General features: G+C 37.9%; 7 protein-coding genes across 14 annotated transcripts; 3 read left to right on the forward strand and 4 right to left on the reverse strand.

The window, feature by feature from the left end:
• The first annotated feature begins 34,243 nt into the window (after positions 1–34,243).
• LCORL (ligand dependent nuclear receptor corepressor like) lies at positions 34,244–113,945 on the forward strand. Of its 6 annotated transcripts, none has more exons than XM_066548575.1 (8): positions 34,244–34,443; positions 58,115–58,180; positions 64,267–64,346; positions 64,572–64,701; positions 73,644–73,898; positions 82,651–82,741; positions 91,866–96,736; positions 113,066–113,945. In XM_066548575.1, exons 1-8 carry the CDS (start codon positions 34,296–34,298, stop codon positions 113,104–113,106), a joined length of 5,682 nt encoding a protein of 1,893 aa, XP_066404672.1. In that variant the 5' UTR covers positions 34,244–34,295; the 3' UTR covers positions 113,107–113,945. The 6 variants fall into 6 exon arrangements, with proteins under 6 accessions (XP_066404672.1, XP_066404671.1, XP_066404670.1 ...); XM_066548574.1 differs by lacking the exon at positions 91,866–96,736 and adding an exon at positions 112,502–112,641 and having other exon boundaries at positions 113,066–113,600; XM_066548573.1 differs by lacking the exon at positions 91,866–96,736 and having other exon boundaries at positions 112,502–113,600.
• A 3,108-nt stretch (positions 113,946–117,053) lies between these two features.
• Positions 117,054–141,550, reverse strand: NCAPG (non-SMC condensin I complex subunit G). Its single transcript, XM_066549181.1, is given in 22 exon segments — positions 117,054–117,393; positions 118,237–118,312; positions 118,754–118,840; positions 119,853–120,024; positions 120,765–120,926; positions 121,367–121,541; positions 124,236–124,417; positions 124,743–124,979; positions 126,464–126,583; positions 127,126–127,236; positions 127,685–127,864; positions 128,019–128,108; positions 128,801–128,924; positions 129,915–130,055; positions 132,044–132,193; positions 133,683–133,875; positions 137,104–137,154; positions 137,157–137,178; positions 138,092–138,237; positions 139,522–139,750; positions 140,611–140,820; positions 141,440–141,550. Coding segments are annotated over 22 exon segments (3,096 nt in total). The 3' UTR covers positions 117,054–117,266.
• Positions 141,551–149,218: 7,668 nt separating this feature from the next.
• On the forward strand, positions 149,219–185,286 carry FAM184B (family with sequence similarity 184 member B). Of its 3 annotated transcripts, none has more exons than XM_066548578.1 (11): positions 149,219–149,554; positions 161,808–162,566; positions 169,743–169,853; positions 174,182–174,394; positions 175,675–175,828; positions 176,936–177,048; positions 177,453–177,637; positions 181,800–181,917; positions 182,102–182,206; positions 182,858–183,057; positions 184,543–185,286. In XM_066548578.1, exons 1-11 carry the CDS (start codon positions 149,420–149,422, stop codon positions 184,631–184,633), a joined length of 2,184 nt encoding a protein of 727 aa, XP_066404675.1. In that variant the 5' UTR covers positions 149,219–149,419; the 3' UTR covers positions 184,634–185,286. The 3 variants fall into 3 exon arrangements, with proteins under 3 accessions (XP_066404675.1, XP_066404674.1, XP_066404676.1); XM_066548577.1 differs by having other exon boundaries at positions 149,220–149,554; positions 182,855–183,057; XM_066548579.1 differs by lacking the exon at positions 182,858–183,057 and having other exon boundaries at positions 149,222–149,554.
• Positions 185,287–186,759: 1,473 nt separating this feature from the next.
• Positions 186,760–188,738, reverse strand: MED28 (mediator complex subunit 28). Its single transcript, XM_066548580.1, has 4 exons — positions 188,589–188,738; positions 188,438–188,504; positions 187,524–187,636; positions 186,760–187,085 (listed from the first exon to the last, which is right to left on the reverse strand). The coding sequence occupies exons 1-4, from the start codon at positions 188,736–188,738 to the stop codon at positions 186,888–186,890; spliced, it is 528 nt and encodes a 175-aa protein (XP_066404677.1). The 3' UTR covers positions 186,760–186,887.
• Positions 188,739–189,809: 1,071 nt separating this feature from the next.
• On the reverse strand, positions 189,810–204,364 carry LAP3 (leucine aminopeptidase 3). The gene is made up of 13 exons (XM_066549182.1): positions 204,206–204,364; positions 203,638–203,753; positions 203,255–203,309; positions 201,422–201,527; positions 200,160–200,319; positions 197,571–197,732; positions 196,431–196,589; positions 195,580–195,704; positions 194,126–194,214; positions 192,926–193,028; positions 191,228–191,307; positions 190,483–190,595; positions 189,810–190,374 (listed from the first exon to the last, which is right to left on the reverse strand). Exons 1-13 carry the CDS (start codon positions 204,326–204,328, stop codon positions 190,176–190,178), a joined length of 1,590 nt encoding a protein of 529 aa, XP_066405279.1. The 5' UTR covers positions 204,329–204,364; the 3' UTR covers positions 189,810–190,175.
• A 3,752-nt stretch (positions 204,365–208,116) lies between these two features.
• Positions 208,117–213,161, reverse strand: CLRN2 (clarin 2). The gene is made up of 3 exons (XM_066549183.1): positions 212,813–213,161; positions 208,884–209,063; positions 208,117–208,470 (listed from the first exon to the last, which is right to left on the reverse strand). Exons 1-3 carry the CDS (start codon positions 213,063–213,065, stop codon positions 208,205–208,207), a joined length of 699 nt encoding a protein of 232 aa, XP_066405280.1. The 5' UTR covers positions 213,066–213,161; the 3' UTR covers positions 208,117–208,204.
• An 872-nt stretch (positions 213,162–214,033) lies between these two features.
• On the forward strand, positions 214,034–223,599 carry QDPR (quinoid dihydropteridine reductase). The gene is made up of 7 exons (XM_066548581.1): positions 214,034–214,179; positions 214,290–214,382; positions 216,003–216,099; positions 216,869–217,009; positions 219,341–219,449; positions 220,822–220,905; positions 222,742–223,599. Exons 1-7 carry the CDS (start codon positions 214,096–214,098, stop codon positions 222,848–222,850), a joined length of 717 nt encoding a protein of 238 aa, XP_066404678.1. The 5' UTR covers positions 214,034–214,095; the 3' UTR covers positions 222,851–223,599.
• Positions 223,600–288,358: the final 64,759 nt, after the last annotated feature.

Genomic DNA, 288,358 nt, shown 5'->3' on the forward strand with positions numbered 1-288,358 from the left:
AATAAGATAGTAGGAAGTCATGAATTGGGTCACGTACTCATTACAATGCCATATATTGTTATCATATTGTTTCCATCTGATGGTGTTTAAAAAATAGCTCATATAATTCAGATCACACTTCATTTTCTTTGCCACAAGTGCCACAAGTGATGTGTCCCCCCAATAAAGAGAGACATTATCTGGCACACTGGGTGACAACTTCAACATAAGGCTGAGTGACAGAGGCTTAAATGATCTCTGAACATACAGGGTGCTACTCTAAAACAGTTCAGGTAAAATGATGCAGGAAACTTTTCATTAACACTGCCTGGTATTGAAACTTGATCACAAAGATACTTCATTGCAAGGAAAAAGAGCTTCGGGGATAGTGGTTTTTTATACATGATAGCTACATTTAACAGTTATTCTTGAGTGCTAGGTACAAGTACAGGGATAATCTTCAGCTATGGAATTAAAACAGCAAGGCTATATGACACCACTTTCAGTAGAGGCTGTCTGGTGAGATTGTTGGAGAACCAGTAAAAAAGGTGTCTCATTTTGATTAGACCACTTTTTTCTAGTAACTTTGTACTTTGTTCAGGTTCAGAGGCAAAGAAAGAAATCCATGTTCCTTATTTTGACCCCCAGTAACCCACTGGCTTTGTGTTCTTCTCTTTTAGAATGAGAAGCACTGAATTTCTAAGGTACTATTAAATAGATGCATTGTCAGTAACGCTATGAAAACCCCTACTCTTATACAGTTAATTAGTCTCGTTACATTAATTGAAAACCATTCAGAACTCAGAAGTGAATGGAGGGTGCTCTGGGACAGCAGCCAAGCTTTAGGGGTTTGAGAGAGGGATGCAGGCTGGCCGTGCCTCCCCTCAGCCTGCGGCAGGCAGGGACAGAGCCTGCGCCGGGCACTGCATCCGGCCACGCTCCCATTCCAAAGGGCTGCTGAGGAGCCACACATTTATTTCAAGTGATCACATTTAGTAGTGGTTAGAATAATGAAAAAGGTGCAAGGGGAAAGCCTTTTAAAGACTTTCAGCAATTAAGAAGCAAGGAAAGTATCTTGCACTGACCATACTGAGTCATTGATACTGGCTAATTGCTCCTCAGGAAATAGCTGTGCCATCTTGCAGATGTTTACAATCCTCAGAACACAATTTTGTCTTTTTTGGGTTTTGGAGTTTTTTTTTTCTGTTGTTCCTAGTTAGGTTCTTTGAAAAATAGGATGTTAATAACATAATGATAGATTATAAATAAAAAAGGTAGATCAAATATTCTGTTTATACATAGATACTGAACTCTGCAGTGCAGCAAATAGAAAAAAAAAACAGGACTAGTATGAAAACATTTTTAAGAGCTGGATGACTCAATGTGAAGACATGTTTGCTCAGCTCTTTCTGAGCTCCCACTCTAGAAGAAAGCATAAAATACAGTAACAAAGTGCCTTATGATGGATTTCTCTAACTAAAAGGCAAAAATGTAGAAAACCAGAAAATTATGAATTATATGTACACTTCTAGTGTATTCTAGTTTCTGGAAAATTGAATTGCAGTGCCCTTATCTTCAGGAAAATAAATGTTTTTGTAGTGGATTACCCTTGGCCCTAGACCAAACTCCCTCCCAGCAGCTCTGTCGCTCCTTTTCAACAGTCCAGGGGGTGAAAATAAGAAATGTTCCTGGTCTAGCAGTAAGACAGGGACATTGTTGTACAGTTTGCAACATGGGCAAAAAGGACTTGACTTGGGAAAAATTAATTTATTTTAATATCAATTAAAGTAGACTTGGTTAGAGAAACAAAGACAAAAATTTAAACAACCATCCCATCCTTCTTAAATATGTTTATCTAGAGGCTCCCTATCCCTGGCTAAGGGGCTCGGCTGTGCCCTGCTATGAGTCTGTTGGAGGCAGATGGGATGGGCTGTGTCCTCCTCACAGAGGCACTTTGTCAACCAAACCCAACAGAGCGTTTGGTTCAGAAACATGACTAAACTTAAATATGAAAGAACATTGACTGTCACAAGGAAAGCCTCTTGTTTTACCTTTGGAGATAATTATAAAATGCTCTCAAGCATGGAGGAGGAGACTGAGGGGAGACCTCATTGGAGCCTGCAACTTCCTCATGAGGGGAAGAGGACGGGCAGACACTGATCTCTGCTCTCTGGTAACACAATCAAAGGGAATGGCTCAGAGCTGAGTCAGGGGAGGTTTAAGTCAGGAGTTAGGAAAACATTCTTCACCCAGAGGGTGGTGGAACAGGCACCCCAGGGACGTGGTCACAGCAGCAATCCTGAAATGAGCTCAAGAAGTATTTGGAGAATGCGCATGGTGTGATCCTTGGAGCAATCCTGTGCAGGGTTGAGTTGGACTTTGATGATCCTCGTGGTCCCTTAAAACTCAGGATAGTCCATGATTCTATGATTTATGAAGATTTGTATATTTTTTATATTCTTGTGATAGAAGCTGATCCAAATTAAATCCAATTGTGGATTGAAAGTTAGTAGTAGCACTTGATTTTCTGACAAATACATAGCTCTTCAAAAAGTCAGATCATTTGCTTTCTGGAATATTTTGGCAAGAGAAGATTCAAAATGGATGGAAAAGATGGAAAAGAGTCAACTCTTTTGGGAAATAATGTTTTGAAACAGAGAAACGTATTGATAGTCTTATAGAAAAGATATGCACCTGACACTTCTCTTCTTTCTATCATACTGTGGTTGTACCAGTAAATGTACCTTTCTTCAAAATCCTGCCTTTTAAAATCACTGCAGAGTTCATTCCCATGTCCTGAATACCATCAAGTTTGTAAGATATTTTAATAATCAGGACTGTCATAAATGCTGTAATTCGTTGCTGTAGTATATTTTTTTTCTGTTTTCATCTCCTTTTTCCTCCCATACATATATCATAAATTACCCTCATTCCAGATACCTTATTAGAGCCATCCTTATTCAGCCATGTGCATTGTCTTTGACTTTTTCCTACTTTGACATTTTTTTTCTTTTTTAACTACAGATAATTTTGTGACCTGAGCTCTTTTTGTGATAATAGAAAAAAACCAGGAGCAAGGCATGCATTTTTCAAAAATTGATGCTTGAATTATTAAATGCATCTCTATTCCCATGTGCAGTGACAGTCAAGTAGAAAATGGAAGCTGTCTATAATTTAATCATAGTACATACAATAATAATTAGTTGTCATTAAGACCCTGATTTTCACTGTGATGTACAAGCAGAGAAATGCCGAATTCACAGCAGTGAGGTGTTGCGTAACTTGCAATGCAGGACTGAGTAATTTTTTGTGCAAAACTGCATTTTTTATTTATTTCTAGTGTTTATTTCTGGTGATGTTATGTCACTCTAAACTTTTAATTGCACACAGTGAATACATGACACTAACTGGTATTATAATTTAAAGAATCCAAAACTTAACAAATAATTAATTTTTAAAGCAAATCATGATAGTGGGCATATTCTAGAAAAGGGATCAGAGACCATGTTCTTATTTCTATGTGATTCCTGTTTAAATTGTGTGTTCGTGCTACTATTTTGTAATTAAATGCCAGAGTCTCAGCTCTCTAATGATAGAAATTTGTTGATTACTACAGATCTTTAAACAGCACTCAGGCACATACTGAAACAGATTGATAATGCCAACTGGATACAAAGTGGGAGTGTTAAATTCTGCTGCCAGTTTCAGATGCTTTGAAACACTTTGGGAGTAGAGTTCTGGTGGCCCCAGTATGAAGACTGTGCTAAGCGCTGTATATATAACAAAAGGTGCTGGTCTCCACCAGCCTACATCTAATGCAGAAAAAGAGTCATATTGACCAGATCAATACTCAAGTGACACAGGGCAAAGGGCATAAACACAATGATATGAAGATATGAAAAATTCAAAGTCTAATTATCACAGCTATGCAACTGAAGGACTGACAGGAAAGATGTCCATAGTCTGTTGAAGGACAAGTGAAAGTCTGCTTGTGGCACTGTGTGGATGCAGCCTGGAAAATGCCAGAAATAGCTTTAAACATATATAGCTTGTACTGAACATGTGGTGCTACTAATGACTACATTTTGTGTACATGTTTTGCATGTCAATAAATTAATTAACCATTTTTAAAGGCACATGGTGAAAATGATAGCCTACAGGGTTTTGTTTAAGGAACTGATTAGACATCTATGAAAGAGAGGTGTAAGCTTGATTCGACTTGCTGGACAGCAGAAACTGATACTGGTGATGATTAAGCAGCAGAGCTCTCAGAGTTTTTCAGTGGCTATACAGCCTTAATTAAGAAATCCAGGGGGTGAACCAGGAGCTGCTTCAGTCAGTCTTTGTGACTGGGCAAGGTTGAGCAAATCTGATTCCTATGAAAGTTAGGATTCAAGGCAGACACTGGGATAATGAGAAGTATCCTCTGGAAGAGCCCATGAGCCCTGTAGCACCTTGCAGGTCAGGGTACTCACCCATCCTTCAACAACACATGGGATTTCCATAAGAAAAACTTTAATGCTCTATATTGCATATTTGGGGGGGTTGGAGCCTTAATTTTTCACAGTTTTCACAATCAGTAGAGTGCTCAAACCTGCACATTGCAAATGGCCACTAGTTCCCAAAGAAATTAAGAGGCACTACTTCTCAGGCTAGCAGAGTTTTCCCTCTCAGTTGAAGAACCCTATTCAAGACTATCTGAAAAACATATGAAAAAACCCTGTCAGATTCAATAGTGCAACCCACCACTAACATACAAATCACAACACACTGCTTGCACAGGAGCTTAATTGCTGACAATCTCACAGTAAATTTTGCCACAAGTTGCAAATTTGCACTACGAAAGGATTTTGTAAGGCCTTAGCTCTCAAACTGATGCCATGAAATGAGACTTGCAACTTTCAATTAATCTAAATAAGGATTTCAGGGTGTCATAGCTGCAAGCATATTCTTGAATGCATGACTTGTCCACACCTTTGGGTTTATAAACTAAAATGCAGACCAGTTATCTACAGACCTGCCTACCCTAGTGCCAATGTCATACACCTGAGCACCTTTTTCTGCCCCTTACTAGATAAAACTTTGGTCTGAATTCTTAATGGCACCTTGATCCAGCCCTAAAATATGGAATTCCTTATTGTTCAGACTAAGCCCATCAAGTCCAGTGTCTAGAAGGAACCAGCACATTCCACTCAAGTCTGCTACAAGATAGGATTTTGTCCCAGGTAAAGAAGAAAATTATTCTATACCTAGTCTTTTTTTTAAAATGGATTTTCCACAGTATTCACCTACTGAATTATGCATTTAAGTCATGCTAGCCTATATTTTTTTTAAAGTTACAATTTTTTAAATTCGCTTTCTTTCTTCTATTATACTTATAAGGGCCATTTAATGCTTTTGGTAATGTAGAACTTTTGAACTACCTTTAGTAACAGCATAGTTAACACTTGTAGGCAAAACTTGAGCTCTGCACCACCCCAGGCTTTCTCTGCTTGTGAAGGAATATTACTAGGCAAAAGACAAATTTGCAAGTATTTCACTTCTGAAAAAAACCAAAAATTTCAGGTTATGGCATCAAGAAAAAGCCCCTTCTCTTTCATGTAAAAATTTGGTTTTATACCTGCCATACAGGACTAAATGTAGCCTGATTCTGTTTCTCCATGATATATTGCCAGTTTCTGAGCACAGCAAAAGTGGTTCTATATTTAAAAGATTCTGTACAAATTCCATCTGCTAATGGCACTCATTTTTATGTTCAAAAGTGGTGTACTGCTTTATGAAGATGTTTAATTTCTATTTCTAGTTACTTAATGTATATTTAGACATTGGATGGCACTTGTCTAAATTTTAGATGGTATATTTAGTCTGCATACCTGTAAAGGTTCTTAAGAAGAATAAGGTATGGCCAACTATTCACAGAAAATATTACTTCATGGTAATCAGCACATTATGAAAACACATAAGCCATTGCTTAAATTCCTAGCCTGCCTCCATTTGGTCCTTAAAGGTAACATCTTCTCAAATAGAATTAGAATTATAGCTTTCTTTTTACCCATTTCTACAAGCAAATGAGGTGTTCTGAAAGCAGGTTAAGGGAAACATGCTTTCCAATGTTTGGGATAAGACTTTTGCTCATAACCTGTGTGCATGGTAACACTTAAAGCCAGGCACAAAAATAAATACATAAGTACAGACCACTCTGCACATGAAAAGATAATTTTCTCCATGGTCACTGAAAACTGAACACTGTGTGATAAATTCAGCAGAAGAACCCTCCAGAGAGCCCCAGAGTGGCAGCAACAGAAGACAACATCTGTGAATCCAACATGCTAAACTCCAACAGAGCACTAACACAATATTTAAGGGCATTTCTTCTCACTGTTCACTGTAGGAAAGGAATCATTCCTTTCATACCCTTAATCTGACACCTGAAGTGTTTCAGACTCATAAAAGGGTTGAGTCCCTAGTTCAGTAACCCCGATCATCTTGATTCGGCTTAGATGTTCCCTGTGTGGAGCATTTTTACTGAAACTCTCACCCTGCACAGATATTGCCAAATCACATCTTTTCAGCCTTGCAGACCTAGCTCAGTACCAGTTCTATGCTTTATTTCTAAAAAGTTTGGGCCAGGTGGAAAAGTCTGGCTGTTGTTTTGTTCATAGAAAAAGAGGATAGAAGAAAAGTAGTCACTACTACATTCCATAATAAACACCTCACTTCTTGGCTTCCAGTTGTCTGTAGTAAGACTTTACAACACCTTGAATAGTCAATGACCTCTCAGAGAACTTTTGTTACTCTGTAAACACTGAAACAGAAAAGCTATTATAGTCATTCCGAGTTCATGCTTATGTTAAATATCCTCACACTCTTCTGAAGCACAATGTTTTCTCCAGAACTGTGTTCAGAGCAGGGAAGAGTATTTGGAAATCCAGTATGAACATCTGATACGTTATTGTGGGAATTCAGCACATCACTCCGGATGTCCAGAGTTACCGAGAGAACCCTTGGGGGTCTCGGAAATCCTGGAATGTTGCCAGGAGTGTTTGGTGGCTTGATTTTGATCCACCCACAGAAGTGACAGCAGTTTGAGGACATGAGAATCACTTTGGAGTGAAGGGTGGAAAAAAGACACATTTATAGGGTGAAATATAGACTTTAAGGTTTTTTTTCTTCTTTCTTCTTCTTGTCTTCCATCATCTGTGGTGATGTTGGCACTTGGGGGTTGGTTCATGGTGAAGGTGCACTTGCCAACATGGGTGAAAAGTACTGGAAAATAAAGGTAAATATCATGTACATAAATTTTAGTATAAAAAGACATGACCGCCCCGTGGGTGGTCAGAGTGCCCGTGGCTGCCTTGCATGTCAGACCTCTGTCGGGCAGACAGAAAATTTTGTAGATAAGAAACAATAAACAATCTGAAGATTGAAAAACTGAAGAGTCCAGACTCGTCCTTTGAAACGCGTGCCACCCAAGAACCACCCTACCCGTGTCCGGGCAGAGACAGACAGCCGAACCGGACACCTTATAATCTACATTTTCTCTAAACTAACAATCAACACCTTAAATATATGGCAATTCAAAGTCAAAATGTTGATAGATATTTGGATTACTGATAAATCCTTTTCCTCAGAGATGTGGAATCCACTAATGCAAAATAACAGCTTTGACACTTCATGGAACACATACCTTTTTCATCCTGCCTAAAAGGCAATAGGTAGAGCAAACAGAATACTGGAAGCTTAGAAAACTAAAAGAATATTCTGAGAAAAATATCAAGTTCCAAAGCTGGTTGATTGTACTTTATTTTCAGGAACCCAACTTGAAATCAAGTTCAACCAAGTCTTTTTGATTTTTGGGAAGCCCCAAACTCCCTTTCCAAAGACCAGCCCTGCAGGACAAGGCAGATGGGGACTTTCTTGCCCATTCAAGTTCGTTTGAAAAGTATGGGCCAAAGTTGGTTTGAGTTTTCTTAGCTCTTCAACTAAGCTGACAAGTTGTCAGTTGCTCTTCTGAAGGAATACATTGTAGGATGATTTGAGACTGACTTTTCCTGAAAGCCAAATCAGGGTCCAGCAATGAATCGTATAAAGCTGTTAATGTACACCTTGTATAACTAGTGTATAACTATTAACTTGTATAACATGTAGAACAGTTACATCATCCTATTTTGCATCCACCTTTTTGTATTCCATGCAATTAAAGAGAGTAGCATGAAAGGACAATCAAATAGGTACAAGACAAGTAATAATAAAAGGTTTTATGACCATGATTCTGGGAAGAGTGTGTTCCTCACAAAGAAGTTATGCAACTCATTCTTAGAAGTGACAATAAAATCTTTATTCCTCTCCTTTCTCACCCTTTCCCATCAACACACAGAGGCACAAATTTCTATGCGATCTGTTGGAAAAACATACTTTATTACATTTTCAGATTTGGAGCCTGTTTGTCATTCACCTAGTTTATTTACAATTCTTTATCTGTGTGAGGCTTTTGACAGCTTCATATACATATATAAATATATGTAAATTACTTCTTTATCCTACCCTATTTTTTAGGTATCAGAAAAAACAGTTTTAAAATATTTTAGGTCATATCTGGATTCACTGCTAAGTCATGCTGTCTAAACATACTGTCTTGTAAAAGAGCATAACTGGAAACTTGTGTATTATTATTTTAAACTACTAGGATTCCAGTCTCTCCCAAAACTTTTAAAGCATTTGCAATAAACCTCCCAGCTAGACAGCCATCAGTCATATAATCAAAACAAGCATTTTTAGAGATAATCCTTTTAATCTATTTTGAAGCCTTGCATTTCACAACAGAGAGCACAGGATGATCTAGTAAGGCAGAACATAAACAGCCAAACAGTGCTGCAGAATTTGTGGGGATTTCTTGGGTCACAGCAGGCAAGCAGATTCCTAACTGTCACATACTATCTTCCTCTGGAATAATGAACCATGGTTTCTCTCTTTCACACAGAACTTCAGATTTACAGGCTAAGTGCTTTTTTCTTTCTCTCTCCACCAACCCTGCCCCAAGAGGAAATAAAAGTCACAAAATTAAAAGGGGGTTTCTTGATCAGAAAAATAACAAAACCAAAACTGACAGGATGCTTCCAGACATTTCCATGGAGCTTATTACAATAGCAGGTACAAATTAACAAAATCCAAAAGAGGATTAGATATTGAGGGATAGTGCTTCTGACATATATCAATTAAAGATACTCCAAAGCATTTGACTGAAAGATCCAGGCAAAAAACTAAACTTTTGGGTCAAACCACTTCCTGCGTATAAAAAGTTAGGATGGCATCTAATGTGTGGGGAGAAAAAATTACTGCAGCTGCTGGTTGGAGTTTTTGGAACTGTGTTCTTCAATCTATGCTACCTGTCACAGGCTATTAGCAAAGTCTGGCTTTGTTTGGGTTTGATCCAAAGTGGGCTTGATCCACCGTGTTAATTCCAGTATATACATTCTGTAGATTATTACATTGATAAAATACTATCGTTTCACAAACTAAAAATACAAAAGTGCTACCCAGTGCTACAAATTAACAAAGCTGGAAAAAGCTGAAACAGGATTTTTTAGTTACACTGTTAGATTATGTGTGGTACTGATGAATTCCTCTGAGGTAACTCATAAATTTGAGACAAAGACTTTGCCTCCTATAAAGTCTGAAAGACGTAGGTGCCGCCTTCTGTAAATATTAATAATGGCTGCAGAGTGAGTGCCACAAGCAAAGGGCACTCAGTCACACAGAGCCAGTCCAACAAAGCCCTCCCTACAACAGAGACTAGTGCTTGTTCTCAAAGCTACATTTAAGATTGTAAATGTAAGGAACATTTCTGTACATTCCACAACAACAGGTGGATTAAAGACTGCAGTTATTCCTACATTGCTATTTTTGTATTTTGATTTTTTTTTTTTTTGCAGCATTTGGGAAAGATTTGGTGCGCTTTAGAGCACTTGCAGTGACTGCCCCAACCCAAAGTACATGACTAACTTCTTTAACCACACTCTAAAAAATACTCTTCAAACATAAACTGCTTCAAGAGAGAATCATTTAATCTCTTTCAAAAATCAAAAATAAATAAAGAAATAAATACATAATGGAACTTTTCAACCACTCTTGAAGACAGCACCCAAAATTCTGCTAGCAATCTGACAGTCCAAGCAGGTGCCCAGCAGAGATCCTTTGTGCCTTGCTTCCCTGGATAATGAGTACACAGGCTAGGAATGGAACACAAGTCAGCCAGGAACCACTCAGGATCCTTTCCACTTTTTTTGGTGCTCTGTCACTTTAAAACATCTCACAAGCATACACTGTCTCAAAAGGCAACTTGAAAGAGATAGAAATTGCCATGTGTGTGCACTCTCCTTTTGAATACAGGGCAGATCAATGACTATTTATCCTGAGCAAAGCAAGTAATGGTTTTTTCAAATTCTAGCAGACAAATCTCCCACTGCTGAACCTGGCAGGGCAGGTCACAAAGAGCTGGGAGTGGGCACAGGACTGGAGCACGTTAGAAACCGGCTGCCTTGGTCACCAAGGGAGTACAATTACTTAATGACAGCAATTTACCCATTTTACAGTTTGCAGTGCCAAGGAAATATCGCTTGTGACAGTGGAAACAAATCAAGCCTGAACTGGTAATTCAGCACAGCAAACCTGAGCTGCTACTTCTAACACTGAAAATCACTGAATTTATTTCAGTGCTTGAATAAAGTTGTAGATACCCAGTACTAAATAGATTTGTTGGCAAGTCTGGGACACCAGTCCTTTCAAATAACCAGAAGTTATGGATTATTGTTATATTGCTTCTAGCAGTTATTAACTTGATGCTGAATTTTTTCTAATGATTATTCCCTGTGTGCTACTCATCTTCCAACTGTGAGAGATATTTATTTGTGCTGTTTTCCTAAGCAACAGCTAATTCCCTGCTGAAAGATCATGCATAAGCAAGGGGCTATCAAACATGGCTGAAATCTTTCAGTGCAAAAGGAGAGGATATTAAGAAAGAAAAGGGTTATTGAAACCACTCAAGGCTAGATTAATATGTTCACCTTTCCACATTAAATGAGTACCTTTCAATTTTGTATAATCACCTGTTGTAATAGGAGTTCAGAAACAGGAAAAAATGTTACTCTTTTATATTTAAAATCACTTAAGAAGAAGAGACAGGAAGGGATTTGGTTTAACAGGTAATGAACTCACAACAATCACCAGGAATAACGTCACTGGTGCGCAGGAGGGGAAATCCCAGCTATATGTATTTTCCCCTGTTTATGTACAGCTTTGATGATTTCTCCCAGTAAAATGAAACAAATGAAAATCAAAATGTCAAAGAATCAGTAATTAAACTAGGGGGTTGATTTTTGACTAAAAAATTAATTAGCCCAAAACCTAATATTAAAAGGTTTTTACAGTTGGATAACTTTCAGACCAAAAAACACTAGAAATCTATCACTGCTTTCTGACCTACTTTCCATGGCCATGGCTAATTCGATCTTCTTGCCTTTCATATCTCTGTCTCTGCCAACAGACAGATGAGCAGTGGAAGAACAGAAGAGGCAGGTTGGGTTAAGAGGACAGGTCAAGACAAATCATTACAAGCAAGAGAGTGAAAGTTTTCAGAGACCTACTCCCAAAATAAGCAGACAATTATTCTTATGAGGATGAAGTCAAAAGGTGTTATTATCACAAATATAGTATGTCTCATAAATCACCAAAAAGTGTTCATGTAAATGATCTGTGCCAGGATAATGTCATGCTTGAAATGATTATACCACTTATATTTCAAACCTATATGCTACAAGAAGTTAAACAAGGAAATTGAATAAATAGTAGATCTGTTAAAAAAAAAAAAGAAACAGAAATTAGAGGGAAAACTGAGTACTTCAGACATTTGCTACAAGAATTATTGTTATTTTCTTTTAAGAAATATGTATTTGTTTTAAAACATAAACAATTATGGGATGTGAAACCATCTTATAAACCCAGAAATCATGATTTTTGGTTCAATTCAACTACTTCACTTGGCCTGAACAACATAAAAGAATGCTTTTAAATCTAATTGAATTTTGCTCTTTCTCCCTAAGAAACATTTCCTATGTCCCAATTTCTATCCTGAGTTCTTCCACATTAATCTCTGATTTTCTAAGTAAATTAGGTTTAGGTAACAGTACTGTCAATTGACATCTGTACTCCAGATCTTCTGATAGTTTTTCATCCCATGACTACATTAAAATACAAATATAAAGATATTAATTTCTACAGATGTGTCTGCTAATTGAGAGCTGTTTGAAGAAGGCAGACTAAATTGCATGTCCCTATTTAAAGCAAGACTGTGTAACTCCAGCAGTTTCCTGTTTTACAGGCAGTGTATACATGGACTAAGCCAGACTCTGCATCTGCTGCTACGTGCCCAGCCAAACATGGAAGTGATTTAGGAGAGAAGAAAAAGAGGGGGGAGAGGACAGGAGTAATAGCACATCAGCACGTTCTGTGAGATGAGAATGAGAGAATTAAGACACTGACAGGTTGAAAGCTTGTTTCCACTAGTACCATTCCTCTGACTCTTTCTCCCCCTCAAATTTTTCAGTATAGCTCCCAAAATGAAGTAGTCATTATTTGCACACTCCTAATTAAATGTTAATAAACTGGTGGTAAAAGCTGCATAAAAGAGATTGGGTAGGTAAACTTCAGATTTTAGGAAGGTTCAAAGAGAGATACCTGACACCAGTAACAAGTCCTTGATTCTGAGGATCTGCATCTTTTGACCTTGGTTCAAGTGTAAAACAGGCCACCATCCACACTGATCCATGTCTACAGTTCCTAAAGGCAACCATCATGCCTTTTCATGCTTGCTTCTAATAGACCCACTGCCATTAGGATTAACTTCCTTTTTGAGCTGAACAGTTCATTCATCATTGAAAACTGTATCTGGACTGAAAGAGTGGCAGGAGTGTCAAATCTCTCAAAGAACATGCAGATGTCTTCCCAGTCCCATGTTGTGTATACGCTGCTGTAATCCTGTTTTAAAGAATGTGCTGATTTTTTTTTTCAGCCTTAAAGAGCTAACTGGATTTTGTGGTTTCAGTCATGATCACAGAAACATACAGGGCAAGTTTCAACCAAGAGTCCCAAGCTTTACTCTCTTATGCTGTTTTCTAGTAGAGCTGTGTGCTCCTCGCCACCATGAAATAACAGCATCTGTATTTTCATTTTTATAATTTCACTGAGTTTAATTTTTGCTTGTTTGTTCTTGCCTTCAAATTTCCCTTTCAGAAAGCCATTAATATTGGAAATGAAAAATGTTTCCAAAATGCCATTCTTTCATTTGTCATATTCCTTTTAAAATCCCCTAGAAAAACAAAACCAAAACCAAATAAGAGAACAAAATCACCTCAAAAATGTGAATAAATCAGTAGAAGAAAAAAATACTAATTTCAATGAAATATTTTTTTTCCATTTGGAAAACACTATAATGATGATGAATTTTCAGCCAATTCCAGATGATGAAAAATAAGGTAAAAATACAGAGGTTGTGCAGCTCCATGGTTAAGGCTGTATGGTCTTCTACACCTTCAGCTGGATTAAATTTGCTAGGCTTCACAATTTCACAATCACAAATTTGAAAATAGGAATTCTTCAGAAAATGACAGAGCCAAACATAGCATTTTTGTGTTTAATCAATAACTTTAAAAGACAGATCCTGTATTCTGCAGTGTTCTGGCCACACAGAGAACAGGAACACAGAACAGGCAAGTGATTTCACTGCAACTTTCAGTTTCAGGGCTGCTAATGAACAGTATTTCTTTCAAGAGCTATAGCCATTCTTTGTGCATAACACTGCTGTAGGTTTTCTCTGTAACAGACATTTTGTCAGAAAATATAAAGTATCTGGAAATACTTTTGGTAACATTAAAATAATTGCCAGGAAGTGAACACTTTACTATAAATGTTTTAATGCTTTTAAAAACTATTTCTTTATCCCATAGAAGATTAATATACCTAAAGAGATAGTAATGTACCAATCATTAAGACAGTGAAACTTCCCAAGGCATCTAGTAAAACTAATGTAATATTTGTGGGCTTTTGCTTTTTTTTTTCCTAACCTGAACTATGACGTAAATGTATGTGGGATGTTAATAAAATATTACATAGCCTAATGACTGTAATTTTGTCTATGTTGAGTAACCAGCTCATACTGAAGGGGGTTAGTTACTGTGAGCACAGTTGTTCATATGTATTTGCAGAATAGCAGCCTGCAACATGGTGCTTTTAGAAAAGCAGGTTCAACTAGGGAAGAATATAAAACACATATAAAAGAAAGTTCACCTTTGAAAAAGTAGTCTTTCATAGTGTTTTTTTTAAACCAAAGAGGATTTTGTTTTTGCTGTTATTCAGAAACAATGATTATTTTATCTTTTTCTGCTTCCATCCTTCTTTTTAAACCTTTGAAGCCATACTTTTGTAAGAAACAGAAAAAAATTACTTCCCTCAGGATAAGAGGAAGAAATTTGTCGTGTAAATCTACCTAGTTCAAGCTCAAAAATTTATGAAATTTATGAAATTTATTTAGTTGTAATATTTTGCCTTCTATCTTATATGGACTAAAAATATTGTCAGAGGACTTTTTTAAACAACAGAAATTTTTCATATACTACGATGTTGCTTCAAAGGTCTTCTAAAAAGTGTTTTAGAACTTATTTTATAGTTTAAAATGACACATGCTTTTTATAAGAATGTAATGAAATATTTGATACAAAATTCTATAGATCTCTACTGAAAGGAATTATGAATCTTCAAAGGTCAGGTTATAAATATCTTTTCTAATGACTTTGTGACTGAAAAGAGTTTCCTAGAAATGATTATAATCTTTGTCTAGATTGTCTTATTCAAGGAAACCAATTGTTTTCTCTAATTCTCTTGTTTACAGGTATTCTGCAAGGTTCATCCTTTCATAGCAAAGGAGAAAAAAATAGACCTGTTTGAAAGGAGCAGCTGGCATTTTTGCAAAGTGGACTGAAAGTGCATCAAGACATAGAAGAACATAATTTTTTATTCCTCAACTACTCAGACTTTTGATCCCCAGGATACCTGGGTCTCTCTCGTGGCACTAAGCTGGACTTCTCTGGGAACAGGAATCGCCCTTCAGGTGAGTATGATATGCACAGTTATTCAACAGCAACCAAATGAGGAAAGATTTCAATGTCTTCCCTTCAGTCTGACTCAAAACTACACAGAAGAGTAGAGCTTTTGCAGCTTTTTTCCCCAGAAGTAGTAACACAGGTTACCACTCAGTTACTAATCAGTTGACCCACAATTCTTCCTTTTGAGGATCTACTAGCAATAAGTAGTGCTCAAAGGCTGTGTAATAAGCCAGATATCAGCTTCAACAACCTGACCAAAGAATAACATGAAAATAGAGCCAGAAACAAGATAATATATCTCAACACAAAATGCAAGCATTGTAAGGGCTGAGTAACTACTGACCACCACATGATGCCAGATACAGAAAGGAAACTCAGCAACAAATGGACCGTCCACAACCACAAATAAAATTCTGGACATGTAAAAAAAACCCAAAGAAGTGCAAAATACAGCTTAAGTTTTAAATTCAAGCAATGGGATCTTAAAAAAAAAAAAGAAAAAAACCACAAGAAAAACCCACACTTCTCAGAGTAACTCTTCTTTTTTCTAGATGCCTTTGAGGCATTCAGTGCGCTCAGCTCTGTTACAGAAATCTGAGGATTATTTCATGTCAAAAAATGTCTGGAAGGAACTGGAGAGTAGTAATTTTAAAAGAGTGCTAGATGCTGACTTTCCAGTGCTCAAGCCAATGTAGCAATAATTCTTTCTGTCTGAACTGTTGCAATTATGAATATAACACAATGCTTTATGTCATGATTACCCAATTATTTTATTTCAGTATAAATCCACACTACTGCTGAGGGGATTGAGCTTGTCTTCCCCTTTCCTCTTTTCTGTCCCCTCCCTGCTGCTAGCACTAGCACTTAGGAAAACACATGGTGCAGCAAACAGATCTCATGTCCATGAAAATTACAGTTAGGGTTTAGTTTTTTGAGTTTTAGGGGGTTTTTTTAGGTTTTTTTTTTAGCAGATCATTGCCATATATAATTCACCTTGGAGTTTGATGAATGTTCAGGTCTGCTCAAGGGAAGGGGCAAGAAAAAACAACTAAAAGTCTGCTGACTGCTGTTGGACTCCCAGGTCATGGGGAAACCCTAAAAATGGGGCATAGAAACTGTTGCCTACTGTAGCCTTGCATAGGAGAAATGACAGTGATTCTTCAGTTATCTCTCACAGTTTCTTTTTCTGCCTGGCAATTCATGTATTTTTCTGTTATTTAAGCAATACAGCTGCTGTAATAACAGTTATTTGAGCATCATTAACTAATGAGAATAATTGCCTATTGTCATCTTTATTAAATCCCTCCTTTTCCTTTGTTTTTGAATAGTTATGCTTCTTACAGTACTTCTTTCCCGTAAGCTGAATAGGATGAGTTTATTTCCATAGTGTCTGCTAACATAGGATGTTGGTTTAATAATTATGGATTAAATCCCTGTACAAATTAAATCAAAGTCATTTCTCTAATTGAATTGCCTCTCCAATTAATCCATTGCCTTCAAATGCAGGAACTCTGCTAGAAGACCTCCAAGCCTCCATTCCTTTCTGTCTGGGAACCAGCATCCTTACTTGTGCTCTAACTTCCCCAGGTTCATACAGATTTTACAATTTCTCTGACCTGCTGTGAAGGGAGTTGCATTTTCCACCCCACGTACACACACACAGATCTCCCCTAGCTGCCCTTAGACTAATTTAAAGGCACATGGAGAACTTGGCAGAGACCATTGCAGTGCAGTGAATGGAGCCACTGTAGTTAGTAAGGGCTTCATGAACAAGCCCATATTACAGTGTCATAACATAAATATATAACTAATTAACTAAATAATGAAGGGGAAACAAAAACAGTTTCTAATGCCTGGGGAGTTATAGAGCTTATAGCTGAAATACCAGCTTTAAATTATTATTTCCTTCTGGTTTTGTTAATACAGGTTGCTTTATTTTAATACACATTTATATTAAAATCAATTATAATGTATATTGGGTGTTGTGGCTATAATTTGTATTTTCTGCCTTATGTGTCACTCACTCATTAGGTTCCTAAATAACAGAGAACACACTTAGTCAGTTGGCATTTTCCAGTGTTTTAATTGCCTGCTGTGATATAATTATTGTGACATTTTGGGATGTTTTTAACATCCTGAATTAAATATTCTGACATCCCACAGAGCACTTCATGAAAACAGTCAAACTGTATTCAAGTCATTAGGAGTCTCCAGTTGTCCTTTAATATTAAAATTATTTTTGACACAAAAAATGCAGATAAAATTAAAGTGCTTAACAGCTTATATCGTATGTCAGTTTTCATCTTTAAAATTTTAAAATGTTATAACCATATAATGAGCAACTGTGGAGCTCAAAATATCCCATTAATTTGTATTTTATTTTTCTTTTTTTAAAGTAGCTTTTAAAGAATGTTACATAAGAAATCCTATCTACAAAGCTTAGTTTTTGGTGAATTTTCATAGCATAATATCACACAAGTATTTTAAAGAATAAAATAAATAATTTCTTCTGATTCTTTTTTCACAATAGCTGTGAAATACTGTACATCTTTAAAAATTCTTTTACTTGCACAAAATAGTTCATGACAGAACATAAAATGCTTTGACTTTCAGATTAGACTTCATTTCTGCAAACATTAATTATTTAATGGGTTAAACAATGAGAATGACATATGTAAAATAAAATGTTGCAAATTAGTTTCTAACAATGCATGAGGATCCTTAAGATACATTAAAAATAACAAACAGCCATAACCTTGTCTTGGTTTTATCGGTCTCGTTTTTGCAAATAGTTTAGAAGCTTCCTGCTTTGTGCTAGGACAGCATAGGAGAGGTTTTGGGAGCCACAGAGCCAAAAAGGTCAGCTCGACAGAGCCCTCCAGTCCAGCCCCTCTCTCTCTACCAACACTGCTACAAAAATGTGTGATTTCATCAGGGATAGAAGGGCAAGTCAGGAGACTGAGGGAGGGAGGTACCGCACCCTGGCAATCTCCAGATTGCACCTGGTCCCCAAACTCTCATATGCTGCCTTCTGCACAGCACTGTACTGAATTGTGCTACAGTCATACTGGAAAGCCAGGCATAACCTGCCCCTTAAATTCCATGGGTGAGAGAATGGCTCTAAAGACACAAATTGCACAAGTCAATGTTTTAATATATACCTAATGTTTCATTTACACTTACCTGTGATTCCCCAAAAACTCAAATGAAATCCTCAATTCATATTCTCATATTCTAAGGACAAAATAATTATTTCTTTTTATCTTAATGGCAAATTTAGCTAGTGTATGACATTAATCATTTAAATTTTGAAAGATTGCTTGTATTTTCCTGATACAGTTTTAAAAGAAATGCATTTCTGTAACACTGAAGTAATGTCCCACAAGTTTTAAATGTAAATATGAATGTTTTAACTAAAAATATATTGGGCTACTGAGTGACCAAGGTCCGTGCAAGATGCATGGAAAGATTTTATAGTTTGCGTGGAAAGACAGTAATTGGTAGAGAACCAGAACAGAAACTAGAAGTGAGGAAGCAACTGTAAACAGCACTATACTATGTTGGCATTAATTTGATAGCAAGAATATAGGAAGTGAAGTTCTTTCTGTTTCTTAGGCAGAATACAGAAAAAAATCCTCTAAATCAAGTCAATTATCTGATATAAATGATGAAGATAGCACTATTACTGAGCACAGTGTGTGCAAAATAATGTTCACTGTAACTTTAGTGAGAACCTGGAGATAGAGATAGTGGAGATACAGCCAGGGGACAAATTTGCAGCAGGGATGTTACTTATATGTGTACAATTGCCTGTCTCTTCTGAGTTATCACTTACTTAGGTGAGTACTTATTTACTTCATATTTTTCTGAAGATTCATATTGACTTGAGTATCCCCTTGTGTACTTACTACAATAAAATTCACTGAAACAATCACAATTAGATGATCAAAATCTTCAATAACCTAACTGGCATTTAATGCTGACACACTGTCCACACATCATGTTTCTATGCAGGCTTGAGTCTTTTTCTGGTCAAATCACATTTTCACTTTTTATATGTCTTTAAAACAATTTCAATGAGTTAATTACAATTCCAAATAGTAGATGTGGGGTTTAAAAGTCATAGGGTTTGCACCAACAGGATATCTGAGCAAATATCCTGTTAACTTAAGCAAAACTTGCAAAGATATGGAACCAAGTAATTAGAGATTAATAATAATATGGTTAAAATTAAGCCGACAAAAACTGTATTTGCATTTATAGCCAGGAGCAGATCACCACTAGTCTTATTTTAGTCTTATATTGAACCACTTTTCAATATGTTATAAGACTATGAAATTCAATGAGACCAAGTTCAAGGTCCTGCACCTGGGTCAGGGCAACCCCCAAAACAAATACAGGCCGGCAGGAGAATGGATTGAGAACAGCCTGAGGAGGAAGACTTGGGGGTGTTGGCTGATGAGAAGCTCAACATGACCCAGCAATGTCCACTCACAGCCCAGAAAGCCAACAGCATCCTGAGCTGCATCAAAAGCAGCATGGCCAGCAGAGCAAAAGTGCTGTTTAATTCCAGATGCAAGATTTTTAAAAGATTTTCTAAAAGTTTAATGGGATTTTTTTTTTATTGCAGGAATATCTAATAAATATGTATGTGTTTATATGTTGAAAGATGCTAAAAGACCATCTTCTAAGTTTGTTAGAAAATGAGCACTCATTTTAAAAAAAAGCCTTATAGCTCTAGTCATTGAATTCATTACTTGCTCTGAGATAGTATGGAGTTATTGTCATGTATTTACTCAATATAGTTCTTCAAAGAGTCAAAGATCAAAGTCCTAAGTAAAATAACGCTCATATTTCAACACCATCAGCAAGGTATTGCTATTAATAAATTGGATCACTATCTTTACTGAAGGAATATTATATTACATGAGCATTTTAGTTCAAAGATTACTGTTCTCAAGCATGTTTCCCACTCACTGCCACCTACTATGCGATACTTCACATCATGGAACCGGTTTAGAGTCCAAAATCTGCATACCTTATTTTTATCTGAAAAGAATAAGGTATGTACCAGAAGCTTGTGTAATAGTGTCCACTCCTGGCCAGACATCTAGGCCAGGGGATAGATTACTGCAAGTCAAAAAAAAACCTCAAAAAATATAAATAACACAAACATAACACACAGTCACCAGTACAAAACTCTACCGGTTCAATGAGGAAAGTCTCTTGCTGAAATGAACATAGATAGCCCTTCTGCCCAGAAAATACTATAGGAGTTTTGATGTTTAAAAATACAAACCATTTATACCCAAGATTTTTAAGAGAAATTATAAAAACTATGGTGAACGAAACAGATGGAAGGAAGTCTCTCTCTTCTTATGAGGTATATAATAATTTCATGGAACACCAAGTGCTCCATTGCCAATGGTTCACCTTCTAACTCCATGGGTTTCCCAAAATACCTATGATAAGCCAGCCTTGAGACTTAAGCTTCCAGGTTATCTCTGACAAATCCTTCTTGACAATGCATCTTCACCTCTTAAATAAACTCAACAAGGTGATCCAGACTCCACTCTTTGTTCCAGCTGCAGGGATTTAAACCTCTCTCCCTCAAGAAATATCTGTAACCATGAACCTCTGGGTGATTTGGGGGAGAATGTGCCCTCTCTCCATACTCCTGACACTGTGACATCATGCAGAAAAGAATTTGTCATAAATTGAATTGAAAAGGCAGAGCCCAACTTTAACTTATTGATTGAGACATTTCTATTAAAGACAGGAATACTCAATAACAGTCTGCAGGTTGTTGTAGCTGCCATTACAGAAAGTGATTTAGAAAACATTAAAACTGCATTTTCTGAAGGGCCTAATCCTTTAGTAAGTATTAGGTATGGTCTGAGAATACCTCTCGGATGAAGCTGCTTAGAGGATTTGGTGGAGAAATGGTTCCCAGATTGCTGCCAGACTAAGGCAGAAGATAGGAAAACTCCAAGCAGGACATGCACAAAACCAGGTATCTGGATAAATAAACACATTAAAAGGAAAAGAAGCAAAGGAAGTTAAGTGCATCTAAAATGAAACAGCTACTAACAAAGGTCTTTTGGGATCATACTTTAGGCTTCTTAAGCCCTTTATTTGAGCTACTGTACAATTCCCCTGATTTTGAGGTCCAGTAGTACTCTCCCTCCAAAAGGAATAGCAGTATATTGGGAAAATAGAGGAAACAAACAGAAGGAAGCATATATACTGCAAATTGCATAACCCAAGGCAGCTTGAGCACTGGAAGGCAGTCAGTGAACTCACCCCAGTGCCAGGCAGCTGTGCTCACAGACCATTTCCAGCCCCTGAGCACGGGCCCTTCAGACTGGCTCAGATAGCGCTGCGCTCTCTGCGGTCAGCAGGCCTAGCACGAAACCAGGGCAGGAAAGAACTTTTGGTATGCACTTAAGTTTGTAATTAGGAAAGTGGGTAAGTGGAAGCTTGAAGTTAATCACCTGCTTAAGTGCTTTCCTGAATTAGAGCCATACATTGGTATAACTGATAACTATATCTTAACGTAGACTCCATTTTATAATTCCACACAGAAACAGGGAAAGAAGCTATTCATGTTAAAGGAAGTGAAATGAAGCTGAGTAAATTCTACTCCTGCTAATTTTGTTAGCTTTTTTCAGTGCTGTCACACCAGTTGGAACTTAATTTAGAAATCTGTTTGATTTTTGTAATTTGAGATTGATGTTTCTTAGCAATAGCCTATTTATACAAAAACATTTCATTTCCCTTTTGCTTTTTGTTTTCCTTCATATTATAACAATTTGTACCATTTCTTACCTCTATTGCTAAACAGATACGGTTGTTAGGTTTTGCAGTAATTCCAACCATAATTGTGCAGTGTAAATGTTTCCTGTCCCTCATCCCAGTGAGAAGCTTTCTGAGTAAATATTTACAAGGACATAATTTCAGTGCAGTTTAATTAAAATGTTGATTTTCAAAGAACTGTAAATACATACAGTTGATATTATTAAAGCATATTTTAAAATCATAATAAATAAGAAAACATGAGCTAGAATTAGTATAATCCTAGTACTCATTATAAACAATGGGATATTTATTTCTGAAACTGATCATTCAGCATGGATGGAATATTCTATGTTCACTGAATTCATACAAAAACACTTCCACACCTTTTTATTTACTAAACATTCTCCAAAATATCATAAGAAGTGGAAATAACATCATTAGCTGTTCTGAAAAACTCCCAGATTTCCATAAATGTAGTTTGTTCGCACCAGAACTGAGACAGATGTAGTTACAACAGTTACAGCATCAACAAGGGCACCTATTAATCCATAGTTTGATCTTTGCTCTCTAAAAATTATTGTTCAGGTTGTTAAGTACTCACTGCATTTCATTTCATGGGAGAGAGCTATCCCTATGCAAAGGGATATTGCAAGTTTGCTATGACACTTTTCTGCAGAAAAAAAGATACCATACATAGCCTCAGTCTTGCATAGTTTAAACAAAGCTTTACTAAACACTTGCCTTGGAAAAAGTGACAAAAATGGTTAAAGGATGACAAAAAAAAGACAATTATTTTGCAGATATAGAGCTGAGTAATGAAATAAGAACACAAAGATATTTTTTTTTTTACCTGCAGTCAAGTAAGTTACGATGGAATTATTGGAAGAGAGCAAGCACTTGTCCACATAAATATTCCGGCAGGATCAAGGCTTAAGTTATACAAAAAAACCCCACCCAAATTCAGCCATTAGCTTAGTTTCTCCTTTTCTTAAAGTCACCCAAAAATAGATCAGATCTATAACCCCTAAAAAGAAGAACAAACTCTATCTGTAACAAATGTAAATTCAGAAATATTGAGACATATTAAAAAAATAGTCTGAGAACTAATCTGTCCCCTATCTGCTAAGCCCCTAGAGGCTAAAACCGTCCTTGAAGTTAATTTTTCTTACTCAGAAATTCCCCAAACTAAATACAGTCTGTACAAATGCCTCAGCAAAGAAAAATTCTGTTTCTTCTATGACTTAAATATTTGAGTATTAATGTTACTGCAACTTAACCCTAACTCTTTTACAAATTTGTTTCCTGTAGAAATTCACTGTGCTCTCTTCCTCAGATGCTTTCTCACCCTCCTAAAAAGGCAAGAGTTTTCCACATCAAGTAGTAAAGAAATCACTTTATTACAATAATCCTATTATTTCACACCAACATTTTCTCCCAAGTGAATATGGTTAACTGCTCCCAGGGGAATTTCCCTCTTCTGCCTATGAACTTCACCTGAGCAGAGTGCAACATCCAGAGCTGTTCTCTATGTATCCAGTCATTGATTTATTAACAAAGAATACCATAGAGTAAGCTGTGTACAAAAAGTTCCATTGACTATCATAATAGGCCTGGTTCTAGCTCTCAGCTTGGGTAATCAGGTTAGATAAAAATAGCCTTTGTGTTCTATTTTCTAATCTGAAATGCATCTCTTTTAGAAGAAAGGAAAGAAAAGGAAACAGATATTGATTATAGCTGTGTTGGTTTCATCTGGGATAATTTTTTTTTCCAATGGCTGGTATGGGGCTAGGTTTTGGATTTGTTCTGAACATAGGATTGATAATGTAGAGATGTTTTTATCATTGGTTGCTGGCTGGGGTGAAACCACCACAAGCCCTAATTTAGGGAGTGGTGAGCTTGTGTTTTGCATTTCTCAGCTCTTGTACTGGGTAATTTTTGAATATATTTTCCTTTGCTCTGATTGTTTTGAAGTTGGCATATTACGGGGGGGGGGGGTATTCTGTTTTGGATTTGCTTCATTGTTTTGTTGCTTGTTGTTGTTGGGTTTTTTTTTTAATAATAAATCTGCCAATATTGCCTAAAAGCCCACAGTATGTGCTGGAGATAGGAGCATTAGAGACAAGTCAGCAGATCTCTAAACAGCCTTTCCATAAACTCCAGGATCCTCACTCCTCCTCAGTGAAAGATGCAAGAGGACCAGATCACTTAATATTTTGAGGAAAGAAGATTTACAAGTCATCATTTCTTAAGCAAGCTATACCAAAATTAAAAGAAAGCTCTCTAAAATGAAACTTAAAGAAGCTTATGGACCTTAGAGGTTTGTACACCTTGTTCCAAGAGGATTCCCTTACAACCTCTTTCTCTAGCTACTTTTGCCTATTGCTTTTACAAAGAAGCTGTATTTCTTCTCAGTAGGCAGTAGGAAAAACTGTCATAATGACCCTTTCTTTGAAAAATTTTGCTGCACTGGTAAGGCCCCTCTCATCCATGTCTAACTTTTTTCATATTTATAAGAAGGAATGTGAAGGAGAAAAATATGTAAGAATATGTTTCAACATTCCTTTTTTTCCTTTTTCAACATTCCTATCCTTTTTTACTTCAGTTTTCAACCTGAGCTTTGCTTGCATGACAAGGAATTGCTACTGGGTTTTGTATGTGTACATAGGGATATTTATGTGTGTGTGTGTATATGTATATGTTGTTTTGCTTCTGAGAGAAATATCTGCTGCAAGTGATCTGGATTCTGCATGGAATTGAACTGTTTCTTCACCTTTAAGGTGTTTTTGTTGTTTTCTATGTTACAAACTGACATTTTAAGGAAGCATAGTGCTTCTGAAGGATTTGGTTTACATGCATTTCTCTGCTCCACGGCATGTTATTGCTTGGCTGATTACCTCTGTAACTAAGAGGAAATATCTTTCCTGATGATCAAAAGGGTGACCATTTTCCCAGTTTCCCAACAATTTCCACCACTGTTAAAGTTTCTATCTTTTGATAAACCTACTTCCTCATTTTCTCTGCTCTGGTCAGAGCACAGATGTACTTCCCAGAGTAAATACCAGCTGTGGATGGTATAACCAATTGCCATGTTGGATAGAACAGCTGAACAACATATACTGTATGAAGGGTCACTGTGAAGTGCAAAAGAGAAAAGCAAAATCAAATAGCTGAATAGGTGCATGGCCTGTTCGGTGACAGCTGTATATCCATGCAAGGTCTTATCATAAGGGCCAATCTGAGTACAAGTTTCTGCTTCATTTGTTTCTCCAGCTTGCTTTTTTTCATGCCTTCCCCTTGGCTTTTGTCCTCTATTGTGTGTATACTTATCATCTCATCCTAGATATGGTTCTTGTATTACCTATTACATAAGTAACAGCAGCATTATTTTATTAGCAAGCTCCAAGGTTTCAGTTCTAGTGAAACAAATAAAATGTCTCCCAAATAATATATGCTGAAAAGAATGGTGATAGAAGTTGTATAATATTGAACACAATGATGAACTCTCTTCCTATCTAGATATCCTTGGACAACATTGATTTGTCACATGCTGTGTAAGACTGTTTGTGACAACTTTGATCAGAAGTACTCAAAATTAAGGAACAATCAGGCCACAGATGGCAGTTAAGCTAGTCTTTGACTAAATTAATTGGTTTCATAATTGGGTACACATGGAGCTCTTTAAACATTAATCACAGTCCTCTTAGATATCTTTAACTAGAGAAAGTATGGCTGTTCTAACCAAATGCTTTGTGAAGCTGAAAATAACCAGGAAGTGTTGTCCTAGGAAAAAAAACCTCAGAATGCTGTGATTGTATTTAGTTCTGCAGAGATAAGAAACAGCAAGATGAGAAGTGGCATGTTTGGTTAAATTTAAGAAACATTTTGTAACTGCACAGAGGTAGGAAACTTGTTACTGTTATCCTTTCACTGGGCACAGAATTCAAAATTGCCTTGGATTTTAAAAGCTTATGCAATTTCTACAATTAGTTTTCTGTTAAATCTCTTCCAGTTTCACAGGCCTGTAGATACAATAATGAAAGACTAGAGCCCGCTTAAATTATCAGCAACAAATGCCATTGGCTTAAGACATTCTGAGCACTTCCTTTGACTCTCCAGTCTGATGGAGTATCTCACTAGAATCTATATTAAGGCAGCAACACCTGACTGATGAATGTTGAGAAAAAGTTGATTGTGAGAATGCATAAAAGGCTAAGAATATGAGAAATAATCTAAATAGGAAAGGCTTATTACAGGGGTATGAAAAGTATTCACTAGGAAACCTCGTCAGCCAAATCTGATGAAGTGATGGTACAGCCTTGGCTTGTAAAAATATTTGTGTAATATTTAAGTGGGCAATTTTAATTTTAACAGTAAAGCTCTACAGTTAAGACAGAGTTTCTACCTTAAAGAACAAAACATTGTGAGGTCTAACACTAGCATTACAAATTCTGTTGTTTCTTTAAGCCCAAGACTCTAGGATCAGAAGACAGGGCCTTCTTGGCTTTCCTTTGAAAGAAGCTGTAAACATTTCAGTGCAGAAAAGGTTGAAAACATACCTTGATTCAACCCTAAGCAGACAGGCAAGAAAGAAAATGCAAAATGGAATGTAATAGACTAGAGAGAAGGGATGGAGAAGGAATAGATCTGAATTGCTGTGGCACTGGGCCCAAACTTGAAGGAGAGGGATCTCAGCATTGCTTTGAAGCACTGCACACCAGCTTCTCAGCCAGCTTGCTCTGCACTGTGGGGAGGAATTGCCAGCGAATATAGATATCTAGCTGGGAAAACATCCTTCATGGCAAATGGTGGGAAATTAAACACATTTTAAACCAGAGGAGGAAAAGGAAGAAACCCTCAAAATGTTTGGTTTTTATGAGGAAGTCGCCTTGCCTAAGACAGAGAAGGAAAGGATTACTTCTCTTTGCATCTCAATCCATGAATACTTGAAATGAAAAGGCTTTTTCTAGGATGATCAAATTATGGGAGAGAACAACAGAAATATCACACTTTTTCTCATGATGATCTGCAGTAGATCATCTCTGCTGTCTACTTTTCTCAGCAGGAATCCAATGAGGAGCTGTTCAGTTTGTCATATTCAGCCTACCATGACTTCATTTTTTTATTAGCTGAGGGGATTACTTAATGTAGTCCTAAAAAGGAATACTTAATGTGAATCTATACTTTTTCTGTTACTTTATTTGAATTAGCCTAATACAAAAACAGTCTTTAAAATTAATGTGAAAATGGTAAATGGAAGAAAATAATAATAAAAAAAAACTGATTGAGAAATAACATGAATGAAAAAAAATTCCATGTTTGATTTTAAAATCTCAGCATGAAAAAAGGGAAAATAAGAGAACATCTTGATTATGTTGAATTAACTGCCCTTACAAAACAGAAATGTTATTTTCAGTACTTCTGCAGCACTACTGAGATTGATTATAACCACATGAAAAGATACTTCTTGAGAACCAGCAGATAAAAATCCAAATATTTCAAGAATGCAGTTATGTGAAGAAATCTAAGGTCACAGCAAACTAAACCCCACAAGACTGATCTAGCTACTGAAAGAGTTGCATTACAGTAATAACTTTTTTTTCACCTTATTTTGGATTTGAGAAGTCATGTTACTCTCCCTGTTTTGCTAAAAGGAGAGTCAATTTCATACACAGTATTCCTTCTTTTCTTTTTCTTCTATTTTTTTTTCAATTCAGTGAGTTTAGCCTGAAAATGAAGATAGAGAATTGGTAGGAAAAGAGGGAAAGGAGAGATCAGTGAGGGATTCAGAATATAGCTTAAACCACACGCAATTCAGCTAAAAGAAAGGCTATACATAAAATTGATAGGATGAAGCCTAAAGATGTAATAAAAATAGTTGTTCTAAATCAATCCATTAACAGTTCTACTTCAAGAGGTGATGATTTTGCAAGTGATAATACAGGAAATAAACTGCCTTACCCAAGTGACTACCACTCAGGGGGGATGCTAGTTAGGTTGGTCATAAAATTGCAGCCTATTCTGGAAACTGAGCTGGAAAGAGGTGCAAAGGACTCTAAAACATGAATTTCTGCAGTAAAATCAAAAACATGCATACACCTTCCTCATCACTGACTCACACTCCTGGGGAGATGGTAGAGACCTGGAGATGATACCCTATGCTCTGCTTCCTGGGCAATGGCTCTCGTGGAGCAGGCAGCTTGAGAACTGGGTGTTGCTCTTGCAATCCTTCGGGGGAAGGAATCACCTCCTGTGATGCTCCACATATGCTGTATCTTGTCACATACTCTGTTGATTCAACTTTCATACAGGGAAACCTACCCAGTGTGACATTCCATACAAAGAACGGTAGGTTTTAGGGGAAAAAATTCTTTCTTAGCTTAAATAATAATTGAGCTGTAGTCTGCAACAAAAGTAGCAGTCCTTGTCTTAGCTTTAGCTAAGTAAGACAGCTACTAAGTTCTTAGCTACTATAATTGTAAAAGTCATTCATGAAGACATAAACAGTCCTTTGTCTTTTCAATTATAACACAAGTTTGGATTACCAGAGCATTCTCTGATGGCTGGCTCAGTATTTCATGTCCATCTCTAATATTAAGCTGCAATTAGTGATCTATTCTCTCTGGATTTAATAGCAGTATATTTTCAGCTGCAGAGTTGCTCTGGTGATGGCATACTTAAATTACTTGGCCACATGGGAAACTTTAGAGAGAGTGAGTGACATTACTCGGCTGTGTGGAACATAGGATAACGGTTTAAATGGACGGAAAACCAGCCATATTTGATAGATGGTGCTGTGGAGACATCACTTAGGAGTATATATCGGATTTTACCTTCCCTCCAAATTTCATTTTAATAGCCAAATAATGACACATTAAAACAGCAGCCCAATCTACAGTAATTTGTTATTTTCTGGCATTTCAAGCTGACTGCTTTCACTAACACACCTTTTGCTGCCAGACTAGTACTGAAACAAGATATATCATCCTCATAAGAACACTCTGAGAATAATAAATGTTTTAAAATAGTACCAAACAAAAGCTTCTCTTCTACTTGTTTTGTATAATATAACATCATGGAGTCTTTCATATAGTCGCATGTTAATATTTTATTTCACCTTACAAGCCTGAGTTGTTTAAAGTCCCTTATTTTTGACCTTGCTGACCACTTTAAGGAACAATTCTATAAAGTAACATGATTTTACTATGATCAAGTGTGCTCAGCTCACCATAAAAGTTGTGTGATTGTTTTTCTAGTTCTAAGAGTTTGTCTAAATACAATGCAGCCTCCATAAATGCATTCTCTAGTGTAGCAGATCATACATGTGATGAGACCATGGCCCCTGTACCACTAGATCCCTAGTCTCTAAACAATAACAATAAACAAAGACCTGAAAATAACCTATGAAAACTTCACTGTATATTCTAAAATGGTATATAATGGAGAACTCTATTCATGTTTTAGTTACCCACATAAAACCAAGTGCATCTATTTTATAAACATTTACTGTAGAGTTTCATTATAATGTTTGCTTGCTACAAAAAAGACAAGTTTGATATATGGAAGTGACATCTCTATTTAACTAAAATAGTTGATATAAGTAAACAGGACATGAAGAATATTGGTGTTCTTGAAAGCCTGCCTGCTTTTCACTGAGCTAATTAGATGATGTGATAAGAGCACATCCACTCAGATACAAACTTTGTTTTTTGGTTGCCCTAAACCAGTACATCTAGTTAGATGCTCACGGATTTAAGAGCACTAGTGCTAGACCAAAATAATCATATTCCCATTTTTTACCTTCCCATCCAAAGGACAAAGTTTGTTTTTTTTAAATGGTCATCTGCCTGAAATATTCATGTTTCATGTACTTAGAATTAGGTCAATAACAGCAACAGAAATACAGGCACTGGAATCAGCTAATGTCAATGAGAATCAAAAACAGACCCTGTAATAAGGAGACAGCAGTATTATTAATTGTATATTCTACTGAAATACACAGTCTTTGAACACTAAATATATATCCTGAGATATACCCAATATGTGATATGATTTGGGGGGTTTTCCTGTGCAGGCCAGGAGCTGGACTCAATGATCCACACGGATCCCTTCCAGCTCACAACATTCTACATACCCTGAATTTTCAGGTGTAAACAGATAATTTCTTTCTTCATATTTAAGATATTTGATATTAAATTATACTCTATCCACCCATCACCATTTGTAAACTATTTTGAATTTTATATGAGCATAGAGACATAAAAGATGTAAACTTGGAATGCTTACAAATCATACTTCTTCCTGGTGATCCAAAAATCAATGAGGAGACCTGAAGGTGCCTGACTCTTCAGCTCTGTTAAAAAGCTCATTCTTCCACTTGTGTGTGAAATGGAAACTTTTCCAATTGTTCCTATTAGAGTTTGTTATTTCATTTTCCCTTCCTTTCCTTTCATTTTCATTTAGAACTGATGACAATGCAAAGAAATGTTTGGAGTTTAACTTTCAAGACTCACAGGGCCCCTAACCCAAACATCAGCAACATCTGGATTATGAACATATTTGTATCTTCACATTGATTGAGGTTGTTGTGAAAATTCCAAGTCTAAACTACTAGATTAGGGACAATCTTTTTATCTGGGCTGTGCTGCTTGCTACCACAGACATGGAAGTGATAAATAATGTGCTGGTCCCTCTCTCATGGCATTTTTGCTCTGCTGCTCTACAGCTGCTGGTAGAGCTGCCTCTGCTGAAGGAAAAAGAATGATCATGTCAGTGTTTATGGTGAAATATCCTCTAGTGTCATTATTTCCACCCTTCTTTTTTCTGTTGTGGTATATCTTTCAAGTATCAATGATTATCTGCAATATTCATTCATAAAGCTATCACACAATTCATCATTTAACCCCTTCTGTTTTACCAAGACACTGACAATTTCAAGGTTTACTAATTGCAGTCATGTGAGAGAGGAGCTCACCACTGATTGCATCTGCAGAAGGCTTTCTACAAGGTTTTGACTGTTCAAGTTAGGTTCTTTTAATTACACTCCATCATTGCCCCCAGTTTCCATAAAGCAGCACTTATGTGACAAAGAGCCATGCAAAGTTGTCTGTACAGGAGTAAATTTCACCTTTGGGGACTAATTATAAAGAGTTTTTGGTGATGAACAATTTTGCAATGTTTCAATAAGATAGTTAAATCTCCCCAATATGTTCAAAAATTAATTCAAAATGTCAGATTTTGATGGGGTTGTGGTATCAAACTGTAAGCATCTCTGAGTGTTTTTATTTCTCCTTACCCCCAAATTAATATGAGATGAAACAGGAAGAACAGCAATAGTAATTCTTGTATCTTCAAAAAAATTGTACTGGATTTTGTCTCCAGAGTAATTTCTAAGTAACTGGCACTCTGATCCCATAAAAATTAGCTAGGACAGGCAGCTAAAATTAACTAAATTGAAACTACCCCTTACTGCTTCAGCTTCTGCCCTCAATCAGCCTTAGAGTTTTAATCCAACCCTTGTTCAGAAAACTGGAAATATTTCTATAAAATCAAGTACAAATCCACATAAGAAGTAATCTCTTGGCTGGAAAGTAATTTTCATAGAGAAGAAAAACCAGTACTCCTAATGTAAAAAAAAACATCCCTGAAGGTTTGATGAAGCAGGATCCTTGGCTTACCTGGTTCAGTTTTGTTTGGAAAAATTAAACATCTCCAAGGGAGGGAGTGGTCCAAAGCTGGTCTCTGTAGCATATCTGATTTCTAGGCAGTATTTTCAGAAGGAGTAAGAGTTCAAAACCTAGATAACTACAAAAATTCAGTTGGAAACGCTTTATTTGTCCTTTTCTTCTCCTCTCTGAAATCTGCCTACCAAGGTTTTCAGTTTTGTTACTTTTTCCTTTCATGCCTGGAGAAGTCTCTCAAGCAGGAGAAACCTTGAAACTGCAAGAAAAATAATGTTAATTTCACAAAATGAGAGGGGGGTGTAATTCCTTCCATATTCATTATTTAATCATAGAAACCTCAGAATAAAACTCTTCAGATGTGGGACATTTGTGTCCCTATGAAACTGATTCACATCACGTAGGCTCAGGGATTCAGTTAAACACCATTCATTTAAAATTCTTCTGTGTTGAATTCCCTAAGCTCAATTACCTGCTTTACAGAAGTGACAAAGTTTATTTTTATGAAATTTCTTTACAAAAAGATTATGTGATCTGCCATCTGTTCCCAATGTTTTGTTTGTCCCAGCAGAAGCAGAACAGAACTTCAGGGATCTCTACAAGCAACTCCTGAATGTGTCCTTCACCCATAAAAAAAAGAACATCTTTATGAAGTTCAGAAGGAAATATCCATCAGGTTTGCAGTAGAAGCCAATTCATGAAAGATTTGTTTTTAACCAGTCTTATGGCAAAAAAAAAAAAATACAGGAAGGATGCTATTAGTTTGAAACTTTTGTGTTATCCAAATAAGGTTACATTTTACTTTGTGTGGGTTTTGTCTTCTCTGAGTTTCCTTGGGTTTTGCCATTTCTTTGAGGTAAGACTGAAAACTTTTGCTGCTGTTTGGAAGGCCAGTATGAGATCCAGCAGATCTGAGGTGAAGGAAACTCATAAGTTGCTGCTTATTTATTGCAGGCTGCCATAATGAAAAGTTAGAGGAAGCAACAGGCTGCCTGCACTTCCAGTCTTGTCATTCTCCTGATATGCTTCACTAAAAAGTGGTCAGGGCTCCACTCCTACATAGCCCTGCTTCTTACAGTCTACACAGATCTGGAGAGGGATGAATGAGTGGGGAATAATTTCTTCTTTATTGTTCAAACTTGAAGCTCTTCTGCGGTTTTGACACAGTATTGCTGCTGTTAACTCTGCTCATACTTGAGAACAAAAAGAAAATTTGGTATAGATAGGATGATTTGGTTCCTTCCAGCCTTGCACCTTCAACCCATATAGGGGAGTAAGGGGAGAAGAAATGCTGCCTTGTCTTTTCTATGACCTTATTAAATCCTGTTTTCTATTACAACCTCCAAATAGGCACAGAAAATGTAATTTCTTGCTGAAGTGACACTGCTTACAAAGCCTGGTATGAGAAGGAGAACATGGGGGAGGAGGAGGCACTCAAAGACCGAACCGGGATCTGAGAAAACTGCGGATCTTGATTCCTCTGTCTAGGGAATTAAGGACTGCTAATTGCTCTCCTGCAAGACATGGGTAGCGATTGTCACATTAGACTGGTGCGGAGGGATGTGTGCTTGTGCTCGAGGCACAACACGGGGGTGACTGCACAGAGCAGCACAACCGCCGGTCCAAGGGGCTGTCAAGTGCTCCAAGTAATCCAATCTGACGTTTGTGTGTTAACTTTCTTGCAGTTACCTTAATCTGACTTCAGTTTGTAGGTTGATAGTAAGCCTTCTCAGGCGTGCTCCCAGACACTGAACTGATTTGGTTCCTAGTTTTCACGCTAGTCTCCAAAGGCGTGGCGGGAGATAACGCTGTGTGACGCCAGTCCCCAGCAAAACTCCCTTCCAGCTCTACATGACACTAACACCCCCATAAAAACTGGACTGAAAGCAAAGCCGTTGAAAACAGACTGCTGAACCGGGCAGCAGTTCAGAGAACTTTGAAAATCTCCTTACGGAGTGAATCTGGCGAGCTGGCTCGTAAGGCACAGCGCTGTGTGACAGCCGCGTCCGTGCGGTGCTGGCAGGGCCGGGGCGGGGGCGAGCTGGCGGCAGCCTCGGGGCAGGTGTGGGCGAGGGGCTGGAACAGGCACCTGAGCCAGGAGCCCCGCTCCAAGCAGCGCCCAGGACAGACCGTGGGATGAAGGCGAGAACCGCCCCGGTTTCAGAGGTGTTCTGAGCCCGGCACGGTGAGGCGCGGAGCTGTGAGGCCGCTGGCAGGGCCGGCTGCGCTGCCCACCCGGAGAGAAACCTCGGGGGCGGTGCCGCTCCCCTCCCTCACGAACTACAGCTCCCGACGTGCCTTGCTGCCGCCTGCCCTGGCCGGGCCAGAGCAGGTGGCGCGCTGCCCTGCGGGAGCTGTAGGCCGGGGGAAATCGATGGGCAGCGGGACAGTGGCGGGCAGGGAAGGGTTTTCGGTTCTCGACCCGGTTCTCGGCCCGGCCCGCGGTCTGTGGGGGAGAACCGGGCCCCGGGCAGGGAGGGCGGCGGGGCGGGGGAACCGTGGGGAGCGGGGACGCGCGTCAGTCACCCCGCCAGGCGGCGCGCGCGCTCCCCGCGCCGGATGCTAAGGGGGAGAAGGGGGTGCGCGGGCGCGCGCTCGACGAGGCAAAGGGGGGTGGGGGGGGAGGGAGAGGAGCCGGGGGAGCGCGCGCTCGTATGTAAATGAGCGGGCGTGAGGTCAGAGGCAGATGGAAAAGGGAACAGAAGGAATGGCCGCCGCGGCTCCCGCTCCTCCTGCCGCCGCCTCCCAGTGCCGGAGCCCCCGCTGCACGGCGGAGCGAAGGGGAGTCCGCCGAGAACTCGACTCCTGGCGGCACCGGCTCATGCACTGTGTGGGTAAGAGAGGGGGCGGCGGCGGCGTGTCCCGGCTGCAGCGGGGGGCACCGAGGGGCGGGGGACGGGGCGGCGAGCGGGGTCTGTGAGACGAACGGGCAGCGGGGCGGGCGAGGCTCTCCGAGCCCAGATCTGTCGAGTGGGCGGAGGGGGGGGAGCGGGGATGGAGGAGCAGCTCCAGCGGCTTTCTTGGAGGGTGGGAGCGGGGACGGGGTCTGTAAGGGAGAGCGAAGGTCCTAAGCCGCCTCCGGGCAGCAGAGGGTGGGTGTTACGGCTTTGCCTGGGGCCGCTGGCTCCCTCCCGTCATCGCCGACCGAGAGCCTTTCTCGGCTCGGGTCCTTTTGTCTCAGCTCCTCGTCGATCGCGCGGTGAGCGCCGGTGGCTGCCCCCCTCCTCTCCTCCATCGCCAGTGCCTGGGGGGCGGAGGGGGGAAGGGAGCCCGCCTCTGTGTGTGTGTCTGTGTGTGCGTGCGCCTTTAAGAGGGAGCCGCTCCTGCACTGACGGTTGGGATTTGAAGTTTTCCCTCCCCCTGGAAGTTGTCATGGCGACGGCAGCTCTCCCCCCTCCCGCCCCCGGGGCTGCCCCGGTGGCTCTCGTGCCGGGAGGTTTCCTGGGTCACGTGACTCCCGCGCGCGTGTCCGGCTGGCGGGGGCGCGCGGGCACCGGCGGCGTTCCCGCCCGGAGGAGCCCCGGGACCGGCGCTGCTCCCGCTGCGCTCCGCCCGGGCAAACGCAGCCTCCCCTCCCGGCCCCTGTCCCTGTAAGCGCTGGCATTCGGCACGTGTGCCGCCTCGGGGCGGCGGGCGCTTCGCTTGGGTTTTTTTTTTTTTTTGTTTATTTGTTTGTGGAGGTGGGGTGTGAACGCTGAGGCCGGGAACTGCCTGTTTGTATTGTTTCAACAGTCGTTTCCCTTCTTGGGGAAATAGAATCCTTGATCTTAAAGTAGAGCGTTAGAGTCGCTGCCGATCCTCCCCGATGGCTGAGCGGGGAAACACATCTAGTGTGGCTGGGAGAGTGAGCAGCACTTCATTCAGTGTTTCTGCGGGCGCTTGAGACAAGAGCAGAGTAAGCAGTGAATACCTAACGAGCTGGCATACCTGTATTTAGAGGCAATTAGTACTAATCCACTATCCGTGGATTTTTTACGTTTTTCAGTAACCCGATAATTGCCTGCTACACGCAAGCTTCTTGATCTTGCTGTGTTGCCCCAAGAGCACTTATAAACACCTGTTATAACACCTGTATATATGTGAACATGTCTCTGTATGCTTGCAGTGTCTTTTTATTCCTCCAAGTTATAGTACAGTGTTTTCTAAACACTACTACACTATATAATGCTTCTAATAGAAAGAATGCAGTTTAATTAGAATATACAGGAGGGCCAGATTATTTGCATAGATGCTGTGATAAGGTGTTAAATCTGAGGATGGATATCTCTCACAAGTGGTGCTTTCTGTGGCTGGCTGTTATTTAATGGCATTTCATTGAAAAATTTAAACTGAAATCTAGAAGTCTGCTTGACAGTGGATGACTGAAGGAGTCTTCTGGTGGTAATTGTATGCTGTCAGATGTGTTTGAGAAACAGTTGCACAGCACAACCCGCCCTGAGAAGTGTAAAGAAATACAAGAAGTTGAGTCCTCTACTGGGCAGATCTCCTGGGTTTAGGGAACTTCTTCAGAGTTGCCTTTTGAGTTGGCCTTTCACTGAGAATTGCAAAGTGCAGAACTGTCATATAATTACTTACATTTTACACTGATTGCACTACGGTTGTGCTTCACATTCAGCTTTGTCTTATTTGGAATAAAAGTTAAGGGTATGATTTCTTTGTATGTTCATGATGAGAAATTCAGTTAAAAGAAGGGAGCCTTGAGATTAGTAGCAACTGCTAAGGAGAAAGGATATAGGTTATGGTTTAATAGTTAGTCAAGAGCTATCTCAGTTAAGAACTGTTACCTGGCAGGCCTGTTGAGCAGCCCTTATCAGAGAGAGAGTGTAAACAAAGTGGCAAGAAAGTGAGTAGTCAGGATAATGAAGGTAGAGTACGTTTAACAGGTTTGGGCTGGGGGTTTTTTGTGTGGGGTTTTTGTTCCCCTTTACTCCTTTGAAATTCTGTTGCATTAAATTCTGTAAAATAACCTCCTACAATAGCTAAAAATAACATCTAAAGTAAAAATGGTTCATTGTTCTCACTTGCCAAAATATTCCTAAGGATTTGAAGAGTCTAACAAAGTTAGTGTTACCTTGATGGCTGAAATGGCAGCATGGTGGAGGAGGGAGTGGTGAGTTTGGATTTGGCACTCTTCTCAAGAATTGTATGTTTATAGTAAAATGAGAAAAACAATATGGTAAGGCAGTGGTCCCCCAGTTCTTGAACTTTTTGGATGAACAACTTTATTTTGATGTCTTGTGTCATTTACTGTATTGATACTAAATTTGATATTGGCATTTCTGTAGTATAATTAATTGAACACTGAAATAATTTATCTGTCAAGGATTCCTCATCTACTTTCTATATGGAAGTGGTAAACTGAGCTGGAGATAACTCCAGGGCAGTGGTTGAGGCTCACAGCAAGCACTGTTCTTACTTACAACAGTGAGAGTGAAATAATATTCAGTGGAGGGCTAGTGATGGTTAGGGACTTCTGCTTGAAGGGCTCAGTTGCTGAGTTGTTCATTGGTCAAAGCCTGGGAGATTTAGCAGATTTAGCTTTGAAGCCCATGCATATATGTAGAAGCTTGGGGTTTGCCAGCCTGATGTGTTAATTTGTGACCTGCAGAATATGATTTAAAGTCTCATGTCACAATGTTTGAACACTTAAAGAATTTGAAAAGCAAATCAGTGATAAGATTTCACTGACATTACTGAAAATTTGTTTGTTTGGTATCTAAACATACTTGAAGGTACAAAAGACTCCACGTGGTAAATGACTGCAATATATTAATGGAAATTTGAAATAGGTGTTCAGTACAAAATGTCTGTTCAGCTGGAAATCTTTGTGTGTGTTATGTTGAGCACTGACATTCCTAAGATGCTTAGACTTGTGCTTATTGGGTGTTCCTAACTCTTGCATGACTCAATCAGAGTTCAAAACTAGATGTTCTTTAAAAGCACCTGGAGATCTCAATTCTGTAGTGTCCTTACAGCTGTATACTATGTGCTAACAAGTACTGCTTATTCTTGTCAACAGTGCTCACTGGTATGTTTGGACTTAGGTACAGTCTTTGTGGCATAACACAAAATACCCTAATTGTAAATGGTGTATTTATAGAAAAGTGCTAGAAAGCTCAGGATTGAAGTACCTGAGTTCTGTGGTGGTTTAAATTGCAAGGTATTTTATAGAGGTGAATATCACAAGGATTAAAAAGTGCTCTCTGGTGCTCTTTGATTAGAACTTTGTCATGTGACTTGATTAAGTCTGTTCCATTGGATTGGGAGGCTTTGACAGTATGGACCTGTAAGTTTAGCTTTGTGATTAGCCTTAAAAAACAGGATTTATGCAGGTTTTTTCAAGCAGTAATTGATCCCACTGCCCAATTGCACTTGAACTTCATAGGTTGAGTGTTGGCAAGTACTTTGAGTTCCCATTACTTTCATGATTAGGCACAGAGGGGAGACCAGGTAATGGCTGGGATGCAAGCACAGGGTCGGGCTTTTTGCTGTGTTATTGCAGTAGCCTGTGGCTGAGGTTTGGAGCAGTAATATGGGGCTTTTTAATGGAAAGTGCCAGGTAATTCCAACCATGGATGTTGGAATCTTGCTAGGACCCTGCAGTGTGTTGTAAAAATACAACAATGTCTAAGTAAAACTTTTATTTTCAGTGAAAAATTAAAATATTATTGCTACTTTTTCTAAAAAAAATACATTGCTGTTTGGGGGAAGGGCAGAAGTTTTACTGTTCCTCTGCTGCAGCTCAAGGGCACACATTTGACAGGAAATAGCCTTGGTATTGCTTTCTTATGAAAACTGAAATTTGATCAAAGTGAAAATCCATTTTTGTATGCCTGTGATATGTAGCATACAAATACTCCTTTACTCTTGTTAAATTTTTCCAGCCTTTTTTCCTTCAAAACTAGGATACATTATTGCATCTAATTCTGTTTCGATAGATCTTGACTTTCAATTTTTATTTTGTTTTAGTATTTGAACTTATGCTCCAGCTTACTATTTTTGAACAAACTGTCTCAAAAGTGTACTTTCCATGGAGAGGAATTCCCCCCAAACCAAAGATTTATATCTGCTTCAGTTGCTGGTATCCCCACACTTGCAACACTCCTGCATTAAATGCCTCATATCTTTATTCCCACAATATGCAGCAGTGTTCTCACTTTCCATGTGGGTGTAAGCACTTTGCAGCGGGATAGTGTCACTTTTTATTTGTAATACTGTCATGGTTTTAGGTGATTTTCTATGGTTGCCATTGTAGTAGTGGGAGAACCAGCTATTTTACTATGCATCTGTAATGTTCTTGTGTATCTGCTGATGATAGTTATGGTGGCTCAGTGCTCTGTCACCTGTCAGGCCACGAACAGATGGCATGCAAGAGTGACTTCAGTATGATACCTGCTTTGAACTCTTTTGCTTCCTTGGCACTCCAGCCAACAAGCCTGCTATGGCCATAGTGCCAGCACCCAATATGATGGGCAGTATTACTGGTGTAAGGTGTTCCTGTGGATCTGTTGTGCTTTAAGCTGTGATGTGAAACCCTTGGTGTGATTCCAGTGTGAAGCAGATCAAGGAAGTAATCTCACTGTTACTGCAAATGTCGGAAGTAGAACAGGAATTAAATCTAGATCTCAATCACAGCACAGGTTCACAGGCAGTTTTTGATGCAGTGGGGGAAGATGGTATCATCTAAGGGAATAGTTCAAACTAGCATTACAGAGTCAGGTGTGTAAGTGGGCACTAGCATTGAACACTTATTGTGAACCACAGCTTAAGAATGCAATAAAATGCCATTTTGCATTGTCAACAGTTCCCATGGAACTGTTACTAGAATGGAGTAATTGCATTTCTGACTACATGTTCATGCCTCTTGGATGCTTGCATCAGCACTCACTGGACCCCTATCTGATCTGTTTGAACCCAGTATCTGGTCAATTGGCTGTTGCAGAGTTGGGGGGTTTGCAAAAGAAAAAAAAATATTGATAGCTCCTGCTGCTAACACAAAGATAGGGATGGGCCTTTGCAACAGAAGCAGAATGGGTAGTAACAGAAAGGAGCCACTGGATTGGTTTAGTTGACAGGAATGGAACACAATCCTGAACGTACCATCTCATTTTCCACTGAACAAAACAAGTTAGCAAAGAGGAAAAAATGGTCAGTGTGGATATATAGGTCATTGGAAGTTGCTGCAGCGTATGTATTGAATTAACTGTCTTTAGACTGAAATAAGAGAAAACACATGGGGTTTGTTTTGTGTTGGACTACCTTTGTTTCAAATATGCAGTGTTAAATCAGCTTCTTTTCTGGATCTTGTCACAATCCATTTCAACTCATCAGCTTTTCTCTTAGAAAGAAGTAATTGCCCATTGCTGTCATATGTTTTTGAAGGGTTATCTTATGATTGACTCTTGAGAGAAATGTCTATGTGGTGAAAACAGTACAAGAAAAGTTAGATTAATGATACCCAGAGATTTAGTTGAAAAGACACTGGGAAGGAGTTCTGTGTATTTAGCTGTAGATGCAGTACTAGTTCACTGATCCCTTGAGAACTGCCATTGGAAGAATCTGTGGAGCATAATTTTTATGAAAGATGAAACTGTTCCTGCTATGTAGACTAATCCATGGATTGTGTGGCATGCATGCAGTGCTTGGTTTGAATTCTTTGCACATGGAACAGAAATGTGTTGCTGGACATGCAAGCAGATACACATATCTGCAGTAGTGTTGATAAAACCTGTGATTGTTTTTGGTGCTCCCTATGTCTAGATACTGGTATGTGGAAGCAGTTCAATTTTTAAGTGTTCCAGGAACTACTGTAATCTTTGTCAGTGTTTCTAGGCATAGCTTGAACTTTCTTATTGTATGTTCTTATATGGTAGCTGTTTACTTTATATGTGCTGATAGGGAGCTGAGAAATTGAAACTCTGATTTTCTACTTTATAGGCACTGAGAATTTCCTAAGCTGGAACTTGTGTAAACCAAAACCATGGAGTGCAAATAAAGTCACTGCAGCTCCCTCTCAGTTCTTCCCTTGATTTGGCATTTAGTAACTGTGCACTCTAATGCTTGAGGTTGGTAACTTTCAGGGGATTTTTTGTTGATGCATGACACAGTATTGTTGTTTTTCTTTCTGAACTCACTGTACCTACCTTCATGATTTATGTTGACTGGTATGACCATTCATTTATTAAACAGTTCAACAAACTAGACTGTAAAACTAATCTAGCTTAACACTAACCTAGAAAACAGGAGGAGAAACGTGGCAGGAGGAAGAAGAGGAAAGAAAAGGTCAGATCTAGTTTAACTTGGATCAGTTTTCCAATCAGGTTTACAGTGTACCTGTTTTTTTCCCCTGAGTTAAGTGTAAGTAGCTTTAATGGGGAGAACAAGGCTTCTGATTTTTAGCAACTGCTTATTTTATCAACATTTTTGGTTGTTTGAAGAGTGTAAGTTGGCTGGAGACTGTTCCCAACCAACAAGACTGTTGATGAGAGAGAATACAGTACCACTAACAATAGGATCTTTCCACTTGTTCTCCTTTTGTAGTAGAACTTGTCTGGTGTAACAGTGAACTGCCCTTCTGTTTTAAGTTAGCGTGGGTGGCCTACTGTAAATTTTGTTGTTGCTGTTGCTCTGGGTTGGTTTTCTGTTAGTTGGGTCTCCTGAACTGCCTTGCTATGTGAGGAAAGTAATAATAGGCATGTGTTGTGCTGATCAGTTACCAGATCAGGGTATGCTGTTGAGCTGTATTCCAGCTGTTCTCAAATAGCTGGGGCTTGTGCTGCCTACAGCTAAAACAGGAAAAATTAGTGCCTCTTTCCCTTTTCCACCCTTGCCTGTTTTATTTTTCAGCTACATTATATGGGTGTTTTGAGTACACGGTTACAATGGATCCCTTTTTCTTGACTATGACTCAAGTATCAGGGCTTCAAAGTAAGTTGTTGTTCTAACCTTTAGAGTTCAGTGTGTTTATGTAGAGGTCAGGCATAGCTTTATAGACTTTACTAACTTAATTCTTTGTCCCAGTTAGAACTACTGTCTTTTATGTTATTCTTGAACTTTGCTCTCTTCAATGTGCTTGGTGGGAACTTTGATAAGATAAGTTGGAACATTAATAGAGGTTGGAACAGAACTGAATTACTGTGGTTCACATGTATAGTATCAAACTTCTGAAAAGTAAGATGACATTCTACATTTGGCTATCATGCATTAGGAAAAAAATCCACCGAGCACAAAACCAAACAAAATCAAACACAACCTTGTTTGGGGATATAAAGTTATGTGATACATCTCTTCTTTTTCCACTGCTAATCTACCACTTCATCCTTCCATTTACTACAGGCATAAAGAAGCCAGGCAGAAGTGTGAGGGAAGAGTAGGGAAGATGGATGGTAGTGGCTCATCTGTTTGAGCATGTGAGGGCACAGAAGATGCATTGCAAAGAGCAGAGACCTCTGAATCTGCAGAAATGCACTGAGCTGTGGAGGCTGAATTCCTTTTTATGGGGCGTGGTCAGCAGCAAGCATGTCACTCTGCAGATCAAAGAGCCACTGTCAGGCATTTTTTTTGTTATCCACTTCTGGCACAGTCCAGGTTCCTGTGTAGTATCTTGAGAAGCTGGATTAACCCCTTCTTAGATAAACATCTTATTCTTGGCAAAATTCTTCTAGCATCTCAGTTACTGCTCTTGTGTTTGGTTCTCAACATCCATCCAGGCTTGTATCTCCATAGCAGCAAGTGTTGTATTGCAGGAGTGTGAGTTGGGTAAATGTCACTAGATGTAATTTTTTTCCTGTTTTAATTGGTTTTTTTAAGTTTGTTGGTAAATGAAAGCTCACTGAATTTTTGACCTCATTAAGTCTGTCCCTTGCTTTCACTTTCTCTATAACTTACTAGAGTCCTGATATCCAATTATGAGACATCCTAGCTTTTGTGGCACCTGGGGGTTGATTACTCATGGTCAAAGCGCTGTTCAGGGGGAAAAATTACTGGTTTTCAGTGTGTTTTATTGTAAAATGTTGCTAATTTATTTTAAAAATGCTAAATTTTCAGATTTTTAAGTATTTATCTTCCTCCTTCCATGGTTCCCAGCTTCTTCAAATCATCTTAATTAAAGGCTAGTTGGTTGTACATGTGAGTAATAGTTCTCACTGTCATAATTCCACTTTCATGGAATTTTATGGAATATTTAGCTTTATAAACTAGCTTTAGTGCATTTCTAGTCTGATGGTCCAGTAATAGGTCAGAGGGAAGTGTAATTGATCTAGGGTTGAATGTGCTCCTCCTTTTCATAACTATTGTCAAAAAGCTTTGTGTATCTTATTTAAAAGTTTTATTTTCAATTTGAAAAGCACTACACCAGGTTAAAATGCTACTGCTGTAAAACTGCTGGACATCTTTTGATTGATGATGAAATAGTATTGCTGCCATATATAATGTAGAGTGTAGAAGACAGCTTTAAAGGAGCCCTCCTTATGATTACAGTTGGCTCACAGAACAGAGTGTGCCACAGCAAGGCCCAGCTAAATGTCAAGATCTGACTTCACTTAAGGGTGGCTATTAAGCCCCCTAATCTGAAAATGGGGGAGGATTATCAAATGGCTACTGTTTTTATGACCTTAGTTCAGATCTAGGTCATTCTGGTGTAAGCCATTGATGGGGGGAAGAAAAATAGAATCTGAGTTTTACTGCTGCCTTAGACTGTTCTGTGTATGGGCTTGAGTGCTAGCTGTGACAAGCTGTTTCAAAAGTTTACTGTGCTATCAGCTAAATAATGCAGTGATTGTGGAGTTACCTGTGATTCTGGTTCATGCTCCTTCAGTTTTCTTACTCTTCCTGGACCATTTCTGTCCTTCTTTCCATCCTTCAACTTTCATGCATAGTATTTGACTAAAACTTGAAAGTGATACAGTACAATGGCTGTTGGGGAAATGAGCTTTATAAACTCACTTCTGCCATTTTGAAACCCACTTCTGTCCCTACCCACAGCAGGGAGCTGGAACTGGAGGAGCTTTAAGGTCCCTTCCAAGCCTGTTCTGTGATCCCTACTTACTTGGGAATTTTGCCACCTGTTGTGTGTTCCTCTCTGTTGTGGCTTTTGAGCTCAGAGATCTTCCTGTGATATTTAGAGAGTTTCAAAGCTGTCCTGATTGAGGACCTGCCACGCCTCTTTCTGTTGATGCCTAAATCTTACTCAGTTATAGTTGTCCTGTGATCTATTAGGAAGTGAGATCCTTTGGTCAGAGAAATTTCAACTGTGCAGATCCTATTGGGTTCTTTGCTTCATTGCAGGTACGTTCCTGCATGTCATTTAATTAGATGTGAAATGAAATGTCATTTGTTTATCTTTGAGGCCTGCATCATACACTCTGCAATGAGTCAGAACTTCTGATGTACTTGCTGCTTTTAATTGTTGATTAAATGTATTTAGCAAGGTAAAACTTACTCTAAAGGAAATTGTCTTCGTGAGGCTAGACCATCTCCTTCAGCATTACTTATTCTTGTCTTCCCCATTTTTTGTCAGTTCTGTGCTATTTTACATGCACAATGCCTTGCAGGCGTGACAAAGTTTTGTGTTGAGATGCCAGTTGATGTTGAAATTGGTTAAACCATGACAACACATCTGTCCTAACTCTAACTGATGTATATGCCATAAGCACTTGATACCAGTCTGCTCTAGTGATGTCCAAAAACATGCACTCCTGTTCCATGTCACCAAGCCCTCACAGCTCTCTAAGGACCTCAGAAATGGGAGGTGGCTCTTGATTTTTGGCCTTTCTTGTTTTTCTTAGGTGCCTTACTGCAGTTTGCATTAATTCCTTACTGCTTTTTAAACACCAACAACAAACTTTCCCTTAAACTCATATTGGCCTCTCTTTTGAAATGCCAGATGTTATACCTTCTCAGAAAGAATTTCTTCAACAAGACCATCAGACTGGTTAGGATATATTGGAAAGTACCTTTATTTCTCATCTGCATCCTTTCTGAGGTCTACTGACTCCAGAACATGGGTTCTGCCCTAGTGAAATAGGATTTAATAAGAAAATGGTCCATTTGGAACTTGTGGTGTCAGTTCTTATCTTAGTAAGAAACATTGGAATTGTCCAGAGGGCTCTGAGCTTAGCACTGATGTGAAAAGCTGCACATCAGTACTGACCCTAGATCAGCTTTGTGCACAGCCCTCAGAAGCAATGGTAGATGGGCCCTGGTTCCTTCGTACCTCACTATGTCACTTGCACAGAACAGAGCTTTTTCTTAGAGCTAGAGCTTCTCCACAAAACATCAGAGTTTCACTAGGGAATTCATATTAGAGATAAACTGCTTAGTAAGTCTTAAAATAGCAAGTGTTTTTGAGCAAGTGTTCATCTGTAGATCAGTCATGTCTACATTACTGTTGTCACCTCTGGCAAGAGCTCCTTGTCCCACAAACCTTCAAAGAGTGAACTGAAAATTCAATGTATCATGGATTTCTTATTTAAGTGATCACTGCTTTCTGCAGTTACACTGCAGGACAAAAAGCTGTGAGAGAAACACACTGTAGTATGACCTGAGGAAACTGAATTTAGGTTATTGAAGTCTGTGATATTACTTGCTGCATATGTCTCTTAATTGGTGGCTTTAAGAATACTTGTCCAGTGGTTCAGGAAGGAGTTTTGCTGACCTACACCTGTCTTTATAAGGCCTTTACAACAGGCTGTCACGTACAGTAGTAGTTTGACAGCTGCTACTTGATGTAACTTGAAGTAATTTCCCACTCCTTCATGTTGTCTGAGGAGATCCTGACATCTTTTCAGACTGAGGAATTGAGTCATTCACCTTGTCTGCCTCATTCAGCCACCAGCATCACAAACCACAAAGAGCCAAAACAGCCTCTTCTGCTGTTGTTTGTGAGAGCAGTTACTTGGTAGTGATTTGGATGGTGTGTTTGAAGAGCTGTTAACTCTCCTTTGCTCTGTGTTGTGCTGCACCTCTCCACCTGCCTTTGACTGACCTGGTTAAGTGGCATTCAGGGTAGTTGCAAACTGGATACTCCACAGCTTTATGCATTCAGCATCTTAAGTGGCAATCAGGCATTTTCTCCTCTTTCATTCTCAACCTTTCTGATAAGTAATAAATGCATTTTTGCTCCTTGTGTGAGTGCTATGAGTGATCTTGACCTATGAGACTGATTTAAGAAATTTGGTACCACATAAGTAACTTTATACTAAGTTTTCCTGAATGCTGGTACTGCGATTGATCTGTTTCCTGCAGAAGTTTCCCTCTTGCTGGAAATGCAGACTATGATCACACCTTTCATTTAAGAAATCCTATTAATGTATTCTTGACCTTGCAGTTCACTTGGCTTCCCTAGCTGGTTGCAGTTGTCTTTCCAAATTGTTTCATTAGGAGGGAAAAATGCTCTCCTTACAGATCAGCTCAGAGTACTGAAGTTTCTTGTTTTGTCTTGCTTGCGACTTGTGGGAAGAAGCAATGGGTTATGGCTGTCTTGGGTCAAAGAAACTCACTAAACTGTGAGTGGAATAATGACTCTGCTAAAGATTCTGCCTTTTCTATTTACCTTATAATTTATGATTCTTATGGAGAAAAAGAAGTGAACCCCAAAGCAACTGATTTTGAATCCTTTTTTTTCAGCTGCTTGATCTTAGTGCAGAATTTGTGCTGAGTTGTTTTTTTAAGGAATAAAATAGGGACATCCACTTTTTTCCTTTTTTTCCTTAGTATACAGTGAAGAGGTATCTCTTTGTTTTTAAAGCAGACTAACAAATTTAGTAGTAAGAATTACTGTCTGTGGAAATAATGAATATTTGCTTTTGCTAAGGAAAAGACAGTGCTGGAATAGAGAAGGAGCAGAGTGTTTCTAAGACAGGATAGCTACTGTTTAAACCCATCTGCCTTGTGTAAGAGCTCTTGTCTGCTCCCAACCTGATTCAAGTATTCAGAATCTTGCCACTAGGTACTTGAAAATCTATCTGGTTTTCCTTTGTGATGTTCTCCCTGCTCCCCAACTCAGGTTGGACAGTTGTTAATAATGTGAATTTTATAGAGTCTAATCAGAAATTTAATACAAAACCATTTCAAAAACCTCCCAGTAAATTCTCATATCTAGTATATGGTTTAATTTCAGTGCTGTATGAATTCTGTTCCAGTGCAGATGGGTTCAAGTCCCACACTTTGAAGCTTACCATTTTCTCCTTTATCTTGTGCCATTTAGTGATTGGGAGGAAGTTTATAAAAAGTTTTTACAGATGCATCCTAATTACCTAAAGAAAAAAAAGCCAGACCAAAAAATAAGAACCAAAAAAAAACAAACCCCAATCACACCTGTTTAAGCTTTTGAATTGTGTTGAATACTAAAAGCAAATCCTAGAAACTTTTTCCTGTTCTCTTCTTACACGTGACACCTTTTATGTGATGAAAATGCCCAATGTGAAGCTAGAATTTGTGTTTAAAGTCTTTATTTCTGTATTTCTGCTTTTCTCATCTCCATGGGGAAGTGAAATGATTCAGCTTTCTTAATCAAAAGTTAAACAACTGAAGACTTTTGTCTATTCATTTCAGTGTATTCTGCAAGTTCAGCAGATAATGACTTGAATGATGCAGATTCCAGGTTGGCTGTCCGTGAACTGTAAGCTGGAACACACTGCCTACATGCCTTGAGCAATGACATCTTTTCTTCTATTCACTGAGCATGTTTAAGAACTGGTTTGAAATCACAGTTTAGTTAAGTTCTTTCAATCTTACAGGAGCATCTGAGGCACTTGCAGTTTAAGCCTTGAGCACCAGAACATATTTTTTAGAGAAAGTAAGCATAGTTGAAAATTTTTATTTGAAGTGAAATGTTTCAATAGGTAGAAGTCAGTTTCTTGTTAACATGTTGCTGGCTCTAAATTTTGTCTTAATTTGCAAAGCTAGATTCTGCCTGGATTTAAAAATGATGGCTATCAGAGGGGCTTGGGGGGATTGCTGGTTTATTTTTTTTAAACTAGGTATTTGTAAAACTAGGCTGTAAATTAAAGGTGAAACTATATGGCCTAAGTATTATAAAATGAAGGAAAGTGAATTTAAGACAAATTTAAGAAATTAACCATTATTTAAAAGGTAGGTTTCACTCATTTCATGTTAACATCGTGGTACTTCTAGGATTACTAGAATGTTTTTTAATGATCTGGTTTCAGCATTTGAGTTAATGATATATTTGAAAATATATATTTTGAAGAATTTGACACAGATTTACAGAGTTGATAGTTCACTCACGGTGTTATAGTTTGGTAGCTTGATACAAGAGCTGTTCCTTCTGGAGCTTCAGCAGGTTAGAAAAGTGTCAATTGATTTCAGTGCAATCTAGTTGCAGGATTTCAGTCAATTTCAAACTTTCTAAATAATAGAAACTGGGAAATAATTTCTCACTAACAAATAGTTTCTGAATAGGAGGAACATTAATTTGTTGGGAGAGATGAATGAATTTTTCCAGTTCATAATTTCAAAGCTATTTGTGGGAAATAGGTTGTTTGAGTGACACAGAAATTATAATTGAAAAGAAACCTGAAAATTCCCTTGAAACTGAATCTCTTCTGAAATTCCTCTTCCTTGTAAAACTTAGTGTCAGGCAGCAGTTTCCTGGAATGCTCTGAAGGCTTGTAACTTCATTAGCTTGCAGTAGACACATGGTGTAACACAGAATCCTAAGCTTCAGTTTCTCAAAGGCCTATCAGGCTAGGAATGTTCTAATTTGTTGTTGTTGTTGTTGTTTGTTTGTTTGTTTGTTTTTTGGGGGTGGGGGTTGGTTGGATTTTTTTTTTTTTGCTCAGTGTACTGGGGTTTTCTGATAACTGTTTTTTTCTAATAGCTTTTCTTAGTGGAAAGCCCAATGTTCTTTGATTCTTACAATCCAGGAAGTGTGCAAGACCTGTTTATTTGTTAGTTGACTCCTAGACTTTCTCCCAGATGCTGGTTGGATGTGTGGTACTGCATACTGGTAAAACAACATTGTGACCTATTCATTGTTACAGACTCACTGTGGACTTGACTTTTTTCTGTGGTTTAGTGAACATCTGACTAGGCCTTCAAGGAAAAGAAGAGAGTTTGTCCAACAGTTCTAAACTTGTTAGGTAAAATAGCCAAACTTTGTAGTCCTCTTGTAAATCTTAAAATGATTATTAAGAAACAGACACATGCTTTAGGCGCATGGTTTTCTGAAAGTGACAGTTGGTTCTATGTCTTACTCTTGGGCATTGTTCTCCTCATGTTGTAAAACACTTAAATTGATACCAAATGAGGAAGTCGTGAGCGTTTTTCCAAGCTGGATGTAATCTTTTACAGTCTCTTCCTCCCTCTGAATTTTCTTCTCTAAGGATACAAGTGATGACCTGGTCAAATTATTGCCAGCACTGTTCTGGGTAACAGTTGGTATCTAGCTAGCTCTGATGTAGGGTCTTGGAAAAAGAAAGGCAGGATAAGCTTCAGGCTGAACACCAATATTCACACCAATTCGGTATTTAAATGTCCCAGTGCAGCAGCTGGAATTAGATTGCTGTTCAAAGAGCTTTTAGAGAGAATAGAAATGAAGTTTTAGTAACTGTCATTTGGAGGCATTTTTCTCTCTCCCTATCCACAGAGCAGCATAGTCACTTCTGAAGTGTCTTCCTTATGCCTTTTAAATTATAAATAACACAAGTGTCTCAGAATATCTGGCTGCTACATTAGAAATTAAATCTACTTTTAACCTTGGCAATGTCTGAAGGTATAGTAAAAGGTGTCATGTTGGGCTCTCCTATTTACAAGTCTGCAAGGACACATTGGCATAGAAGATTACTTGGGAGAATGAAACTGCTTCTCTTTTTATTGAACCTCATTTTTCTTGCTGTGATTTATAAATATCTGAACTCTAAGTTGATGCTAATTGCAGTCTTTATTTAACCTACAAAAACTTCCCCCTCCCACCCCTGCTGGCTGCCACCCTTTTCTTTAAAATTGTGAACAATTGGGGGGAGGCAGGACATTTCCTCTTTTTGTTCTGCTTCTGAGGTATGGCCAATGTCAGTCTCCTTCTTTGTATTCAACTTAATGCTTGTAACTGCTTCATGTTACAGCAAGTTCTTTTGATGTATGTAGTATTTTTCTGAAATTATATTTCATCACTGTCTCCATCCCCACAATAAAGCACAGCATAGAGAGTTGAAAGCAAGGATTTTTATCCTAAGTGAAAAGTAAGCAGTTAGAACTGATGTGGTTCTGTAGTCTCATTTCAAGTTTTGGTCACCCTGTCTTGCTGGCAGCAGCAGTGTCCTCAGCTGCATTAGTTCTTAGAGTCAAGATCTGCAGAGAAGGAAAAGCATCATTTTAGCTATGGTTTGGAATTTGTATTGGAGTCTAAATAGAGGATTTCCTCCCTTTCATTTTGGAATCTCTGGTATGTTGGTTCCTGTTTGCTCAGGGAACTGAATCAATATGGTAAAGAAAATGAGTGTTTTAAGTTAAATGTTAGGACTTTGTATTATAGGAGAACTTGTTTAGTGCTGTAAGCAAGAAATGGATTCAAGCTAGATAGCATAATCAACAGAAGCCCCCGCCCTGCTCCATTCCTATGCAAAATATGTCCTAAATTAAGTATCAAGAATTTTTCTGCAAGAAAAATGGGTTGCATTTTACCTGATAATCTGGCCAGCACTTTATCAAAGAATGTATTTTAAGAGTAGATATTCTGTAGTGGCGTTACAAACAGGAAAAATAAAATGTTTGAATAGAGGTATAATAATTTTTGCTTCTATTGTCATGCTTTCTGTCTTGAATATTTTGTCTAGCAAGTTACTTTTTTTTTGTTTTTTCTTGCCATTTGTATAAATGGCAAAAAGGTGATTGAGTGTTTGATTACTGGTTTGTGTGTTTGTATTTTTGGGGTTTTTTTCCTTTTTTTTATTGCAGTGCTTCAGTTGTTTCATACAATAGTCAATCCTTTCCAGATTGTTATAGTAGTAGATTTAAAAACTAATATATTAAGTAGAACCAAACTAAAACAAGCCCCAATCAACAATAAAAACCATGTGACTTTATGTCAATATATAAGCAATACTAAAATTATTAATCCTTCTATGGTTAGGGGGGAACAGTGGGCAAAAATGACAGCTGCTGACCTGTGGAAGGAAGGGAGAGGCAAAAGAAGCAGACACAGATGTTAATGCTTAATTTAAATTTCTCTGTTAAACATACTGCTCCACTTCTATAAAATATTAAAATAACTCTCTTCTCTACAGAGCATTCTCCTTTAACAAGTTGTAAGGGAATTTCTGCTTATATCCTAATGGTGGGATAAAGATAACTAGATATAATTTAAAAATTGATGTAATTATTTTGGGGTTTTTTTCAAAATTTTGAATTTGAGCTACAGAAAGCTCATAAAATATTTTCTACATAATTGAGAGTGGTCTGATATATCCAAGGAACTTGGTGATGGCTGAGTAATAGACACATACTCTTGAAGGATTTGAATTTCTGAGGTAATTAATTTTATTTTCCTGTCAGTTGGAGACAAAAAAGGTGCAAGAGTTTGGAGCAGATAACCATTTTTCAGATAAACCCATTCCCTTCTGTAGTGGCAAATAATGGTGGGCACCAGAGTGCAACCTGCACCTGGAAAATATAATGTGTACTTCAGAAGGCTGTAAGTTAGCATGATTAGAAGCTAAAAGATGACTGAACATGAGCTCCAAGCTCCTTTCCTATGAAAGGGATAACTTGTAAGAAAGGCAGATGACTTTTTTAAGTAAGCCAAAACAAAATACTGCTTCCTACCTTGCACCTGTATTAATGATAAATAATATTTATCAGTAAATATTGAAGCACTATTGAGAGAGAATTCGAAAAGTGAAAGATTTTCTTTCAGGGAAGTTGCAACCGGTGCTTTGTCTGCCTTGGGTACATTTAAAAAGAAAAAATTAAAGGCAGTTCTAATATTTGACAAAGCCAATCAAGCTGAATTCTGTCTGTGGTATGATTTGTTTTAATCCAAGGTAGCTGTCTTTGTAAGGCAAACCACAAAACTTCCCCCATATATACTCCTGTACTGGGCCAAGCTAAATAATGCAGTCATGAAAATATACAGAATGGGGAGAAGAAGTGAAGTTTTTTATGTAGATGTAGTATTTTGAATTACATACTGTTTTCAAAAGGAATCACTTTTCAGGTGCATGAAACAGGGCAAAGTTACAAGGATAGAGGGGGGGAAATCAAATTTATTTTTCTCATGGTAATGTCAGTCATGTCAGTGAGTTTTTGCTCAGAACTTTGTGTTTGTGTGTTATACCTTGGCATGAAGCTACTGGTACTGAAATTAAAGTGTGTGGGGTGGAGGGGACAGGTAATAGAGGAGATTGGCTTGTTGGTTGGGACACAAACCAGTGTGCAGGATCTGTCTTTCAGTCCTCACTTGTCCATAATTTCTTTCCAATGTGATTTTAGATTCTGAGATTCCTCATACAAATTATGTAATAGTCCTCATAGATCAAGAAATACCAGCTCAAAATATAGGTTGTATGACTTCAGAATGGGATTAGAATTCATATGTCAACTAGATAAGTGTCTAGAGGCAAATGCAGAAACAGAAACTGAACTCATGAGTTATCAAGTCCCTTTAACAACTGGGTAAAGTAACAGTAGCTGTTCCCACACCAAAATATAAAAGAAGGTAGTTTAATTGTAATGCTGTGTGTGGCAGTACAGTGCTCAATCTCATTAAATGTAATCTTATTCTTTGGATTTTCCTAATTACATTTTAAAGACCATTTATTAAATTCTGCAACCTTTAAGAATTGAAATCAGCATTTCTGAACCTACTTTCACATGAGTTTTGATTTTAAAAGCAACATTAATGGGCTAAACTCCACACTGCTTAAAATGTGCAATTTTTTTTCTTCAACTTTTAATTGTTTTCTCTGCTGAGAATATTAAATTCAGTAAATAAGGAGGATACATGAATCTTCCTCACTGATGTTTTTTACTTAACAGGGGTGAGGCCTAATTTTATGTGAGAAGTTAAATAACAAGTGTTTTGGACTTCAGTAAAACAACTTGAACTACCATAATTCAGATGTGATTCTTGGTGTAGTAAGCCACAAAGTGAAGGGTGATGCAAGTAAACTTTTAGGCACACAAGTTGTGAAGATTTCAACATACACTGCTGCTGACTTTCTTGAGTGGGTTAACAAAATTGTGTTTTACAGAGCCTCAAGGTTCTTTTTTTCCTACAGGGCCTCCAGAGGCCATAGTGCTTAAAGCTGAAAGTCTCATTTCATTGGAGTAAAAATACGCATGCATGCCCTGTCCTTCAAAGCAGTGTGCAGCAGGCTCACCCTGTGCCTAGCTGATGATATGCTGGAAAAGAAGGGAGGAAGCAGAACTTAATTTTCCATGCACCCAAAATCTTCCAAATTCCTTAACACATAGACCAACATAGTGAGGACAATAGGATCTCATCTAAGGGGCAGCCTTTCACATCAGATGAAAAGTGCAGCAGTAACTATGAATCAGATGAGCAATCTTGATAAGCATCTCCCTCTTTCACGTAAATTTTTTCTATCTCTGTAAGGAGCATTAATCTACTGTTTCTTGTATGCATCCAGAGATATGAATAAAACAGTCTTTATGGCTTAGAAAAATATCAAACCAGAAGTGAATTTGCTTAGAAGTATTTGCACTTTTATCTTTAAGCAGATGAACTGATAAAAGGCTTATACTTTCCTAAACTGGAAAAGCTGCAGCAGATCAGAGGAGGGGAGAGCAAGTACAAGCAAAAGGTTTTTTTAGGTAGCCCACTCTGAGGTCATTAGTGTCACTATTATAGTTTGTACAAGTTTTGGTTGGCACCTCCTGAGATTTAGTATTATTGTGTTCTAGTCCTGAGTAAAAGAACAAATAAAAATGCTTTGTTAAAATTTTAACTAAAAACAATTACATTTTAGTAAGATGTCCCAAATACAGGCTTAAAAAAAAGCCTTGTCGCTAAAGCCCTAATTTTACTTCTTAAACAGAAACATGGAAAGGGGAAGAGAAAAAAGAATGTAAAGAAGTAAAACTAGTAAAGAAACAAAAAGTCAAAGGGGAAAGGAAATATATCTGCTTTTATGAAATGAACTTTCATTTGAAAAGAACATACAAATTTAGGAGTTAATATGGCCATATACAAGGTTAGGGGAATCAAGAAATTTGTGTGATGTGGAGTGCACCAAACCTATCAAAAACTTTTTAATAGAACGTGTGCATATATTCTGTTCCCCTTCCCAAGTGTAGAGTAAATACTACTTCTATCTTCAGACCCACCAAGTGGTTAATTTCAAAGTGGTAGTCAAATGTTAGCTTCTATTTATTACATGATATTTATTCTTTTTTTGGCTATTTTTCTAACACATAGTCTGAGTCATTCAATTTTTTTAAAAACATGCTTGCAGTCTCCATTCACTTTGAAGCTGTGGGGAGGAAAGGAGGAGATGGCTGTTGAATTCAACTCCAAGGCTAAAGTAACTAAAGTTTTCTCTCAGAAATTATGGAGATAAATAGCTTTTGGAATAACAATAGCCAATGTATAGCTAACCTGTCCAACCTCAATTTGTATTGTATAACTGTTCAATTACTATATCTGTCCAAAATTAACTTAGACCGACTTTGCTTTAAAATTTCTGTAAATCTTCACCTCGTGATTTGCTCTAGGCTTAGTGCAGCACAGACTATCCATTGCTTCCACAGCTGCAGGCTGTGGCAAAGCCTATTGGCAGTGTTGATTTGTATTATCAAATAGATCATGTCTTTCTCCAGCACTCTGTTTCTTAAAGGATCCTAATGTCATAAGAGCTGAAGTCCTGCCTGCAGCCATGTAGACACCTGTTGATCCCAGAGGATGTTTCTTTACCCTAGAAAAGCCTTCACCTTGGATCAACACCTGGGCTCTGTTATTTATTCCATTGACACCTGGTGTTGTTCAGCATTGCCCCTGTGCTCCCATGGTTAGCTCTGGTCTGCTGAAGATCACTTCTGGCAGTATCATGGTGGCCAGGTAGATGGGTAACAGATGATATTTTCAACAGCCAGATAAGTCATAAGAGTTTCTCTGTAACATTCTGGGTGTGGACCAGAGGCCAGAGCTGAATTCTGTGACAGCCAGTCTAGCTGCTGGGCAGAAGCCTCATGGGAGCCTGCAGTTACTGTCACCTATTGCTTCCTTTTGGTGGCCTTTGCTGTGATCCATATGCCAGACCTGATAGAGCTTGTTCCTGGGCTGTTTGCCTTTTCTGTACCCAAATAGGTACTGGTGCAAAAAGAGAGCCCCCTTCCTGTTGCTGGGGGTCACAGCTTCAGCCTCCCTCCTCATGGGAGTTCCTGCCCCATCCCAGCCCCGAGTGAGGAAAGCAGCATCCGTGGTGGGGGAAAGGTGGGCGGGAGAGTTAATACAGGGGAAAAAACCCTGTTCACAGCTTTATTCAGAAGTACAAACTGTGGAAGCTTGTAACTGGGTTAAGAGACTCACTCTATCACAAATTTCTGCTTATGAAGACTGTTGGAGGAACCTATCTTGGATTTTAAAAGGTGTCAGACAATAAAGAAAGCTGATTCTTTCTACATGAAGATACAGTAAATTTATTAGAGGCAGAGGGAGTTTGATGGTTCGGGGTATTGCAAGTTACTAGAGCCAAGTGTTGCTTTTCAGTTTGGAGCTAGAAGGTGTCAGATCTCAAGTAACAGTTTTGAAAGACCAGGTTTGGAATCAAATAGGCAATCAAACACCAAGAGACAGCAAATTCTGTAAAACTTTTTTGAAGCAATTTTTTTCCATTAGTGAATCATAAAAAATATAAGCAAAGTGTATTTCAGACCAGTTTCTGTGGGCTCTTCAGGTTCTGGAGGGTTCCAAAGCTGCTACTACTGTTTGCTTAAGCATACTGACTCAAGAAGAAAAACAAAGATTTGTTGAACTGCTTGTGTCCAATGGTTACATTTTAGGAAAAGGTGCCAGCACTAGTTCGTCAGTACTAGAAACTAAGATACATCTTCTTGTTTAGGTTAAACTAAAATTGTATCAATTCTGCTGAAAGGCAATTGTACTTCCTGGAGCATGGAAGTAACACAGGTGCTTTCTGGGAAAATTTTAGCCTAAGGTCTGGAAAAATATTCTCTTGATCTTTTTAGGTTGTACAAGTAAGTGTTCTTTTAAATGAAGTCATCCAGTGTCCAGAGGTGAAGAAACAAATGATTGGGCAGGATAAGTCTTTTGTGGTTCCTTGCAGAACTTCTGTAATATTTCAGGACAAGAAGAGCCCTTTGGATGGGTAGGATGGAGTTAAGTTGGGTGAATTAGCAAAGAAGCAGTCTGGTTTATCTTTTCCTCAGAGTAAGAAAATAAAAAAAAAACAACAACTCCCACAGTGTGCTAATTGCCATCTTAAATACAAGCTGTATGGAAGTCTGTTTGAAGGTTGCATTTTTCATTAACAAACTGCTGTTTACAGAGCTGGGTTTCTGCGCTCGTGGTTTTCCATAGGCAGGAGCAGGTAGTAGGGCAGGCAGGTAAGGACAAAAGTAAAGGCAGAAACAAGTACCACCCTGCACAGGGTGGGAAGGGTGGTAGGTATCCAAAGACCAAGAGGTTTTGGGTGCTGACTGGGATGGTAAACAAGCTTCCTGTTGTTTGACTGATGAAGTCCTGAAAAATAGGAGTTGCTGTTTGCCCTTTTGAAATAGGCAGGGTTGTCTCCAAGTGCTGCTTCATTCATTTCTTTACCCAGGGACAGTAACTTGGCAGAATGTAGCTAGCTGCTGACCTAAAATGGCTTACAGTGTGTAACATGAATGGCAATACACATGGTGTGGTTTGTATTTCCACTCTCTTGTGTTTGGAGGATTGCTATCTTAACTTAAGGCTTCATCTCTCTTGCCTTTTTTGTCCATAACCCTTTGAAGCCAAAAGAACAGGGAATTTATGCAGTGCTGATATGATGTGAATATATATTACATTGAATGTAAGAGTTGCTGGATGATGCTTTAAGGTAAATTTTAGTGTGTGCCTGGACTTTGGACTTATTGCGTTCTAGTTCTTGTAGGCTGTTTAAAAGATGTGTGTAAATGTATTTGTTAGAGGACAGTAGCTTTGTCATTTAATTTGTGTTGTCTTGTGGTACTATATTTAGTACAAAGAAAAGTGGAAAATGAAATCCATATAGTTCAATATATAAATCCATTTATAGCTCAAATATCAGATTTGTAGAGGTTATAATTGATTCACAGTATAGTCTGTATATTAAAGTTACTTTGCAATGGAAATTTTAACAAAATCTGACTTGTCAAACTGTACAGCTCCTAAGTGTTAAGATAGCTTCCCTTGTCTGCTTCAAATATGGTACATATTTATTCTTCTTTATACTAGTGTACATACAATCTAAGCCAAAAAGTAAATATAACTTTTGGGGAGGGAACAGGATGTTGTGTTGTCTTAAAAGACATCACATGATGAACAAATTTTGCGATTCTGAATGTTCTTTGTTGATAGAAGTTGTTTCCTGAAGATTTTGGTATCTTTTACGTAGTGTGATGATAAAATAGTCTTGCAAAGTTCTGGTCTAGCAAAATAGCTACGGGCAGGCCTTTAGTGTAAAGAATGAGAACCTTCAAATGCTGCTTTGAATTATCCTCTTATTTTCAAATAAGCTTATTATTTGGAAGGAGAAAGGGGGGCATTTGGAAACTGTTTCAGCATTGAACAAAACTTCTTTTTTATTGATGCTCTAAATTGTCACCATATTTCATCAGTTGTCATGCACTTTTTTGTGGGTTTGGGGTTTCAAACATTATTTATTTATCAATCATCTGATTTGCTCTGTGTCTCATCATCCTTACTGAAGTATTTAATTTTTACCAAATACCTAAACAGACTAGCTGGTAAATCTGTAAAATAATTGGATTTATCTAATCCTCCATTTTAAAACGTTTTTGTGCAGATACAGAGGACTAGAGAGCAATGTCAAGGTATCAGAAGCAAAAGAAGCTTGCTTTTTTTTCTATTTGTTGTAATATTAGCCTGCTCAGATTATGAAGTTTCAGGAGATCATGAGAAGTTTCTGATCTGTAAAGTTTTCATTTTTTTTTCTTTTCATTTTTTCTTCTTTTCATTTTTTCCTCTCTCTGTACATGACTGATTCTCAGGCTAAGAGAGAAACTCCTTCAGTTGCTTAGAGCTATGAGGCTAATCCTACCACCTTTAGGATTCTATGGTAGTTATTTTAAGTCTAATGAGGTTGTTGGGGCATGGCTTAATAGGCTGACTGTGGGCAGATGGCAGTTGCCTTGTCTTATTTTTATCTTCTAATGCTATTGAGTAGTACTATAGTGGAAGGAGTAAATATTTGTTTGATAAATGTAACAATTTTTGGAATTGCTCTTATAATTTGAGGATACTTGTTGCCAGTTTTCTAAAATTTGCTTTCTTTTAAGAAACTTTTGATTTACTGTTTTAAATGTTTCTTTTGTCTCCAGGTTTTGAAAGTATTTTAGAAGGGCTTTATGGACCAAGGCTACGAAGAGACCTCAGTTTATTTGAAGGTAAATGAGCCAGCTTTTAGTGCAATGACTTTAACTTACTGTTTTTTCTTCTAGCTAAAAGTAGTTTCAAGCATATATCTTGAATTTGAAAAAGGAAATCTTCCAGTGCTTTTCTTTCCAATGTTCATTTATTAATTTTCTTGTCAATACTGTGCCTAAGCAAAACACTAGGGAGAGTGATACATAGGTTTTGTTCCCATACAGGGGAATTTGCATTAGCTAAGCTTTTCTGCAAAGCTCTCATGAAAAAGACTTACTCTTCTGGAATGCTGCATCTTCTTCTTTTTTTCTGAATATCCATTAGAAAGGGCAGACAAGCTGCTCAGCTTCCCATTGACATTAATTGGTAAAAGGAAGGTAATGGATGCTAGTTTGGTCTTGTAGTGGCCAAGAAAGTTTATGCTTTTTATATAATCATATTTTTTTACATCTTTATTATATGTACACCAAACTTTTAGTTTTTATAGTACTTTATGTATATGTATATAAAGTCATAGTATGTTCAAGCATATATGTATATAAACACCTTTTCCATCAGCCTTGTAAAACCCAGCATTAGTCCAAATGGGTTTAGTTTTGCTGGAAGAGCTGTCAATAACACATAAGTCCTTAGTTAAGTGTGGAATGATTTATCTTTCACAACTTGGGGACTATAGAGCAAAAATTTGCTTTGAAGTATTGAAAGAATTGTTTTGGCAAGTTCATTTTATGACTTAAAGAAATGTTACTTCTGTTATGAAACTGTAAAAATGTTCCATCTCATTTCTTCATAATTCATTGTCTGATAGTGTAATTTGTAAAGCATGTCACTTACTTAGTGCTAGCACATGAGGCAAACTGGCATGTACTGCTTAGAATACTTTTGGAACAATTGCTTTAATTTGGTTATGGTTTTGTCCCCTTCATAATGTGCAAGTTCCTTGGCCTGTATCATATGCATAACACAGTATTTTTGTGGGGAAGGGGGGGGAACTTGGAATACTACTTTGCTGATGCTTTTAGAATATTATTTTTTCCTTTCTCAAGCTAGGCATGCCACTAATAAGATATAAAAACACTTAAGAAACATGTACAGTTAGATTAAAGCTTGTTTACATGACTAGTATTTTCAACTGCTGTGATAAGCACATTTGAAAAGGAAACAGGATATTGTTATAAGTGTGCAGTATCTCTTTTGTTTTTTTTTTTTTAGTTGTAATTCCAATATTTGTATGTATTGGGCTTTACAGTGATTAGTAGTTATTGCTTTGTTTTTTGCGTGAAAGGATTTGCTTTTTTTTTACTTTTTTTTGGGGGTAAGAAGGCAGACTTTGGTAGTGGCCAAAGCCTAAGCTACAGTTAAAGGGCATGATACAATACACTGCAAAGTTTATATTGCTCCTTTAGAGTTCATGTGTGCATGTATTTGAGCTGTCTTAGGGGTAAAGTTTGAACTTATTTGCCTCATGCTGTTGAAGATTACTTACCATTTAAAATCTGATATTTCGATTGCTTGTAAATCTTTGCTATTTGATGCCCTTGTGACTTTGTCTTGAAAATTAAATTTGTGTTTATCTAAAATGCAGCATCTCAGTTGTTTTTTTAATTTCTGAAAATTTTTGTCAGTAATGTGCAAGAGTTCTTCAACAATTAAAGCCTATTTCCATGTCTGAGGCATCTGTAAAATTGATTTTAGTTCTGGAGCCAACTGCTCCAGAACTGCTGGTAGGTTGGAAGGCCCATCTTACCTTACTCTTATTTTTGGTTCATTTTTATAGATATAGTATGTGTAACTTCAGTAATGCCATGTGAAATGGTTTATACTGGTACAGTAGAGGTCAGGTCTATCTTTAGTATAGTATGCAGGGCTATTTCTGATTTGAAGTCTGAATTTTGTTTTAAAGATTAATACAGAACTCTCAAGTAAAATTTGTACAAATTTTTCCGCTGTCCTAAGTGTCGCATTTCATTTCACAGGTAATGAAACCAAGATACAAAGTAAATAATTTGCCTTAGTTAAAAAATATGGCTGGTAGAATTAGAACTCAGGTTTTCACACGCTAAGCAATGTACCTGAATTACTGCATCTTTTAGGCTGTTTATTTTCCTCATCATAACCACTAAACTAATACTGTCAACATGCATTATGGCTCATTAGCAGCAAGAGTGTGTTTCCTCAAACATACCTCAAGAAATTATGTAGCTTTCTTGTGCAGAAATATGTGAGAATTGGCTGAAATGTATGCTGCTTAGATACAATAGCATTTTATTCTCTTATGTTGTTGGCTTTATCTATTGTGGCATGAAAAAGATGAATAATGTGCATAAATGTAACATGATTGATCTATTTCCTCCTTAGTTCTTTCTTGAAATAGTATTTGATCTATAGATTAAAATATTGTATTATCTTAAGTTACTTGAGTGAATAATAAATTGCAATGGCAAATCTAAATGCTAAAAGGTACACTTCAGTTTTACTAGACTATTACACTTTTCCAAGAAAATACTGTTTAAACATTTTTTTGTGTCTTGAAATTCTTTTATATGTAGGATTTACTTTGTAATTGCTAAAGTGGTTCTTGTCACCATTATGCAGCACCAGTTTGTCTTCCTGACTGCTTGGATTCTGCAATTTCTTGTTGCAGAGGGGTCAAGTTCTGTATTCTGGCATCTGACTTTGGGTCAAGCTCTGAACTGAGGCTTTATGTCATTGAATCTCTAGGGCTTTCTAATCCTTTCCTCATACCCATTTTCAGCTAAGTAAATTCACCTATAAATTGTTATTCTTTACATTCTACTTATGGATAGCTAGCTAAACTGTTAAAAAGCTGCTCCTCTAATCAGGTGGTATGCGTGTACTTTCTTTTGGGGGGATTATGTGCTGGGGTTCTATTCTCTTAACCACTGAGGAAAAGCTTTGTCTTGTTGGAAAAAAGCAGCTCTCAATGCTCTTTCTCTGCCAGGACAAAATCGTCTTTATACAGGATGAAAGATTTTATCCTTTGGAGTATTTCTAGTAGTGAAAAATTTTATTAGAAACACAAATCTAATAGAATTGGAGGTTTTATGTAATTAAAAATATGAAGGACTGGATAAATACTTCAGCTGTTTTAATGTACTTATTAGGAACCAGTAGTGCTGTATAATAAGAAAGGCAATGATATGTTCAAAATTGTCTCAAATAGCTGGAAAATCTTTTGGGTCATTATTATAATCAGAAAATACTGGTAAGTAAGAGATGAATTTTTAAATTTTATTTTGATGAATTTTTAAATTTTATTTTGTATTTAGATTTACTAGACAATTATTTTGTATTTTAAAATATAAATATGGAATCTGTTCAGTACTACAGATGTCTGAATTAATTTACTTAATTTGGCATTACTGTTTTGGGAAAAGTGGTTTGGGGAAACAAAGATGTGAGCCTCTTAAGAAATGAAAAAAAAAATTATTTTTTGTCAAAGTTCACCAATTTATTCTTAATAAATGAAAATAAGTTTAACACCTCTGTGCTAAAGGTTTTTGGTTTCAAGTAATGATCTATACTGTGATTAATATTAAAATGCTGTTTGCACAGTCTTAGCAACTTTTCTCATGAGCTAGCAAGCATTATAGGTCGTCTGCAAGTCTTTTATCATCTGACCCCAAGCAAGATAAAATGGGGAGGGAAGATGATCCTCATCCTAAATTCAATGCAGCTGGAGGAAAGTTTATTCAGCTTAAAGTGCTGTCTGTGCCTCTGATTTTTCTGAGAGTATGGCTGCCTATCTGTAGTTAAAAACTTAATACTGATATCAGGATGTTTCCTGTGGGGGTGACCTGAGACTGTCTGGCATTTGATATATCTTCTATATATCTGATATCACTTTTGCTTAGCTCACTGGCAGACTTAATAAGTCTTGTACATGATTTATACTGCTTTAAATAAAGGGTTTAGTGTTATGTAGAGCTGATGTTTCTCAAGGTTTGCTTTTTTGGCAATACACAAGGATTGCTCTCTGGTTTGACTTTTACCAGTGGAAATTCAGGATTCCAAGGCAGGAGAACTTCTCTGAAAGTATAAGCCTGTCCTAGAGTTAGGTGTAGAATCTCAAGGTTCATAAATAAAGTTTTCATGGTTGCGAGAAAAACAATGAACTTGTTGTGAGGGAATAGTGTTGTTTTTATGCTGTGGACCTCCTAAAGGAATAGCTCTAATGGGCTGGGACAGGTAGATTAATTCAGCAAAAATGACTCATTATCTCTTGTTACTGTCCAGCCAAGAAAAATACCATGTCTGTTTTTAAACATCAGCTGTCCAACTTGTAAAAATTGCTCTTTTGCATCCTTGAAAGCATATAATACAATAATACAGAATTCTGTTCTAAATCAGTATTTTAGAGCTGAGCAAACTAGATTTAAGTAATAATGAGTTACTTACATTATGTTTGTGCTCAACTGAAGGACCTTTATTTTTCAAAGTAATTTTATTCTTATTTTGCCTTTTTAATAATATCTTTGAGAAGAAGTAAAAGCTCAGCAGTTGTGGGAAGAGGGTGGAGGACAGTGGGCAGTGGGAGACAACCCTGCAGACAGCAAGGTCAGAGAAGGAAGAGGGGAGAGGTGCTCCAGTCACTGGAGCAGAGATTCCCCTGCAGCCCTTGGAGAAGACCATGGGTGAAGCATGTAGAACCTACAGCCCATGGAGGACCATGCTGGAACAGATATCCACAGTGCAGCCCTTGAAGGACCCACTGGAGCAGGTGGAGATGCCCTGAAGGAAGCTACAGCCTGTGGAGATGCCATGCTGGAGCAGGCCTCTGGCAGGAACTGCAGCTCTAGAGAGGAGCCCATGCAGGAGCAGGTTTTCTGGCAGGAGCTGTGAGTCTGTGGAATGGTCTTTTCCTGAAGGACTGTGTCCTGTGGAAAAGACATGTACTAGAGCAGTTCAAGAAGAGCTGCAGTAGTGGGAAGAACACTGGAGCAGTTTGTGAAGGCCTGTAGCCCATGGGAGACACCCCAAGCTGGAAGCAGGAAAAAAAGAGAAGTGGCAGAGAGGAACTGTTATGAACTGAGAGCAGCCTGTTTCCCATCCTCCTTGCACTCTTTGGGATGGGGGAGGAGGTAGAAGAGTCAGGAATGAAGGAGTGAAGCTGAAGCCTGGGAAGAAGGGGTGGTAAGGTGGTTTAGTGTTTTCCCTTTCTCATTATGCAAATCTGTTTTTATTGGCTATAAATGAAATTGATTCTCTCCAAGTTGAATCTGACTTCCCTGTTACAGTAATTGATAAGTGATCTCCCTGTCTTCATCTTGACCCTCAAGTTTATCCCCCAATTTTCTCCCCTACCATGTTACTTCCTCATCCCTGCCCTCTTGAAGAGGGGCAGTGAATTGAGAGCATCAGTGGATTGGGAGATTGGCAGCCAGCCAAGATCAGGCTACTGTCATGTGCTATTGAAAGCAGATAATCTCAAGAACCTCCCTAAACAGAACTGACTGTAATTTGGTGGTATGGAGAAAAAGAGGAAACATACCTGGTAACTAATAATGGGAGTTAAAAAGTTGTTTGGGTTGTAAGCACATGAACAGGATGGACAAGGCCTTGGTGTTGTAGTTAATCATATTTGGATTCACTTTCCAAAATACTGCAGCTGTAATAAAGGCTGCTCATAGCTAGGATACTGTATGAAAAGTACTGCCTGCAGTGTAAGGAAGTCTGGTGTAAAGGTAAAAGACATCATCTTGACATCTTGCTCCCCATGTTCAGGAAACAGGTGTTCAAGTGAGACTTTTGCACACTTCAGTTAAAAAGAATGATGCCTACAATTCAGAGCTTTCTTTGCAGTATTCAGATGCCTCCAGTAATTATGACAGATATAAAACTGAATGACACGAGTTTACCTTTTCTTCCAAAGAAAGCACTCTCTGCTATTTTTAAGTTGAGCTGTAAAAGCCAGACAAGAATTTGAAAATATCTGAAGTATTAAATATGACTGAATGCACTGTACCAATAAATATATATCATATTAGTAATAGAATTTATTTAAGAGAATTTTAGGAAGTGTGTGTTGTTCTCAAAATCCATTTTTGCTTGTTTAAAACATCTAGCTTTCTTTTCTTCCTTTAAGACTGTGAGCCAGAAGAGCTAACTGACTGGTCTATGGATGAGAAATGTTCCTTTTGTAATTTACATAAAGAAACAGCCAGTGTAAGTATGAGCATTATATTAAACATTACTCTACTCCCCAACACTAATTTTTTGGTATGATAGTGAGCGAATTGAATTTTGCAAATAAGTTAATCCCGCATTTTGACTCAAGGTAGTTTGATTTTAGTGGTTCTATTCCATTCAATAACTCAGTAATTTCATAGTATATTTTACTACCAGCAGACTAACTTCTGAAAGATGTTATAACCTTGATATGTTTTCTAGGATCGTGCATCAGTTTTCGGTTCTTCACAGTCAACGCCTACAGAGGAACTGTCATCTCAGGGCCAGTCCAACACTGATAAGATTGAATGCCAAGCAGAAAACTATCTAAATGCACTCTTTCGAAAGAAAGGTAATAAAAGCATGTCTTTTGTATTATGAAATAGGACAAAAAATCTAGAAGAATCAATTTATTCAGGGTTAATTTTGTTTCCTAAGTAATTTTTTATTTATCTACTGAAATAGATGTTTCTGCTGTTTCTCTTTTTTATTCCTTTGGTTTCCCGCAATCTTTTTCTTACGTGAATCACCAAATGAAGTACTACCCTTCCTACTTACTGTTCCTCTTCATCCTCTTGCATTATGTGTCATTCTTTTGAATCCCTGTTCATAAATTGTATTGGATTTTTCTTTTTACCATGAGCTGCTACTTTGTTTTTATGCCAACCTCAGGTGTCATTCTCTGGAATTCGAAGCATTTAAACATTTTCTGTTCCTAAATTCTCACTTCTGGTTTTCAGTGGGAAACAGATTTTAGGCAAGAGAAAGTGCTTTACAGATTGCAAAATGGAATTTGGGATATTCTTGCATGAAAGCTTCAAATACATCCAAATTGGAGGTTAAAACTTCTTCTTAAAATGCAGTATTTTGTAGGTCGTTAATTCTGTGACTGTTCTTATTCTTTGCTCTATCAAGTTAGAGCAATACATGAAATGAGCGAATGATAAATCAACTTAGTTCATGAATGTTAGTTGGTTTACTCACTGTCCACAGAAGCAGAAGTACTCATTTTCTTCCTTAAGTTCTTGTGAATGAAGAAATGTAAATGAAGTTACTGTGAATGCAGTAACTACAATATTCATAGATTTTTCTTGGGTTTAGTATGTGTGTGTCAGAATAGCTGAGTATGGCTAGGGTGAGAGCTCTCTCTTGCTTTTAACAGAGTTAGGGTCAGACACTGTCTCTTCTTCAGAAGTGGGAGAAAAAAGCAAAGTTAGTTTTCTCCCTTTTAATTTGCTGTAGCAGGAGAGATTATTACACCCTTGAACCTGGGGTATGTAGAATCTTTTTCTGTACAGACTTGTCTACTCAGTCTGTTTTGCTTTATTGCATTTTAAAGAACTGAAATGGAGTGCAACAGCATTTTGAGTGGATCCTTTGGACTCTTGGCTTTCTTTCAAACCAGCTATTTTCCATTTGAAATAAAACGTCCAATGAAGTTGGCACCTCGTTACTTCTTAAAGTCTTATTATATTTTCATCACAGGCCCAATTGTGTGGCATCTCCCTAGGCAGATATTTTAATTCCTTCAAATTTCTATGTTGTCAGATCTCTTCTTGGTCTTGATGTGTACAATGTTATTCAGTGTTTGCCTGCTTTATGCTCCTGCTGCAGATGATCTCTTTTGATACTCCTTGAGAGGAACTTCTACCATGGGAGAAGTGAAACTTGGCATGACCTCACCTTAGTGGAGTGAATGACTTCTAAGTGAAGTTTCTCACAAAGAGCATTTGGCTTTTAGCATTTTCTTTCGGTTTGATCTGTCAGATCAGTAATGCTAGGTTAAAGAGGTTTTGTCTATTGAAAAATGAAACTTCCAGTTGTTTTTGTGATTCTCTGAAGTACTTCTGTATTCTTGGGTAAGAATTTACTAAGAATATTGCTTCAGTTCAGGTTTGAGCAAAGTCTTTAAAGTTGTTCAAATTACAGGAAGTGAAAAGGAAAAAATTAGTAAAGGGCATGTGAAACCAATTTATGAGGTATTCAAGTAACTGGTTTGGATTTTAGGAGGAAGATGAAGAGTTCTACTAAGAAAATCCCAACCAAGTCTGCTTTCTGAATTTTTGTAGGTTTTTGAGTTCAAGTATCAACTTATGAAGAAAGGAATAAAAAAAATTTCCAGTACATGTTTAGCTAAGGAATGGTTAGCTAAGGAATAGTTCTTATACCTGGTCCCAAACCAGATGTTCTTTTGTTGTTAGAAAATTGTAGAATTCTTGGCTGGCTGTCTTTAGAATGGATTAACACTTGTTTGGATTTCAAACTCCTCAACATGATCTACTCTCTTGCTATTGTAGCTATTTTAGCCCTCTATGAACAACTTCTAAGACCATTGAGCAAATTAGAGAGTTCATTTCTTGGTCACATTAATCTTTTATTTTGAAGAAATTTATATATGGCTTTTTTAATTTGTAGACTAGTTTGAGGAGATTTGGTTGTGGGTTTGGGTTTGTTGTTTTGGGTTTTTTTGTATCAGGAAGCTTGTTCAGAAGATCTCAAAACATGCCTATTTGTCTATAGAATCTAGGACAAAAGATGATGAACTCCTGCCAAAATGGGTAAACTCTTGAAATGCTGTAAACAACTAAGGTCTTCCTATTAGGAACCCAACTTCACTGTGCATTAGTGAGAGACCAGTTTTGTACTCAGTTGTCTGTAGGAAAGTCCTGTGCTCAGCAGACATGTTCACAAATCCAAAGCCCTCTTTGTCATCAAATGCTGATAGTTGCCATTAAACAATGTGTCTGAAACCCAAATGCTTTCTTCCCAAGTATGACATCTCTCTTTACCCTTTTGGTAGTGTAAGCAGAGTAGACTTAGATTGGTGCTTTTCCACTTCCATAATGTTGAAGTTCAGCTGTTCTGTTTTGTTAAGGGAAAAACACAGAATGCTTTAAAAATACATATGGGTCTTTTTTTTTTCTATGAGTATTATAGAGTGTGACATATGATCATTGTTATATCACAGAATCACAGTTGTTTAAAAGCTTGATCAGACATTTTGTTCATGGACTATTAATTTTCTGTATTTCTAGTAATACACGTTGTGTGTTCTTAGAAGCACGTTTTTCTATGCAATATTAATGTGACCTCTTTAAACAAAACCAAAGAAAAAGAGTTGTGAATCTGGTTCTATCTTCAGCATAGATGATCCACCAAGAGACAACTGAGACATGAGAAGCCCATATAGAAGTTAAGGAATTTAGGCACAAAATTATAGAGAGAATGTTCGCGATTACTTGAATCTTTTCAGATTCTCTGGGCTGCTGTGTCAAGTATCTTCAATGCCACGTTTCCCATCCCAAAGTAATTTTCCTGTAAGCTTTTCAAAGCTCTTTACTATTTCTAGATATCCTTGTTATATACTAAAATATTTCCTTTCACAAATACGTCTTTGTTATACCATACCATATACCTGAATTTGAGTTCTTCTGTTCTTTTAGTAGTTTTCTATTGGTTGTGCAGCTGTCACAAGCTGATTATGCGTCTTGGGCATGGTACATTTCATTTAGCAAACCTATGACAATGTAATCATGCACACATTATTTCAGACTAAAAATAAAAGTGTTACTTTCTGAGGTGTAGCTTTGAGTTGCACACACTACTTCATCCAAAACCTGCAGTTTCTTTTGATTATTAATCTTAAGAAATCTAACTTGTCCTTTCAAAATCTGGATGGTTTTCTGTAATGACTGACACTGACAGAGTTTGTGCAATAAACTTCTGTGACAGCTTTGCTGTCCCTCTTAAACTTCATCAGGAAAGAATGTTTCATGGGGTTTTCACTCTTTCTTAAGGGGATACTTTTTGTGTTGACCTGCCTGCCAGTGTTATTCTCTTCACTAATTCTGCATTTCTTGATAATTTCTACTACATTTACAAGGATTAATAGAAATATGACTGGATATAGAATACTGAACATTGCAACCTGAGTAGAGGAAGAAAAAAGGTGGAATGTTTATGAGAACAGAAGAGTTAACTTACTCCTTCTGTTTGTTGGTTGGTCAAGTTAGCTGAACTAATCATGATACAGGCCTCAGAATAAGTAATTGTATTCCTGTTGTAACCTGAACAATTTTGCAAGCAGAACTAAGAATGTCACTGGGACAGTTTGGTGGCTGTTGAGGTGGGGTTGTTAAAATAAAATGTGGCCTTTTTGTGAAACGAGTGAATTTATGAGGCACACAGAGAAGTAATCATGGGTTCTTAGTCCTTCTCCTCACACAACAGGATTGCAGGTACAAGGGGGATTGTGATTCCCTGCTGCTTTTGACTGCCTTTTGGCATTGTGTCAGAAGACAAATTAAGTTAGGAGGTTGAGTTTTTAATGAAAAAATACTGGTTTTTGATAAATGGAGCACTATTTTGGGAACCTTTAACTCCTTGTTCATTGTCCTGACAGTCAAATCTGTCACCATAGACATTGCAGTCTACTGATCACACATAATGTTAATGTGCAGAATAGTACAGTACAGGTTTGAGTAGTTACAAGCTCGTGCAGCACATAAACTGAGGAATTATTAATCCTAAATGTGACCTTTGAATTAAAATAAATCATTGCAATTAGTCATAATTACATTACATAATTACTCTTTTCTCTTGTTTTCAGACTGTTACCTTGACAATCAAAAGCAGAAAATATCAGATTACATCACACAAATTCAGTCTTCTTTTATCCTAATAGCATCAGGTCTGCAGACCTTTAGAGACTGTTCTACTGGGTTCAAGTTATACATTATACATGGACTAAATACAGCTGCCTTGTATTTTATAACGACTGTGAAAAACAGGGATTTAAAAAGATGTAGGCATGCAAATTTAAAACTTTGCAAGTTTTTTCTATAGTCACAACTCCTAATAAAACATCTTCAAAAAAAAAAACCTATTCAGGTCATACCAAGTATATATCTGGTGCCATCTGCTGATAACAATTAAGAAATATTTGGTAGTGATAGTAAGTTCAGAGTTTGAACACCTTTCTTGCCCAAAATATGCTTCATTGTGTTTTAAAATTTTATATGTCTAATTACAAATTTCTCATGTGTAATGGAAAATTACCGGTATGAATCACAGGATGGGTGAAGTACTTTCCCATGTTGGGTGGAACAGACTGGCCAATGAGATGCTGGAGAGCAGTACTGCAGAAAGAGACTTGGGGGTCCTGGTTGATGGAAAGCTGAACATGAGCCAACAGTGCCCTGGCAGCCAGGAGGGCCAGCCCTGTCCTGGGGGCATCAGGCACAGCATGGCCAGCTGGGCAAGGGAGGGGATTGTCCTGCTCTGCTCTGAGCTGGGGCAGCCTCACCTCCAGTGCTGGGGGCAGCTTTGGGTGCCACAGTGTAAGAAAGACATCAAACATTAGAGAGTGTCCAAAGGAGGGCAGCAAAGATGGTGAAGGGTTTTAAGGGGAAGCCATGCAGGGAGTGGCTGAAAGTCACTTGCCTTTTTCAGCCCAGAGGAGACTGAGGGGAGACCTCATTGCAGTTGCAACTTTCTCTTGAGGGGAAGTGGAAGGGCAGGCACTGATCTCTTCTCCCTGGTGACCAGTGACAAGACCTGAGGTCAACCTCAGTCCCAAAGCTGTGCCAGAGAAAGTTCAGCTGGATATTAGGAAAACATTCTTTACCAGAGGGTGGTTGGGCACTGGCACAGGCTCCCCAGGGAAATGGTCACAGCACCAAGCCTGACAGAGTTCAAGAAGCATTTGGACAATAATCTCAGGCACATGGTATGACTCTTGGAGGTGTCCTGTGTAGGGCCAGGAGCTGGACTTTGATGATGCTTGTGGGTCCCTTTCAACTCAGGATATTCTAATTTTAAGACAGGGTCAAAGTCTTTAATGACAAACTGTAAACAAGTTGAAATAAAAGGTTCTTTTTAATGTAAGGAAAAATGAGGACAGGCAAGCAGTAGAACATGCCACCCAGAGGTTGTAGAGTCTCCCATCCATGGAAGTATTCCTCACCTAACTAGGTAAAATCCAGAGGTACTCACTTTGACCTCAAAGATGACTACTTTGAATAAGCAGTTTTTCTAGAGACTTCCCAAGGTATTTCCACCAAGATTTACAAGTTAATGATTTGCATTACAGAACAGTCAATGTGATAGCAGCACTGTTTGCATTTTTGGCTGATTAGTCTACCTGAGTCTTTTCAAACCCTTTTGATTGAATATGCATTTAGCAGCAAGAGGACTTCAAATGCAACCCCAACCCAGGAGCACACCTTTCAGAGTATATGCTCTTAGACACACACCACCCCCTCATCATGTTACTTTTTCAGAGTAAAATAACTTAAAATCTGTGAACTACCAATAGCTGCAGCAGTTGAATATATATAAGAAATTCTGCTGCATTTATTCTTCATAGGGAGTTTTTGGAAATCATTAAAAAAATTAAACTAATTCTAAAGAAAATATTATAAGAACAAAAAAATATATCCATTATTATTCTGACTAGGTGAAAGATGACTTTGCTCCTAAGGGAAAAGCTGACTCCTCCTGCAAGTGTCTGAAAGCAATACATGCTTGACTGTTACCGGTGCAAAGAGTCTAAAGTGGAATAGAAAGGCAGTAAAAACTTGACACCTCTGAATTAGTTGTGTCTTGCAGTTTTGTAATAATTGATGCAGAGGATGATGATTAATAAGGAGAAATCTGTTCCAGGCTGTTGTGTGTTCCTGCTGATGGTAGTCCCCTGTACTCTCTGGTCTTTTGCTCCTTAAAGGTACAGATTACACCAGGATGTAAAATAATTCTCCCATTTGCACTGATGATCACCTGTTACCCAGAAGTTATCAAAGAAGTTTTTCTTGTGTGCATGCAACAAACTAATTGCTCTGTATAAGTAGGGTCATTCCAGACCCTACTCAGTCTTGATAATATTTTGTATAATTCATTTTCTGTGAGTTTCTGATTATAGGCAGTCAAATTTTTGTGTTTTCAAGCTTAAGCTGTTGATCAGTAGATTTCATTGTCTGGAACTACCGTTTCCCTGTCATGCAAACAATTTTGTTCCTAGATAATTCAGTTATTTAATTTCATCTCTTAACTTGCTGTATTCTTTTCTTGCATGTGCATCAGTACTGTACATCTATTGTCTTACTGTTCCAGTGTCTGTTGTTGAATTTTTTTTCTTTACTTCTAAGTGTGTCTCTAGGATGGTAAACTCCAGTTGAACATTTATTGAGTTCATTATTTAGGAATCAGGAATAGGTATGCTCTGTTTATATTGCTTTACCTGGAGGTTACATGGTGGGGAAAGATCTTTGTAGGTATCCTCCATCATTTAGAATTTTACCTCATATCTCTCTTCAAGAAGCACCTGTCAATTTTAGGTATTTTGGTAGAGATCTGGTTGAAAGATTGTTGGAAGCTAGAGCTTTAACCATAAGCAGATTTGGTTTGTCATGCCTTGGGTAAGTTCTCTTGAAGCCAAGATGTCTTAAAAATGCTGGAGCTTCACTGTACCTCATCAAGCACTATGGAGAGGCTGGCCAAAAGATCTTGACAGGAAGCATCTGAGCAGTGAGTCAGCTGCCCTCTCGTGTGCTATAGACAGCAGATCTCATAGGTGCAGGTTTGTAATTCCTTGCAATGCTCTGTTGGTGAAAATGAATTCTCAAAATGGAGTATGTTTTAAATAAACCTGAAACAAACAAGCAAAAAATCTTCCATGCATTCATCCTAAACCTGAGCAGCATTCCTTGATCAGTGCTGGCAGTCACTCTCTTGATAGTTGATGGATAAAGCTTCATTGGCATAAAATACTTGAGCAAATATACTGTGTGATCCTCCAAACTTCCTATTAGGACATGTACCTGATGTACCCTTTGCATGCAAACATCTACCCAACCCAGCCCTTTCAGTTTCTTCACTTCCATGAAAAAACCCTTCAGTTTATCATCTATTTTATTTGTTTCAGATTAACTTTATTATCCCAGTAACTACGGAACCACGTCCTTTGGTATTTCCTCCAGGCAGTCGGGGCTCACCTAAAAGCTAATTCTTGTTCATTGCTTTCACACTTGCTTTAAATCCCTCTCCCTTCTTGATTGAAAACTGTTTCGCTCATTACCTATGAACTCAAGGATGGGCAGTGGTTAATATATTGAAAAGGATATTTGTGTGGAGAGATGTGTAGAGTTGAAGGGAAGAAGGAAGAGTGAGGTAGTAAAGTAAGTACTGCTGCTGCCAGTTTAAGGGAAAACACAGATCTCTGAGTATGGTCAGTTGTCCTGTGAAATGGTGTGTTGCAGTCCTCAGTGCAGTAGCACAGCTTACTTTAACTTTCTTAATTACATTATTTATGCTAAGTTACACTTACATTTTTTCTGTTGTTTCTATTAGGATTCTTTTTGGTGATTCATAGTTATGGTTTCAGCTGTGCTTTTTAGTAAGAGGTTTAACTTTTTTCTAGCTGATAGGTAGCATTAAAATAAAGTAATATATATCACATTTGATCCTTTATTTTGTTTTGTTTCTAAAATGAGATACTTTTTTCCATTGAAATGTTACATACACAAGCAAAACTAGGATATAGTTAGTTTAGAATGAGAAATAAAGCTTTTCTTCCAAGTGTTTTATTGCTAGCACTTGGAAAATGTCCTGAAAATCCTGTAAGATTTTACAATAAAAGCTTAAAACTTTGTTTGTATTCAATTGCTTGTATTACTACTAGTTGTTTGGGACATTTCAAGTAGCATCATATCAGTTCTGACATTTCAATCCTGAACCTACAATGGGGCTTATAATCTGAAGAGTGGAACACTATCTTTTTGCTTTTTTTCTTTTTAAGACCAGTTCCTCAAAAGTCCAACTGTTCTATGTTATGTAGAGGACTAATCTTTACAACTACACTTTGAAATTATTTTTGTTATTGTTGTTCTTTGAAAGTAACTTCTTTCTGTATTAATACATATTTTATTTTACTTCCATGGTTTGTATTCAAAATACTTTATTTTCAAAATTGAAAATGAACAGTCTGTAAATGAAAATTCAACTTTTTTGCCAACAGTATGGATTCTGAGTCCCCTAAGTAATGCAACCCCACATACTCTTACTTGCATGCTATGATAGAGGAGCAAGGTAAAAATTAATGATCTATGCTAAATGTTCTTTCAAGTGACTTCCAGTTAGGAATGCTCATTAAAAAAACTTGATAGAGATCTGAATTAATATGTTAGTTACAGATGTACTCGTTTAACATATTTGTGTGCTTATATGAAGTATTTATTATAAGAAAGGTAGATAATTTTGGTTCTTAATATATCTGATGCCTGTGTTTTTTATTTCTAGATCTTCCTCAGAACTGTGATCCTAACATTCCCCTAGTTGCTCAGGAATTAATGAAAAAAATGATCCGTCAGTTTGCGATTGAGTACATTTCAAAAAGTAGCAAAATTCAAGAGAACAGGAATGGTTCATCATTTGAACCAAGTCTGATGTGTAAAAGTATCCAAATGAACCAAACGGAAAACTCCCTTCAGGAAGAACAGGATAGCCCTCTAGACCTCACTGTGAATCGAACTCAAGAACAGAATACTCAGCAAGGTAAATTTCTATATCTGATAATCTGTGTTTTGCTGTCATTTATTTATTTTATGGTGTTTTATTCCCTTGAAAAATAAATGTCCATGTCAAATAGAAACATTTTTCATATTGTGCATTAGCAGATAAGTGTTCTGATTTCTGGGTGCCTGTGTTAAAGAAGTGGCATTGGAATTTTTCAGCTTTGGAATACTGAATCTAAGTCCTCTCTCCTGTGCTGTCACAGGTAACAGTGGTTCAAAATTTTGTTGAAGAAATAGCTGTCGAGAAGCCTGAGAAAAGAGAAAAAGATCCTGGGATTTCATGGGGCAAATGTCATTCAGTCTCTGTCAGCTCTTGAACCTTTGATTCTTTAAATACAGGCTGGTTAGAAAGATGGGAAGAGAAGATTGATCTGGGAGAAAATTTCCTTACTTCATACCTTAATCATTACAGTGCAGCTTTCTTGACTGAGAGTAAAGCTAGAAAAATAGTCTGTCTCACTATCATTTACAAAAAGGAAATAATTTCTTTGCCTCAAGGAATATTGCTATCCAAAACTGATAACAGGATAATCACAAGAGGTTTTGGACTTTGAACTAGATTTGGATTAGCAGCAGTTTTCTGGAAGGGTTGTGACTGTCATGTGCAACTGAAAGCAGTGGCAAAAGCAGCTTTTGTCTTTTACAGATATCAGGGTCTATGTTAATCCTGTAATATTGCAGACCAAAGGGAAAAGTTGACCTGTATGTACCATACTAAAAAAGTATGGTACCATACTAACAAAGTTGAAAGGAGCCAGAACTAAGTTTGTTTGGGTTTTTTGTTTGTTTGTTTATTTTAATATACATTAGCAGATTTGGTATGTATGTACCTAATGATTCAGTCTTTAATTGGAGATCCTTGGGGGCAGGAAGCTCTGATGGATTCCTCATGATAAATATACCTAGTCTAGGTTAAATTTCAAGCATCCTTTCTCTTTGACAGAAAAAAATTAGGAAATACTGGAATTCTTGCTTTTATTCTGTATGGTCAGTGGAAACCAGTTCATGCCAGGGTTTAGTAAATACTTAGTGGTTTAAATCCTGAGAAAACACCTATTGTGGTTGGATGTAATTTTTCGACAGATGAATTACAGATTTAAGAGGTTTATAATTGGCCAGGTTGAAGCGCATTTCTTTTGCAAGAGCAATAAAAAATACTTTCCTGATATCAGGACTATAGCATGTTGCTTACTTCAGCAGCTGATTATTTATAACTAGTCTTAAATGTTCATGAAAGAGCAAAGTCCCCAAAGGCAGGTTCTGGTCATTGCTGAGCCCAAATAAATCTTTGAGGAATGAAAGGGAAGGCAGGAGGTGGGCAGGGCAGCGACAGGAAAAAATTATGCTGCCACCCTTATCTTAAAATCCATTGATCTTTTCTCTAAGAAAAATCTAAAATACAGAGAAATGGAGTTATTTAAATAATCTTTTTATATCGTTGGATTTTTTCTTGTGGTAAGGCTAAATAGCAAGTTTAGAATTGTGCACCTTGGGTGAAATACCTAAATCTAAAATAGTTGCTCAGCACACACAGTGTACAAGTTACACATTGAACTATGTAAGACACTGCAGAGTCTCGGGACTTAGACTGCCATGATTTCTGGAGTGCTTTTTAGATGTTAAAGGTAACATCTTGCTGTTCAGAGGTGAAATTCAGAGATGCTGAAATGAGAAATAATAGTGGAATAAGACTGTAGTTGGAGAAAGGTGGCTTGGACATCTTACCTACCGGGGAAGTTGTATTGTGCTTTCTGTTTTCCATGAATATGTTAATTTTGAGCTATTTTAGCTTTTTATTGTAGTGATGGCAACACGAGCAATTAAGTTCAAGATTTAAAATGTCAGCCTGCTCTTTTTATTTGCATTGTGTTCTAAGTGCAAAGATTAATGAAAAAGTTATTTCAATTAGCTTTTGTCAAGGACTGTATATTATTGCACCCATCTCTCAGTTCTACGCTTTTCCTGAAGACAGCTTGGTTATAATAAAGTGTCATGTGCTTATGGTAGGGAATTATGAAGGTTTTTTAATTGGATTATTTTTGAAATGTAAATTCTCTAACACAGTATTTTTCTTTGGTCTGGAGACTTCTAAAAGCTGTACCATGGTTCCATTCTTAGTTATGTTTTTAAATGTCATGCAACTCTCTTTAGTATTTGCTATTTGTAATTCCTGTTAAAATTTCCAAATGAAGTGGCAGTAGCAGGAGGAAGTTCAGATTGCTTTGATGGATCCTCAGAGTTGAAATCTTTAATTCAAATCCTGTTAAGCAGATAATAATCCAAGTATAAATTCTTTAGGTTCACTTTCTGCCTAGGCAGGTGCTTTGTATTTACAATAGTTATCTTTGAAATGAATGATCTAAATAGCTAAATAGACAATCTTACTCCTTTAGTATGAGAGTGATTCTTGGGCTTGAGAGGCAGAAGTAAACTTTAATTTCCAGATTACTAGAAGCAGTGAGCAGATCCAAGCTAAGTGCTAGCTCAGAACTGAAAGCAGATTCTGCCACTGAAGTTCTCCATTAAAGAAAGCTTCGTACTTTCCTCTGGAGGCCATCTCTGAAGCCAAAAAATCCTTAGGTCTGAGACTTCCAGACCTGATAGCCCTGATATTTTGGGCTTACATGGCAGGACTTTTGTAGCTGGGGAGGGCTGTAGGGTGGCATCTGTGAGAAGCCTCTGTGGATTCCCTGTGCAAGGCTCAGGCAGCTCTGCCACAGACCCACACCAAGCTGAAGGGAGGCACAGGAGCTGGGCTCATGGTGCTGCTGGGAAAGCATGATTAAGAAAGTGTAAAAATGCTGGACAGGCAGAGGGAGGGGTCAGAAACACCACTGGGAGCAGTGAGGTGAGGGAAAGGGGAAGGGAGGTGCTCCAGGCACCAGAGTAGATATTTCCATGGAGCACATGGAAAGGACCATGGTGGAACGTGTGTTCCATTGCGGCCTGTGGAGCAAATACTCATCATGTTGTAGCCTGTGGAAGACTCCACATTGGAGCATCTGGGTGTTTCCTGAAGGTCTGTGGCCTGTTGAGAAGGAGCTGTAAAGAAGAATTGCACTGACTTTAGCCCTCATTTTCAATCTTGCCTTTGCCATCTGGGGATGGGGGGAAATAGATTGGGAATGAAGTTAAGAGCCTGGGAAGAGGTAGGAGTGGGGAAATGCTTTAATTTTTATCTTTTTCTCATTATCCAAATCTATTTTAAATTGCAATAAATTCATTTTCCCCAAGTCTGTTTTGCCTGTAATGGTAATTGCCAAGTGTTTTCCCTGTATTTATCTTGATGATCTTCATCTTATTTCTTCCTGCCCCCCGCTGAGGATGGGGAGTGGTAGAGGGGCTGAGTTGGGGTCTAACTACTGGCCAAGGTGAACCCATTGCACCTCTGGAACTGCAGCATTTGGTACTGAGTATGAGTTTAAGCACTGGCATCCAGGTATGTCCAGCTGACCCCTGACTGGTAATGGAGTCCCAGAGCATCCTCTACTTTGCTCTGCCGGTGCAAGTGTGGTAATTAAGCAGGGTGCTTTCATTCCCATGTGTCTTACTGGTAATGAGGCAATCATTTCATTCAATTAATTAGCAGCAGCTGTCTCCAAAAATACCTGTATCTTGCTCTGTTTTCTAGTCCATGTAACTCTTAAAACTGTCCAGGCCTTGGTAATGAGTGCTCTGTGAAGTGAAACAAAGTCTGGTTTCCATGCACTGCATCTAACAAAAGTGAGGTGTTGCTGTGTGCTTCTGCAATATTGCTTTTCCTCTAAACTAAGCCAGTGAAGAAGCAGCATCCTTACAGAATGAAATGAGTGAGTAAGAAACATAGTTGGAATATCCTGCAGCAACGTATTTCCTTGTGCAGTCATGGGGCTGAGCTCTTTCAGGAATGTTCCTAGCAGCAGCAAATTTTAATGCAGAGGCTTCTTTCACTTGGTAGATACAGGAGGGTTGATAGTTCTCAAGCTTCTAAGCAAAGTGACTTTAAGAGTCAGAAGTAGAAGCAGTACTAATATATAATCTGCAGGTTAAGCTGCACAAGCTTATTCTTGTTTCTGGATTTTCTGGAACCAAGATATCCAAAACCACATGCTGATAATGTGTAAACATAGCCAAAACATGCAAGAAAATTTTCATAATTCCCTTGTTTCATTGAGCCATCATAGACTGGAAGACATCAAAAGATAGCTGGCAGTGTATTGAAGGAATTCAAAACTTTACTGAAAATAAACTTCTTTTTCTTAATATCCTGGTTTTGTATTGAAGGAATTCAAAACTTTACTGAAAATAAACTTCTTTTTCTGAATATCCTGGTTTTACTACATGTATTTGTTCTTCTCTCACAATGGCACAGGGGAGAAAATGGGAAGGGCAGAAAGGAGAGCTTATGGCTTGAGATAAGGACATGGTCATTGCTTTCTACCACTTGCCATCATGGGCTAAACAGACTTTGCTTGGGAAAAATAATTCAAATTATTGCTTATTAATATAAATTAATAGAAACAAGAAGTCATTGAAACACTGCCTTTTATCCCTCCTTTCCCAGGCTCAGCTTCACTCCAGGTCCACTTGTGACCACCACCACCATCAGCCCTGTAGTGCAAGGGGATTGGATGCGGGCTGTCCACAGTCTGTACCTAATGTTTTTTCTCTGCTGCTGGACTTACCTCTGATATTTTCTCATTCTTTTTGTTCCCATTTTTTATGTCCATCTGGCACTTTTCCCCCTTTCTTAAATAAAGTTCTCCAGAGTTTCTGCCCAAGTGGCTGCTGGACTCAGCTGTGTCCTGCAGCAGGTCTGGGACCCAGCCATTTGTGTCGAGCACAGGGCAGCCCCTGGCTTGTCCTCACAGATACTGCCAGGACTGGGCCCTGATCACCCTAGGTATGGCCATATACTTTTCATCTGGCATTCTTTTATGTTACTAAATAGCACTTCAAGTCAAAAAGGGCTACTCAAAGTGGTAGTTAAGAATTAATAAAAAGCTTTGGTTGTTCCTGTTGACAGTTTCCTGAAAACTCTGTGTTCAGAAGCACAGAAAGTAGCCAGCAAAAGGCAAGGCACCATCAGGAAAAGTACTGAAAACAAGACTATTGTCTTGTTGCTACAAAACCCCTTGTCCTGTGGATGGATAAAGTAAAGGGAGAGTTGTTATTTACTAAATCTCACTGTATTAAAACTAGGTAGGACTCTCTGAAAATTCTTAGAGGAAGAGACAGGTAATGGGTAGGTTTTGCTCAACTGTTCTTAAACATCGGAACTGCTGTGACAGGAAGTCATGGGTCACTGGGTTCACAAAGGGCCTTAGATTTCACAGTTAACAGAAACAAGGCTAGAAACTAAAGCTAGAGTAGGCAGGGATAAATCTCTGAGATCCCTAAGCCAACGACAGCAGCTGCTAGGAGAGCAAAGAGCTGCAGGTAGTAGCCAGGCTGATGTGCTCTTCCAGAGTAGGAGTGGAGTGCTCCCCTGCCTTGGAGGCTGAGGACTGAGTAGTGTGGATTATCTGATCTAATAAGACAGCTCATAATAGCTACTTAAAGATTTCCTGAAACCCAGAAAAAAAATCAGTTGAGAAATCAAATACCAGTTGTAGGAACTCAAGGCTGACCTGGTTTCTGTTGCTTCCCCTTCCCCTCCCTGCTTCCCTAATATCACTAGTGTGGAGGAGTTTCAAGTGATTGTGGTCCTGATTATTTTGAAAATGAACTTTGATTACACTTAGTTTCATCTTGGTATTGGTGCACCTGATGATCTTGTGCCTAGAATCAAAGGCCGGAGGTTGAGCCATTGCTTTGAGGATAAGAATAATTCAATTTGCATAGAAATAGCTGCATTAGAAGACCATGAGTAGCAAACCTGAAAAACATCTAAGGCATTTTTCTATATTATCCAATGTTTTATACTTTTTTTAATGAAGAATCAGTTCTTAGTAGTCATGGCTTCACCTAAAGAGTGGAAGTAATTTCATAGCTTTTATTAAAACCACCTTACAGAGTGGTTTTTCTGTACCTGATACAATTCAGTTCCTGTCCAGAATTCTTGCTGTAATACCTGTTTTGATGGATTTGTAAGGGATAATAGAAAGTTCTGGCTCAGTTTAGAGAAGACTATCCCTATCTTGCAAGTAACAAGCTTCCAAGATTCACAGTCCACCTGTAGGATGCCTCTTTGCAAACTTTTTGTGCCTGATGTACTGAAGTGAACATCTCAACTGTGTATATGCATTCATTTCATTAGGTAGGATTTCACTGTGTCTTAGAGCTTTACAGCAAATGCTCTCATTTTCCTAGCAGTTTGAGGTGGGCTTTTGTGAGGGTTGTTTATTGTTGGTTTTGGTGGGGGTTTTTTAGTGGTTTTTTTTTTTTTTTGATTGGTTGGTTTGCTTTTTTTAAAAGTTCAAATGAAATTACTAAAAAAAAAAAATCTGTGGTCCAGTGACTCTATCTGGTATTTTGCATGTGTATCAAATTTCTTCTATGATTCTCTTTACTGGGTATCATCTTCCCATAAAGCATTGTCTTCAGGGAGGTGTCATGTACTTAATGAATTTGAATTTGCTGTGTTGGAAGAACCAAATGTCTTGAACCTTAAATTCCATCAGTTCTGCGCATCCTTTAGATTATTAGATTTAAATTAGATATATTTCCATCCTTTAGAGGCTGAAAATATATCTAATTTTTTTATTCAGGAAGCTGAATTTTCACTACTGTGTTCTTTTAGTAATTTTTCAACTGATTGCTAGCCTGGTGTTGTCAAAGCCAGTTCTGAAAGATTGGGAACAAAAGTTATTTTCATTATGGAATCTTACAAGAGCCTTTGGATTTTGTTGATTTGTTGGGGCTCTTTCTTTTACTAAAAATCTTGCTAGCTGCTACCTTTGCCTAGGTTTTTGGTTTTTGGTGGGTTTTTGGGGGTTTTTTTTGGTAAATTTGTGGAGAGACAATTAGCTTTCTATTGCTTGATAGGTTGTCAACTTTGGAGTAGTTTTTTTCCCAGTGATGTCTTCTAAACTTCTTTGTGATGCCTATGAGTGTCAACTGAAGATGGAGAAAGGGAGAGCACACAAGCACTTAAGAAAGGGAGATTTACTTTGTGCGACTGACAGAGCACAACAGATGAAATCTGTTCCACAGGACTCAGGGACTTTGGGTTGAGCCTGGGTATTCCTGGGTAGGCCAAAATGTCCATGTAGAATTTTTTTGTAGTGTTCTTAATTGGCTTTTTCTTCTGCAATATCAGTGCATCAGGAAGGTTGATTAGCATTAGTCCTTTCTCTGACTTTAAAATTTTGAAAGGAATGTATTCAGATGAAAAGAAGCACCCTTGACAAGGGGCATACTTATATATATTCATCCCCTATTGCTGAGTTATGATGTTACCTTTTCTCTCTTTGACCTCCTTCAAATAGTACAAAAGAGCTGTGGAAGAACAGTCAAAAAGCAGTCCAAAAACAAAAATCTGGATTTGATTCGTATACAGAACTCTATTTCTTTGCATTATTGGTATAAAGGAGAGCTACCCAAACCATTTTCTTGACTTCTTTTTTGACTGTTGGCATTTGGATGCTTCAACCATTGTCTGCATCTGAGGCTGTGGGAAAGTATGTGCAGTTGATTGATGTTTTAGAAATAATAGATACTGAAATAGTAGAAATAAGTACTGAAATAATAGGTACTGAAACATGGAAATGACACTGCAAATGCTATACGGGGTAGTATAAAGCTGATTATAGAGTTGAATGTTGAGCTACGTGTTGAAACTCAAAATTGAATTCGCAGAGCTCAGGCACACAAAACAGCCCAAGTTTGAAACAGAGAACCAAGGAAGAAAGGTATGAAATTAAATATATATTTAGGGGATTTAACTATCATTTAAATGTCATTGATTTTTTTTTAATTAAAAGGAATATTTTAACTGTTAATGTTTTTAAGTACTGATTTTTAAAAAGTAAGTTTTTCTATTCAGTACTTCATAGACTTTAACAGCCAAGTATAAATCTTGAATTTTAACATTTACCAGTGACTTGACAGAGCAAACTCCCACCCCACTTCAGGTTTTTCTTATTTCTAATATTATTGCATATATGTGGAGGTAGCAGGAGGAGTATGTATGGTTAAAGTGTTAGAACTCTGTATTGGGCTTAAGCTCTTTTCCCAGTCAGGGGGAAGTTACTGGATACTGGGAAGTTACCCAGTTACTGGTACCTGCTCATCCAGTAACCTGGTCTGGTGTCATTGCTGACACTGCTTGGAGCAGGAGGTTGGTCTGGGGGGCCTCCTGAGATCCTTATTAGCTTGAATCCTGTAATCCTAGGATTTATGTTAAGTTGAACTTCAGCATCAGAGTTGTGTGTTTGTTTACAGTGAGTAAATATGAATAATAATTGTAATATCAAGTGCATTGTTTTGGTTGCCTTGAAAGTAAAATGTGCAATATAGATACGTGATTTTCAGGAAAGCAGTCATGTTTGGTTAATACAGGTTCTTTTAAATTTTATTTTTTCTAAATGGGTTTACTTTTTATTTTTTCTCAAATTTATAAAGCTTGGTGACAAATCAAATACACAAAATCATTTACTGATGGCTGATACTGTTAATGGAATAAGGTGTCATAAATTTACAAGATAAAGTAGCTGCTTGAAAATTGTGCCATAGGTGAAAATACATTTTCTGACAAAATTTCTGAGATCTTCGTTAAAGCCACTGTTATCATCACTGCTCGTTCTTTGCAGGGGATGGAGTGCTAGATCTCTCTACAAAGAAAAGCGCAAGGTTGGAAGAACCAAAATATGATCCCTTGTGTTCTGAAAACTCAGTGTCTGGGTAAGCAATATTTAGGACTCTCTTTGGCTTATCAAAAAGACAATCCAGGTTTCTCTTCTTTGGCCAGGTTTTATGTTCATAACATACCTGTATATACTGGCACACACATGTGGTTCCTATTTTGCTTTCAAAAGAATTTTTGTCACTCATAAGTGTGTGTCTATGTATATATCATATGTTTCATTTGTCTTTTTTCCTTTTTTTTCTGTTTAAAGAAAAGTTATCAGAACAATCACCAAACTTTAGTTCATGTTACTAAAAATTACATGAAAATTGATTACATAACACAGTAGAAGTAAGAGACTAGTAGAAGAAAATGCAAATAATTATTTTAGAATTTATTTAGGGTATTTCAATTCTGGACAAAAACGACCATGTTAATAATTAGATGCAAAATCTTCTTCAACTAACATGAACAAGTTAAATGACTATTACCTATAATATTCCTTAGTAGAGAGAGAGAGCAAGCGTGTGAGAGAGAGCTCTTAATCATCATACTTGTATTTGCATCATGGTTCTGACTATGGTGTGTGGTGGCAAATGGTTAAATTTCTTTATTCAGCAAGGAAAGCGTTATTGCATCTGCTGAATGCTACCACAAAAGTAGTGAATTGCTTTGTTTTGTTGGATTTTATGATCTTGGCATCCTCCCATCCACTAGCCATAGCAGGACCCTTTTTGTCACCTGTACGTCTTAAAAATAACTTATTGCAAATAGGACTACAGTAGCAGCATTTGTTGAATGATGTAAAAGTGCATTTTATTAATTTGCTGATATGAAAAAGTTTGAAAATGGATGGCTTTGTAATTAGTGAGCTGTAAATAGTGAGTAGAAGTTTTTAAAATTGTCTTATTTTGCGAAAAATGGACTTGATTGTTAACTACAGCACTTTATCCTCTTGTTGTAGAAAGCCTAGTTTTGTGTAAGTCTGGGATGTTTGTGTGTAGTTATGTACTTATTGCTGCAAATTTTCTATAAGGGGGTTGACTCTTTTATTACTTGTTTAGCGGTAACGTCACGTTTCTACTAACAAAAACTCCTTTAGGATTTGGGTATTTAACAGAACGTTAATTGTATAATTAAAATTATAACAGTGTTGCTCTGCAAGCATGTGAACAAGGGGATATAGCAAGCACATGAGACTATTACCAAATACTGAGCTAGGATATAAAGTTCTTGGAAGGGCTGCTGTAGAAGCCACGGTATGATTTTTGACACACTGTCCTACCAGAACTGTAACATTTTGCTAGGATAATCATTTAACTACCACATCTCAAAGGCTAAAAAGTATCAGAAGCAGTGATGTTACCGAAGCAAGGAGTATAATAAAGGAGTGGACCCTTCCCTTCCATAGCTGTGTGAGAGTCTCTCATACATCAGTTTACCATCGTTTCATTCCATCCATCCAGGAGACTACACAGAAACAGAGAGGACTATGTGGAAAGAAGTGCTGAGTTTGCAGATGGTTTGCTCTCAAAAGCTTTGAAAGACATTCAGTCTGGAGCACTGGACATAAATAAAGCAGGCATACTTTATGGCATACCTCAAAAAACTTTACTTCTCCACTTAGAAGCCTTACCAGCAGGAAAGCCTGCACCTTTTAAAAATAAAACTCGAGATTTCAATGATAGTTATTCATTTAAAGACAGTAAAGAAACTTGTGCAGTCCTACAAAAAGTAGCCTTGTGGGCAAGAGCTCAAGCAGAGCGCACAGAAAAAAGTAAACTCAGTCTACTTGAAACCTCAGAATTAAAATTCCCAACAGCTTCCAGTTACCTCCACCAGTTAACTCTACAGAGAATGGTCACTCAGTTTAAAGAAAAAAGTGAAAATCTACAATATGAAACTTCAAGTCCCACTGTACAATTAAAAATTCCTCAGCTAAGAATAAGTTCTGTGTCCAAACCACAGTCTGATACTGCTGGTCTTCTGGATGTTATGTACCACGTTTCTAAAACTTCCTCAGTCTTAGACGGATCAGCTCTTCAAAAATTGAAAAATATCCTCCCTAAACAGAACAAAATTGAATGTTCTGGACCTGTAACTCACTCAAGTGTTGACTCCTACTTTCTGCATGGGGACCTCTCTCCTTTGTGTCTTAATGCTAAGAATGGGACAGTAGATGGAACCTCAGAAAATACAGAAGATAGTTTGGATCGTAAAGATAATAAGCAACCAAGGAAAAAACGTGGCCGCTATCGGCAGTATGACCATGAAATAATGGAAGAAGCAATTGCAATGGTAATGAGTGGGAAAATGAGTGTTTCCAAAGCACAAGGAATTTATGGGGTACCTCACAGCACTTTAGAATATAAAGTAAAAGAAAGATCTGGAACATTGAAGACTCCACCGAAGAAGAAACTCCGTTTACCAGATACTGGCTTATTTAATATGACAGATTCAGGGACTGGCAGCTGCAAAAATAGTAGCAAGCCTGTGTAGAATAATTGTTAGCAAATTGTTTTGTGTGTGTGTATGTATGTCTGTATACACACACTATGTGAGAAATACATATGCTCACTCTGACAGAAGACATGAAATTATACAGTTCAAAAACCACATACATGCCTTTTGAAAAATAGTTTTATTCAGGGTTTTCACTGTGGACAGAATTATAGAGTTGCTCACTTAATTCTGATAGTGTGTATTTAATATAATCCATGTATAAATAGGTGAAAAGATTCAGGTTTTATTTAGTAGTCACTAGCATAAAGATGTTTTGGGAAAACAAGTATTTGTCATGTGAAGCATAATTTTTAATTGGTGGAGAACCACTTTACCCATTCAATTATCCATCTTATTATGGAAATACACAACCAAGGGTTAGCAGACTTTTATAGTTCACAGAATACTTGCAATAAATTGTAAGTAACTCAGATTATACACAGCAAGGGATTTAAAAAAAAAGATAGTTCCTCACAAGGAAGTGAATTTGTGAAGTATTAGTAGGATATAGTACATTCTGTGAAAGAAAAAAAGTTCGTTATTTAAATATCCAATACAAGTAAGAAAAACATTTCATTACAAAAATGTGTGTTTAGCAGGCATAAACTGCATTTTTTTATCATTTTAAGAAAATTTTGTTGTTGGTTTAGAAAGAAATTGGTGTTTACAAAGTGTACACTTATGAAATCTGAGAAATTACTGTAGTTATAGAATTATTAAATATGAAATAAGATGGAATACTAAGAGCATAAAATAATTTAAACTTTAACATAATTTTCTTTTTTAGTTTGATAATTAAGGTAACTTGTAAGGTTTAAAAAGAAAGTTGGAATGCAACTTAGAGCATGTTCATACTGTGCACAGAATGAGCTTGAGAATGGTTTGGGTTTGTTTGTTTTTTTGTTTAAACGTGCTGGTTAGTTGATGTTATGACTACTTAAAATTTATTTAAGGATTGTGTCACACTCCTATTGAAAAACCTCACTGTAACTGTAATGTATTTGCTGCTGTGACATTTCAAAACATTTTCAGTTTATCAAAATGAATACCAAGTTACATTATCATCTTGCTAATAACCAAATTTGCAGTTCAGGGTCTTGATAGAAATACAAATATGAAACAGTGAAGCTGTTTTGAACTTTCAATAATATAAATTCTTTATAAATTTGGTAGTTAGAAGTTAGACAGTTCCTTTTAAATACGTAACTTTTAATAGAATTTAAGGGAGACCAATTACCTTCATATTGCAGTTTTTACATGAATTTCAAAGTATTCACATTGGACTTTTTATCACACTTAATTTTTTTATGTAATATGAAAATTATATGTCTACGTATGAATGGGGGCTTGCTTCATACATTCACTACTGTACATCAATGCCCTTTTCCTATCAATATGTAATTTTTTCTCTATGTATCTAATTTGGCATAAAAAAAAGACTCTCCAACTTTTATACACATGGTGCACATGCACATGTTTTTTTCCCCACTTAAATTTCCATGTGTATGGGTTAATTGTAGAAATTAAATGGGACATTAGATACATATGGGCCACATCAGGTAATTTCATTCATAGATAGACTTGCCATTAAATTCAGTGGAGAGCATACTGCAATACTGGTGGCAAAATCCAGCCCACATCTATTAACACTACTAAAAAATGGCAACATCCACTTTAGAACAGAATAATCCTTTGAAACTGCACAACCAGTATCTCAGTTCCTTGGTCTCTCAGATCTATATTGAATCTTCTTCAGTCATTAAGGTTTACTTGCATATTACAGAATGAATCTCTCAGGCACATGATGATTCTTGGGGTGTCCTGTGCAGGGTCAGGAGTTGGACTCAGTGATCCTGGTGGGTCCCTTCCAACTCAGCTTAATCTGTGATTCTATGATTTTAAGCAGAACTGTACCTGGTAAGGAGTTTGCAGAACAGCAGATGTCAGGGTCATCTTTCATTTTAAAAGAATTAAGCCATATTTTGTGAGGGCCAGAAGGATTAATTTGTGAATAAATCCCCAGTGAAAAATGCAGCTGAAAAAACTGCATTAAAAGTTTCAACATCTGTCTTTATACAGTTTTACTTGCAAAAATCTGGGGCTTCAATGCATTGCCTAATATTTGTACCATACTGATGTTTTCTACTCCTCAGACATTGTTAGAAATTTGAGTCAGAACTTTATATTGAAGGCAAGTGACAGTACTCTTTTTATATCATTTAAAAGATGACCTGACCAAAAATTTAACAGGATTCATAAAATCAGGGATCATTTTACTATTGACTTAACAGTACTCAGTAGTTTTGTATGTAATATTATAATTAATTTTCAACATTTTAGTACTTGTATTTATTTTTTGGTCAGAAATAGTAATTAAAATATTTTTTGATAGTTTATAGATGATACTCAACCTGTAAGTGTTTAAAGAACAGAATTATTTGTTTCTAATTATTAGGCTAACATTTTAATTACACAACTAAGGAAAGGCAGGGAAATGTGTAAATTCTCCTCCCCCAATCCCTATGTATTTCATTAATGTCATTTAAATTATACATTTTGAACTGTTTTATAAATTCAGTTACCAGTCACTACTTAGTAATTGACAATTTCTGAAAATTCCTGTTTCAGCAGAATTTTAAATGAAGGCGAAAGCAAGCCCTACATGCTTTCTACTTATTTGAATGTTTCTCAAGTATTTTATATTAAAAAACAGTGCCTCTGTTTTTAGAACTACTGCTCAGTAAAGTTGTTTAAACCATTTCTGGTAGCTAATGACAATTTTATATTAAATTGTATATTAACTTTAGTGAGACTGATTTTTTTAGTTGTTTACAGTACAAATACTTGTATTTGTTTTTTAATTGCAGTATTTCCATTGTCGCAGTAATTTAGTAAAACTCTGTGGCTGCCTTGATTTTTGACAGATTTTTGTTAACAACTGATTTTTAGGCAATTAGTTATATTTATGCATAAATCAATTGCACTATAATTCATGAATTATTTATTACAATATTTTCTAATGAATTCCATGTATTTGTCTTGTGTTGTAAATGTACTGTAATTCTGTTTCTTCTTTGTGTTGTTATATTCCTAAATCTGATTGTATGAATTTAATTGTTTAGTTAACGTGTTTCTACGTTGTAATTTGTAGTAAAGCACTTCAATGCTTTTGCACATAAATTTACAACACTGATGTGTGATTGATTTGCTCATTCAGTAAAAAAAAAAAGAAAGAAACAAAAACCTGTACACTGACTTATTTGACTTATTCTTGAGGCACAAGTTGATTAGCAGTGGCATAATACCAAGAACTGTACAAATTAAGCTCATAATGACTAATTTGCTATGAGAATTTTATCAGAAAGTAGCTTTAAGGAAGGATGTTTTCTTTTCTCTGAATTGATTAATTACTAATGAGAACAAAACCAGAAAATTATTTTTCTAACACCCCCCTTAGTTAGCAGCTAAAAATTACAAATAGTATAGTTTTTTTGAGATACTTATTTACTTAATAAAGTTAGAAAACACCCATTTTTGTAAGACAGATTTGTATTTCTATAGTAATTCCATTCTGTTTGTATGAGTACTTGAAACTATGTTCTGTTCCAGTTTTGTTGCTGTTCCTGGTCTGTACAGATCTTGCTAGAGTGCTCTATCTTCTCTCTGGCTGAGACAACAAGGGAAGGTTCTCTTTTGGGAGTCCTCTCATAGAGCTCTTCCCTGATAGTTTTGAGTTTTAGTGGAGGAGGCCAAGTTTTACTTCTTTATATGTAAATTAATACACTGAAAGTCTGGGAATTAACCTTATCACATTGTTGCCTTTGTGCCATTTTTGGACTCTAGTCAATCCCCACTCCATGTTATTAAGTGCCCCTATCTGCCAGAAGGGAAACATCATTCCATGCTTGACCTTGGTCCTGAAGGTGCCAGAGTAGCAGCATATTGATCCTCTCACCTCTCAACCCCTCAGTTTCCTGCCCACTCTCTCCTGCCATCTTTCTGTGTGTGGTTCGGAGGAAGTGTGCAGTTTGTCAAAGTGATAGGTCTTCCTTCTATGAAATTATTGCTTAAGCCTTTTATCCTGAGGATAGGCTAAACTACAGTGTGACAACACAAATTTAAAGAGATATAGGAAGGTATTACAGGAAACCGAAGAATAATTATAATAGTTCTATTGAAAAGCTACTAAAAATCAGTATGTTTAAATATATTTACATCTGTACAGGGAGATACTTCAAGGAAAATGTGTTGCTTTAATGCTTGAATTTGTTTGTGTAATAAGCTCTGCTCCCAAGTGGTGGCTGAGTAAGGGCTCCATGTGTCTGTAGGAACTCAGAAGATCGATCACAATAGAATAGATGAAAGTTGTCTGTTATCTGTCAGCTTTAGAAACTAACTCACGTTAAAGGAAAGCAGATTATAGATGTCACACAAGGGTGGGTAATCAGGAAAGAAATTGTTTTAGAATGTCTGTGATAGTCAGAATATTGCTTTATACAACAAATTGATCTTCACATAGCAAATTCAAGAGTTTTGAGGCCTGTGGATGATTTGGTCACTCCCTTTGAGAAGATTGTAAGGCTCCAGAAGTTTCTTCCACCAGTGAACAGATTTTAAATAGCAGTTATGGATACAGGTCCTCTATAGTTCAAGCTTTCCAGTGAAGCTGTAGACACACCTTGCAAGTCTAGACCGATAGAAAGGTACTAGTTTAAAAATTCAATCTAAAAAAGAGTCTGCTGTAGCTGTCTTTTTAGCAAATTAATACTTAACAAATTTACTCTGGTTTACAAACAGAATATGGAAGATGGAGGCCTAGTGGCATGTTGATTTTTTTTTTTTTTTAATCTGGCCTTTCAAAACATTAATTAAAATCATGGTGGTGGGGAGGGCAATTACCTTTTATCCTTAATGGTACTATTAGAATGAGCTTTCTTTTTACAAGTGTAGTGATTTTGATACCTTGTGACTCCTGAATTTGTTGGAGTAACAGACCTTTCTCAGTGTAGTGGCATTTCAAAAAGAGTGGGTTTTGTTTTAGATTGCAAGTGCAAAGAGGTTTTGGTTTTTTTCTTTTTAAGACTTAATCATTTCAGATTAAATATTATCTCAACTTCAACTAATACCATCACAATTATCTTACACCTTTATGAGTTAGTATCTAGATGCCTGATTTTGAATGTATACCATTTCATACTGAATATTACAGGAGAAGGAAAAAAACATGAAGAATTATTATGCACAGTTGGCTGGTTTTAAGCTCTAAACTTTAAAATATGTCTAGAACAATAAAAATACAAGTTTGCATCCGGTAAGAAACTTGAAGCTAGAAGTTATTGATGCTTATAACTTTGGGTAGGACTTAATTAATGAATAGGTAACTATATTTAAATATAGCACATTAAATTTTAAATACGTTTGTTCATTGATCAGTACAGTTGTAAAAAAAAAAACAGAATGAAAATTTTTTGAAGTACAGGCTTAAATACAAAAAAATTACAGGGGATAATAACAGGGAAAAAAGTTAGTGTCATGTTCAGAGTTTGGTGATATGTTTAAACTATACATACTTTTCTAAAACAGAATTCTTCCAACATTTTTTGCTCATGCAATTGGTTTCAGTAAAACATTTGAATTAGGTGTTAACTATCTCTTGATAGTTGCTATCCAGCATAAGGATTTTGTATTTAATTGAAGAAATACCTGTATTAATTTCTACCATGGAAAATTTTCAGCTTTTCAGTATAAATGATTGATTAGGTAAGTAGTGACATTAGTTTTAATAATTTATAAGAAATTGATTAATAGTTAAAGTAGTATTTTTTAAGTTTTTTTTTAGTTAATGCATTTGAGAAGAACTGCTCAGCAGTCCTTCAATATAGGCCTACCCTGTTTTAAGGATATTTAAAGGATATTAGCTTTTATCTTGGAAATTACTTATTCCAGTGGTGATAATCTCTTTTTCTGTTTAAGGAATCTGTGTGTGTGTACACACATGTGTGTTTAATATATTGTAATGAAGAGTTTGTGATGCACCACTGCAATATTTTTAAAACTGAAAGGGAAAATTTTACCTGCAAAGAGCACTAGGCTATTTTTTCCATTTTCTTTTAGCTTGTTAAGTGTTCTTTAAATATAGAAATTAAAATGTCTTTAGAAATACCTTGAAGTATATCCTGAAGAGCACTCAGTACACTTGAGTATTTAAATATCAAAGACTGGGATTCAGGAGAGATGGATCCATTCTTTCCTTTGCCACAACCTTGAACCTTACTCATTTACCTCCTCTGTGCCCCAGTTAATGAAACGAGAGTAATACCAAGCTTGCCAAGTTTTTGGTGAGGTTTTCTTTCATTAATAGTTAAGATAGTTTGAAATACCAGAAAGTTAACATTGTTGTAATTGTAGTTAGGTTCAAGAAGCTGTATTGCAAATTTTTTTTTTGCCTTTAATTTTTTCATGATTATTTTTCTTAATGGTAGTGTAGTGCTGTCACTGATAAGATGCACATCATTGCTAGTGACACTTGCAGGTATGATTGAATACTGCAAATAGACCAGAACTGTTTTGTAAACGTCAGGTTTTTAGGCTTGAGTTTAACCATTATAACAAACATTAGATGTGGTGTTTTACTGTAATTTATATTTTGTTTTGATTTGTTTTCATTTTCAGTTCAAGCTCAACAGCTGATGCAAATTCAGAGGAAACAGCTAATTTGGAAAAAGGAAAATCAACATTAAACAAAGTTTTGGAGTCTTTTTGTTCATATCACTGGCAACAGACTTTGGCTATGTTAAAATTCCTATTACAGGATGAAAATGTTCCTATAGTTTGCAGTTGCAAGCAAACACATTTGGTCCACTCTGAAACTCCCAGTTCCCTTACTGAAGAGGATGTTCACGTTCCATTTTGCAGTTGCAATGGACACATGCTGACAAAAAGGTGTTGTTTACAAAATCAAAGGCCAAACACTTGTTTACCACCTCTGTCTGTTTGTATTAAAGATTTCCATTCTTTGTCTTGCCAAGCTGTAGCAATTGGATGTATTAAGACAATGGTGAACAAAACATGTAGTTCTCCTAAGTATTGTGCTGACCAGTTGCAAAATTATAACAGGCATTCTGTGAAAGCAGCAGCATGTACATATTCAGCTAAGGACTGTGACCTCTTAAGCAGCATTAAAAATTCAAACAGATCCCGCAGTCCATCGCCACCTCCACTATCGCCTGTACACAGTAAAGAATTTGAATTGTCAGAAGGAATGGTTATGGACTTTCCAACTTTAGACAACAACAAGCTTGAAATATCCATCAACCAGCCTCCATCCCTCTTGCCAGCTGAAGGAAGCAAGGGAGAGTTTGAGTATGAGGGTAAAACATGCAAAGGAAGAGAGATTGATTATTCAGATGGAGCACTGGGATCAGCGGACCAGGAAAGCAATGATGGTTGTATGAACTCTGAGAAAGGTGAACATTCTGCCATTTTTCAAGATTTAATGGACCGCATTAATGAGAAGTTGAAATCAATAGACACTACAGATCTAGCCACAAATCTTGTAAAACTTTCTAGCAGTGACAGGGCACCAGAAAATGATGTCAAATTAGGAGACTTCATAACTTCTCTTTTGCATAATGCTAAGGCAAGTGATTACAGCTTTATGGAATTACTTCGCCAGCATGATAAACAAGTGGAAAATAAAATTATTCAGACAAGATTTCGCAAGCGTCAGGAAACTTTATTTGCAACGTATAATTCTCCTGACTCACCAGTCATTCGACGACAGACCTTGCAAATCAAGAGGGAGCTTGCAAGCCTTGATGAAACTCTTGTACGAAAAAAGTCAATTTCTGAGAGAAATGCAAAGAAATCTACAAAAAAAATTGATAAAATGCATCCAAATAAAAGACATACTTTTACTGTAATAGAAGATGAGACTTTGCAACATCTTGGAAGCAGTCCATGTGTGAACTGCCAAACCAAACCAATGTGCTTTCCAGTACACCAAACAGAGTCTTTCAATCTACCTCTTACTAATTTTCAGACCAGCTCCAGCTTTTTAGTTCTTTCGGAAAACAGTGCTATTGCAGCCAGCCAGGCAAAACTCCCAAATACACAAGGAGACTGTGCAACCTTGAAAGAGACTGGTCCGATTCCTCTGAAGGATGAGAGTAATGAAATCTTGGGTAGAACTAAACGTAACATTGTGCCTCCTGGGTGGTACTCTGTGTATGTAACAAACAATATCATGTTTAGAAAGTCATCCAGTACAAAAAAGTCATTGAAAAGTCTGGAAAAAATGAGAATAAGTAAAAATCTTCATGCCGAAAGATGCAGTGACATAAATATAAGCAAAATTGTGAGAGACACAAATCTGCAAGTTGTTGTGGAGCGTTTAGAAGATACAATAAGCTTATCCAGAAAGACTAGCAACTCATTGTTGGATAGTTACAAAATAAGCCAAAAATTAAAAGATAATGCTTATGAACAGGTTATGAACCCTGCTACTAGAAGGGGCTTACCTTTCACTCTGAGCGAAATGGGATGCACAGGACAAACCTTCCTTCCACATTCACATGTGCCAAGCAGCAGTAAAATCAAAGCAATTTGTGTTGCATCAAACACACAAGAAACTGTTATAGATCAAGAAATTAATGACAGCCTTTTGAAATCTCTGACCTTTAATTCAAGCAGTTCAGCTTCCAGTAATGGGGACTTGCATGTCACTTCTGAAGCCAGGGAGATCCCATCTCCCTTAAACTACTCTAGTCCTATTAAGCTTATGTTTGTCTCAGAAGTTAACAGTCATGAAGGAGTCAAATACACGTTAACATCTGCAGCTGCGTCTTCTAAGGAAAGCACAGATCTTTGTTTGTTTCAGGGGCACACAAACGCTTTGTTAGATAAACAGGCCACCGGTGACCTTTCTCATGCAGTCTGTGTCAAGGGTTGTGATTGCAGTGAAAATGATACTAAGGAGAGGTCAAGCTGCATTTATGCGGAAGCTGCTACAAGCTCTTGTCCAGTTGGTCAAATCAACATAAATGACTCAAAAAAAAATGATGAAGTTGTGGAGAAATCAAGCAGTAGCAGTGAATTAGTTTTCAAAAGAAAACCTGGTAGACCAAAGAAAATAGGTCCTCAGGTAGTTAAGCAGGTTAAGAGACCCATTGGACGGCCTCCTAAACCAAAAGTAGACATGAGTGGAAGCACAAAACCTAGACCTGAACTTAGCTGTGGTGGTAAAAGCATCAAGTCTGATGCAGCAGCAATGGAAGAAGTTAGCAGCAACAAAAATATTACTGTGACAGTTGTTTTTGGAAGGTCAAGAAGAACTAAGAGACACGTTTCTGAAGGTAATCTAAATCTTATCAGCATTCTGCCCACACAACATATTGATTCTAATTTTGCCAATGATCCCAGCAAAGCAAGGCACAATGCAGAAACTGGAAATGCTTTGACTGAAACAGTAAAAGCCTTCCAGAATCCTTCTGCTGAAAAGGAGGTCTCTGGTTATGACTATGTCAGGCCTATCAAGGGTAATCTGGCATCAGCACATCCTTGCAGCAATGTTATACAGCAGATTAAGAAACCATTAACCACTGTTCGAAAACCTGGCAGGCCAGCAAAAGTGAAAATTTCCGGCATATCAGTGACTGTCAGCAGACTTTCACCTCAGGAAAGAAAAGTGAGCATCAGCAATGGTTTGCCTCCTTTACAACAGCAGAATGTATTAGAAAAAAACATACCACCGGAGAGAAAAAATCAACTGTGCAATAATATGGGTCAAGTAAAGAACATGCAGAAAGATTCGAGAGAGGATGGGTCACACAATGTTGCTACAACAGTGTCAAGAAAACATGAAATTCCATCGAGACACTCTGCTAGAGACAGAAAACCTTCACTGCATTTTTTGCATTCATTAGCATCTTCTAGTCCATTTACTTGTAGAAGTGCCTTACTACATAAATCTTACAAACTCCATTTGAAAAAAGCTAAAGAGCGAAAGGAAAAACTTACACAATCCAATCAGTGCACAGAATCCAGAGATACCTCAGAACAGAGAAATCCAGGAAATGCTAAAAAGGATCTTAAGGATGGTGGATTCGGGCCCATTAGTGAGGTATCATCAGATCCCATTTTTTCGTCAAATCCTTCTCTCAGGTGGTGGCCTACTTCCACTTCAAGTGACACCTTGTTGGAAGAACTAAACAATAGATTTGAACAGATGACTAATACCTGGTTGAGAGTGGGGGGAAGTGAGTTTGACAAATGTGTATGTGAAAAAAGGGACCCCATTGAACGAGACTGTAGTACCGAAATGTCAGACCCTTTAGACTCCTGCCTTGTAGGACTTGAAACATCACCTATAAAAATGCTGTTCCAGAAAAAGTGTAATATGAATGAACTCTGCACCTGGTTTATGCAAACTACAGAAACACAGTCTCTCTCTCTTGTGAGAAAGGCAAATGCTCGCAATCCCTTAGAGGTAGTTAGTACTAAAGAGATAAAGATGGAAACGAAACAATCTGATCCTAGCACTTGCCCTTTCAGAAAGCACTTTAAAAAGTTTGCACTATCCTCCCCTTCAAAACCAGCAGGGAAATTGCAAATGTTACATAACATGGTGAGGTCTCCAGTCTTAAGCATGAAAAGTAATTTCACTTTAGCCAGATTAAAAAGAAATGAATTTAAGAAGTTGCAGCATGATAGGTGGGGACAAACAAAAAAGCTCTATAATCAGGCTCCTGGAGGCTGGAAATCAAAAAGGAAAAATCTGCAGTTATTTTGCCAAAGCCAATTGTTTAAGAGTACAAGTGGGGAAACCAATGATGAAACATCCAAGCTGCAGGAGAAAAATACAGTAGAAATCCAGCCCACTCAGACTTTGGTAGAGTCTCAGAATAGCCTCTTGCCAACTGAAAATGAAACCAGAGATGCATTTGTTGAACAGATGATGGGATCGTCTGACTTTAACCCACATCCTGGTTTAGCAAATATACTTAAGTCACATTCAGAGGCAAATGGAACAATTCATTGCCAGCAAAATGTTAGAAAAGAACAAAGCCAAGATAAACTGTTTCAAAATACTTGGAAAGCCAAAACCTTTAAAGACTGTAGGATATTTCTGAGAAAGATCAACCATATTGAGCAGCACAATTCATTTAAGTTCAATAATGTCATTTATTCTCCTGAAGCTGTCGACAGTAAAAGCACTCAGGCCTTTATGGAAGAAAAAAGACATCCTCTTTTAAGGTCCCATTCTACTAAACAAAATACATTAAAGAAACAAGAAAATGAAATGGAAACATCTGAAGGATCTAATTCTTCTAAAGTGATTGAAAAGCTGGATGGCCAGTTTCACAGCAGAAAATTAAGTAGTGGTGTAAACCAGGACGATAATCCTGCTGGTAGTTCTGAAGGTCTTGATAGAATAAACAAAAGAAAAAGTCCACAATGGGAGACCACTGATACAAATTTAAGAAAAAGGCATAAGAGACAATCATGCAGTAGTGGACAAATGGCACCTTATTACCCAAAGTACCAAGTAGGTAAGTTCTTGTTCCCCACTTCATCTTAAAATTGAAATCCTAAAGAATTGGAGAAGTCAAACAACTAAGCACTTTTTTGTTTATTGCATGTTACTCATTTTAATTTCAGACAAGTCATGAAATCAAACATTGCATAACATCAGAATAATTCAGAAAGTGCAATTTTAAATGTTTATAACGTTTTGCACTATTCTTTCAGCTCTGATAAGCTAACCGATATAGTTTAGACAGACAAGAAGTTCTGACATTCTGTAGTCAGTCACAGCTGGCTATTGACTTCAAAAGGAGCAGAATTTCATTCCATTATGTAGTTTCTCATAGTGTGAGGAGGAATAAACTATAAAATAAAGCATAAATTCAGTGTATTAGCATATAGCTGGTTTTAAAAAAATCTCATTGGATGATTACTGTTACAAATCAATCATAGTTTTGTAATTTTACAGTAAAAGATAGTATTTTGTACTTCTGAAAATTATTTAGTCAGAGACCCATTTTAGTATCCTTTCCATGCCAAGTGAAATCTGCTGACTCTAATCTGCTGACTCACTGAATCCTTACACAACAATTTAAAATGCAAAATTATTTTTCACAAGAACGATATACAGTTACTCTGCTAAATACTTTGGCTTGGAATTTTTTAGGCTAGTGTGAAATTAAATCATTTTTTCAAGATAGGTATTTATAAATACATTGTAATACAACTGTGATCTCAAAAAGGCCATTATATTACTTAGAAAGAGGGCACATTTGTTTCTAATGATTTCTTCTGTTGGGTGAAGAGATATCCTTAAACAGAAGTCTTAACTAATTTCAACAAAATTGCTAAGGTGTGAAATCCTCGCCAAGCAAAACACAACTCCTGCAATGTGATTTAAGTTGCTGCCTTTGTAGAAACACTATTGTATTAGCTAATCTGATATTGGCCAATTATAAAAACCTTATTCAAAATATCAGGTCAAAACTTTAGGTCATCTTTTGTATTCTGTCTTTTAGAAAAGGATCTCTGATAATAAATGGAAAGGTTAATTTAAGTTGTAATATAAACAGTATAATGGCTCGTGTATGCTTTATTTCTTTTGTACTTCAAGTGATATATAGAATTCTTCATATTAAGCTCATTCAGTATAACCCTGCTTTTTCCAAAGTACAGCATTTTTTTATCTATGGACTGCTCTTTTGTATTTTGATTCATTGATCTGCAGCCAAGCTCAACATAAATAATTTGTTTTTAAGAAGTTCAAACTTTGACAGAAAATTGCTGTTAAAAAAAGAAAAAAACAAACTAGGAAAGGAAAGGATAGAATATACCCATTTCTATATTGCAAATGAAGAAAGAGCTCTCTCATACTTGTAACTCATTGAGAAAATGTTACATTCCAATTATATTTATCTGTAAATGTTTTGTTTCAATGGTAATGCAAGACCTATTACTGTGATCCGGTCTCATGTTAGTTTTAATTGGGACTCAATTTTATCTACCTGATAACTTTCATCCTTTAGTTTTGGATTTTCAGGAAATCTGATAACTATTTTGATATTTTACATTACTTCATTTACAGTTTTTGTTGTTTTCCCTTTTACTCATGGTTTCTCATATCAGTCATTGTCTTCAGAAAAACTATGATAGGAAATTAATTGATAAAGGAAATGTTAAAAGACAAAGAATGATGATTCTGGAACTGTCTCCACACTTGTAACCCCAGATCTTTCTTAGGGGTACTATTGCACTATCAGAGGATTGTCTGATATTGGAAGGATGTCTTGTTTTGCTGTGTTGACTCAACATTGTGTACTCTCTGCACCAGCCATGGAAATCATACAAATATTTTTAGTCTAACATAGCTACTCCCTAAAAGAAGCAACATGATTTCTAGCTGTGCATGCATGTGACTTCAAACATAATTCCTGCATCTAGGAGTTAAATGCACATGAAAACATCGTGCTTCGTTCATGTGTTCTTTGGATTGTATTTTTGTTTATGTGGTATCATAAACTATATCATTGTTCTGTTGTCATGCTTGAAATGTTGCTATAGACACATTTATGGTCAGTATTTGAAGTTTTTCTTAAACTTGGGGTCTTACCAAATGTTCTTAAAGAGAGAGATGTGATGCTGTTTTATTGTGAACCATTGTGGCAGGTGGGCAGAATGTTGTTACCAAACTTTTTATGTACTCTTGGTTTTTTTATTAGCATGTGCAAGCAGGAATAAACAATTGAATTCTTATAGCTCAAGGTAGTGTCCAACAACCAGAACTAGCCATGCACCCATTGCAGCAACAGAAAAGAGTTAATAGCTTTTTCTCATTGCCTGTTGTATTCAAGATAAGGTGGCTGGTAGATGCATGGGTCCATTTGATGTTTGTTTATACTTCTGAACTGTTGCTTCCACAATGCATTTGATGTGTTGAGGGGCAGTTCCCTTTTACTCTAAATCCATCTTCTGGCAATTTTAATTTCTTTAGCAACACTGAAATGCTATTATTCTCCATTGTGTAAAGAAAATTACATAAGCACGTTTTTAGGAAAGCACTTGTTTTCTTTTCACAAGAGTACTTCACTTGTAACATTGAAGTTCACATTAACATGCTTGGACTTGGGCAAAAGTTATCAAGAAAGCCAAGCTAAAATACAAAAAAGACTATTAATCCAACAATAAAACTGGGATGTGTAAAATACTCCATTTTGTAATCTTACAATGTACTAAATATTTTAAAAATCTGCTTCAAAGGGTGTGGACTTCATACAGATGGAAAAGAGACTGTGAATCTTCTATGGTAGCAGGCAGAGCTGACATCACAGACCTATGCTCTTGGCCTTCATATCAGGGTGGCAGTTTGCATTTTAAAAATTGATTTCTCTCACCTAAAGTTAGGATAATTTCATCTAACATGAACTTTTTAATTTTCGCCCTTATATTTTCACTTTTCTTCAAGTGGTCTGGAGTTTTAGAACAGATCTATTGGATTTGTCAGCAGAGAACATGACTTTTCAATTTTAATTTTTTATTATGTTTGAATGTAGATTTTATATTCTACCTTAATGAAATCAAGTTTGTGCAGTTCTTGAAAAGAGAATTTGCTAATTTTTGTGGTCATTTCAAAGTTTGCTGCAAGAGTGGAGAATCATAACTATGAAAACTTTGGTGTTGCGAGTCTAATTGGTCTCTTCATTGTGCACATAAAATAACATCTGTATTAATATTACAGACAAACATTTTCTTAAACTTAACTTCCATTACTATAAGTTTGCAAAAAAAATGGAAGGGAAAATTTTGTGAATTCTTTTTTACACATCTGTGTTAGAATGGCTTTGATATTCCAGTATTGTTGCTTATTTGTGTCGTGGTAGTGCAATCCAGTAATAATAAAGCTACAAATGGGGATCGTTTCCCTTCTGCTATGAATGACCTAGTGACAGACAAGATTTGTTTTAGCAGGTTATTCAGCTTTCATGAAAGACCACATCCCTAATGAGTGACAAATTTAAAATATTGGGTTAGGAAAAGTGCAGAGGAGATATAGAGTAACAGTCATTACATCTGTTGATTTTAAGAAGGCTCTTTTCACAAAGGCTTTTCATCAGAGGGTTACTTGGCTCTAAAATAAATTTCACCTGTGATGCAGAGTAAGCAGATAGAAATTTTCATACCTGTAGTTGTCAGACAAGAAGTTACCTTTTCACTTGTAGGCATAAACCAAAGTAAGAGCATTAACAGAAATATTAGAAGATTAAATGAATGACTGTTCACAGTAAGTGGGCCATTTTTAATGCAGAAGTGTAAAAGCAGAAAGGTACATTTGATATATAGGTGACTATACATGTGTAGTAAATCCTTACTCATTTAATGAACTTAATGGTCTCTGCCTCATTCCTCGTGATGGAACAGCAGCAGCTCCCATGGCACAGTCTAATGCTCCATTTTGTTTTACACTCTGGGATTCTACTTGCCAAATTACATATTCTTCTTTCCTTTTCTTTTTCTCACATCAGATGATCTAATGTGGGGTGTGTAGGTTTTGGGCGCTGTTCAGTTTTAAACTGTGGTTATTTGCATATTGCCTTAGAGTATGCTGTTACTCATCTTCTTTTGAGGGTTCTGAGATAAGGATTTTTACTCTTGTTTCTTTGAATAATGGACTTTTTTAAAGAAGTTGGCTCTGGGGTCTTCAAATTTCTTTACCTGCTAGGATATGTAGTTTTCTGTAGCTTAGTGCCATGATCATTAAGCCTTTGTGTAGGATTTATATACCCAGTTTTATAACTAAGCTGGAGTGCTTTTTTCATCATTTTATTCAGTATTTTTTTAGCTGTCTGTTTTTAATTTTACCTCTTCAAAAACTGAGAAACTCACAGTCATATTTTCCTATTTGTCCTTGGTCCTGAGGAAATGTCTAGATTTTTCAGCTTTCTTTAGGGAACTGGTAATACTAAATAAATACAGACAATCTTCTGTCTTCCTTTGAAAGCCTGCTACTAGAAGAGAAAATAGCAGTTTTCCAAGGCCTGCACAGTGCTTTTGAAAAACTGACAAGTACATATCCTTTTTTGAATCCTCTCTTCCTTTGAGAGTTCATGGCCTTAAAGCAGAGCTTCTGTTGCTGTTAGATAGAAAAGGAGGGAAGTCAATTAACAGAGCCTGTGAAGAGGTAACCTGTAAATTAAGTATTCATGTAGTCTGACCATGACCAGAGCAGATTAATTTTGCTGAGACAATTCCACATTTTGGTGTTGAAAATAGTTCAAGGAGGCCTGTGTGCTGTGCCTTAGTTTGCATTTCTCTATTGTTGGTATGCTAAAGCTAGTGCTGCTTTTCTATTTTCACCACATCTTTGGAAAGTGTCTCACACGGAATCTTCAGTTAATTACATTCAAAAAGTGCAGATTCTGGTTCCTGAGTCGAGGGAGGAAATTTAAAATGGTGTGACATGACTGGGTTGTTGTTTGCATGTATTCTCAGGTAGATTTTCCTTTCCTATTTCATCTTTCACTCTTCAAAGGATAGTTTTAGTCAGACCCTTGATGGTTTGAAATCTTTTTCAGACTTTTAAGCCAAATATAATGCCACATTTATTCACTGTTCATCCTTTTGCTTGTGGTGTCCTTTAATTTTGCTATAATTGTATAGTTGTGCTTTAAAGATATTGTTTAAATAATCTTTGAGACTAATAGAAATGTTTTTGTTATTTGGTAACTGGATATTAATTTAATAGAAATAGTAATTTTGCCATATTTTTAGGACAGTATTTTCTTATCAAAAGCCTTTTTCTCTCCAGTGTTTCCTGTGCTCAACATGGTAAACAAAGGCTCTGTAAAATGTCCTTGAATCTTGGGTGTCACTGAGAATGCTGTGTGTTTCTGAAAGCTGTTGACAACCTTCAGGTTCTAATTAAGACAGACATTTTTACAATGATCAACAACTAATTAGATGGATGTATCTGAAAGGAAATTGCTGTGTACAAGAAGTCTAATATTTTAAGATCAGCATTTTGCCAGTATTGCCATGCACACCCCACTACAGCATCTCAGCTTGGTGGGTTTGCCCTTGGTGGCACTTGGGGCAGTGTCCTGCTTCCTGTGCTCAGTGTCCTCTCAAATGTGATGGTGCTTCTGGGTGTGTGATCTGGATAAAGAAAGTTTATGGAGTCCTCATTAGCCATGTTTGCTTCCTAGTTACTTAAAGATTTTTATTATTAGGTATTTTGAAAGAAATCAGAGGAAAACGTTTGTAAATCAGAATTATGGGTTTTACCAAATACAATTATGTAGAAAATGCTGGATATATAGACCAGTATCTGAATATATTTATATAGGGATATGTGCTACCTGCGAACCTTTCTAAGGTATGATTTTAAGAGAAAATCACTTTGAAAAACTGCAAGTAGAACCTCAATTGAGATGCCAATTGGGAAGTTTTTTAGAATTTTTTCCTTTGTTGCTCACAAGGGGTTTTTTTAATAGAGCTTTATAAAAAGCTAGCAAAGTAAATCTTATTTCACTGCTAGTTAAATAAAAGATTGAAATTATTATAACTGAGTAATAATTAATACATACTCCACAGTCCTAACCAGGTTAGGACTCAATGTTTTGATTGGTTGCAGTGTAACTTTATAAAATAATGCTGAACTTTATAAAATAATGCTGTTCTTGAGACACATCTTTCTCCATTGTCTTCTTTCAATGCATGAGGCATCATCTTGAAAACCATATCTCCTTCATCTGTTATTTCTTTTTTCCCATTGTTGGATTGCCAGCTTTCAGCAGCCTGACTTGTTTTCTCATCTAAATGCTCCCTTTATATTTCATTCTTGGTGTGTGATTTTTCATTAACTTTTTTTGTTAATTACTCACTTAATAAATGGGATTATCTTTGTTTTCCCTGCAGTTTTGTACTTTTTTGTAGAAAGATGTGCACACTTTTTCAAGGAGGGTGATGAGCCCAATTGGGATGTCAAATCATTGCACATCAGCTCTGGTCCTGTAGAGAAAATTGCACCTTTGCCACTGGCTGTCTGTTCCTGTGTTGGCTGAGCTGCTCCTTTCTGTATCTCATGACTCTTATTTGTGGTGTTGCAGTACAGCATTGGCTTGTGCTTCCTCTGTGCTCCAGGACAGCTGCCTGTGCCTTTGTCCCAGCAGTGCCTGTCCTGCACTGGTGCAGACCAGGCTTCTGCTGAGCTGTTGTTCATTTCACAACTTTGCTGTTGCTCCTCTTGTTCATTCAGATCCGTGTCTGAGCCACAGTTCAGACCAGCCAGGCCACTGCACTCTGGTTATTCCACATTTCTCTTCATCCTGCCTTCATGCTCTCCTTTAGTACCAAACTGATTCTCAGATCATGCATCAGCTTTCCTTTTTTGCCAAGCTGTGTGTTTGTGAGTGCCAAAGGATATTCTGCAGAAGATGAGTGCAGCCCAGTTTTATTCCTGTTTTGATTTTTTACTGCATGTTTCTCATTGTGTACTTTGGCTGGTCCATTCTGTCTGGTCCGTACACCTGCCAAGAGATTTTAATACCATGAGCAAAATGTCAGTCAGCTTTTGTCACAGATTTTTTCAAACCCAGGTACAGAAATTCTTTTGTAAAAAACCATACCAGATTTTTAATCCATTTTTTTTCATATTGAAGACCAGGTAATTAAAATTTTTCCTACAATGTAGAGATATGTCTTTTCCAAGATCAAGATAATCAAGACTTCATCTTTCTATCTCCATGCTTTTGGGCCAACAGCTCTGGATGCTTTATAACTCTAGACAAATTACAGTTTCTGCTGCCATATTCATGGCAAGTTGCACATTCAGTTCTTGTGGGACAGGCCAAGCAATTTTTGTTTCTTTGCATTTTTTCATAACTGAAAGGGGACCATTTTTTTTATGCTGATTCCTCTCATGTTCCAGACATCAGTAAAGGCTGTTCAGATTATTCTTCAATTTCTTTGGAGTACAGATAATGGTATCTCTTGCTGTGTCAAGAGGATGTAAACCTTTAGTGAGAACTTCATGATTTATAGAGGCAATGTGTCCTTTTCTGTATTCTATTCTTTGGTTTCAGTCTGTCTAGGTTTTACTATTTGATTTGTCTTTTCAATAGCAGAAACTCACCTGACTTATATCTGCTTTCAGCTGTATTGATTCATTACTACAAATTAAATTTAGGCAGGAGTTTCACACTTTCTTTCAGTGGCTGTGCACTCCCCTACTCTCCATCCTCCACTCACTGCCACTTGCTCCTTTCTGTCACTTCTGGGCAGCCATAAGAGCAATCTGCTTCTGTCTTTTATCATGGTTTATCTGCAAGTGGGGCAGGTATCTTAACTTGATTGCAGCTCTTTCTTCAGTTAAGATCAACTTTAGACCTACTTTTCTTACTTCATGTATACCAGTAGAAATGGCCTTAAAATTAACTTAGGACTTAAAATACTTTTAAAAGCGTAAGTCTGAATTTCTGCTTAGTTTGGGATGTTTTATATCAGCTGTCAAGCCATCAGTGAATAATGTGACCACAAGCAGGTTTTTCCAAGCAGTTCTTACTCTTTGTTTTCATTTTGTAGCTCAGGATAGAATATTTCTAAATTATGATTCTGCTAGGAATTAGAATAATGAGGCTTTCACATTTCATATTAAACTGCATGCATACTTAATGAAAATTAAGATGTTCAGGGAAGTCAGTCTTTTCAGATGGATCTTGTCACAGGTTCCTATTACCTAAGGTGTGAATTTCACATATACTCAGAGATTATACTCGGTATTTTACTGACCCAGGCCTGCCCTCAGAGCTGTCTTGTTTCAAACTATTGAAATCTTGGTCCAAACAATGGATTTTTTTCCCTGCACATGAAATGGAAACCTAGCTGAAAAAATCTTGTCTAGAAGCTGTAAAAATGACTTAAAATATTTTTCTTTAAAAATAAATTCTTATTCTCAGTTGAATTGTGCTCTTTTGCCTATGCGTAAAGTCTTTCATTTTGAATGCAGGGTAAATTTTAGGGGGAAAAAAACTACTTAAAGGTAGGCTTCAGTGGTTTTACTGGGGGACTTAGCATAATTTTCAAAGCATTCAATAATAATAATTTATTTTTAAAATTTAAGAAATTTATTTACAATGCAAATAAAGATTTAAGAGCTATACCTAAGGTATCAATTCCTAAAATTTGGTTGTTGTTGTTGTTACCTGTCTTTCTAGTTTAAAGTTCTTGTGATGTGTGCTTGAATAAATTCTCTTGTGTATCATATTTGTTGCTGACATTTCCTATTTATCAGTTTACTACTTACAGCTGGTTTTAAATTACATTTAAGTAGTAGAAATCTCAGAAAAGGAAATTACTTATTTGCAAATTACTGTTTGACCTTCCTGAATTCAGAAGTCTGGTGAGTTTTAAACCACCCAGGGACTGTCTCATCATATTTCTGAGATGATCTCTCTCCATAACATAACTGCATTTATAATGTAAAAAAACTGTTATGGATTAAAGATTTGAGCTCAAGTGGCAGGACTTCCACAGCTGCATTCATCCCAGCACTGAGATGGAGGCATTGTGCTTCCTCAGAACAGCCTGAACCAGCAGCACACGCTGCTCTGAACCCCCAGCCTCCTTCCAAACCTTTCTTAATTATGATTAGCTGGAAAAAAATAGCAAAAGCTTTTCTTCTGTTATAGTATGTTTGTAAGTCAAATACAACAGTGCTCATCTGCACAACAGGTGCTTAGGGGTTTTATTTATTTGCCTGCTGCTAAATTCTAGTCATAACTAGAAATTAGTTTTCTTTCAGGGAACTGATGATCAGGGGGAGGCTAGTTTTGGGGTGGTGCCTAGAACATAAGAATTCTTTATGTTCATCATCACAGTAATGATGCTGCCTTTCAACTGTTGGAATCTTAGCTGCTTTTTTTACCAAGATCTTTTAAGACAGTATGCTATGAACAATTTGAGATCATAGGATTATTTTTTTCTCTTTCACAGGTTATGTACTATCATCACTAGTAAATTACACCCTAAACTTTTATGACTTCTTCATGACAGCTTACATTAATATTCTATTTCCTTGTTCTTCTGTGGACTGCTAAAGAGTCTGAAATACCACAAAACATGGCGATTCCTGTCAAAAAGATCACTGTTCTACAAAACCTTCTCAGTCAGGCTGCTTTAAACAGTTGGGGAAGGAATGTTGTTGCTATTTAGACTTGTCAACATATATTCAAGTCCACCTTGTATTTTGGGGAGCCATTAGAATGGAGCTCTGTATTTCCATGGCTGTGCAAGCCTGATTGATTTATTTTTAAAAAGAGTTTTGGTTCCTGAATTCTTCAATGAAATTGCAATATAAACCTTTTATGTTGCCCGTGATCTGTTGTGTGTAGATTTCTGAGGCTGACTGGTTTTGGGGAGCAAGTTGTGTTATTTCTCTACCTGCACTCTCAAACTGTTGCCATCCATTCCACTTGCCAAATGTTTACCTGAAAGTGTAACCACCTGCTGTTCAGTGCTACTGTTATGCTGTGGTCTTTGAAGATGAAGTACCAATGATCAGTGCTGCTGTACAATTTTGTCTCTGTGCAAGTTAAAGCTTGAAAAGTGTGTTGGTATCTCAATATAGAGATTCAGAAAAAAGCTAGTGATGCTCTTTCACTGACTGGCCAAGAATGCTCTCAAATTCCTACTTGCCTCTTCTTGCTGTCTTTCGCATATATTTTGTATGTGTTTCACTCATATTTCCTTTTTTTTTTTTTTATTCTCAAACCAAGAAAACAACTCTGAGTTAGTCTGAAGAGCAAAATAAACTTTCCACCATGATTTCAGTCTGGGATTATGGCTGGTTCTGACTTCTCACCCTGTTTTTTTGTCTTCATTCAGTTCACCTCCTGTCTTGGCATTCTGTGCTGTTTTGTTTGTCTTAGCACTCAGCCCTTATATCTGACTTTTAAGACTCCCTGAATATTGCTTATCTCCGCATCTTGCTTTGATTGATTTCCAGGGCATTTTTTTCTCTCTCTGATTCCCAAATGAGATTCCATTCTCTCATGTGAAATATGTTATTTCATATTACAATGAGTGTCCAGTTGGTAAATGGAAATGAGACATTAAAATTTTCTTTGTAGATTTCTTTGCTGCTGGGTTTTGGCATTGTGGAAAAAATGAGTTTAAATTTTAGACGCAATCAGTCAGACTGTGCATGCTTGGTTACTGTCTTTTCAATATATATTACATTACCAAATCAGTCTCTGCTGGAAGTCATACTGAGGCTACTCTAGTCATTGTAGATTTTAATCTAGTGTATTCCACTGGTTCCTTTTTTGAGAAATTGTTTGAGCAGGATTTGTACAGAGAACATTTTTTTTTAAGTTCTGCTGAAGTTTTACTGTTTCTACTCAGTGTTTTTGAAACCTTCCTGTAAAAGCCCCGAGTCAGTGCTGTATGTCACAGATGCTCTTATGCTTTCCAAGCTGCCAGTCTGCAATCTCTGCTGGCAGTGTTTAACAAGTGCACTTTGCAGAATTTCTGTCAGACAGGAGGGTAAGAGCCAGTTTGACCTTGCTCCCAAATAGTGGGGAAGGAGATGTTTTTATCTGTAGGTATTGCAAAAGACTTAGAGAAACACAGCCCTGCAGTGATGCTTTCATAGCTGTTTTATAGCACACGAGCACACAGCATTGATGGCAATCTCTGGTGGGAAATGCTGAGGACTGACCTAACAGATAAGAGATATTTTTACCCATTCCTACTTTTTATTTTTCCTGCTTTTTTTCAACATGTTGTGACAGATTAACTCAGCAAATATATGGAGTTGAGCTAGCCAGATATTTTTTATCATTTTCATACAACAACAACAGGTGTAAAATATCCTGTTTTTCCAGAAGAATGTGGCTCCAAAGTGCAGAGAAAATAAGCAGTTGAAAGAATATTATTTTCCTTTTGTACTTGGCAGCCTAAAATTTTCTGGTGTTGCTCTCCCATCCTGCCATTAAAAATCAGTATTTATAACAGTATAATGATGGTTTGGGTAAAACTAAAGAAAGAAATTTGAATTAAAAAAAAAAAAAGTTGTATTGAGGCAGTTTTAACAGGAAGTGTGGAAAAGAACAAGTTTTTCTTTAGCACTTAGGAGCATGGGGAAGCCTCTCACTGCTTACTTTAGTAGAAGGTTGAATTCAAACCTTTCTATTTATTCCTTTTTATTTAATGATAGGAGGAAATTTTTGTGGGGAGAGATGATCCCTTTAGGCCCCAGCAGGCCTGGAAACTTAACTACACACAGGGTTCTCTGCTTAGCCAAGGAGACCAGAGGGCACCTGAGAGTCCATCGATGTTACTCTGATCTGCTGAGATGAGTTAGAGTAACACAGGGGTGATTTGTTAGAACAACACAGGCAATCCATCCTTTCTGCAGCACTGTTCCAAGATGGTAAATTCAGTAATGGTGGTGGGGGAGCTGGGAGTTCCAGCACACACAAAACCATCCTAAGCCCTCGCTGACTGCTCCAGCCCCGTTGGTTTGGTGTGCAGCAGCTTCCAAAGGCAGCCTGGAGCAGGGGAGGCCATTCCCAGGAGCCAGCAGTGTGTCCTGGTCCTGTCACCGTGCACAGTGTGCTGTGCCATGGCCTCAGTGCCACCCCTGGGCTTCACGTGGCTCTGGGGAAGGTCCAGCCTCTGAGACTGAGCAGGCCCCTTGCACTGAGCCATGGCAGAGCACCTGCCGAGGGGCTGCTGAATTTGCCTCCCCAAGGCATTTTTTCAGATTGCTCTTGTTCCAGATCAAAAAGTATAGTCACATTTCCATGTGCCTTTTTTTTTTCTGTTTACTTTCTAAGAAGAGACAAGAATTATATGGATCAGGTATTATACATGGTGAAATATAAAATCTTTTCAATTAAGCAGTAAATATGTTACCAGCACTTCAAGACTATTTAGAGAAAAGGACTAGGAAAGGGTAGTATAATTTAAGATGAAGAAAAAATGGCGAGTTTTCAAGATATCTCACTAATTTGTTGTACAAATTGTGAAAAAATGAAGCTGGTTTTCACCTTTTTCACTGGGATTTCAGCACTGTTGTCCTGTCTTCAAATTCCACAGTGAAAACAGAGCTATTGGATATGCCATGGCTGGAGTTTATGATGTTCCATGTCACAGGAACACCTGTAGCTGACTTCCACAAATCACATGCACGGAAACTGATTAACTGAGTCAGTCCCAGATGAATAAAAACAAAATAGATGATAATTGCAGGCATGGTAAACACATAGCATACTAATTGGGAATTTGAACCTTTTTAGAGACCATTCTGTAAGGTCAGTATATGCCTGTTGTTTAGGGAACTAAAGGAAACTCCATTTTCTTGCTGGTGTGAGTGTTGGTAGTGCAGAGCTCCAGGGGCTGTAAAGTGGGGATACTCTTCCAGGCTCTCCTGAAATAGGCTCCATGGCTTCTGGGACCATCAGGCTGTGTGCAACATCTTACTAGGAATGCTTTATGCACTGTGGAGTTTGTGCAAGTAGAGGGGAATAAAATGTAGAGTAGAATCTATTGATGGATTTGGCTGGAAAAATTCAACTGCTTCTGTTTGACTTTATCCCTTTAATTACATTCTCTGATTTAAAAAATTTAAATACACCATTTTTTACCTTGTTACATCAACAGCTGGAAAAGAAATCACTACAGGTAAAGGAATGAAAAGCAAGATGAAAGACTAGGTTCTTCTTGGTTAACAAATATATTGAAGCAGATCTCTAACCATAATATTTTCCACTTAATTTTTATTAAGGTAAAATTTTCTAAAATACTTTCACTTTTTGTGTTGATGTTACCCACACTGAGGAACTGGGGGGAAAAAAATAACATTTTTCTATTCCTGTTTTTATGCATTTATTTAAAAAGCAAAGTTTGGAGTTTCCTAAAGTTCTTCTCTGAGAGGTAAATAGATCACCACATGGCAATTATCAACACATACTCCCGTTCTAGTTTTGCAACTTCAGTCCAGCCCATTGCACTTTGTACAGAAACCTGTACAAACCTAAAATATGAAGAGAAGGACAGTTTCTGACAGAGCAGAGTCCTTGGAAAGGGCTGTTTGGTGCTATAATAGCATTCAGCGTTTTCATTTGTAGTCCAAGCAGATGAGAAGGAACGATGGCCACAGTTGCACCAAATCTAGGATTCACTGTTACCACCAGCAGTGTAGTTTGGAAAATGGCCCTTGGCAGCTTGGTGCAATTCCCAGTTGATCTGCTGAAGGAATGTGCCAGGTCAAACCAAGAAAAAACCTTTGGCTTTTTCTGTCTGGCACTTGCCCAGCATTCAACACAGTTTATCTGTCTACTGTTTTAAAGACAGTAGAAATGCTGGGGTTTAAAGTACTTTGCAGGTATATGCCTGCACCACCAAAAAAACCCAAAACCCAAACCACCCCAACTCTTAAAAAAAAACAAACCAAAACATTCCTGCCCTACCCTTCATTTAACTGTTGGGAAGTTGTGTTTTGCTACATGGCCCTGCCTGAAAAGCACAAAATCAGTAGGGGTAAAGAAAGCTGCTAACTGAAGCCTTAACACCATCTTCCACATGCACTTAATCCCGTGTCATAAGAAAAGCCTTTGACTTCCTGAGGGCAAAGATCCAAGTCTGAAGAGGTTGTAAACTCAAGAAAGTAACCTTGCTGGCTGAAGTCCTGTCCATCATCTACACCTGCACTCCTTTTCCTGCAGGAAGGAAAAGATCAGAGCAACCAGAGGAAAAGGGCGCAAGGCAAAACAAGACAAAAGATAGAGGCTGAATAATGACACAAGGACATGCAGAGCATGGGGGCAATGCACCAGTTTGGAGGGTTGGGAACGAGTGTTAGGAAATGTGAAATTTCTGTTTCACTGCCATGTCAGCAAGGCACACAGCCTTGAGGGGTGCAGATATTAAAATGTGAAAGAATTAAAACTGTTTCTGATACCTGTGACAAACAACAGTGAATTCTCATTCTAGCTGTTGCCTAAGGTCTTTCCCTTTTGCTGTGACATAGGAAATGTTTTAATCAAAGTCAGTCATCGGTATTTCAGTAACACAAGCCAGTGTTTTAGGCTGTAGTCCTACACTGACTGACTGGCCTCAGCTACTCTGTGCATGTGAGCACTACACTGCAGCACATTCCATCCTTCAGAATGAGTTCTGTAATGAACCTCTTTTCCTGAAATGCAAGTAACAGCTGTTTCTGCTGCTTAAATACCCCTTGGATAGGAAACTATCCAAGATAGGTTCAGATAGTTCAGATAGGTTTTAGCATGGTGATTACCTCCTACCCTTAATTACAGTACTTAGAACATTATTTTTAGTACCTTGGAAATATTTTCAACTTTGTCATTCTAGAAGTTCTCAAAAACTTTGAAAAGGATGTTGAGAAACACTGTATCGCACACGGGGGACAAATCACTGCAGGAGGTAGACTAAAATAAAAGGGAGGAAGAGGTTTGACATGAGGATTGAAATTGTTTTCTGAGTGTGTTTTGTATCTTAAATCACTTCTGAGTGCTTTTTATATTAAGGAAGATATTTTTGATGATGAGGATGGTGAAACACTGAAACAGGTTGTCCAAACAGATGTTGGCTGTCTATCCCTGGAAACATTCAGGATCAGGCTGGATGGGGCTCTGAGCAACCTGATCTAGTTGAAGATGTCCCTGTCATTGCAGGGGGGTTGGAGTAGATGACCTTTAAAGGTGTCTTCCAACCCAAACTGTTTGATAATTCAATCCACACATCTGTCCTAGTCTGCTTAGTGACCCCCACAAAGGACTGGCTTTCTTTCCCTTCCTGTGTTACTTCTTCCCCTAAATTTAAAACAAAATGCCATCTATATGTGAGTCCTTCCATGGCTGCAGTAAATTAGCAGCCAGCAATAAAAACAAGCCCCAAACTCTTGCCCAGTTCCTGCTCTGTGCCTTTACAGCAGTCAGCTGGAGATGACTGAAGCAAGAGCAGCTGTTCCTGCACCTCCTGCAAAGGAGCAGCACGAGCAGGAGACTGCCCTGGCACTGACACTGCCAATGGACAGGGCTCAGGCATCCCCACACCGCCCAGCCCAATCTGCTGCACAGCACAGCACAGTCAGGTTCTAATCTCGGTGTTTCTGGAACATCTTGCACTAAAACAACAAAAATCCAGCAGAATACAGGATCTGCCAGCACCTCATCTTGCCTCTTATCAGCTTGTTTGCAGGGCAAGAGGAAAGTGTACTAAAATTTTTCTCATTTTTTTTCCCTCTCCTACCCCCACTTCTTTTCTCACAGCACGCTACAAGTGAAAGTCTCGGAGCCGCAGAATTCAATAGACATGAACACAGAAAATGAACATTTGAAGTCCATAAAGATGTGCCTTAATCAGCCCACTGAGTGGAATCTGAGTTTTTCAGCAGCATCTCTCGCCAGCTGTAAAGTTTTTAACCAAAATCTCAAAACTGATGAGAACAAATAGATTGCAGCTGTTCTTGCACTATTATTTTGTACATTGTTCCTGATTTTTCTTTTCTGCTAAATAATAAGCATTTATTACATTGATCTTGAAATGATCTTGTGTGATTTGGCTTTATATACTATTAGCATTATTCAGTTTGATGTACTTTTCTTTTCTAAATATGAAGTTTTACATCTGACCATCATGAAATTCTTGCAGTTCAAATTTGTATCAGAATCGGATGTTCCCCTTTAACAGTATTGTGATTTTTCTATGTTCTTTAAATTTAACTATGGTTTCCCAATTTTATTTTTGTGCACGAAAGTTAATATATTCTGTAATTTGTGGCATAGGTCACCATGTGAAGGTTTATGGTAATAATTCAAACAAATCTGTAACAGGTGGAGACCGACTACCTCGAAGCAAAGCAGTACAAAGGTAAATGACCTGAGGAGATCTCCTTCACCAACGGATGAAATGTATGGAAGCACCAGTTTGTTTCTGCAGTATGCTTTCATCTTCACTTACCTTGAGAACTTCTGTGTGACAGTGTTCAATGACCCTAATGTCTAAAAGAAAGACCAAGCCTGCTGGAGAATCTCGTGAAAGATTGTCATTCAACAAATCTGTAACTGCACTTTTTGAGGTTTCTGCTAAATGGTCTTTCTTCCCCATTTGTTTTTATGAATTTATGCCTGCCACCAATTAAAATGGATGTAAATGCTCTTCCTATTTCATTTTTTCCTTGTACTTTGGAAATTCAATGTAAAATCGAAATTTTATCTCTACTCAAAGAAGTAGTAAATGGTTGTAGCTGACTACATTGTAGACATTCCATGCTTAAATGATCTTAGCAAGGTTCATGTACTTTGTTCATCAAAACTTTATTATTGATACAGCTATAAAAAAAGTGTTAGAATAAAACCATATAATATACTTCTCTTTTCTGGAGTCATACATTCAGTAGCTAGAGTAGAGGTTTCTTAGTTCATGATGAGTTGTCTGTCCTTTACTTGACAAGAACTAATTTTCCAGAAGGAAATTTCCTTGGAAGACACTGTATTTTATAAAACAAAGGTTTTAAGGATTCACCTTACAAAAATGAAGCTGCATTTCCTCTTTACAGGGGTTTGTTGGTTTGCAGGTGCAATCCAATAACTTAAATAAAGAGATTGTTATGAATTCTGGTGGCACAAGACCCAAGAGGGTATTGAGTCACTGAAGCATTGGACATGATTAAAAGAATGTGATTAAAAAAAATAAACATTCATCATGTTTCGAGCTGTTCAGAAGGTCTTTATGTATCTCAACTGTTATATACACATGGACTCTGTGGGGCAACAAAGCCAAAAGGAGAATTCAACTTTGCAGGGGGGAGGAACTGAAATTGACTTCAGTGGAGCCCCCCAAAGCACCAGGGTCAGTCAGGAGGCAGGCAGGACACAGGAGTCTTACAGGCACTGGAGCAGCTGGACCTGTGTTCGTGTGCCCGGGTGAGGAGACGGCACACGGATGTTCTGATTCCAAGGACCCAGTCAATACCAGCTGGTGTGATCATATCTCCCTCAGCTCCAAGCAGAAGCCTGGTTTTTGTTAACAAATCATTATTATTAATTATTATTATTCCTTTGAGTTTTCAGGCATAACCCAAGCACACCAGCCCCTGCTGTCCTTCAGCCTGGAGAGCAACTGGCCACAGGCCTGTTCTCACGAGAAGCTGCTTTAGTGCATAGACTGAAGAGACTGAATATACAAGCAAACAAGAATCACAACATTGGATTAAAGAAACAAAAACTAGTGTGAGAATAACATGGGATCTAAGTTTGATGAGTGACCACTGCTATTTTACTGTTATTTAATAGGCAGTCAAGTCTAGGTCTAGTTCATGTTTGACACTGCACACACTGCTGTGTTTAGCCAGCAAAAAGAGGAAGGACACACAGTAGTTGGTCCAGAGCAATAAAGAGGCTGTTTTTAAATAAAATATTTTAGGAATAAAATTTTATTCCTTAGTTACGAAGCTGGGAAGTTAGGTACTTTTAAGACATAGAATTAAAGTAAAAAACAGCATTATTTTAGCTAGAAGGAGTAATGCATACCAAGAAAAGAGGTTTTTCATTGGAAGGATGACAATTCCAAGCTTGGCTCCTTGTCACCTTTGGATGTATTCTTGCTACCATGTGCCTTTCTCAGGAAGTCAGCTGTATGCACTGAAACTTTGATCATCACTGACAGTGAACTTTGAGACAGCACACATCTGATTGTCCCACCCTGCAATGATGCAGCCACCCCTCCTAAAAGGTAATTTTCAAGAACACATCAAATTTTGTATTACACAGAAAACCCTTCCCTTTACAGGGAATTGGGCAGGCAATGTACCCAGAGGGGCTGGAAATGCAGTGCCAGTTACTGCTCAAGTTTCTGGCTTGAAAGGATCACAGGGTAAGTCTGGCATAAAAGGACATCAGGAAGGTCCATAATTGTACACCCTGCTCAAAGACAGCCAGCTGTGAGGAGTTCACACCTCGTCCTGTCATTAATAACTCCCAGGACAGAACCTGCACAGGCAACCTGTTCCAGCAGCTTTTAACGTGTTTCACTGCCTTTTTCACCTTCTCTTCTGGTCTGAGTTTCAATTTATGCCCAGTTTTTTTATCCTCTCATCATATGCAACAAAAAGCCCAATTTTATCTTTTTACTGGACTCCTTGCAGGCAACTGGGGATCCTCCCAACATTCACAGGCTCAACAGGCCCAGCTGCCTTGGCCTCTCCCACTGGGAACTCCAGCCCCAGGGGCCTCTAGTTAGACAAAGTCTATCTTCTACTAACACACCCCAGTGAAGCCACATCCACATCAGACTGGGAGGTCACTTGAGGGAAACCTCATCTTTTCAGTCCAGCATTCCCAAGAGATGCCAGAGACAGAACCCGTATATGTGGCAAGGCACAATAGAACAGCAAGAAGGCAAAACTAAAGTCTTATTCAGGAAGGCATGCCCAGAAGCTGTTATGGATTTTTATTGCTCCTGCTTTACCTCAAAATCCATTTTAAGAAAAAATAAGAGTGGACTAGCACCAGTTGCTCAGTGTAGTAGTGCTTAAAGAACAAACCACTCAAGAGGAAGGATGAGAGAGAACTTGAATTAAAAAAAAACCCAACAACTAAAGCCCCAAGGAAGCTCTTATAACTTAGAAAATCAACTATACACTTTGCCCATTTCAACTATGTTCAGGCAGCATTCAAGGGGACAGAAAGCATCTCTGATCTGAAGTGGCTGCACGTACACAAATTCATACTACAACACAATTTGGGGATTTAAAGTTACCAAAGGAGGGAGATCAAGACGTCAAGATTGTGTTTAAAAATACAAAATTAATTCATCGTAGTTATAGAAGCTTCTAAATAGAGCAAATACCAGCAGAAAAGTGTGTCATGGCAGTTTGCAGTTTGACAAGTTTCCAATCCCTCTGTTTCCTATATGCAAGCTTGGAAACAGCAGAATAGTTTGGGCATTACACTTTAGGAATACTAAATTTCACTTGTGTCCCTAAGTCGTTCCTAAGAATTACCAAAGATCATTTATAGCATATTTACCAGTTTAAAATGCAAGTTCCCTAAAGTCTGCATTTGGCATCAATAGCTGAGACGTGCATGTGGAGCAGTAGAGTGAGCTGCTGCCACTGCTCTGCAATGACCCCACTGTGACACAGACACGGCTGCTGCGGCCTTTCCAACGCCAGTGACCCTGCTCAGCCACGGTGACTGCGGAGTGATCACGGCCTCATCTGCTGTCCTCTGCAGCTCCTGGCCATTCCCACCTTCTGAACTTCAGAGCTACAAAGAAGTAACAACTGGATACTACTGAAAAAAGACACAACACTGACCTTAGAAGATTTCATTTTTTGCCCCTTCCCTATTTAAATACTCCTTTCCTTACCAGATCTTATTTTGTACCACAAGTATTTTTATGCTTTTAGAAAAGCACGTCCCTGATTCTATATAACAAAGTCAGCATCAGTAGATTTCAGTATGGTTTGTAAAATCAGTTACTCAGTTCTACCACTTTGACATTGTTTAATTAAGTGGACACACACCTGCAGAAAGCAGAATTCCCAATTAAGATCAACTCTTTTACATTAACATGAATAGTAAGTAAGTATCTGCTGACCAGGTTTTACTGTTATGAAACCTTATAAAAATGAAGAAAGTGGATGCTGTAAAAGTGGGTACATTCAAAATTGCTGCCATCACAAGCAACCACTGCTACTGTTAAATATCAAAACAGCTTTAACTATGGAATATTTAGCACCAACAGCAATTTCTATTTTCAGGTAAGATGCATTCTTCTCTATAAAGTAAAAGAAAAAACATCCAAGTTTTGTTCAGGTAATATTTTAATCCATTTTTAGTACATGAATGAGGGACTTTATATCAGGAATTACAAGAAATACAAGCATCTATTTAAAAAAAAATAATATAGAAATGTAGAATTATAAATGATTCATATAAAAGGAGCAAATATGACTAGCAAGAAAAAAATCTTATTTTCAAGTCTGATGTTAACTACCAGTGTTGACAAAGGCACTTTCTTCTCCTGTCTTCACTCATCTGTTTCCTCATTTAACAGTCTGGAAAGATTCATTCGGGTTTTCTCCAGTGCCAAAGTTTTTGCTCGTCTTTGAGGCCTCGAACTTGACACTGGGACTGGTTCTGGAATTTGATCACAACTGAAACACAGATTGTTTAAGAGTTAGGTAAAAAAGACTAAAATTGAAGAGCTTTTATAGGAACAAACTTGAAACATGGTCTTAAAGAGCAAAAATCCTTCTTACCAATTAGACACTTCATTTTTTGAGAATATATTGGTATTTTCAAGTGATACAGCAATATCAGTAAAGATAACCACGTGATAAGGAGTTGCAAAATCAGCAAAATTAGATGGAATCAAATTCCCCCAAAATTAGATGGAATCAAAGCAAACACATTAAATAGGCAAATGGGAGAGACTGGCCCTGGTCACAATAAAGTCCACAGTAAATGGATTACTTGCTTAAGAAAGATTTGAACACAGCTGAAAAGTACAAAGATAATGTTGTTTTAATGCTTATATCCTGCAAAATCATTAGGGAAGAAATCCATTGTCTATATTCACTTCTCAGTCATTTCTAGATGCTTGTCAACTACATGTTGGATAACAAACAACGAAACTGTGAGGAGGAAAAAGAATTTAAATTTAAAACATTTATACTTCCACAGAACAGATTTAAAAAGGCAGAAAAAACTTAACTGGAAGAAGAGCAATAATGTAAACCAAAAATCTGAATTTTTTCAGCTAGAATATCTGTTAACACACAAAAGGTATGTTCAAAAAATATTACAAGCTCCTTTGGCGGAACCTGCCACTGTTTCAAAAGTACCAGTTCAAAGAAATTTTTTTCCTTAAAATATTATCAGTGTTTTTGGAACAGAGAATATCAAAACATATATGTCTGGGAAAGAAAAACATTTGAATTAAATTTCCTTGCTAGAACAGACATCATAGTTTTGATGGTGGGGAGAGAAGGATTTACCTTTCAAGACCACGTTTTACACTTGCACCAGTTTTTCTTCTGCTCACAGACCTCACTTCTGACGCTTTCCGCTGTCCTAAGTATAAGCAGAAGTCTTTTTTCATATCTTGGTATCATTTACTTTCTTGAACTAGTTTTGTATCTACTTTTCTTCAGTGTTTGAAATTGCATCTAACATAGAAATATGCAGTCTGCACTGATAGAATATGGTCACAAAAAGGCAACAACCAAAACCCCACAATTTTCTCCTTCTCACAGGAACACCTGTATGTTACTGTCAGTGGCTGTGGCTGGGTTATCTGCAAGCCTGTAGCCAGTCCTTTTTTCTTTTCTGAAATCTCTGTTATTGGGAGAGGCTAACAGCACAAAAATTTCCAAAGAACAAACAACTTTAATCTTTTAACAAATACAACTGTGAATCTACAACAGAGTATGAATGGCTTTCCCATCTATATATTCACAAAAAGTTAGTATGAAATTATTTTATTAAAAACAACTAATATTGTAGCCACTGTACCTCTGCCAGTTCTGCTTCTTGTGGATCTTAATTTTGCAGTTTCTTTAACTTGATTAACTGGAGTATGAAGAGCATCTTCATTATTTTCTGTTAAACAGAATAACAAATGCAGAACTCATAAATTAAAACTTGATTATCTTAAATACCAGGATTTTAAATTTTGGCTGCTACGTTAAAAAGCCACACAATTGAACCTCACTTTTTCTTTAAACCAGAAACTAGCTAATAAAGCTAACAGGAAGTTTAAAATGTCACTCAGCTGTAACTCCACCCCAGCAAAGGTCAATAATACATAAACTATTCTCGATGACTATTTAGCTCCTTCCACTGTGTTGGAAGCTGAGCAAGCAGGACAGAGGATCAGCTTGTGTGAACAGGGACCTCTTTGTGAAGCTCAAGAGGAAAAAGGAACTGCAGGATCTCAGCAAGTTAGCAGGTCAGGCTTTCCAGGAAGATGACAGAGCTGTGTTCATACACGTGGGGAAAAGGCACCAAAGGCCAAAGTTCAATTACAGCTGAATTTGGTCAGTGTTTTGTGAGATAATAAGGAAGGACTTTTGAAAGTACAGTAAAGGCAGGAGAAAATCCAAACAAAACACTGGATGAACACTTGATGGTTAGTCACCTGACTAGCAGGACTAGAGAAAAAAGCAGAGCCATTCAGTGCTGGATTCTTTAATATTACTGATGGAGCTCAGGCTGCCCAGTCCCCTGAATCAGAGGATCATGAGCATGGGAACAGTGATTTTCCATTTGAGGACACTGATAAGGGAGCAGCTCCAAGAGCTGAATGTCTGTAAGCTGAGCATGAGCCAGCAGTGGCATCCTGGCTGGCACCAGAGACTTTGTGGCCAGCAGGTCCAGGGCAGTGACCATTCCCCTGCACTCAGCACTGATGAGGCCCCATGGTCAGTTCTGGGCCTCTCGCTGCAAGACAGACATTGAGCTGCTGGAGTGAGTCTGGAGAAGGGCAGTGGAGCTGGGGAAGGGGCTGGAGCACAAGTGATATGGGGAGTAGCTCGAATTGCCTCCCAAGTCCCGTTATTTCTTATTTTCATAATATCTAAACAATTCATTGAATTGCACACTCCTGAATTACCTTCTTCATTGTGAACAGTATTTTCAGACTGTGCGATGTCTCTTTCCTGTGTCCTTTCAGACAGACCAGTTTCCTCAGTTCTTCCAGAGTGGTTTTTGCCCACATTGGGATCCTTGGTTAGTTTCATATGGAGCTTCTCAATAGCTCTTTGACAAGGTTTATCTTCCACTTTCTGGAGAGCAGACATTTCATGTTAAACGCTACTTGAATTTACAACTACTTCTTTTATCTATAAAATTTGCTTACTAATAGGATTAGGTGAAATTACTGCATAAAGGATACATTGTGTGATATGAAAGTGACCAGTCAAGCTAAAAGAAGAAAAACTTTCTCCATCAATACTAACACTAAAATACCATATGCCCATCATGGGTTCAGCATTCTTACCAACATTTCTATATACCATTGTGTTCATGTGCCACACTTCCAAATTTCAATTTTTTCCATAATAATAAAAGCACCAAAGTAAAACTGTTGTACTCCTTTCCTACTTCATCTTAAATCAAGCATCCTTTTCATGTTGCCTAATGATCTTCCCATTATACCATAAGTTTAGGTGTAAAATTTCAGCCATTAATAATTAACTAAAGATAAGTTGCAAAACTGCAAGACTTAATACTGAAATTTATTTTAACTTAAAAATAATAACTACACCACAGTTAACAAAAGAACTTACTGTACTGCAATGTATCAAGTCAGGCACACTGTTTCAAGCTGCTTATACTGTCTGTGGTTTATGCAGTGATATCAGCTCAGATTATTATAAATTATTCAAAAATCAATTTTCAAAACTGTTTAGAAGATAAATTCCAGTCATATGGTCAAAGTAAACAAAAGGCCTATTTTTAGGGGTATCAGAATATTAGACTACTAATGATTAAAAAAGTAAGAACCATGCTTTTTATGTACTACCTCTTGAATCTCATCGAGCAGCACCAGCAGATTCTCTGTAGAAGAACTACTGAGTTCTAGAAAATTTAAAGCTCTTGCATAAATACGGACATCTGGTGCAGTTGGGTCTGCCAGGATTTCATTGCAAATTTTCATGGCTAAAGTATCATGCACTGTTAACTCCTGCAAAGGAAAGAAATTAGGTATCAGAAATTTTGCTGGGAACTATTTTTACAAGAGACAACAGTGAGAACAATCTGATTTAAACAGTTGGCTAATTTTACACAGCAAACATCTTCCTAAAATGCACTATTTTCAGTACATTCACCAACTGATTTTTATAAATACCTTCCACAACATAAACAATTAGCCATGTGCAAGTTCCTACTAACATTTTTTAATTTTAAGAGGGATGGGAAATTTGGGATGGAGGGGAAGAAAAGGAAAGGAAAAGGGGAAGAAAGTGTCAAGCTAAAAGACTTCATTACCTGAACAGGCACTCATTTAATCCAACTGCTGACACTGGGAATCCCACAGAGGCCCTGACAGGTAGCAGTAAACTAAGGGGGAGTAGTTTTTAATCTGACACAAGTGCTACTTTCCAACAGTTTAATACATTGTACCTGATAGTCCTGAGACTTCTTGGACTGACATTTCAGTCCACTTGGTCTGGTCAGATCCACGAACAGTTCAGAAACATTACTGACATCTATTTCAGCCAAAGGTGATGTTGCAGGAGCATTTAACAGTGTTTGTAGAGTGGGAAGATAAGCTTCTTCAAAGCACTCCTGGTTGGACCTGTTTCAATGAAGTCAAATATTAGTAGCATAATAAGACAAAATTAAGTTTTATCTTCCATGATGAAAGTTCACTGACTTGTACATCAATCAAAGCAAAGTGGGAGCAGCCAATCCTGGAAGCAACAGCCAGCAAGATCAAGATATCAAAACTGCTTCATAGTACCATTTGAAATTTTAGCACATGGTATTTCAAAGGAGTTTTAAGTAACACTTCCTTCCTCTGAAGAATTTGAATATTCATCCTGACTACTGAAACTGATACATACAGGCATGTTCTATCTTGAAGGACAAGAGAAAAAATTTCCATAAGTACATTTCTCTAATTCATTTTCATAGATTAATCTTGTTTTTTTTGCTCATTCCTCCTTTCTGCTAGCATATTTCTTTGGGGGTACTTCTCATTGTGTAGGAAAGCAAGGAAACTTGGCAAAAAAGTAAGCAGTGGTTAACAGGATTTTTGGAAGAAATACTTGTGATTTTTTTCTCAGAAGAGTTCCTAACTCCTGCCAAGCAAGCCTAAAAATCATGTTTCACTTGGTCGTGCAGCAAGTTGTCTAGAAGTGTGGTTCCACAAGACTTGTCAAAACAATTTAACATTAAGATGTCAAAAACTACAAGGTACAGTTGAAGTGAAGCCTTTACTTTTGCTGATATTTCTATTAACTTCCTATTTGAACCCAAATAACTACAAGAGAAAACCAAGAAAGCAAGTAACTTTTTAAAAAGCAGATTATTTGCTGCTGGATTAAGGAGCAAAATCAGCTGACAAAAAAATCCTTTTGAGCACTATAATTGGCTACAAAAGAACCAAAGCAAGAACTCCCCCTTTCAGCAGCTTTAAGGCTTTATATTGGCTCAAGCATTACTGAAGTATCATTCAGATTATTCCCTGTAAATGGAAAAAAACCCCAACATCTCTAAAAACACACAGGCACAAGGCAGAAGCTTCTCCTCTTATGCTGCCTGCAAGTTTAATACACTATAAATACATTCCATGAATAAGAATTGTCTCTATTCTAGCATCTCACATCACACTTCCAACATGACAGATAATTTAAACAGGATCAAAATTTCTTCCTCAGAGTTCAAATATTTCATTTCAAAAAGTAAGCCTCTTGATTATATCTGTGACCAGCTGGAAAGATTAACAGAGCAGCACCCAGAAAAAAAAATGGTACTTTAAAATTCTGTGAGAGATCAGTACCAAATTTAGGTATGAGCCTCCACCAAATCTCATTTATTACCCAAATTCTCCTTTACTGAGTGGCAACTTTGCAGACAAGTTCTGAATTACACCTGGTATTTAATAATTCACTTCTAATAATACAGTATCTGTATTATTAGAAGAAAGTAAATAACTCAACTTAAAATGGACCATTTGTGATCCAGGATGCAGACAATGTTTTGAGACAGAAAAGAAATAAGATTTCCTAACTAAACAGAGATTCTAATCAATGATCCAGACTAACACATAGGATATTTTTCTCCACAGATTTTTCTGATTTTTGCTTAACACATACACCATGTTATTTTTTCAAGAACACAATCATCTATGAGATGCCACAAGAAATTGCTTCATTTACAAATGATGTGGAAGTACATGGGACTACTCAGGTGGGCAATCACTTGAACTCTCAAAAAAAGAGAATGAAATTCACAGCATCAGATGACATTCACAAATAAAAGATTATCAATGTTAAAAGGTTAAATTCATTACTCATTATCAGAGATAGTGGAAACATATTAAATCAATTTTTCTGTTACTTTCATAAGCATTTTAAATAGGGAAACCCCCATTCTATGAGAAATTGGGTATTTTTCTTCATTTTTTTTCCTGACAACAGCAAATACCACATTGCTTAGGGGTTTTTTGCCTCTTCAAGACAACTCCCCCTTGTATTACTCCTCTTAATGTGGCAACGTATAGGCCACAAAAATTTAATTTAATTTGTTTTGAAAAATAGGTAAGGTAACTTAATTTAGGTGTCATAATACACCTAAATTAAAAGCTAACTATAAAAAAGCAGATAAATACTTAGTTTGTTCTAACTTAATAAAACCACTAGCAGCTACTGAAAAGTAAGCCTTCAGCAGCAGGTAAAAGGAGATGAGAATTGCTATTTAAGCTCTTATTCCCTTACATAAGCTCCCTACCTCCTTTGTCCACCACCAAAACAGGAGATTTGAATATGCTGTGAATTTAAATTGGAGTATTGCTTGGTTCAAAAACAAACCAAAAACAAACCCCAAACCACAACCCAGCAGCCTGCTGCTTTGATAACTGCTTTTCTTTTGAAGCATTCCTGCTAGCTACTTTTTTTTAGCTACTTTTTTTTAGCTACTTTTTACATCAAAGCCTACCTGTAGTGCTCAACACCATAAATAAGTAAAGCACATATTTTAAAATTAATTTTATTCAATCTCTTTGAGAAGAGTTTCGATTGTAGGCTTAGGAAAGAAAAAAAAAAAGGAAGTCACATGGAAAGCCATTAATGGAAAGTCTTCAGAATGGTCACAGGTTGAGATTATGTACTTTCAAAAGCAATAGGCATAGGAGAGTGAATTAGATGTCTATTAGATGTCTAAATCTAATTTGCATTTGTGCCATTTCTAATAGTGCAAGACCAAAAAAGGTTCCTAAAGCTGCTAGATGAATGTATATTGTCATAAAACAAATTACAAAGATCATTACCTATCTGCATAAGCAAATAAAGGGAAGAAAACTCCCAGGCAGTGTCGGAGCCGAGTATCCTCTTCAGTCACGGGATTGTACCACAGCAGAACGAGACGAGAAAGGAGCTTGGCACTGCTCAGCCTCCTAGAGAACATCAGCTTGGCAATGCCTTCTGCAGCTTCTGTCCTCAGCTCTGAATACTGAACAAAGAGCTCATCACATACACCATACACCAACCATCATGTTTTTCACTAATACTTTACTGCAATAGCCTATACCCTGTCTTACCAATCACTTCTCTACATTCACTTATTTCCACCTGCAAATAGAATGCAAAGCTGCTCAAGGGTAATCTTAGCCTGTACCAGTGACAAACTTGTAGTCATTTTCTAGGACAGGTATTTTAATATTAGACCATTAATTTCAATTCACATCACATAATATTCCCAGGCAACCTAATGGGATAAGCCATCTGCAAAAATAATTTTAAAACAAAACTAAGGCAAATTTTATAACATTCCTTACCTTGCTGTCTAAGAAGCCAGACAGAAGCTTCAGAAGGCTGTGAACTGTGGCAGTCTCCTCTTCCTCCTCTATTGTTTCACTTTCATCCTCACCATTTTCAGTTCTATTGTGTGCACTTTCACTTTGAGAGTCATTGCCTCTTCTGGTTTTAAAAGGCTCAATTCCAAACAGTATTAGTAGATCAAAGATTGCCTTTAAAGCACTGAGCTTTATCTTTATGTTGTCTATTTGCAAAACCTAGGTTTAATAAGGAAAATAAACATCATCTTCCAGTAGACCATCAATCTTGAAATTAGGCATAATAAGATTTTTTCTTTAATAAGATTGGTTATTTTGGGAAACTTTATAATACTTGAACCAATTTTCCAACTTTGTATTATAAACCCAAATTTGTAATACAATCTGAGAAATAATTTATTAAGTCACCTATGCAATTTGCACTACATAAAATCAAATTAATTTCACTCATGGAGTGAACATCCATGTATGAGATGTAATTTTATTGTTCAACCCATAAACAGACACTGGACAAACAAAGTCTATTTGAGTGTTAGGCATTACAGAAATATAGCTAAACAAAAGAACAGCTTAATTAAAATCATGGAATGTAAAAAGACAACAGGGACCAAATGAGTGATAAAAGTCAAAGTTACATGGGTTACTATATGTATTATAGTTCAAATTACATGCAAGTCAAACCATGCCTCAAGGGTTAGCTGAGAGATTCTACATCTGTTTAGTCCAACACCCTGCTTCTGATTGCAGCCCACATAGAGATTGTGGGATTTACAATCTGCAGAAAGATTGCTTAACTCAAAAATTTAAGTTACTAAAGTAACTGAAATCCTCTCCAAACAAACTTTTTTTTTAAATGCGACATACTCAAAGCCAAATTATAAAAAACAGTAAATGTTACTTTTTTAGGAACCCAAAGCTCTCCTACTATGACTGACAACTCTACTATCTTGTCTGAGCCAAGCACATCAGTTCAACTCCTGTTGTCATTTCTCCAATGTCTGCCTGAACACACTCTTAGAAAAGCACAGTTACCACCCACACTTCCCTCAAATCCAGGATCAAAAACCAGGGTTAACAAGTGTCATATTTGATATAATTAGCTTGGTATCACAACAATCACCACAAGGTTGGGAACTGTGGATATTACAGCATCCAACAAGCTCCATATCCACAGATGTTTGGCCATGCTATTGTTGGTTTGAATATTGCTTTATCATCTAGTTAACAACTCTTCCTTAATCCTTAATATAAACATATTAATTCCTCAGAATTTAAATCAGACACCCAGTATCACAGGAAGTATGCAACAGAAGTGTGAAAACCATCAGACACATTTTTAGTTTGGTTTCCCAAGGAAAGCTTAAAGAATCCTACAGCTTCTCTTTTCTGTATTGAGTAACAAATACACGACAGATTTCACCCAGATTTGGAAGAGAAAGTGAGACCTTAAAGATAAGGAATTCCAAGAAAATTTTAAGACAACAGGTGACCTTACAAAGGTAAAATATGCTACTATCAAGATAAACTGAATCTTAGACATCAGAAAAATCTACAGGAAACCACACTCTCCAGATCTTCAGAAAATCAGGAATTACTAGTTCTCAAAGAACATTACTATGTATGATAGCTTGTTAGAGATACAAGACGAGACCTATTTACTAAGTCACAAAGACTATAATTTCACTTCTTATCGGACATTTTACCTGTAACAGCAACGGAAGCTGTTGTTGGGCAAATTCTTTGTTCTGAAGAGTACAGCAACCCAAACACAGAACTGCCATATTTCTCACAGCTGGGTGGACATTAGTTACACCTGGAAGTATCTGAAAACAATAATATTAAACTTTATAGACAAAATACATAAACTGAAAACAAAACTCTGACTACTAAAATATGTTACCCTGAAATTAGAAATAATTTATTTTGATATAGTATTAGAAAATGGCAACTATCAAATACTCTGTTTATCTAGATATAAACAGAAGCAGATTGAATATGTTGTTTGAAATCAGCAACAAAATAATGGCAAAAGTCACATGAGTGTTCTGCTTTGTATTTGTTTTTAAGAAATACTTGTTTTCAAACAAAACTGAGTTGATCACTCTGGGAAACAAAAAACCCAACACACAACAACAAGCCTAAACATTTCGTCATAAAAGACATTACCATTCTTGCAGAGAAACAATACACAGTTCCAAGTTACGAAATACAGATGCCACTTTGATGTACTTGAAGTAGTTCTGAGGAGACAATTGTAAAAATCCACACAAAAAACCAGACTAGATACAGTATGAACAATGCAATGGCATCATTTAATATTTTTGCATTTACTAAGGAGTTCAAGTTATTTTGCATTCCTACATACCAGAGACTGAATGATTTCATTAATGGTTGGACTGATGCCTTTAGAAAGAGACATGATCTTCAGAACCTCGTAGCACATCATCAGACACTTCAACAGTGTTTCAGGATCATTCTTCAAGTTGGTCAGGGAAAAGAGAAAAACATTATTAATACAAACGGTGGCTATGATAAGAATGGGGCCACTAATCAATTTGACCCTACCCAAATAAATTTTCCTGTCCACTGCACATGTGTTGTGCAAGAAGATTAGTCATCATCTGTCTATAAGCTATGATGACAATTAATTCCTTTTTATATTTTCAGTTAGTTAAGAGTAAAAAGAGTAAGAACAAGATTGCAATTTTTTTTTCTAGAGCATACCATCAGCTTCTATACAATTTATCTTTTGCTAGAGCATACTACTGGCTTTTATAATTGCAGAAGAAGAATACTAATACCATAAATGTTTGACTTCAATTTTTAAAATGTATGAGAGACAAGGCCAAGCTACACTTTCTTTTAAAATTAAGAATAAAATTTAAAACATAACCAGCACTTGGGAATACAGGAAGGGAAGAGACCTTCTCCACACGCATTTCTTTAATTTCAGGTTGCTCTGCTGTTTTTATCAGATCATTTTTTGTGTGTTCCAACTCAGTTATTTTCTCTTTTAATACTGATGCTCTATTAAAATCCTGAAGAGTAATGCATTCTTCCAAAGCTTGTTTTGCTTCCACAAGTTTCACTTTTATTTCAGCCAGCTGAAATACAAAGTAAAAAGAAAATTAACATAGTAACCTCTGCAGTATTAGCCAATGATACCCTATTGACACTAGCCAATATTAACCTACTATGTAAAACTCTGGGTGATTAAGTTTAAAAAAATATTTTTATTATTAACTCAAATCTGCTCACCTTAAGCTCCCGCTTTCTTATTTCAGCAGCATCAATAGGCTGGTCAATTGCAACAATTGGCTCACGAACTTCTGATATAATTTCTGCAATCTATTGTTACAAACAGTATATTAGTGACATTAATTGCAGTCCAGATATATACTAAGCATTTCACTTTTCCAAATTTAAAATATTATCTTTCTGAAAAAGTATTCCACATCCATGCAGTTTCTCTTATCAGCTGGTTCCCTGTAAATAATCCTCAATTTGAAAACACAATGTTACCATGAGCACATTTCAATCCCATTTTTTCCCATCCAGCTGGGTAAGCAAGGAACAAGAAGACCGTAAGCACCTATGTGAGTTAACAGGAAGGAAGAGAAACATGAAACCTAGAAATCTACATCATCCTCACTTTGAATGTTTTTGTCAAAACACTTTGCATCTAATACAATAAAATATTCTGGAACAGGCTACTGAAGTGTAACACGTTCCTCATGGGAGGACAGCACTTACAACACCAGTCACATCTTTAAACATAAAGCTCTCTAGAAAACCACAAAATGCAGTTATGCCTAAAACCAAAATGACAACAAACAACAACAACAACAACAGAAAAACCCAACCAAACAAACAAAAAAACACACAAAAAAACAAAACAAAAAAACCACCCCAACAAGCCAAAAAACCCAAGAGAGAAGGAGACAATATTTAAATACTGATATTTCTTTTACAATGCTTCATAAAGGCTGTTTGATTTATGGGGAAGACAGACTAGAAAACAAGCTTTTACATTTACTTACAATTTGAATCCTTCTGTCCTCATCCTTAACAATACTGAGCAATCTTTCAACAAGCAGAGGTATAAGTGCTGCTGAAGTTGAAGGTAAAATGAGAATCTTTTGTAAAATAACTAGCAGATGCTTTCTGGATTAGAGGAAAAAAAACAAACAATGATTGCTTATTCAAGAAAATGGAAGACATAAGAGTTACTATCCTACCAACTTGGAGATACTTGTGATGAAGATTTCATAATACAGTATGAAACTTTTGTCCATAGCAAGTTTAACTGCCAAATGTATCTCTTACTTAGCAATGTTTGTCTTTTACTGATTTTACTGAATTTTTTAATAATATCTCCCTACCATCCAAAGAAAAGCCATACCAGCAGAAACAGTATCAATACTGCAGAATGCTTTCATGGAAATTATCTGACTGAAAACATTAATAAAAAAAAAAAAAAAAGAAGAAAGAAAAAAAAAGAAATAAAGAAAAATACAACTTAAACTATCCTGCCAGTCTGGCACACATTGACACATTCCAGTGAGAGTTTGAAATTACTGCTGTGTTTATACTATCACAACTGTAAGTTTTCACAAAATGCCTGCAATGGTATGAATTTTCAAATTCGTTTGCTCTTCTTAATTCATACCAAAAGGCTGTTAAAATTATAAGAATGACTCAGTTAACACAATTTAGCCTGGCATCTAAGATATTTGTAGCCTTTTAGGCCTTAGCAGATTATAGCTTAAAAACACAAGAAACAAACAGGCTACTTGCTACAAGTCATCTGTTGTGAAGCAATACATTTTTCTCCCTTTATTTTTTACATACTATACTCCAAATAAGCAGTTCTGTAATTTCATAATCTCAATGATATATTACAAAAAGAACTGAATTTGTTTCCCCTCACAATGCTGAATCAGAATTAGAACTTACATTTCCATAAAAGTAAGCAGACAATATTTGGCACAATGTTGGGACCAATTCCACTAAGGAGACTGCTTTCTATTCCAGCTAGCATTAGAACTGTATTTTGTCTGTTTGATCAGGTTCTTTTCCAAGCAGAGGTTCTATACCTGTCCTCAGGCATGAGTATCTTAAGCTCAGTAACACAAATTTGATATTTGAGTTTACCTTCCTCCCTCTTCCATGGTATCCATGCAGCCTAGGATTAGAATCAGTTGCTGGCCTATGAATTCTTTTGTCATCAGGTTTTCAAAACAATCGAAGTCTTCTTTTTGTTCTTCACTGAGAATTGGCATATTTTGAAGATAACTGAATCCAAACAGAACAGATATAATTACATTCAGGTTCACTCTTGGACAGTAATAAGTAAGTAAATAAATAAATACACTCCAAAAAAATCCAAATATCCACTCCTGCTCCACCCCAATAAAAAATCCCACCACTTCCATGTCCTGTAAAAACAAGTGGTTACGTTAGGTACAAACCTTAAAAATTAATGATTGTGTTCTTTTCATAGATTATTTTTTGTGAAGTTATTTATACCAAATAATTAATGTACAGTTTCAAAATAATGCACTTCATTTAAAGAAATCCCTTTTGTGAATGTAATACAATAGGAAACATGTGATTTCAGTTCTGTAAAAACGCATAAAGGTAACATCTTAGGAACAAATGTATAGATACACCATTTTTCTTACTATTTTCTGCATATTTAGGTACAATGTATCTTTTACAAGTTCAGAATTGTAATATTGCCTACAAGACAAAATACAAGAAAATCATGGAAGTGTACAGTGATGTCTTAATCTGATTAAATATGTCATCACAGAATAATAATCTGTTATCAGATACATTCAGCCATATAGCATGGAAAGTGTAATCAGTTTGTTCCATTTCTTTATTTTTCTAGACTCAATTGTTTTTTTATCAAAGTTTCATCTATCAGTGAGAGTTATGCGTGTTCAGAAAATCTGAAGTGAAACATCAAGTACAAAATTCAATATCATAAAATACAATTCAAATACTGACATGAGCTGTGAAAAATACGCTTTTTTCTACCTCAGCTTTGTAGATACTTTTCAGTAACAGCTTGTTAATTTTAGCAGATTTTTACAATTTCTTCAAATTTAGGACAAAAAACTTCACATGTAACTACTATTTAAGAAGATCTGAAATGAAAGTTGTTTCTGATCACTTAATAATAACCTGCAGCAGGTAACAGTGCATATGGGAATGCAGCACACAATCCTGCTTTTTCCTGAAGTCCCAGTGACCAACATGTTCCTGCTCCTCCTAACCAACACCCTCACAGTGCACTGCACAAATGTACCCCTGAAAACTGAGAACTGAAAATCTTACCTGAAACAACAGCTCAACAATGAGGGCTTTAACAGTTCATACCATAAACAATTACTAGTAAACCTGATTAATTTTAGGCTCACCCTGAAGAGTAATGTAACTGAAGGCACTTTGAGTAAGATTGGATGAAAACAAAACAAATGTTCTTTGAAAGAACAGATTTTTTGGAAAATAAATGTTTCATGGACTGTAAAATGAATAATGAATGAATAAATTTATACCCACCAGACTGGATATACATTTCCAAACTAAGGAAGCACAGATGCTTCTTTTATTAAATGTTTATGAAACATGTTAACACATTCCACACTGAAAAGTAGCAATGACTTCTGTAATCACTACCAGTATGCTACACCCAGTACAGTGAGAAAAGAATATGCATACCTTTAATTGGGAACATCCATCAATACAATGCATTTTTCAGCATACCTGATTTATTATCATTTCAGGAAGGTTCACTGTTTTACAGGTACAGCACCTCAGTTAAGATTTCCCAGCATTATCCATGCTCAGAAGCAAATTCTGTTCAAAATTCCTGAACATTCATTTCCACCCTCCTGCGGTGGGTTAAATAACTGCTCTGTAACTGCTCATTTGGCAGCTCTGTCACTGCCTTCAAACATAAGTTTTAGGAAGCATGCCTGCCTAAGCAGGCAAAAGAGAAGGGAAGTTTCAATTCAAAAATGCTTCTCTTAGGGACAGCAGCAAAATTTTACTTTATTTTCACAAATGACAACACTGGAAGAATTGTCAATTTCTGCAAGCTTGAAAAAATCTCTCAAAAATCTTTTCAAAAAAGCAAAGAAAAGCTAAAATCCCTGTTCAAGCACAGTTTTGGGTTTGAAGAACACCTGAACACTTGAATAAATAAATATTCTCTAATTTAAAAATAAAAATATACTTTAGTGGTAAGAGATTTATTTTTAAATGCAATGTACCTCAATAAATAATCTGCGTATATAGCTGGTTCTGGCAACACCTGTTCCAATAAAACTTCACCTTCTTCACCTTTTGATTTTAGATATTCACAAAGACATCTCCAATATAACACATTCTCAGCTGTTAAATCCTCCACTGGAATCAGCTTTCTAAACAAAAATAAAAAAAGCAATATGCAGAGATGAATAAAAGAGTCTAAAATAATAAATACACAGAAGTATTAGAAAATAAGAAATAAATATTATTTAGTAAAATGCAAATAAAACTCCATCAAAGGTATTCCCCACAGAAATAGTTAGAGATTGAGAAAAATCACTTCCTCTCTCTTGAGGACACAGAACTCCAGAAGCCATTCACTATATTGCCCTTCTCAGTATTTTAACTCAAGGCTGCTCAGTTTGCAGAAACATTCTGCCCAACCCTTCAGACCTCCTAGAGCAACCAGCCAGGTACTTTATGAAACATTGTTATCACTGCACAAGTCTGGAAAACTGAACACCATTAAACCACAGAAATGCAAAACAGCATTAAAATATCTTTTCAGCTTCTCTGAATTGTTTCTTCCATTCTTAATACAAGATCTTGAGACATCAGTGGAGTAGCAATCACAGTATGTCAAATGCAAAATCTAATACAACTTTTTCTCAGCAACTCTGTAAGCTCATCATCCCTCTGCCATCACACACAGATCATCCATCATGAGATCCCCACTCCTTTTTAGATCCACAGTATTTTTCATGCCAAGCATGGAAATTAGTCTTTGTTTTTGAAGCAGAACATTAAGTTCTGCATTAATTCTACCTCAAAACAGAAAAGACTCTGCAGTGGTACTTTTTACTCCCTTGAATCCCATTTTACTTGTAAACTATCAACAATTTTTGTTTTGTTTTAGATTGCTCACATACAAAACAAACAAAAACACAGCCAAAAACACCCAAGGCAACATGCAGATGAAAACTGATCTTTTGACAGATTCTCATTAATCTGACATTTTTTTTATTTAAAAGTAAATTTAACAAACAGAAACCACAGACAAAAAAATCTAGCCATTTATCATTCTGATACTCCATCATTCAAGCTGTACTCAGAAACTTCATACAAAAACAATCCTAGTGTTTTCCATAAATTAAATTAATGTAAGCTTCATTATAAACTGACTAATTTGACTTACTTTTCCAAATGTCATTAGTCTAAGAGATCTGGTACTTAAAAAAATCTCAGCCCAGTTTTTCAGAATGGAAGCTTCATTTTGCTCAGGACAAAGGTCAGATCAATCAGAACAAAATGATTTTGAAGTGTGGTAGGAGTCTAATCTCAGATGATGAAATTAAGTGACTGATTGTCACTGATTAAAAAGCAATAGCAAAATCTTAGTCTGTTATTATGGGAGAAAATGCACAGTATCACATGAAGTGCCTTGCATTCTGGTTAGTAGCACGATAGATGTTTTGAAATCAGTGGATGCTACATGCACTGCACTCCAAAGCTATAGATGTGGGCCTGTCTGGCTTTAAAAAGCATCAATAATAGTGAAATAACTTTCTTACAGTGGAAACATGCCAGTATCTTAAGAGGTTAAAAGGAATTTAGTTTTATTTAAAACACTCATCTTTTGGAAATGAAGAATGCTCTGCATACCTGCTATCAAGGTTTTTACAGTTCTGAACGATGTCATGAAGTGGAGATAATGAAAACATAGCATTTAGTACTGGGATGGCCACTTCTGGGCAGTTTTCTACATCCAGTCTATGAAGCAATTCTAAAACATCCCCTTCAGTGAATTGTAACCAGGCTTGAAGTAGCTTCCTCTTCATTACCTCCTTAACAGCATCTAATAATACAGGAATTTAAACAGTTTAAAACAAAGTTTAAAAAACATCAAATTTTAAACATACTTTCATAAAACATGTTTCTGTAGAAGTCTTTTTGCAAAAGAAGCTATTGTACAGTTAAACTTAACATTACCTTAAATAAAGAAAAACCCTGTTGAGCAAGAACTACCTGGGGTACACCCTTTTTTTGAGGCAATGTAATTTTTCCCCTCACAAGGAATTTAAAAAAAAAAAAAAAAACAAAACCTCTATCCAAAAAACTTTTACATTTAAAGACAGCATCTCAACCCAGAAAACCGACAAACCACAAACTCCTGTAGAAGAAATATTCAAAATCAGAATCACAGAATAGGTAAGACTGGGAGGGACCACAGTGGATCATCTGGTCCAACTTCCCGGCACAAGCAGGGCCATCCCAGAGCACATGGCACAGGGCTGCATCCAGGCACTTCATGAATACTTCCAGTGTGGGAGACTCCAGAACCTCTCTGGGCAACCTGTTCCAGTGCAAGGTCATCTGCACAGTGCAGAAATTCTTCCTTGTGTTCAGGCAGAACATTGTGTGCATCAGTCTCTGCTCCTCGTGTCTTGTCCTGTTGCTTAGCAGCACTGAGCAGAGCCTGGCTCCATCCTCCTGCCACCCTCCTTTCAGATACTGACAGACATGGATGAGGACCCCTCCCAGTTTTCCCGAGGCTGAACAGGCCCAGCTCCCTCAGCCTGTCCTTGTAACAGAGATGCTCCAGTCCCAAACATTCTGGGTAAGCATTGTTACATACGTGCTGTTTCAGGAGTCTCCACTTTTGGAGGCAGGATACTACATGAGAACTGACATACAGAATTCTCATGCTATTTCAATTATGTGAATGGATTATGAAGTTCACATATGATACTTTAACTCCCTACTCACCACTGCCACAAGAAACAATTCCTGGATCAAGAGAGTACTACTTAATCAATGAAAAAATATTTATGGGAACATTAGGAATGTATACATCTTTAAAGCACTCACCCAGACTTAAGCAGGGAAGTTGAAAGGCTAAGAGTCTGGTGGAGATAAAAACATAATAACTAAGGAGCAAAACAATTTTGCTCTTTCAGAAGACAATATCGAGTATAAGAGAAACAAAATCCACACACACTGACAACATTCATCTTTCCTCTTATATGTAACTCATGATAATAAATGCAGCATTTAAATATAGTTTGGAGTTCAAAAAGAATGGTAAAAAGGCCTTGAAAAAGCTACATTACGGTCCTAAGGATAAGAAACCTCTCCAAGAAGGTGAAAAGCATAAACTAGTAGAATACAGTACAATGAGAGCTGAACTCACCCTGAAAAGCATAACTAAGCAGAATGTGGATTATGTACTCTACACCTTATCTAATTATAAGCCCTATAAGTCAATATGGAAAAACATCCAAAATTTCAATGTATGTACTTTGAATGAGCAGACTTCTTACTTGTTACCTCAAGAGTTACCCAGATAAGCAAATTCAATAAAGATATATATATCCTTCACAAGAAAGATTGATGTATCCTTCAGAGTTACAGGATTTGCAATACAGAATAGCCAATTTGGAATACAACCTATCCCACCTGGCCAGGAACATATGATATCAGTTAAACAAAATACCCTGGCAGATGTTACATACCCTGTGATTCTAGATGTCAAGAAAAAGTCCTCAACAGCTGGGATGTAAAACCATCTGAGAAAGTATCTGTCCTGAATCATAAAAGAAGACACTTCTTTATGTTGAACTCACCAGTATCACCAAAAAATAGGTCACATAGAAAGGCTGTACTTTTTCTTTAAAGGAATACAACAAATACTTGTTCCTGACAAGTGAAGGATCACATGAAAAGTTAAGGAAAGTAGTTTCCTCCCCAGTTTGGAAAGATTACTAAGAAAAATGCATTCATCCTAAGAAGTATCTCTCAAAACCAAGGATTACTGGGGGAGTGGTGGCAGCCAGCAGACAAGCAGCAACTAGTTAGATAAAACAGAAAACTAGCGTATCAATAAGAAACAGTAATTCAGAACATGGGTTTTTCAGTGCTGGACTTCAGAAACAGAACATGGCAAACTTCTGTAGGCTACTACAGACCAATTCAGCATAGGTGGGGCAAAGTGACTAAAACTTCCTATACAGAAGGAGGTGGTCTTTCTAAGGTAGTTCTACACAGCATAAAAAAGGAGTCAGATGATTGTCTCTTCCTTTCCTGTCAAGAACAGAATATGATCCCCAAAAATAATAGCAGATCAATAAAAACACATGCATGCATGACACACCTTAAAGAGCTCTAGTCCCCAGTACTTCACTCTTATTTTGTAAGTGAATATCCACATAGATCATAATTCTCACAATTCCCAAGCAGCACATCATTCAGCAAGGGAAATTCTCAGAGTAAAATTCACCTTAGTGCAGGCTTTTCAATCAAAGCAGGGAGATTACAAATCAGCACTCAGTAAAACTGCTAGCTTCTATTGTGAAATTCATGCATACAATTGCTGCTCTTGGGCGAAACAAAAAAACCAAAAGGGTGTTCTATGTAGGCAGGCCAAAATTGTCTTGCTCAGATGCAGGTGATGTGTTCATCTTTTGGCAACACCATGACACACAATTATGGGTACATTCTGAATGGCCCTTTCTATAGAGTGATACAGTACAAAAGACATTAAAAAGAATAAAGCTGCCCCATGGTGAAATGCATAAGGGTCAAAGATTCATTAAAAAAAAATTCAAGCTAGTTAAACAAAAGATTAACCAGCTGAGAAGACTTCTCTCTGAAAGCACATAGGAAATATTTTCAAACTGATCTTAATGTTCCCATTTAAATTCTTTAATACATTTATTAGTCACAAAAATATCTGTAACGTAGCATTTCTGAATACACCAAATTAATTACATTTTTCTAATTCTGTGTTTACTTACTTTTTTTTTTTTAATTTTAATAGCATTTGGTCCTATTTTAAAGCTCATTGTCTTTCAGGTTTTTTGAAAGTGCAATTCTTTTCTGGTTTGTTCACTATAAGGAGCCTGGAAAAATAAAGCAGCAAGCAGATTTCATGTGTCTAAACACATCCTGGTACCTCATTACTCCCTTTGAGCTCCTTATTATTGCCATCACAGCTTCTGCATACAGCACCCCAACATTTTAAACTCAGAAAGTATTCTCTCTTTAACATTAGTATTAAGATGTTAAGAAACTTATGATCTCTTACCAGATCTGTCATTAAGTCCTTGTTGCAACAATTTAACCCTCTGTGCTATTGCATGTGAACTTTTTCAGCCAAAACCTTAAAAAATATTAAGACATTAAAATACATTTCCACATATGATAACAAATGATCCCATTATCTACCTATGGTTTTACACTTAAGAGTTTTAACCATCCACATAAATCCTAAATCAACAGAAACCTCTAATACCTATACCAACAGTACTGCACCAACAATTAACTATCAGATCCTTGTGCATGGAAGAAAATGTAAAGTAAAATAACCAATAAAATTAACACATAGTTTAGAAGCTCATCAGCTCTGCTTGAATGTAACACCTGGACATGAAAACTATCCTCTCTCTTTAAAGTGCCCAAGTAATGAATACCTACAATAAATTGCAGAACTTAGTACTTTCCTTAAAAAGCCACTAACACAGAGATTCAGTTGAAAAAACCAATCTAACCTAAGATAAAAATGGCAGAAGACAGTTCTGTGTGAAAAAATGGAACATTTTGTTTCAAGATCTCCCGTAAGATGCCTGCATAAGGAACAGACACGTTAGCATGCTTTCTTACCCCTGCATGTAAACATGAATAATGGTTGCTACTTCCCAAATTTGCAAAACCAAAACCATGCCATTTTTTACTACCCCTGTGGTCCTAACATCCACTATGCAATAACAGAGAAGCAAATTTGCTTCAGTAACAAAATGCATAGAGAAAAAACAACTGACTGCATACATAATTTATACTGTTACTACCTGATCTTCAACAGACAAATTCTACCACACAAGTAATTTCCATCAGGAAAGTTCTACAGTCAAGTTCAGCAGTTTTAACTAGAAAACTTGGATTAAATCCGCCCCCCTCAAAATTTTGGTAAATGAAAATAAATTATTTACCTGTTCTTAGTGGTAAGTGAAATATAATCAAAGATTTAAAGCCTTTTTCCTAAGTCAGCCTTTGAAATTAATGGTGACCCAATTTACCTCATATGCCAGCTTTCTGACAGCCTCCTTTACATCCATGGTGCGGCCTACAATGATTGGCAAAGTCCTTTCTGAGGGAGCGATACATGACAGCACAGCACGTCTCACATCTGAGTTGGAATCATTTTCAAGCAGTGTGCTGTAAACTGAAAATAAAATAGTCATAATGACGCTTTCATACGAGTTTGAAACACAGAAAAACAGAAAATACTTTAAAAAAAAAAATCAGCAGCTGTTACAAACCCCCTCTCCTGCCCCTGCAGAGCTGATAATTTAGGAAACAGATCAGGGTCACAACCCCAAGATTTTAAGGTAGCTACATGCTGAGCTATGATGTCAAAAGAAATAATGTTTGCAATCATAAGTAAAATCTTCAGGTAATAACTCCAAAAATTGCTGCTCTAGATCTCACCCATAAATAACCACTTTGTCATTTACTAGCAGAAAAATAAAACATTTCCAAATATTGGCTCTGTAAGACCTCTATTCACTAGTTGTACCTTTTCATTATCTTTTGAACTAGATCCTCAAATTTTCCTATAAATGGAAAACTGCAATCTCCATTAAGCCTACCAAAACTCTTACAGTAAATCCCTCACATTGCTCACACTCTTTTATTATATTCTTGAACCTTACTCAAAATTCAAAGCAATTATAAATTTAGTTTAATCACAGTGTACACAAATTCATCTTGCTCTGTGAGACAATGATTTACTATGAAATTTATGTGCTCCTAAATAAGTAACCTATAAACATCACATAGAAAATAAAATTTAAAAGAAGCCCCCTTAACAACAGAAACCCCCAATTAAGTAATTTTTCACAAAAGGCAATATGTAAAGATTAATCAGGGCACAATTTAAATACCAGCTCTGCAAAGTATACAAAAGTATACTTTGTCTACCTCGAGGCAAAGGAAATGGAAACTTAGGCAAGAATGATACAATAAACAAAGAAACCCTCAAACATCATCAAGATCCCTGCCTTGCAGAGATGCTGATGCCTTCTAGAAAAGTGATCATAATTTGAGACAACAATAGTTTTTCTCTATCATCTCCACACTTCTAAGAGTTTTGTACTAATTCAATTAACAGTACTATAGGGTCCTTAGAGGGTTAGAACTGAACATGTATTATACCTCCAGTCTAGTATACAACACATTTTCACAAGCCTACTTCTACATTCAGTCCAGAGCAGCCTGAGCCCAGTGTGACTGTCTAGCAGATCTCTCCTAACAGTTGTCCTTTCCCCTTGAACACACATCTTGCATCTTCCAACTCCTCTAGCAAAGTTTCACAGTTTATGTATTATTACAAGATTACCCTCAAATATCCACTTATTCAATGCTCAAAAAAAAAAAAAAAAAAACAGCTTTGAAATACTTTAAAGTAATGTAAATTAGACAAAAGTGAAAGACCAATACTACTTACTATTAACAACAGGGCAGGCTTCATCCTTAGGATCTTGAAGTCTTGACAGGGCCAAGACAGCTTGAATTCTCACACTTGGAAATTTATCTTTAAGTCTAATCAGCATAGCTCCATTAATTTTATCAAATAAGTCATCATCAATCTCAGCATTCTCTGGCATATTTCCCAAAATCTTATTAACAAGCTGACAGGTTCGAAACCTCACTGCATGGCTGTTGGCATTGTGAGACTTAGGGAAAGAAAAAAAAGGTATTTTTATAATCACATTTTTCTCATTTCCATCATAAGGCTATTAATATGCACATCTAACTGCCTAATATTCTACAGAATAAATGAAATATGCACTTCTACTTTTCAAGAGCTTTTCCAATTTAATTTTACTTTTAATCTCAAAAAGTCATAGAACTGAAAAGCAATTACAGCCCATTGCCTGGACCAGTGACTCTGGAAAATCAGCAGTGCCTTCACAAGGAAGCAGCACGCTGACCACTGCATGCAGCCTGCAGTGCATCAGCCAGCTTACTGCTCTGCCTCCACAAAACATTAGAAGGAGAAAAAGACATCAGCAATTATGATTAGTTATCTTAGGCCTGATCCATAATCTTACCATGGAAAATCAATAGCTTAGGAAAATGTAATTTTATTTGTGTCTATATGCTGTTGGAACTGTTTATCTTTCCATGTAACACTTGCAGTAAGCAGAAAGGAATAATACATATGCCAACTACAGTTGTATAGATCTTTTCATATTTTTGTTATCAAAGGAAGAGTATAAGTTAATTTCCACCACACTCCCACAACTTCATGCTTATAAATATATCTGACAGTCATATAGGAGAACTTTCATTTTTCTCAAAAGCCCGAATTTTGAAATCCAGTTGTTGGATTACTGCATGTGATGTGGTAGATCTTTTTGTGTTGGGGGAATGAGGATGGTGTTACGTGTCAAGCACTAGCTTTGTTTTGCTTTCGCTTTTTAAATTCCAATTTGTAGGTTTTGTCAGGTAGCAGCAAGTTTTCCTCACTGCAAAAAGTTTCCATTTTCTATGTTAGAAACGTCAGACATTCAAGAATAAATGTTAACTGTACCTCAAGCAGAAATTCAAACACATAATTCAGAAGTAAATTATCTTCTTCTCCCTCCTCACTACCATCTTCTTTCTCCATCTCATAGAATGAAGTAACAAATCTAGCTGCAAAATTGATCACTCGCTCCACTGCTGGTTCCCGCCTGTAGATTATCATAGCATACTTGAGGAAGTGAATGAATTTTTCATTAAAGCTTTCTTTATCATCCAACTGGGAAAAAAAAAATCAAACCACAACAAAAGATAACTATCCGGTTCATCTTTCAAAGCTGTACCACAGAAAAATAAAGTAAGTGGGCTTACAATTGACAGCTTCCAATTGAATTTAAATTTTTAAAGGGCTACAGCTAGCGGTCGGGGCACACCCGCTGTCGTGCTCCCCTCAGTGAGTATTTTGCTATAAACTAATTACACAGCAGGCACATTGCAATCGGGGGTTCCACCAGGCCGACAGAGTCCAGGACAACAATCAACACCCCGTCCATTATATCCTGTGTCACACCCACACCTCGGGCACCCAAACACCTTCCCAGCTTCCCGCGGCATCACCAGCACCCGCGGGCAGCTCTCACCGCCGCGCTCGCAGGAGACAACTGGGCAGAAGAGTCCAGCAGCCTGCTTTTGCGGCATTTGCGTGGGTTTTTTGGGGGGAGAGTTGGGGGTTCTTTTTGTTTGTTTGCTTGTTTTTAAGTCGCGGGCTCTCCTTAGGCACACTGGTGTTCGTTTTAGGGGAGCACTGCGGAGGCGGCCCCCGCCCCCCGGGGGACCAGAGGAGCAGCCGCTGGGGCCCTCAGCTCCCCCCGCGCCGGGCCGCCCGAGGGCAGCCGTACCTGAGCATAAGTGCTCTTCAGAGCCACCACGAGCTTCGCGTGGTTCTGGTGAGGCTTCTGGGCCAGCTGAAAGGCTTCCTGGACCTGCAGCAGCTTCTTTCTGGCTCCCATGGCCGAAGAGCGGCTACGGCACCGACCCCTCGCAGCCCCGCGCGCGCGCCAACAACAGCCGCGGCGTCCGCGCGCGCAGCTTCAAACCGGGCGCGGGAGCAGCTCCCGATCTCGCGAGAAGGCCGGGCGGGCGCGCGCTCGTGCCCGCGCGCTGGAGGCGGGCCGGGGGCCGGGCCGGGGCGGGCGATGGCGGGCGGCCAATGGCGGCCGTTGGCCGGGAACGCGCGCGGAGCGTCGCCATTTCTACACGATCGCAGAACGGCTCGGGTTGGGGGAGAGTTCTGAGGCCTTTCAGTCCAAGCTGTGAGCGAAAACTGCCATGTCAACTGGACCATGGCACTGAGTGCCACGTCCAGTCATTTCTTGAACACTTCCAGGGATGGTGATTTTACCATCTCCCTGGACAGCCCACTCACCTTTCTGTGAAGACTCACCCTGTCTAATCACCCTTTCTGTGAAGAAATTCGTCCAAATGTCAGGCTTAAGGTGGCGCATTATAAGACTATGTTCCCCTGGTCCTGTATCGGGTTGCCTGTGAGCAGATGCCGACCCCATCTGGCTATAGCCTCCTTTCAGGTAGTTGAGTGATAAGGTCCCCCTGAACCTCCTCCAGGCTTTGCATCCCCAAATCCCGCAGCTGCTCCTCATGGGATTTGTGCTCCGAACCCTTCAGGGCGGGCTGGGAGGCAGAGGGATGAGTTGGGGCTATGCGGGGCTGCGGTGGCCCTGCGGCTGTTCCAAAGCCCATTCCCGGTACCAGCCCGGCTGCAGCTGAGGGCCTCCAGAATTCCGTTCGCTAAAAGATTTAAATGCGCCCGACAAACCCGTCCGGCGCCGCTCTCCAGAGTCCTCTCCGGACGTGAGCACCAGGGAAAGTAAATACAGACGGGTTTCGTCTGTAGCATGTGCGGCAGCGACCTGAGAAAGCTCAGCCGCTGTGTAAATAATAGAAGCTCATTGAAACTCCCTCTCTTCTGCACCCTCTGCCAGGGGGCCGAGAAGGCGGACATACGGAGGCAACACCCATTTGTGCTCCTTCCACACCGAATCCCTTTTTAGCGGAAATTTCCCCCAAGTTTGCAAGCGCTTGTTGTGAACCTAATGCTTTCCCAGAAATCCTTTAACTTGAGAATAGTAATAAGCCTCATTATCTCAGTATCTCATTAAAAACAGGAAAAATAACTCAGCTCAAAGCCCAGAGCTGCGTTACTGTTACGGAACGTTCGGTGAGCATTTAATGACACAATTAACGAAACAAGGCCGCGGGTCATTAGCTGAGGGGAAGCATTCCGAGCATCTATCAATTACACAGTTACACACAACATGCAAAGAAGTGAACACGAGCCGTGGACAGCAGGAACTTAAGGCTTGACGTCCATATATGTTTGGGCTTTAAGCAAAAAATGTGCCTAATGGACCTCAAGGGATGACAGCTATTTAGTAAGGACAGGTGACAAACCATCAAATGACAATAGGTCAAACAGGCAGGACCTGGCTTGAAGAAGGGTCATTTTTGTCTAAGGAAAAAGAAAGAAAGAAAGAAAAGAAAGAAAGAAAAGAAAGAAAAGAAAAGAAAGAGAGAGGGAGAGAAAGAAGGAAAGAAAGAAGGAAAGAAAGAAGGAAGGAAGGAAGGAAGGAAGGAAGGAAAGAAAGAAAGAAAGAAAGAAAGAAAGAAAGAAAGAAAGAAAGAAAGAAAGAAAGAAAGAAAGAAAGAAAGAAAGAAAGAAAGAAAGAAAGAAAGAAAGAAAGAAAGAAAGAAAGAAAGAAAGAAAGAAAGAAAGAAAGAAAGAAAGAAAGAAAGAAAGAAAGAAAGAAAGAAAGAAAGAAAGAAAGAAAGAAAGAGAAAGAAAGGAAGGAAGGAAAGAAAGAGAAAGAAAGAAAGAAAGAAAGAAAGAAAGAAAGAAAGAAAGAAAGAAAGAAAGAAAGAAAGAAAGAAAGAAAGAAAGAAAGAAAGAGAAAGAAAGGAAGGAAGGAAAGAAAGAGAAAGAAAGAAAGAAAGAAAGAAAGAAAGAAAGAAAGAAAGAAAGAAAGAAAGAAAGAAAGAAAGAAAGAAAGAAAGAAAGAAAGAAAGAAAGAAAGAAAGAAAGAAAGAAAGAAAGAAAGAAAGAAAGAAAGAAAGAGACAAACACTAGGGGTCAGTCTTGTTCTAGATCTGAATCTTCCTAGTGTTTTACTTAAGAGGCAGATTTTAATCAACCAAATAATTGGAATTATTTTCTCCTTACAATGGCGTCAAGGATTATGGGATATATATGAGCTGTATGTGAAGAATGGAGGGCAGCAGCTGGAGACAAAGTATCTTCTTTTGTAGACTAAAATAAATTCTAAAATAATTTAAATATGTGGCAGAGGTTTTTTTCCCCTGGCATATTATGCTACTATGCATTTGTTTATGTTTAGAAAGATACCTCAATTTTAAAGATGAGTTTTATATTTTTTGTTAACTTCTAAAATATACAGATCAGGCCTAATCACCTTCTGCTCCTAGAGAATAGGAAATTGATTCTATATGTACAAATACAATAGTAACATAGAATCTTACATGTTAACATTTTTTTCTAAAAGTTTTCATTTTATGTTGGAGAAATAATCACTCTACAAAACCACCATAATCAACTGCAAATCATCAGTGACTTTAACTTTTTTTTAAGGTTAAATTTTGTGGGGAAATACAATGTGTAACAATCTTTCTGTTTAATGTATTTTTACTGGATAATTACCTTCATATAGCTTTTTTTTTTTTTTCTGCAATGGAACTCCTCTCTGTGCACAAGAAGATGCAAAGAGGAAGATGAGCAGACAAACCTTTGTGATTCTTGTGGCATTAAAAACACAGGACAGTTATTTTAAGTGAAATCATAATGCAAACTGAATTATTTTTGATTCACATGTTTAGCATCCCAGTTGTGCCTACCTGCATCTCAGGTCTACAGAAGAAGACTTTCCCTGGAGAATACCTCATAGTCCCTTACCATGGATTTCATCTAGGATGTGAGATTTATTTTGTACAGACTGCTTTAAATATTTCTGCTAGGCTTTGCATTTACAGGTAGAAATAGAAAATTCTCAGTACAATTGATATTTCACATGTAGGTAAATAACATGCTGAAGCAGGATCACAAATGCTGATCATGTTTCTGTGGTACCAGATACCTTGTTCAACAGATAGAAATGTTGCCATCATAATTTTTATTAAAGCTTACTTTAATGCAGCCTTGACTGCACTGATTAGCTTTAATGAGCCCTGACCTGCCTCACATGAGGCCTGGAGCTACAGCCTTTGCCTGTGGGCCCAGGAATCCATTCCAGCTCTGCCCTGCACCTTCAGTTCCTTGCTGAGCTAACTGTGGGAGCTCACTGGGGACCAGCTGCTCCCTGAAGGGTGGGGATAATGACTGACCAGGAGGGCAAGGATGTAATGAAGCCCCAAAGGTTATAGCCAGTGGGATTCCACAGTTCTATCCAGAAAAGAATGATGAAATTCTGAACCTTGAATGGTGCTCTGAGCCCTAAAGGGTAATGCACTCTATTAATTCCAGCTTTTTTCATTATCCTTTGAAGTAGTGACCTTATCTGCCATGATCTAATTCTCATGACTCACTGTTCTAGATCCTTTCTCTTTCCTTTGTTGGTTCTGTTATGTGAGCAAATACAGTGCCACAGGGTAAGCCAAACTTGCTGCATGCCAATTACTTTGTGGTAATATTAAATGTAGGTCATTGGATAAAAAATGGAAGTAGCAAAAAATGGAAGTTGATGCTATCCTGTTAGGTATCCAAAGGCTTTTATATCTGATGTGTCCAGTTGGTTCCAGTTTCCATATTTAAAACATAAACATAATAATGTTTCATCCATAATTAAGCCATCATTATGCAGCAGAATCTGAGCTTATGTCCACCACATTGCTCCAAAACTTGTATATATGTAAGTCAGCTATAAAATTGTATATACATTTTTGAATAGTTAATGTTTTCAGTCAAAGAGGAAATCAGTAGCCCTTCTGCTGTGTTTGGAATCCTGTCTGTTTTATGAGGTGGGGAGAAATGAAAAATATAAAGTAGTTATATATAATATTTTTAAATGTAATTATGTATAACATGGGTAATTACCCAAGATGTACCAGTGGCAACACTTTATATTTGTAATTTTTCTTGTACTTAATCCCAAAACAAGTTTTATTGGAAATGGGTTAGTGAATTAGGTGAGCAGCATAACTTTTATGAGTCTTCTGACTGTTCTTGTTATCCTTATTTCCTTTTTTTTTTCCCCTCTTGTCAAAAAAAGAGAAAATGGTTCCTGGATTCTCTGGGATCAAAAAGCTACTCCAGGACCAAAGTGAATGTAAGTGGAGATCAAAAATGAGGATAGTGATTTAGGAATTGAATTAGAATCTCAGGGGTGTATCTTCCTTTACTTACACACTAAGTTGAGAGATTTTAAGTCAGTTTTACTAACACAGCTTTTTCATTTGAAACATGGAATCAAAGGAAGGTTTGGGTTGGCAGGGACCTTGAAGACCATCTAATTCCTGCTGCCACCCCAGCGCTGCTGTGGGCAGGAATGCCCCCCACTAGCTCAGGGTTAATGACTAACTCTTGTTCTACCATTTTCAGAGGCAAACTTTGTTGGACTGCAAAACAGCAGTAGAATGTAATCCAGGGAATCAGTTTAACTTTGCTGTTGCATATTAAAAAAAAAATCTCACTGAGCACTGGTGTTCAGACAAAGAGTGAAAGAATTGGGCTGTATTGATTGTGTTTTAGGAAAGCTGTCTGCAATGTGTTAAACAAAGGTGCAAACTTATGTATTAAACATTTGCAACAGAAATATGGGGTTTTTATGTCTTGGAATTTCAGGGTATGGCTCTTTTAATAGTAACTAGTAGGTAGTCAGGAGATTGCAGAAGTTATGAAGTCTGAGTGTTCAACAAGCAGGAGGTATCAAAATAGGAAGGCTTATAGTCTTTTGCTCATGTTTGTTTTTGGGTTTTTTATGGAAAGGAAATTAGTTCATATATCTGAACAGCAAAGCTACAAACCTGTGTACAGTTAACCAAAGACTTATAAAAACTATAGTGACATTACCACCTTCTCTCACAATTTTTTTTACCAAAATTAATGCAGCAATAATAATTCAAGCAGAAGCATTTTCTGGTTAGATTTTTTGATTTTTATTTTAAAATGTTTTTGTCATCTACTGCCCCAAGTTCAGACACATTCTGTAATTTACTTGTGTTCCATGTGATTCTCACAAAATCTATATTTGTATAGTACACATTTAGATTAGGCTTTGTGTCATCCTTGTTTTGTCATCTTATGACATTCATCTTATAGATGATTTCTAGATTAGTTACAAGAAAAAAAAAAGCTAAATGCTCATTGAAACATTCTGGCATTATCTGCTGAAATTCTGTTCTTGATACTAAGTTGGGTTTTTTGAGTAATGAAACTAATGAACCTGAGTCATCTGTGAATTTATTTTCTGTTGTTGCATTTTCTGGTGCATGAGATCTGACTGAAACTTTTCCAGGGTTTGAAGTATTGTCTGAGAAGTCTGGACTGAAAATACTTCACCAGTGACAAATTATGTTCTGCTAAAACACCATCTTGTACCAAAGTCTCAAGTTCTTTCCTTCTAATGCCCCAAAATTCATAAACAGCCTGCTTGAAGATATCTCAGTAGTTTACTCCTTTTCCAGTGTATCTGAAGATCTGTTCTTGTCTGTTCTGCTATGCCCTTACAGGTGTCTCAAGTCTCCATCCACCCCTGCATTCAGGTCCAGTGTTTAATTGAACAACCATAAATGTTACTGTCCACCTGTATAACACAGGTAACTTCTTGTAAGTACTTGTAAAACCTATTGCACTTTTCTTAATTTGCTTTCTATTTTCACTTAGTTTGTTCTATTTTTTCTGAAGAAACAATGTGTTAGGACTGTGCTCCAGCCCTTGTTCTTCTCTTGATTGTCCTAATAAGCTTGTCAATTTAATACAAATCTTACATTTAATTAAATTCCTAGGCTTTTTCTCAAAGTGATGACCAGATAGAGAAGGTATTATAAAATATTAACAGAGTTAAACTTATGTGTGAGTACGTGTGTTAATCAGACAATTAGCAGTGGCATGTCCTTATGTCCTAGTCACAGAAGAAGTTCCAGCAGCATCTTGGACACTAGTGCCAGTGAACAAAGAAACTGCACTTTGTCATTCCTTTGTGCAAGGATCTATTTTTCACCTTTTCTTATTAATGCTCTTTCTGGGCTAAACATCATTTCTCTACTTAGCATGTCTCAGCAACTGTGATAATTTTCATTTATACATTCTATTTCTCAGTCTTCATTTCCTCTCATTCCTGGAGTGTAGACTTTCAGCCTCTGGAGATCTAGAGTCTCTCCTTTTCTCTCAGCAAGGGAGAACAAATCAAGGGTTTGTTTCCCTTTCCCAAGGTCTTATCTTCTTACATCTCTACAGTGTTCCTCCTCCCCACTGCCTTGTAGGTATTCTTCTGCCCTGATCTTTTCAATGTAGAGTGTTATTCTTAACAGTTCTTTGTCTCTCTTTGCCCTCACCAAGTTTTTTCTGTTCTTCTTCTGCCCTACCATTAACTGACACCTGATAATCTTTCTCCTCAATTCTGATAGTCCTCAGGACGCTCTTTTTTTAAACCCACCACTGGTAAAGTGGAAGCTTCTCACCCAAGAAGGATGGCAAGAACTGCCAGGAGATCAGACTGGAAAGCTGCCTCCCTTTCCAGGCAGGGGCAGCAGGGCAGAAGCAGCCTCATGACCCCCCTGGCTGGCTGCAGGTCAGTACGGCCTGAGGCCTCAGCATTTCCATGGGATCTCTTGCACTGCCTGCAGTGACACATCAGAGGGGTGTTGGGCAGCTCTTGGTTTCCCTCATCTCTTCTTTCTCCCTTTTCCTCTTTTCTACCTCTCTTACTTCACTCTACTTGGCCTTCTCCTACTTCTTGTCTTCTAGACTTGTTTAAACATGTTCACCAACAGTTTTCTTGTATAACACTTCACTGAAGCATTCTCTTTAAAAATCCCATTATCTTAATAGCTTGCCTTTCTTGTGTGTGTATTTTTCTGCCTTTTCTGTCCCTTTATTTATTTTACATGTCCAAGCCTGATCTCTAAAGAAAGGAAGAAAGAGAAGAAAGAAAGACCTGTAATACTGTCAGTTTTCTTCAGGCACCTTTCCAGTGCATTTAGTGTAAGTGAAGGGAATGGAGTCTCCTTGGATAAGGTAGGACACAGCTCCTGGGCTCAGCTGTGCTCGTGGGCCTCTTGGCTCCCATTCTGCTTTCAGCGCAGCAGCAAAAGCTAAGCAAAGGTTTTCTTCATCACCTATGGGCTCATCCTGGTTTAGAGAGGATTGCCAAAATAACAGAGCTTGTGAAAGGTGCCAACATTCTCTTCTCAGATGACCTCTTCAGTCCTTTGACACTTAACAAGGCAGCATGATTTGATCTTCAGGCAATCTCTCCTACAACAGACCCCCGTCAGTGTCTGTGCTACTGTCTCCAGGCTGGCTCAGCGTCTCCAGCGGGGAATTTGTAGCACCCAGCCGCTGGCGTCTTCTCCTGGCGGAAGCTCAACCATTTGAAGAGAAGGGGAGGGAAAAAAAAATCCCAATCAGGACGCTTGCACATGCTGTTCTCTGCTTGCTCGCCTGGGTGTTCTGCTGAAGGACTGGGACATCTGCAGAGGAGGGGGAGCGGCGGGGCAGGAGCGTGCCCTGCTCGGGGCTGAAGTTCCTGCAGCGCCGGGGGCTGTGAGTGCGCTCAGCCCGGGGGGCGAGCAGCGGGGCCGGGATCGCGCTCCCCGGAGCGTACGCAGACAGACGTGATTAAAATTCAAGCCTAATGGCCTCTGGCATAAACAACATTCATCAGCCCGGGACTTGCAATGGATCTAAAGCCGCTCGCAGCAGCTCGGCAGAGGAATGCAATCGTGAAATGCACGTGAAAATGTGCAAGAAGATTGCCCAGCTCACTAAGGTAAGTCTCGCTGTTGCAGTTTTTCCAGGGAGGTGAGGCTGCCCTGGCCGGGGGTGTCAGGGAATTGTCTCCTCTGGTGCCCTGTGTGAGAGGAGGGAAGGGAAGGGGCTCCTCTCTTTCTAGGCTGTTGCCAGAACATCGCTGTGCACAAACTTCCCTGCGCGCAGTTCCCCGCGGGGGCTGCAGCCCATCCTTAGGGGTTGCCTCTGTGGCAGCCGATGGACGCCTCGCACTGAGCTGCTCTAATTACCGTGCGACCATAACGGGAAGAGCTCCAGCTCCGCGAAGACGCGGGGCTTGTCTGGGAGCTGTTGAGAGGGATCGACAGTATCCGCTTTGCTTCTAGAATTACGAAGACTGCAAGTAATTTGAGTTTTCTATGTTCTCAAGAAATATTGTTGCAAAGCTGCAGCCAACGCGTGGTGCTACAGTACAATAGTACTCTGACTCGCCGCTAATTGTTCCTGATGTGCATAAGAAGAGCTACTTTAAATGACGTTTGTAAAAGGAGTTGGAAAAGAGACAGGACTAAATTACGTCATTTATTGTACTTAAAACTTTTAGTCAACACTGAACTATTCGATATTTTCCACACCGTGTTAAGAAATAAGTATGTAGGAAATAGCAGTTATCTATTAACCTATTCTTATGCTGCATCTTTGTCAGTGAGGAAAAGCTATTTACTACCCTTGTTTACTAATGCAGCTTTTACATGGTCTGTAACCTCGCTGCAATTGATAGAGACTTAGTAGCAATGAAAAAACATTGAAAATACAGGTCAAAGAATAAGTCATTTAGATGTTCAAGTTAGAATGGCTTACTAGTTACAGTGCTAGCATTCTCATGATAACTGTACATGATAATGTACATTATGTGCATCAATACATAAACAAGAGCTACCTCTAATTACATATACTGCCTATATTATACCTTCTGTACTATACCAATACTTACTTTACAGGTTCTTTGATTGTATGTTTTAAGAGAATTTGTGTATAATATAATCCTTACTTTTGCCCATACATTGCATAATTTTATTGCAGTCATTTTTTTCAGATGTCTTTTGCTAAATTTCTACTGTTAAAGTGTGTGTGGGTTCTTTTCTTTAGTTTTGATAGAATTTCCCCTCTAGATGCTCTTCAGTTATCTGAAATAAAGATGATTTATACCTGAAGCTCAAAAAATACTTCTGGATAGCAAATAATTCTGTTTTGGAATATGGCTTGTAAGAAGCAGTTTTCTCTGCAATAACACTACACTTACAGAGAATTCATGGCACAACTGGAATTTTAATCACATGCTTTCCCTTCTGAATTCTGTGTAGACTAATGCAGTACCAACAGCAAGCATGTAAGAAGCAAAATTTGACACCAGATCAACTGAAAAATGGCTATATGGGAAATTTGTTATAGTAATTTTTGACTTAGGAATTTTGAGAGCTCCCTTTTAAAGCACTGTTTTCTTGGTTATATTACAGTCTGAATGATTATAATAAAATCTCATCTAAATTTAAATGGCCCATAGTACTTCCCTTTTTGTTTCTAACCCAGTATGCAGTACTGCTGTGTGTTGTTGCACAGCTGCAACTTCCTGTCTCAGTGACTGTAGATTTTCATTGATGAGGAGATAATGATCTCATTATTCATCTACTCAGTGTTGTGCCAGGTGAGATGAATACAAAATATATAAATTAGGTATAAGATCTATATCTTGACTTCCTTTCTCTTTGTTACACAGTCACTAGGGGCCTCCTCCTACTCTCAAAGGCAAAGTACATAAAGGTATCAACAGGAACCAAACTGGGTGAGGTGATGAGTCCCTGTCCTTGCCTGTAGTGCTGATTATGCCTTAAGGTGTTGGTTAGGGGAACACAGGGATCCAGGGAATCCCAAGAGGTAATTTGGGCAGAGACTCAGAGCTGCTCCCATTCTACTGCCCTGCTATTTCTGGTTTTGTAGAGGTAGAACTTAGGAAGTTTTCATACCTTCAGTCATGCATTTTTTCTGTTCTGCACATTTTTGGCTGTAGCCAGAAAAAATACAAACCTTTAGCAATATTTTGTTTGCTTTGAGCCACAGACTACTAGTTTTTTGTAGCTCACTTCTCTTGAAATGGGTGTATATACATTTGATTGTATTTGATTGTAGCAGAATGCATGACTTTGTAGTAGTTATTAAGTAATACCAGTAATGACATTCAGACTTCTCCATCAGACACTGGACTCATGGCATGCTGTTTCATGCTTCCCAGTTCTTTGTACTTCTGTATCTGTTTAGCAATAACGTGGAGTTTAAGATGTATGGTGACTTTTATAAGACTTGGGGTGTCACTCCCTACTGCTTCAAGTTATGGATTTGTAACATCCAACATATGGATTTTCATGTGTAAAATCCAACATATGGATTTTCATGTGCTTATGGTTTCTCAGCATAGTCCTTTTTACTTGAAATAGGATGAGAAATTCAAATGAGCTCTTGAAGAAGAGTGTTGAGGATCAGCTTTCATTAACAGAGGCAGTTTGGACAGGGCTGACAGGAACTAGCTACACTGCAGGTATCCATGCTATTCAGGCTTCTTTTCAAACCTCTGCCATGAGGCTCAAACCAAACCTGCTGTTCTGGACTGCAGCTCTGAAACCAAGCCCAATATCAATACCTAGAAAGGTTACAGTACCTGGTGATCAGAGAGCTACCTAAGCCACAAAGTAGTTCTGTTTCCTTCTTAGAAAAAAAATCCTGGATACCAATGGAGGGCTATGTTTTAATGAGAGAAAACAGTTATTCTCAAGTACTTTTTTTCCTTTGGGGTTCATCTGACTCTATGTTGCAAATCTGGGAGCCTTGTTGTAAAAAGCACATTTTAAATTGCAGTGTTACTGGTCAAGTAGATTGTTACTAAAAAATAAAGTCGAGTAGTCTGGCAAAATTGTTGTGTATGTATGGATACTGTGAGTTGTAACAGAGGAAGAGAGTGCTGATGCAAGGAAAAGTTAATTGCTGGTAAAATGCACTTGCAAACCCTTTTTTCCCTTTAGGGGAAAGAAATGTCAAAGGGAAGCAAGTGTGTTCCTCTTCCAGAAGCAGCAACGTACGCAGATGTTCCTTAATGACTCTGTGTGGAGCAGTTCAAAATGTTACATGTTCTGACTGCCTATCACCAGCAGTCACTAGGAGGTTTAGCTCCTCAGCTCAGTCAGCAAGGTAGAAAATATGACCCTTATTTCATAGTCTTCAGTGCAAAATCAGCCAGAAAAGCAAAACCCTCTTTCCTTCATTGTTCAAGGGAGGGATGGCTGACTGTTGCACTAATATGCTCATATTTAGTTCTGTTAGCTTCACTCTTGTGGGTAGAAATTTACTGAAGAGTTAACAAGTGACCTGGCACGTGTGTGAGGGCATAAACTCTGTACACCACTGTAGTGTCTTGTAGCAGGGCTATATATTAGATCTTTTAACCTTTCCTGCTTTATTTGCCATAAAGCTATCAGACATTTCTTGGTTTTAGATGCGAAATATGATCAAATTTTAATGGTTTATTCTGGAAGCACCTAACAGCTGGGTAACTCTAACAGAACACTTCTGTGGTCTACTCATATTCCTGTTGAAAAATGTGGCCTTTTTCACATAGTTTAAGTTTATTGACCTTGTTTGCTGTACTCAGTAACCAGTGCTTGCAGTGGTTCAGCTGCTGTGCAGTTGGTTACTATGCTACCAGAGCTCTCCTGTGTGCTTGAGGCTTTTTGATCTCAACTCTCTAGAGATGTATTCAATATTCTACAAAAATGAAGGAAAATAGAATAGAATAAAAACTAGGATCATGCTTTTGGAGTAACAGTATTTTTCCTTTGGGCAAGGAATATAAAAAATTATTTCCATGTAGGCAAATAGAGAGAATCTATTTATAAAACTGCTTAAATTCTGTGCTAAGAAGACCAATGAAATCAGCCATCCCTATCCCTAAGTACTCTCTGATGCATTTGTTTTCATTATTTTTGTGTACAATTTGCTACCAAAGCTAGCATTATTTTTGCCTATGAGCTGACAAGAATGTGCAGGCTGATTTCTTTACTTGTCATTACTGTGTTTTTCCTTACAGAAAGTTCCTCCCTAAAAAGGAACTCCTGTATTATTAAATGCATGTGCAATGCCATAAAATTGTGTTGATCAGCTAGTCAAAAGCAGTATTAAAGCCATACTTCTATTAGGAAAAAGCCTAGCATCTTATTTGGATAGCTAGAAATTATTATTTAAATTAATTCAAGGGATAAGAATGATATCTACGTATGGAATTACTTTCTTACCATACAAATTTAGCACTAATTATATAAAGTTTGCAGAAAATCTGATTGTCTTATTAACTGACAACTCAAGACTTCTTTATAATGGAGAGTACATAATGAATTCAAGTCTCTTTATCAATGAATACTAGTTAATGTTTATATACAACATGTTTTGCATATTATTAATATGCAAATTACAGACAATAGGCAATAAAATATCTAATGATCCATTAATTGCACAAAAAAAAGTTGCAAGCTTATAGCTTTTTCATGTTCTTTTTTTTAATGGTAGTATTTAAAAGTCTCTTTTTCAGTGACACTATAGCAGTACCTCTCTCCTAATATTTCTTTTAACCAGCATGTACATGCCAGTGTTTTACAATTGTGAAAATTATACCCAAATTAGAAGTCAGTGCCAAGTCAGTTGAAGACATTCTCATGTAAATATTTTGAGCTATGTATTTTAGGCTTTTGAACACTCCAGCATTGAATATTGTATATAAAATACTTTTTTTCCATAAAGTATCATGTTCTTCCTGCCCCACCCCCAGCAATCACATCCTCATTAGTTAAAAGATTTTCTCTGTTTTATTAAAACAGCTGTAACACTGAGGTAGAACTCTGAGTTAATTTATCCAACCCCTCAGTGGGCACAATAACTCAAACTTCTCTGTGCTGGTTCAAACTTGGCATTTTACTTCACGTGTATTCATTTGTCTTTCAAAGCTCGGAGATAGCAGAATGCACACAACTCTGTTACTGAGGAAATATTGCCTTTATTTCATAAAGAAACTACAAACAGACTGACTGCTTTCAAATAGGGATTTTTTTTTCTTAAGTTAATGACCTGGGTGAAGTTCTTCTGAAGGAAGATGATATTTTTTTAATGTGGTTGTGATTCAGAACTTTGTCTGACTTGGTTTTTAGGTACTTAAAATAAACACAGTTTTAACTTAGAACAGGTTACTACCAGCAAAGTCTTCTGTTTTAATTATCTTTGGAAGCTAGAAAGTTACAGCATCTGGCTGTGACTGTGCACTGACTGGTTGTAACTATATAACCCTCTTAGAGGGTCATAGAAGAGCTACCTTTAAATGTAAATATGAGCCTGCAGTTGATTATTTTCCTTTTTTTCATTCAGCAAGAGTGAACTACTAGCATTTGACAACAAGACTGTTAAGAACTATAGCTAATACTTTTACATGTTTTACAGTGTTGAAATGTTTTTACTGAGATATTGATGATATGCCTTAGTATTTAATAAAAATAATGAATTTTCTGTAGACTACAGGACATAGCAATGCAACAATGCATTGCTGCTACACTCTTTGCAGACTGCTTCCACTTTTTCTGATGATAAATGGTGGTTAAACTTTCTTGATTTTATGATCATTGGTGCAATCCCAGAATGTGTTCAGCATATGCTTCATCAGAGTATCTTCCTGAAATGGGAATGTGAGTAGTGGCTATATTCAATCTATCTCCATTTTACTGTTACAGATGTTTGTGTAAAATGTCCTGGGTACATCAGTGACAGTGTAGTGTTATGATCTATATTATTATGTAGCCCTTTAGTTCCATAACACTATGTTGACTTGGGGTCCAATGATGCTGTTTTGAAAATGAGGAGAGAAACTGAAAGAAAAATATCTTTTAAAAAACACTATGGTGAGGTCTGTCTGGGACAATAGCCTGATTCTGATGATGCCCAGAGAGTTATAGGAATATGACATGCATCTGGTGTTCTTGTCTAAAGTTTCATTGCCTTCATTGGTCTGTGAGATTTTCTGGAGACTGGCAGAGTTTCTTAATACTTCCTTGCCCTAACTGGATTTTTATTCAATACATTTTACAATCACTTCTTGAATCCCTGTGATCTTTTATTTTAATTTGCTTACAGCAGCAAGAACTTAAATTTTGCTGCCTGTAGTAGCAGAAACTGATTTTATAAATTCATAGATACCTGAGGGTTCTGATGGTTTCTTTTCTTAATTAGCAAAGTATCTAGAATGTGTAAAGAAATCTTTTAAATTTTAAAAAATCCTCTCTGAGAATGCAAACTACAGGAGAGTAAGAATTTGATCCAATCTGTATAATGCTTTAGTTTGGGTTAGGACGAAACAGGACTCATTTTATCTATGCTTCTCACAGCTCTACATAAAGGACAAAACTCGCAATAAATATTGTGTTTTAAATAAATTATAATATTTGTTTCTACAAAACCATGTATTTGTTTGGGAAAAATCTCCCACCTCGAGCTGTAATTGAATCAACAGTTCTGCAACTTACAGTTGCAAGACTTTCAAATCCTACTATATTTAAAGTAAATACTTGGAAAGATGGGAATCAAGTGAGAGCTTACTTGACAAGTCTCTTTGGGTACTGTATTTATTGTAAAATTGGACAATGTTGCTTTATTTAACCTGCAAATCAGAAGGTATTTTGGAGGCATAAAATTTCAGGTAAATATCTAGAATAATTTAAAAAACCAACCAAGCAAAACTCTTGAAAGCACTGAACATGTGTCTGCAATTTAGAGTCTTTAAAGTTCTTTACAAGTCTGGGATGTAATGAAACATTTCACAAAATATAGTGTTATTGAATGAATTCTATCACCACTGTATTTAAATCTGGTTGATGAAATGCATTAGCTTATATTTTTGAAGCATAATTGAGATCAAACTTCTATGAGTTTTAGATAGGTTTAAATCCTAGAAGAGCTTGACATGTCAAAAAAACAGAGTTAAATTATCAGTGAATTTCATGCAAATAAAGTCTTTTTTTTTCTTCTATTGACACAGAATTGATGACTTCACTTGAGTACTAAAAATTCACCTAGTCTACAGTGGCAACAATGGACAGAGGACATAAATTTGTCAGACAGATCTACTTCTTGCACATTATACATCTGACAGAGTGGTTAGACATAGACAAACAAATTCAGTCATTCTGAAGACATTTTTGGGGTTTATACAACACAGATTAGTCTTATGACACTTACTGCAGTCAAGACACTTCCTGGACTCCCAATTAACTTTTGTGGTTCTACAGCATATTTTTTTCTGTGCTGAAATTATTAGTGTCTTTTTTAGCACTTGCTCTGCTTATGGAAATATTCTTGCAATATAGTTTTACCTTCCTAATTCTTAAATTGCCTGGCAATTATTCTTGTAGCTTATTAGAAACTGTAAAATACAAATAAGGGACAGCTGGATGTCTCTTTAGTAAAATTTAGGCCAGAGCTCATTTTGTGTTAGATCACATTTGAGAGATTGGGTGCAATACATAAACCACTAAAGTACCACTTTCTGTGTTCAGTATTACACTACACCAAGCAGAAAAAAGGTAAAAGATGGGACCAAATAAATGTACCTGTGCTATTTTCTTGTATTAAATTTAAACTAAAGTGGGGAGGAAACAAAGCGGGGAGCAGAAAGAGTCAAAAAACGTGCCAAAATAAATTAGAAACCTGTAGACATTTTATGCTTATGCTTTCTGGATACATTTTAGTATTTCATTGTATTTTTTGGACTGACTGTAACACATGATATGTGTAGGAAAAGAGGTGATATATTCAAATTTGAAGAATGTAAGATCAACATTCCCTCTTCTACTGTGAATCTCTAGATAAGGCAAGCCTGAGGCAGTTTCAGGAGGGTGAGACCTTGCACCATGAGCTTCTGCCCAAGAGACATCAGGTCATGTAAACACAGGTGGATTTCATACAGAGCCATTGGCTAGCTTTGTGCTGCACCACCTCTTCCAGGGTGGTGCAGCACAAGGTAGCTAGGAGACTCTTCCAGGGTCTCAAGGGCTTTATTATCTTGGATGAAAGGATATAGATTCACCCTGAAATAAAAGGAAACCTTCTGGAGCAAAATCCTTTTTTATTATTGTAGTTAGGATTCATTCTGGTGTAGGGTACAAGCCATGCACTTCTTTGGGATGTTTGGAGTGACAATTTGTTTAAAGCTTCTCTCATTCCACACAACACTACATATGTGTTTATGTTATGAACATTTGGTGCAAATATTTGGATGCATGAAATTATTCCTGTGCTTTCAGGGAACTACTGAGAATGCAAGGAGAGAGCTGAGACTTAGTTCTTGAGGTCCCAGGTCATACCTTAGAGCAGTATCATTTATCACTTACCACCTATGTATGAAATCAGTATAGATTAAAATGGGATCAGCATGTAGGTAATCATAGCCTAGGCCTGTACCTTAATTAAAAGACATTATTCTTCAGTGTTAGAACATGAGAGGTTGATTAGAGTATTAATTAATGAATTGTGGGAGGTGGGTTTGTTTTCTAGAAAGCCTGTGGAGTTGGTGACAAGGGAGGCTAAGGGATAGAGGAGTCATTTGTTTAAATAACTGAAGTTATTTTTGATAATTTCTCTGTCCTTTGCTTTTAAGGAGACCATTTAAGGCAGGTGTGTTTGTCAGTACCTTGCTCTGCTCTGCTCAGCAGGTAGACAAGATGAGTTCAAAGAAAAGTGAAAAAGAGATGATGCATGGAGTCACCTGGCATCAGTGAGCCTCCAGCAGACTTCTCCCTTAGAAATAGAAGTTTGTCTCCTATCCTGCTTTGTGTAGAGTGCTGCTGGGAGTACCCTGTTTGGCACCTTCATCCAGGGCCTCTTCTCATTCTTTTGGTGTGGTTTGTTTTGTTTTGTTGGGGTGTTTTTGTTTTTTGTTTGTTTGTTTGGTTTGGTTTTTTTGGGTTTTTTTTTTTTTTTGCTTTTAAATATTTTTTGGCAGGGAGGTTTTGTGTCTACTAACTTGGGCCTGAAGGAAGAATATTTATGATCTTTTGCTTTTCTTTGATTCATCTTAGTATCATCACTCCACTTTCCACACCAAATTGTCTTATTCAGCTAGAAAAGCAACCTGCTAGAACCATTTTTTTTATTGTGATAGTCAGATTCCTCTAAGAATAGTATTTAACACTACTGTAGGAAGAGAGTAGTTTTTGGTTTGAATGCTTTAACTCTGCCTTCACTGTAAAGGTGCAGTTGAAATTTTTCTTTTTCAATTTGTTTTGTTTTGTTTTGTTTTTTTGTTATTTTATATCACCATAAGGAAAATGAGAAAGGAAATGCTATTTAGATTTACAGCATTTGGAGGATAAAAGAGGACAAATAAGATGCATTCACATTCAGTGCACTGTTAATATTCAGGTATATATGTGTAATAATTTTTTTACCAACCTGCCATGCAACACTCAGGTGCTATAAATTCAGTACAGTGTTTCCCAATCTGTTTGGTTTAGGAGAGCTGTGAGGAGGCAGAAGCCATTGGTATTATGATAGAGACTCCCGGAGTAGTGATGTGCTCTTTTCATTTGAAAGCTGTTCTGCCTGTACTGTCAAATGATCACTTTTAGAGCTGCTTTTTAAAAGCTGTTTATCAGCACAGCTGTTAAGGGTTTTATACTACATACATATACTACTACAAGTGTACACTCACAATGTACAGGTCTGAAATAATTTTTCAGTATTTTTCCTTTCAGCACATGAAGCACCGGATTCATTTTGTATAACTCCAGTCTTCAAAATGAGGTATCTGGAATAGGAATATAGGAGCTATATTCAGTAGGGAGTGAAAGGGAAGGGTTTAAATTTCATAAAGTAGAGAGCAGCAGCCGTCTCAAAATTAAATCATTTAAGAGGGTTAAGATATGGAGGAGTCAGTTTCAGCACTCAAGCTTGAAGATTAAATTTAAGGGCATGCAAATCAAAATGCTTCGCTGTGGTTCTAGCCAGTATTGAACAGAAGTGTAGGATTCATAGATGGGGCAGGGAGGCCAGGTTCTTCCATGGTTTTAGATAACTCACCTAAGGCGCTGGTGGTAGTCTAATGCTTAGTGGAATTTGGGAAATCTGTATGATTAAGTCAGATTTTAGAGGAATCCTGACCACAACATAGCATGAGATAGGCCATGGTGATTTGCGAGATAACTTTATCATTGAGTGAAAGTCTGAGTCACAAAGGCTGGATGTTCATTTCTGTTTTAGTGGTGGAATGAAATACAGAAATGTGATCATCAGCATCTGACCTAGTTAACTGAAGAGTTACCCAACCTAATTACTGGTCATTCAGTGTGGAAAATGTGGGCAAGAATAATCTTCTTGGAGTTTTTATGTCTGTCTCCTGAATGGATAAGAACTGTTCATAGAATGATTTTAGCTAGTGAGATGAATAAATCTGCTCAGTATACTGTAACTCTTTCAGTTTCAAAGGAAAATGGTTAAAAATAACAGAGAGGAATTAATGGCTTGTAATCGAAGGCCCCAAAATATACTTATCTAAATGTAGACAATAACTTCTTTTCTGGTATTCTTCTGAAATGTGACGCCGTAATTCTGTTTTGTCAAATGTTTATCAAGAAGTATATTTGGACAGTGTTTTCCAACTGTGACTTTTTAAGGCTTCTGTACCTAATTCATTACTGCTAGGGAGGAAATTGACTATACACAAGATGTATTTGTGTATTTGCTTTCATTTATGGTTGACTGAAATTCAATATGTTATTCATATACAGATAGCACAAAAAGTGGTTGGACATAGATAAGCAAATTCAATAATTCTGAAGACATCTTCTGGATTATATAACACACTGCAGGCTTGTGACACTTATTCCAGTCAAGAAACTTCTGAACTCTCAATTGAGACTTGCCCTGGTAAAGGCTTGAAAATTATAGGGCCACAACTTTAGCATAATTAAAGAATTAATTGTCTCATTGTTTCTGTATTTATCTATCTACTTACTTAAGGCTATGATTTTCTCAAACATTGTCTAAAAATCTTTTGATTAACTTCTGTAGGCTCAGGCCAGACTGAAAATATCACAATATATGTAATCAAGTCAAAACTTGTGTACAAATTTCAAGCCTAGTTTTTTAGAGCAGTAATTTATCCCTAAAAAACCCTAGCCAACCAAGCAAGTCAAAATAATGTGTTGTTCTCCTTAAGTTAGATAACTTTATCCAGTAGAAACTGGATTAGCCCCCATATGTCCTAGTGGAGGTCTGAAAAGACAAGCATGTGTCTTTTCAAGGCAGCTATTTTGTTGTGCAATTATATGTAGCTGTAAATTTAAGTTGGGCATTTAGTTTTCCTTTCAGGCTACTGTGGGCTTCTAAAAGTGTTTTCTTTTTGAAGTAGCAGTAGAGTGCTTGTACAACAGGTTCTGTGAGAGATAGCTGGTGTATGTTATGGTAACAGATGAAGCCTGCTTAGGGTAATATGGTCTTACAGTCATGAGAATTATTATTCTGCACTTTATAAAACAAAATAAAGCATTAAAGGGTTTAAATCAGTTTTGGAAAAATTACTTATTGTTATCAGAGATTTGCTTGAATCTGCTAAAAGCAGTTTTGAGATTTATAGCTGTTACTGAAATTATGGGGAAAAGACCTGAAACATTGCCTGAATACTTCACAGAATCAAGTCAAAAGATCAATAAGTGATTTTGGTCCACATGAGCTGCATGTCAGGAGCTCATGTTTCACTGTTCAGGTTTGCCACTACTGGTCCCCAGCACTTTGTCATGCTAAAGGCAATGTGGCCTTTAGTAGTCCTGCTGCACTGAAGGTCAGATGGACTGGACTTTACATAAGGAGTCAGTTAGCTAGAGAAGGGACCCAACTTCCTTCTTTGTATTAGAGATCAAACCAGTGACATGAAGTGACAACTTACCTAGAATAAAAAAGAAATTTCTGACAAAATTAAAAAAAAAATACTGTTTGTCACCTTTTTTATAAGGTTTTTCAGTTGATAATTGTCCCTTCTGTTGCTAGTGGGGAAAAAAAAAACAAACAAAACAACACAAAGAGCCAACACCACCAAAAAAATATTAATCTATAGCAGTAATTCTCTTTTAGTGTTTAACACCTTGATAAATACAGTAACTGAATTAATGGCTATTGTTGACAAGATACTTTACTTTTCTATTTTTCTTGTTCAATAGGTGATATATGCCCTAAACACTAAGAATGATGAACATGAGGACAGTATGCAGGCTTTGAGAGAGGCTCATGAAGAAGAAATTCAGAATATTCTTGCTGAGACAAGAGAAACAATTCTCCAGTGTAAAAGCAAAGCTGAAGAAGAACAGTTACTGAGAAAGCATATTCAGGCCCTTGAAATTGCAGTAGCACACCATAAGAGATTGAAGGAAGAAGCCTTAGCAGAGTTAATATTGTGTAAAAGACAAGCAGAAGAGAAGGAGTCAAGAACAGAAGAGAAACAAGCACAGACAGGCCTTTCTACAGACAGAGTAGATACCACTGCAGGCTTTGAAAACAAACTTCTACATTTAAATCAGGAGTTTGATGGACTGCTAAATGAATGCAAAGCATTTAGAGGAGAAAATCTAGATAAAAAAGTAAATTTAGATGAAAAATGTAGTATGGAAAGGCACACGGTAATGAATGAGATTGAAAACCTGAAGAGTGAGAACCAGAAAACATCTGAAGAATATATTCAAAAAACAAGAAAACTGCAAGCCTGTTGTGAGATAGAAAAAGAGACTTTGAAAATAGCCATGCAGCAATCTGTGATAGAAACAAACTGTCAACAAGGAGAAACAGAGGAAAAGAAGAGCTCAGAGACTGAGCAAGGTTTTTTGCTGCAGCAGGTAAAGAAGCTGGAAGCAGACCTAGAGGAGAAAAGCCAGAAGATAAATGAGAGGAAGAAGCATTCCCAGAAGCTGAAGGAGCAGATACAGGTAGAGTTAATCCCTATCTCTGCCTGAGAAAGTGAAAATTCTTAATTATTTAAAATTTGGGAGAGGAGTCTTTTAAAGATCTTGTTGATTCAAATGCTTTTTAAGCAGTAAAGCAGTTTGAGAGGCTTAGGATGGAAATAGGGGTGATATAATGCTGGCAGCTTTAAAGAAAGAATTAAGATGATTAGTAACTCATTAGGAGAACACTTTGAACACTATAATTTGTATTCCTTGAAGGAGGGGTGAAGTAAAATTTATCTATTGGCTGAAGAGAGTTTTACTTTTTCTGCCCAGAAGTGTGACAAGAACAGCAAGCAGGCACTACTGCTATCAATGAGTGTTTGTTTACAGAGTACATTCTCCTTTTCCCTTGTGGGTGCCAATAGCTCAGTGCATGGATACAAAGAGGGTTAGATATGAGACCTGAGCTGGCAGTTTAGGAATCAGGCTTTTTGTATGACTCTTGCAGCAGTGGCTTGTACCAAGTGCCATTTAATGAAGTGTCCTTTACACTTGTGAAGTTTTATGTGCTGAGCCATGAGACTTTGGCCATTGGTTCTCGCCTTGCCTCACCTCACTTTGCCTGCCCACCCTCACTGCTGTGTATCTCACACATTTGCAGCACAGCTCAGCAGACCCTTCCTGGTTGCATCATGTGTCAGATGCAGTTTCAGAGGTTGGCATGTCATGGGAAATCTGCCAAACAGCTGCTTTTGGTACACAGGGTCAGTGTGCAGGAGAGAGGCTGATGCACAGTGCTGAAATTGAAGCACCCAGCCATGCTCTGTGCTCATCAGTTCAACTTCTTTCTGATACTTTTGGTCCTTTACATCACATAAACTCACCTACCAGACATACCCCCAGCTCTATGACAGCAATCTTTTACATTTGGTAAGCAAACACCTTGAAAGTCTAGTTTTGAAGTATACAGAATAACAAAAAAGGTTCCCTAATGGGAAAGAAGATTTTCTTCTGGAGGAGAGCCCCAGAATTCTGCAGGGAGCAGGGTCAGCCCAGTCAGCTGTGTTCTTCCAAGGCAGCTCTTCACTCTTTTCACCATCTGCCCTCACATCTTGCTTGCCACTATTGTTTTGCTGATGATGCAGAGTTCTGAGCTACTTCCTTGAGGATGTTCTTAGAGGGAGTTCAGCCTTCAATACAGTCCCTACCTCTTTGTTTCACAAGATCAGAGTATGAATTGAATACACCTTCCCAGCATTATTCAGATTTCATTGTCTCATTGTGTAGATATGGAACAGAACAACCTCTATCTTTTACAGAAAAGTGGAGAGGATACAAAGATGCACATAAGCTCTTTTTAAAAATTGAGTCAATCTGTAATATCTGTTTTAAATTGAGTCAATCTGTAATATCTATTTCAATACTAAAATGTATCCTGGCTCTGTAGAAGTTGGAAGCATTAGAGGGGAAGAGAGAAAGGAAGATTTTGATTTTTTGTCTGTGGATACTTTGGGTGACATTCAGGGAAAATTAAGAATAAACACATGAAAATTTATGCATGTGGTTGACTCTTCTGATTTATTGTATAACAAATGTAGTAATTTAGGAACAAATAATGTAAAATATGATAGGAAGTGGAAGTAAGAGGGTGGTGTCATTAGCAACTTATTTTCTAAATTCAGTATCAGCTGGATAAAACTGAAATATTTTTCTGAAGGACATATGCTCAACTCATACATTTCAAATCCTCTAAGTCTGTGGAATGAGGCTGATTTACATACCACTGGAGCATATTGCCTTGAATCTTTAAGGAGATACCCTCAGACTAGAATGAATCTGGAAGGAGGGAGAGTTAGACATGATGTTGTTTTCTCTTTCTTTTACAGTTTGAACAAAAAAAATGTGAAGTTTCTCCTTTCTAAATTGACTATTTCTTATGCCACCATTAAATACATTTTTTCAGACTTCTGTGGACAATGGCAGACAGGGAAGTAGAAATGTCTTTTTAATCAGAAATACCTTTGAGCCTTAGTAAATACTAGCAGGAAAAGCTATTATAAGGCTTGAAAGGTGAAAGGACAGTTAATTCAACAGCATGAATTTTCCTGTTTTCTCCTCAGTGTATGCCAAGAGGTTTGAGACCTTTAGATGAAAGGCATTGCATTAGTACACATTTATTATTACTGCTGTAAAAGGGAGAATAAAAAGGTTGATAAATCATTAGACTGATCTGTTCAGTCTAGTTTTGGAAGAATTCTGGCATATATGCCAGAGGTAAAAGTAACAAGCTTACCTTGAAGTTTTGAGCTACAGAGAGTGTTAAATACAAGTTAGTTTTTAACCCTGATGTTTTACTTGACATTCATATAGGAAAAAAATGCAGTTTTATCTGAGTGAGTATTGCAGTATTATGCTAGACATCTGAAACTGCAACTAGAACCTCCAGAAACAGCACATTCAATATTATTGAACTTTTTTCCATTAGTAAGGGAAAGACAACTCCCAGCAAAGTCTGGGCACAAGAAGTACCAGCAAAGTAGGACAAAATTTTTTCTGAGTTTAGGCATCTGTATATGGATTATGTTACCAACTTTTGTATTTCAGCAACTGAAAAAACCTTAATTAATATTCATTAACTTTTGGCATAAGCTGTTATTATTAGAAGTTGTCATTATTCAAATTATTTGAAGTATAGCCTATTTCAAGTTTAGGATAATCTCAGACATCTTTTAGATTGTAACTATTGATGGGTATTCGTTTTACAATGATGCCAACTATATGTGAGGGAAGGGCTCCACATCACAAATATTCTGGCTGCAGAGACAGTTTAAGGGTATAGAAGAGCAAAAAAAAAATGCATTTAAATCAGCTCTGTAGGTGATTTATATAATGGAACACCAAGAGAGAAAATGACCATTTATTTCTTATTGCAAGAAAATTACACATGTAATAAACATGAAAGTAATGTCATGCATATTTTAGGATTTGGAAGTGTAGCTTAAGCGGACATAGCAAGATATTCTGGGATCAAAATGTACAGTGAAAAAAGAGGAAGAAGATCTAAGTGTAGTCAAAGATAGAAATTCACATCAAGAAAAGGAAATCCTGCATAAAGCAGGTAAGATGCTCATTAATGTCATTCTAAAGTATTTCCCATGTTAGTAGTCACCGATATTGGAAATTCTGCAAGTTATTTATGCTACTTGAAATGTAAATTTTGGTACCAGAGAAGATATGGAAGCTATATTGAATTCCCTAAGCAAAGCTGTTAAAAAAGTGGATGAACTGAAACATCAAATAATGCAGCTGCAGCAAATGACTTGTACCAAAGAGAGTCAGGAAAAGAGCAGCTCTGAAGATGTGCAAGAGCTTTAACGGGTGATTTGCTCTCAAATATTCAAAGACATGGCATATCAAAAGAACTGAAATCAATGTAAGGTTTTTTTACAGTTGATGGCTTTATTGTACAAGAGTCAGTCCTGTAAGATTCCCAGATCCCTGAGCTCATTCAGTGGAACATTGACTTTTGTTCATAACCTGAAGTACCTGAGCTCCTGCAAAGACAGCAAAGGAGTCCTTGGGCTAGACCAGGGCATAGTGTTCAACTGCTTCTGTAACCAAATCCTTAAAGAGAACAATGTCTGAGGCAGACTTTCTCTGCTGAGGTCAAGCTGGAATATTGATTTATTTCTTTTTAAATATAGAAAATGGTTATTCTGAAAAGCTGTGCAGAAATGATAGCAGGAATAAACTCAGTAAAATGAGGAATGTGTGTATCCTGAGAGTACGCTCTGTACAATATCTCCCCTTAAGCAACTGTTCAGCCCTGAATCTTTTCTACACTTTTTAGTTCGCTTTAACTATTGTTAAGCTACCATTTAGGAAAATTAGACTTGGCATCACAGTCAGCAAATCATCTACTGTACTTTTTCACAGGACTAAGGATGTCCTTGAGGGAGCCTGCATGGTTGGAAGTGAGTTACACACCCAAGCTCAAACCAGAACAGCAAAAAATCCCAAATCATTTCTAGACTGCAGAAAAGGCTTACCATCCTGAATCATCACAGTTCTACATTTTTAACTAAAATAAAATCAATCTTTTTCAATGTAGTATTGCCACCTAAATAACATTTTCATTACAAAAAAGACTGCTGTGACCCCAGAGTTCTACCCTGTTTTTTTTTTTTTTCGTGCAATATATCTAGTGTGTTTTATTTTGAAACTGTAGCTGCTTACAAGGAGGATATGAATAAAAGAGGGAACTTTATAAAATCAAGCATCAGTCCTATAAGGAAAAGATTTGTCTGAAGGAATAGCTGTTAAAAGGAATGGTAGATCATGTAATGAAGTTTACAAAGGAAATCAGGCCAGTCTAAAACTTCATGGAATCTGAAAGAAAAAAAAACCCAAAACCAGAAGGTAGGAATATTCTTCTATTTATAGATGCTTTAATTCATCTGGTTTTAATCTTATTGGTCACAGCAACATCATTTGAATTATGCTCACTGTAGGCGCTTTGAATTAACATAAAATGCCAGGATTTTCTTGCTACAGAAAAAAAATCTGAAAAAGGAAAAAAAGGTCAGACTGATTTATTTCTGTGAAAAGCTCCGAAGACAGGTGAATTTATCCTTGATGGGATAAATGGCCTTCTTAGCAATACTTATCCTTGCATTTTTTGCATGTGGCAGTTGGAGTGTTTTATAGAAGATTCTTCCTGAAGAAGATTGTATTGTGGATATTGTTCCAATTCCCAAGTTAAATTTTCATGGGTTGCTGCTGTGAAACACTCAGATAAATTTATTTAATCAGAATTCTGCATTAATTAGGCAGAGGATCTAGTTCTGCAAAGTGTTGGTTAATTCAGAATGCATGTGTTACCAGTGAAATTGCAACTATTTACAATGCATGCATACATACATATATATATATATATATATATATATATATATATATGAGTCTCTATATAACTTTAGTCAGAAAGAAGGCTTGTCTTCTTGTAGATGCAAACAGTTTACCTGAGCAATACCTCTTTTTCAGTGTGTTTTAAGTGGGGAAGCTGTTATTTTTGTTGTTGATATGCATTAGCAGCAATTGGCTTAAGAGATTCTTCAGAGAATTTCACTTTCATCAGAGCTGCTGTCTGTGACTGAATCCTTTGGCTTTAGGAAATTTGCAGTCTCTAATGTTTTTGTGCAGGAGGAGCCTAAGCATGAGCTGCATTCTGTTCAAAGGGAGGATAACCTTGAAACATATGTTTTAATGATTAGTGGTGCTCACAAGTCAATGCGTGTCTGTGATTTGCCAAATTTGAGCATAAGCTAAGGGGGAAGTTAGGTTCTGACTCCTAATGGACTTTGATGTTCATCAAAGGTCTTCTAGACAGAAAAAGATGGTTAATTTCAGCAGTTTGTAGAATGGGACAATAAGGCTACTGGTCAAGTGGTTTTTAGACTCTTGGTGCTAAGAATGAACTTCTACTCATTTTCTGCAGTTAACACTGCTATAACTTTCTGAGTTCAACGTTTACTTGAGAATAATTAAACACTTGCTGACAAGTTGTGAAGTCATAAAAAACAAGCAGCTGCTGTCCTTAAATGTTGAGCTTCATAATACCTGCTCAGTCTTGGAGACTAGGAATTGTGTTTAGTCTTGCCAAAAGAATTTATGGCCATGAAACTGCTGCAGTTTTTACGTTTATACAATCTTATTTCTCAAAATTAAACCCGGGTGAGTAAATTATTTTATCTGCTTATGGAATGGCTCACTTTTGATCAGTATCTGAAGATGCAATTCTTCAAGGTACATAGTTAAACTAGTGAAGCCTCATGGAAATTGCTTTGCCTTTTATATAGTGTATTCTACTTACTATTAGCTTGTACATGTATTCTTAAAATTATGCCAGCTGAAGCTCTTCATGTGAGTCAGATTGAATTTAAGTATCAAGCACTTCAAACTTTAGAAAAAAGGCATACTAGTAGACATTTATTTTTTATAGGCAATAAATATTATTACTTATAATAATATCTTCTTAGATAATCATATTAATTTAATCAGGAAAATATTGAGTTAGTAAAACAAATGAAATTACAATTTTTTTCATTATTGATGCTGTTTATATCCTCTTATTCAACTAAGTCCTGTAACAGCTGTTAAGGAAGTGTTATATCTATTTTTCCAGATAGAAAAATTAAGATACAGAGAAGAAAGTCAGTTGACAGAGTTGAAGTGGGAATGTTGCACCTGATCTTCACATTTTAATCAAAAAGACACATCTGCTCCTTTTTGTACAGGCAAAACTAAAGCTAATTCCTCCCTTGCAATATTCATGTATCTGTTTAATTCCATCCTTTAATTGCTACCCAGGTTTTACACAGGGGTATGTGAGAAGGAGCTGTACAGGATGGGGGAGGTCTTAAATAGTTGGGGTTTTTTTCTGTTTCCTTCATTTGTAGTTTATGAAGACACTGTAGAATGTTTTTTGAGTTAGCAAATTTGCACAAATAGGAAGAGAAAGTACACTAATGAATTTGTAGTGTGTATCACTTCAGGAAATTTCTAGAAGTTACACATTCAGTCTTTCTACAAGTAATTGCTAACACTTGCTGCAAACAATTGCTACAAGCTCTTGGTCACTGTCTTGCAACTGATGCTCTCATTGATTTTTTAATTATTTCAAGCAACATGGTGATTTTATAATCCTCATTTTTAAATTATTATTTTATTTTATTTTTAATTCCTCACCATGATTTTCTTTATGGATGCTGTCAGATACTGCTTCCTTTTGATTCTCTTTCCACTAATTGCCCATTATCATCTTGTTATTTATATGGCCAATATATAGTTACAGTTTTTCAGGTCTTGTGGGTGACTCTTGCATACTAAATTCTTTTTGAAGATTAACACCACTCTAGGCAAAACAGTCTGACTCTTCATGCTGTACAGTTTTACACCTTAGGGAAGCTTTCAGTAGAAGATTGGGATAATGTAAGTTGTATTGCCTCACAGTAATACTAGAAAGAAGCAAACCAAACTGTTTATATATTTTAAATTAAATAACACAACTGACATTAATTGACAGTAGCATGTAATGTTGTGCACACTGCTGTATTATCTAGGTTAATGTAGAATAAGAGTGTTCTTTTTCATGCTGCATGTTTTGCCCCATCTATTGCATGCTCTTGTCTTTTCTTCTTTTATTTTTTTTAATTTTAGGAGCTCCAGACACAGCTAGATGAATTTAAAAGAAAATCTGAGTGTGAACTAAAGCAACTAGAGAAAGAGAAAGAAGTTCTTACTGGGAAACTTCAAAACTCTTCACTGGAGGTAAACTGGGCATAAATGTAATGTAGTAATAAAAAGTCTCTTCGTTTTTCCTCCCATCTGAGAGATTCTGGATTAGATTTTAATATTATTTCTTGTGTCTATCACTCAATATAATATGCAAGGACTCCAGATAGAAATAACAGCTTCTAAATATCTATGAAGATTTTGACAAGCCTATATATATTAGGCTGTGCAGATGTGCTAAGGGGAGGAGTTTGGCCATATCAAGGTTGCAGAGTGACTCTGATTGTTTGTTTACAGGACAAAGTGAGATTAGAATCTTCCTTACAACTCCTGTTAACTTTCTGATTTTTTTGTAATTCATAGAGATGTATCTTCACTGATTTTAACCAGTTTCACTTCCCTCAAGTTCAGTGGGAGTTTGTGTGGCAAGTACTCTGCAAAAAATGAAGACGTAGATCTTCAGTTGACATTTGTAGCTTCTCAGTGGCCATAATAAGCTCTTGCTGAGTGGTTAAAGACAGAGAAAGGACAGATAGGGTTATGAGGAGGCTAAGCAAAACAGTCCTCCCCTTCCTGCCTCCACTTTCCCACATGCCATTACTACCCTTTGGTGTGCATGTTCCAGCAATCAGGCCATGGGTTGTGCTCATTTATGGTAAGCCACACCTGGTTTTTCTCCCATCTGTGCTACACTAGCTGTACTAGTTATGAGTGCAGCATGGGTGTTTCTTTTTCATTTCTCCTCTAAAACATTTTTGTACATTCTGTTATCAAACAGTGACATTCTGTCTATTTCCCAGTCTTACAAATACAGAATTTAAGTGTAGTTTAATGTTCTGAAATTTCTGGCTATTTTTGAGTTTCATTACATATTTCTGCATGCCACTGTTTCCTACAGATTCTTCTCTGAGAGAATTTTGGGTCAATCCAACCTATGTTATCCTGTTCAGAGTGAATGGTTTACAACATTCAGGTTTATTCCTCAGGTTTTGCAGATGCAAAAACAAGGTCATGGGTAATCAAATTACTTTTCCTGAAATCACATGTTCAGGACAGTAAAATATGAAGGAAACTTATGTTTTCTAACTGCTCATCCACTTGCATCACAAGATCATGGTAAATTAGCAAGGAGTGGTGGAAAATTATTGCCACTATAAACATAAATACTAAATAGTACATAGCATGCCATATGTTATGTCCACAGAGCCATGGTAAATATGAACAGATACACTAAAAAACATTTTATTGTGTCTTAGAATCTGACTGCTCTGAAAAAGGAGCAAATGCTCCATTTGAAATTTTGCATTTTTCTTGATTACTCCAGAAGTTACTTTCTGAACCAATTACTTGGCAATATTGCCAGGGTAGTGAAGTCATTTCAACTTGTAATAGTTTCTTGCTATAGGTACATGAATATTCACAGCCAAGAAAGCACCATTTACTCTATAATGCTATGTTTCAGTGAGGGCATGTTTCCCATCTGGAAACCTTCACAATGGCTCAGCCCAGAGCTTCCGCCTCAAAGGTTAGGCAATGTGCTGTTACTAATCCAGTTCTAACCTGGATACAATTTCAGACCTAAAAATAGCTTCCTTGGCTGCCTAAGACCCGTTTTTGGTTGGCCTGACATAGCTGGAGCATTGTGAAGAGCAGACAGAAGAATGATAATTTCATCTCTCTGGGGTTGCACTTCAAAGTGTCAGTATTTCTGTATTAATAAGATTTTTAAGGATAAAGAAATCAGACTTGCATCTGTTTGGTCATCTGGAAGGAAAGATGTGAGATCCTGTGTGGGTTGAATGCTAATTCATTAGGGCCCTCCAGTTCCTTGGTTTTGAACTACAGGATCTCTTCAGCATGTGTTAAAGGATCTTGGTGCCACAATATAAGAAAAATATGAAGCTATTAGAAAGTGTCCAAAGGATGGCTACAGGGATGGTGAAGGGTCTTGAGGAAAAGTCGTATGAAGAGCTGCTGAGGTCACTTGGTCTGTTTGGCCTGGAGAAGAGGATACTGAGGGGAGGCCTCACTGCAGTCCAGAACTTCCTTACAAGGAAAGAGGAGGGGCAGACACTGATTTCTTCTCTCTGGTGACCAGTGACACGACCCAGGGGAATGGCCTGAAGCTCTCAGGGGAGGTTTAGGTTGGATATTAGAGATAGGTTTTCCTCCTAGAGGGTGGTTGGGCACTGGAACAGTCTCTCCAATGAAGTGGTCACAGCATCAAACATGGCAGAATTCAAGGAGTGTTTGGGCAATGCTCTTGGGCATGGTGTGACTCCTGGGGATGGGGCTGTGCAGAGCCAGGAGTTGGACTTCTATGATCCCTGTATGTCCCTTCCAGCTCCAAATGTTCTATGATTCTGTTCTATTCTGGAATTAGAATATGCATAAAATGGCAGTGCAAACATCAGCTTGCCATGACACATCTTTGTACAATGCTAGCACAGCAACGCCCAGAGTTTTTATGCATCTTGAAGATTCCACCAAATAGCAGCCAAAGTACACAGTCAGAAATTCCTCTGGTCAGGAATTGCCACAAGTTTAGGAATATTGTTTACTGAAAACTTAATTGAAGTAATTCTGAAATAAGCCTAAAAAACAGTAAATTACAATTTATTTTGTTTTTACTCCTTATGCCATATTGCTGTTTATGTTATGTTAGGTAATGTTTGCATCTCTGAGATCAATTTGTGCAATTCTGGTAGATAAAAGTGAATCAGTAATGGAATTAAAGTACAGTTTTTTCAGGAACTTTTGTTTTGCAGCAGGAGGACATTATAAAACAAAATTCCAGAGTGTTGCTGCTTTGTTAATAATGAAAACATCCAAATAGATTCTGGACTGATGTGAGTTGACAGAGCTTCATTGGCTTAAATGCTGCTTTACCGACTTCAGCAAATTGAGGGTCTGGCTATCTGTTTAGAAGTCAGGAAGTGCAAAAATTACTTGGGCACTGCAAAACATTCCAGAGAAGGATTTTCACTGGTGGATTTGAAAACCTTTTTAATTGCAAAAGAGGAGGAGGAAACCTGATAGGATGGAAATGTTTGTTTCTTAACTTCTAATATGTTAAAAGCACCAGGATTCATGAGAAAGAACATGTTTGTATGCCTGATACATCTCTGTAGAACTTTTCCCCTTAATCACTGAAAAACAATGGTTTTAAAACTACTTTTCCATCTGATTTCTTACTACATTGTGTTCCCAGCTCAGCCTATTTCTAGTTAGTATGATCTTTTCTTTCATGTTAGAAGTCCTTTGGGCCAATAATTGTCTCTGAAGAGTTGGGGAAGTTTATAACATTGTGACCACAGATTAAGTTTATATAGGCCTCTATTCATCTTTCCTGCCTAGGTGACTAATTTGCTTAAGAAGTATTCCAAGTAACCTTTTTCCTGTTTCAGATTTTTCTATTATAAAATATACAGTCTATTTTTCTGACACATTTTTTTCAGTCCCTTTATTTTCAGGAAGCCCATAAAAAAATGCATGCTTGGGTGTAGTGATGCTAATGCATATTGTGTCAGCTGATAGGAGGCACTGTACAGCATTAAGTCTTTCACATCAAAGGTTAGTTTAAAGAGGAACTGCAGTACCTAAAAACTTCAGTGTTTCTTTTCTTTATATAGGAAAATATTGGCTTGAGTTCAATAGGTGTGAAGACAAAGTAGGGGTTTTTTTTGCCTACAACCAGAAACCAAAGTCCCCCTTTGATTAAATCTTATGATTTACCACATATTTATTTAAAAAGTAATAAAAAAAATTTCATCATCTCTTGAAACAAAAGTATGCTTGGCAAGTGGCTTTGGCATCTGCCTATTCTTGGAGTGTATTCAGGCTACAGACAGATCCCATTACACAGATATATGAAAGACAATTAATGTTTTTCATTACAAATAGTATTTGGCAATTATTCTTCACTAGTTTAATCAGGAAAATTGGTTTCATTTGATGACACAGTGGAAGAAGCCAAGAAAAAACTGGATGAATAGTGAACTTAAACTCAGTCTGAGGCAGGTGAAGCTAGGTGCTGTTTCAAATTAAATATATCAGTTTTGTTGGATAGCTTCAGCAGAGCCTTAGGCCTGCCTTCTGGTTTGTGCCATATTATTGTGCAAATTGAATGTATGAGATGAAGATGATTTGAAATTTTTAAAAAGTACTTGATAAGCAACAGACACTATATGCAAAAAGGCTGTCATTCTTCACTGAAAAAAGTGTTGTTTTCTTGCACAAAACAAGCATCTTGCTATTTTTTCATAGAGCAAGACAAGCTCATAAAGTGTGTTCAACTTTACATAATTCCTCTCCATTGTGAACGCAGCTAATAATCCTGTCCTGCTGATTTACTTTTCTGGAAGGTGGCTCAGCTGAAGCAAATATTAGAACAACAAGCAAATAATTTCAAGGAGTCACTGAAGAAACATAATCTACAGTCCAACAAGGAAAAAGAGAAGCTTTTGCAGGATCTTCAAAACACCATTAAAGAAAACCAAAATGTTAAACTGCAGTTGGAGGCATCACATCAAAAAGTCTTAAAAATGTTGGAGAAAAGCAAGAATCAGGAACTTAAGGTCCGTTTACTACATTTAACTAATTTAACTAATGTTACATTTACATTTAACTAGTGTTAAAAATATATATATTTATGGGGTAAACCATCTGAGTGAGAGCCAATTATCAAAACTCAGTTACCTCCAATTGATTTAATGATGGGTTGCTATTGTTGCATATAATGAATTATTCTAGGATTTTTAAACTTCCTCATCATCAGGCTGGGACGGGTGGGTTGGTTGGTGGTTTGTGGGACTTTTGTTTTGTTTTTTAATAATTTTAACATTTTAACTTAGACCACAGTGTGAATATAATATATCCTACAGTTAGGTTGCAAGGAATATAAGCTCCTTTATCTGTGCACCTACTTCAGAAATACAAGGGAATTCCTGAGAGTATTACTAACAGAACTCAGTTTTATTATGTTTAGTCCATTATTAATTTATACATAAATACTTAAGAAGTATAATAGACACATATAGTGATGTGTATTGCCTTTTATACCTTCAAGAAATCAATTCAGTAAGTGATAGCCAAGGCTTTTAAAGGTTCAAGTGAATTGATTTCAGTGACAAAATGTTAATGCAATATACTGAAGTTCTAAAGACTGTTGCTGTCCAAGAAAAAATCAACTTGAAAAATGTCCATGTGATTGTGACATGGAGTTCAGATGTCCCTGTTGGTTCCCACAGCTTAGAGAACTTTATAAAACCTAGGTAATAAAACCACCCTAAGTAGAATTTAATATCTTGTTTATATTCCAAATAAAATTCCAGTTTTGACAAAACCAAGCTGAAGGCAGTGAGTTGGTAAGAATAAAACTGAGAACAGGAGTTTGCTTTCAGAGCCACTACAGAGCAGCTGCTCCATCACTTGCAGTGTACCAGCAGTACTTCTAATGACAGTGGAAGCATAACCCAAGAGTGATTCAAAGAAAGATACATGCCTTTGTCTGACACACTGTGACAAGTAATGGCAAACAGGTCAAATCTTGGGCCTTTGTATGATGAATAATAAAACTTTCTTTCTAATGTCAAATAGGGCAAAGATATCAGTGTTATTATTTCATCATGTTTAACAAATCTAAGAGGTGATACACTGATAATTTATCTTGTACCTATTAAGTGTTAATTTTTAACTTCAGCTCATTTTTATGCTTGCATTGATAAAATGTCTTGTAAAGTGGTGATGAAAATTAAAGTTCTATAAAAATTCAAAAGTTCTAAATGAAGGTCAGATTCATCCTAGCATTACAAGTAAAACAAGCTGATAAACAGGCTCCAACTACTTTTGCTTACAGGAGGCAGAAGAACGTTTGAAAAAGGAATTTAATGAGACTTTCAAGATCCAACATCAGTCTCATAGGCTGGAAATACAAACCTTGGAAGAGAAAGCAAAGAAAGAACTCCATGATGAACTTGATCAGATACAAAAGCAGCAAGCCCTCTTGCTAGGTATAGTGTCTCATGTCATGCACAGTTCCTACTGCTTGATTATATATATGCTGAGAACCACTGATTTTCATCCCATTCATTTTCTTTCCCATTTTCTGGGAACTCAGATCTTTGTTAATCTCTTTTGTCATACCCTGCAATTTCAACAATATAGTCTTAATATTCTTTGTTAACCAAGCTCTCAACTGTCAGCAGCAAAATGTTGCTGAGAGAGTAGTATGGTGTACAACATTTAAGTATGCATTATCAGGCATATTAGATTGGAAAATTATAATTAGTTCATATAATTTTCCCTTTCTTTTTCTATGTTGAGATGAATTTTTATATGTGCTTCAAGTCTATTCCATTGAGTTCAGCAGTAGAGAGTCAGTTTCAAAAGTGCTCAAAACTGTTAAGAACTAAACAGGACACTGCACTAGCAAAATGTGTAATATCTTCAGGTTTAATCTCAGGTTACTAAAGCTCATCTATAAAATATTTTTTAATTAAATAAAGAATAATTTGAAAGTATTTTACATACAAACTGAATTTTATTCTTGGATTTTTTCCACTAGTGATTAAAATTTTCTTGAAAGATTTCTTGCTTTCTGAAGTTTACACTTTAAATAGATAGATTCTCTTCTTCAAAAAAGATTCTCTTCTTCAAGAAAGATTGTAGGGAGACAACAGAGATAAAAACTTTTTGCTTCTTGTACTTGAAAAACTTGTACCTAATATACCCGAAAGCGTGCATAAGCATTGTACTTCTCTAACACAACCAGAGCTTTCCTCAGTCTGCCTTATGGCCCTCTGTAGAAGACCAGCTGAATTAACAGTAAAGCTCAAGATTAGAAGAAACAATGGTGATGATGTGGTCTGCAATACAACCGCCACAGAATTCTCTCTCTGAGTCTGATGTGTACTAATTACTTTTGTGGCTCCATATCACCTTTTTATTGCTCAGCTGAGTTACCTCTCTAGTAACAGGAGGCCATTATGCTTAATGGGGAAGGAGTTGAGGAACAAAGCAAAATGTAATGAATTAATGTTTTCATCTACATTCCCTGTATCTGCCTTCCCCATCCACCTGGCCTCTGACTGCCTAAATGACTGTCTGATTATTACTAGGATCTCTAAGGATGGAACTCTCCGAGCAGCAGACATCATGCACAAACCTAAAGAAGCAAATAGAAGAACTACAAATGGAGCTGAGGAGTGTGAGGACATTGAAGAAGCAACAGGCAAGGGACTAGTTTGTACTTCATTGCCATGTCGTGTCCAGCAAAAGCAATAATATCAAATTTCTCTCTCCAGTGATAATAAAAGTATACAGTCTCTTCCAGAAATGCAATGAGTTTTCTGCCTTTATGTCTCACTTTAAATGTTTATAATTTTTTTCCCTGTGGGCAGGCTTTTTCTTTCCAATTAAAGATCAGACTCTACAAAAGAAGTAAATGAATGAATGTTACAATAAAATAAATTCTGTAGAGACTATAGATTATATTTAGAAACTTTTGATCCCTGATTTTGTCTTGCACATATAATTGAAAAATCAGATCACAAAAATGCAATGCACACAAATCCAGGAAGATGTTAACATTAAAAATAAGAGGCTGTGAATAACTAAATTTGGCCTTTTTCTTAGGAAGGAAGTAGCCAAAGCCAGATCAGATCTCTTCATGATGAACTGGAAAAATGTCAGAGTGAAATTTCTGAACTCAAGAGAGAGAATTTACTTTTGAAGGACACAATGGAGCTGCTCAGTGCTGAGTTGGAGACACAGAAGCAAGAAGCTGCACAGCTTCAGGACAGAGATAAACAGCATAGAAGGTTTGCCTTGAATTCACACTTGGCAGTGCTATCTAGAGATTCAATAATTATGCCAGAGTGAGTGGTGTTCTAAGCGTGATGCTTGTCAGAATCTTTCCTTTCTAAAGTACTAATTTTAGAAGCTAGGAATTTTGCAAAAGCAGTAGTTCATTTCACATTTTCCTCCAGCCATAATAGATGCATTTGAACTAATTGTTCATTATATGTTACAGAAAAGTATGTCTATTGTATCCCCCCAGGAGTGACCTGAGAAAATATGCATGATGTCAGCCTTTCAAAGGCACTGAAAGACATAAATCCCAAACTCACCAAAGAGCTATTAAAAAGAATATAGAAGTTTCTGAGTAAATATCAGGTTTTTATACATACTCTGTAGCTGAAACCAATGGACTGTTAATTCCAAAGGGGACGCTTGAGAATGCCATATACTCCCTGTAAGAGTTTGCTTTGGCTGTAGCAGCCAGATTTGCACAGGGGAAGTAAGGGCAGTGCCAGTGGATACTGACAGTGCCTCTGGGCTGATGGTGAGCCTGGCACTGTGAGAGGCTGTCAGGACACAGGAGGGGCAAGGTGACTGCACTCTTGGCCATCTTGTAGAAGGTAAACCATGTCTTAGTGTAGCCAGAGGTTCAGCACACATGGTGCAAAATGGTCTTCCCATTTCTGTTCAGAAAAAGTGCAGAATCCCAGGATCAATTAGGTTGGAAAAGACCTCTGAGATCTTTGAGTCCAGCCTGTGACCACCATGTCAACTAGACCATGGCACTGGGTGCCCCGTCCAGTCTTTCCTTAAACACGTCTGGGCAGCCCATTCTAATGTCTTTCTTTGAAGAAATTCATAATATATGAATATATGCCCCTAACTACACAAGCATGTATATAAAAGGATTTCTGAAGAGTGTGCCCTTAAAGGAATCTTTAAAATTATGGCATATATAGTCCAGAAAAAAGCATTCAATGGATAGAATATCTCTTTGCAGACTGTCAGAGTGGCCAGAGTAATTCCATTCCTGTCTACCAGTCAGTAGATATTTAAAGAATGAGTAACTTTTTTTTTTTTTGCCATTGCACTCTTTGGAGAGTTACTTCAAAGTGAATTTCATTTCAAGCTTTTGAAGCAAGATCAATAGAGAGAATTGCAAACCAGAGAGTTTCATTAATGCCCTCAAGCTACCTTGAAGGAATTTAGAGCCTCTGTTCATGAAGAGAAGAATTATTCACGTGTCAGCGCTGAGGTCTAAAAGGCCTCAAATGCTAAGGCTGCTGGGCTGGAGGATTTTCTTTACAGGGAATGAATGGTGTAGCTCTACTACAGTAAGCATTTGGGAAGGAAGCATTAATGGAAATTATATAAGGAGAAATCCTTCAAATAACTGGAGGTAGGACCAAAGCACTGGAGTGGACTTAGGCCTCTGATACAGGCTGCTCTGAAATTAACCCATGGAATATTTGAAAATCTAACTTGCAGCTCTTGGGGGTTTTTTTTGGGGTTTTTTTTTGGGGTTTTTTTTTTTTTTTTTTTTTTTTTTTTTTTTCCCAGACTAATAATTTGAGTAGGGGAGGAGTTAAATTGGTGCATATAAGTAATTGGTATTTTTACTTTTAACAGCAGTGCCCCTGTCTTATGCCAGTTTCTTTTCTGATTTGAAAGCTGATAGGGGCTTGTTACTTGCATGTGACAAATTTTTATAACAAATTACTTAAAATTACTAGTCCTACTCTTGCCAAGTAAGTGAAACCCATAATCTGCTCGAAGTAATAATTCCTCTTTCCATTCTCTTGAACTGTGTGATTTCCACCTCCAGTACAGAAAGCTTTTACAAGGATGAGGAAAAGAGCAGACAATGGTGTTTTTATGGGAAAAGAGAACAAGTCACCAAATGGGTCTTCTGAAGGAGAATATTCTACTCCTGAATATTCATTTCAAGGGATCCTTCTCCCTTTTTTACCCTTATTCTTCTGTTGCTTATTTTATGCTAAGTGCCAAATTAGTCACTTCATGGCTGTGCTCTAATTCCAAGGGGAGAAACTAGATTTTTTTTTTTAGTTTTTTAATTTTTTTTTTAGTTTTAGGATGATGATAGGCAGTATTAAATGTTTCTGGTGTCATGATGTAGTGAAATATATCATGAGAACCTCGTGTTAAAATGCCAGATATTTCAACATGATTTTGCTTAATACAAATAAGTTCCTATGGTACTTTGTTGTCATGTTTTGTCATTAAGATTAATGTACAAACTAACCCTTGACAGAATATCAATAGCACCATTGTATGGAATAGACCTTGAATTTCCTGAAGGGTGAAGGCCAAGTACTTTTCAAAATAATTTTTCTCTTCCTCAGTGTTAAAATATTTCTTCTCAGATTGCAACCAAAATGTCAAATCTGTAGGCAGAAGCCAGATCTTTGCCCAGTTAACTACCCTTGCAGTCAATAAAACTCCTCAAAACTGCATGCTTTGATCAATGATAATAAACTAATATTGAAACCTGAGAATTCAGACATATTTTAATACCAATGAAAGGCTACTGGTAGAAGACCTCAATATCAAGCATAAAAAAGAACTGGACATATTGAAACGAGATCACCGGAAGGAAATTGAAACCATAGTGTCTGATTTCAGCAGCACTCAGGCACATCTCCAAGCAAAGATTTTCTCCTTAGAAACTGCGTAAGTAATTTAACAATAAACTCTGGGTCATGCTGGCAATGAGTTCTGTTTCTATTTATTATTCTTAGTACGTATAGTTTTTTTTATTAATCATAAGTAAAATACTATAAGGATCAAAATAGAAGTGCATAGGTATTATCTTTGCAAACAAAAAAGACTCAGCCACATTGTAATAAATTCTGGATATTGTTTAATCTAAAGCACTGCACATGAAGCTTTACAATGCTTAACTAAAACTTGCCTGTATCAAAATAGAAGTGTATAGGTATTGTCTTTGCAAACCAAAAAGACCCAGACACATTGTAATAAATTCTGGATATTGCTTAATCTAAAGCACTATAAATGAAGTTTTACAATGCTTAACTAAAACTTGCATGTATCAAAATAGAAGTGTATAGGTATTGTCTTTGCAAACCGAAAAGACCCAGACACATTGTAATAAATTCTGGATACTGTTTAATCTAAAGCACTATACATGAAGTTTAACAATTCTAAATTAAAATTTGCATGTAGGATCTAAAATTTTATGAAGTGTAAAATCTTCTATGTTACAGATACACCAGAGGCCTTGATCAATGATCTTGTTGTTAATTTTGTTCAGCAGAGCAGCATCATTGAGTAAAGGCTTCTTAACCTCATTCTCACTCCCTTAAAAATTTCCAAGGAAAATGATGCTCATGCAAATTAATGCAGTTTGCAGCCCCCTGTGGATTGAAGAAGTTCTATGTTGTTTCAGATTGAACAGGAGAGACCCCTCAGAAATAATCCCTTATATATATATATATATCCCTCCTTCTTTTCTCTTATCCCAACTGTTCAGAAGCAGCAGAAGTCCAGAAGAGAGACTTGGCATGTAAGCAGGCCTCTAACCTTTAAACCTTTCAGATGTAAAGATTTATCTTTTTATTTTAACTCAGAGATAACTCTAAGGTAATAAGAGTCAGGGGTAGTCCTCTCAAAAATGTTTACCCACACATTAAAAAAAGGAAATTTAAGGAATTTTAAAAGCTAAACTCAGACTACAGGTTTTGACTTTGCAGGGTTACTAAAGCAGCATGCATATCCATGTTTATCTTCATGAAAGTTACAGGAATTGAGTAATTCTCAGGATTCCAAAGTTACTGGGTCAGAAAAGAGAACAAGCAGATGAATATAGATATGTATAGATTCTCTGACACTGATTTCTTTCTTTAGGAAACTAGACTAGCAATATGATGTGCAAGCTTGTTACTATTTTAAATAAGGGGCTGGATTTTACACTGGACAGGTGTTGTGGATTAACCCTGGAAATTTATTTTGGAACTCCAGAAGATTCTATACTTCTACATAAACCATGTACAGGTGCCCATTTTATAAAAATCCTGCTTTATTGGAAAGGCCTGGCTATGTCCCTGTATTTTAGGCTTGGAACATAGGGCAGAGTACATCCAAGGTTTCTCTTGAACCTAATCTGAGGAATTTTTTTTCTGGTCTGTATTTTCTTTGGTACAGACTTAAAGAATTAGAAGAAAAGTCAAAAAAGTGGGAGTCCAGGCCTGAAGATACACACCTTATAAACTGTCTGCAAGACAAATTAAGTGAGAGAGAAGAGATTATCAAGCAGCTGGTGGTAAGACTGCTTTTTATACAGACATACGTATTTTGGAATCTATTGCAAGGCTGTATTCAGTGTTTCACACATTGCTTCACTCTGGTTGTTTCTTTCTGTTCTGGAATACTTTGACAAACGTGTCTTTCCATACCAGCTTCCAACAAATACATGTTTCCATACATGTAACTTTGTTTCCCTTCAGGAAGGAAGAAAATGTCAGCATTCACTTTCAGCCAACACTGAATCTTACAGGAATCGGTCATTTTCTTTCAACCCCAATACAGCATGCCTGACTCCCTCCATGAAGGTAAGATGAACAATGCAATTAAAATCACAAATTGTGATAGTTTTATTACTATTTGAATCATATCAGGACAATAAAAATGCTATCCATGTTTATGATGATATTCAGTAGAATTCTTTCCAGTGCCACCCTACAGTCAATTGTTGAGCATAGGAGAAATTCATTAGAAGTATATATGCAACATAGATATCTGTTTAAGCCAATATAAAACACCAGAACTCTGACATCAGTCTTCCACTGGGATAAGCATGGCCATTGCTTGCAGATTTGAGAGGTGCTAATCAGGATATTGCATGCATCAAGGCAAATTATGCATCTGTTTGAGTTGCTTGGTATCTGCCCTTTGTCATTCCAGCCCTTCTGCATGATATTTCTACAAATAGCCATAGAAAGAAGGGAGGTCAAGTTGGTGGAAAGCACCTTCATGTGTCTAAAATCTCAGGGTCAAATATATGTTGTTTTAATTGGATGACAAAATCCATGGATACAGCATACCCTGGAAATTTAATTTAAATGCCTATAGAAAAATATAGAAATCTTCCTATTTGGGTGTTCATTGTAAGGTATTTGGGAATGAGGTATTGTTAAGGTTTCATAGAATAAATTGTAAAAAATGTGTATGTAATGAAGTTTTCTGTTACAATAAAAAAGCAGAAGAAAAAGGTTGAGGTGCCCAGTCGTGTTGTCAGTGTTCCGAATTTAGCTTCCTACGCAAAGAGTTTTTTGAGCTGTGACTTGAGATCAAAAAGAAGTGCTCCTCAAATAACAAAATCTACAAGCTTAGACCGGAGTTCTGGCTGCCTCAGGGTGGGCTCTCCATCAACACAGTCCTCAGACAGCACTGCTGCCACAAGGTATTTGTCCATTTTGTATGATGATAAATGAATTCATATTTAGAATCTTGTAGGCAATTCAAACACATTTGACATGAAATACACAACGATGTAAGGTTCCTACTGTGCAGTGAACTCTGTGTGTTTGGTTTTCTACAGACAGATCCAGAACTTTACTGCAAAAGTGGGCTATAATCCCTGCCCAGCAGACCTTTTGCTTGCAACCTGTCCTGGTAGGGAAAAAAAAACCCAAGTAAACCAACCAAACAAAACACACACACACACACATATACACAAAAAAAAAGGAAAAGGAGCTGCAAGTATTTTACTAAGAATGTAGTTAATTGTGAACATGGCATCTTTCAATGGTTCTGTTGTGTGTCTTTTGTGTCTTCCTTCTTATTTTTATTGCCTCACCTTGCACTTGGTAGATGTGGATGGCATGTTTTTATTTTAAGAAGTATTTGAATGAACTTAGGCTGATCATTTGGCAAAGCTTAAAGATTTCAAAACTGATTAGCAGATACTTAACTTAGTTTTTTTTCTCTCTGAGGAGCTTTAATTCTTCAAATTTTTGAGTTATGTAAACGATGTTCAGTGTTTATAACATAAACTGTCTCTTCAAGAAATAGTTAAAAATGTATGTAGCTAATATACAGTTTAAAAATCCCCAAACCTTGCCACTGTATTTCAGGGCAAAATCTAGCCTTCTCAGCTATCTTCTGGTGGAGATTTAGTTATTCTGTAAATTATGTGCAAGAGAATTCTTTCCTTGGGGGCAGATGGTGCTGACTGCTGACAAAAACAACCTGGGACAAAGGCTTAGATCTTCTTTGGCAATTCCCAGTTCTTTAATATACAAACATGCTGTGTCATGCCAGATGACTGCCAAGGCAAATGGGATTTCTGTTTTAGAGGGAAACAAACGTGCAAGGAGACTGAGCTTGGCTGCTGCTCCCTTAATTCTTTTAAATCAGTCAATCATAAATTAAGTCCTATTTGTTATCGTATGTTAAAAAAATCCCGAATGACAGAAAATCAGGGACTATGTAATAGGATTGATTATGAATGCCAGGTAGCGTTCAGAAAAATCTTTCCGTTTCAAGTAGAACTTTTACCCAACATTTTTAATGCATAAATTGTATTTGGTATTTTTAAGAGTGAATTGCAGCTGCCATTCTCTGATTTTCAAGACTTCATATTCTTGAAGCATCCTTTTGTTTAATTTTTTGGGGGTGTCAAGTTAAGAACAATGTTCAAATGTTTCTGCAGAGTTGTGTTAAACTCTGCTTCATGCTTTTCTTCATGTTACAATCAGTGCTGCTAGTCCAGTTACCTGGCTGGCACAGATCCCACTAAAACTGTACCTGGCACCTTTTGGCCTCATCCATTCATGTGAGCACAGAACCATTCATGGGATGATGAGTTTTTCTGGGAAAAGTATTACATGTTGATAAGATTGTAAGTAAGTAGGTTGGTGATGCTAATGCTTATTTGTTTGCACAGGACACATGGCAATGAACCACCACAAACTAAAGATGACCAAAAACAAGACCCTCAGCATCAAGAATGGTTTACTAAGTATTTTTCATTTTAAAGCAAACTATTTCCATACTTCTCAGAATTTCTATAAAAGTAATTCCAGTTTCCTATTTAGGAATGATAATCCAATAGATTATTTAAGGGAAGAAAAAAAAGTAATTTCTAAGTTAGGAAATACCTGCTCTCTCTTACATCTAGTAACTATGGAGTTATAGGCATGAATTTCAAGAAAATGCTTTTTTTAAAACAACCTCTATAAAAAATTAACGAAAAGTTTGGATACAGTTACATGAAAAGACTTTTTAATTAAGAGACTGTATCACTCCACAATTTCATTAAATATGGAATTTGGACTCTGATATGTTCTGTCAATTTGGCACCAGCTGAAAAAATATCTTCCTTCTGTACATTTATACGCTTGCTTCATCAGCTGTTTAAAGTAAGTTCTGCATATAATAATGTAATTTTAAAAGCTTTTAATGCTTTTTGTTAAATTAATTTTAAGCTGCACTGCATGTAGTACACCTTCAAAAACAGCATGATTATAGCAGGCTGGTTCAGAAATAATTTCTGGTTTGCTTCATAAACTGTTTTGTATATTTATAGCTATTTGCTATGTAATATTCCCATTGAATTTCAATATATGTATCAGCCTGATAAATTAGGGTGATATGTAAGTATGAACATTAAAGCTTGTAAATGATCCAATTTCTGTGTTTTTCAAAAGAGTTCTCTGTTAATGCTGAAGTCAGACTTGTACACTGAGTTCCAGTGATGACAACTGCACCCTTGTACCTTTTAATTCCATTCTAGTTTTATGCCCACATAAAAGCAAAGTGGGGGAATGACCACATTTTTCAGATCATGCTTATGATTGCTGGCAGGAAAGAACCCATGAAGAAGTTGACTCATGGGTTATTAACCCATTAAGTGTAAAAGGCAGGAAAATATGCAACCATCAGCCTGCTATTAAGACAGGATAGTTCCTCTTCAATTGCTTTGAATCCCCATTTCATTTCAACCAACAGGGCCCAGCTACCTAAAAAAATGTTATACATGCAAAGAGATGTACCTCCAGCCTAACCTCTTCTCTCATCCAACAGCCAGCAAGAGCTACACCAACAGATCACTGTCAATCTCTTCAGACAAAACAGCCACTGTATCTCACTGGTGGTGCAGAGGTGGAAGGGCGGGCAGAACACTTCTACATGGCCAATGCTTTCATCCCAGTTATCTAATATTTTTTCCAAGAGGAACTGTTTGGTTGGAAAAGTGACTTTGGCAGTAGATTTGGCAAAAAGGCACATTTCATACTTATAATCACGAAGGAGATTAAACACTGTACAGTACCACTGATGGGTACCTTGGCATCTGTGAGGATAGAAATGTGCAGTGCTGTTTTCATTACCTTTCATCCATGCTGCCCCAAGAACACTAGAAATTTCAATACACAATTAGCAATTCTTACTTCCAGGGTTACAACAATTAATTATTCACTCTGCCCCCCCTAGAAAAGTATATGTAGAAAAGTGGTTGTATGGATGAATTAAATTTGTTGCTTAGTAATACACAGGAGTATTTTGCTATTTCTACCTCCAAAAGCTTTTTTGGCTACATTTAACTTACTAAATAGAGCACTGCAATAGAAGGTAATTCTGTATACTGGTCAGTGGTGGTGATCCTAGCTTCACAATAAGTGGTCTGTATTTTGGGGTAGGTATTTCGGAACATCTCTTCAGTACTCTGAGAGTCAGAACATCAGTAACATGAGGCTTGCATGACATATCCCACTCTTGTGTGTGTTTTTCCATTTCAATTCATCCTATAAGAACCAAATTTGAATATTCCAAGACACCTTCCATGAGGTGAGCCAGTATGATGGAGAGTGACGATTCACTTCAAAAAAAAGTGATCTGACCTACATACAGACAATTTTAAAGAGTGTTTCTGCAGTGGTACTCATGGATAATTACTGGATCACAAAACATTTAAATATTCCAGAAAATTCAAAAACTAATCTTTGCAAATATTTTGATCATACCAAAAAGACGAGAAAGCAGGGGCCACCCTCTCTAGAAGGAACAAGGATGCACTCTGGGAGACACACTTCTACCAGAAAGCACCCTGAACAGCAACTCTGAATATTTTCCGTTAAAACAAAACCAATCCATATTTCTGTAATAAAAGAAAACAAGAAAATTTATTTGGCTTAATTGTTTTAACTATATTTGCAGTATAAATTACATTATACAAAGAGCATACAAAGAACACCATTGCTTTTAAAATATTGAGCTGTGTAAAACTGAAGATTATGTTTGCTTCATTGGAGCAGGAATATTTGCAGATGCTTGTTCTAGGTAAGCTAATGGACCTTGAGGCATTTCTGCAGGCTTTTTGTGCTGTACACTGATGTCTTCCAGGACCTGCTGCCAGTGTCGCAGTTTACTCAGATGCTTCTGAATTAATGCTTCTTTTCTCTGCAATTCATTCCTTAATTCTGAAACATCCTATGGATGAAAAAAATGTGTATTAGTATATGATATGATTCAAAAGGATAACCACCCCACCACATAAAGAGTATGTAACTTTTTTAGATCTTGAGTTTTCAAGCTGAACTTACAATGCAAAATGGAATAATGGAAAAGGGTTTAATGATACAGAGGAAAAGCACTGTGAATGCACTAGTGCTGTTCACCTATGTCACATATTTCAGAGATCACCATCCCCTAACTAGTTTGTCTCTTCCAATGAATTATCAGCTGTGTTCCAATACTCCACACAGCAGCAGCTATCCAGCTTCTCCAGGTTCATGATGTGAGTTATGATAACAGCCAAATTCTGCCAACTTAAGGTACAGTATCATGTTGAAAACCCCAAAATTATGAACAAGGTGATGAAGGTACATAGCTTATCTGATCTAGCACAAGACAGGTAAATTAACATACCTCTTTAATTACTTGTTCTGGTTTCTGGACTGAGAGCTGCAGTCTTTTTTGTAGAAAAAAGCATTCAGTTTGTCTTGCAACATCCAGAAACTTTTGGATGCACTGATCAACACCTAAACGTACAATAACAGTATTGAAAGAAGAGATTCCGAAAAAATAAGATTTCAGGCTGGTAATGGTAGTGGTCTATTAAAAACAACTTTTCCCAGTACATTCTAGAATGAAAATCTTCAGACTCTCTAAAATAATGTATTTACATACCAGTAAGTCCTTGTATAAAACACTGCTTTGCAAATGTACAAGTTATTTTAGAAGTGCAGGACAACACTTCCTCCCATGTTTTATTTTATTTCTGACAAGGAGTAATAAAGTAATTCATGGAACTTGGTTGCATGCCTAAGCAACATGCTCATTGTAGGGTTCTAAAATATGCATTTATTGAGGAGAATATTCTGCCCTCATAGACTACACACACAAATAAAAGTTGTTCCATGCCAGCACATGAATATGATCAAATATCCAGAAAGGAGTTCTGAAAAGCATTTATGCCGATTTTGAAACGCCATTTGAGTGAAGTTTCAGAAAATTTTCAGGGACAACTGCACTTCTAAGGAGTAGTCAAGGGCCACTTTTCAAACTCCTGTTCATACCAGTATTTAATTCCACCTCCCCGGAGGTGCGTTACCCAAGCCCTAAAGCAGCGCTGCCAAGCTGCCAGGCCTGGCCTGGCCTTTCCCATTCCCTGTTACTGCTTCATTCAGCTTCCCAGTGCATCACATCACCTCCCTGGGGCCTGAAACGCCTGGCACACTCCGACCTTCCCACCCCACCCGGGGCATTCCCGGCTCCGCTTCATTCCTGCCACCGCTCCCAGCAGCGGGAAGGGGCGGCGCCCTGCTCCCGCCCGGGCTCACCGGTGCGGATCTCCTCCTGGTCCGTGCCGTTCACGTAGTCCTGGCTCACCAGCGAGGCGAAGCAGGCCTGCGGACAGGGAAGCACCGCGCTGAGCGGCTGCGGGGGCCGGCGCAGGCAGGGCAGCGCCCGCCCGCGGCTGCCCCCCCTCACCTCGAAGGACGCTTCCAGCTCGTCCACCAGCGTGCTGTTGGGGTTGCGCGGCCCCGCGGGCGGCGGGATGAGGCCGGGCGGGCCGGGCGGGCCCGGCGGCGGCGGCCCCGGGGCCTGGGACCCGAACATTCCGCCCAGCGCGCCCGCCATGGCGGGAGCGGCGGCCGCGCATGCGGCGGGAGCGGGGCGGGCCCGGGCGGCCCCGCCCGCTGAGGGCCGGAGCGTCGGGCCGCCGCGGCGTGTGGGTCGGTGTGTGGCTCCTGTTCCTGTCACCGGGCACCGCTGAAACGGGCCTGGCACCATTCTCTCGGCACCTAAGAGATAGTGTCATGTATCGAGATCCCTTCTTAGACTTCTCCAGACTAAACAGACCCAGCTCCTGCAGTCACTCCTCATAAGAGATGTTCCAGACCCTCCGTCCTCATAGCCCTCTGCTGGACCCTCTCCCGTAGTTCCATGTGTCTCTTGCATTGACCAGCCCAGGACCGGACAGAGCACTCCAGAAGTGGCCTCGGTAGGGCAGAGGAGGTGGGGAGGATCACCTCCCCAAGCCGCTGGCCACACTGCTCCCATTCCAGCCCAGGATAGCACTGGCCCTGCTGGAACAAGGCAAGCGGAGACAGCAAAGCCATCTCCCCCAGAGGGACCCTCCTCCTCCAGCCTTTGCCCTGCTTCTGTCTCACAGGTGCGAGCCTGGGTAAGCACTGTTTCAGCATCACTTGGTCCACAACAGCATTTAACAAAAACCCCAAAAACCCACCCTAAACCAAAATAAATCCCCACTCCATGGGCTTGGATCCTCCAAATTGTTAAGAAAACATCACCTTACGTTTTACGTGTCAGGTCTGTTTGATGTTTGAACTGATTCTGGGAATAATGTTTCTGCTTGGAGGGTGGCCACCTCACACCAGGAAAGAGGGGAACTATCAGGATGACAAAAACCATGTGAGATAAGGGCAGGTCCCCCTAAAAACACACAAGCACTAACTTGCACCCACTCGTTTTCTGAAAAAAATTTAAAATATACACTTCTTGACATGTTTATAACTTACTACATAATTCTATGCTGAAGCCATGCTAATGCTAATCACACAGCATCATTTCTGCCTCAGTACTTACCAAAAGCAGTTTAGTTTTTCTAAATAGTGTTTTTCCAGAATGGTGTTTCTATGAAAATCTTTGCAGAGTTCCCACTGACACCACCTACAGTTCACTCAAAACTGAGGTACATCTATCATTGATTGTTTATTCTCTCTCAATCAAAACTCACATCCAAATAAGGTATTTATTGTTTACAACAGTTATGCATACTTTGCATATAAAATAGATGTCTCAATAGTTCCCATTGTGATGTTTTGGTATTAAATATTTTAGTAGTTCAAACAGAATAATTTTTATTTTGCTGCATAATATGGTATGGGATGAAAAATCTCCAAGTTGAGATATTCTTACCCAAGTAATAATTTATAAAATGCATTTTTAGTTAATTGTCATAGTGAAAATATGCTTGGGGCATTCATTTATGAATGATACTTTTTAAGATTGTTTTTCCTTAAGGCAGAGTGGATGATTTTAGAACCAGTATTTTTATTTGGCATTGTGAGTGTCTTGACTTAATCGAGCTGCAAACTCAACGAGCGTTCTGGTGGGCCGCCCTGCCATGCCCTTCCGCAGGTACGGCACCTCATCCTTGTTGGACATGACCCCAGCTATATCCAAATGAGCCCAGTGAGAGGCAGTCACAAACTCCTTCAGAAATGCTGCAGCTGTGCATGCTCCTCCAGCCCTGTGGGAAACAGAAAGAGGTACTGTTCCCAAAGCGATTCCAACAGCACACATATTAAACAAATGGGTTGAAAGAAAGGGGCACATGGAAGGTGCTGGTTCATCTTACCTGCTGTACTTTCCAATGTTGCTCACATCTGCAAGAGGACAGTCTGTGACTTGTTTTGTGTAATGCTCAAAAAGAGGCATCCTCCAAACTCTGTCCCCTGTCAAAATGCTGGCCTGAAAAAAAAAATAAACAATGATATTTTGGGAATTTCTTTTTCTAACTGCACTTGTAAGCCCTATTTTCATGCATGCTTCTTTTTGTTTAGGTTTTAACAGTCTAAAATCTTCAGCCCAAGATATTAGGTTTTTGGAAATAGATTGTTTACAAAACAAAACAGGCAATCCAGCTTTTTAGGTACTTTGGTGTTAGCCAAAAGGCAACATCTAAAGACCACATTTTTTTATCTGTTCTTCCTTTTCCCTGACAACAGAAATCCTTCCCCTCAGAGGCTTCCTTGATCCATCGCACCTCAGCCACTCACAAGGCCTCTCTGAATTTCTGTACCTGTGTTGTTAATTATCTTTCTAACATGAAATAATTACTGCCAGTAGTCCAGAGTTTATGCATATGTAGTGAGTTATCAGATCATGCAGATCCTTAAGATGCGTGGTATATGATATTACATCTCACTGAAGAGCTAGTAATTAATAGTCAACTAAATATAGTACTGACATCATTCCTCTAAAATTTCAAAACATAATAACATATTTCAGATTTGCATAAAGACTTTCAGTAGTGTACTTTTCAATAAGACATATCACTGAATTATTACTATTATGATTTAACAATAATGCAGGTGGCCTACCTCATAGAGGTGAGTCCAAAGCCAAGATGAGTTTGTGAACACTCCGGTCGCAGCAGATCCCAATGCAACATCCATGGCACCTAAGGGAACACACCTTCAAGTTCATATGACAAAGGCAAAGGTGGACCTGAGCTATTCCTTGCATCTTGACTCCTCACAGAACCTTCCATTTTTAATTCCCAGTATCAGTAACAGGAATTTATCAGACCGCAAAACTTGAGGATTTTAGTATACTGACACTTTTGAAATTCTGAACATTTTTATTACATTTATATATTCTAAAAAACACAAGAAAACATAAAAATTATATTCTGTTTTACATGAAACTAAATTTTCTGATTTCAGATTGATGTTTCTTAGAAATAGTTATAAGATAATGTATTAACCAATAACAGTATCCTCTAAAAAAAAATAGATATTATTATTTTCATATAGAAAATACAAATGAATGGGCTTTTTCCAGTTTACAGACCTCTACCATTTTTGAGCTGATACTTTCTCTTTTCTGAATTTCACTTACACAGACTTTTGCACATCATGTGTAAATTTACTTGATTAAATATTTAATTTATTAAAATAATCCTTATCAAAATATTAAACCATAGGATTAGATATTTATCTAGTTGATGCCCCAGAACTGCTTCTCTAATAGCAAAACTTAATCCTTAGTAAGATGAAAAAAAAAAAAGTAGTTTAGCAAAATATGTCAAAGAAATTTCTATGGGAGCCCTCCTTATTCCTGCTTAGTGCCCAAGGATCCCAGATAGGAATACTTTTATACAAGCCAACAATCTTAAATTCAGTTTCCCTTCTGTCTATTGAAATTTTCCACAGCATTTGAACTGGTTAAACTGATGGAACATAATTTAAGGCATTAGCAGAGAATCTGTATAAGCATAATTATTTTGCTTAGCATATTAATTAAGCAACAGAGTAGAGTTCTGTCTGAATTACTCTTCCATGTTTGCTTTTATTTCGGCTACAGTCACCTCACCCGTGACAGCTTGTTAGTGAGTTCATGCATACAAAATTGCTGGTTTTAAATTTAAATTTACAGCTTCATTATTATACAACTGTAGAGATGAAACAATTAAAACACACTTCATAATGCCTAAAAGTATGCAAATTACACAAAAAATACTTCAGTCAAACGAATTCCTGGGGAATGATGACGACTCCCCTGCTATCATGGAGGCCTGAGCCAGCACACAGGGTGGGAGAAGTGGCACTGGCAGGGTCAGAGCTCAGGCACCCAGCAAGGCCTTCAGGAACCTGCCTGGCCTCCAGCCTGCTCCATGCCAGATGGACTGGGCAGGACTCTTCCATGAACATGTCCCCACCTCTGCATCACACAGGCCTGGGAGCTGAGAGGGTTCAGCTCAGAGATGGAAGAAGCACAGTGAAACACTGCACAAACACTGACATCATCAAAAACTGTAGGTTTTCCTGCTCTTGGCTGCAGCTGGGCTGAGCCAACCCAATTTCATCTCCACTGCTGAGCATGTACATCCCTGCACATCCCCTCCCCACTCCAGAGACACACAAGCTGTGCTCACTGCTGTCCTGAAACATGTAAAATCATCTCAGTTGCCTTTGAATTAAGGGGGGTTTATATACACAGCACAACTAATCCACAGCCCAACTAATGAGTAACACAAAACTGACTTCAAAGTGAGCAGGGAAGGGACACTGCTTTACCTGTTAATGTTGCAGCATTCACAATAGCCCTTGCATTAAAATTGTGGGCATAACAGAGAGCATCAGCTAACAGCAATCTTCCTTCTGCATCTGTGTTATCTACCTTCAAAGGCAAAACCAGTAAACAATCAGGTAAAGTACTGTAGATGTCTCTTTCACTGATGTATTTCTCACATATCTTAAATAGCTGCTAGATAGAGATCCTAAAATCTTCAGGTAATGAAAATTTACTCAAACTACATTGAAAAGAAGAAAAAAAATACAGCATTGATACACAGTTATGAGTATAATGTAAAAGTGTATCTGTAGCTGATGTAAGTCATCCTTCAGCACTACAACCTCCTCTGCATGCTGGGTCTCCTCCAGAAGAGCCTGGAGACTGGAGAGGTGTCTCAGGGAAGCACACAGGCTGCATCATGTGCTTGGAGCTACCAGCACTTTCTTGCAGATTTCTTCTTGGTGGGGGAATACATGGCCAGTCTTTTTCCCTCAAAGCAGAGGGTGACTGAACTCCGTTTTCAGAGATGAATGTTAAAAAAACAGGAAGGTTCAGCAAGTCAAAAGTGGCAGAATCACAGAAATTCAGACAAAAAGAAAGCCATCCACTTCTGCATTAAATCAGTGATCTACAGCACAATGGCTTTCAGTACAATTTAATCTATTAGATGAGTATGAAACCATTTGTAATAAATGTGAAATATGTATCTTGGATACTGATTTGGCAGGCTCCTTTGAACCAACAGCCCCTACAACTCAGAGTTCTGATTGTACTGAGCATTTTGGCAGTGTAAAGACTGTGTTACATCAGCAGGAAACTGATGTCTTACTCCAGATAGCAAGGAATTTGCCTCAAGAGTCTGCTGGAAGCACTTATAGTTATTTATTTGGACTTAGAGCCGGTATTTATGAGCATTGTAACAACCTCTTGTGCCAAATGAGCTTTTCCAGCGTGCTCAATAAATTACCTTACTTTGCACTTTTCCTAGCAATTTATAAGACGTGTCCCATCTCTTCAATCTATATTTGAAAAAATCCTACCATAGCAATTTCTAGTTAGCAACATGCTTCTTACAATTTTAAAAACAGTACATTTGCACTGCTAATCTAGAAGGGTTTTTTAAATGTACTCTGACTGCAGTCAACTTGGTTGATTAAACCAGTTCGCTAAAAGTATCCAAATTCCACGTTTCACATGCATACCTGTATTGTTTTTCCATTCTTGGCTCTAACTACATCTCCAGGCTTGTTTGCCTTACCACTGGGCATATTTTCACAGAGGGGTGCCAAACCTGAGAGAGAGAAAAAGAAAAGTGAACTACTAGTTTCCTTCTCAGAAAAGCTGTAGAAAAAACCCACTTAGATATACTCCAAACACCTCCTTAAGAAAATAGTACAAGTGTAATTTTGAAATTAAAGTCAAAATTCAAATTTTCCCAGTTAATGGAAGACACATGGTCCAGTTTTCAATCAGGGAAACTCCTCTGCATGATGCACCACCGGGCTCTCTCACCTACAGTACTTTACCACTAGGGTTTTCCTCTACATTTTTTCCAGACAAGTGATATCAGAGGAGCAATAAATACTATTTTTTGTCTCCTGTATATAAATATTCACATGTAAAGGAACTTCTTTCTTTCTGAAATTAAGAACTTCTCAAATAAACACTCTAAGCCATTCAAGCTGTGTTCACTGTATAATGCCTAGAGTGGTCCAAGGACTTCTCACATAACTCCAGCCATACCAAGAACAACTAGAAATGAGCAAAAAACAGGCTCAGCGTCAAAACTGCAACTATGACTGGGATCACGGAATGAATGAGGAAGTGCACTCATAGGGAAAGCCTGCACTTGGCACAAGGTGCACAAGCGGAGCACCATTTTTCATGATGCACAGGCCGGCTCCACTGCCAGCCCTCCCCATCGCACTCTTGGCGAGGAAGGCCGTGAGGCTGTGCGTGGGCACCGCTGCCCTCTCCTGGCTGAAGCATAGAAGTGCCTGAAGTACCAGTAAACTCAAAGCCCAGCTTCGGACTAAAACTTATTGCACACCACGTTCCATGTCATTGCCAACTGGTCTTGCCACAGCATCCGAATCAGCTCATTTAATTTTACCTCTGTAGAACAAATAAACTTTTTTTCAGGAAAAAAAATCATTGCACATGCATAAAGGTATCAGCAGACTGGTTTGGTTTGTTTTAGTTTTCTGCTGAGATATTCACCTAAGGAAACTAGAGCTGATCCCTCTTCCTGTTCAGTTGTGGCATGCACTTATGGAGGTAGCTCAGCACACCTGACTCCTTTTCATTCTAACTGCTTATACAGAGATGCACATTCCTTCTTGTAATGAAGGATCAGGACTTTTCAAAGACTCATTGGAAGTATCTTTATTGACAAGCATTTCTCGCTTAAGATGTAAAAATCATACCTTAAAAATCTTGATTTGGTGTTCTAATATTTTATTCAAGTAAAGAACAGTAATTTTTTGATATGCAAGTAAAAATAGAAGAGAGATTGAGCAAGGGAATGAGAGAAGTGGGTGTGCAAGAGTCCGTGATGTTTGTACATGGCTTTTACCATTGCTAATACTAGAAAAATACTCTCTCACAAAACCTTGTAGAACTAAGATTTTTGGACTCTCCACACAAAACCACTTACCAATTATGTTCAAAGGTAGATTTAGAGCTGCTGCTGTCACAATGGCTGAGCAGACAGTTGCTGCCCCTCCCATGTCTGCTCTCATGGCATCCATACCCGACGACGGCTTCAGTGAAATGCCACCGCTGGAACAAACAGCTCAATGTCACATACACTGGTGATGTTCTGTCCATCAGTGTGTGTTAACACCAAATAGCAGTAAATGCTAGACCTGGGGCTCCAACTACCTCTACAACCCTAGTAAATCTACTGGAAGCAAGGTATCTGGGTTTTCATTTCAGATAAAATATTACTTTCTCCTAATTAGGAGATCATAAAAATCCAGGTAGACTAGTGGAGTAACTCATTGATCTTCATAATGGCAGTGCACATAATGAACAAAATAATACACTTGGTAAAAATCAACATATGGATGGGGAACTGACTGATAAATTCTTCAGCAGTATGTGATATGGAAAATAGTGATAAGGAACTGCTGCTAAGAATGAACTATTTTCTATTTCCTTAACCATCATCTAGATGTCCAGTGACATACTGCAATTCTAAATATGGAAATTCTTCAATCACAGGTTTGTTCAGGACAAGAAGAGAAATAGCACTTTCTTTATTTTCTTTTCCTCTGAATTTCCTTCTTCCCATACAAGATGATGGCATATTAATTCCTACTTTGGACAATTGATGTTATCTTATTTCCAGAAAAGGGAGCACAAGCTGCTATATAATGCAAATTCAGTGGAATGGCATTGGAAGATGTGCTGAGCAAAGCAAAAGCATGTCCCTGTTAAACATGAATAGCAGGAAAGCATTTTCTCCCTCTAGTAATTAAAATATTGGCATACAAGCATACATACCTGTCAAATGTAACTCCTTTTCCTACAAATACCAATGGGGAGTCATCTGTATTGGCACCCCCTAAATAATGAATCTCCAGAAAGATGGGAGGTTCAGCTGAACCCTTAGCTACACTCAGGAATGCTCCCATCTCTTGTGTTGTTATCCAAGACTCTGGTCTGGAATAGAAACATGTATTAGTTTTATTATTTTTCCCAACTGGACACTTTGACCAAGGTGATTTTTTTAAGATATCATGATTCTTGATGGTTTGTACACAAACCATTTCATTTTAGTTAGCTATTTTGGAAACTGTAGTTTAAATCCAACTACTACTACCTTTTCTGGTGAATCAGAAAAATACTTCCTCAGTTGCTCTTTGATTTTTGTTTTGTTTAAAAAAACCCAACAAAACAACAGCTTGTCTACAGTTTCTGCATCAGAAACACTGATCTTTCACTTGCCTGTGAGGCTGTAGATGCTAAAGGTATGTGAAGTAACAATATTGCAGCAGGTTACACTTAGCTTTCTGCTAGCAAGATTTCCCCCAGTCTTTTGCTTTCAACAAAATAGTCTCCAACCCTTGCACAACCAGTATGCTCATTTCTACCATAGAACAGAAAGTAGAAATTCAGGAGCAAGAAGCACCAGCTGTGCAAATTCACTTGCAAGGGCTTTTATGGCTCCATCTCACATTTTTAAAAACTATTAAAAAAATCCCAACAGTAACTGCAATAAATAGAAGATGTTTTATTACCATATCCACACGAAAAAGCAAAGGTATGTAAAAAACCCACTTGGGAAGAAAACAAAAGGTACTTAATATTAGCCCTCTATTCACTGAGGCTTCTTTTCACAGCACATATGTTAATTAAGCAATAATTGACTGCATGACTAATTGACAGTTAATGATTTTACTGCATCACAGTATCTTTCTTCCTCTACAAACTAGCGCTCACTTAATCCTTGAAAACAGCCTGCAGTCTGGGCACCCCTCACACCTTTTCCCTAAACACTTCCCCCTCTTTGGTCATTTGAAGTAGCAAAGGGAAAATGAGATTTGAATAACTTCAGATTTTAATAACCTGGAAGGTATCTTATCTCACTATTATAGTCCTCTACCCTACTATTCCTAGAGGAATCATTTCCATGGAATTTACCTTATGTGGACCTTTACATTGCTGAAAGTTCTGAGCTTCTGTTCAATATGTTCAGCAAATTTGATTGGAGTTATATAATTAGCTGGAGCCTCCATAAGGTACCGAGCAAGGTTCTGCCCCTCAGCATAGATAACACCTTTTTGCCAGGCTTGACTTTCAGCACTAAACAACAACACACAATGATCAGGATTATAGACATTTGCAAAAGTAAGAAAAGCATTCACATATTTTCTTTCTTAAAATGCAGTAACATTAATTTGGAGAAATTAAGAATATCAGTTATCTTAGTACAAGGACTCTAGTCTAGTAACTCATCTGTGGTTCTAGTCAGTGCCAAATACTTCAGAGAAAGCTAGGAGAATCCAAGAGTAGACAGATGGAAAATTATCTATCCAATTTATCAGGTCTTATCCTAATCCTTACTAATCAAAGATTGGCTTAAATCCTTAAACATAAGGTTTAGTACCCCTTCTGAAGTTTGTAATCACATTACTTGTAACAGCCTTGAAAGTTTTTATTTACCATATAAAGTCTCCAATTCTGTTTCTCCCTTTACTGAAATATGGTTATGTAGTAAGAGTGGAACTTGGATCTCATTTCCCAGTGCACTCAAGGCACTTCACTAACAAATGACAGAGCAAACATTCACAGAGCTGCCTGTGTAGGAAATGGGGAAGTCTCTCTGGTTACTTTGACAAACGACCAGTACAAAGCCTTTCATTTAACTGAGACAGCTTACTTTATAAGTTATCACAAAGCAAGGCATTGAACAGGATTTTGCCTCTAAAAAGAGCAGGACAGTGATAGGGGAATGCAGGAGGAATATACAAATATTGCCTGGACATGGAAGAATCTGCTTCCAGATTCCCCAGTTCTTTGTGCTCAGCAATAGAGTTTAAGGAAGAGGGGCACTCCTCATGACAGGAAGAGAGACTCAGGACTTAGCCTAAGGATGATGGACACACACAGGTCCTTGGTAGCAGGCAGAACACATCTGAGGGTTCAGAGGGAGCTGGCTGGCATCACTGCAAACCTAGGCTCTTTCAGTTTGAAAGGTAAAACTGAATGTGGTCCCTGATGACCCTGAGGTCCCTGAAAAGGACAAATATGCATCTTTAAAAATGCCAAGGAGAATATAGGGAACTACAAGCCAGTTATCCTAGACTAATTCCTTGGAAGTTTATAGAGAAAGTAATTTTGAAAGCCATTTCTAGGTATATGAAGGACAAGATGGACACTGGGAACCATAATTTTAGATTTGCAGCAAATTCCTGACCAACTTAAATTAATTCTGTGATGAGAGAGTTTGTCACAGAGGACCACAATGGATGTAATTGACCTTAAAGGTCTTTTCCAGCCTAAACAACTCTGTGATTTTTCTTGACTTTAGCTAGGTTTTCAGACAGAGTCCTTGCAGACAAATTGAGAAAACATGAATTGAAGCAGGAGTGTGTCTAAACACGGACACATCTCAGAGCTGTACAGTAAGACAGTAACAGACAACAATCTCAAGATTCAACAAGGAAAACTGCAATACGACACAAAGAAAAAAATTCACTATGAGTGTAGTTAAGTACTAGAACAGATGCTCCAGTGAGGTTGTGGAATTTTCAACTCAGGAGATATTAAAATGTGGACTAAACAAAGGCCAGGCTTTAATGTTGTGTGTAATGTCCACGTTATCCCTAATCCAAGCTGGAGTTGGACGGAATGACCTCCAGAAGTCTTTTCCAACCTAAATTACTATATAAAAAATGTTACTTCCATAACTGGACATAGGACCATCTGTGTTTTCGGGAAATGTTTATTTAATACAAATTTAATCAGTTTCTAAACTATCTGCAGTGCTACAAAATAGGAAGAGTGTTTATTTTACATATAACTTATCAAGAGGCTTCAACTTTATTTCACTAACTTCTTTGTAAGGAAGAACTTGTTCCTGCTTAAAGTACATACAGGGAATTCCTCTCCCCTGCATGACAGAATATCCTATACCAAACATCCAAAGTCCACTACAATAATTGTTCTGAAACCAAAAGCCCTGGTTCTACTTTCTGCTCTCAGTAAGTGATGTCTGTTTAGAGAGCAGAAGAACCCAGGCTTTTCTTCTTGCATTATACCCTGTAAATGAAAATATAACAAATGAACTATGTAAAATATATCCATAGCACATTGGTCTGGTGTCAGTTAGCATTTCTTGATTCTCCAAAGGATTTATCCATTTATGGAACTTGAAATACCTCTTCTCCACAATTCTGGTACACAATACCAACAGAAGTCCTAGTATACCACAATTTCTCTTCAGGTAGCTTTTACTTTTTATTTTTATCCTGGTCCTTCTTTTCTATGAAGCAGCATTTATTTACCCTTAACCTCTGAATATGGCATCAGAACAGATGGAACAAACACTATAAATATACTTGAGATGTAAAATACTTTGAGAAATTCAAATGAGTAGGAGTTAACAAGAGTACTGTTGCTACCCCTTTTCTTTCAGTTTTGTTTTTCTCATGCACAAGCATGCCATGCATACAGTTTTATAAATAAGCAAACAAACAGATCAATAAATATGCAAGCTCTCATCATCACCTTCCATGAAGCTCAGGAGTAACTACAGGTTTCTTTTTTTGCTTCAGCTCATTATATTCATGCAATCCAAGGACAGCACCTTCTGCAGCTGCTTGTGCATCTCCACAGGGGTCTACTTCCACACAAGGGATCTCCAAATCCTGGATCTGCCTGCAGCCAACTAAAAAATACAGCACAGAACTGAAGGCCAACTATTGCACAGAACAGCAAAACAGCTGTCTGAGGTGATCAATGGGACATTGCAAGGAAAAAATAATTTTAACTAGAGATAGCTGAGTTTATAACTAAGTCAGTCAAAGAGACCATGTAGCAGAAGGATTAAAAATGCTAATGACCATATACTGGCAAATTTTTACTGAAAATATCAGTTGATGAATTATAATTATTAAAATGTTTCACAAGAATAAAAAAAGCATAGATTGCAGTTGTTCTGACTCCTTAAAGCTCATTCTATAGCAAAGTAAGGCTATCATTCTGGAGTGCTATGAATTATAACTATCTACAGGTATCAGAAATTTGCCATAATTTAGATTTTTGCTAAGATTATACTGTTCTTTTCTTCCAGATGTGTTTATATACCCTTTCATAAACAATGTATTCCATAAATTCTATTTTGCTTCCAAATAATTTAACAATGTTTTATGTCAACTACAAAGTGAACATTAATTAACAATGTTAATGGCAGCTACAGGCTAGCACTTTGGACAAACAGCTGTCATCCAATCAGACTATAAGGTCTTCAGTGAGAACTCCTAATTCTTATTTTACACACTTAGATGCAGCAGTTATCCTTGATTAAGATAAGCCTTCTCTGTCTTCAACAGATAACACACTGAATCATAGTACTGATGTTGTGAAAGATATTAATTTATAGCACAAATGCCTCAGTTATTAAATAAGTGTGCATACTTAAATATATATATTTATTTAAAATAGATATCATATATGTGCATACTTAAGTACAGAGTGACCATAAAGTGAACTGGTGATGCTTCTCAGCTCCAAAATACTAATTAGACAAGTGCCTTTTCAATATCACACTGTTTAGGAAAGTTATTTGATAACTTCCTGATAACTCCTTGCTCACTAAGGAAGAATTTACATAGTATCAGTGACAAGTAAATGCATTTACCAAACCATGCAGTAAGTTGTGCATTTCAAAACAAAGGCATACCTAGACTTGGTCTTCAAAAGTGGAACATGCTGCAGAACTGCAATTGCTTTACAGACAAAATGCTTAAAAAATTTTAAAGATATTTAACCTGCAACAGCTGTACGGATGTTTTCTTTGCCTTCATTCCAGTTTTCTTGTTCGTTTATTCCAGCATTCTTCTTACCCAAGCCAACTACCACCACACTTGGAAAGTCCTAGATGAAGCCAACACACAAGTGGATTAATTTTCCTCATTGTTACAGCCACAGCAGAGTTGTTAAAAAGACTTTATTTTCCAAATCAAATCAAGCATAGCATTAAAATAGATGCAGTACTTTATCAGGCACTTTCCATTAAGAGTGCCTGCATGGTGCTGCTGTGCTGTGCTCCCAGTCATTTGCCACAGGCACGCAAGTCAGTTATTCTGTTGTCCAGTTCAGAATCATGTGCATTGTACATGGCAGACAGGGCTTTATGCTCAACACATGGTAAATCTGGGCACCCAAGGGCAAGCCTAAGAGTCCTTGGAAAGCACATCCAGCTTCCAAGCTGTAAGAAAGGACAGAACTTATCTGGAGAATTGTAACCCTTTTTGGCACAGTATTATGCTCAAGAAAATAAAAGCGCTTCAAAAGCTCAATGTGTTAGCTCATCTCAGGAGTTCTGCTGGCAAGATTTGCCAGGTAGCAAACCTAAGCTGCACAAGGGTAGACCTCTCCAGAGCTCAGGAAAACAATGTAGCACAGCAGACTACATGCCTGCCTGGTAAGCTGCATGCAAGTGGAAGGAAAGAAGTAATGAGTATTAAAGGAGCCTTTTAATAGTGAAGTCAAATTTGTATAAAGCTCCAAGCTATATATATGAACATATATAATGTTCCTATAACTCTTAAGGAAAAATTAAGTTAATGTTAGGCTTTCCCATCTCTGTCAGCCTCTAACAATCAGCTGTCAAACTGCTACACTGTAGTAAAGTCTTTTAGTCTGCAAAATGCTGAAACTTGTGTTAGCTTTCTGGAAAATCAGCGATACCAGTTAACATTCTCCTGTCTTCTATTGCAGAGATTTGCTACTCACTTCAGAGCCCATCCTGTATGCAGAACTGGGACCTTCAGTGCACTCAACTTCCATGAAATTTCTGAGAGCCTTTTTACCAAGTCCGGTGTCACCTGCGTGGGGTGTCCGCACAGGAATTTATACATGGTAGGCAATTCTCACTACAAATGGATTTATTTCAGATTATTGAAATAGCCTTAATGTAAGATTCAGTTACTTAGAGAGGAACACCTGTTGTCACATCACATGCCTTACTAGGACTCCAAAAAGGCACAGATCATTCCATATTGGTCAGCTTCTCATATGTGCATTAGTTCTATGCCAGCTTCTCAAGTAGAACCAAAAGCCTCACTTTGAGCAGATGAATCCTCATCTCATAGCCTTGTAATCTATCATGCCTGTGCAGACAAAAGCCCTGCTTGAAAAACAGTCCCATAACTTGCTTTCAGAGGTTTCAAGCACCTGACTTAAAACCTCTGACAAAAGCCTATGAAGGGACTACCTTGTCTGAGAACTGTCAGGTCTGGAAGGTGTTTGCACCTATCAGTAACTCCTCACAGACTCACCCCTCCTGGATACAGGAGGTGTGGAAGTCAGATCCAAAACTGCCATACTTTAGCTCATTCAGGAAGCAGCTATTCAGAGTACAGCACCTTTGGGGCAGACTTGTTCACATCCTCTCCATTTGCAGCACGGTGCAGGGAGTACAGGACTGGGCAAAAGGCTGTGCAGATATGGGCAGTGCAGAACAGGAGTTGAAACAGTCAAGAAGAGGGAAGAAGAGCCAGCTACTTATACAAGCACAGCAGTGAACTCAGCATAAAATTAGATGTAAGGACAAACTTCACACATCAATCAACTAGCATACAAAACCACAAAATTCATACCTGATGCAAACCATGAAATATACGTGTTTTGCCTTTCTTCAAAGGTGGCCCACATCTAGGACACAAAAAGATTCTTTTAATACAGAAGGCCTTACTTGTGATCAACCTACAGTACTGTGTTTACTCCATGACTACATAGTGTGCCATACATGCACTCGGATGCTTGGCTCTGTGCTCGTTCAGAGCAGAGGATGGCTCCCATGAAATTTTTGCATGTTTGCTCAGTGATTGGTATTATCATAGGAGTTCCCCTCCAAAATGTCGAAGCAAATACCAGCCTGACAGTGATATGGACACAGACAGTAATAACAAAAACAATAATACCATTCCTATTGGTATTTGTAGGTACTTTAGTCCATTTCAGAGGCTTATCACACACTTACAGGGAGAGAAGTGCTCTCAGCTTTCCAGACACAAGCCTATCAAAAGCATCTCCTGCACTAGTGAACTGGGCAGCACCATCATCCTTTTCACTAGAGTAGACTCCCAGAACAAGACCCTAGAAAAGGACACACGTTAATGTAAACAATACGAAATTTAGAGACCCATCAGAGAGTCAGCGAGCACAGTTTTCAAACTATTGCTACTTCTCTATGTATTTATCTCAGTTTTGGAATTTATCTAACGTGATGCACAGAGTAACACTTCTGTAAACCAGGATCAACTACTACAATTAAAAAGTGTGTATTCTTTTAAAGTGTGAAAAAGAAGTCAGATCCAGCATAAGTGAACTTAAAATAATTTTGCCAATCACATAAAGACAAAAACTCTTTCAAACAGTAATTTAAAGTACAAAAGAGCTTCTCCCCTCCAGCGCAGACCTCCAGTTTGGTACCCCCAAGAGAAGCGGAGGCAGCCGCACCGCTCCTGACTCAACTCCGGGGGGCACACGGGGGGCTCAGCCGAGAGCCCAGCGGAGGAAGGGACACGCAAACCCGGCTCCCCGCTCACCTTCCCGGCCGTGTCACGGCTGTAGCCCCGCGGCGAGGGGCCCTGCGCCGAGCAGCTGCAGGCCCGCGGCACGTCCCGGGCGAGGCGGCGCGCAGCCCCGCTCCGCACGCAGGGCAGCAGCATGGCACCGAGCGCGGCACCGAGCGCGGCACCGAGCGCGGCAGGCAGGGCAGCACGGAGGGGAGGGGAAGGGAAGGGAGCGGCGGGGCCGGGCCCGGCGCGCACAGCGCCTCATCAGCCGGCGCCGCGAGGGGCGGTGCGCGGCGGCCGCGGGGGAGGGCCGGGCCGGAGAGCGGGGCCCCGGAGCGCTCCCGAGCGGGGATCCCGCGGAACGGGGGCTGGGGTTTCCTCATGGTCCGGCACGATTCGTGCGAGGGGGCGGCTCGGCTTCACAGTGGATTTTTGCCCTCTCGTGGCATGTTCTCGATAGGTGGTCGTACTTCTCTCGGGGGTTTATCGCAGACTTAGGCAGCCCTAGTCTGCATACTGAAAACTTAATTTGCATATTGAAGATTAAAATGTAACTTATTTAGGAAAAATAAAACTTTATTGCAAAGGCATGTTATTTTCTACGAGAAAGCTGTAACAATTTCAGGATGAAATTACAGAAAGAAATAAAAATATGGCAAATGAAAAAAAAAACCACAAAACAACCGAATGACTGTGGTTACATTCTGTCAGGAAAATTCACAACAGAATACAGGGTCATCACTGTAATATCAGAAGTAGATTTATGGTCAGCAAAAGCACCGCATGGAAAAGAACTGGTTGGAGTTTGCTGACAATTATTGTATTGTTAGTCTGAAGAGCATTGAACATGCACTGGATTTTAATTTCAGGTGACAGACATTTTTTGTTTCTTTCCCTGCTCCTGAAGTGTAAAGCATAGATTTTAAGTAATTCATTTAAATGCATGAGAACAAGACACGTTATGACAATATGTATAACAACGTTTGCTTTTCCATACATTCTTAAGTGGAGTTACACTGTTATATGAGTAGAACATGATGTGGAGTTACACTGTTAGATGAGTAGAACATGATGTAGAAGGAGTTGGGCCTGTTCTCTAGGAGTCCACTGCACTTCCCACCTCACAGCTTTTTCCATGAAGTGGTGCAGAGACAAATACCATGTTTTATTAAGGACAGCAGCACTCAGAAACAATGAATGAGGAAAATTGCACCCAAATTGATTTATCTTGTAAAAATACATATTTTTAACATTAAACCACAATATTATTTAAAGAATCAAAGTGGTAATTAATTTTCAGCTTCATTTATTTTGGCAAGGCTCTTGGACAATGAACAGATTTTTAGTTCTTTGAACTCCATAGCTTCTCCACATTCATGTAGTTTCTATATATTATTCTGTACATACACATTAAGTGGGTACTTCTGGGATATATGAAGTTGTCTTGAATTTTATGGAAAGACAGGATTGGGCCCATAATATCTTCAAAGTTCTGGGTAGATACTACTCATAAATATTCTCATCTGGGATTTCAAATCTTCCAAGGTAGGAAGTGCCCCCAGAGAAGTGCTCATTTCTACATGTTGAGCATGCATATGATCAGATACACTATGTGAAGCATAATAAAAATGCATAAATAAAGTAGACCACATATATCAAATTGCACATTTTTGAAATTAGTTTATGAAGTACAAGGGAAAGCTGAAAAGGTCTAAGTGATAAACTTACCTATTGTTAGCCCCAGGGTGGGCTTTGTAATAGTACATTTCAAATATGTATGCCTGCATTTAACCTGTTTTTCTCCAGGCAAAATATCCAAGGGCAAATATTCCATGCATTGACCTATCAGTATTTTAGCAGTGCCTAAACTCAGACAACCTGTGCAGCTGAAAGTTTAATTTAGCCTCACATTTGTTTCATTAAGTTTAGTTCATGCATGGCAATACTTCAGTTCATTCTGAACTGAAAATTCTATTTTTTCACAGGTCACAACACAGTCATTGGTGAGAATGTTATCTGGTCATTTAACTTGTGCAGCTACAGTATCCACAATGATGCTTCATAGGCCTGCTGTGAGAGAAATCTCTTGCACAATTACTGCAGAGTGTGCTCCATTCTGGAACTGATTCAAACCAAGAAATTACAATACTTATCAGCCCAGTCATCCCCTTTAACTTCATGTATACAGTGCATTCTACAGGGTCTTTCAGAGCTACTGTGACCTCCCTAGGAATCCACTCCAACAAATCTTTAATCCTGTCCTTACCTAAACAGTCCCATGATTCTTATTCAGTAATATTTTTGGAGTGGTTTGAAATTTGGGGGCCATCACGCAGTTCATTATCAGTATGAAAATGTGTTGCAATACATGCATATTAATACTACTGAAAAGCATTTTCACAGCAATCACTCAATATGGAGGATTTAAAAATCTGTTTCCTTCTCACCTCCCGAAGAGAATTATATTTAGTAAAAGCTAAGTGACATGCCACAATATAATTATTTGTGTACAGTAACTCTGTCTGAATTATACATGTTCATAGAACAATTACAAATGACAAGTATTACATTTTCTACTTGTGGAATTATGCTGCACTTCAAGTTCTTCTATCTCAAAGCCACTCAGAATTTTCTGGGAGGGGAAGGTGGTGGTACCACAGAGGCCCCTGTGGACAGTTTTCAGGGCAGCATCTAAGACACCTTTGTAGCCTGGGTTTGTTTGCTGCCTATCCATGTGCAGGCTATTGCACCATCTTTCTGGAGCTGTGGCTCAGGGCACAGTCTGAGTCAAAGCACCAGTAAATTTAGAACAATGAAGCAAGAGGGTGGTAAAAAATAGGAACTTTTTCTGCTTTATTGAGTCTACTTTATACTAAAATTGTAACGGTTCTCTAGACTGTTACAATCATAATTTTCCATCTATCTTTTAAATTTTTAAAATAATTTTAGTGCTCCTGAGAAACCAAAGTGGCTCATGGTGTCTTGAAGAAGATAGGTTAGTAGGGACTATTGCAAAGGCACCCTCACAAATTTCTGCTTCACTCATAATCCTGCTAACCTTGTAGATCCAACCCAGAGAGGGTAGAGGCCACTGTATCCATTCTTAATGGTATATTCCATATACTTTTCTCAAAAATACTCACTCCTTGGGACCCATGAACTGGACGAATCCTTGCCAAAATTATGGTCCTTCCTAAGAAAGCAACTTTTCCATCCATTTAGCCAGTTCTAGTCATTTCAATACTGTTTCATCATACATCACTTTTACTTGATTTCAGATAGACTTAACAATTAACACAGTTATGAAGAAATTTATCTGTCAGATTAATATTTTCCAGACTATCTAAAAGCACTATTACCCTTAATCTGTTTACTTCCAGAGGCTGCAATAAAATATTCATCTAGCAGCTAATAATTTTTCTTCACAGACTAATAGCATCCCATATACTTTAACATTTCTCACTTCTTTGCCTTGTGGTATTGGATAATTCCTGTTTTAAAAACATTTCATACACAGACACTTAGCCTTTGCTGCCCCTTAACTTTAGCCTCACAGCTGATGAAGTTCTCTTTTTCAATGCTATATAACATCATCAAAGATATATGTACTTCTTAATATGTTCTAGATAATTCTGTGAAAGTAAATGCCAAATATACATTTTTTCTTTTGAGATAACTTTATAGTTTCAAAGATTTGTGATAAACATGGTGTCTTTCTAAATAAAGAAGACATTTGGTTTGATTAAATATTTTACCTTAGCTTTCTAAAATACCCCAAAGTCCAAATTTTCAAAAACTGAAACAGCACATACTCACTGCAGATATTAGTCTCTTTTGAGAATAATGATATTTATAGCATTTGGGGTTTTTTTTTATTTTTTTCACAGACATGTTAGTTGCTGGTATTGTAGACTGACATGTTTATTCAGGTTTATACATAAATCATCTATCCAAAACAAAGGCTGAAGAGCCAAGAAGCTGTTCCTGTCACAACAGTTCACTTGACCAAAATTGTTTTGTGTAGATTTGTTAGTACATGATATCTTCTGCTGTAACATTCACTTCTTCTGTTTTAGTCTTAATTTTAGGGAAATGAATCCCACTAATGGCTATTAGCAGCAAATTCACTGCATGTGCTGTGGCACTTGCCACACAAATCCAAAAACAGTCTTCAAAGCGTTCTTCTAAGATAACAAAACGAAAGACATTTTCCCGAAAATTGGCAATTCTTTCTGTGAGGTGATGAAGTTTTACAGCAGCCATGAAGCTGGTGACTCCAAGTACTACAAACCCACCTGCAACAAAATGAAATAAGTATTCACCATTATCAAATCAAAACAAGACAGATATTTTGGTCATGCTTCAAAAGACTTACTGAATACATCACTGAGCACTATACAGAGTAGGGATAGACAAAGGCATGGTTTAAACACCTTCAGAATGCTTAGGCTTTATTGTGTGGACAAACGTATTTTTATCCATGACACAAAGCCTCAAGGCTGGCATTCACAGCTCCTGTTAAATGTTAAACTAGACACAATAAGCCAAGATACCACCTGAAAGTTCTGTTTTGATAGGTGTGAATTAACTGCCAACTTCACTGTATTCACAATATTTAAATCAAAGAGGTATTCAGTAAAGCAAAAGAAGGAACTTGTATCATTTTCTGTGAATGTGACTAGAGAAAAACACTGGAAAATTACTTTACCTGCAAGGAAGTTCCAAAGGCATGCTCCTGCTGGACCGTTAATAGCCCGGTAAGGAACTTTTATTGCGTTAAGAATGCAGAATCCAAAACTGACCAGAGAAAAGAAAATGGCCACACAGAGGAACATTATGATCATCACATGCAGGCCTGTATTCAACTTTTTCACCATGTGTGGGAAAACTGTCAAGAAAAAATAAATCGTCTATTCAGTGTATTGGTTTTCTTGATGATGGTAAACATCACACTGTGCTGGTGCTTCAAATTCAACTTATATTTAAGGAAGACTGTTTTTTTTATGGAGATTTGATATTCAGCTAGTTGCATACATCTCAGTTCCTGATGCTTTATTTTTCAGTGCATCAAACCAGGGATATTCTGCTACAGGAATAATCCTCTAAACAGGATCTGTGAAAAAGGATTCAGGCTGAAGTCCTGCTTATTTATCTAGCAGTGTTAATGTCTTTATCTCTGGTGCTGTATTGTCTGCTGCATACTTTCCTGTCTCTTTTTCACCTCTGTTCTCAATACCAAACTCCTGGTTTTGAGCTTCTCATTCCTGTCTCATGCTTTTTATCTCATCCATTTGAAGTCTGATAGTCTCAGTTTCCTTGTTCCCTAGCTGCCTAAAATAGTATCACCTTTTTCTGTGTTTATTTTCTCATGTTCTTCTTCTTTTTTTTCTAATCCTCTCTTTACTGCTGGCTCCAGTGAGATCTGCCCTGATTTCATATGTCCTAATCCCACAGGTTTGCCCTTTAAGATTCCCTTCTTGGTTTCTCATCTAGTGTTTATGGCCCTTTTGTGCTTTTCTGGGCATCTGGCAGTGTTTTAGCCCACAGATGTAGGAAGCTTGTAAACTATTGCAGTCAGGCCTTTAGGTGAAACACTCCCATGGTTTGCTATAGGCACAAGCTCTCCCTCAGCAGCCTGACACTCACTTGTCTCTTGAGAACAGTAATTTTCTTGGTTCTGTCTTCACAGACACAGCTCCTTTGTTGGAGGGCCAGATTGGCAGGAGCAGCAGGAAATGTACACCTGAGTGTTTAGTTTATCCTGCAGCCCTCTAGTAGCAGAATCAGAAGAAATGTGAGTAGGGAATTGTAGGTGATGTTGACTGACAAGAAAGAGAGAAGCTGATTGAGAGGAACCCTAAAATACAAGGTGATCAAGAGGAGACCTCCAGCTAGCATAGCACTGCACACTCATCCATGTTCTGAAAAACTCACTGCCCAATTACTAAAAAGTTATTACAAAGAAGGTATACTATGTTATAAACAAATAAATAAATTCCTACCTGTGCTGCATAACTGACAAAAGCCCTGAAGTTCAAACAAGCCACCTAAACAGTAGGCAGCAATAGTTGGTAGATGTCACTATGAACTTCAAGCATATAATTTGATCATGACAGGACAGAATTATAGTAGATCCTGTAGAAAAAAATCATACTGTACAAATCTCACACAAAAAAATGATGTGATTCAACAGATCTACCCTTTCAGCAGCTCATTCTGGGGTTGTATTTGGGCTTGGTGCACAGAAGAGCTGCAGAAGACTCTGTCAACAAGAAATGAGGGGAGTAATGAGGATCAGAAGTACGTATGAGAAATGGGAATCCAAAACCTAGGTTGCTTTCTGACTGGAAAATAACTGGCAGAGTAACAACGAAGCACATGGAATTAAGGCTCCTTACAAACCATCAGAGATTTTAGGGTAGTTGTAAGGATTATTTGGTCTCTTTTCTGAGTCTGGCAGCCAAATCTCAATGACTTGCTCAGTGAGTCTGGCTTAGTACACAGAAATAAGAATCCATGAGAAGGATATTGCCTTGGAGACTCCAGACAAAAGCCAGCAGTTTGCTATGCACAGGCAAAACACGTGGCTTCCCCAGCTTGTTCCAGGGCTTGACTCAATTGTCAAAACAGAAGCATCTTATGCCAGCTTAGGTGCTTTAGGACCATCATAACAAACCTGTGGTCTAACATACATGCTGCACTTAGGATGGGACATTTCCAGAAGCTGCAGCTGGAGGCCAGATGATACGTCTTGAGGAGTACAAAAGAGCAGTAGACACCTGTTACGGCAACAGAGTCACTGTCCCAGCTAAAAGAGAGTGTTCCAGCCATAAGTCTACTCTAGTGGATGTTAACAGAGTGAAAGGGGATGTGCCAATAACAGTAAATTTTTTCAATTTGAAATTCTGAAGTGTCAGAGGTACTGCAATACTGCGCCATATGATGTGTTAGCTTTGTCTTCATCTATGGTGCCAGTAAAGTCCATTTATATTATCACATTCCTCATGAAAAGTCTCACTGTTCTTGCACCCCAGTAAATTCAGAATGCTTGGAGATGAAGGGGGACATTCAAACCAAAAAAAAGTCAAGTCAAACCCAGAACCCCCAGTCCTGCTTACCAGTGTGCTAAAGTATCAGCTTTGTGTATTGTTGTTTGAAACCAGTATTGTGAAAATATCAAACTCAGTAGAGTTATTGAAATATTTAAAAGGGAAAATCTCTGGAACACTTGTTGACCAAAATGCATATTTGTGCCTACTGCACTTAATATTTTACGGTTCTACCAAAGAATTATTACTAGCTTCAGTGAGAGCTCTGTTTGTCTAAGGAGTGCCAGCTCACATCTTCCAATTGCATATCGATGTACTCCAGAGTGACTGTGGAACATTATGCCTCCCTCTCAGGTTGCACAGTAAAAAATCAGAAAGTTCATTAAATAGTCCAAAAAGTTGTACAGAGTTTTTCTCATTCTCTCTGCCAGGATGGAGTGAAAGAACTGGGGCTGGATGAGCATGACTGCTATGTCCATGTCATGAAGTTGTAGTTGCAGTCAGGGCTTGAGCAATAATTTGGTTACCAGTCCAAATTCATCCAGTTTAACAACTGGTCATGCTGATCTAAGTTGAGGTTGCTCTGGTTCTTTTCTACATTCCCTCTGAAGTCCCACAGTCACACCCGCCTTCAATTTTTATAGAAGTGCTTGTGTAGTTGTGTAGTCAGACACAATCCTTTGGGAAAACAAGTATTTATTTTTGTAGGCTAAATTTTTGGCCAGTTTAACTTCTGAAATACCTCACCTCAGCTACCAGAGCCATTGCAAAGGATGGGACAGGACAGCATTGCTGTGGGCCAGGGAGATGGTGAGACTGCAACAGCTTCAACTTGTATTGGTTTAAGTTTCAGTAAATCTGTACACTGAAATAAAAATTTTCAATGCAAATTACCATTTTCACTACAGAACAGGATAAGTGAAATTTGGAAATCGTCCAGAGTACAGCTCAGAGCTTTCAAGACCTCAAGAAAATCTTTTATGTTAGAAGGAATAAGTTTAGAAGAGTTTCTATATTTGCTAAAAGTTCAGCAATTTTTTTGTCTCCCAACTTAATGGAAAAGAAGGTAAGAATTTCTTCAACATGTTAATAATGTTAGCGATATGTGCTATGGTAGATATTTGCATTAGGACAGCCGGAGAAATACAGAAATGTGTCCAGCTAAATAAATCTCGGCTTCTTAAAGGGAAAAATCCTCAGAAGAGTTCAACAGAGAAGGTAAGGACAGAGGCAGAGGGGTGGCAGAACAAAACGTGACATAGGAAAAAGTCGGTCAAGGGGAATGTATGATTTACAGGGTCATCTCCAAATGAATTTCACCCCTTCACAAGGCTAAAAGGAAACTCTCCATCTAGCCCTAGGGATTTTTTTCCCCAGCTTGATTCCAGGATTACAGAATATAACTATAGCAGAAAGTATTAATGAAATGATAGAAATTTTATATTCACACTCCAAACGTCAAACCATAAAGACTACATATTTATTTAATAATACAAATTTGCATTCTACAAGTTCTGTAAACAAAAATAACAGAATGTTAAATTTGGACTAGATATTAGACTAAATATTCAACCAAAATTGTACTTACTTGTGAATTTGGAACGCCGCCCGCCCAAGCCACATTGGCGTATTTTGCCACCCCGAAAGAGACCGTAGTAAATTTCTCCAATGAACTTGACCAGCTCTGGATCTGTGGCATTGACCAAATCAGCCCCTGTTTTGCAAAGGATCTTTCCAGTCATCCACTTTGGGATCCCCATTGCAACAACAATCAAGATAAAAGACACAAAACTTATTAGGGAAGCCAAGGCAAATAATGTCTTTTTAAAGCAGCCAGGCATCCTAGTGCTTTCAAGGGATCATCTCCAAGCCCTCTCTGCAGCAGTCAGACGGATTTCCCATTTTTCATCATGCTCCAAAATCCACAGCTGAATACCAGGCATTTCAAGATACTTCTCTTTGTATTTTGGAGGTCCAGCAATTAACCTGTATGGTTAAAAATCAAGGCAAAAAATACATTTTGCTGCAACAACATCCCGAAATGGTTGCAAGTAAGGGCTTCATTACATTGTAGTGCGGTGATGCTTCTTTGTAGCAAGTAATCCTATCTCTATGGCCTGTCTAATATTTCCTCAGGGGTTTAATTGTCCTGCTCAAATGACATCAAGTTTCTTACTGCAACCTCATGTGAAGAAAATTTGGAGAAGAATCCAGTTTATTGGATTATTTTAAAAAGTGGGTAAATATCTGTGTGCAAGGGAAGAAGGATCAAAACAGTATAATTTGTCTGAAGGATTCTGCTGTCGCCTGAGCTGTGCTGAGCTTTCCGGCGCCTGCTTCCACCCAGCCTGTAAATGTCACTGCAGGCAGAGTTATCTGAGGGACAGAAAGGATGGGTCTGGAAGCTGCTGAATTACAGCGGGGCGCACGAAGCCCCTGGCAGCGGGGGGTGGCCTGGCCAGCCGTGCCGGAGATCGGGGCACTCCTGAGGGGTAACTCAAGCGACAGCTGCGATCCATGAGTACTAAAAAAAAACCGGCCGTAATTGTCCGCACTTCTACGGTTACTGCTACCCGAGCCCTGGCAGGACCTTCAGAGCCACTAATTAATTAATTAATTAATTAATTAACTAACTAACTAACAGCAGCAGGAGCCCTGGCGACTAGTGACAAGGCCCCTACCGTGGCTGGGCCGAGGCACTGGGATTTCCCCTCCCTCGCCTCCCCCGGCTCCGCACGGCCCGGGCGGGCAGCCCCGCCCCACCCCGCCCCGCCCCTCGCCTCGCCCCGCCCAGGGCCGGGCGCTGCCGCCCCTCGCCCGCCCCGTGAGGCGGCCTATCCGCGCCGTGAGAGCAGCGCCGGAGCAGCGGGCATGGCGGCGCGCAGGGTGCTGGTGTACGGCGGCAGAGGGGCGCTGGGCTCCCAGTGCGTGCGGTACTTCAAGTCCAAGAACTGGGTAAGCGCCGGGCCGGGAGGTGGCGAGGCGGGGAGCTCCGCGGGGGAGCGACCGTGCCCCGCCGGGCCGGGCCGTGGGCCGCTAACGCGCCTTTCCTCTCGCCGCCGCAGTGGGTGGCCAGCATCGACCTGGCGGAGAACGCGGATGCCAGCGCCAACGTGGTGGTGAGAGCGACCGACTCCTTCCCCGAGCAGGCCGAACAGGTGGGTCGGCGGCGGGCGCGGGGCGGCCAGTGCCGGCTGAGGCGGTGGAGCGGTGCAGCAGCCAACCATCCCTGGGGCTGCGCATCCCTTCGGCCAGGCGGTGCACGCAGCCTCCCCAGGTGTGCGCATCCTTTCGGCCGGGCGATGCCCTCAACCTCCCCAGGGTGTCCGTATCCCTTCAGCTGGGAGATGCACGCAGCCTCCCCAGGTGCGCGCATCCCTTTGGCCGAGTGATGCCCACAGCCTCCCCCGGGGGTGCGCGTCCCTTCGGCCGAGCGGTGCACGCAGCCTCCTCTGGGTGTGCGGATCCCTTCGGCCGGGCGATGCCCGCAGCCTTCCCCGGGTGTGCGCATCTCTTTCGCTGCCGCCCGCGGTATCAAGGTGGCTGCAGGGATGGGTCCGGCTCCACGCATGGAGCAGCAACCGTACCGTGAATCTCAAGGTCCTTCAGCTTCTGCTCATCCCTTCTTCTGAATTTTTTGTAATTCCTTTTAACTGAATATGCAGAAAGAGCTTGATCTGGGATATTGGAGGCTCAGCACATGAGGCAGTTTTGCTTTGTTTTTGTCTTGATTTTTAAAAGTCACAGACTGAACCAGGTGAGTTATAATGAAGATGGGTAAGGACACCTTAAAACGCTTATTTCAAATACCTAACTTAAAAATGGGTTGTGTGTAAGCAGATGGCACGCTCAAAGTGTATGAACCTAAACCCCAAGGGATTAAGGTATGATAAGCCCCTAGGGCAATGCACTGGTTTCCACAAACAGGAATGTGGGAGAATATAAGCCAGCCTAAAAAAGTGCTTTGCTTAATTCTCTACAGATAGCATTCATTTTTTACATTTTAAATTTCAAGCCAATTTCTGTTACTGATATACTGAATATCTACCCAATATGGGTTTTTTATATATACACAACTCCTAAAGCTTGGAAGAGTAACATAGAATGTTTACAATACAATTTTCAGTATGGTTTTGCAAAAACTTTTGGTTTTTCTTCACTTCTTGAGAGATAGATTGTTTGCTATTTGCTTTGACAGAGAAAATTTGTAGCCAACAAATTCATTACCAGCTGTGAGGTCTTACATTTGAAAGAGAACAAATTATAGATATCTTAAAGTATACAAGCTCAAATTTAGAGGCCAGACTCAAACTGATGGCTGTGGTCTAGACAGAAGCAATAAGGAGGCTAATCTTTAGTTGTTTTTCTTGCACTGTCATCAAAAGTGACAGTAGTAGTCCTTGTCAGACCTGGAGTTTCATTTCTTATCTTAAACGACACCATACTCTGAAAAGAACCTTTCTAAAGCAAGTCATAATTTTCGTTAGCAGTAGAGGTAAGGGTCAGGTGTTTCGGCCCTGATGATGATCACTTATTTCCAGTGACATCACACACTCTATGGCTTTCATTCCTCTGACTTTCATCTATAGTTATTTTTATACATAGTTGTTTTGAGTTCACGAATCATAAATACTGATTTTCTATAGCTGTTAAATTGCTGTGCCCTGTGTTACTCAGATACATAAGTAGGAAAAAGTAGCATTAAGGCATTCATGGTGTTTACCTCTTTACCTTATCAGTCCAGTGTTTTCAGTATGTTTTTGTTCTATGTGTTGAAGGTGACAGCAGAAGTTGGGAAACTTCTTGGTGAAGAAAAGGTGGATGCGATCCTGTGTGTAGCAGGAGGATGGGCTGGAGGCAGTGCCAAAGCCAAGTGTAAGCCTTTGGTACAGATATGATGGTGAAAACATGGATGGTGTCTGAGAGAAGTCCTTAAAAATCTTTCTTCCTGAGTCCATAAGAGGACAAAAGTGTAGAAGTACAAAATAGCTTAGTCATAGAGCTTCTTAGTGCTTCTCTGAATTTTTGCTTTCTGTTAAATTTGCACAGCACTTTGTTTCTTCAGTAATGTTTGTTGCACTAATTTTTATCTGAAAGTTTTGATGTGCTTTCTGAAGGAGCTCAGCATTGTTATCTATGAGCTGATTTTTGCTGAGATTACCTGTGTCAGGTAACGTATGAAAGACACATTGATGTTGTTTCCTAAGTCATTGCTTTATGCATAAACCTCAGTTGCTTCTGCAGCTCTCTGAGCTGTTACTGTGCAATGCAATATTGGAAGGCACTGCCTAATGATGCTACAGAAGAAACCCTTCTGATTGAAAAAAGGCTTTTAAACATGTAACATTCATAATGAAATTTGTACTTTGCCCACTGCTGTAGAGATACAAGAATAAAAATAGCCTTGTTTTTCTGTCTGGAATAAATCTGGTGAAATGTGTCCCTTCCTTCCCCCTTCTGGTTTGACTGTTACCGGCTCAAAGAGAAAAAAGATACAAAAGATATAAATGAATATTTTACTATGTAGAGGTAGAAAATGGCAGAAAGCATGTTTTCATAGTGCTGTTGCACTCTGTGTAACAGTGAGGAAATCAGAGTTTGTTGTCTTCCTTTGGCTAATTTCATTAATTCTCTTCCTGATCAGCTTTATACAAAAACTGTGATCTGATGTGGAAGCAGAGTGTTTGGACATCAACTATTTCCAGCCACCTTGCCACAAAACATCTGAAAGAAGGTGGCCTCTTGACTCTGACAGGAGCTCAAGCTGCTTTGTCTGGAACCCCAGGTAAAATGCTATGCACGACAGCTGCAGAGACACCAGCAGTCAGAGACAGTTGTTTATCTGAGCATTCTTGTTTGTGAGGCAATAGCTTCACACCACAGTTTCTTGTCATCTAGCACAGATGAGATCCTGCTGCTGAAATGTGTAAGGAAAATGTAATTTTACAGGTAGCAATATTGAATCTCTCAAAGCTGTAGTGCAAGCATGTAGAATCAGTATTTAAATAGTATTGGACATGCATTGGTGAAATGTGCTTGGCTAGTATATGATACAGAAAAATGTTTGGAAGACAGTGAAGACTAGAAGCACACAGCAATAGAAGTACAATGCTTAGACAAAGTTAAATTTCCTATTTGTGTTCTGAAAGACAGAGTCCTTAATTGACCAATCTTTCTGTTGGTGATGACTCAGCGGATTCTGATAACCATGCTTGTCCTGTTCATGTTCTGATTCCAGTCTGTCTTTGCCTCAAACATAGATAAGCTTGTTGACTGTTGGCTTTGTCCTCAGCTAGCTATTTAATAGGAACTTTATTGCATTTTTAATCTTACCCCTCAACCACGTTGGTCTGAAAAAATCTGGGAGCAATTTAAAATTAAAAAAAAAAAGTAGGCACTGACACACAAGCCCACAGGCAGCAAAAGGAAAGTTTGAGGCAAATACTCATATTTCCCAAGGCTTTATTAGTGTCATTTGAACAATATTTTTAAGACACATATATAATTTATGAATATTCCTGAAAGCTTTGCCTAAAACTGTTCAGGCAAAAATATTCTATATATTTTCTAGTTAATTATTAATCTTTTGTTTTTATAGTGGCATCTGTTATAGTAAAAGATAAAAGGTTTATTTTTGAGAATAAGCAGATGAATGTTTTACAGTGAACTGCTGACTGACTATACACAAATGAAAAAAAGTGAATTCTGGCAAATTTTCATGGTTTTTGTTTGGGTGGTCTTGGGAGGTAGAGACCACAACACAGGAATCAAAGTGATGAGCCTTTCTGTTTTGAACTAGCTGGTTTCAGCTGGTCTGGATTTTTCTAAAAGTCACAGCAGTGCTTTGGGCAAACACATGCAACTTATTAACATCAGGAAGAATTGGGAAAGAGTTGTTACTCAACTTTTGCAAATATGCCTTACTAGCCTTGTTATGACTGGGTGTTCTGGAAGAAAGATCTTTTTCTTGTTTGCTGTTAATGAGATTTTTCTTTTCCTATGAGAAAATCTTGCCTCACATAGTGCAAACCAAAGAACACTGAAAATTACATGAACAGTGACAGAAGCAGGGTGAGCATGATGTTTGAGAAATGTATCAGGCATGAAAAGGTTTCTAAGAAGAATTAGAATGTTTGGTTTAGTCAAGACAGGAGAGGAATGTCATACACATGTGAATATTTTTATCATAACAGTAAAATAAGTTAGCTAGTGCTGTCCGTGATTCCTCCTAAGAAAAATGGATGTTATATACTATGTTTAAGTACATTGTATATGTATTTCTACTGTGTTCAGAATACTTCTTTAGGAGTGTTGGAAAGGGGCTGAATAGCTGTATAGATGGCTAGGAAGGGAGGCATTCAGTTGTAGTAGACCTGTTTTCTTAGGTACTTTATCTGTGTCTGGACTTCTTGACAGATACATGCCTTGAGACATCTGAGACCTTTCATTGTCCAGATCTTGTTCCTGAGCAGTGTGCCTTATGCTCTGGTTCATACTGCTCTTACACTGCTAAATGCTGACTTGCCTAGAAAGCAGCAGTTTTTAGGAAAAAGCTTCCTTGTCCTGCACATTATTTATTAATTTTCTACCATGAGAGTTGGGTTTTTTGTAGCTTTCTCCACAGTGCCTGTCAGACCTGGGATGCTGACCAAGTGAATTCCAGATTTGAGAGAGAAGTGGGCTGTATCTCTTTGGGTCCAAACTCACAAATACCATAGTTATTTGATGAAAATTAATAGAAGAGTGCCTTATTAAAGTCTATGAGCATCTTGCTCTGTTAAATTTGTAAACTTAGCCCTGTAGATCACATCCTTCAGGGTGCGTTTGGATACTTTGACTAAACATGCTTGGCGTGGTAAGCTGCTTATTTCTGTAGTGCTAAGTTAACTGAGTTCTGTGATAGTTTCTGGATGTCTACTAAAGCCTTTTTATTAATATTATCTTTTTTTCTTTTAATATGTATGCTTTAATATGTTTTAAAAGTCTGATTCTTTTCTGGCTGTGGTAAGTAAGTATTCTTAATATTCATCAAACAGTCTTTAGTTTCCTGTCATGTTACTGCTGATGTTGAGGGCTGTTCTGATAGTGCTCTGATTTGCCTATTTTTAATTTTTAGGGATGATTGCCTATGGCATGGCCAAAGGAGCAGTGCATCAGCTTTGTCAGAGTCTGGCTGGTGCCAGCAGTGGGCTGCCATCTGGCTCTGCTGCAGTTGCCATTTTACCGTAAGTGGTTGCTTAGTTGTCTGTGCCTGTGTTGTTTAATTCAATTACTGCTGCAACCTAGAGCCACACAGATATGTTTGCTGTGTCCTATTCACAGCACACAAACAGCCTTTCAAACCTCCTCACAGAGAAAGGATGCATCTTGACTGGATGAACAAAGACTTACACAAGTCACCCTAAAAATGATTACATTCTTTTCTTTGCCTTTGCAAAACAGTAGTGGATGTTAGGATTAAAATTTGATTTACTTTTAACCAGTTTAACTGTAGCCATGCATTAACATGTGATTTCTTTATTTCAGGATAGACAGAACTGCAAAAACAAGATGAACTGTTCAGCAAAGTTTTAGACTTATCTCTGTGATAATAGTAAGGCAAAGGATTCCTTGACAGGTTTTCACTTGATTAAAGATATTCTTCCTAAGGTGCTGCATGCCTATGTTTGACTGGTAAAATTAGGTTGCTTTGAGGACCTGTAAACCAAAAAAAAATTTAGCTTGCATTTAGCTGCTTTCATGTTTTGTCAGGAAAGCTAGTAAAATGTGGATGGCCTAGTAGGTCTTAACTGTGTTTAATTTTATCAATTCTGTTGCAAAAATTAAAAGTATTTTTCTTGCCAGGTCCATATCTAGTTCAGGACTCAAAATGTAAGACTAGAGAGTTCTGTACAGAGATTTGATACACTACCTGAATTCTCTACTTTGGGTTTCCTCACACACACTCTTAAGACACTTCTTCAGGTCAGACAGGAATGGCTTTAAATGTGTTTGGATAACTGACATCACCTTCTAGAGAGCTTTATAGGCAGGCACACACCAAGATCACTGGATTTTTGTGCATGCTGCTCTTGTGTAGTTCTCATGTAAGATGCTGTTCTTAACTGAATTTTTGAGAGGGTTAATACCTTGGATTGTCAACAACATTTCAGTGAGGGAGTTCTGGAAAGTTAGCCCTTTCATGTCATTGTAGGTAGTGTAAATATGTCCTGTCAAACTCAAAACTTCCTGTATTTATGCACTTGGTCTCTTGAAAGCATGCATGTAGTGCAGGTGTGCTGGGCAGTATGTGTGAACAGGCTTATTGCTGCCATTCCCCATCTGCATGAGAGAGGTGGGAGGGGAGCTGCAAGCTGAGTGATGGCTCCAATGGGCACTTCCTCAGCTAGCCAGGAAGCTGGGGGGTCTTAGTTGGAGCCTTGGATATACATTGAAACTAATGACTATATAATGTTAACACATGGGGAGGATGCAAAGGAAATCCATATCACCTGGTGTAAAAGTCAAGGACATATTACAGCAGTGAATTGAAGCAGGTGGTGCTCATCAGAAACATGATATATAAATAAAAGGCTTGCTTATCTTTTTTAATCACAGGGTTACCTTAGATACACCAGCAAACAGGAAATCAATGCCTGATGCAGATTTCAGCTCCTGGACACCTTTAGAATTCATTGCAGAGTGAGTATCTGTGGGATAACTAAACTGTTGCTCCCTGTCCCTCTTGCTGCTGCATCTCAGTGCCTGTTCTGTTTAAATAGCTGTCTTGGATTTGGGTGGATTTTTTTTCCTCCATCATCTTATTGGGTATCTTTCTAAATCACATTGGGTTTAATTGCACAGGCTTCCTAACTGGAGAAAATTAGCCTAACTCCATCAACTTCAGCTTCTCTACATGAGTTATTCCAGCAAGGAAGATAGCCTTAAGCAGCTGGAAGCTGGAGAATTTCCTAAAGCCTGTAGACAAATTAAATTGCAGACAGCAGGTGCAGGAGACACCTGGCTTAAAGATAAATTGCAAATAAGCATTTCAACTTGGGTGGGATTCTTTTTCTTCTAAACACATTTTACTGCCCAGTTTTATGGCATGTTAGTTCAGTTCTATCAACTGGCAACATTTCTGCTCTTGTTGAGAAGAATTTAGTACAGATTTTTTTTACTATCCCCAAAAACTTGTCCTGAATGATGCTGCAAAATGCTGTAACTTCAACTGTAGCTTATGTAATGGCAGGCTGAGATTATCTGCCTTACTCTTCTCATTCCTCAGGGTTAGAGAAGATGCAGCATGAGTATTGCTTCTGCGGTGTGATGGGGAGTAGCAGAGTTTTTGTTGAGGGTGAACTCACATTTTAAAAGTCTTTTAGAACTGACAGTGGAATTGCATTTACCTATTGCTAATTGTTCAGAGAGTAGTTTAGTTCTGACATCAGATTTCCTTTTCTGTAATTTTTTTTAAGGTGGATGCCAGAGATGGAAATGGTTTTAGTTGTATCTGTTTAGTTTGGGCCTTTGCAGTTGTCTGATGAGCCTCTTTAAAACATGCCTCATCAATTGAATTTAGCTGGCCTGAAAGCGTTCAGAAAAAGATCCCTAATTCATTGTGCTCCAGGGACAGCTTAGCTAGATGTTGCAGTGTTGCAAATTCATTTTTTAAGTTGAACTTTTAAATAATTTATCCTTACAGGAGAATTCACTTGATTGGTTTGTTTTGTTTCTAATTCCCTAAAGTTTAACCCCAGTGCTTGGAAAACTGAAAATCTCACTGAGCAACATCAGCATCTGTTGGCAACATCTGCATCTTGGGAACAATGCAGGAAATCCTTTCCCATATGGCACTTGGATTTTGTGCCCTGGGAGCTCTTGTTGGATTGTGGGATGTTCCAACATGACAGTTGCTATGTGCTCTATTGGAAAGGCTGAAGGACCTGTAAAATACACTTCACTCTCTCTAGTCTATTTTGAGGAAGGAGATTATGTTGTCTTTTGATAAGGAGTCTCCTGGTCTGCTACCTAGAAGGTGTCCATTTTACTCAGCACTGTTTAGATGTCTTAAGGCTTTTTTCCCTCCCACTGAGACCACTTTCACAGTTAAATATCATAATATTATAATGGCCAGTGGCAGAGTAATGAGTTTAGCAACTCTATTCTAGTCATAAAACTGTATTTCTTTTATCTATATGCTATTAAGGCAACTAAAGTAGCTCCTTCTTCCCCTTTTCTAAATTTTTCAAGTGAGAAAAAACCTAATGACTCTGACATTTTAAGCTCCTGGCCTTTTCTTTTGAGGTATTTTGGAAATTGTGTGTGCTCTAACACCCCTTAGATTTCTCTGGGCCTTCTGTACAGTTCTGAGGGTCTGAATCCAGTGATCACATCACATTGACATCACTAGAGAGAGCAATAGGAAAAGAAGGAAAAGTAATAGGCTTGTATTTTATTCTTCCTGTCAATATACCTGATAGTAGTTGTAATTTTTTGTTCTCCCTCACCCTATTTTATCCATTTATTTTAAAACAGAACTTTCTATGACTGGATAACAGGAAAGGATAGACCCAGCTCTGGCAGTCTAATCAAGGTGATAACTACAGGTGGGAAGACTGAACTAGTTTCAGCAGCACATCTTTGATTTCAGTCACTTGAAGTGATGAAAATTCAGCAAAGGAGAAGATGTGGAAAATCTGTCCACCAGTATAATTTGGTCTTCTGTATCCAGTGTTTGTAGTTATTCCATTAATGGAACCAGATTTCAAGTAATGTTTGTGCTGTCAGTTGTGAGCTATCAGCATTTGTCTGCCAAATAATACCAGCTTGTCTCTAAATGAAGGTTGCAGGCTTTAAAGTCTGTAGATGTCCTAATTCTGAGCATTATATGGCAATTTACCTGTTTTCTCTGAAATGGGAATTGTGCTTAACTATGTCATGTGATTGCATACATAATGGTTGGGGTTTTTTTCTGTCAGTAAGTGTTTCTGGCAACTTACTGTGGATCTTTCAGCTTTCTGTCTTTTTCTGTCTGAGAATATAACCCCACCCCTGCATATTGTTGGCTGTAGCCATAGGGAACACCACAGTCATGTATCATGTCCTAGTCATGTAACACTTTTCTTGTGAATGTTCCACTTGAGTTAATGAAACTGAATAGAGATTACTCACTTCAGAAGGAATTCCTAATTTGCCTTACAGTTCATAAGATGCTCTCAGGCCTACAGTTGTAGGATGAAAGTCATTCTGTCAAATGAATAGTATGTCTTTCTCTTGGTCATGATTGTTCTTGACTTTTTCAAAAAGCAAAGTGCCGTAAAGTAGTTGAAAAAGCATACATGCACTTGAAAATGGAACTTTTTGTGCAAATAAATATATATATTGTTTTATGTACTGGGCTGTCTCCATTACTGTAATCCCAATATCTTGATAACATTTTAATTTAATTGAATATACAGTTCAGTTGTGGTAAAGGACTTAATTTTTTTACTTATTTAATCCTGATGGTGCATAAAATACATTTCAGTCTGTGCCATGCATAGAGGCAGGCCTTCAACTGGGACAAATGTTTTCTTAAATCCAGCCATGTTACATGGAAATACAGTTCAGATAAAGAGTGCAAGCATTACCTGTTCTGAGCATGGACTTACATGAAATCAGTTCTGTTGGATTTTTGGGAACATCTTGAAAGCAGTTAAATATGCAAAGTTGTGTGTATGTTCTCCCTCTGCACTTTCCTGTTTTTATTAACTTCAGGGTTGTGTTGAGGAAGGATTTACTGCCATGAGTCAGGAAACCTTTCCCCTCTTCCCACTGGAAAAGCTCACATGTGCCCATGTTAATTTTAACATAGAGTGATTGCCTGTTTTGCTATGACTGTCTTTACTTGTTTTGTTTTGCAGGATGCAAAGGTAGAGGGGAATTTTTCTGTCTTGTCAAACCAGGACTGTCAATTTGTAAATCTGCTTTTAAGTGAAAAGCTTGCAATGATGCTGCTGCACCAGCGCTTTGTACAGGCTCAGAGTACAGACAAAAACTGCAAGGGACTGGTTGGGAATGAAACTGTAGAGTGCTACTCAATTACTCTGGAAAAGGGAGAAGCTATCATACTACAAACTAACAGGATTTGAAGGCTTCTCTTTGCCAAGCTAGCTGAAGCAGTGAATAGTGTTGAAGCATAATTGTGAATGCAATACTTCTGGATTAACTCTCATCAGTTTGCAGGTATGAGCAGAAAAATACAAAAATGATATTGAATCTGGAGAGTGACAGTAGAGGTGAGTGTAGGACAATGAGCCTGGTGTCTGACAAATTGCTGCTAAGGTGAGAGATTTAACCTGAGGAGTTTGATGTTAAAGAGGCTTTTTGTGACTAGTTTCATCCTGCATCTCTCCAAACTTTTTTTCCTCAGCTGGCCCAGAGATCTGGTGGTGCTGCCATGAGGAGCAGAGATGTGTCTTTGTGTGAGGTGTTCCATATGGGTGAGCTCTCTGCAGTGCCCCAACACTACTAATGGAGACTTTAGTCCTGTTGAGAAGATTGTCACAGAATTATGGCATGGTTTGGGCTGCAAGGGAGCTCTGAAGATCTAGTCCACCCCCCTGTCAGGCAGGGATGTCTTACTGCTTATTACAGAAATAGGTACATGATGAATTTCCACTCCAGGGTTGATGAGAACTTCTGAATTGCTGATATTTTACATTTATATGGCATGATTACCATCACTGTACTACAGAAGTTAGAAGCTTACCTTTAATTTAGGGAATGCAATATTTATTAATTTCTTATATATAGTAAGCTGCTGAATTTATCATGTTTTTTACTTGGAACTGTACAGATGTTGTCACACAAAACAATTCATATGCAGAGAGCCTGTTTAGTAGGGCATTTTTCTATGCAATCTTCCTTCAAAGATGCATGCTACTGTTTACTAGGAAGGAAGTCAGGTGGGGTCTGGTGAAAAATAAAACCCAAATAATGCCAGATCAGTCCTGCTTACAATGCACCCACTTGCACTCAGCATTCTGGGTTTCACAGGTGTAATATTGTTTGAAAATAAACATTTCTAGAGCAGAGCCAATGCACCTTAGAGAAGATGATGGAATTGCATGGTCGGGCCATACACACAGTTCCAGTCTCCCCAAACAGGAATTGCTCTTGCACATGGCATCTGATGCAAAGGTGCAGAGACAAAACATGGCTTTGTCAGAAGGCCATGAGCTGGGACAGGCTGCTCTGTATGAAGGGGGTTTGTTCCTACAGATTTGGAGAAAATAGATTTTAGAGCACAAACAAAAGAGGCTTGTACAGATATTTATCAGTAGTATGGTTATAGAGCCAAAGACCTCTGAACAATGAGCAAGAGCCTGTTTTTGACATTCCAAGTGTTAAGTGGGTGTCTGGACTGTGGCTGTTGTTCTGCAGACCCTGACTGGTTCCAGGCCCCTTGCTTTGCAGAACCTTTTGTTCATTGCAGGACTGAGTCCAAAGTGTTTTCAGAGTTCACTGGGAAGTGAAATTCACATATTTTACCAACAGGTTTAATTTGTTTAGTTATATTTTCATGAGAAAATCAGTTTTCTATCAATTATCTAGTAAAAATTGCCACAAAATAAACATTTAGAATCATGCCCTGCTTCTAAGGAAAACAGAAAAGTTTCCAAATGCAATAATAGTGGAGTCATTCAGCATATCCAGTTCTACTGTAACCCAAAATTACACTTTGAAATATTTTGTTGAAACATGCTAAACAAGTGTGTTGCTGGTGTTTTAGTTTTGTTTTTTTTTTTTAATAGTGGAGTGAAAATTACTACCACATCAAGAACTAACATTTATTATCTTCTTCCCTGTATTGGCTCCCTGGAAGAAAACAGATGGAGACTGTAATAGCATGTGGAGATGCTTCAGACTAACCCTTGCAGTGTTGAACAAGGTGAGAAGTAGGCAGACATCTGAAAGGCATTGCAGAAGTCAATAGCAAATGTCACTTGAGATTTAGATCTGTTATTCTTGCACTTCCTGAAACACCATGTTCTGAAGGATTTGCTCTATAAATATGGCCGGTCTCAGCAGGGTCTGTGGGGGCTCTCGGGGTCTGATCACAGCCTCCCACGGCTGAGCAAGGCTGATCCTCGGGAATGCCAGCAGAGGGCAGAGACTTCCACCGGATTGGGGAGATTGCTGCTAAGGAATATCTTTTTATCAGTGAGGATTTTAACCATGCCACTGCCTCTGCTGCAAGGCTCATCCCCTTTTTTGCTTTATTGCTCACAGTCTGACCTTCCTGGCCTTTCTTATGCCAAGCACATGCAGCCAACTCTGTATAACAGTTTTAGAAACCACTGCATCAGCTTCAAGCAGAGCAAACCAAAAAACAGCAACAAACTCCAAGAAACACCACCACCACCAATACACATGCATACACATGCACAAAAAAACCCCAACAACAACAAAAATGCCAAGGCTGTGAAGGGAGTCCCACATCAGGGTCTACAGTTGCTGTTGGCATGTTATCAGCAAGTGGAATGACAAACAATATTCTGCAACACAGCTTTAAGGGACTGGACATGGTATGAATAGAAACAGGTTATTTAACTGCTGTACTGCACATAAGAGTATAAGAATTTCCTAACCCAAGCAAAAAAGCCAGTAACTGTTCAGACTGGACTGGTATTAACAAAGAGGTGAAATTTGGAGACATAAAAATTAATTACTATGGGGTTTGGAGTATTAAAGTTTTAGCTTCTTTGCCTGGGAAATGAAGGAATGTATAATATTTTTTAAAATAGCTATTTAGGAGGGAACAAAAAGTAGCAAGCCACATAGTGATTTCTATAGTTTAATATTCATTATCCAGTGCCCTCTGTAGATAGGAACTACACCATTATTCTTCATATTTTCTTTGTATGAACTTCCTCTTAAGCACTTTCTAAGTACATACTAGGATGTTCTTACAAATGGAAGGCATAGGAAATCTTTAAGATTGAAGCCCCTGGTTTCTGCTCTTGCTTTGGTTACTTGTCTGGTGGAAGACTTTGAATACATCTCTGCACCTGTGCCTCATATCCCAAATTAATATCAGACCATTTTATAGTGCGTTGAGATTTACTGATGCATCAGAACATATGAATAAAACACAGTTATCTCAATGGGTACAATAATTAGAACTCAAAATACCTCTTTTGTTCATTGAACTTAATGTAAAATTGTGACCACAAGCAGCAGTCATATCCCTTGGTTACCACCAGTCATATTTGGTGATTTGCAAAAGAAGTACTGTGTCAAAGACTGCCTCAGCCTGGTAGTTTGGACATCACTTACCTGTGTATCTGGTAGTATGCAGTGATATTTTCTCTCCAGTACAACAGGCATTAATTTTTCATGACTATCACAGCTGGAATTTTAAAATACTTTTGATTTTAATTTTGAACAAACCAATTACTCTTTCTGTCAATGGATCCTTACATCTCAGTGACACAGGGCTGAGATAATAAAGAAATGGGCCTCATAGTAAATTCTGGATTAATATGAGTTAGTGTGATGTTTAGCTTGTTATTTGAGACCATACACAAATATCACCTGAAAGAAAAGGGTTTCTTAGGCCCCAGAAAGATATTTTTTCCAGTTGTTGAGATCCTTGACATCCAAAAGCTCAGATGTCCAGATTTTTTTCCACCCTCCAGTAGAACAATGACCAGACTCCTAAATTGCCAGCTTCTAGTTTTAAAAATCTGTGAATCATATCCTGAGCAGCTGGGCATAGCTATGTATGCCCTAAGTGCCTCATCCCTACATGGTTGCCCTAATCAAAAAAATCAGTCCATAATCCAGCAGGGATTAATGACCTACTTTATCCACATTACCTGATAAATAGCTTTAACATGACTAAATTTTGTGAATAACACACTTTTTTTTTTTCCTTACAGCCCCCCAAAAATTTCCTGTTTGCAAATTCAGGCCTCTCCTCTACCAAAGTGTTACCCTGCAAGCCTTTATACCATCTGTATAGTTAGCATGTAGGAAACCATGCTATTAACAACATGAGGCCACACAAATGTGTAAAAACATGTATCCTCCCCCTTCCCCAATCTCAGCTTCCCTTGTTTTTCCCCTATGGAGTAGTCTCTCAGACCAAATTTGCTCTGAGAGGTGTCAGGCAGTGTAGGAGGTTGAGGTTCTGTGCTTCTAATGGTTTTCTCCTCCACTTTTCCTGCTGGTTTTCCTGCTGCTCTGTGCCCTGGTGCCCCTGTTCTCACCACCTCACCAGGAGTGGGTTGAAGGCTCATCTGATGGGATCACAGCCATGCACCATGTTCCTGCTGCAGAGGGGGTTTGTCTTCATCCTGCTGGTAGAGAAGAGTCATGCTTAGCATATACATGTCTTGAGTGCTGTAGATAAAGACATGGACATCATGTACAGCATAAAGGGAGTGGGGAGGACAGGTTATTAATGAGGTAGGAGCTGTTTAGCTGGCACGCAGTCATGTATGCACTTAAACACTTTATCTTGGTGGTTATTAGGAAGGGCCAAGTGGTATTTGCCTGTATAGACAGAAGATGGTATTAAATACTGTTTGAAGGGGCACGGACAATTTCCCAGCTGAGGGCTGCTTGCTGGGCACTGGGTACAGCAGGCACCTGGGCAGCACTGCAGTGTACCCAGGCATGTGGCTTCTGCAGCCCCTGCTACACCAGGGCTGAACAAATAGGTGTACTCAAAGTAACAGAGGTGGATAACAGTAGAGAGCAAGAGTTCAATTTTCAGACAATGTAATAGTTAACTTTTTCATGAGGATACAATACCTTTTGAAAGACTGTTTAAAACTGGAACAAAACAGGAATTGTCGTTCTTGAAGTGTCCACTAGTCATTTCCAGTGGGGGCTGAGTTTTCAAATTAACATTTTCTCCTTAACTCTTGGACTGAGTAACTCACCCAAACCACTGGATTTCAAATAAACACCTCTGGTTTGTCTAACTTCTGTTTCACAATTGTTAAATTGTTAAAGTCAATACTTTCTGTTCAGGAAAAGATATTAGATGCATGTGCTATTACATACACCTAATTTGTTATAACAAAATTTCTTGGGAAAATACCTTCAGTATTAAGACTTCTAAAAGCTGTAGCAAATTTGAGTTACATTCCATTTAATGCATTAATTTCACCTTAACTATAGTCAACAGGGAACCGATGAAGACAGAGCAACTCCTTTGTGTATGACCGCATTATGTGGATTTCATGCAGAGACTCTGACTGCAGCTGAACATGACATAATTAAGAAAATTCCTAATGTTAGGGTTTTTTTCCTGTAATACTTTTTCGCTGAGGGTGGCATTTACAGGGTAATTTTGAAGTTCAGCAGGAAAAAAGAAGGATTGATCTTAAGTAGTTTTGTTCCACTTACTCATTGTTAAACTTATTATTCTTTGTTCTATTCGTTTTTTGAGATCTCAATCAAAACCACTTTATGTGAGGCATGATTCCAGCCACTGTGATTATAGGTTTCTTTGGATTGCTGAGCAAAGTGGAAGTGTTAACAAGAGAGGGTCTCTGATGTGGGTGAAGTTACACTAGAGCTTTAGAGCACAGTCTGTTCTGATGGAGAACAAGTGGGAACAGCACTGGAGCATGATGGTGATACTGAAGACTAGGATAAAATGGATAAGTGAAATAAGAACAAACACAGACATGAGAAAGAAGGGGTTTTTCTTCAAATTGAAGGTAAGAATACAAGCCCAGAACACCAGTATATGGCAAGAAGTGGAGCCGTGCAATGCCCCTGTTATCATGTTGAATAAGAAAACAAACCTAAGGTTGTACCAGCACTAGTTTGCAGTGTTTGGTGTGAAGATATCAACAGCACACTGAAGGACCAATGTTCTAGGTAAAGAAGGAAATCATGGATATATGTCCAAGAGGGGAAAAAACACATGAAAGAGGTAAATTTGAGTTAAGAATTAGCTAAAATAAGCATAAATTTTAGCAAAGTATTTTCTTCTGTTTCTTGATTCTTTGTGTTCAGGGAACCAAGATTCCATGTGTTCTTTATGCAGTCATTAAAAATATCAACTAACTTGGTCCATGTCCAATACAGTTGAAATTACTAGCCAGGTGATAGAAAAAATGCACCTATTCCGGCAGAAAAGATGAAATTTTAACTCCTGATTTGTATTTCCTGAACAAACAAGGTTATCCTGTATTGCTACCCTCCGGGAAAAACCCTCTGCAAGAGTGTTAGGTGGATAAGAAAGTGGTTGTATGGTCACATCCAGAGGGAAAAGAGAAGGCATTTTCAGCTAATTGTGCCCTTCTGGCCCCTAAAGGGAGTCAACAAAAACGGTGCAGAGAGACTATTTACAAGAGCATGTGAGGATAGGGCAAGGCTGAATGGTTTCAAACTTTAAGAGTAGGTTTTGGTATTAATAGAAATTCTTTAGGATGATGATACCGAAGTACTGCAACAGGTCACCCAGAGAAGCTGTGGGTGCTCCATCCTTGGAACATTCAAGGCCAGATTGGATGAAGCTCTGATCTGCTTGGTCTAGTGAAGGATGTCCCTGCCCATGGCAGGGGGGTTAGAACTTTGTGGTCTTAAAAGTCCCTTCTAATCCTGGCCATTCTATGATTCTCCTTGTGGTAATGCAGAGCTCCCACAGTGTCATGAATTACACTGTCTGTTTTCCAGAACAGCCCACTGTTCTACTGGGAGCCTTCTCCAACCATACAAAATTAATATTAAAAGACTATCAAGTATTTATTGGTGGCATAAGTTGTGATTTGGAAAAAAACATATAATGTGGTTTCACTGAACCTGGGAAAACAAATAGGTTTCCATTCTAAATCCTTCTGCTTGTACCAGGAGATGGAACACTTGGAACACCACTGCAGAAATTAAAAATGTGGTTCTTTTCATTGTCAGCTTCTCACTTCAAGAAATTACAATTACTAAGTCTCCCTTACAGTAATTGACAGAGAAGATAATGCCCAAGTTTGGGACATTTTATTTTAAGGAGTGTAAAAGATGAAGTTCAGTCTTCTTTCAGTTCTTTCCATTTTTCAGAAGACATTCAGATAACTTGTCATAACCAGTATGAAATATCACATGGGGTAAGACTGAATGTAGCTATCAATGCTTCAGTGCTTGCATTGGTCATGAAACTGGCATTTAGAGTTCTCAGTGCCCTGAGAACTGAATGTTCCCCACTGCTTCTAACTTAATAATCTGAAGTTATAAAATGTTTCATGGCAAGTGAAGTGAAAATGAAACTACGAAATGTCCAGTATGTTGCTACTCACAATCGATCTTACCCTGTCAAGAGCCCAATCAATCTATGGAGCTCTTTGGAGCTAGTATTCAAAAGCCAACTTGTCTTCCATTCACTGAAAAATGAGTGTTGGTAAATCAAACATTTCACTTGCATTTTGGCTAGTTGGATGTTTTTTGTCAAGAGAACAGGTGTAAGATAGAAAAAGTTGATCTTACAAGTTGATCTTTCAAATCAGATTCTAAGTGTTAAAGTCCCATCTGTGATTCTTTTTAGCCAGTGGCATTAACTTTAGGCATGCTAAAGTCAAACATCTTCAAAACCATACACTTCTACCTGTACAAAGTCATGAAGTCCCTACAGACCCTGAACATGGTTTGGTGACATCCATTGTCACCCAATCAAGCCAGATGTTTCCAGCTGGAATACAGACTAGTTTTAGATTAACCCAGATATGGCAAAAGTGCATGCATCATAGGTCAAGGTTCAGTCTGAGCTATTTACTCTACTTAAAAATAGTTTTAAAAATATTGATCACAAATCACCTGCTATCTTATCTGAAATGCCTCTCAGAGGCTCAGAGTGTTCAGAAAGGAACAGGACCAAAGAAAATATACATAGTCAGTTAATTTTTATTTTGGTTGCAGTTGGAAATTAGTGTCTCAATTAGCATGCTTGTTTCTGGCACAACTTAATCTCTTTCTTGGTCTTCTAGTGCTTGATTCTAACATTCTTTCCCAAAGTGGCCTATACTGCTTGCAGTTGGATGTCAAGATGGACTTTGGTTGTGGTGTAATATACCAGTTCTTATTTTTTTTGCATTTTTATCTCACTACTAAACAGACAGGGTCAGCCTAGAAATTAGAATAAGGTTCCAGTCATTAGATCTATGAGGTTTTGGATCAGCTTTTTCACTGGGATTAGAGAGAGGTAAAATACTGTCCCATCTACTTGAAGGAGCTTGTTACATTTGTAAGTATTTTGTGATGTGACCATGTGTGACATGAAGGGCAAGCCTTGCTAATCCTAGGAGCTTTCTTCATTCCAGTGTTTTTTATGTAAAACCCCCCCACCACTCTGCTCCTTACGAGTCTCTTTTGCACCTCTGGAAACCAGGAATAAGGCTGTTTAAAGATGATGCAATGAGTGCTGGCAGTAGAGATAGCAACAATCTGCCTTTCTCTTGAGAGTAAAACAACAAGATATATTTGTTTGATGGCAGATGTCAAGTCATGGAAATTACAGATTAAAAATAATTTATGTAGGAAACATATTTTACATCTCTTGACTTCTATTTTGAAAGAGTGTCACATTAAAGCACCATCATATAAATGCATCCTGGGAGCAAAGAATATGAGAAAGGCTGTGCACTAACAGTGACCTACATCCCGGGGCATACCAAAGCCTCAGCAACATCAGACAACATCTTCAGAGTGGCCATTTAACTGTCAGCCACATGATTTGTAGCTGGCTGCAGCAAGGACTAAAATTGTAGCGTGTTAGACACACATTACAGAGGAAGAAAAAAAGCAAAATAAATTGGCATCACTGAATTTTTTTTCAGGTTTTAACTTGAAAGTGGGGAATTCCCACTCACACTACCAATTTAATTGCAAACTGTTTATATAGGAAGGGTTCACTTTTTTTTCACTTCCTCTGAAGGAAAAAAAAGTGCAGATATGAAAAGCACAGGTTAAAAATAAGTACCACATACAAGGGAGCACAATATTGTAATTGCCTGTAGACTGTCAACTCAAACAGACAGAGATTAACTCTGAGCTAAGGCAGGAGACACAGCTATGAACCAGCTCTGACCCTTGAGAAACTGCCATTATTTTGTAATTAGTGTCTTTTCAGTCTTTAAACTACTTGAGGTTCTTCTTGCTGATTCTGCTCAGCCACTACAAACCCTATGATCAGTGGATTTCAGGTGTCTCTTCAATGCTGTCCCTGTAGTGTCTTCCTTCCTGTGGTTTCATTCTTGCCTTGTGGAGTGCTGGGCAAAGTTGCACAGAGAGGGGCAACCATCAGCTTGGAAATCTGTTTCTGGCTCTCTCTGCTGAGGAGGGGGAAATTCTGATGTGATGAAGCACCATGTCTGATGTGCAATCAGTACTGTTTTTCTTTTTTAAAAGGAAACCTGCTCTGTGTCCAAGAATGGGGGGGGAGTAGCCATTGGTGTGTGGGCAGACACTTCAGGGCTGGGAGCACAGACAGCTGGGGTGTTGAAGATATCCCTGGGAGAACTCGTAGACCACTGCTCTAAGAAATGTCTGTGTTATTCCTTTTGCTGCAGTGGGTTATTGCTGGTCATGCAGTATCTGATTCTAGCAGTGTGTCTGCTCTGCCCCTGGAGTAAGCAGCAGTACTGTATTTGGGTAGCATGTCTTGTGCTCAACAAGGACACTGGTTTTTCTAAGGTCAGGAGATAGGATTCAAAAAAAAAAAACCCAAAAAACAAACAAACAAAAAAAACTTCAGTAGTTAGAAAGACCCATTATTTACTTGCATTTCTCCATGAAATAGTTCTGCTGTTACTGATGTTTTGAATGATGGTTTACAGTCGTGAAGAGAACTGTTCCACTTCTATCATATCTGAAGTGTATCTAAGTTCCCTGCCTCTAGTCCTTAAAGCCAGGCACTGCTCTGTTACTTTGTTGGTAGTTTTTTAGCCATCCCTCCTATTATTAATACCCTGAGAGAAAGGCAGCAATGTTTTCTTGCCCCTACCATGCACAGCCTTGTCAGAAAAAGGTAAATGTAAACTACAGCCTATTCTGTGAGCATTGTTTTGCCCTCTAAGCCTGTATTCTTTGGGATGGAGGTGAGGCTTACTGGATGGTAGTTTTCCAGATCCTCCTTTTCCTTTTGAAGATGGGAGTAATATCCCATCCATAACATTCCTCCAGTCATCAGACACTTCTCCCATTCTCCATGATTTTTCAAACATGATGGACAGTGTCTTAACAACATCTGCCAACTCCAACAGCACCCATCGGTGCATCCCATCAGGGCCCATGCATTTATGGGTGTTAAATCTGTTTAGCTGACCTCTAATTCAACTGTCTATGACTAAAGGGAAGTCTTCTTTCTCCAGCATTCCTCTTACCAGGACAGGGACTCCTGAGGGCCAACCTCAGCAGTAAAGACTGAGGCAAAGAAGGCATTCAGTAATTCCACCTTCTCTATGTCTTCCATCACCTGGACACCCATCTGATTCCAGCAGCATCTGACACCCATCTGCACAGCAGCCCCATCATTTCCCTAGTCTTCCTTTTGCTGGTGATGTACTGGTAGAAGTCCTTCTCAATATCCCTTGCCAATCTCAATTCCAAGTGGGCCTCCCTCATCAGATCCCTGCATACAAGGCTCCTGTAGCTCTTCCATTTGGCCTGTCCCTTTTTCCACATCCCAGAAACTTCTTTCTTCTGTTTGAGATTTGCTAGAAGCTTTCTTCTCATCCATGCAGATCTCCTGCCCACTTTGCTTGATTTCTTGCTCACTGGAATACACTGGAAGTGATGCTTCAATACTGACCTGCTGTCTTGGCCTCCCCTTGCCTTCTAGAGCCATAACCCACAGGATTTCTCTAGAGATGCTTGTTACTGATGAATAAATGAGCTTTCAGTACATTGATTTGGGTTGGAAGGAACCTTAAAGAGCATTTAGTTCCAGTCTCCCAGCCATGGTCAGAAACCACCAGGTAGCATAAAGAAACTATGGATTTAACTGCTAATTATCATATGTCACCCTTAGGTATTTATTTATCAATTAAAACCACACAAGACATGAATTTATATATTGTGGCAGTAAAAGTATGTAGGGAGGCAATCAAAGGACAATTAGGGGGAAAGGGAGAACTGAATTTACATACACTATGATGAATATACTGTATTTCAAAGCAATAATTCACAACTGAAGGTTCACTGGTTTTCTATACAGAAGTCAAAGCAAGAAGCTTTCTGCAAAGGTTTCTTAAAAGTCCAAGCCTAAGAAAGAAGTATTTGACAAAAATTTAATAAATTCTTTAGATGGTGGTTCTGGTGTCATTACAAAAATTAAATCACTAATTTTCATATTAGCATCTATTCTCTAAATAATTTAAACACGATGGCAGAATCCTGTGTTTGCTGAAAGATTTCAAAAGGGAGATGAATCCATGCACACAAATTGACACAAAAAGTTTCAAGTTTTATTTTGAAGATTTGGTTGTTTATCTCAAATGCACAATGGATATTCTGGTTTGGACAGCTCTTTTCTGCAATTATTTTCAGTAGTTAACTTGATCTACCAAAGCAAGTTCTCTTTTCAGAGGAATTAAAATGCAGTCTATTTTAAGAAAGAGAGAAAGAAAAGTCATGAGGAGGATCAGATACTTTTTAAAAGCTCATTTAGGGAAAAGAAAAGGTAATTTAATACTTTGTAATGTCTGAAAGGCTTGATTTAAGGCAAAATTACTAGCCAGTTTAGATTATTTTAGCACTAATGGAATGAAATTTTCCTATTTTTTTTAGAGCTAAGTCTGTAATGAGGAGATTCAAGTTGACTGAAAGTAGTAAATAGATTATAAGTGCACTTTGTGAAATTGGAGAAAAGATACTTTATTTTTATGTATATTACATTAAACTTTCAAACAGCTTTCAAAAGTTGCTTTTCAGATGGGAAAAAATTTGTCCTCTTCCTTTACTTCTACACAATGTTTTAGGTGTGTAAAGTATATAAAATGCAGGAAACAGTGAAAATGTACACTTGAAATTTTTGGGTACTCCCTTTTCTTCCTCCTTAAAAAATAAGGAAATGAGGGAAATGCAGTAAAAACTGTAAATATTTAATAGGAAATTTAATTGTGACTAAACCAAATTTGGTTTTCTATAAGAAACAGATGGAAAAAATCCCATCTGTTTTACCAAGAAATGCTGAAACTTGTCTTTTGAGTTAGTTACTGATTCAGAGAAGTAGTTGAAAAAATTATTTTCTTTTTTATTTCAAAAGATTAATCATACTTAGGATGTGGCTTCCCCCTTTATGGAATAGGAGGAAGATCTATTAATGTCAATACATAGGATGCAAATTCCCTTCCAGGCCACTGTGTCTTTGAAAAGAACTCTTTCTCTGGATGTTGGCAAGGATTGCATGAAATATTAAGACAATGTGCATTTACAATCTGCTAAGGCTAAAAGAGAAGAACTAAAACACTGAGTAAACATTTCTGTTTACATAACATAGCTGTATTGTGCAAAATTACAACCAATTTAAGAAAATTGTTTAGTCACACCAGGTAAAACAAATATTTTTCCTACATTCACCCAGTGGCAAAATGCTATATAATCTTTATTTGAAGATCTATCAACTTGTGTTCCAACTCTCCTCATTCCTTTTCAATACTTTGTCCTCCTGCCAGTGTTTATGTGAACCTTTTCCTCTATCACTGTGAACCTTTTCCAACACCACTGACATTGTTCAAGAGGCAGCAGGGTCAGTATGGTTAGCAGGGGGTTCCTTGTATTCTCTGAATGTACATAATTTACTGTTCAGTGCTGTCAGCATAATCCAATGGAGATTGCAGATGGTTGCTGTAGCTTTTCACAGGGTAGGGCTTTTATTTCACTGATTCTAAACCCACTTGTCTTCTCATTGATTTGTTTTCTTTCTGACTATGCAGAGTCAGGACTAAGGAACCTGACTAAAGGATGAGTGAGGAAAGAATGGATAAGAGTGGATATTAGGGGGTGGCTTTTTCTAGTAGAAGGGATTAATGGAGTAAAACTTGTAGAATCTCCCTAGACAAAAAGGATTCAAACATATCACACCACAAGAATTTATCCTCACCCTCCACCTCTCCACTTGTGAATCTTCCTTCAATATTCTTAAGAAAGGAATGGTGGTTTTTTGCTTTCCTTGTTGTAGACAGATTTATTTTATACTAATTTTCAAGAAGCATTGGAACAGGAAGGGGGAGTTTTAGCCAGAATTAACAGGCACCATTCAGTCAACAAGAAAAGGAGGTTGTTTAGAATCAGAACAAGGCTGTGCCTGTCTAGCATATGGTCACAGAAAAAGTGAGGGGAACAAGGGGCATCCTGGTTCTTCACCTAAATTCTTCCCCACTACCCTTCATGTAAATATGAACAGTACTTCTGTATAGAGTGAGAGGTGTATGTTGCCAAGGATCATGTTTGGACATTGTATTTAATGGGGCTAGAGAGTAGGAGTTTTATTGCTTTGCTCGAGTCTGTACATGCACAACCCAAAATAATCTTGTTCCCTAGTCAATTAATTTTAAAGATTTTCCATATAGGATAAGGAGAAAATAACTTCTTGAAATACTTAAGTAGGATAACTTTTTTTAAGAAAAGTAAATAAAAATATTTATGACACTTTCTTATTCCTCACAACCTGTAGGCAATGTGCATGTAACACCCAACCAAATATTTAATTGACAGTATATTAGAAAATGTTGAAACAGTAGAGTTTATCAGTGAATGGTCTATAAAAGTTAGTTTAATTGGTGCAAAAACAAGGGTTTTTTTAAGTGTTTAATAGGGTAGATTAATTCAAGAGACAATGCTATTATCACTTTCTATTCACAAAAAAAACCCTATAAAAATATCTGGTACTGAAATTACTTCAATTTTTTTTTCATCTTGATTATAAGGTCAAATAATACTAAATACCTGTGCAATCAGAAATATGTAAACCTGTTAACATTATTTTAAGGAGAGAGTATAGCCCAAAACTTACAGAGGAAAAAATACTCATCACTCCAAAAACTGTACGTTTTACTTGGTAATGTGCTATATACAGTAGATGTTGCTATAGAAGTCTCAATATTCTTAATATTCTTTCTGAATTTGAAATACCATTAAGTGATATGGTACCATATTAATAATTAGACATCCAAAATGAAGCAAATGCATGAAAATATGTACAAAAATCTGAGAATAATAGAATCATCATAAGTAATAAGTTGATTTGATAGAACATCTTTCCAGACTTGTAATTGCATTTGTCATCTGTTTATAACAAAGATCTGATGTTTAGTCAATCGATGGCAGCAAAATAGCAATGCTCATTTCATAAACATGGGAAGTTTAAATTTGTTGTTTTTTTTTCCTTGGCTGCCACTTGGGCTTTTCTGCTTCCCTGCTCCATCAGGGGACCCACCAGTGAGTGACGTTGTACAGTAAGTGTCTGAAGGAACAGCAATAGTGCAGGGTGCTGAAGGGAAGTTATTTTCTTTAAATTTACTGGCCTTTGAGGTAATTTCAGGAACATGTTTGAGCTATTTTGACAGCACCATGTTAACACTTTTTATGTAGCATCACCATCCTTTATTTTTCCCTCCTAGTTATATCTTTGATTTTTGATTTTCCAGTGTTATGTCAAAATTAGTTCAGTAAAAGGTCCTCCCGGGTCTAGATTGATTGCACTGTGCTCTTCTGATTTGACATAAACAGACATCAGGACTGAATTGCTGTCTTGCCATCACTTCAGGCTTTTGCTGTAAATACAACAATTTCAACAAGGGCTGAATTACTCTTCCTTTAAGCATGTCGGCTTTCTGTGTCATGTATTACTGACAATCTACTAAGGAGGAAAATTGCAGTCAAAAATCATGGCAATTCAGGTTGCCACAAGATAGAGAGAACAACCATACAAAACGTTAATTATCACAGTGTGTGGAAGAAAAATTTACCCAAATTTCCCTTGAACTGAAGAGCAGTGCCTTGAACAGTGTTACTTCTTGGCTAATGCTGAAATGAGCTTTGGAAAGTAAATCAATGAGTAAAGGCTTAATACAGTAGATTTATGTATGCTGTCAGTTTCTAGGCAATATAATTATTGTCAGTTTTCTGCCTCTAGCTACTCTTTTAGCTTCTGGGAATAATGAGAGAATGTGTTCAGCCATGTGACATTCTTCTCTTTGTAGAGCTAACCGCCGTTTCCCCTGTGGTGAATCTTGCATTTTAAAGAGCTCTCACACATTCTTTCATGAGAATTTTGTAAAATACCATGTGACAAAATACCATTTTACAATATTGTAGCTGAAGTGGCTTTCCATATCACATAGGTTGCTGAGAAATCAATGTCAAGATTGGATCCACAGAAATGCGCTGTCTCAAATAAGCTGCGAGTCAAAAGATGCATTCTTTATAAAAATCTTTATAGAAAGCTGCAAAGTGACCATATGATACATGGGTTTGATTCATCATGACAATACACTGCATGGTCAATTCCTTCTGAATATTATTTATTAGTGATGTTCTTGCTTTTCTTCCCTCTCTTTCTTCTTGTCCTCTCTCTACACCATTAGCCCAGAATGATCACAGATCTACAATTGGAGTGGCTGTCCTTAGAATCATTCTTAATCTGACTCTGAGAGCTGGTGAATCAGTGTGCTCAAAAAAGGCTCTAGATTAGTAGTTGTTTAGTGTTTAACTGTTTCAGAGAAGCAGGACTGTTATTTCCCATTTGTAGTAATGATTTTGGCCAGGACAACCAATATTTTCTAAAGCTTTTTTTTTTCATGCTTCTTTTAAATTAAATTACAGCGAGGATTGTTCCTGTTTTGTAATTCTGCAATGCTGTGAGGTGCAACTGGTTAAATCCATAGCACTGAAATTTGAATGTAAAAAGTCATATTGGTAAAAGTAATACATAGCCTTCATTACTGACTATATGTTCTGTCTTCCCTTTCTTATAAAGCCATGCATTTTGAATCAAAATACTCACAGAGGTGCATGGTCAGACTAAAAATGCATGTTTGTATTAGGAATAATGTTCTGGCCTGACCGCTGAATCCTAGTAAGAAAGAAAAAGTGATATATCTTTTGTAGTCGGGGTTTACTGAGCACAAGGGATGTGATCAGTAGGGTCTGAAGTCAGAATAACTGGTTTCAGCTGCTGACTGTAGAATTAATGATCTCCCTGTTTCCTTGGAGGGAGGCAGGGGAAAACTGACAAAATTACTTCTTGTTTCTAAGAACTGTAGCTGAGAGAGTTTTATTTGGATCTGGATTTTTGTTTGTTTGTATATAAAAGAAATTGACTTGTTTGTATGTAAAAGAGAGTAATTTATCCCCTTTCATTCCTGCTAAGAAGGAGCTCTGTTGTCATTTTCAGGTAATTTAGGTTACAAAGCAGGAATGCAATGAAAAGATTTCGGGAAATGGAAATGTGATCTTAAAACTTTCAAATTTTCTCAAAAAGAGATTACATCTCAATACATTTCATTTTTGAGAAATTATGGGAAATTATAATCATTTCTATCAGTGATAAAACTTAAATAAAGTGATAAAATATGGAAATTTGCCAATAATTTTCCTGCTGTTATAAGACAACCTGACTGAAAATTAAAATGCTAGGTCAAAATCAAAACCAGATCAAAGTCTCCCAAAGATTAATTTAAACTATAAATTTACTAATCTGCAGAAAAACTGTGCACAAAATTAAGCAGTTGGTAGCAATAAAGCTTTCATGATTCACAGGCTAAACAGCCAAAGAAATAGTTTTAGCTATGGTAAACCTGTAACAGCAGCACTAGGGGTGCAGACATGGCATCAATGCTCAAAAAGTCTGTGACAACTTCACACAGCACGTGTAAAGTTTATGTTTTGGGGTAACATTTCACAGAAGTGCTTGGTGGGCCAGTGGATTACTGCATTGCAGATTTGCCTGTGTTCTCTATTGCTCTTTTAGGACTTGAGTGGAAAAGGAGAAGGATTTGAATGAAAACACCTTGTTCTGTCTATCACAAAGTTTTCACAAATTAATAGGATTTCTTTTCCTACTAGAAGGGTGTGTTAAACTGGGATTAAGATATGCTGTATGGAGTTCATTTATTATTATATCTTTTATTTGTGCAGCAGCTTTTAAAACCATTATTAGAGATAATAAGATTAATCATAAAAGGATAAGTTTCACTTAGTCATACAAGGTGTAGCTGGTCTTCATATGTTTTCATGAGAATTAGACAAATGTTTCAGAGATTATAAACCAGCATTTACATGGCTACTGTAATGAGCAGTACATATACAGCCCCACAGCTCCAGAGATATCTAACCTGGGCAGAAGATAGCTCAGAAACTGTCTGAATTTACTCATCCCTGAGGGTTGCCTATACAGGAAAAATGTTCTTAGAAAATAAAGGGAAAGGTATTTATAGAACAGAAAACTTTCAAAATACCTGTCTTACATATACAACACATAGAATATAAAAGTTATTTAAGGAAAAAGGAAAATTGAAGAAAGGTTGGGTTTTTTTGAGGAGTATTGAAAGTTAGCTCTGATGCAGGATGTACCCTTGCTATAAATATGCAAAAGGAGAATTTTGGGGCCTGATCTAGCGTTAGTATTTAATTTGTTTGTTTTTTAAATTTCATTCAGCCTTCATCAGTTTCCTGATCTAGCTCCAAATGTGTCCCACAGAAGGTGCAGGTCAAACTGACATGGTCCATATGCCAGAATGCAGGACAAGAGTATTTTAAGTCATTGCTGCTGCTCTGTTTTCTGAATAGCACAATATTTATAACAATAAATGCTTTACATGATAATCAGTCCAGGGTCTCTTACCCAAATTGAGAATGTCTGCAGTTCAGTTTCAGAGTAGCCCTGTTCACATTGCTTCAAATAGCTCCAGCAGGTAGTGTTTGACATTGGCTGCTTGAGCCTGGAGGTGGCAGAATTGTTAGTGGCAGATGCAAAGGTTGATCAAGGAACAGATTAAACTCTAAGAGGCAATCATTGTCTCTCTTCTCCCACATTCCCATAGTGACTGAATAATCTGATGATATACCACTGGCTTCCCTAATTCTTTTTCTCTTTTGACATGTAAAATTGTTACCTGCTGTATGCATGTAGGGAAAACCTCCAAACATTTATTTTATCATTTTTTTTGAATTGAGCTGAAGTTAAATAGAGGTCTGAAGAAAGCCTGGAATAACAAGTCTGAGAAGAGTGAATTGCCCCATATCCCTGTGGCTCTGCCTGGAATAGCTTCACTGTCCTACTGGGATCCTTTCAGGTGTCCCTGTGCTGGAGTAACACAGCACAGGTAACATGGCATGAAGAATTGACTTTTGCCTGCCTTGAGAATGTTGTCAGAAACAGTGGGGAATTAAGTATCTGGCAAGGTCCTTTGTTCACCTTACATAACCCACCACAACAATCATAACTGGTTGCAAAAGCCAACCTACAGTGTGGGCTCTTGTCTGATGTGAGAGAAACTCAGGCAGTTTACAGGGAAGTGGGAAATAGTGAGGACTACACTATGGTATTAGATGACAAGCTGCTGAAAATTGTCAGGCTAATTAAAACTTCACAAAATTCTTTAAATATCTGATAGGACTGTTTTTGTATATGTCATATTCACTCAGTTACAAATTATTTGAAGGCCAAAATGAATCAAGGTTTACATTTTTAGATTCATTTTTTTCAGATCCTTAATATTGGTTTTGTTAACATAAGAAGGCAAAGAATAGAAGTGCAACAATTTTAGACTCCAAAATTAATTAGCATCATCTGATATAGTTTATTATAGAATATTATTCTACCATTATGGCTTAGAAGCTTTACTGTAATAAAGTCCCAGTGGTATTAATGAGAATCTTCTGAATAAAACTTATCAGTCCAAGATGCTCTTATGTTTGTTTGACTACTACTGATACAATGTGTTTACAAATTATGACGCTTTCATTTTTATTCATTTTTCGTCCAACTTGTATAGTTTTGTATTTGAGAATTAGCTATGAAAAGTGTTAGGCATGTACCCAGAGCAATTTCCTTCTCCAATAAAGTTACTCACATAGGCTTTATTCAGCTAAAATGTTAGCTTTTTTCTTACATTGCAGTTTTTTCTTTATAAATTCTTGATGTGATTGTGGCAGATGCTGGTACCTACCATGTATGACTGTGACAAACATCACACTCATCCTTGTTAGGATGGCTAAAATTCCTTACGATGTCAAATTTAATTGTTTCACCGAATTTCTGTTACTGACTTGTGTTTTATAAAGGTTAAATCATAACCTTTTTAATGCAGGGGTCTTAGGCTTCCTGATTGTGCAGTGACATAATCTGTTTTAGACACTAATTTGCATTCTTCCCAAAGAATCCTTGATCCCTTGAGCTTTGTCTTTTAAAAACATGTCTTCAGTCTTACACACACCTGATTTTTATGCAGCTGTCTCTGGAGATGATTTCATGGTGTCAGCTGTCTTCTTGTAGGACATGCCATTTTTTATAGTTAAAGAAAATTAGTTTTGGTAAATAAATAGCAGTGTGCATAATTTGGAAGATAAAAAAATCCAGAAAACTTGTAAGGAATCCAAGGACAATAGGGGAGAAACCAAGAGCTAATCATAACAAGGAGTCAGAGAAATCCTAGAGGTGCTATAGATCCATTACCAACAGGAAATAAATTAATACTTAATGATTATAAAGAAAATGTAAAAATATTCAGTAAGACTTTCTGTTCTGTATTTGGAAAGCAATGTGTTTGCATTCCATGAGGATAAGGAAGTGCTTTTCAGGGTATAGATAGACATTAAAGGATAAACACTTTAAGAGTTGCAGATAATTTGTACCAAACAGTCTTTAAAGAATTAAAAAGACATCTGTCATGCTGGTAATTTTAATAAATCTTGAAATACTAGACAAAATTCAGAAGAGCGGATGGGAGAAAATGTAAATAGTAAAAGAAAAAGAACTTGTTGGATAAGGGAGGCAATGTTAATGTGTTCAGATGGATACTAAAGCAGATACAGAAGCCTACAGTCTTTAGTTTTAATTTTCTCCATGTATCAAAAGCTTTTATCATAGTAAATTTAAAAGAAGAAGTGATTAAGCCACTGCAAACCAAACACACAGAGAACGTGTGGATATTCCATTACTTGAAGTTGTCAGATCAAAGTCATACACCTTTTTGGGAGGTATGTTTGAGTCAACCACATCTTAAGGATTCTATATTATATTTGGTGGTCAAATGGAGTGAACATTGCAGAGATCAAACCAGATGATCTAATGGCCTCTCCTGGATTTTGACTTTAACAATATATCAAGTGCTTCCGCTGTATTTCAAGCTGGGAAGCAAATCTGATTATCAGTTTACTGGTAGGGTAAAAGGGTAGTAAAAAGGAAGAAGACAGTTTATTTTAAAATAATATTTGCATCATATTCTTCAATTATAATTTTCATGTCTCTTTACAGAAAAGAAAGTTTTTTTTTCCTGAAAATATGTAATTGTGTGCACGTGTATATATTTGTATCTATGGATTTCTTCACAAAAAAACCAAAAACCAAAAAACCAAAACAACATGAAACACAATTCAAAAAGAAAAAAAAATCTTTCAGGGAAAATATTTCTGACTTTTTACAGAGTCCTATGACATGCAGTAGGCAGTGAAATAATACCTTGAGTGTAGGTTTCCCTTTAAAGCAGGGCATCGATGCATTATCTACTCACTGGAACAGGAGAGTGGGGTTTTGTGAAGTTGCAGAACACATCTGACCATCACCAAAGAAATGTTATATGTTGGACAAAAGAGAATATACAATTTTAATACATGGGATGGGATTTGAAGGAGGTCTTGTGTACTTGAATTCTTTCCTTTTTTCCAGCTGTGTTGAATTTATTATATATATATATGTGTATATATATATGTTATTTCCTCATAGTAATACATGCAGTAATGTATAATATATACAATATGTTTAATTACTGGCAAATCAATTGCTTTTAAAAGGTATTAATTCTTCTCACAATCCTCTTACTATTTCCTGGTTACACACACTGTATTCCTAGGCATATGTCTTGTAAGCATTAGAGTTCAAAGAAAAGGGAGCCAAGATGTATAATGACATACAGTGACCATATTCTAGTGTGAGAATATTCAACTCATTAAATTGTTTCTAAGGTAGTCTAGATGGATATATGCCTGCCTGCATTTTTTGGTTCAGTTTTGGCTTTTCTTTCATAACACAACTGTTCTCCCTAGTTTATAAAATGTGAAGGTCAAAGAGAGGTGAAGCTGAATGGTGCTGGGAATCTGAGATGCAAATAAGTTTCAGATAATCCATGTGATGCTCGGAGGCCATCTAGTTTCACAGAGCCATTAGCATTCAGGGACGCTCATTAGCACTCAGGCAGCCAGTCAGTATGCATTAGCAAAATGAGATGTGTTGATTAAAGTTACAAATTATGTGCTGAATGTTTAGACTTCAAGCCATGGTAGCTTCACATTTATGAGAGTGTATTTCTATATTTTCACATTAAAAAATGTTGACTCTGTCTAATTTTCAGTGGTTTTTTGGTGTGTGTGAGAATGTGTTTGTGTGTATGGGAGGAGAAAGAAGTGAACGCAATGATGGAAGAGAAGGTGAAAAAGTTAAAGCAATTTCAATATTTGATGCTTTTGTTTGAAGTGCCTTTGAAAATCTTACAGTTAGGACTATCACTGCTCTGATTTTAAAATAAGAGACAGCATCAAAAATATCAAAGAGACTAGGAAGATTTTAACCTTTAATCTGTGTTATCCTATGTAGTGTCCCATTGATTTAATGAGATGTAGAAACTAGCAATTCAAGAAATTCTGACTCATATTTCAAGAAATAATCAGCATGTATTATCTGATAATAGTGCAGTGGGATCTGGCTAAAACCATAGGATTATGTGGAAAACAATGATATGGTAGTTTAATGTCTATATGATTTAATTTTTATCACTGCTCACATTATCATGGATCTATCTTGTGTAAGCATAATAAAAAAGGATACTGTACTTAACATTAGGCCATCAGCCTTTTGGATAGAACTGGTAAAATTTATCACCTTTATTGTGCATTGTGCATTACTGAAGACATTCTAGAATAGCCATCTTAAGCAAACATAGCACACCACCCCAACACTTGTACTTACATTTTGTGGTTCTGTCAAAAGATTTGGGAAGACCAATTATTATTATGCGGATGACTGTATTACATGAAAACAAGTTATGCAATGCTGGTATTGTGAAAGTGACTTATTTGCAGGACTAATGATGAAGTACTTTATTTGCATTCTTTCTTGTGAAACATTGTCTAATATCTGCAGCTGAAAGGAACCACAGAGAAGGTAAGAATTATTCTGAGCATGACTCAGCACAGAATTTCTTTGTTTTCTGGGTCTGATTTGAATACTCTAAATCCAGATGTTGCTTTTAGGAGGAGAAAGGTCTTGCAATACTACTCAACAACAAGGTCCTTGTGGGGAAAGCCCTGCTATGGGTGCAGATCATCTCTGAACAGAAGATATTGTATTGAAAACCAGCATCATGTAACTTCTGTTTGTCTTTTCCTGATTGTGTTGCCTTAAGAAGTTTCTTAGTGGGTTGGATGGAAGTGTCAGCTCAATATCAGATGTTGAGTTCAGCTCAGTACTTTCCTTCTGACAGTGATGTCTCTGTTCCTGGGCATCACTTGGCAGCATCCATCAGCTACTTGGGCTGCTGTCAGGAATGCTCTGTTTTACATCCCTCACCAGTTCCCTTGCTCTTGCACTTTTGATGCTCTGACCTCTTCCTTTAGTTCATTTGTTGTAGTCTGGGCTCATTTGGTTTTTCCAGTTTGTTTTCTGTGGCTGTCTTGCGCTCTGTAAGGGGTTTGAGTCTGGGAGAAATCCTCATTGGCAGCAAACAGGGGGGAGTATTTGAGATGTGATGGGCAGAATGCAGGATGCTTAGCCCAGAATTACCATTCACGCTTTGTTTCTATGTGTTATTTCCTCCTTGAAGTAGTCTTTTACCTGCATATTTACATTGATAACAGAATCTGTTTCCTACTTGGGATCCTCTTCTTAATGTTTCTGTTTTGATTTGTGTTTGGTGGTGGTTTTGGTTGTTTTTTTTTTTATTTTCATCACTTGTATCTGCATTACTTGGACTCCAGATTCTGTGCTTCAGAGAGAAGGCTGTTTGTTTCAAGCTTATTCCTTGAGTAATGCAAAAAACACATCTGCCAACATGAGGTGCTGAAAACATAGAATTCAAAAGAGACAAAGTATAGGGTAAGCCTGGTGGGTTTTAGTATGTCCTTCTGACCTGAAGGTCAGATGTACTCTTGTACCAGCAGGACCAATAGTTATCAATAGATTTTTCCTTTAGCTCATGCAATTTAATTTCAGTACTATCTATATTTTTGGGCTCTATGACATTTTGTGATATAAGAACTCAGGGCAACCCCGACGAAGGCAGGAAATGTCGAGGAGGACTCCATGGATATCAGAAGGCTAATTAATTACTTCATTATACTATATTATATTGTACCTATATTACACTATAACTATATTACAGAATATTACATTAACAAGAACTATCACTAACTACTAGAAAACCCATGACTTTGCCTGAGAGTCCTGACACACGTGGATCCAATTGGTCAGTGAATCCAAAACACCATCACCAGAATCCAATCAAGAAATCACCTCAGGCAAACAATCTCCAGAACACACTCCACATGGGCACAAACACAGGAGCAGCAAATGAGATAAGAATTGTTTTGATCATTCTTTTCTCTGCTTCTCCCACAGCTTCTCTCTGTTCAGAGGGCATGTGAATACCACATTGTGACACTTAGTTTCATAATCTGATTTGTCTAGTTCCTACTACATATTAAAAACCCAAACCTCCTTCCTATTGCTGTTCTTATGTTGTGGTTTTGTCTTAGAGATTGCCAGACTTTGCTTAATAATTGTCTCTAAACACCTGAGAGAGTTATGATTCCTTCAGAAGAAAGCACAGGTTGCTCTGTTAGAATCATTCATAACATTAGATCCAAGACCTATTTTAAATTAAACTGCTTATAATTACAAAGAAACTTTACAGTGGCAGGGCCCTTCAGACATTACTCAGACTGAATTATTATCCATCTAGTTTTTAATAGCATTGACAAATCCTGTTCTTATAAAGTTAAAACTTGTGTGTGAGATGGCATTCTGTTTCTGAATCTAAAACCAATCACTAAATAAAAAGATGAAAATTTACCAAACTGACACTTTAGGCTTATTACAAGTCTTTGAATGTTGGTTTCTGACCTCATAATCATTGGGATAAGCTTTGTGATTATTACCAAATGACTGAGAAATAAGACAATTAGACACACTCTGATGAATTCATTCAGTCTTAATATATTAAAAAAAAATTCTATCTTATGCCGCTATCATACAGCAAAAGGCTTTATTTTCACAATAAATATACATGTGAAATTAGTAGTAGACATTTTTCAGAGATTTTCAGTAGAAACAGTAACCTGGTTTTCTTTGTTGCTGGGAAAATGTGCTGTTAACTGAAACAAGTAGAAGTAGTGAAATTTCAGTTAATTCAAAGCAGAACAACAGCAATGTATCTGAAAGGATTACATATTATCCAAATATTATTTTAAAATATAAAAATATTATTAAAAATATGTTTTCTCTACCCAGATGTTATTCAGCCATTTTCCAGGGTGTGCCACTGTTAGTGAAGATTTCTGAGAGAGGAATAAGCATGTCTGGAGTGAATTCCTGTTGTTACCCATCTGTATAGAAGGGGATCTGTCACTTATGCAGGGGAGCACAGGTAGGTCCTGCACAACAGCCAGAGTGTTGTTGATCAGAGCTATAATTTTGGAATCTGAGGACCAAGAAAACTGTATGAGTTTGCTTTCTGGAGCTTTAAAATCTGTTGGGAAGTAAGAAACATGACTAGTTTGTCTCTCTTCTGTTTGGTCACTTTTTATCATGTTTCAAATATACAGAAACATTTCACAGGAAAAAAAATTCATAAAGGTCAGAAGTGCTTCTATACTTGGGAGTTCTGAGAGGTATATTTAAGCCCTGGCAGACTTTTAACCTTTTCTAGCTTACAATAAGTTTGCCATCCTCTTAAAATCCTTTGATTGTATGGCTTTTGTTCCCTTGAAAGGGGGACAGGGCTGCCTGGTTACTCAAGCAGATGCCAGGCTTCTGATTTGCATTTGATGAAAGCCACTTGTGAAAGCAGAATCAATGCTCAGATTTACAAACAGTAAATGTGGGTATTGGCTTGTCATTTCTTCCTAGGTTGTTGTCCTATAAAGCTGTTCAAGTTCCTCTCTTCACAAGAACATCTTCCTGCTCTCCCTGCTGCCCATAAACATTATGTTAGATCGAGATGAAGGGTGAGTAATTTTTTTTACTTCCATTACCTGTTTTTGTTTTTTAATTTAACAGCAAAAACAGGGAAAAGGGGGAAAAAAAGAATGAAAATGAGGCTATTTAGAGTAATGGATTATAAGCTGATGAACCACAATAACCAAACTGTGTCTGAAGGGGCCTAATTACAGAACACCAGAGGCACAAGAGGGAGCTTATTGTGGACAACAAAATAGTGCTCTATTAATGCTGTCACTGTACTGAGAACAGCATCAGCATTAATTTGTGTGGTTATATCCAGGTAGAGACTAGTACAGAATGCATCAAGAACAACAGAAATGAGTCTGAAAGGGTTGTATATCAAATCGAAGCTAGCAGTGAGAGTGGCTTTATTTTGAATGAGGCAAACTGAAAGCAAGATGGCAGTGACTGAACCAGTGTTTCTAAAATAAGGGTGTTTCTGACTAGTCTGTATGTAAACTCCTAGTGATTAATATCTAAGATGTTGAAGTACATGAATAAAAGAATCAGCAAGGATGATTTGAAGCTCAGTCTATTTGAGTCTTTCTATGCCTTGAGAACAGGTGTTATAGACTATATCAAGACCAGCACCCAGAAAAAGCAGCCGTGGATGTATCTTTTCTCCTGTTTCAGAGTGTCTCTTCTTTCTGCTTTGGATATGTGATGTAACATTATTATTTCATGCCTAAGACCTCCTTAGAAAAAAACCATAATTAATAATGTGACCTAATAAAAGGACTAGAGGAGAGGTGCTGTAGTTTCTCTTTAACATGAACTGGAACGAGTCTGAGTTTCTTTGGTTTGGGTGTCCCACTTCACTGGTGTTGCTCCATGAAACCTTGTTCACTGTGGTAAAACATGGCCTTCTAAAAACTGAAAGCTTCACATGTTAAAGATGAACACTTTTTGTAGTGCAGGAGGTCAGATAGAAAACTCACCCACAAGCAATAGGACTGAATATAAATCCTAAGGTATTCAAAAGCTCATTCTTTTTCTTGGCTGTTTCTGTTTTTCTGTGTAGGGCTGGGCAGGGCAGGGCAGTGCAGTGCATGGGCTTATGAGCCAGACATAAATGAGGTGCTGTACTGCAATTCCTACTGCAGTCTGGTGTAGCTTAACCCTCTTTGGCTAGCTCAGCTTTCTTCCTGTGCTACAGCTGCTGTGTCAACACAAGATGAGTCAGCTTTTGTAGGTTTATACCCAAACAGCATCACTGAACTGCTTCCTGGGTCTGCTCCTCTTTGGCTAGTGCTTCTTTGGGTATCTATAAATGTAATTCTAAATGACTATATATGTGGGAAGTTTAAATAGATTTATAAATTATTACCTTATTAGTGTCAACTTTTACTTTCCAAACTTGTGTGTACATCCAATATGCCGAAATATTTTTCAAATGTAACATTACAGATAAAGTGTTTTTACTCTTTGCTTTATAGTGCAAATATTTTATGGATATGTTCTTCAAAATCATAATTTCTCATTAAAAAATAATTTCTGCTGTAATACCAGACAGTGTCCCTTGAGAAATAAAAAAGAAACCAAAAAAATTACCTCATTTAGTGACTACTTGCCACTTAATACACAGGGACATCAGGTAGGCTGTTGTGGCAGATAGATATTCATGTTTGGAAACTTAAGGTAGGAATACCTCCACAGAAACTCTGGGTTTAAGTATTGTTATTGTTGGGATTTTGTTTGCTTCCTTACTTTTCTTAACTTGTTAAATAGGAGGCAAGGCTGCATTACTTGATTTCTTCTAGGCCTGGATTTCGGTCCCCAAGTACAATTCTGGTTTAAAGCCTGACTGCAGGTATCAGGACATGAATTTGATTGGCTCAATTACATGAAATCTCATGCTTTGTCTGGTTGTTTAGTTTCAGAGACTATAAAAATATGGAAAATTTTCATCCTGAAGTCAGCTATTATGATACAGCTATATCCATTCCAATGCAGGAGTACATGAGCTAATGTGCTAAGACCCAAGTGAAACCCAAGTGAGAACTGGGCTGGGGTGTGAGGAAATTTGACTTGATATAGGTCAGTGTAAACAGAGCCAGTAGTTATAGTGAACCTGCTTGGCTCAAGGTATTACTGTTGTGTTCTTCAGTGAGATTTGAATCTACTTATGTTCATTTATTTGGAGGTCAGATCATACCCCAGGTAAGCTATTTATACCTGCTCAGATTTTAGGTTGAGGGCATTCTAAAACTTTCAGGACCAGAGTTTGGAACAGCCTTGGAAAGCTGAGGCCAGGAAACAAATAAAGGTACAGTTTCCATGCAGATATATGATCAGGAGGCAGGAATGGATAAGAACTATTTCCAGGTGGACAAAATCTTTCCATATTCATGAGAACCGGTTCTCTGACAGTCCTTTAGCAGCTGTATCTTCTTTTCCCTTTCCTCTACTGTCTTCCAGTCACACCAAGTAACTGAACTTTCATTTTAGTTAACAGATTTCACTACAAACTTAACTCTCTTATGGTTCTCTCCCTTTTCTCTCGTTGACTCAAATTCAAATACTTCTTAATGGCTTTCCCAAATTAGAACTCTTTCTTGTTATTGTTTTGCATACTATTGTGTATACCTCTTGCAGATTTTATTATTCCCATTTCATGCCCCCTCTACATGTACCTCTTACCTGACCACTGCTTTGTGACTCAGTCTTTATGGGCCAACTCATCCCTGCAGTTGAAAACAGGCTCTTATAGTTTGGCACTGCCCACCACATTCCCTCTTCAAGTCTCTCATTAAATCTGTTTCTCTCAGAGAAACAGATTTATTGCCCTTCACTGCATCTGCTTATGTCCAATCCAGTTCTCAGTTGTGGGTTTGTCTGAAAAGAAAAAAACTAAACACTTGTAACTATAAAGAAAAAAAAAAAGACACACAACACCATCTTCCAAGTAAAAATTTTAGAGTGATCTCTATGCTATCGCATGATCCTCATCGTTTTTCCATTATTATCTTACCAATATTCCACACTGTTCAGAACAGGGATCTGACTTCCTGAGTCATCCATAAAGTGCAATCTTTCCCAACACACTGTGAAAACCAATAGATTTTTTGTTGAGAATCCTGTTGTTTATGCATTCAGAAAGAGAGTTACAGTGGGAATTAATTTTCTGTGATCTCTTTTGTTTCAGATGGAACAGATGGCTGAGCAAAATAAACATCTGTATGTGAACTGTTAAATGTTCATTTGTGTGTGACAGTGTAAAGGGAAACATGGACATCAGTACTTATCCACAAACTATTTCTGAGGGAAGATTGGAAAAGTTCTGACTTAACACATAAATCAGTGGAAATATGCTGAGAACTGACAAAAAAAGAAGAAATCACTGGCTATTTCAGTAGTCAGTAATGAAAGATGTGCTGTGCCCCATACTACACAAAACAGTGTAGGCATATCTGTTTATCTTTTATAATCATTTTACTGTAAGAATTCCTGTAAGCTAAGACAAAGAGGAAGTCAAGGACAGTCTATTAGCTGCTGGTCATCTGTTGTCTTTGCTTCTACTTTTTTGATGTGTGAAAATTACAATCCAGCAATCTGAAACATCCTAATAGTTGGATCAGCTAGTATTTTTGTGATTGTGCCTGAGAATTTCTGTTACACTCAGTATTTGAGCTGTGACTTCTTTTCTGAAACTGGACTCTCCAGCTGTACCTTGATTTCCTCCTCTCTGGTTTAGGGGACAGTTCATGTAGCATGCAGATATTTCAAAAGACTTCAGGTCTTCTGAACTCCTTCTACCATTTTAAAAAGGGAAATTTTCTGTTCCATATTGACTAGCACAGGAAAGGTTTATAAGGAAAGATAATATATTCCATTACACGTACTGATATCTCTGCAGGGATGTGGGTGAAATATAGGCAAGTCTTTGGATGCAAAGGCTCTACTATAATGTATTCACTAGTTATTCCACATTCTCCCTTCCATTTCCATGCTATGCCTGGGTTTTGTATTGTTGTGTCTGTTTTTTTGACTAACACATAACTCTATTGTAGAAATTGTTACAAGTAGAGAAGAAGGACTAGACATCTGGTTGTGGCATAATTGATGCTTTTGGCTTTTGGAAAATGGTTGGAGGCTATTTACTCTTATTGTTGGTTACTATTTGGATGATGGAGAGGAAGTTATTCCTTTGTTCTAAGCACGCTAAAAGGAACAGAAGATTTTGTTACTTTTTATTTTCTTTCTGTCTACTTTTCTAATGAATGTAATGCGAACTTTGAGTCTTATACAAATGTATGACAGTCTGCAAGCCTGAAGTCTCTACTTCTATAATACTTGTTTGATTCAACAGTTATATATATGCACAATAATAAATTTATTAGCAGCGAAAAAGAATGTAAATTGTATAATCTCACTTTTTATAATTTCAAGATAAACCCCTCTTCTGATAAATACAGCAGCTGAAACTTCTCAGAACTTGTTTTAGATTGTAGTGTCTTGGATGAAATCCTGATTCTACAAAAGTCAACAGTAGAGTGACAATTGACAGTGGCAAAGCTGGGAATTCAATTTCTAACACACTTAATGACCAGTTTTAGGCACAGGTATATTTAAATAAGGACCCCCAAAATGGAAAGCTGTATATGCTTTTTTGTTGCACATATTCAGTGTAGGGGGATACAGTATGGGTAAATGAAGGTGGTATAGAATGTAATCTTATCCCCTAAAGAGTTGCAGCTGCACCAATTACTAAAGATTAGGAGCAGGCCTGATGTTAACAGGCCACACCTGTAGCCAATAAGAACAGTGGTATAAAAGAGTGGATTGGTGGGCTCTGGAGTCAGATGGCTGCTGCAAGGACCAGGAACAGTCAGTGCTTAGAGGAGCTGCCTGTGAGAAACATTGAGGAGGTATGAAACTCTGGTGATATGGAATCCTTGCATTACCATTATAATAGAACTCTTGATGTATAAGATAACAATTCAGAGTTGAATTTCAGTAGAAGTATAATATATCCTTAATTTTTACATGACTGAGTTGTTTTACTGAGATGGAATTACTGAATTCTTAAGTCATTTTCATTGCAGACCTAATCCTGCTTTTCATGTCAGTTGAGTCTGGTTAAGGAGTTTTATTTCAATGGTGAAACCAAGAACCCAGGATTTTAGAAACTATGGGACCCCAATATCAAATTGAAAGATCTCAAGGTTTTTGTCTGCAGACAGAGTTCAATTTTTTTCAAACAACTTACCTTGTTCTATTGCAATAAATTGAAATTCTAAAGTGGTGTTAATACTGTTGTAATAAATCAGCCTTGTCTTGTGGTAGTAAAGAACAAAGAACAATTTAGGGCATTAAAAGACCCTTAGATAATGCTAGAGCTGTCAAGCTCCTATTCTTGAAATCTGATATTTTACTTATCTCCAATTTACCCTGGACTCATTTTCAACTTTATCTAGTTCATTAGCTACAGACAACAAACTCCATTTGACTTGCTTTTAATATAAGATTTTTGGAAAAAATTTGATATGTATGTTCATTATCTTTGGTGCTCATTATTTCATTTTACTTCAGGTCTTTGAGGAACCTGAGCATTAAACTCTCTAATAACAGAAATAAAGGAAGAGTAAATGAATGAAAGCTGACTTTGGTGCATTTAATATACTTACTTTTCATTTTCAAAACTCTTTATCTGTTTCTGATTAAATCCACCCAGCCAAACCTGTTTAAGTTCTGTAGTCAAAGGCGAAATTAAAAACATACAACTAATTCTAGGTGGATGCTGTCCAAAATTGAAATCAGCTTTAGACAGGGAAAAAAGGCATGAAATTCAGGACTTGGAAAGGAGTATACCATGCCAAGGCGGTCACTCAGCCATATAAAGCACTTTTCTTTAAACCTCAATGAGCAAAGTAGGAATCTGTCTCTGATTTTTCCAAAGTCAGATTTTTCCTGCTTTAGCTGTTCTTGACTAAATTGCATTAAACAATTGTATTGCTTGTCAGCCACACAGCTGCAGTGTTAGGAGGCACTTATGTTCCATAGTGTACAAATAGCACAAGGAGGACTTCCCATTTTGTGTGTGTGTGAGTGTCTCCCTTTCCCTTAGCTGTCAAAAATAAGAAAAGACTTAGGAATACAAAAAGTTTTAGCAAAGTAAGCAGGATAAAATTAAATGTAGTGTTATTATGGGTGGTACTTCTCTGCAACAAATCTTTATTAATTATACTTTCACTTGAAAGGGGAATTGAAAAATGTAAAAGAAGAGAAAAACAATAATTTAAATGGAAAATACTGTATTATTTTGAAAAATAAGGTATTAATTTCAGTTTTTCATCTGCCTTTGCTCTTTAATAATACTTTTTATTTCAGTTTTCTCTATTTATTTTTCTAACTGCATATTTCTCTCAATGTATTTGATTGTAGTTTGGATGGACATGATTTATGAAAATCACAAGAACTAGAATTTGTCTAAAATACTTGGGGAATCAAGTAGGACTAAAACAGTAATAGAAGCAGACATACAAAAGTCTACATTTTGGAGTTAATCGGGTGTCCTACTCTCCAAAAATCAGAACAAAGGGTAGGATCAGGAGCCAAATTTATGCTTGATCTGGAAGTATTTAAATCTGAGGGTTGCAAGCCAGAAAACTCCCTCTTTTCTCAGCTACTTGAGTGGATCACAGTGATAGAATTAACTGTTATCCAGAGAATCAGAGCTTTTATTAATCCAAACAAATCCAAGAACACAGCAGATGTGAGAAGCACAAGTACCTTTTGTTGTACATGAGAGTTATTGAGGAGAGGAACTGCAGAAGCTGAAGTTTTGAGTGGACAAGGGTAGCTTGTTGTAATCTGTTTTGGGAGAAAGAAGGAATGGATTACATCAGTCTGAAATACAGCTGGAAGGAGATGCCTTTACCTCGCAAAGCAAGCAGAGGAGGAAAAACTCATCTTCAGGTATCTGTAGAAAGCATGACTACACCTCGTCTGACCACACTTCAGTCATGTGAAACCATTGTAATTAAATGCAGAAATAGTTCCTAATTTGAAATTGGAGGTGACTTTGTAACATTTCCTGCAGGCAAAAATATTACTTAAAAATGATATTAATAGAAAGCAGAAACTTAGACTTCATTCCAAGGTTTGTTTGTCAGTGTTAACTAGGCCCAGGTGCTTTGGTTTAATTCTGTGGAAAGAGTGACTGGCAAGCTGGTAGCAGTTCATTCTGAAACCTTTCTGGTGGATTTACAGGTGTAGTGTAGTTTGCTCAAAAGTGATGGTGTCACTGCAATTCACAGGATCCAGCCAGGATTCCCTGAGGCACATGGTAACTTATTCTAAAGGTCTGAAAATTTCTGACAATTCTTCTTTTCCCCCTGCAAAATCAAAGACTGTGTCGATGCTAAGGGAAGATCTGTGAGAAAATCCCAAATTATCTGAGAGATCTTGGTACCCTGCTTTTCTGTAAGGATATATTAAATATTCAGATTTTGTCAGATAGGAAGTATTAGTGTCAGTCCTGAAAGTCCCCGTTTGAAGCTGGGCAGAATCAATCCATCAGGCCCTGAGGTCTTGTTGGAGTGGGGCTGGAAAGGTACTGCTAAATAAAACTTTTGCCTGCTACAGTACTTCTCTCTTGAAGACTTTAATATGCTTTCTACTGGTGACTTTGAGTGAAGAATCAATCTGCAACTCCTTTTATAGCAAGTGCAAGGATTCTAGTTGGGAGATAAAGTAGGTAGTCCTGGTTCTGGTTGGACTGGAAAAGGGCTGAGGGGAATCAGATATTAAAAAGAGTACATGAATAGGATTTTGTATTGCCATGATAATCACAATGTACAAAGCAGCTTTGTTCATTTTGAGGTTCTTTGTTTTGTGATTGGCAAAATATTCTTTTGACTTGTGTAATATGTAATGGCAAAGCCTTGGTTATTTTGAACTAGTAGCCTAAATTAATGTGTAGATATTTATGCATTAGTTATATTGTATTTTTCTGGCATATTTATTGGATAATTAATATTTAGCATTTTTTTAGAAATGAGTGAAGGGCTTTCAAATTTTTTCTGGGGGTTGGCACAGACTGTGTTGGCTATAACTTGATTTGGCCCTGGAGACAGACAGTATCAGGAAGGGTAGAATAATTTTGGCAGTTCTGTTAGTTGTTGTGTTTTGAACACTTCTTTCCATTGATCTATATAGTCATTTCTGCACTAATTTACCTCCCTTGCTTGTGCTTTTATGGTAACTTACAGGCCTATTTGTTGAAACAGATTGCCCAATATCTTTGCGGGTAGATGTGGTTCTTAGTCTAGTTCCATAAAGTGTTGAGGTGGTCACAAGAATTAAAGTTGACATGGACTTTCTCAGTAGAATTTTGCTGCTTAGAAATATGGTCTTGAAATTCTGTTTTTAGGCAATGTACCATTCTTCTTCCTGGATTTTTTCTCACAGTTTTGCATGTCTACCCTCTGATGCATTAGTGCAGCTGGTTTGGGGTCATGTGGTGAACTAGATCTTTCAGTGGTTTTTCAGCAAAAGCAGTCTAGGCAGCAACCTGTGCATTTAGCACTCAGTCTGGTAGTGATTGCACCACTTAAAATCAAAGCATAAATTTTTGCTGATGTCTTTGCTGCTCCTGTATCTCCAAGAAAATATTTTTAAGAAAATATCACCTCCCTGATACAGAAATAGAATTATGACCTTAGTTTGTCAGTGATAGTCTCTAGAACTCTATGAAATATTTCTATTTTTGCCTTTGTACCTACACGCCATTAACAAATTGGAATTTACATCAAAGAGGAAAACTGATAAAAGAGTCTGAGTCATGACTAATGAAATGTATTCCTGAGTATGACCTTTCTTTTCAGCCAGCAAGCAATAAGGGTTTTTTGCTTTCAAAGCTTCGTGTTGAACCAAAGAGCAATAAAGTAAGGGGGAATAGAGAACTTGTCAGTTTTGTCAATTTTAACAGGCCTACACTCCTCATCAACAAGTTCAATATCAGCTGAGTGTATTTTCAGTACATTACACTCAATTTTGTTGAACTTAATGATAACATCATTAGGCAAAAAAACACACAGGAAAGAATCTAAGGGTTGATGCAAGGAAATAATAGATCTGATTACAAGTTATATTCTTGAATCTTAATGTTCTGTTTCATTTGGGGGAAAGCTGAATTTTTACACAGAAGGTAAAGGGCTTTCTTATTGAACTATGTACATATCAAGATGATCTCTCTCCCTCATCACCCTAGTGCATGTGCACCTGGGGTTTTTTTGCAATTCAGCATTTCAGATCACAAAGCTGAAAAATAGCAGAGGCTATGGATATTTAAGGTACACACACTGATATAATAATAGTTGTACAGCAATAAGCCAAACATCTATTTAATACCTACTATACCTATTCTGTACTATAAAGCTCTGACTAATGATTTTTCTGTAATTGGATCTAACGAGTTTGTGATCACCTCACTTCAGATGTAATCGACAGTAATTAGCAAATACATAATTATGCTGTGAATAGATATTGACCATTCTTTCACTATTTCTAAAGAAAGATACCACATGAAGAAAGCTGCAAATCTTAAAGCAAGATAAAGTTCGCTTCAACTTAAGGTATAAATAGGAGATATTACAATATACAGCTGATCATTTTAACCTCAAACATGTCCCAGTGAACCTTCTGTAAGGTCACAGCCAGCCTACATTGAAGGCAGGAATAAAACTAAAGACCTGCCAATTTAAGGCAATGACTGTCATTGTTTTTTGCTTTTGTGGATCCCTGAAGGTTTTCCAGTAGTGATTCTGACTCCTAAAAATTTCATAAAGGTCAAATAATGACTATATTTCACTTCCCATGGATCCCTTAGCTATAGTACAGAGACTCAGGGCCAGGGTGAAAGCTGCTTGTCAGAGACCAGCCACACAGAGAGCAATTTTCCTGAGTTCAGAAGTCTATGCTGCTTCCCCATTTAAAAGTAACCACTGTCTTGCTAGCAGACTGAATCAACAAAAACTTTAATTCCTCTTCAAACTTAGCTATATTCTGTACAAAACAGGCCAAGGTAGCTGGCGAGTCTCTAGTTATCTTGCAAGCAGTGTGAAAAAGGCATAATGAGTGAAACATGGGGTCTTTCTCTGTCTTTGATCTTTGTGCTTGTTTTGAGGACTTTTCCAGGGCTATTAGATTGGGATAATCAGTTGGTTTCTGCTGGAGTTTTTTCCTCCTTCTTTGAGGGGGTCTTGTACTAGGTTCTGATACAGATAGGAGCAGAAATGAATTTTAATGGGATATGGGGCAAAGTGTTTGCAGTGAGCAGATTATTTTTGTAACAAGACATGTATTTCTGACTCTGCCAGTCATTGTGTGGGTTGTTGTGGGGTTTTCTTTTTAATTGGTCAAGGCTACAGCTGTCCTCCTTTGGTAACAAAAAATTCTTAAACCTTCTGTCATCAGTCCCTACTATTCCTTATCTCAGAAATTTAAAGAACATGTAGCATTCTTTTGTATTTCTGAGCATTTTTTCTAGTGTATCTGTCTTGAAAACTCCCAGAATCTGTATAGGTTTTCTGGCTGTATGGTTCATGATGTCTTTGCTGCTGGCAATGGATATGTCTCCTTTCACCCAAGTTCTTTTTCATCTGCTTTAGTCATCTGTGATTTTAACTGTTTTGTGCAACATCCTTGCACCAATGAGCGTGGTTCCTCCAGTTTGGACATTACAAGCCTGCATCTCTACTGTGTTGCAACTTGGAGTCACTTTCTCTGAGAAATGAGCACAAAGTGAAGATAAAGGAGACTGATGAAGGCTTCAATTTCCACTTGTTCCTATAAGACTAAAAAATATTTCTTCCACTATAAGTATAGTCTGAGATATATTGCATAAGGAATTGGCTCCACTTTTGAATGGTACATTTGTCTTTTGATCTAGAGTGTACATTTTCTGCTAATCTTTTCTGCTTTGGAGTTTGCCCAGGCTTTTCTTCCTTAAACTCAATTTTTTTGCCATTTTTTGACTAATCTGTTCCCTTGGAATGTCTCCTAACATTATTCTGGGGCATCTTTTAAACTTTTTCTATTTCAAATTCAGTGCAGAGCATTTTACAAATCTTAAACCTAGTGAAAAACTGGGGGAAAAAAAAGTGATTTTCAGGTAGAAAGTCACATCCTTTCCACCAGGAACAAAGCCTGTTTCCATAAGAGTGATAAGCATTACTGCAGCTGCTGTGTTACTATCACATGGTATCCACTGTGTGGATAGCATGGCACAAATTAAAGGTGATTTAGAGGCTGGGGCCAGCCACCTAAGGGGGGAACATATCCATAGCACTTCCCAAGCCATATAATATAAAATGTATAACAATACAGGACAAGCCTTTTGAGAAGACTGTGGTCTTTTCAGCATTGCCCTGCAACCACAAATCATTGATCCAGGTAATGATCAGTAACTGAGTGATTTTTATTATACTAGTATGGGCAGATATAGAGAGATCTACTTTGGTGTAGTGTCACATTTTATGAAAAATCCTTTTGCTAGGATTTTTTCACCTGAGAAGCTGAGGCTTCATGAACAAACTGTAAACAATAATTATCTGCTGCTGTGGAATGCAACAGGTGCATCTGTGATTGGTCTCATGTGGTTTTCTAATTAATGGCCAATCACAGTCCAGCTGTCTCAGACTGAGAGACACAAGCTTTTGTTATTATTCCATTCTTTCTTCCTGCTTGCTAGCCTTCTGATGGAATCCTTTCTTCTACTCATTTAGTATAGTTTTAATATAATATATATCATAAAACAATAAACCAGCATTCTGAAACATGGAGTCAGATCCTCGTCTCTTTTCCTGGGACCCCTGTGAACATCACCACAGAGTAGGTTAAGTGGAATAGCATGTTGCACTACAGCTGTGTTGGTGAGACTTTTCTCTATCAACAAGAACTTGGACCATAACAAGGAGCAGTCACACTCTCTTCTGGTAGTTATCCTTTCTGAATGAGATATAAAAATTAGATTTTTAGGGCAATGGATTGTTCTTTGTACTGTGGACATCGTTAATGTGTAGGAATGCTCTGCCCCAGAGTCTTCCTGGGTCTCAGTAAGTAATTACATTCTACTTGTCCGAATGGTTTCTTTCCTGCTTATGAAAACATTCCTTCCTTTCTTTTTGATTTGAAGAACATTGCTCTTTAAAGGAGATGTAGCGTTTCTGTGTAAATTTAAATCACCCCACAGCAAATGTCGTCTTTCATTTGGTTTCTGTCCTGCCACACCCTACAGTTTTTGTAGTGTAATCCAGGCCAGTGCAAACGGGCTCCTCTGGAGCGCGGTTCCTTTAGTCTTTGGTCACTAGGTGTCACTAATGAACTGGGAGAGAGGCAGAGCTTTGTTCTTATTTCAGTTTTACATTTGTACGAGGCAGAAAAACATTTGTACATAACAACTTTTGTATTGCCTATAAACCTCATACCTACAGATTCCAGAGTAGGGTCGGTAAGGAGTCGTGTCCCCCAAATTCAGCAAGAGGTCTGCTATGCAGTCCCCTTTTAACTGCACAGGGAAGAGTTCACCACTCTTTCCCCCCAGTATGTTAGCTGTTTTGAATACAGAATGATTTTAGCTGCTGTTCAAATCCAGCATCAGAAATACAACAGGGAGAATATATTCCCTTTTCTGAAAAGAGTACAGCAAACTAAGTTGTAATAGATTAATAAGTCAGATTGTAGATGCAAAAATCAATTGTCAAAGTACACTTCCTGCTTAGAATTCCATTTGGGGCTTCTAGATTCCTGTTCATGTGTTAGAATCAGTGGTTAGAGGGATTAATCAGCCTGCACAAAAGATATATGGTGATCTCAAGCAAGGCTGGAAAAATCAGACTCCAAACCTGATTAAGTATTGAATGGTCTGGCCTTTTACTATTGTATGTAGGAGAACTAAATTTGAATCTGGACATAAATCTTGTTCACTTCTTCCTTGATAGCTCTTGGTAAATGCAAGGCACCATTTTGGAATGTATGCTGCTATTCTAAGAAAATGAACTTTGGCCTTTTAGTGAAGGAAAACCTGCTTCCTTTGCTGCAGTGCTGTAAAAACATCTCCTACTCATGTCTATTCTCTGCACTTGGGATTCAACAGAGTTTAAGAAAAATATTGTAATGGAGACTGATTTCTAACCCCTGCTGAACAACTCAAGAAAAAAATGTCTAATGATTATGTTCACATTTCTTCTCCTCTAATCATTGACTAGTTAGATATTGGCAGCAAAGTGGCTCACTTGAAGGGGAAGGAAGGCCAAGGGTATGCTGAGGGGTCCCTTCATGGAGGAAATGGTGTGTTTTGGTCATCTCTCTGTCTCCCTTTTTTTTTTTTTTCTTTCTTTGTGGTTTTGTTTGGGTGGGTTTTTTCTTTCTCTTTCCTTTTTTTTGTGTTTTTGTTTGTTTTGTGGAGAAAAGCTGAATTCTCTGTGCCCGAGACACCTTGTGCTGATCCTATGTGAAGGTGACTGTGTAAACTGTCAGTGGTTTCATTTTCTCTGTGGGCAGTGGCAAGTTTTCAAACAGAGGCAAGTGGTGGTTTAGCCCTGCCTGTTGCAGGTGCTCTTGAAAAGAAAGGTGTTTTTGAGGCACAGAGAAGAGCTCAGCCGTTAGCTCATCGTGTTGTACCTGCAATGCATGCCTATAGTGCTTTGGGATTTTTGTATTGGTTATTCAGGAAAACAATCCTCAAGCACTGCTGCAGTGGGAGTCAAAAAATTTTTTGTGCCTTACCAGAAATCATCACTTTATCTGCCTTGCTACTTCATCAGCTACCTGAGCCTTGTGGTTATACTGTTAATAAAGCACTTTCTGGATAAAGGTTTTCCTGGCTGGTCACTGAATCCATGGGTGCCTGATAGGTACTTTTGCTTGTGCATGAGTCCTTGGTGATTGATTTTAGAGGGCATCACCCAACTTCTCTATTATGACGTGAAAGTTGGAAAGAACAATTTAGCAGTACAACTCTCCAAATGTTAAAATGTAGTTTCTTTCTAGAATCATGAGTTCATATCCTCAGAGGCTGACTCAGCCCCTTTGCTGGCAGAGGCACCTAAGGTTAGGATTGAGGAAGTATTTCTTAATCTTCTGAATGTAACCATAATAACAGAAGTCTTGTATCCCTACCAAGCAAGCTAATAGTTCTTTGTACTTCTCTGTCAAAATAGCTTGTCCTTCTTTCTTTTTGTCATCTTCTTCTAATAATGACCATTATTTACAAATTTAGTTGCCTCATTGTGCAGGGTGTTCCTTCAAGAAGTCTCTTGCAATATCACAACCTCTAAGGTAAAATGTGCCCCTATACAGATTAAAATATGCAAATACCAAGAAAGGGAAAAATTAGACTTCTCTGACAGCAACTGGAGGTTTCTGGTCTTAACATAACAGAAACTGGTATGTATGTTCTTACATACACAGGTATGTAAGCTCCAAATTTATGTTCTTTTAAAGTTATTTTTCCTCCCCATCTTCCTCATCTAGCTTTCATATGTCCTATGTACATACAAAACTCCGAATTACCTCCCCAAGGAGCCAAGAAAGTGTTTTCTTTAAATCTGCAGCAGCACTGGTAAGGTTGTTGCCCATGTGTGTAATAAGTGCAGAATTACAGTAATATACCTGTGACATGTGAGCAAACATAGAAAGTATTACAATAGTAAGTAATAGTATAATAGTAAGTAAAGTACTAAGTATTTCCACAATGTCTGCAACTGGGATTTTCTAGTACTCACTGCTTTGACCAGTTTAAATAGAGCAAGGCAAGCTTGAACTTAAAAACCCAAATCTGATTTGCTAAACAAGTTCTGTCCTGAGTCTTCGTCTTATATCTTAAATCTTCCTCCAGCTGCTGGTCAAAACAAATGCATAATTAAGAAGAACTACCCCTTATTACTGTTTAATTTCCTGATAAAGACATTAAATTAAATTAAAAGGAATTTCCCAAAAAGCCCCCATTAAAACCAAATCCCTGTACTGACAAGCTATTAGATTTTTTTCAAAAAAGAATAGCAAACAAAACAATGACAACAACAAAAATAAAAATCTACTTTTGGGCTTCTAGATTTGGGCAGTTTAATTGTTGCTCTGTTTCCCTGATAAGGTGCGACCAGTCCCATGTCACTAGGGGAATGGTATCCTGCTGTGTTTTTCCATCCTCATTTACAATGATTATGTTATCAGGCTAGCCAGGCAAAAGGGTGGAGCAACTATAATTTCAAAGCAGGATTAGGTTGAAATAACGAGGTCACCAAGTTGTGGTTGTCATGGCAACGTCACATCTAAGAATATGGGATGCTTCTAGGAGATGAGGCAAGCGTGGAGTCTCTCTCGCTTTGCACAAAATCCCAGACTATTTCTGTAGAATTGCTTAATTGCTTTTAACATTTTTTTTTTCAAAGTGGCTCTTGCTACAACAATGAATAAAAACAGTACTTTTTTTTATTGACAGTGTCTTAAGGATGTCCTTATCTCTGATCTGCTATTGATCCTGTTTTCCTGTCATCTTTTGTGTATGCATTTTGGCTCTCTTTAGAAGATCTTTTGTTTAAAATATATTATAAAATTTCAGCTATTTCAAATACCGCTCAGGTGTTTTGATTTTCCTTGAGACTTTACAATCTTTTAGCATACAGGTTTGTCTCTCAGGTCATATCCTGCCCTGGGACCTCCCACACACTCACAAGTAAGAATCAGTGTTTTGCTGTTAACTATTGGTTTTCTGTGCGAGTGCTAGTTTTTATCAATTTCTTGGTACTGTTGTATGTTTTTTAAAAAAAGGTTGTTTTTTTTTTTTTTTTTCTGGTAGTGCCTGAAAATCCTTATTTTTAAATCTATTAGTTGTCATTGTTTCAAGTTTTATTTGAGCGGTTGTAGAGCCTTACTTCACCCTGTCTCTGCTCATCACAGCCTTTCATGGAAACTTTATGGTACAAACTTCTGACAACCACAGTATGAAGCAGCTGTGTGGTTTTATTTCTTTATGTAACATCTCACCCAAATTTCTTGCATTAATTTCTTGCATTACTCTTACCTCTTCTTTAATATTGTGCAACATTATGGTATAAATTGCTCAAAATACATTTCTAATGAAATCAGTGTGTTTTTTATGCTTTTTCTTTGCTAAGTTTTCAGTACAATGTAGTGCTTAAACATGCCAGGCTAAAGCATTTGTGAAACAAGGGTGTAAGTTACAAAGAGTATAAAGGCATTGGGGTAATTTGCAATGGGAGGCCATAGGCTTTAGTATTTGGCCTTAATTGTCTTATAATATCTTGTCTAAGTTTTTTTCAGTGCTTTGAGCACTTTTGTCTCTGGGAGTCTGAGCTCCACACTCTCTGCAGTCTCTGTGCTGTGCAAGTCTCCCTGATGGTTGAAGGTCAATCCCATTATTTATGTATCAGCATAGTGTTGCCTTTTTCCCAATCTGGAAATGAAACTCAGGATAATTTTAGTAAGGAGGTAATATAAAAGGGGATCTTTATTTGAAGACCTTCAGAGGTAGTTATGGAAAGATGTCCACAAAAGCCCACCATCCCCAGAGGTGAGTACATTTTTATAGGTTTTAGGAAATTAGCATAATTGATAAAAGGCACCAATGAGGAGGACAAGTGGTGATGCAATTTCCCCCCAGGGTCAAGCCCCTTCTCTGGAGTCCCCCTTCAGCACTGGCTGTACTTTGTCCATGAGAATGGATCTCAAAATGTTGTTCTCAGCCTTGGTTCCCAGGGAGAACCAAGGTAGGATAGGGGCCTTGTTCCCTTGGAGCTCTGGGATTTGTTTTGTCTTTCTGCTTAGTGAAAGGCCATGGAAAAGTACTGGGAAAACAGTCACTAATACAATAGGTGACAGAGTTACAAATACATGTGTGAAGAATACAGAGAGCATATAAAAGAAGGCAAAACCCAAATGGCATCATAGTGAAATGGAGCTTGCCACAACATAATGAATGTAGAGACCACTACCTTTTCTCAGGTTTTGGCTGAAAGCTGCAGGTGGACATTCAGACAAACACCTAGACAGAGAGAAAATCACACAAGGCCCATTTCTACAGGTCTTACATGAAACTGTAGGATGAGAGTTCCTACAAATGGGAAACAGACCAAAGAAACCAATCATTCATCACTGGGTTTTATAAAGCTATGAGAAAGTTTTCTAGACAGACATATATACATTTTATTTGATAGAGCTTTTGGTTAAAAAAAATAACAAATCCAAGGAAATAAAGTAGACAGAAAATACCATATTCAGCATCATGTTTCAGACAGGTTGGAGATATGGGCAGAGAAGAACTGTTTGAAATTCAGCAAGGGCAAATGCAGAGTCTGTACCTGGAGAAGAATAACCCTGGGTACCAGCACAGGCTGAGGGCTGACCTGGCAGCTCTGCAGAGAGGGACCTGGGTCCAGGACTGGAATATCTGTTATGAGGACAGGTTGAATGAGCTGGGCCTGTTCAGCCTCAAGAGGAGATGACTCAGAGGGGACCTCATCAGTGTCTGTCAGCATCTGAAGGGAGAGTGCCAGGAGGATGGAGCCAGGCTCTTCTCCGTGGTGCCAAGCAATAGGACAAGAGGCAATGGGTGGGGACTGATGCCCAGGAAATTCCAGAAATTCCATCTGAATGTGACTAAGAATTTCTTTACTATGTGGGTGACCAAACACTGGAGCAGGTTGCCCAGGGAGGTTGTGGAATCTCCCACACTGAAGATACTCAAGAACCATCTAAATGCAATTCTGTGCCATGTGCTCTGGGATGGCCCTGCTTGAGCAGGGAGGTTGGGCCAGATGATCCATTGTGGTCCCTTCCAACCTTTCCCATTCTGTGATTCTGTGCTAGGAGATGCAAGGGCTAAGGGTAGATGGTGTTTTTAGGGAAGGCAATTTTCATCTGACAGAATTGCTTCACAGACAGTAGAGACCTTTTCTCTTCCCTTCCTCCCCTTTTTCTCCACTATCCAGTTAGAGCTTGTGAAAAGGGTGGCATCTTGCACTTTGCTGACATGCTGGGGAGTAGGGACTGTGCAAAGCAGACGATTTCTATCAACAGCGAGACTAATTGCTCAGTTCTGAGAGTAAAAGGAAAAAGAAATCTCAGCTTTGGTGTGGAATGTGCTGTTTAACCAACTGGTAACAGAGTACTATTTTCTCTCTGACTTTGGAGGAGGTGTATGCTATTTTTCACAAAGGATAGGATATTCCACAGCAGCCTGGAAGAGTTGTTGAGCAGCCTCACCTGTCTGGACTGTATTTATAGGTCTGCCACCTATAATGGTATATGAAGACAGGAATTCTCCACACCCCTCTTCCTTTTTGCAGATTTCTGTCTTGTCCTAAGAAGTAGTTACAGATTGCCAATGGATTGACTGAATGTATTTTTTTCTGTAACTTTATGATGTAATATTCTTCAGTGTGCTGAAGAACTACCAAGGACATAAAGAAAAAATTTAAGCCAAAATGTCAGTGGGTGTATCCACCAGATGGTGATGTTCTACCAAATTATTTCACATTGATCTTGCAGTAAAAAACTTGTCATTTGAGGGAATTCTGATTACTACTTAAATTTCAGATGAGAGAGTCTTCCTGTTGCTTGTCTGATAATTTGGTTTGGAAAGAGAATATGTTTCTCTCTGTGTGGAAGAGTCTATCCTGTTTGTGCCCAGAACAATGGACACAGTGAGGAATAGATAGGAAAAGTCTGTAGCTTCTGCCATATTGAAACAGGGGAAAAGCTAGCATGTTAGAATCCAGGTTTGCATGGCCACTTTACAGTTATGAAGCACCACAAGCCCAGCAACCCTGTTTGCCATGCAGGGCAGTTTATTTCTGTGAGAAAGCAAGCACCAGAATGAAAGGCTGAGGAGGGCTTGTGCTGCTATATTGTTCCATGGCTCCTCTTTCCTTAGCCTGGAGGATCTTGTGGATGACAGCCAAAGGTTTGGTTTGCTGGGTGGGGCCTCATCTGCATCTCAAGCTGGAAAGAAACAGATCTGCTGCATTCACCCCCCTCCCTTTCCTTGGCTGCTTGCTGAGCTGAAGAGCCCTCAGGAAAACTGTGTTATGGAAAGTTACACAATCTAAAGTCTAGCTTTTCCATCTTGGTATACAATAAACATTACTGCAATTTATGCACATGCGCTGCAGCCATTCAAATTGAAAGAGCTTTGCTATAAAAAATTGTTAGTTATTGATTTAGTTTGAGGAGTAACTGCCAGCAAAATTGGATCCTTCAAAAATCTTCTCCAATTTTATCTAACAGAGTAAAAGGTTCTCAGAAAACACAAGGAATGTGTTTAGAAAAATCAAAATGATAACTTGTTGGTCTGTTTTGTATTTGCCTGTTTTTCACTGCCCAGTGACACTGTTCACATGCAGAACTCCAGTGAAGCTATTCTGTAGAATATCAACTACTTGTAAATAGAAACAGTGCTGTATTTGATCCAACAAGGTCAAAAAAACTAATATACCTGGAAAATTCCCTATTTATAATGGAAATGCTCTTCCCAGGATAGAATATCAGTGATGATAATGCTAATCTTAAAGTTAGTTTTGCCAAAGAAAATATTTATTATTACATAAATCCCCTCCTCTGCAAAACAAAAAACACAATGAAATCAAAATACTATTGTACAAAATGTCAATTTCAAATCAGTTAAAAATTATTTCTCTCAATGAGTTCTGTATTGTAAGGATAGTCTGCCTTTTCTAATTTGGGAGGGTTCCACTTTAGGGCAGGTCTCATGGTGGGAATACCAATACAGTTCAGACATCCAGATTAAATTTTGTTCCTTCTTGGTAGAGGTGAATTATCTGTGGCCACAGTGCCTTTGAAAGGAAATGGGATGATGTTCTTTCTTCTTGCCAGGATGATATTAATTGCATGCTGTGGGTGCTGGCCATCTCCCTCAGTACTGTTAATCCAGGTCTCTTCATGTCCTTTTCCTCCATGTTTTAGCCAGGACAGCTGGGACTGATTTTTGTGTGGTTGCATCAACACTACAAGCACGAATGTGGTAGTTCTTCCTATCCCTTGCCACAACAGCTGCTTTGTAGAGCTCACCTGTTTATGCTGAGAGTTTTGTGGATTTGGATTTCTTTTGAAGCTGAAAAAATAAACTGCCCTCTCTCCTGGCCAGTATGCGTGGGTTTTGTTATCACTGTGGCTGGAAACCAGCCTGTATTTCCTCATTCTACTCTGCACTGCCATTTGTTGAGGCTGAAAACCAGCTCAGTTGGCTTCCACTGGTCTTTGGAGTTCAGTGTGTCTTTGACTGAGAGTTTCTGTGTAACTTTGGAAGTAGCCTTATCAGGCTCAGGGTACTTGGACTGGACTGTACCAGCCAGGGAAAGCTGTCATATAGACCCTTTTTCTGCACTGTAAAAGTTCATGGCTTGTTCATTGAATGGGTTTTCTCCTGTGGCCAAGTGTTTGATGGATGACACTGAACATTCAGAAAAGTGTGAGAGAGCTTGCTGAGTTTTCCAAGTTCTGTAGCATTCATTAGGATATTACTGAGGAACTTGCAAAAACTGAAAAATCCAACAGATATTCTGATGCACTCTTGCTGTGTGTAGGTGGATGGCACCGTACTTGCCCTGTACAAGCTGAGAGTGCTGCCAATTTATTCTACTACACACATGGAGTGTTTGAGTGGTGAAAAGACACTTGTAAATAAGAAATGCTTGTAAACTCTTTGGGATTCTTCAGTATTTGCCTTCAGGTAAATAGATACTTTGATGGGAACTATGGTCAAAACTTAGTTGTTCTGTGAGCATCTGTCCTCTTTATTATGATAATAATAAATGATTGGATATTCCCTTCTGTCTAGTACCAGTGAAGTTCTGGCAGTAGCTTTTCCCACAGGTAAGACAAGAATCGCTTGTGGAGATTTTCTCTTGTCTAGTAAGGATTTAGTTTACACAGTTAAACATTGGTCTCCTCTAACCAGACATTGATTTTAATAAAATGTATAGAAAAATAATGACTTTGAAACCATTCTGTCAAATCTGTTTGAGATTTGCCAAACTTCTGTATGAAAAAAGAGGGCAGACTGAGATCAGGAGTCAGACTGTGATTGCATTATCTTGTTTCCTATGAAACTCAGCTAACAGGGAAGCATTAGATGGCTAATCTTCAAACTTGTCCCAGACAAGGGAATCTTGCAGAGGAAATGGTGCTTGTAGTGTCATACAGACTTATCTTTGTGAAACGTATGCTGGTTTGGCACCTAGACTTTAGTGAAACTGCCCAACTAAATTGTTAGTGGGAGCTGTGCCATCTGAGCAGATGGGCATGTGTAGGCAGTAAGTAGTCATGTTTGTTCTTCATTTATTGGAATTTAGACTAGTATTTGAAATACCATGAAGCATAAAAAGCAAAATGCCTGGGTAGGTTATCCTTTGGTTTACATCTGAACTAGGTATCCTTGCCCTGTTGCAGAGGGACCATTCTTTGGTAAGCAAGTTTAGGACAGCCCATCTGACAGAAATGGAGCTCAGATACTTCACACATCTCAATATTCAGATTTTTCAATTAATTCCTACCAATCCAATCCATTTTCTCTGGAAAATTACTCTTTAGACCATGTTTTTGCTTTTGAATCCTTTTAATGACTTTCCCATATCACTTTCATTTCCAGCTTCCTTGCAATCATAACTGAGTGATTCCAGCTGTGCCTGGAATTCTGCTCACTTCTTTCCACATCATTGTGCCCGTTTGCTGGGGTAAAGTTGCTTCTCAAAGCATGTGGGTATATACACACATTGCCATGAAGCAGGCTAGGCTGGAAACCTACAGTGTCATCTGTGCCCCAATAACTACCTAACTACATTCTCCTCCTGGCTGAAAACACAAGAAATTTTCCTCCAAATTCTTACCCTTTTAAGTGTGTGCATTACTGAGCCAGGCACAGAAATAGTTACCGAGTGCTAGATACCTATCTATGTGTAACCTTAGAGTAACTTCCACGTGCATTTAGTCCAAGATTTTTCAAAATATTTAGCCACCACCTCCAGTGTAGCACCTGTTGATTTTGTGTCATCTATGCTAAGATTTTGGACAAAATGATTATGTCAAACAGGTCTGATTTTTGTCACTTTCTGTCTTGATGTGGGTAATATAAGAAAATCTTTACATGCACACCTGGCTTTACTAAAAGTGCACATGTTCTGCAATAACGTTAGATAATGGCAGAGTTGAGTGATGAAATTTTGAGCCTGGCCTTTCATTTGTTTCTGCTGTGTGGTATTACTTTGAATGTCTGCACTAAGAGTTCTGTCTTATTTAGATAAAGTCTTACAAGACAGGGACAACGTTTTTCCCTTTGTGTCACACAACCTCAGAAACCTCGATGGCATTTAAGAAATAATAAACAATTTAAGGGCAATGCTGCTGAGAGATCAGCCACATATGGAGTGTTTCTGGCCCATTTGATGCAGAGGAAATTCTACTCAGGAAGTCAAAGAGTTGGTTAAGGTCAGAGCTGGCATTTACAGAGTATCTGGCAGCTTTCTTAGGCACATGTTAAAACAAGTGTTCTTCAGATTCCAGAGGAAACCAACAGGCAATATGCATCACCTGCTACACACCTACATGTGTGTAGAGACTTTTTCTCAGACATGTCTTTTCATGGTTATTTCTCTGTCTATTTTTTTTGAAACTTTCTCTCCAATTTATGGGAAATCATGCTAGACTAGGCAATAACCATATGTTTGTGACTTAAAAGGGACCTATAGAAACATGCTTTTCTCAATTCCTTGCTAATAAATGAAGGGATGCACACTTGTGCAAGTGCAGTACATGAACAGAACAGCTGTTCTGTTACAAGTTAGGGAAGGGGAGAAGATCCCAGATGTCCAGAACAGGGTAGTCTGAGCAGTCAGTCGACAGCCTTAATCATTTTCTAGGCAGGGACAATTAGAGAGCTGCCAGAATAGCTGCCTGTGGATCTCACCAAGGAGCCAAATACTCTGGCTGGGACTATAATATACAGACTGGCATCTGGGCTCTCTGATTGTTATCAGTCCCTGAGCATGACAGAGGAGGAAGTGGATAATAGTCATTGAAATGCTCACTACAGCATTTAAAAAGTAATTATTTCAAATATTTTCCTTTAAAAAATCCAGCAATTAAGAAAATAATTAAACATGTTTTTGAGAGGGCAAAGGCAGCACTACCAAAGCACTGCAAGACTTCTTTTAAGGGGTTGTGGTTCAGATATCTGTGTATTGTTTCCTTTGCTTAGATGTTTCACTCCACACTGCACTCCTAGTGCTCAGTTAGGCACCAGGATGACTTCCATTTATTCCCATAGGCTAAGTCATTGCTATTTGGATGGAGAGAGGTATAATACAGTCAAACTGTGGATGTATGTGACTGCACCTTGGTTTTTTCTTATGTGCCCTGGGATGCTCTTGTGCTGCAAAATGGATATATCCATTAATCAATCTTCAAGAATGTTTCTTCTCTCACAAACTTTGCTATTGTTTGCCCTTTTGTGGGCAGTGTAGGATGATGTGAGAGCCAGCAGCCTTAGCATGGCTTGAGAGGAATTAGTTCTACCCCTGCATCTTTACCTTCTGGTGTGTTATAAAGTGGAACATATTAGACACTAACATTCCTAGCAATAGGTTTCCCATGAAGTTATGTTAAAATATCTGAAAACCTCACCATTCCTGTGTGCCTCTAGGCATTATACCTGGACATGTCTTAGTAGTGAGAATCTGGGAATGGTTGGCCGAATAAAGGGCAGGACCTAGCTGTCCAAAAAGCTGATCTATGCTTGTCTGCATTGCCATTTTATGTTCCTGTCACTTGACAGTGTCTGAACCTGCGTGGAGGTTTCTGATTCTGCCGCTAGGAAGGTGGGGAGAGCTTTGTCATTCTCAGCCATAGGTGTAGGAGCTTAAAATGCTGCTTTAGCCAAGTGGGGAATGGTTATTCTTTCTGGGGACCTGGGGTTCTGTCTTTTGTGATCCAAACACAAATATTGTTTTATTTTTCTTCTCATGTCTGTAAATACTATACTGCAATTTCTTCCTAAAAAGAAAAGGATTATAAGAAATAGCTACTGAGCAGCTGCAGTGTATAGCACTGCTGCTCTACTGTACAATCCACCAGCAAAGGGGACCTGAAGATACAGGGATTGATCTCCTCTATGTAAGCTGGTTCACGTAGATGAGAACTCCTTTTTATGTATGCTTTTTTCTTTCCCCTGGAATGAAAGAGGTGGTAGTTGTGATTAATAAGTTTTTGAGCTAAATACCTTGCTTTTATTATGGCCACAGGGGATGAAGCATGAAAAACAGTAACAGCATGCTACAGAAGAGTCATTGAAAAGATCATTGGAATTATTTTTTGAATGGCTTCCTATTGTTGGATGTTCTACTTAAAAAAGAATTTAGCCCTTGCAGTAATATTTGATTTGCAATGCATTTTTTCAAAACTATTTGTATTTTGTTTAATGTTTATAGTTTAAAAAGTACACAGTCTGGGTGCTGCAGGCTTCATAGTTTCAAAAAGCAGAGCTGTATAGAAGGTAAAGTTTTGTCAGTTCACGAAAAGAATGGACATTCTTGCCTCTTTGAGTTCTGTAAAAGCCAAAAAAATTTAATACTTAATATTTAAATGGTTTCTCTTTGCTGAGAGTAAGGTCTTTTTCAGCTTAAAGTTAGTGCTTATATCACAGGACACTACTAATGAGCTGTAGAGCTTTTCTGTCCCCAAGGATGAAAGCAAAAATTCACTGTATGAGACCAGAGATCCATTTTTTTAGTCTGATATCCCTCATAATAGAGATGTATGGATAACTAAGAAAGAAAAACAAAATAATATTTAACAGTAATCAGACAGTATAGATGTAAGAGATGACTAAGAAATAAACAGTAATAGAGGACTAAGAAATAAACAGAAACTAAAGTCAATCTACTATAATATTTCTTCTCCATTCCTGTTGGTCACCTTTGCTCTTGTTAAATGTTTCTATAGGCCCTTAGCTCTGACTGCAGCTTTTCAGGAGCAACGACCCCAGTGCATTGTTTTCCCATACTGGCTTCTTCTGCCAAACTACTCCAAACTACTGGCCCCTGTATTTTCCTAGGCAACTTTTACTTCTAAAAGGCTTCTATCAACTCTGTCTCCACAGACCAGGAAAGTAATTAAAGCTGTAGTAAGCACCATTACTAGCCTGCTGTCCTCTTCTGCTTCAGAGGTTAGGAAGATTTTACCCTCTGATTATGGGATTCAGCTTGGGGAAACTTCAGATACTTTGATTTGGGTGAAATCTCACCAAAGAATACTTGAACACAAAACGCTTTTTCAATCTTGGTTCATCAAGAGATCATATTTCATGCTCAGAGATACATCAAAATTCTTTGTCCTGTAATAAATATAACTAAATTTACTGCATCAAAGTGTCATGGAAGTGTTGGAATAAGGAAACCTTCAATTACTAATTGGATCCTCTCCTATTTCTTGGAGTAGAATGTGAACTGTGTGCACAGAACTCGATTTGCAGGAAATAAACTTTTGTATAACTCTCTCCAAGCCCAGTGTTTCTGCATGGAAAAGGAAACCACACATTGTCTGGGGTTCAGCTCAGAACAGCAGTCATGTGACGAGAAGCCTGAAAAGGCAGTATTCCTGTCTTCTCTGTCTAGAAAAGTACTGGCCTTTCCCCTGCCTCAACCCAACCTGCTGGGTTAGATTAAATTAACAATGGTGACATATTTATAGTAATCTTTTAGATGTTGAGAATCTGATATAATCAGATTATTTCAAAATTTTCTCTTCCAAAAAGAAAACCCTTTTTATTTTTAATGGAAGTACAGATTTTCTCAAAATAACAACTGTTAAAGAACTGGAACACAAAAAACCCTAAATAAGCAGACAATTGAGTATCTTAATTGCTACAAAATTCTAAGCATTTTCTGTATCACTGGCCTTTGCTTTTTTTCAGTCATCAGAAGGGACAATAGATGCCAAATCTGTATTTATCAGAATGGGAACAGGAGCATCCATGGGGTGAAGTGGGCAGGTGTGGTGATTGGTTTAGAAATGAGAGGCTGGAATGTAAAATAAGAGCAGTGATTCAAAGAGGCCAGGATGAAGGAGAAAATGGGTATATTTCAGTTTCATCAGCTATGCCACTATAAGTCCTTTTCAGATGGGGAGGAACTTGGTGTTGTAATTCCTTTACCTCCATGAAGTTAAAATTTGGGCCTGTTTAGGGTTAGAAATGCTGTGCTACCATAACAAGCAGTAGTTGAGAAAGTTTGTTTTTCACATGCTACCTCTGAGGCTCTCTAAAACACCATGTGAGGTTCTGCCAGCTTCCTTTGGCATAAGTCCTGACACAAATGCATGGCACTAGGAAATCTGGGAGGAAAGGTTACAGCGTTACAAAACTGCTGCAATGGGGTTTGCACCATGGGCTGTTCCAAAATGTCACTGCAAACCAAGGGGTGGACAGTTTTAAAGGTGGGAAAGCATGACTTGCAGAATCCAAAACCATATTGTACAGCTCCCTTTCAAAAGGACAGTCAGCTAGAACAGGCTGCCAGGGTTATGCCCAGATGATTTTTGAGTATCTCCAAGAATGGAGACACTACAACGTACTTGTAGAGTAGGTTGCAACCTGTTCCAGTGCTCAGTCACCCTCACAGTAAAAAAACTGATGCTCAGGGGGAAACTTCTGTGTTTTTACCCACTGCTTTTGTCCTGCCACTCTTCACCAATGGCTCTTTATTCTTTACAGTCTCATTTTAGATATTTGTAGACATCGATGAAATCCCCTCGGAGCCTTCTCTTTCATAGACTAAACAGTTCTGGCTGTCTTTGTCTTTCCTCATATGAGAGATGCTCCAGTGCCTTTGTCATCTTTGTTACTTCACTTGGTTCTCTCCAGTAGCTCCATGTCTTTCTTGTACTGAGGAGCACAGAAACAGACACAGCACTCAGGTGTGACCTCTCCAGTGCCGAACAGAGTGGAAGGATCACCTCCCTGCACCTTCTGGTAACATTCCTCCTAATGCAGCAAAGGAAAAAGTTCTTTGCTGCAAGGTCACAGTGCTGCCTCTTGTTTAACTTGATGTCCCCCAGGAGTCCCAGGTTCTTTTCCACAAAGTTGCTGTCCAGGCAGTTGGCTCCTGGCATGTCCTGGTGTATCTCCTGCTGAGAGTGCTCTGCTGGAACACCTGAGTTCCCATCAGTCCATTTATCCAGTTCTCATCAGTCCATTTATCCTGCCACACAGCACTATCACCTACCCTTATCCTGTGGCCCTGCTGGAGGGAGCTGTAATTCTTTCATCAAGGCACCTGCCTTTGATAAAATGCCTCCATCATTGGAGGCAGAGCTTTACTTGCCTTGGTAGCCTATAGAATGATGAATGATCAGGGGTTTTTACCTTTTTCAGGTAAGTTACTTGGCAGATGCTCCCACTGTATCTTGAATCTTGGGCCTAAGAGTGCCATGTGTGGTTTTACAATGCAGGCAACAGGAACGAGATGAGAGTGTCTTTAACCTAGTTGCCAAGTAGAGAAACTTTCCCCAGGACTAAAAGAAAGCACAAGAGAAGGAAAAGTAATGAAGTAGGTCATGACACAGAAATGTGAGTGGTCTTTTGCAAACATAGCACAAAACGGGTCTTTGCAAAGACAATGCAATCTGAGAAGAGTGGAAGAATATTGTAGTACAATCTGCTTGGAGATTTTAATAGGAATTCTCAGGTTAAATCAGACAGTGAGAATTTGAATCTGTGTTATTGCTTAGCAGAGACCTGGACTTGTCAGAGGTAACGAAAATCCAATCCAGTTTTTATGTCAAATTGCTTGCCAAAGCAAGAAAATGGTTTTGGTTGCATGATCATTAATACCATATCTATGTTCTGGAGAAACATCCAGCAAAACAAATTAGAACTGGATCAGTCACAAGCACACAATTACATTTCTGGCTATTTAATCAGAACATGATATTAGGTTTGTGCCAGCTTTCTTACTTTTTAAACTGATTTTTCTGATGATTGTAGAAAGGCAGGCAATATTTGATCCATAATAAAACCTGCTAGTGCAGATATTTTTGAATATGAACCACCAGAGAGAGTATAAGCTATCACATAAGGTCTGTAAATAGAGGTTTTTTAAATCTGTTTACTTAGGAATCCCCAAGTTATGTATATTGTCTCACATAATTTCAGTATGATTTGTTTCCAAAACAAAGGTCTTACTGACAGACCTACCAGTTGTATCATGTGCATATCTGGTAAAAAGAAGGTACCATCTCTTGGTATCTTTCTGCCTGTCCTGCTCACAGAACTGGATGCAGGGTATGCAGATGAAAAGCTCAATGCAACATCCCAGCTAGCACTGAGGGTTTACTACAATGGCCAGACTGAACTAACAGGGCTCAGCCATGATAACTGCACCTGGCTATGAAGAATACTTACTACTAAGATGCCTTACTCCAAAGAGTAATAAAAAAAGGTCTGAACCAGAAGAAGCACCTTAGCTGTGGTATTTAGTTCTCCTGTTACTACTGTCTGGTTTAGCCTCATACCCTTTCCTTTCTTCTCTGCCTTCTGTTTTGACTTTTGTGTCTAAAAAGGTCTCTTTTGTGACACTTACACGTACTCATAACTTGGAGAGCAACTAAAAGCAATATCTTAAGCAGGCTGATGTTGGTATAGGTCCCTCAAGTCCCATGGTATCAGTCCCTTGTGCAGTGTCTGCCTTTGTCACCAGGGAGGTTGTCAAACCTGCATTTTCTGCCTCTTGTTCTTTTGCCTCACATTTAGGTGTGTGTTTGTCTGTTTTTTTTTTTCAAGGAGGCAACACTAAAATTTTACAGCAATTCCCATCTGTATCAACTGTTGCTAAAAGGACAGTTCTTACCATCTTTAATATCACCTGAAAGATTACCTGGACCGTTTCCCTTTAAAAATGCCTTTACAAGTAAAGGGCAGAGGAATAAGAGGTATTTAATATGAAAGTGTGAGTTAATACTTTAAACTTTCAGTTCTTTGATTTTTGCATTTTATCTTTGAGAAAAGGTTAGTGATTCTTAACAGTTCTTGTTGCTGGCGACTAAGACATTGAACATTAGAATCTTCTCTGCTCAGTGTTAGACTGTAGAAAGATAGGCAGTACCCAGGTCTATTTCTTCCAGGAAAATCAACCCAAAAGAATTTGTCTCAACTCTGGACTTCAGGCCGCAAGCAGGTCTCCTTAGTTCCATGTTCTCACCATGTACTAAAAATGCCCCTTGAGTTGTCATGGATAAGAACCCTTCTATATTTCAATTAACCTGAAATGAATGTTCTAAGTAAAAAAACCTCCCTGGAACTCGAGTTCCAGTTTGTTCTCTAACTCCCATCCTTGCCTCAACCCCCAGTTCAATCTGTGTAACAAACCCACAGCAGGTACTGTCCAAAAGCATAAATCAAGATCCAAAATCTTATTTTCTTTTTTTCAATGTTGCAGCTGACAACAAAAAGTTTCTTAGGAATTGGATTTTCCTTCCTTACAACTCAGAAAAAGCAGAGGGGGAAAAAAAGCAGTCTCAACATTAATTTTTCATCTTATAACTATTTTGCTTTATTTCCCCATTATTAGTTAGACTGGATCTGATTCTTGTCATGTTGACATGGAATCATAAGACAAAATCTGACAAAACCTAGCTGAGCGAAGCACAAGGGAAGTGGTTAATGGTCACTGTTATCTCTTTGTGTTATTCTAATCATATAATAACTACAATTAAATAAAATCTGCCTTGCTATCAATATTTGATTTTGTTGTAAGAAAAGCAAAGGTGTAAACCTGCCTCTGTATAGCAGTCTACAGAGTGAAATTACTGAGAAAACAAGGCACTGGAAAGGAGTTGATAGATTATACAAATGCCTTATTAGTGAGAATTAGTTGTCAGATAACTTTGTGCTGGTCTTATCTCTTTTATTTCCAGATAATAAAGGTTTAGGTCTGTACAGGACGTCCTGAAAATTTCTCATGCTTCTTCCATTTATCTCATTTCTTTCTCTGTTTCTCATTTCTTACTTAGGGTAGGCCTTTGGCTCCACCATTTGATCATTTAAGGGAGAAAAGGTGGGGTTTTCTTTCTTTTCTTTTTTTTTATTTTCCCCTTATGTTAGAAGTTTTTGACCTTCCTCAGTTTTATAGAAATATATAGCAAGGCCTGATGGATTGTGAATCTTGAAATACCCCTGCTATAAATTGGTCAATATGTGACCTCCTGTAGCTAGCAGCACAGGAGAACTTTGCAACATCATGTGGGACTACCAATATCATCATCAGACAGAAAATCCTAGTGTTCCTAACCCAAATAATGAGATGTTCACAGCTGAGTAGGCTGGATCAGGGGAGAGCCTTCCCTGTCTTATCTGGCTGGCATCTGTTTATCATGAAGGAGGTAGCCAGAAGTGAAGTATTGAAAATTAAACAAAGACTTTGTTTATCAAAAATATTTCCTTGTCATTGGAGACAAGTAGGTGCTAATAAGAACCAGAAAAGCACCTAGAGTTTAAATGGTATTAACAAATAACCCCTCCTTCCTTAATTGGTGTATGCTACACAGGAACTGAGTTTTGAATGTACAAGCAAATGTTAAAAGTTGTTTTCAAGCCTTACTCTCTCCTCAATAAGACATCAAAATGTTGTCACCCAATCCTTTTTACTTTATTTTGTAGTTCAATACTTTGATCATTCCCCTCTGACATGATTCCTGCTGTACCAGATTAGCTAGCAGCAAGTTGCTAGCTAGATGAAAAAACCCTTTAATGGGCTCTGTTTAGTACTTCATCTGTAAATCATTTATGTAAAGAAAATGTAACCAAGTCACAAATTGGCAGATAATTTCTTAGACATTTGTGTTGGTTATGAAATTATTACCCAGCTTTCTCTTATGCTAAATACTCCTTAAAATGTTGATATAAACATTTTGTTTAAAAGAAAACATATAGAAGAAGATTTAAGGAAGCCATTTTTTCTTTGAGAAAATAGTATACCTCTTAATCACAGGAAATGCACTCCCTCTAATCCACTGAATATTGGTAAAACAAATTATGTGGTGAAATAAGGAAAAAGACTATTTGAGGTGGAAAGATGGGAGTTGGTATAAGTAGCTGTGGAACTGTTTAGAGACAAAAAATAAGAGGTGAAAGGAGGGGCTAGAAAAATTTTTAGCATCGTAGCAAGAGACCTTTAAGAAAAGCATCTTTCAGCACACAAAGGATCTGGGTGAGGAAACCCATAGGCATTATTTCTTGGTTGAGATTACTTCCACGTTACTTTTTGTTGGTACAGGCTAGAGCCCTGGAGGAAGAGAGTTGGGATTATTGAAGAAACAAGAGGAAAGGTCTTTTTGAGGACTCCAATCTGATTAAATGTTAGGAACCAGAAAGGTGAGTTTTAAGGTCACTTCAGAGGGGATAAGAGTCACTAGTGGAGACTCCCAGAGGTCAATGCTAGTACCATTCCTATTCAACACCTTCATTAATGACCCAGAGAAGGGAGTTTGCAATGAAAGCTCCAAGCTCATGGATTTAAGGATTTCAAATGGCACACTGGTGAAGCAGAACTCTTAAAACACCTTGCAAAATTGAGTGAGGGCCAAAAATGTGTCAGATGAAGTTCATTACAGATAAATGTACAGTAACACAAGTGCAGGAAACTGAATTCAAATATGCATACTGCTGATCTTGTAATTGCAGCACAGCAAAGAGACCTTGAGAGTTATCACCCATTTCAATTCTCTGAGGCAATTGGTTCAATGCAAAATGTTGGCTAGAAAAGCGAAAAATTGTCAGACATGATCAGAAAGAGTTTTGAGATCAAGACAGGGTATCATTTTGTGGCTATGTAAAGCCTTGAAGAACCCTCAACTGAAGTGCAGTAGGTCATCCTGAGCTCTCTGGAGGACACAGAACAATTATGGAAGAGAGCAACTGAAATGATTGAGGGGCTGACAGCTGTTGTGTTGCAAGGACAGACTAAAAAGACTAGGACCTTCCAACTAGGAGAGGTAAAAACTTACATCTGGTGTTTGCAAGGAATGCATTAGTTATTGAACAAATGCAGCAAGACCTGATCTAGGGATACTCACTGAAAGTAGCAACAGGTAAGAGCTGGAGAAAAAGGAATTTTTTACATCATGAATACTGAACTCATTAAACTGTTGCCATGGGAGGTTGCAGAGAGGAGACAGATGGAATCATCAGGTGGAAAACAGGCTTGGAGAAAATTTCAACAAGGCCATGGCAGATGCTAAAGACAGAGACAGGGATGAACCTCTGAAATCCCTAATCCAAAGATAGCATCTGCTGGGAGAGTGAGAGAGGAGTGAGGTGCAGGCAGTGGCCAGCCTGAAGTGCTCTCCTGTGCTAGGAACAGTCTCTGACGTGGCTGAAGACAGCTGCTGACCAGTAGGTCTGACCCAGCAGAACCCCTCCAGTGCTTTTCTGTTAGACTTGGGTGTAAGGGAGGTTTCTCCTGATGACTCTTTGAGGTTTTGCTCTGGCCACAACCCACACAGCACATATGGCAGAGTTGTCATTGTTCAACAGCTGCACACACAGGGGATTCAGTGCTGCACAGGTTAGAGTGAATGCATTTGGGTAAGTGTAGCAAGAAGGGACACCTTCAGCAGTGCAAAGATCAGAGTGACTCTAGTTGTAAAATGGCAGGTAAGTAGTTCCAGTGAGTGCTTTAAACTTGGTAGGTTTTAAAGTTCAAAGCAAAAAGATTTCCCTTGTTTATATGCGTTATATACATATTTCCATCTTTTGTGTATCCACTGACAGTATCATGTCTCTATTCAGAAAGTATTTAGTATCTCTTGTGATTTGTGCTGCATAGATGAACTTTTTTCCCTGAATAATTTCAGGTCTGGGTTTTGTTGTCATGAATGTCTACTTTGTGACTGTGGCTTTTACTAAGTAAATGACACCATGCAAGGTGGCTCAAAATTAGAGTGTTTTGTGAATTAAAATATAAGATATAATTTTGAATTTTATTTATACCAGTCTTCAGAGAAGCCATTCCTTGCTACAGCCGTAAATGTTCCTTTCTGTTCTTTATATTTTTGCCTTTCAAATAATATTGCTGTCTGGAACATTCTCTTTAGTGCTACACTTCATGTGTTGCTGCTGGGGCAAAAAAAGATATTTTCACATCTTCCACACATTTACAGATGATTTGCTGCCAAAAGAGTTTCACTATTTTATAAATGTGCAGATCCCAATGGTTGTCACAGGGTTGCAGAAAAGTATGCATTTCAGCTTATTAACATTTGCATTTGATCCAAGATATTGATGATTTTGGTAGTCACTAAAGGACATCTACCTTGAAACTTAGATCATGCCTCATTTTTTTTTTTTCACTCTGTTTTTGCACAACTTGCAGCATCACTTTTACTGTTAATGGAGCTGTAATTAAGAAATGTTTAAAATTGGTTGAATGCATGTTTATATTGTGGATTTTCACTGGCATAGCTCTGTTAGCCAGTAGATTGTGCTCTGCTGGCTGATCCTACTCCAACTCACAAGTCTGGATTTCTCTGAAATGAGACAAGATGCTACTGGCTTTAATTTTTCTCATTGCCTCATTGCTATAAGTGAGCAGAGGGAGCATAGGGGAACACAGATCTTTCTTATGGGTGCTCCAGTTCACATTCTTCTATATTTGCTTAAATTGCTAATGAAGACAAGCTTTTGCTAATCTGTGAACTGTAGTTTGCTTTTGTTGTCTCTGCTGTGGGGGCTGTTCCCTCTGCCAGGCGGGCGAGGCGAAGGACTGCAGGCAATAATGTCTTAAATCATTGCTGCAGTTTCCTTTGCCTGAGTCTGTTATATCTAAAAAAAATTGGATCTTTAGTAGTGCTACTTTTCTAACTCTTGTAAGAATGATGCTGTGCTAGATTCAATCTGAAAATACAGCAACATCTGCTTTAGAAGCTTTATGGTGATATGGACTGTGTTATACTTCATAGTATGCAGGCTTATATAATCTGTTTATATAACAGTAATGTGATACTAACATAGCTATGGTCTAATTGTTGTGTAGATATGCTCTGATCAAATTAGCTGCAGTGTGGCTCATCCAGGATAGAAAAGGTATTGTACTTTATTGATTGGACTATTTCTCAATTTCATTATTCTTACTTTTAAAAGTTTCAAGCTGCTAATTATGCTTCAAAACCTCATAACTGTATTTCACATAATTCCCTTTCATCCAGCAGCCAGAAAAAAATGGATTCCCCTTTAAAAGGTGTTCATTAAATGCTCTTGTACACCAAAAAGTCTGAGAGAAAACGTCAAAGTACTGGGCAGAAGCAAAACCTTGTTGCATCCTTTTCTGATTCTTGTGAGGCTTTTATGCTGCATGTAATGTGAATAGAATTACAGGCCTGCTTTAGCCTTCTGCAGAAAGGCATGACCATGGCGGCTCACACCAAGACTCATCCTTGAGATGCTGACTAAACCAGTAGGTAGGTGGTGTCACATTCTGTGTTCCTGCATCTCAGGTTACCAGTGGCCACCTGAATTAGTTGTAATGCAGCATATAAGAGGATGAAGTAGTCAGACCTTGGGTCAAATTCAGTTGGAGGTCCAAGAGTATGGTGGACTCTCTGCTTTTGCAGCATTCCTTTACAAAGAAAACCAGAATGGTGTTGGCATAAATTTTGCTTAATAATTTCTTTCAATTCCTAGATCTTTAGACAGTTCACACCCTTCCAGCTTTAGGTACTGAAGGTCTCATTGTGCAGGTGCAACAGCACCAAGATGCTCCTTTGGTGCAGACATCCAGTGCTCTTTGCTGGAATGCTTTTCACACAAGTCAGCCCCTAGCTTGGAGTGGGCACTGCCTGCCAGGGCCTGAAACAATAGCTCTGACAGATGTGACAGGCTCATTCATTTCAGCACTATTAATGCTGATACTTAGTTATGCTGTAAATTAATGTGCTATTAACTATTTCACTGCTCTTCAGAAGCATTTTGGAGCAGGATTAGAAACTGCTGCAAAGCCTACGAGCCAGAGTTCATTTGGTACCAGTAGTACCACAGTCAGAGATGAGCCACCTCTTTACCTCAATCAAGAAAGAGCCAATTGTCACATTGGAACAATAAATTTTCCCACCTCTGTGTTCTTCTGTTTCCCTGTTGTTGTTGCCATTATTTTCTTCTGATGAACAAGGGTTAAGAAACACATTGACACAGAGTTTTTTGAGCTGCTGAAAATGAGAAGCCCATAAAGCTGATTGAAACAGTCAAACCCAAGTGAAGGGAACTTATCACCATGGAGCTCACATCATATTGAGAATGTCTGCACTAAAAGCAGCACATGACTTCTGTCATGTTGAAGAAGAGATAGATTATGCTGTGGCCAAAACCTGGAAAGGAGGATGCTTTGCTCTGATGCTGCCAATGGGTCGCTCTGATGTTGCCAGTGGTCTTGCCCTTGGGGAAGTGCCTAAGAGAAAAGAGGTGACAACAAATGACAAACTTCACAGAGCATCCTGTGAATTTTTTGTAGGAAAATAGTGTGGCTGCTAAAGCAAAGCATGTATTACTAGTCTGACTATGCTCATTTCTAATACACTGCACAGGGTTAAACTTTTAACCTGGTCCAGTACAGCTTATCTGCTTTCCCTCTATGCTTTCCACAGAGCTGTACAGTGTGATGATAAACCAGAGAAAGCTGTTGTTTCCTTCTCATCACCCTGATTTATAATGTGAAAAGACAAGGCTTATTTTTATTCTTCATGGTGCTGTTCAGTAATGCCTGTTTTGAAAAGGCTACCAATAATGCAACACAGAGTCACTGCCGATTTCCATCTCTGTGCCCCACCTCTGCACTGATCAACTTTTCTCATACCCATAGAAGAGGTCTTGCTGCTTTAGTACGTAGGTATAAGCAAAGAAATTCATTACTAACCATGAATCAGAGTACTTGTCTTGTTTCAGGTTTGTTTCTTATCTGGTTATTTATGATCAGTGTTTAATTTTCTTTCTTAATTGATGCACTTGTAATACTGGAGAAATTCATGTGGACCTCTTTCCCTTTTGATAAACCAGAAACAAAGAAGTAAAGTTACAAAACGTGTACAGGGTCACAGTTGTAAGGCATGTAGTTTTAATTAAGTTTTAACTAATTCCCTTTATCTTGTCATAGTAATTATGACCGTACAAGTCATGTCACATTAATATGTGAAAGCAGCACTTTGGCATGGCTGGTCAACGAACAAAGCCTTTATGACCTGCCTTGTTAAATTAAACCAGAGAGACTGATCAACTTGTATTTTTCTACCTCCTTTGATAAATTATGTTAAAGCCTCCTTTGATAAATTATGTTAAAGATGAAGAAAAGTGCCAAAAGGCCAGCACATATTGGTGCTAAATATTGCTGAACTACAGCAGCAAACAAATTGAGAGAAGAGTTCTTGTAGACCTTTTAAATACCCTGGGCTTTGATAATGAAAAATGAAATGTCATGTAACAATGTAGTAGCTTAAGTGAATTGATAATGCTTGAACAAATCTAAACTTTATCCTTTTTGTATGATATGGTTGGATACTCTTGAGTTTCAACTAATTTCTCTATCTTCCATTTAAGCAGAGGATGTCTTATACAGAGTAGACCTGTGAGGTTAGCCAGGGTGTGGCTCCACAGTACATTTGCTGGTTTCTGCTACTGAATCATCCAGACACTTACTGGAAGAACGAGTGCAATGCAGTCTTCTCAGACTTTGGTGGAGCATCAAGTCTGCTCTGTTTGGAGAAAGCTACTTTTCACCATTGCAGGAAAGTTGTTTGAAAGGAGTAACATACTATAAATTTGTGTTCTAGCTCACTTTGCAGTAGATTTCCTATATAGGCAAGCTCATATCAGCAACCTTGTAGCTTAACCAAGTCATCTTCAGTTTTGGTCTCTGTGCTGACTTATGTTTGAACTACAGTAATTCATCTCTTTATTGCAATGTGAAATCATGCTCATAACAACTAGAAAAAGGATTAATACTTTGTGTCAAATTCTTTATGGTGATAGTCTGCTTCATCACCCCCCCACCTCACATGCACACTTTTAAGGAGGAAAAGAGAAGTTCCATTTTTCTCATGCAATGCCAATAACTACTGGAGGGGTGCCACACAACCCCTCTGATTGCTATGTCAATCTTTATCTTTCTGAGTAATTTTTTAATGTCAATAATTGTTGTGTCTGCTTCTGCTGTTCATGCATTACGCTGCTGTAGGGACAATTTTTGAAATTCTGATTGGATTCTCAGCTGAGGTCTATGGCCTTTTCATAGCAGAGACCTTAATCAGTTTTGAAATTCAGTCCCCTTTTCCATGAGGAATATGCTGAGTAATAGCAGTACATGATTGCCACAACATCTTGCAGAAAGATTCAGAAGGAGAGCTCTGTTTTCTTTTCTCATTTCTGCATTTATTTCTTTCCAATACCTTGGGAACAAAAAGGACCAAAAAAAAATTTATTTTCTTTTTCATACAAAGACATGTAGGAAAAGGGTATGCTTTAGGTCCTTCCGTCTGTAGGAACAGCCACTGTTGGATGGTGTTCTTCAAAAAGGAGGAGATTATGTAGAAAATTAAAATATGACTCCATTCTACTACATACAAATTTTAACATTATGTACTTAAGTTTTACCTACATATAGAAAAACATTGCAGGCAAAGATGGACTGACTTTAGAGGGTAAGTAATCAGCAAAATGACAAGTAAGAATAAGAGGCTTATTTAAGAGTCTGTTTGAGGTTGCCACACCAAGATTGGGAAATTGCCTATAATTGCCATGCTAGTAAAGGGAAACACAGCATGTTTTGAGGGCACTCAGAGCATCCAAAACTTTTAACATGATTTGTAAAAAACATAGCAAAGGCCATAGAATTCAAGTAGAGGAAAATATAATAATTTAGAGACACTTAGGTTAAACTTTACAAAGACTGAGAAAAAAGTAGTTGATGTGAACTTCCAAAAGCTAACATTTTCCCACCATTTCAGTTGGTATTTCTTAAACTATAAGACACCAAGTGTCTTTTGGCTGCAAAATAGACCCTGACCCCTGTCTGATCTAGAAATGTTTTTTAATAAATTAATTATGCAGGAAAGTAAGCATTCACTTACTTTGACAAGAGATTTATTTTACAGACACTTGTATGTTGGACATTTAAAAAACTGCTCAGGAAACATTTAATCAGACTCTCCTATATTTTTTTCTGTAGCTCATTTAGAAGTTAAATAGCCCAAGAGCAACTTTTGCCATGGTCAACAGAATTACTGAATGTTTTATGAGAAAACATTAGCTTGGGAGTATTTACAAATCTCTGTAAATGAAGTGTCTGTAAAGGTACTTTCTACTGAAATAAAATAATTGTATTTTTTTACTAAGTTCTCAAAACAATGTTCAAAAATATCATCTTGCTTCTCTCAGACCCCTTCTCTACTTGCAGATTCACAACTAGCAGTACACAGCAAACCTGCACACTTACTGATGTTGTTTATTGCTGTACAATCTGCAAACAGGAAGCACCTGGGAGATTAAATCTCAGCATGCGTTGTTAAAAGGGCAGGAAATCTGAGACCCTGAGAAGGCAACTGCTGATATACTGAGAGCAGATGAAGTATCAGAATTATGGATCAAGCTAGTGATTGGCAGGATTCTTGCTTGACTAGAGGATTGAGATGAAATTAGGGGAAGTAGTGATTCAGAAA

Source organism: Molothrus aeneus, chromosome 4 (assembly GCF_037042795.1).
Source record: "Molothrus aeneus isolate 106 chromosome 4, BPBGC_Maene_1.0, whole genome shotgun sequence".
NCBI lineage: Eukaryota > Metazoa > Chordata > Aves > Passeriformes > Icteridae > Molothrus > Molothrus aeneus.

Bases quoted from the DNA above. Each gene is read 5' to 3' on its own strand.
- MED28 (XM_066548580.1), bottom strand. From the start codon at position 188,738: ATGGCGGGCGCGCTGGGCGGAATGTTCGGGTCCCAGGCCCCGGGGCCG. The intron at 187,637-188,437 runs GTGAGCCCGGGC...TTGTACGTTTAG, and splicing joins CCAGGAGGAGATCCGCACCG to GTGTTGATCAGTGCATCCAA. The intron at 187,086-187,523 runs GTATGTTAATTT...TTTCATCCATAG, and splicing joins CAGAACAAGTAATTAAAGAG to GATGTTTCAGAATTAAGGAA.
- CLRN2 (XM_066549183.1), bottom strand. From the start codon at position 213,065: ATGCCTGGCTGCTTTAAAAAGACATTATTTGCCTTGGCTTCCCTAATA. The intron at 209,064-212,812 runs GTAAGTACAATT...TTTTCTTGACAG, and splicing joins GCGGCGTTCCAAATTCACAA to TTTTCCCACACATGGTGAAA. The intron at 208,471-208,883 runs GTAAAGTAATTT...ATTTTGTTGCAG, and splicing joins CCTTTGGAACTTCCTTGCAG to GTGGGTTTGTAGTACTTGGA.
- LAP3 (XM_066549182.1), bottom strand. From the start codon at position 204,328: ATGCTGCTGCCCTGCGTGCGGAGCGGGGCTGCGCGCCGCCTCGCCCGG. The intron at 203,754-204,205 runs GTGAGCGGGGAG...GTCCTTTTCTAG, and splicing joins GCCGTGACACGGCCGGGAAG to GGTCTTGTTCTGGGAGTCTA. The intron at 203,310-203,637 runs GTAAGTGTGTGA...TTTGTGTCCTAG, and splicing joins CTGAGAGCACTTCTCTCCCT to ATGTGGGCCACCTTTGAAGA.
- LCORL (XM_066548575.1), top strand. From the start codon at position 34,296: ATGGAAAAGGGAACAGAAGGAATGGCCGCCGCGGCTCCCGCTCCTCCT. The intron at 34,444-58,114 runs GTAAGAGAGGGG...TTTTGTCTCCAG, and splicing joins CCGGCTCATGCACTGTGTGG to GTTTTGAAAGTATTTTAGAA. The intron at 58,181-64,266 runs GTAAATGAGCCA...TCTTCCTTTAAG, and splicing joins AGACCTCAGTTTATTTGAAG to ACTGTGAGCCAGAAGAGCTA.
- QDPR (XM_066548581.1), top strand. From the start codon at position 214,096: ATGGCGGCGCGCAGGGTGCTGGTGTACGGCGGCAGAGGGGCGCTGGGC. The intron at 217,010-219,340 runs GTAAAATGCTAT...TTTAATTTTTAG, and splicing joins TGCTTTGTCTGGAACCCCAG to GGATGATTGCCTATGGCATG. The intron at 219,450-220,821 runs GTAAGTGGTTGC...TTTTAATCACAG, and splicing joins GCTGCAGTTGCCATTTTACC to GGTTACCTTAGATACACCAG.
- FAM184B (XM_066548577.1), top strand. From the start codon at position 149,420: ATGGCCTCTGGCATAAACAACATTCATCAGCCCGGGACTTGCAATGGA. The intron at 177,049-177,452 runs GCAAGGGACTAG...CCTTTTTCTTAG, and splicing joins GGACATTGAAGAAGCAACAG to GAAGGAAGTAGCCAAAGCCA. The intron at 181,918-182,101 runs GTAAGACTGCTT...GTTTCCCTTCAG, and splicing joins AGATTATCAAGCAGCTGGTG to GAAGGAAGAAAATGTCAGCA.